The 288358-nt window shown below is 38.9% G+C and overlaps 4 protein-coding genes across 8 annotated transcripts in view; 2 read left to right on the top strand and 2 right to left on the bottom strand.

Annotated features, from left to right (window-relative positions):
• Nucleotides 1-878, top strand: part of NREP (neuronal regeneration related protein) — a 23023-nt gene extending 22145 nt beyond the window's left edge. For all 3 annotated transcript variants that reach the window (XM_068666389.1, XM_068666388.1, XM_068666390.1), the window contains one exon: nt 1-878. This exon is cut by the window's left edge and continues 804 nt beyond it. The gene's annotated coding sequence lies outside the window, so the exon portion shown is untranslated.
• A 50974-nt stretch (nt 879-51852) lies between these two features.
• On the top strand, nt 51853-61820 carry STARD4 (StAR related lipid transfer domain containing 4). Of its 2 annotated transcripts, XM_068666769.1 has the most exons (6): nt 51853-52127; nt 54128-54291; nt 54412-54461; nt 55952-56078; nt 57257-57371; nt 57894-61820. In XM_068666769.1, exons 2-6 carry the CDS (start codon nt 54217-54219, stop codon nt 58118-58120), a joined length of 594 nt encoding a protein of 197 aa, XP_068522870.1. In that variant the 5' UTR covers nt 51853-52127; nt 54128-54216; the 3' UTR covers nt 58121-61820. The 2 variants fall into 2 exon arrangements, with proteins under 2 accessions (XP_068522870.1, XP_068522869.1); XM_068666768.1 differs by lacking the exon at nt 54128-54291 and having other exon boundaries at nt 51854-52127.
• A 2174-nt stretch (nt 61821-63994) lies between these two features.
• On the bottom strand, nt 63995-227891 carry CAMK4 (calcium/calmodulin dependent protein kinase IV). Its single transcript, XM_068666747.1, has 11 exons — nt 227719-227891; nt 158054-158132; nt 142615-142677; nt 141891-141973; nt 125352-125424; nt 87757-87847; nt 86141-86215; nt 82564-82639; nt 77593-77719; nt 76544-76696; nt 63995-73502 (listed from the first exon to the last, which is right to left on the bottom strand). The coding sequence occupies exons 1-11, from the start codon at nt 227889-227891 to the stop codon at nt 73338-73340; spliced, it is 1158 nt and encodes a 385-aa protein (XP_068522848.1). The 3' UTR covers nt 63995-73337.
• A 26669-nt stretch (nt 227892-254560) lies between these two features.
• WDR36 (WD repeat domain 36) lies at nt 254561-286736 on the bottom strand. Of its 2 annotated transcripts, none has more exons than XM_068666732.1 (23): nt 286525-286736; nt 285871-285898; nt 283000-283100; nt 282534-282651; nt 281483-281615; nt 279832-279886; nt 278848-278980; nt 277152-277327; nt 276465-276585; nt 274111-274176; nt 273067-273150; nt 271425-271579; nt 270182-270296; nt 268735-268900; nt 268354-268462; nt 267521-267600; nt 263161-263268; nt 261943-262040; nt 260576-260718; nt 259821-259937; nt 259498-259579; nt 257103-257290; nt 254561-255446 (listed from the first exon to the last, which is right to left on the bottom strand). In XM_068666732.1, exons 1-23 carry the CDS (start codon nt 286690-286692, stop codon nt 255297-255299), a joined length of 2694 nt encoding a protein of 897 aa, XP_068522833.1. In that variant the 5' UTR covers nt 286693-286736; the 3' UTR covers nt 254561-255296. The 2 variants fall into 2 exon arrangements, with proteins under 2 accessions (XP_068522833.1, XP_068522834.1); XM_068666733.1 differs by having other exon boundaries at nt 260576-260713; nt 261944-262040.
• Between the last annotated feature and the right edge of the window lie 1622 nt (nt 286737-288358).

Genomic DNA, 288358 nt, shown 5'->3' with positions numbered 1-288358 from the left:
TGTGTCTTCAGTGTGGCTTTCTTATTCAGTGCCGTAGGTGAGTAACTACTTATAGTGTACAAGTGAGAAACTGATTCCCTATCAGGGTCCACTCACAAACATGCAGTTATAGTGGGAGCAATCACAAAACTGTAATTTACGTAAAATCTCCTTTCTGACTCCAATCCACCTAAATGGGAGAAAAACAAGCAATAATTTTTAACCAACCTCTCGAAATCTTTTGATTTTTGTTATTTTCTAATGCCTTTTTGAAAGAGAGACAAGTTTTAATGTCCTCTTCAAATCGATAATATAGGGGATATTGTAAGAAACATACAGCAAATTCCTGAGAGGTGAAGTCCTAAAGGGGAAAGAGTACATTCCCACAGTACTGTCAACATGTGGATTTTACATTTTTGTTCTTGCTCCCAGAATACTATCAATACAAAACAATACAAAACACAAAACTAAACAGTATCATCTATTCATGGGATGTTGTTGTGTTAGACACAGTCTGAAAGCCCACCTTAATTTTTTATATAATTCTGTCTTTTAGCTCTTCCTTTCACAGGGCAGGCCTTGTTCTGAACTGTTTTAGCTTCTGACTGTTAAATACCAATGCATGCACTGCACTTCCTAGATTTCTTTCCTTTTCCCTCCTTCAGTATCTCTTTTATTGTACATTTTATTTTCAAATAGATTAGATATGTCTACTGTGCTGTATATAGAGCAACAAATAATATTCAGCAGTTGTGGCATTTATGTATAGTTGCAGTTGTGTACTGCTGAAAACGCAGGCTTTTGTAACAATGTGATCTTTAATAATGCACTACCAGTACCCAATGTATTTTAGCTATTTTAGTAGGATTTGTTCAATAAATATGCAAGCTCTAAGGGTAGCCACAATGTCTCTGCTTCTTTATTTTATATATATTTTTTTCTAATGGGAGGGCTCCTTTAATTGTTCGCACCTGTTCTTATGTGACTTCTGAGTGTTTTGTTTTTTTTTTTCAGGAATATGTGCTGATGTAAAAGGTGATTCCTTTTGTTGCCTGCTAAACAATAACCACTGAGATAACTTAACTACCAGATGTGGGGCTGGGAAGTGATAGCTTCTGGGCAATTGCAGTCATGTACTTCTCTTTCCAAGACTGCTGAGTGGCTGGGTCAGATGTGGTACTTTATGCCATTTTTAGTAATCCCAGAAAGAAGCTGTGAGAATATATACATGGCAAATACAGCACATCTCATTTTCCACCTCTGGTAACTCAAATTAAAAGATAATTTTTCAAGTGTGTGCAATTTAATTTAAAATAATGTTGGTATACTCCTCCCTTTTGCAGTAGTATCTCCTTCCTAATGCAGTAATATCTGCATTATTCTAGGTTTAAAATAAGTATTGGTTCTATTTTAACACAGAACACAGAGTAACATTTTTTTAAAAACACAGGCAGTGATCTACCAATTAGTACCAGATGTAGGTCTGCCTCTAAAGTTTTGCGGTCACGAGAGCAAATGAGTGCAATTCCGTATGCCATGGTTGTTTATTCCACAGAGTGAATTTACACAGGCACTGAGTTTGGCTTGATGACATTGGTTGTATCATAAAATCTGACTAGGGTCACATGGCACCACCACTTTCTCACCTAAATGACCACCGTTCTCATTGCTGTGTAGGAAACACAACAGAGAGCAGCTTTATCTTACCCATCTACAGCATATGCATATAGATATAAACATTATATATATATAGATGTATATGCATCGGTAAATGGTGAGAAACAGTTAACAGAATTAAAACAACCCCTAACTGATTTTTTTTTTTTAGCCTGTGGTTCACTGGTTTCAGGAAATAAGTGAACCATTTCTGAAAGAGATATGAAAGGTGATTAAAAAGCCTTAAAAGCCCAATCCTATTGTTAGTAATATATAAATTTGCTTCACAAGAAAAGCTTTTAGATCTGAAATCTCTAAAGGATCGCACACTTATTTACAACTTTCAGTTTCTGGAATAATGATGACCCTTGGCACTGTTTTTTAATCTTCACAGCAGCATGCTACATTTTAATTAAGACAGAAGGATCTCTGGGTTAAGGTCTTTGATCAAACTACAACAGAACTGAACTGCAACTAACAGATCTTTTTGTTAATCATAAACATGGAAGACCCTTAAGGTGTACAGGAACTTTTCTAACGCTGATGTTCTAGAGACAGATTTGCCAAAGATGATATCATATACATTATGATTAAAACAGGCTTCCTAAATAAGCAAAGGTGACCTACATTTCTGCATCAACAAAATGTAGGCTGTAGCATCACCTTCCGAAAGCTTTTTTAAATGAAATGTGTGACTACACAAACAAACAAACAAAAACACAACAGTACAGTCATTTTAAGGAATGCCTCAGGATTTCATATATATCTTTATTGTAATGCTCCATGAATCGTAATTATTAGACACAGCTGTGAAGAAATGATTCAGTTTGACTCTCTGAGACACTAACTACGTGCACCACATTTGCTCCTCTGTTGTATATATGGGACAAAACTGGCACTGGACACAAAATTTTCCTCAAGTCCTAGACAGACTTTTTGTGTTGCGGCTCGTGGCAAAGTCCTGTGCTGTGGAGCTGCTGCTGGCAGCTGTTCATGCACCCTTGCTGCATCCCTCCCTGACCCTGCAGCACTTGGCCTTGACCCTGCTCCTCTCCCAGCATCTCCCCAGTGCTCAGTGGCTTCAGATTTGGAGCTGGGCCTGCAGGTCAGCAGGACTAACACAGACAGCAGAAGGTCTCAGCCTGGGAAGGCCCCTGCATGCAGGGCGAGTGCTGAGGTGGGTCTGGGTACATAAGAGGGGCAGGGATGAGCCATGGGCTTTGTACCCCTATGGTGAGGCTTGGGGTTGGGGAACAGGACAAGGAGGGGGACTGAGGCACCCTCTACCCCAGAACAGGCCCAGTGCTGTGGGTGTCTATCCTGGGCAGTGCTCTGGCACCATGCCTGGGAGAATGGTGATGTCCTGGCAGCCTCTGTAAGTGGAGGCCCCAAGGGGGCGGCCCCCATCACTGACAAAATTCCGGTGGGCTGAGGGCTTAGTGGTTCAGTGGAGTAGGGAGATCTCCACGTGCCTCCCAAACACCTGTTCTGGCCACCTCCTCCTGCCCCGCACCCCAAAATGCCACCAACCTCCCTTTGTCAGTGGGTCACCCAAGCTTTGCTACACCAAGAGTAGGGGCAAAGAGGCTATATTGTTCTTATCCTCGTGGCAGCAACACTTGATTTGTGGCACAAACAGAGCTTGAACTGTGTCTGAGAAGCAGTGTTAAAGCAGGTCCAGAGAGGAGGTGGTAGGGCAAGGGTGGCAAGTGGAAGAGATCAGTGTTCCTGAAGGCTGTCAGGGAGGCTTCCTGGAGCTGAAAAATTGATTAGAACTATTGGAAAGAAAACAGCTGTGAGCGCGTCTCGCAGCTAGTCGATGCAGGACTGTGTGGCAAGCCACCTTTTTGATCCCTTTATTAAATTATCTGTTCAACAGAAAGGCTGGTGAGAGTACTTTTAAAGCATTATGGTCAAGTAGGCTAATTCAGGAAGACTTGGTTCTAAAGCTCAAAAGTAGTAACCACATATAATGGGGGAGCAAAGGCAAATCGATTCTCATCCCTCAGCAAATCAAGCAACAAAACAAAACAAACAACAAAACAAAACCAAAAACAAAACAAAAAAAAACACCAACCAACCAAAAAAAACTACCCAAACATGTCATCTGAAAAATAGGAATGACAAAGGCTACCTGATTTTCACAAAGCATTTTAAACTATGAAGATAAAATCACTAATTAGGAGCCAGCTATTGTTAGCAGCGAGTATCACATTTTAAATGAAAAGTAGGGCAGAACTGCACGTGTTATGAGTTAAATTCCAGTACTAAAAAAATGTGTTTTCAATTACCAAATGAAGAAAATATTAGCCCTTACACCTTGGAGTTTATACCAGCCATGACAACATGAGGAGGTCAGTTAAAAAAAAAAAAACACAACAAAACAAGAGAAAACAAAACACACCCCTGATTTATATATGTAATCTTATTCAGTGGAAGTTAGCTAAGTTCTGTCCACATGGATACAAAATCTGTGCTAAAGAAGAATAACGTATTTAAATCAATATTGCTTTAATGTCAGACTCTGATTAAATAGACGAGTTCGTTCACAAAAACTTCCAATATAAAGCTGTTCCACCATATAACAAAATAGCCAAAAAAAAAAAATCGATATTCCAGATAAGAAGTTCAAATTCAAATGGCAAATGTAAATAGAAAGAAAATGAGCCCAGATCTGTCTCAACTGCATCATGTTACTGAGGAAAGAAAAAAAAAAGCAAACATGGCGGTGGAATAACCTGGAGTATAGCCAGCAAGCCAAGTGAGGTAATAGTTTAGCGCTACTCAGCATTGGCAAGGCTACAGCTGGAGTAAGACATCCTACTTGGGCATCCCAGTTCAGAGATGTGCTCCCAGTGGCAAGAGTCCAGGAGAAAGCAGCACGTGCAATGCAGATGACTGTGGAGAACATGTGTGGTGAGGAGTGACGGGAAGAAACAGGCCCGTTCAGCCCAAAGTGAAGCTAGCATAGTGCTCTTTGTAGGGGTAGAGCAAGGCAGATTAGACTTCAGCATCATAAAAAGGGTGTAGGTGATACCTGGAAATTGGAAAAGCCTTTCCAAGGTGGAATGGTAGGGATGTGCTGGAGGGGGCTGCTCAGGGAGGGGCTGTGGGATGCTCTGAGAACTTGCAGAGCAGGCCAGCAAATATCTCTGATGGTTCCTGCTGCCAGTTACTCCGCGCCAGATGACCCTATTGTGAAGGAATGAGACACTAGAATCAGGAATTTCTGCCTTTTTATGGCTTCCTAAAAACTTTCCTGGCTAACACAGCTTGACCTTGTACACATCCGAGACCATCCACGCTAGACTTGCATTCCCTGTGCACCTTTCACTCTTGCTGTAGACTGAGCCCAAGGGGGCTGTGAGAGCCAGGTGCTCAAGCACCAGAGCCCTCCTTGCAGTCCCACATGTCCCTCTTTTCTGAGACTTATTTGTGGTGAAATACAAGGAAGACTTGGCTGTGACAGCCATGACAGTGTATGTAACTTACACTCGGGCTGAGAGAAGGGAAAGGCCGGGAGGAAATGAGAAATGCAGACAGGGTGTAGTAAATGGTTAAGGGGAGAGAGGAAATTCAGAATTTGTGGCTGTCTGAGGAGCTCAGGAGACACAAGGTGAGCAGAGATAAACCATGACAGTGTTTTATCTCCAAAACTCCAATGTGCAATAGGTATTTTCTTTTCCGGACACAGAAAGGCCACCAGCAGTCAGAGCCTGTGCCTTTCATCCCCAGCTAAGGCAGGGGGCGAGGTGAAACAGCAGAGGCATGCTGTGGGTTGCACCCTGATGAAGAAAGAGTCCAACAGCTGGATACCCAAATACTGCCTACCCATGCTGTAGAACAAATAAGACAATGCATCCTGCATTTATAGTTTGTCTGCGATGTAAACATAACCTAAAATCCTCAGGTGACCTACTAGCACACTGACAATCCCTGCTGCCTACACAGATGCATCTGAACACTTTTTGCTGGAGTGTCGAGCGCTTCGAGCGACCATCTGCCTGTCAGGGGATGACCACAGCTTGAAGCACTGTGTAGGCTGGTGTGAAGTGTCTCAGGATGCAGTGTAAGTGCAAAATCAAGGCTGCTTAACAAAACCAGAAGGACGTTCATGCTCCTCACACATTCATTTCTACCTTGCTCTTTCTGATGATGCCTGAGCATGCTAGTTACACCAACTTGAACCCATTTGTCAGCTTGTAATATAAGTTACTTTTCAGAGCAGTCTAACTCTATTCCTGCTCTGAAGGCTCCTATCTGGTGTTTTAACTTGTGGGTTTAAAGTCTTCACCCTCTATGTCATTTGGTGCGTGATGCATTTCAAAGCTCACAACTCCTTGTGACTCATCTAATATTTTCCAGCTGCTGATTCCAGAGGAAGAGATGTGACCCAACAGCTGATGTTTTATACAAAGAAACAGTATCCTGTTTGCACAGCACTGTTTCAGATTCGTATTGCACGTGTCCAAAGTTAAACCCATAAATCGGTCCAGACTTGCTAATTGTATTGTTGGGCAAGTTGCTTTATGTAATTTAGAACAGATCCTGTAAGCCTGAAAAAGTCACAGCAGTAGGGACTGCTTTCAAGACACATCCTCAGGCTGAAAGTACTGACCAGGGTTCTCACGCATTTTGTCATGTATTTTCATGTGTTTTTTAAGCAGTTTTGAGTCTTCCTTCAGCTCGACAGATTTCTGTTAACAAATATGTGAACCTAGAAAGCTCTCTGTGCCATTTTTCCTTTCAACACCTCATCATCCCAAAATTTGCATTTCTTATCTGGAAATATCAGGGTGTTTTAAATTCCTATGAAAATTTTCTGTATCCAGTCACTTAAGACTTACCACTGACCACCTAGTTTCTACAGTGAGACTACAGGACAGCAAGCTACAGAGGCTGCTAGGTTTAGGGCTACACAGGTTTACTGCTATATCTCGATTTACTTTCCCACTGCTTATGCAATCAGCCTCATCAGTGACTGTACTGACAGCTGCACAGTTGTTGCTCGAGTTAAGCATGTTAGCAGGCTGCCAAGGCAGCCTCGTCTCTGGAGGTTTCGTTTCCCTGTGAGTCGTTGTGGCTTGGTCACTTTTTCCTCACTACCGTTTGCTCAGAGGTAGCTTTCTGCCCATTAGTTACTAGCTCGATTGTAGAGCCCTGTCTGGTGATGTCCCCAGGGAGGCTCTGGACCCGTAATGTTTCCGGCACAGACTTCAGTGGGCCATTCAAAACCACCTGTAGCCTCTCAGAAATTCACAGCCCATTTGCTTTCTTTTCAAGTCCAACAAATTCTCAATGTTTCCTTGGTAGCCCATGCAAGCTGGCAGGGCTGCTCACAGGAAGGTTGTGTGAGGACAGGGCTGTGTGGGGCAAAAACAGCCTCAGAAAAAAAAAAAAAAAAAAAAAAAAAAAAGGGAGGGGGGGAAGGGGATGAAGAGGATGCCTGAACATTGCATTTGTAAATAAACAGCAGTAAGTTATCAGTAAGTTAACTGTAGCAGCAGGAAATGTCTCTGTCAGATGCTGGAAAGCTAACCGTGGCAGGAAACAGTTATGTAAAGCGCAGAATTGCTTCTATTTAAAAGTGTACTTTGATCAACAAAGTGAGAAGAGGTGCATTTTGTGCTTTTTGCTGTGAAATGCAGCAGTTTGGTAAAGTTCTTTCCAGCTGGGACCCCCGAGTTGGCAGACCTGCAATTTGCTACAGCTGGAGAAGCTCGCGGCATTGCCAACTCTCACACGCGCGCGGGGGCAGAACCAAAGCACTTTCCGCAGGTCCTATTTGCTGCTCCTCCATTTGCTAAATGCCCTGCACGTGCTGGGCCAGGAGCAGGAGGGTAAAGCTGTGCACAGACAGGGGATTGCATGGCTACGTCTTGCCAAAGCCCAACGCTACTTCTCTGCACTTCTCCAGTTCCCTCTGCACAGAGGGTCACAGGCAAGCATGTCCTAGCAACGGTATCCCATGTCTAGCAGCTGTGTAAGCCAAATATCTGATAAAAATACATATTACACCCACTTCCAGGTGTGGTTGTTCCTAGGAAAATACAGCATGCAGTGTCCTGGGGCTGGGGAGGATCTTTCTAAAGGGGAATGAAAGGAATGGGTTCTCCCCAGTCCCTGAAAACAAGAGGGGTTCAGGTCTGGAGAGAGAGGAATGGCTCCCTGTGGTAGAGAAGAGGGACCTTAATGAAATCCTTTACATGGATAATGTTATCTATTCTAACTTCCAAGAAATTAGGTGGGAAGGGAATCCAAGAACACTGTGTGCCTAAATTACATGCCAAAACACCAGGGATGTTGAGTGAGCCATCAGTTTGATCTCACACAACTGTAAATCCCGAGCTATTCAGCTGGAGTTACTGGGCTGAATAAACAAGATCAAAACTAGGCTCACAGGGCTGATCCAAGGCTTTTGGTGTACTTGCAACGCAGACAGGTCAGCTGGGTAATTGAAACTGTGTAGTTTAGCTTTCACAGCCTGGATGTTGTCACTGAATGTGTTTCACAGAAGTGCAGGCTCTAAGCTGAGAGGCACGATGAAGGTCAGTGTGTGTGAGCTGCCTCAGGTGGGCTCTGCCTGCTCACATGCCCTTGCCTCTCTGCCTTTCTTTGGTAGCTGAAAGGCAAACCTGAGGTTTTCTCTCCTGTCCGGGGCACTTGGTTGCCTCTGGCTAGGTGCTCAAGCTCTTCCTGCCTTTTATGCTCTAATCCTTAATGGGTTTTTGTGGTGGTTGTGCTCTGGTGACCCCTCACCAGACACTGCCCAGCTCTGTGTGCAGGAGAAGACACAAGTCACAGCCCAATTTGTGTTCAATCAGCCTGGGTCCTGCTCCTACTTATCCCCTAGGAAACCAAGTCAAAACCACAATCAGCTCCCAGGTAATTTTCGGACAGGAAATAATTTTGAACTGGCTTAAGGATTAAGGCCCAAGGAAAGGAGTTATAACACAAATTCTCTGAAAACTCATTTTCCCCTAGCTGCTTTAATAGGCTTCACACTGCTCTAATTTGCTTGAGAGATGAAGATAACCTGAGACTGGGGCCAAGAACAGGTCTTGTTCTGCTGGGCCACCACAGAGGCACAAGAAGGACACAACTCTCTGCTTTTGCAGTAATTCCTGCCTGTGCCCTGCTGCAAGGACAATAGCCTTTTATTTTATTTTTATTTTACACTCCTGCTCATTGTGTCTGTAAATGTTAATATCACATATGTGAACACTAGTTCACATATGTTACTCACCATGTTGAAAACAGGCAGCATCTTTTTCTGTGGATAGGGCAAAAACATTTTCTCCAGTGGTGGAACAAGTTTGTTTCTACTTCTGGAAACCATGCAGTTTTTTTTTTGTTGTTGTTGTTGTTGTTTTTTTTTTTTTTTTTTTTTTTTCTTGCACATTGGTGTATGTCAACCCATTTCAGAAAGCCTGGGCTTCCTTATATCTTTCTGAATTATGCATGAAGCACTGAGCCTGCTCCCACGCACCCCAGACAAACACAAACACTCTCTCTGGATGATATAACAGAGTTAAATAACTGGATATTCAATGACTGGTAGAATATCACTTTTTACTGGTGTACTTCTTTTCCTTTGGAGAGTAATGTTTGCTGGTGGGCCTTCGAGCCTTAACACCAGAAAACACTAATAAATGCAGCAGATAAGAAATGTGCATAACCAAGGAAACATTTGCCCAGAGACCTACAGGGATGACAAACTCTACAAGTAGAGATGTTAATTTTGGATCATGCTATCTCCATATTGCAAATTAACTCATAGGATAACAACATCCAACCATTTATGACACCACAGTGAACACAACTAGGTGTATTCGAAGTGGAGGCTACATCTGAGGCAAAATACCCCTTTAAAGTTGGTCATGTCACAGGATTTCACGCGGATGATCTTTAGCAGTAATGGAAATGGGATGGTGCCCTGCACCTTGGGAAACCCCCTCTGGGGCAGCGCAGACAGCAAGCCAGCGTTTGGCTGGATTATAAATAACTAGATTTGGCCTGGCTGCTCTGTGGATTATGCAAGTTCAGTGTAGACGAGGAAAAGCGGATTAAGGGCCTCATGTTGCCTCTTTGCGAGCCAGCAGCTTGCTCTTACAACACCGACACCGGGCCAAGGAGCGGGGTGGAGTGACGGCGGCTTCTCTGTCGGTGGGCAAGGTGATTCTGGGGCAGGAGGGTGAGGGACCCTGGGTGAGCAGTTCTTGGTGTGCTGGTATGTCAGAGCAACTCACCACAGTGAGTGACTGTTATCTGTGCTCGAGGGAGGGGTGACTTCTGAAAAGTGATTTATGACAGTGTTTCAGAGGCATGAAAATGTGGATAAGTGGGACTGCACTATTCACCTGTGATCTGGCAGATCTCAGCTGGTACACCACCTTTCAAGTACTCCCAAAGAATTACCATTTCCACACCAGGCCTGGGCCACAGATGGCTTTCCTGATTTCATTCATGTTTCCTGAATGATGGGGAAACTGCTAAAAAGACAGAGAAAAAAAAAAAAAAAAGGAAGTAGTTGGGTCAGAGAAACTACTTTAGCCAATGCACTCAAAACTCCTTTATCTTCTACTGTTTGCTAAAAATACTTTTTTTTTTTTTTTTTCCTCTATGAAGCAAAACTTTGCATGACAGCATCTTGGATCATGGCACTCACCAATCTGAACAGTCTCATACGTCCACTGTCATGCTGTTTTCTTGATTTATTGCTGCATTCCCTAGCCCGCTGAAGAACCAGTAGAAGGAAAACACCATAGTGAGTGAGCTGCATGTCCTGGCTTAATACACTACGCACACAGTGCTCCCTGAACATTCGCAACTACATTGTCTCTAATAAAACCCAGGGGTTGTAAAACCAGAGATGATGATGGCCACCACAGCGGAGCCTCTCCCCCAGCACCAGCATGCCTGAGCTGGTTGCTGCAGGACAGCCCAGAGGATGTGCCACAAGTGCATCCCCACATGCCCTGCTACACAGCCACGGGCACAGAGGGAAAGTCCACAAGAAACGCAGGGTGATGCATGGTGCCTTAGTGTGGGAACCCCGACACCAGTGCTGCAGCTGAAGGACATTTATTTGTAGAGTTTGTTCATTTGTGTTCCCCCTCAGTGATGCAAATGGGGGACCGTGCTGCTTTCACTTCCTTTCTGATCGAGATAATTTCAAATCTGGTAACCACAAAAGGTGTTGTAAGAGGCAGGTAGTTTAAAGGCTTCCAAGGCTGTAGGTCTAGCAGAAAAAGTTGTTTTTGAAAACCTAGCTTTAACTTTTCGGCCAACATTTTTCCAGAAGTAGAAGTAATAATAACAATTACTGGGTTTTGTGGTATGAAAGGTTGCAGAGTTCTCTGAGGACAAATTAAAAGTGTGCATTAAAAACAGCCCAAAGGCTGGAGCATGATTCTATAAACTGTGGGAGACTGGTGGAGTCCACTGATTTCTTGTACAAACTAAGATTAGTGACTGTGTCAGATCTAAAAGAAAAATGAAAAAAAAAAAAAAGTACAAAAAAGTAATTAGCTACAGGTTCTGTGCTGGAACCTACTTGCAGGTACTACAGATATGTAGTCCTTACCTCTCTCTGCCTCCCTTGGCTTCATGGTCCCTTTATTTTGGCTATAACTCCTCTGTAAAACACCTCCTTCATCCATGGCAGTACTACAGGGACAGGTTAGTACTAAACTGTGAAACACGGTCAGAAACATGGTGGTGTGATTCACACACGTATGAAAGAATCACACAGCAGTTGTCATTATTCTTTTCTACACACTACTACTGCAGTGATTCATAAGACTGATTACTGGTACTTTTGCTCTGTGCAATTATGAAATATCTACTATAGCTATCACTACTTGCCTCAGCCCACAGGTTTTGCCTGAATTACATTCATTTATCCAAGTGGTAACATTTTGGGATCATCAGTGGTTCTTCCTCCTCCCTGTACGTTCATCTCTGACTAACTTAACAGAAACAACTACACGTTTGTTTCATTTGCGTTACTATTTGTTGCTCTTTGGCTCTAATCTGTGTGAAAACTCTTCCTTGACCACCTAAGGAGTATAAGTTACTCATGGCTTCCCAAGACATCTTTGCCAAAATCCTGGCATACCTTTTAATATCAATAGTCACTGTTGGTAGTCAAAACTCAGAGTAATTACACTGACTAATAAATCCATGCCTTTCTGTGCCATTGCTGTTCACTTAGGGAGAGTTGCCTGCTAACAGCATAAGAGCCGTTGTTATTGCTGGCCCTGAGGTGTGGGATTTAGCATTTAATTTTATTTTATTTCTATTGATCTTGCCCTCAAGATCATTTGGATAATTTGGTCTGTGTGCTCAGCAGCATCTTGCAACACAACTTTCCAAGTCCTGCTCTGTGCTGAAGGGTGCTGCAATGCAGTGGTCTGTATATTAAACTCTGTGAGGTAAGAGAAATTTGCCTTGTCCAATTAAAGAAACCAATTGGCAGAATTTTTAAGAAAAGAAACTGAAAGTTTGTACCTTTAGTCCAAACAAAAGGATCCACTGATACAAAAGCAAACAAATTTTTAACAGTCAGCAAAGATTCATCAGGAACAAAATCACGTCCAACCAATCTCGTTTCCTTCACAATAAGGTAAAAGGCCTGTGAATAAACAATGGAAGCCATAAATCTTGCCTTTCTTTATGCTTTTGACATTGGCTGATGTGATCTTTTTATAAGCAAACCAGGCAAGCCATGTCAGGATGAAATACTCTTGGGTGGAGACAAAACTGGATACCCATACCAGAAAAGTGCTCAGCTGCTTGATATAAAGAACACAGTGGTGGGCTAAGTCCTGCCATAGGTTTTCTGCAAATCAACATTTTCAGAACAAGGGTACTGGGCTAGGAAGCAAACATATTACATTGTAGGCAGTGAGATAGTGATGCTGGTGAACTCTATTAGCACTTAGTGTTACCTTGACAAACTGGAGAAATGCTTTTCCAAGCAGATGCCATCAAAAAGAAGATACTACGTGCAGGCATTACGCAGTGACTAGACAGATAGCCATTTTTCTGAGTATTCTGCAGAAAGGGATCTGAGGGTCGCAGTGGATCTGAAGCCAGCAGGAGTTAATCTGCTGCTGTTGCTAGAAAAGCAAACACTGCACTGGAGTATATAAACAGAGGCACAACCTACGGGGCTTGTACAGTACTCGTTCCACTCCAGTCAGCATTTGTAAAACCTCAGCCGAACCGCGGCATCCAGTTTTGGGCAAGGCACTTCCTGCAAGGTGGGGAGCTGCTGGAGGGAGTCCAAGGGAGAGCGGTGAGAATAGCCAGAGGTCTGCAACATGTGCCTGGCCAGGAGACACTGGGAGGAGTAAGACTGTTTAGTTTAAAGCAAGGGGAACATGACCCAACGCCTGAAGGCAGCTGCAAAGGGGCAGGAGAAAATCTTGTTTCCTGGCCCATGAGAGTCATGGCAGGAAACAAAAGGCCTAAACCTCAGCGTGGGGCCTTAGGTTAAAAGTTGGGTGGTGTCTTCTGACAGCTAGGGCAGGCTATGGGATGCCCTGGAAATTCCCAGGTGGACACTCAGGAAAAGTTGCACAAAGTTCTCTCAGAGCTATACAGGTAGTTTGTCCTGCTGCGTGCAGCTGAGCCTCCTGGAGACCTGTCCAGTCTAGCACCTACCAACAACTATATTCATTTAATGTGTAGCAAAGCAAAGAAAAAGGAACAACAGGTGAAAGATAGGTGCAATCCTTGTAGATAAATTAGGGGTAGTGGAGGTTTCTCAGGCCTCTGTTCCATTTTTGCAGTAATTCAAGAAATACTTAAGTGTGAGACATGGAGTGGCTGAAGACTCAATGAAGCTTATGATTTTGATATATCCTGGTTGCAGCTGCACTGTGTCCTGGGATCTTCAGGTTAGCCCCAACACTGTACCTAACTGGCTTCAGCAGCCACAGGATGGGGAACTCCATCATCTCGGGCAAGTTCAGGACACCATGCAGAAAGGGGGAAGGTGGGCTGCCTGCCTGCCTTTCTTTCATGTGTGTTTTCTCATCTTTTGCTTGAGCAGCCTGGTCCTGATGAGGTCAGGCTATTAGGAGCCAACTAACCCTGGTCAGCAAGCCCTATCTTCCATCCTTGCGTTGGGCAGAAGGAAAAATCAAACCTGACGTGAGCTGGCAAAAGCCTGATTGAGGCACTTGGTGGGGAGAACATGGGTGTGGCCAAGTGGAAGTCCTCAGGGCTGCTCTGGAGGTGGTGGTGGTGCTCACCCGGACCACTGATGGCAGCATCCTGTTCCCGAGGGGTGACAGGTCCCTGGAGTGGCCAGCAAGGTACCCTGCTCTTGTTTTGTCAGCTAAAGACGGGAAAGAAAAAGTTTTGGTGTTTTTTCTCTTCTCTCTACCTAGGCAGAAAAGAAATGGGAATGCCATACCATGTCAATGAACCAAAGGCTTCAGTGCTCTATTTTTAACCTCTCCCTTCTCTTTCTGCAACCTACTTAAAACATTTCATGTATTTTCCAGTGCTCAGTTTTCCATGGGTACGAGCAGACGAGCATGTAATACTTTGAACCGTGGCTGTTTGCCTGTCACACTGCGGTAGGGCTGCATTACAGCTGGCGGTCTCGTAGCTGCACGGAGCCTACCAAATTCACAGGAGCAGCATTGGGAGCAGCCCCTGGCAGGCTGGCCCAGCAGCTTAGCTGCAGGTGAGGCATTGGGAGCAGCCCCTGGCAGGCTGACCCAGCAGCTTAGCTGCAGGTGAGGCGCATCCATGGGGACAGGCTGAGCACCAGCCACCCTGCTCCCAGGGCTTGCAGGCGTGCCTAGCAAAAGCCACATTTTTCATGTTCTTTTCCCATTACATTAGCCACATGAGACTATGCAATAGCTCAAAAATAAATTTTGCTTTCCCATTAGCATCCAGATCACTCCTCAGAACATCTACCTACAACTGGCACCTCGGGTACTTAATATCACTGTCAGGATAATTATATTAATTCATGTGCACTTGGAAGAACATAATTTATTATGCCACTGAGTATGGAGGTGTAAATCTGTTTCTGGGCATCGTTCTTGCTTAATCCTGAAGGCTGGTCTCCTGGTATTGTTCAAGGGGTCAGTGCTAAATGATGAATAGATCTGAAATCAGACATTCATTCCTGAAAAGAACTTAAAAATGTTCTTTATTCTGGTAAGGTGAAAGAAAACATTCATTTTTACAGACTTTCCACAAGGAAAAATTAATGGGAATAATTATTTAGATTTCCTGTATCATATGAAAGCAGTGTTTTGTCAACTACTTAGCTTTCCTTGTTTTGTGAGTATTAAAAAGCCTGGAGCACTTTGTGTGGTTTTCATCTTTTAAGAGCCAATGCAACAATTACTAAATTTAATTTTAAAAAGTTTTGTAAGCATTCTTCTTCAGAGGTGAAGCCAAGAATTTAGGAACGTTTACAGAACTGGCTTTCATGTAGATAGGAGGACCACCATCAAACAGCAAGTCTTTAGATTTTAACTTAGCTTTATGATTTGCTACTTTTGCTATAGGAGATAAAAGGGAAGACCTAATGTAGCAGAAATATTTTCCTCCTACCATCCTACTTTTTGCATAGCTATCAAATGCATCTGAATCTAGTCACCCTAAGAGACAGTATACCCAACTAATCAGGCCGCTGACCTGACTTAGTAAGGCAATCCCCATGTATTGACATTGGACTGAACTTACTGGCTTCTACTACAATGTGAGTGAATCTGTAAAAGGCAGCTCGTAATTGTGAAGGGAATTCTCCAGGTTCTCATACAGTTCACCTCTAGGAATGTTCCTGTGGTTTTAAGGTATTCCATCCAAGCAGCTGGGATAAAACTTTCCATCTAGTATCACCTTTGAAATATCTAGTGGTCACTGTACTGTTTTCAGTGCTGTTCTCTGAGTTAAATCCAAACTGACCAGACGTGAATGAACACCTGACTACTTTCCTTCACATATGATGATGTGATGACAAACATTGCAGGGTGCTTAGAATCCCTGAACTCCACTTTTTTTTTCCAGCAACTATCCATAAGTTATAGGAAGGGACAAAACAAGTTGCATTTCCATTTCTACAGTCAATAAAATATGTGCCTTCTCTTTACACAATGCCAGTGGTGGAACAGAGAACAGCATAAGGATTAAGAGAGTCTGCAACACAGAGATTTAAGGGAGAAAATGTACAAAGTATGGATGAAGCAGACCTGTCCTGAATTTCTAGCAGATTTTTCATTAACTTTTGCATACTGCTCTTTATAGGAATATAATGAGCCCAGTGTTTCTAGGTATTTCAGATAAAATATGCAATTGTGCTGCTACATGTGAAAGGCACAGTAAAATAATAACGAGTCTTGCTGTCTGCAGGTTGACACCTGCTCCTGAGTTACATTTGTGGGAGCATAATAAGTCTTTTTTTTTTTTTCTTTTTCCCCCTCTGGAAATCCTATATGAAACCCTATTAATTTGGGGGCTACATCTGTGACAGCTGATGTGTGAAAAGAAGAGATGAAAGAAGCAATTTTTGCTCAAGCATTTTTCTTTAAGTGTATTGTTCATATGGATCACCTATACTGCTAAAACTAATGAATATGAGTATCACTGAGTCAGCACTGTGAAAGCAGGGACTAAGCACAGCTTTTGACAGGGGTAATACTGCTGATCTAGCTTCATGGGAGCACTGCTGTGTTTTGTGTTTTCCTCATGCAAAGAAAATCCAGGATGCTGAAGGTCATCCTTACGCAGAGACCACCAGGAGCCCCTCAGGTTTTGGCACAGCGTCTTTTCAGCGTTGGTCTGCTGTAAAGATGCTGAGAGCAAAACTGGGACATTCTGAGTGAAGTGAAAATCTAAAAGGTGGTGACCAGCTCACTTCAGAAGCATTTTTTCTTTTTAGAGTTCAGGCAGAAAATCATTCGTGTCTCACTCAAAGAGTGTCCTCTCTCTATTTTTAGCCACTTGGCACTTCTCTGTTAACATTTGTGAATCTGTAAGCAAATACATAATTTCTAACTAAAATGCCAATACAGTTTAAAAACACGGAATGAAAATTCTCTTGAAGAAGACATGAAAACTGAGAAGCATATAAAGGAAGAGTCCCAGCATTTACATTTTGCAGCAATGGTGTGGGGTTTTCTGGTCTCCTACATTTGTGTCTTTGTTCATTTGTTTTAATCTAAAGCCACTACTAAATTTGACCCTCTTTTCGTTTGGAGTCTGCTGAGGGCTGGGGAGCAATAGGAAAGAGGGAAGCTTGTCCAGTCCTGCAATGATCTGTGTCTCAAACCCTGCCACTGGGAGCTGCTGAACAAGGGTCATTACTTACAACGCTTGTGACAGCTTATCAGATTTTGTCATTTGCAGGGCCTGGCCTGTATGCTTCACAAAACAGTCATTTTCCCAGAATCTGGTCTGCCTCAAAAGTCATTTTCTTGTTTTTAACTCGGTGTCTGTGCTGCATATTGCCTGCATATTCGTGCTCATTCACATCTCCTCTGCATCAGCGTTAGCAAACCCTGTTGTAGGGGGAGAAGGAAGATCGCCTCCAGGTAAGTGGCATATACACAGTGAAACTTTCCTGATAGGTTTGGGAGGCACAGATTTATACTCTGCTAATGAGATCATTTGGAGTTAATGCAGCAACTTGGGCTTTTGTCCATGAAATTTAGGCAGTTTATTGTCTGCCAATCCAGACAGAGCTCAGTGAAAGGTAAAGGATACTTTGGACATCTGTGGTGAGTAAATGTCATGTGAAATGACTGGGACAACCCCAGAAGTGATGTGCCATAGCACTGTTGCACTGTTATGATGTAGGAAAGCAATGAGCGTCTGAGAACAGAGTACCTCTTAAAAGCAGTAAACAAATAACATCAAAAAGTTTTTTGTTTTTTTTTTTTTCCCTCAGCATACTCAAAAGTACAAGTCGATTCTTTTACAATTATTATCCTTCAGTATTTAATCCAAGTCACAACATTTCTTTAGGAAAAAAAAATCAATTAGTTTTGAGACGTTTTGCCAAAGACCAAGAACACCAAAGTATCCACGCATGATTGTATAGGCTGTTTCTCCTCCACACACAATTTTTCTAATTCTATGTCAAACAAAAACAGAGCGTTAGGCAAACCATAACCTTAAAAGAGAAAACAAAACGGAAATACCACACACACCCTAGTACTTCTCTCCCTTGCATTAACTGTTTCTTTTTCTCTGCAGCAGGCCTATTACTCTCTGAATCAAATCCTTCTTTTGCCATTCAGTTAATTGTAATTTACTGGGCTGGAACACCACTCTTCTGTGCAATGTGCAAATACGTGCGTCAGGCAGCAACAAGCATGCAACAAATCCAAAGCACACAAGTCAGAAAAGGCAAGAAGAACAGTGCAAAGAGAGAGAGACGTGCTGGTGAGGAAATAAGCAGCACTCTGTTCCCTTAACTTTGCTGGGATTGTTTGTGTGCATAAATGCATACGTGTATTTATGTTTTGATGGGCTGAGATGTAAGAGTAGACCAAAGAAACTGGGGGAGGGAGTGGAGAGGAGGCTTGAAATTCTCGTATTCATTCAAGGAGCTGTTACACCCAAGTTTATTCTGAGTCAGTGCTGTGGTATCAATCACTGCATTGCGTGGGCAGGTCAGAGCAGAAAATGCAGACACACACACACACACTCACCCGTGCACATGCACACACCGACACACACAATCCTAGTGCCCTGGAGAGTCCAAATTTGCTTAGCCCTGTGATGTACTATAGATACTTCACACACAGAAAAAAGTGCTGAGCAGTAAGCAAAAAAGCAGTGCTGTTTACCTGCCAGAGCTGAAGGTGACCTGCTGTGGCTGCCTAGCGGTGGTGTCCTGAGCTGAGGAAGACAATACTGGAACAATTCCTCTCTTTCCGTTTTTTCTTTTTATCCCATTCTTCTAGGGGTTGTGACCATCTTGACCATCTTTCACAGCTCCCCGTTACCACCTGCTTTTTTTAAATTTATTTATTTATTTATTTTTTTTACCATACATGGGTTTTATAGATGTAGGGTACACATTTCTTGTTCTCCTTGTTATGCCCTACATCCAGTCTCACCAGCTCTAGAGGCAGCACTCCTTTCGTGACCACTGGATGGCCATTTGTGGTTTGTGCTTCCCTTTGCCTCCTGTTTCCACCTGTGCCTGTATTCTCATAACCCCTACTACCATCTTCAAACATTTTTTGCTGCTTTCTTCTGCCATCTTTTGGCTGTACTCTTGAGGACCAAGAGCAGGATGACCTCAAAGCCATGTTACCAGAAACACTAAAAGCCCTATTATAAAGCCCTTGTGAAAATCAAAATAGCTGCAATTTGAATATATTTGAGAGATTTTAAAGACCATTCTAGAGTCCATATTTTCCAAATATGAATATGGATGTGTAACATGTGCAAGAACCTGTACATAGTACTGCCTCTCACCATCTCCAGCAGGGTTTCTTTTGTGTTAGGAAGCACGCGTCCTTCACATCAGTAGTTTTCAGCCAGACCTCAGTGAGAAGTAGGACACAACCTTCTTATGCAATAATAAATACTGTAAAACACAGAACAAACTCTGCCTGACCTTCAACCACTTTCCAAGAAATAGTTTAAGTATTTTCCAAAAAGGCAACAGTTATGTAGGAAGTTGTCCAGCTTGGCAAGTGTGTGAGAAAGAGATGCCAAAAGTCCAATCTCACTCACCAGCCTCAGGAGTATAATATTTACCTGCAAGTTTCCATTCGGTAAATTAGAGATAAGCATTGGTCACTTTTCTTACATCATGAGAACAATGCATCTGCATAAATACACAACAGTCTTTCTAGTTCACCATATTTATTTTGAATGCTATGCTAAACCATACAAACATCTTGGGCACAGTTGTTTTGGTCTGACTTTCAAGTCTATTTCAAACAGTCAAAATTCTTCTACCCGCACTCATTAACGTAAGCTGAAGTAAAAACTAAACAAAATACATATTGAATAAAGGTGCTGGAGGGATTGCTTCAGCTTTTGTCACACATCTAACAAGTTTACTCAGACACAGTGAGGAAGAGAAAGACTTTGCCCTACATTTCTCTTTCAAACCTCCTTTATTTATGATGAGAAAAGGAGAGTAGATGTTTTCAAAACTACGTGTTTTGAGGGATATCAAACTCACTTGCTCTCTTGATTCTCCAGAACAAGTATGCATGACTAATTCCAAGTTTATTGGTTTTCAGGTCTTCTTACCTTGAGTGTCATGCAATCTGATTTAAGGGAGACTGCATTCCAAGCACTCTGCAAGCAGAGAGCCCCAGTGCTTCAGGGTTTCCTGGTTGATAATATTTTTCCAATGCCAAAATACCATAGACAGTTATGTAATCATATATACTTTGCCTAAAAATAGGACAGTGAGTCTTGCTGTTAGGAAGGAGATTCTTCACCTCTGAAACTAAACTGATCGCAGTATGTCATAGGATGACTGAATGTGATCTGAATGCACATGAAATGTATTTGTTCAAAATGGTCATATGAAACTTAGGCCAGTTTCCTTGAGCAGCTCTTAATCAGCCCTTGACAAACTTTCTTGAATATTCCAGGCAGTTACTGGTTACTTCTTATAGAGTAATTCAATAGTATTAACTTGATGCCCACTGACATTCTTTGAATTTGAAAAATATCAAAGCAAAGAGAGGAAGGGCTGAGTTCTGAAATGCTCCACACTTCCTGGCTGCAGTCCAGCAAAGCACTTACTCACATTCTCCATTTGAAATAACCAATTCCATTGCAGGCTGTTCACATGCAGAATAACACAGACGTGCTGCGTTTGCAGGAGAAAGCTCCTATATACGGAAAAAAAGTTGCTTGAGGTAGTTTTTCCTGTAAACAGACCATAAGACAAAGAGAAAATACTTCAAAAATAAGAGAAGAAATGCTGATATTTGAAGTTTTGCTACCCACCTAAGTAACTAGTAAACAGAAAAGTGCATTTAGGTACCCCACAATTTTAACTTATTTACATGTATGCTTCTTCTTCTTTGGAAATTATGCCTAGAAGCAATAGTGGATTTTGACTGTCTGGCTGGGAGATCAGACAGTCTGGGTGGAGCATAAGCTGCAGATGCCCAGAAAACTTGGACAAATACCTTGCATACACAAAAAGATCAAAACAGCACATCAGAAACTACTGCACATGTACCGAGTGGACACTGCCCAATGTGCCCTTCGAACAAACTATGTCACAGCAAACCTGCCACATTTGGACATGCTGAGTTTCTGAAAAACAAACACAAGCAGACTTCTGCTGGGAAATAAGGCAGCTAAAGCAGACATGAAAGTGTAGATGGAATATGCTGCTGGCTGGCTTTTAATTATGTCATTTCTATTCACAGATGCAGAGCTGAGTATTATATAGCTGCTAGCACGCAAGCTGTAATGATAAAGTAGCAAATGAGGAAAAGACACTGAAGCTACAAAGTAACCATAGAAAAACAATTTTAAAGAAAAAGTGATTTTCTGAAAAATGCTTATTGCTGTAACTTGTTTTATCTGCTTCTGCTCCAACAGGACAACATTAACAACAACAACAACAAAAAAGGGATAAACCAGCAGTTAAGTAAACAAGCATCAAACCCACCATCATTAGAAGCAGTCACTGTGTTTAACAAGTACACCAGAGAGAATATAGCAAGTAACACTTCACTCTGCCATCCAGCCCACAATCATGCTTCAGCAGGAAAAGCAGACTCTAAAGTTAATGTACAATGAATCTTTCAGTCACTGTGAGCAGCCTGGTAAACAAGCCACAAAATAAGAACATACTTGAGTGTCCCCCATCCTGCTGACTCCACTTCACTGGGTCAAAGGGCTGCTACATAAACTTTTCATACTGTCCTGCATGTTCTGGTGTAAGCCAGACAAAAATCAGAGATGTTAAGCTAGAGCAATTGCAACATTCACTGTATTGGGTTAGTCAGTTATTCTGTTTGTTGGCTTGCTTTTTTTGTTTTGTTTTGCTTTTTAATATTTCTTTTAAAAGATGGTGTATGTTGGCATTGTAACAATTGTATGCAATTCATAAAGGCAAGCAAGCAATATTATCATGGAAAGAAACCGTTGCAATTTGACAATTTTAAATAAATATCAGGTTGAGTTCATAGCTGAGGACTATGTCTTTACATGTGATATAAACTGTGAAGGAAGCTGAGGGAACCACCCTCAGCATGAGAACATGGCTTCTAAGAGAGATTATTCAAAAGTCTCAAAATCTGCCCCAGGACCTTTTTAGGATAGATACTAATCTACTAAAACAAACAAACAAACAAATTAATAAATAAATCGACTAAAATAAACAAATAAAATGTTTTGGTGTCAGTCCTTTATGACGACAAAGAATGACATGCTGAAAAGATATGCTGAAAATGAATTAATTGTCATTATTCTTAGGTTATTGGACAAAGCCGAATGCATCACCATGTTGTAGCTATGCTAAACAAAACAAAACAAAGCAAAATAAACAAACAAAAACCAACAACCCCCAACGTCTGTTTTACATGTCAATATAGTATTGCAAAATAATAAATATTATCTGAGTAATATCTGGCTTAAAATGCACTAGAGGGTGACGAGAATGTTTCTGTTTACTAATAAGGTAATGTTTGAATTGATTATCCAGTAACTACTGCTAATAAGCCTGGGTCAAATGTAGGCTGATTTATTTCTTATCTGCTACTAACACTAATATTCCTGATCTTAACCATGTGGTATTCTATAAGTCTAAGCAAAATAATTTCAATCTTATTGTGTCTTCTATAATTTATTTATTTATTTATTTAATATTTTTTTATGTACTACTTTATGTGTGAACGGGGCCTCTAAGTACTCATAAACATTTCTTCATCAGAGTTTTGACAGGCACCTGCAATACCAGCATTGTAAAGCTTTGCCCAAAGAGGATGATTCAAGGCACTTGGCCATGCTCCATTCCCATCCATGGCTGGATCATGAAGGGAAATTCAGAATGCTAATGTTTCTGTCAGGGACAAGAACTGCTTAGCCAGAAACACTCAAGTTTAAACTGCTGCTGGAGGGACACAAACTTCAGACACCTGCTGTCAGTCCTGAAAATCGACTTGCTTGAATTGCCTTGACTGCCTAAACTCATTGCACCTTGTTTTTGCACCCTTTAATGAGCAGATAAACAAAGAAAGGACGTCCCAGTTCCTAGAGAAGAGCCCTCAAACACAAGAAGCCTGAGACACACTGGGCAGGACTATTCCCCATTATCTTGTTCCTCCATTATCCAGGCTGAACAACCCCAACTCCCCCAGCCTGTTTTCATAGAGGAGATGTGCTTCAGCCTTTTGATCATCTCTGTGGCCCTGCTCTGGACTCGTTCTAATAAGCCCACGTCCTTCATGTGCTGGGGGCTCCAGAGCTGAAGGCAGTGCTCCAGGTGGGGTCACGAGAGCAGAGCAGAGGGGGACAGTCACCTCCCTCACCCTGCTGGCCATGCTGCTTTTGATGCAGCGCAGGATACAGTTGGCTTTCTGGGCTGCAAGTGCATGTTGCCGGCTCATGTTGAGCTTCTCTTCAACCAACATTTTCAGGTCCTTCTCCTCAGGGCTGCTCTCAATCCATTCTCTGTCCAGCCTGTGTTTGTGCTTGGGATTGCCCAGGCAGGACCTTGCACTTGGCAGGACCTTGTACGAGGTGCAGAACCTTGTATTTGGCCTTGTTGAACTTCATGAGGTTCTCACAGGCCCATCTCTCAGCCTGTCCAGGTCCCTCTGGATGACATCCCTTCCCTCCAGCCTGACGACTGCACCACTCGGCTTGGTGTCATCAGCAAACTTGCTGAGGGTGCACTCAATTCCACTATCCATGTCACCAAAAAAAAGATAAACAGTGCCAGTCCCAGTGCTGGCACCTGAGGAACACCTCCATTCCTGATCTCTACTTGGACATTGAGATGTTGGCTGCAGCTCTTTGAGTGCAACCATCCAGCCAATACCTTACTCACTGAGTGGTCCATCCCTCAGATCCACATCTCTCCAATTTAGAGACAAGGATATCAAAGATATCATATCTTTATTGAACTTGAGAGCTATACTCCCTCCTCGTCTTCTCTGCCTGTCCTTCCTACAGAGCCTGTATCCTTCCATGCCAATGTTCCAGTCAGGGGAGCCATCCCACCACATCTCCCTAATGTCAATTAGGCATAGCCCTGCAGGCATGTGTACATCTCTAACTACTCTTGTTCCCCATGCTACCTGTGTTAGCACAGAGACTTTTCAGTCAGCCCCTGACTGACTGTCTGGAGTGGCTGGAATTCCTTTGTGCTGCTCTTCAGGTGCTCTCCTGCTGACCTGTGAACCTTCTCCAGGCTTTGGGCATCTATCACTGATGCTGGCATCAAATGGGGAGGAGTGGGATGGAGTGAGGTTCCCCTCCCCCGGTAACTCTAATTTAAAGCTTGGCAAGCCTATGGCTGAAGATGATCCTCCCCTTCTCTGAGAGGTGGACCTCATCAGCCCCCAGCAGGGCAGGATTCTCAAAGTGAGTCCTGTCGCAGATGGACTATGACAGTAGCTGAACCCCTGTTTGAGGCACCAGCCTTGTAACCATCTGTTGATTTGCCAGATTTGACTTGTCCTTTCCATCCTCTTCCCTTTGGCCAGCAGGACTGATGGAAAAACTTTCTGTACTCCTGAGTCCTTTACTGCTGCTCCAGGGCTCTGTGAAACCTCTTGATGCTCCTCAGACAGCTCCTGGCAGCATCGCTGGTGCCCATGTGAAACAACAGCAGTGGAGAATAGTCACTAGACTGTATGAGGTTTGGCAGTCTGTTGATGACATCCCTGATACAAACAGCTGGTAAGCAGCATACTACTCTCAAGAGCAGATCAGGTTGGCAAATGGGTGCCTCTGTACCTCTCAGAAGGGAGTCTCCTGCTACTATCACCAATCACCTTCTCTGGAGAATCCAGATCCTGGATTCTCCCAGCACTATTTACACATGCTGCATTTAACAGAAATGGAGAAAAGCAGCCTGAAGAGCAGCAAGACCACAGCCTAACATGACAAAGTGAGCTGGCTCTGAGTGCAGCAAGGTCTGTGCAGCACAGTCACAGCTGTTACACTGCATGTGTTCAATGTAGCATGTTTTTCAGCATAGCATCAAACTATCACAGTCAAACACTTGCTTCTTGGCAACCTAAGCAAGTGTCTGTGGCTCCTATTGCATAGCAGCACAGTGGATGAGAGAGGACAGGAAGGGAGCAAGGCTGAACACCTTCTCATTTCACTTTCTCATCACCAAAATGAAAGCTTTGCAATAGGGAGTTCAGAATAACAAGCTCACGACAGCTGTACTGAATAATACCTCTCACCTCACCACCCCAGAGACTCCATACCCATCTTGATGATGCCCATCCCCTCTTATTTTGTGAGGCTCACAAGATACTATGCACACTTTCCTCAGCCTCCTTCTCCATGAAGGCTCACTTCTAAAGGCTCCCTGATGGAGTCAGTAAAGTCAGGAGCAGTGCAGGTGCTAAGAGAGCCTGCAGGGATGGCTATGAGGCCTGAGGACACTCCTTGTGTGTAGCATGGATAGCGCTGGTCCTACCTGGATGGCAGTTTTGGGGCCTGTAGTGTGCATTTGAATGGGGTGTCCTCCCAGGATTGATGCTCAGGAACAGACAGCTGCATACCTGTCATCTTCTGAGCAGAGCAAAAATATTAGTTATGATGAACACCAAACAAAAGAGACCAACAGACGTCAGCAGCAAGGACTCAGAAGTGGAATTGCAAAGAATAGTTTTTGAATTACTTCTGTATGTGAAAGAGTATTATTCTTCATTGTATGCTGGTTAAGGCGCTTTAATGGCAAAGCTCAGAAGTTGCTACATCCATATAGGACACCCCTGAATTGCCAATAAAATACAAGGTTGCATTTGTGAGCATATGTCAATATGCTGCCATGCTTAATCTCACTGTCCTTCTGAGCAGGCCTCCTCAGCTTGGGATCAGGGCTGTGTTCTTTCTGGGGCGGAATTACTTGGCAGCAGCTAAGGGCTCTTTGCAGTGCTCTTTGCTCTGGCCACTGGACACATCCGAGCTCAGCAGTGACAGAGCAGATAGAAACATCCCTGTAACAATCAGTGTCAGGAGGTCAGCCAAGTGTCAGCCGCCAGACTTTCACAAGACAAGGAACAAAGGAGCTTTCACCGAAGATACAGAAATTATCAACCTAAAATCAGAAGAAGGAATTACATTTTGAACTAAATCAAAAGCAGTCTGAGTACCTTACACTCCACACTAATAGATAAAGTTCAGTCAGATAAAAATTAATTTAAAAAATCTAAGACTTTTTTTTCATAAATGAGCTGTTATTTGCCATTACCCTAACCAGAATTAGAACTAATATGGAATGGATTCGCGGCTCATGTCATGATTAATGACTGTGAGGCTTATGCTGGGAACAAACTCTTCCTATTGGCATGTTAAACAGTATAATTGGATTTGTGAAGGTCCTACATGTGTTCATGAAGATCCTAATCTGATCGAAGTCAAAGCCATCATCACTTGGCATTACAGGGCTTGTGCTTCTTCATGCCTACCCAAGTTTTCTGCTAATTAGAGAGATCATTAAAGTTGAGGGTAGAGACAGGGGAAAAATGCTACAGAGCTTCACAAATCACTATTTAATTTCTGTCTTCATGACAAAAAAAGAAGAATACACCACATGCTACATTACTATGAAGGAAGGGCAGACTATTTGAATAAATACAAGAAAATCACTTATTCACCTTATGTGAGTGATCACACACTAGAACAGGTTCTTAGAGGATCTTTGTTCTACTTGAACTGTTTCTATGATTCAGAAATTATCACTGGATAATTTTTCTCCATAGTGAGAAGGTTAGAAAGAATACTGACATGTCCATTATCTTTATGTTCGAGGCTTATAACCTGGTGACATTTTGTCTAACATTTGGATTGTTATAACACATCGCCTTCTTTTTTAGCACCTTGATTTTCGTACTAAAGAGATTTTGATTTAGAACTGCCTTCAGGCTTTGGCAAGTCAAAGTTCCACTCAAAGGAAAAATGAAAGCTAAGATCTGTCGCTAGGAGGTGGCTTCTACAGCTGTTAAAATTTGTAAAACCATTTAAACACATTGTCATTACACCAATTACACCACCTGCAGACATAGAGGAGCAGTAAAGATGGCTATGGTATCCTTATGGTGATGGTATGACTTTTGACCTCGATTTTTGTGGTGTACTTCAGTTCTTCCTAGGACTGGCAGAAGTGCTGGCAAAACTATTCCACTACCCCTACTAGGAGAAATAAAGAACAGTATCTAATACAGGAAGAAACGAAGACAAGTTACAGTGAGCTGGAACAAAGTGTTGTTCATATTCAATGGTGGAAGAGAAAATGTGCAGTTGGTAGTGAGGTTTTTGTCCGCTTCATTGCCATTTCTGGATGTGATTCCTGCGGGTAAGATGTATGAACCTCTATTGATGCTAGGTAGCTTAACGTCTGCATTTTGTTGTGACTCAAATTCCTGCTACTTATCTTTCTACTTATCCTGCTGCTTATCTTACTGCATTAAAAACAAGACCTCAGGAAAAACTAGGCTGAACATGAGTCAGAAGTGTGCTCTTGCTGCAAAAAAGGTTAATGGAAACCTGGGCTGCATTAGGCAAAGCATTGCCAGCAGGTTGAGAATCTTGATCCTTCCCCTCTGCTCAGCACTGGTGAGGACACACCTGGGGTACTGAGTCCAGTTCTGGGATCCTCAGTGCAAGAGAGACCTGGACATATTGGACAGAGTCTAATGGAGGGCCACAAAAATGATGAAGGGCCCGAAGCACCTCTTCCACGAGGAAAGGCTAAGAGATCCAGGACCATTCAGCCTGCAGAAGAGGAGGTCCAGGGTAGATCTCATCAATGTATAAAAATGTGACCTGTCTACAGGTCACTCTCTAAAGAAGACTGATGAATGATTGTCTCAGTTACTGCATAGCGTGCTCTAACCAAGAAGCTTTGCTGTTTTCTTTTTGAGTGCATTCTCCAGCCCTCCTTGCCTGCTACAGGTAGAACTGTACCAGACTCAGCTTTGTGCAAAGTGAGCATGGCCTCCTGTTGCCTAGCACAAGAAAGTGGTCTTTGGAGCATAGAAAAAAAAATGAGACTTGCTCCCTTCCGTCTCCACTGCCAATGAAACATCCCAACCTGAAAGACATCAAACTTTCTTGTAGTCTTTTCTTTGATGTTGTTGCTTTTCCCCTAGGTTCTGCATTTTTGGCTTCAGAGAATCTGAATTTGAACAGCAGAAAATGCTCTCACCAAAGATATGCATGGTCTGGAAGTTTAGTCAGTCTTCTGGTGACAGTGTTAATCACAGTCACGCAGAATAGAAGCCAAAAGGAGGCACTGCCATCACCACCCAAGTTGGCTTGGATCCTGAGCAGATGGAGGCACTTCCTTCTGGCTTTCCATACCCTCAGTGGAGAAGACACAATGAAGTGGTGGCATAACTTTGTGTTAGAGTCCTAGTTCTCTGAAAATATTAATAATAATAAATAATAAACAAAAACATTGCATAAGGAAGGTCCGACATTAGATGGATTAGATACTTATTGTCACTGTCTGTAGTGCAGGGCTCCAGTCTGCCTGGTGTTGCTTGTTCCCATGTTGCCCAGAGAACAATTTCCTTGGAGCTTGGTACTCCAGTAGAAGAAACCTTGCTGTCTGCACACCTGTCTTCCTCCCCCAGGGCTTTACTCCTGTTGCTGCTTTTGCAACAGTGACCTCATTTTATTCTTAATGGGAATTTTAAACCCTATCTCCTTTACCCCAGACTAGTCCTTGGCTTTCTTACTGCAGCACATATAGCTGCAGCTGCTGGCATTTCATAGGACTTTTCTGTAACCCATGATTGCTTTCAGCCTTCCGATGTCCCCTTTATCCATTGGTCCAACCCCAAACATTCTCTTTACTTTCAGTATCCCCCCCTCGCACCAGTTAATAAGTAAGTGATTTAATGATCCTTTTAAAATTTCAGAGATCTACCTGGCAACCTCTACAGCTTGCATAATTATCTGCAAGAAATTCTGGAAGTAGTAAGAACAGATGAGTAAACATCTAAAGACACAGCACAAAAGAGCAGGAATCAAAATGCTCAGAAATCCAGCCAGCATTTTTGATTCTGTCATTATCACAACATTACCAACATTAGCTCTGAAAGCCAATCAGCCAGTGGAGCTCTTGGAAGTTACCCCCGGGGCCATGCATATATTTGCACAAACAAAGTCTAGCTTCAATCTACCTGAAGCTGGTAGCAGCAGGAGCATCAGAACCAAGCATGGGCTAGCTGCCTGTGTTTTATGCAAACCCCATGCATGTAAACCTATGATTGCCAATTCTTCTCTCTTATTGGTATCAACAGACCTAGATTTCTGCCACCTTGGGTACAGCTACAAATGCTACAGTCACACCTGACTGCCCTGCAGACTTGCTGTAGGCATAAAAGCCTTTGAATGTTAGGTTTGCATACAGTTGCCACATCACATTAGCTCCATCTGTTGCTTTCCAGTAACTTGCTATATCCTCCTGCTGATGACCAATCTTTCCATTATGGTGAAAGAGCATAGCCCAGCACAACTAAATTAGAAAAACAACTAGGCAAAACGTTGTAATAATAACAGTATTTGAAAGCAGAAGGTAATTCATCTGTTGAAGAATAAGACTTCAAAGAGTACAGAAGTGACCCATTGACTTCTTTCTCCCTAATCTTCCGTGCAGATCTTTCCATCGACAATGAAAATTACACAGCAACTAGTGATTAGCATACTGGTTTTTATTTTTACTTTTTTTTTTTTCCTTTTCTTTTTCTATTTTTTTTCTTTTCTTTTCTTTTATTTATTTCTTTTATTTATTTATTTATTTTCAGACAAGGATAATTTTGTGGTATCGGATATTCTACTTTGGAGCAGATAAGGAAACCTAAGGAAGTTCAGAGATCTTTACTAAGGCGTACACAACCATCTGTCGCAGAGTTTAAGCCTTCATATATGCAGATCAAATTACTCTATAGAGAAAGATAAACAAATAAAAAATTTATTTGCTCTACCTTTAAACATGAAGATGGGAGTAAAACTTAAACATCTGGAAAAAGGGAACCAGACCTGAAGTGTCTGAAAGAGACAAAAATAACATACCCTTCTGAATATATGAAGCCACACACATGCACACAAACACACAAAGATCCCTGACAAAATACCGAAGCATGCTGTCCTTTCTACAAAGGAAGGATAAAAAAATGCCTCTAGTTGCTATGCCTAAAAATGGGAACTAGATTGTAACTCTGCCCTTGTACAAGACTGTTTTAATGGTGCATTTAGAACTCATTCAATTCAATAGATCAGCCTTCACCGATAGTATCTCATGTGGGGAAACCTAAGCAGTCACGTGTTGTTTCCAGCTCAACCAGTTCTGCAAACTCAGTATATAAATGGACTCAGATCATCAATGCTATAAACTGAAGAGATGACAAAGGCACCCAATGATTTAAGTGCTTTTGAAATCCATTAGGCAGCACTGGGATGAACTAAGTGCTTTCTAGACCTACAGTGAGGGCCTCTTCACATTCAAGGAGTTCAATTTATGAAACAGCAAATGCTTAGGTTAGGGAGAAACATTATTAAGTATATCGCAACTTAACAACTAATGCTCTTTGTCATACAATAAAATGGAAAAAAGCATTCAAAATGATTTAAACACAAATAAATTCAATGTAGAAATATAACAGTAAGATTTCTAATGGCCCTTAACACATTTTGCAGAAAGCAGATTACATAAAAGATTTCCCGTTCTTAGCATGCAAAGCAAATGATAACGGCATAGACAAGTAAATTGCTTATTATCTGGAAAATATTGTGGCCAAAAAATAGGGGGAGTGGGGAGAAGAAGAGAGAGAGAGGAAGAAAACTGTCTGAAGAGCAAATGTTTACCATCTCTGAATAGATCGGAATACGCATCTCCCAAACCATCTGTTTAATTTGCGACCCACTCTATTAAAGCTGTTGCAGTAAATCAGACTCTGAGGCACACCCCAGCATTTCTGTAGATGTGGAGCTGGTGTACTAGATGTTTACGGACATGCATACTGATACAAAGAGATTAATTTCTTCCCAAAAGAATTCACATTTGAAGACAAGAGACAGTTCAAAGGCTGAGAATGTGGAGTACGAATGCTATAACTAACTTTTCTGGAATATTCCAAAGTTGTCTAACATCTCTCACAGCACCTCCTAGACCAGAGAATTTCTGAAAACTAATGTGATGTGAAATATTTCTAATGAAATGAAAGCAACTAAAGAGCAAGGGGAAGTTCAGGATTCTAAAAGCACTGAACTACTGACCTGTTTTTTTATGAAAACACGTTTAACAAGAGGTAATGGGTGCACTGGAATAACACTACCTTTTAATAATGTCAGTAGATTACAGTAATACGTAAAGTACTTATTTTACCTCCTCCTTCTTTTGTACTGCATATTGTAATTATATTTTCGAAACACTAGACATTTAGAGTTAATCTTTGACAGAAGAAATACCACCATTTCTTCCTTGTAGTTCCCAGGCGGTGGCCTGGGAGAATTCATTCACTACAATTGGAAGAAACTGCAGAAAAGTTCTGTACATGAGCTCAGTAGTTTTTAACAACTCTGAGGCAGTGGCCACTTAATTACATCCAGGCAGAAGCAAAGATGGTGCATGCTGACTCTGAACACATTTGACTGTATCATAGGCACTGGTGATGCTTTTACAATCTCCATTCACTAAACACCGGTCTGTAACAGACCGACCTGCGAACTAATTCCGGGAACTTTCTGCTGCCATCTACAGGCTGGTGTTGCAGCAGCTTGAAGCAAGGGCACTTCTCAACGAGTGAACCTTCAGGTCGTATCAAAGACTGAAGACATTAATGTCATGGGTAAATTGATGGTCTTATGCTTCGTGATCACACCAAAATTGCATCCATGGCAGTAAAAAGCAGTTCTTTATCATATTTAAAGTTTATCCATGTGTACTCTGCATATATAGGCACTGTGATTTGTGCAGGTGCAACAACATTATTTTTAAACCCCAGCGCTAGCAGGAACTAACCCATTTATCTGTCTGTCCTCCCCTTGAGGTGAAGAGTGGTACGTCAAAGCGCTTAAATATTTGACAAAAGTGTAAATTTTTTATTGTTTGTTAAAAAATTGAAAGTCTTCTAGAATTAACTTGGAGGACAAAATAAAATTTAAAAAGCAAATCAGAAAGAATTATCAAAAAGAATTGCTTCAAAACACCACCTATGAATTAGAGACAAACCATATATGAAGTGATAACTACAGGCTCAGGAATAGACTACACAGGTTCAGTCGTGACTGATCAGAGGAGAATGAGTTTTTAAAGTGATCAATAAATAAAACTTAAAAGGTCAGTAATGCTGTGCCAGTGTTAAAACAAAAATGCCTTATGAGAACATAGTAGTGTATTGGAAACTAAGAATGAAATAAATACTCTACACCAAGTAAAGTGAATTAAAATTCAAGGACTACATACACAAACAGAAGTTTCATTCCTGAATAAATCACCCTCCTCTTAAAAATCTCAAGTCTTTTTACTCTCCAGCTTTCAGCCTCCCACAAGTTTTCTGTTACCTTGTTTCATCATTTCTAGATAGAGAATCCCAACCACAAATCAGTTCCCCTGCATCCTTCTCTTTACAGTGCTCATCTCCTGTTCCATCAGCAGCGGTTCTACTTCCTCTTCCACAGAGACACTGGGATGTACTTTTGTGTGAATGTCCAAGATACCTGGGAGATCCAGCATTAGCTGCTGCAGTTCCTTCATCTCTAAGCTAGGGCTGACAAAATGAAGGATCACGAGGTACTTCACAGCAAATCTGCCTTTCAATCTTTTGCTCTCTCAGGTGTAAAAGTTTCAAGCTGTAATGCCACCAGAAGCCCTTGGAACATACAAGCAGGCATGTCAAAAAAAATTAGAGTCACAAATATTTTCAGTGAAGAAGGCCTAGTCTAGAGCAATTAAGGACGGACTAGTTTCTTCTAGCTTAGGCTAGTGTGAACATTGATGATGGATTAGACAACCCTTAATGATCACAGCAACAGCTTCTGTCTCAACAGAATTATTTCACCTTCAGAGTAAGACCTGTTCAAATAGTCAGAGTTAAAACAAGCAAGTCTGACATTTGAGGTTGAGCATGTTGCTACTGTGTATCTCATCTTCAGTGGTGAGGTGATATCTCATCTTGAGTGGTGGTGGTGGTGGTGGGAGTTGGGGGTGCACTAAACCAAAAATCCCCCAGGAATTTACTGAGATGGCTGCAGTATGACTGAGCAAGTAGATTTTAATGAAGCAGTGAAACTAACCAAGGGTCTTTTTCTCTCTGTTCTTATTCAAAACTACATAGAATCATTGAGAAGTAATGAAATACCATTTACTCTATGCCAGCACAAACAACTCCTCCACGTTAGGCAAAGAAAACACCATCTGTCGTCTTTTCTCTTCAAGTTATAGATTAGAGAACTGAATAAAACATTTTTGGGCATATTTCTAGAGGAGCTCTACCATTGCCTATGAGTAACTATGTTGCTAGAGACATCTGAGAGGGAAAAAACAACAACAACAACCAAACAAAAAACAACTACAACAACAACAACAAAATCTTAAAGAATCATAGAGAATAATCTAAGGAACAAAGCCCCTCAATCAACCAGTGCTACAGAGCAAACATATCTGTACCTGGAGAGGGTCTCATGGGAGCTCCTAAGTGAATAGAATTGGTCAACAAACAAATCCTAACCTCTATAAATTGGCCATTGAAGATCTACCAGGCTCTAACTATTTCAAATTAATGTTCACATTGGCCAGGTTTCACCAAAGGTACAAATGTTAAGATGCTTGAAACGGGTGATAAGCAATGCGAGGCATTTATCTAGCAGATGTTATCTTTAAATAATCCCTGGATACCTTTTTCAAAACAGGTAAACTTTAGTCCATGCAGAAGTACTGGCTTATTTTAAGTAGGTCAGACTGAAAGGACAGAAGAGAACTGCAAAAAATTAAGGGAAAAGCAAGATACATGGTCAAAAATTGTCGAAATAGTTCTGCATAAGAAATAATTAAGTGAAGACTTTTCAGTGAAGATTTCTAAGTGAGGACACTTCATGCTGGAAAAATAAACAACTAAGTGAGGTATATGACAGAGGTCAATAAAATCTCACAGCATGTAGACAGTGAATGGGAATTGACAGTTCACTCTGTGTTCCAGTGCAAGAGCTAGGAAGGGCACCAAAGGAAACTAACAGAAGGCAGATGCAAAACAAACACAAGGAGGGAGTTTCCACACAGCATATGGTGAAGTTTTGGATAGTAATATTTTACATGGCTTTGAAAAGCAACTACGCAAAATCATAGAATAAAAATACATCACTTATTATTATTGTTATTGTTATTATTATTAATAATAATAATAATAATAATAATAATAATAATAATAATAATAATAATAATAATAATAATAATAATAACATTTTATTAACATTTTAACATATTAACATTTTATTATTAATAATAATAATAATAATAATAATAATAATAATAACAACAACAATAATAATAATCAAAGCCATATCTGTCTTCAACTGGTCAAAGGGTGGGGGATTACATGTAAGAAAACTCATACATGGTTATCTTATTGTTATATGTTTCTAAAAGCAACTGCTTTTGGCCACTGCAAGGCACAGTCTTATATTCTTTACAGTGAAATTCTGAAAGTTATTTTGAATGCTTTTAATATTATAAATGTTTTATAAGAGCATGTTGTTTCAGTGATTTAAGGTACACTGACTGTAAATGGCATATTTTCACTGAGGTATGAATTATCTATTTATTTTTTTCTCTTTCCTAAACAGAGCAGGAATCTGAGCAGGAGATGAGATAACATTCTACATTTGATGTCTCTTCCTCTCATCTCTTAGGTCATGTGAAAAAATGATACAAATATTGTTCATAAGCTAATGTTGCTATGCTTGTGACTAGCTTCAAGTAAAAGTTATACAGATACACAGCTCAACTATGTTGAACTTAGCATGTCAAATATTCTGGATCCTGTCCCTCAATAACTCCTACGAGCAGAAAATTGGAAGTAGTATATGAGATCTGTCACTTAGTAACATAAACTCTTTTTCATCAGGAAGCAGCACCCCACCACCACCCAAAAAAACACAAGGGGGGGTGGGGTGGGGGGGAACAACATGAAACAGAGCGCAGAAACAAAACAAGGATGAAAGAAATAACTGAAGAAATGGGTAATGGCAGTAAAGAAAAAAAGAAAAAAGAGAAAGAAAAAGAGGAAAAAAAAGAGGGATTAAAAATCCACTTACCATATAGACTCATATTTTCCCGTAATATGGATAGTATGGATGGATAACACCTCATCTACCAGTCTCTATAAAATGGGACTTTCAATACTAACCAGTTAGGTAGTGTGGGATAATGGAACCTGGTTATCTGGGTGGCTCCACATTCTAAACCCCCTTACATTTCTCTCAAAGTAACTCTCACAGCCCATGGTGCCAGACAATGTCTGCTGGAATCAAGTGTTTCAGATTTTCCCTACTTGGAGATTAGTTGAGTTGTCTTTATGAGGTACAAAATTCCCAAACTGATTAAAAACACAACAGCTAAAACTCAAAGGAATATACCACAGGTCACAAGACCTCCTGCGATTACAGGAGTTAATAAATCTATGAGCCTCCATTACATATCTTAGAAAATCATTTGAGAGATGCAGATGTGATTTCTGGTCTGCTTTCCATCATCTCTAGAGGTCATGGCCACCTGGAGAGATCCCAGATAACTGGAGACTGGCTAATGTGACACCCATCTATAAGAAAGGTTGTAAGGAGGACCTGGGGAACTACAGGGCTGTCAGCCTGACCTTGGTGACAGAAAGGTGACGGAACAGCTCATCTTGAATGCAATCACACAATGTATGTGGGACAACCAGGAGATCAGGCCCAGTCAGCATGGGTTCATGAAAGGCATGTCCTGCCTGACCAGCCTCTTCTCCTTCTATGAGCGGTTGACCCACCTGGTGGATGAGGGAAAGCCTGTTGATGTAGTCTGCCTTCAGCAAGGCCTTTGACACAGCCTCCCACACGATTCTCCTGGAGCAGCTGGCAGCCCATGGCTTGGACAGGTACACTCTGGGCTGGGTTAAAAACTGGCTGGATGGCTGGGCCCAGAGAGTGGTGGTGAATGGAGTGAAATCCAGCTGGCAACTGGTCACCAGTGGTGTTCCCCAGGGATCGGTGTTGTAGCCCATCCTCTTAAATATTTTTATTGATGATTTGATATTGATGAAGAAATTGAGTACACCTGCAGTACGTATGTAGATGACACCAAGTTGAGGGAAAGTGTTGATCTGTCACAAGGCAGGAACGCCCTGGACAGGTTGGATCAATGGGCAGAGGCCAACGGGATGAGGTTCAACATGGCTGAGTGCCGGGTCCTGCACTTTGGCCACAACAACCCCATGCAATGCTACAGGCTTGGGGGAGAGTGGCTGGAAATCTGTGCTGAGGAAAAGGATCTGAGGTGTTGGTCAATGCTTGCCTGAACATGAGCCAGCAGTGTGCCCAGGTGGTCAAGAAGGCCAACGGCATCCTGGCTTGTATCAGCAATAGTGCAGCAGGAGCAGGGAGGTGATTGTCTGCCTGAACTCTGCTCTGGTAAGGCTGCACCTTGAGTGCTGTGTTCAGCTTTGGGCCCCTCACTACAAGAAGGAGATGGAGGCCCTGGAGCATGCCCAGAGAAGGGCTACGAAGCTGGTGAGGGGTCTGGAGCACAAGTCTTGTGAGGAGCGGCTGAGGGCACTGAGGGTGTTTAGTCTGGAGAAGAGGAGGCTCGGGGGAGACCTCATTGCTCTCTACAACTGCCTGAAAGGAAGCTGTGGGGAGCCGAGGGTCAGCCTCTTCTCACAGATAACTAGTGATAGACTAGAGGGAATGGCCTCAAGTTGTGCCAGGGGAGGTTCAGGTTGGTAATAAGGAGACATTTCTTCTCAGAAAGAGCAGTCAGGCACTGGGACAGGTTGCCGAGGGAGGAGGTGGCGTCACCGTCCCTGGGGGTGTTTTAGGAGAGGTTGGGCGTGGTGCTTAGGGAGATGGTGTAGTGGGTGACTTTGGCAGTAGGGCAATGGTTGGACCAGATGATTTTGGAGGTCTTTTCGAACCTTAATGGTTCTATGATTCTATGAACCTTAGCCTGTATATGCAATTGCACTACAGCAGAGTAATAATGCCTCCTTATCAAGAATGGAGGAGAGTTTGTAGGATAGAGATGTCTATAGTGGAAGTATTTATAAATGCACCTCACTTATACTATACAGAGGCTAGCTATGTCCCACGATGAAAACATTTCCATTGTATGAACACAGTGACTGTGTGCATCAGACTGTGAAATTCATCAGTTACACAATATGAGCAGGTTATTTTTCAGCAGGACAATGTACACATTGCTATGGCCAGAATAAATTAGACTGATATACTTAAATTACTACTTTGTGATGAACATGCAGATTCAGAACAATAAATCATGTCAGTATTTCATGTCTTTTATCAATTAGGTATTAACGAAGATTGCACTGATTAGAATCTGTTCTTCTATACAGGGCTATAAAAACACGGTGAAAGATTAAACTGTAGTCAGAGACTGAAACCATGCTATCAGGACTTCTCACTGTTCAGAAAACCACTTTCATAGAAATGGATGTTAGGACTCTAGAAAATGGACAGGAAAATCCTTTGAGAACATACTTTTATTTCAGAGAGTAATGGAAATGTCATAGAGCTTCTAGGTTTCTTCCATGTAGTTGAGGAACACTGTTATAAAAGTAATGTATCATGTAGCTCTGTTCAAGTCCAAACAGATTAATGTTTACATGTCATACAGTTTACTCCATCTACCTCTATCTCCCATGAGACTAGTGCAGATGGTTTCTTTCAAGTCATTAGCTTTGAAATTATTTGGTCAGTAGTTATGTTAAGTATTCCATCCTCAAATTAAAAACAAACAGACAAAAACAAACAAAAAAGCACATAGTTTACCTGCATTTTTATGAGGGGGAATGGGCTTACGTTGCACCAGGGGAGTTTTAGGTTGGATCTTAGGAAGAACTTCTTTACTGAAAGGGTTGTTAGGCACTGGAACAGGCTGCCCAGGGAAGTGGTGGAGTCACCATCCCTGGAGGTCTTTAAAAGATGTTTAGATGTAGAGCTTAGGAATATGGTTTAGTGGGGACTGTTAGCGTTAGGTCAGAGGTTGGACTCGATGATCTTGAGGTCTCTCCCAACCTAGAAATTCTGTGATTCTGTGATACCTACAAAAATATAACTTTGGTTGGAACTGATCTTCCAGTGATGCATTTAATATTTAGTTTCATGTTGCACTTTGCAAGTGGTTTCTGTTTGACTGCTTGATGTCAGCAGTGGCTATACCACTTTGAGCCTACTTGATAGACCTATGTGCCTGAGTTATAAGCAAATCTTTTAATTAAATGGGATTTGGAAGTTTGATCACTTTTGGGGGGAGCTACTAGATGTGGTTACCCATAAACACAGGAGACCAGAAATAAATGGTATTTTTGGCTACTCCTCTGAGGCTGAATTCTTTGACTGCTGACAGTGTTAAGCAGCTATTCTACCCTGGGGAGACTGAATGGATTTCTTGGAGGCTGTCTGAGAGCTTCTTGGCAATGTATTTCCAGAACCACTTCAGGGTGAAGGGGCCCTGTGCACTAACAGATCCTGCTTCTCTGTTTCATGTCACACCCACTGGGATTTTACCCCTCTTCGAGAGAGTATGGTGTACATTAGTGCACTGCACTGAAGCCTCTTATGTGCTAGCCAAGGCAATTAACAATGTACACCAGACTTTACCAGAAGACCACACCATAGCTCACCAGCCCAGGAGAGGTGAGGCTGCCATGGCTCCATCTCACCAGCTGAGCATGTACTGCCAGCAGGCACACAATTACACCGCATGTGCACGTGTAGCAGCCAGCATAAGACACAAGGTGCTCATGTAAAGCGCATACAGTGGCACACCACCCATCTTTCCCCTGTGTCACAGCTGGACCACGGGGCTGAAGCTTTCCTGGGACAGCCCTGGGAGTGCCCAGATGAGGTTCCCTGTCCTCAGAGTCCTCAGTCTGATTTTCTGCCTGTCTTTAGGCCCCTGTGCTTCACAGAGCGTGTGGAGATGGGCTTTGTATAGGCTGGTGGCTCCTCTTTTGGGCCTGGGAGGAGCTATGGCAGGGTGTTAGTGGGCTCTTCCATCACCGCTGCCTCTCTGTGCCCCTTTGTGGGTGTGAGCAAAGGAGAGTTTATCACAAAGCCTAACAGGCATAGCCAGTGACCCAGGGGTCCCTTTGAATTATCTAGCTTCCAGAATATGAGCTGAGGTAATGCAACTGGTAATGCTGTCCTGTATATCTGGAAGTGCTGGCAGTGTGAATTCTTGTCAGAGCTACCATGAGAGCTACCTGCCCTGTTCCCCTCCCTGGCGTGCCAGATGCTAAACAATTTGGCAGGAACAAAAAAAGATCAGGCCTGTGGCCAAATGTGGGGGAGAAGGGAAGAGAAGAAAGGGAGAGTGAAGGAACAGGAAGCTGTCTGAATCTAGGAGCTGCAGAGTGAAGATGAGTGAAAGCTGAGACAGGAGAGAGTATAAAGTTATGGGTATCATACTTTGATAAAATAAACAGAAAGAATGTAAAGTCAGACAAGAGTGCATTAGTAGGACTTTCCAGAATTCAAAATCATATCTCTAGAAAACAGAACAAGAATTCAGTCACACTTCAGCAGAGGCTTTTGGCATGCTGTTGATTAATTTTAACTTACTTGTTTACAAAAGTTAAAATTGCCTAGGTACAGATAACATATACTTTCTTTGTAATGGCTTTCTAAGACTTGTGACAAGTTACACACTTTAACAAGAAATATTTTTGCTGTTGGTTCCTGGGAAAGATGTTTTGATTGTCTGCCTATTTAGAACCCTGAACTGTGCTATTGTTCACATGAGCTAAAAACACAAGCGTTATGACTATCCTGTCTACTTAGCAATCACTTCACAGCTATAACTACAGACAATTTAAAACACAGCTATTATTTCAAACTATTTAGCACCACCCAAAAGCTGTGCCAAGTGGTAGTAAGCACATAAAATTACTGTTCCAAAGTATCCCAGTACTACTCCAAATATAGAAGATGGAATATTCAAGGAGAGAAAACGTACAAGAGTATGAAACACTTAAACACTTAAAATGTGCATGTACAGAAATTTGTGTAGACAAGTTTTAAAATTCTGTGATGTATAAAGATGAAACTACTAAGGTATATGTTGCTTGACCACTGGGCCAATGGCAAGATTTACTCCATATTGTATATGTATCCACATGTCATATGTATAGTATACTACAAGTCAATGGATCCACCTACATCTTCTTGCTACAAGAAGAATTAAACTGAGAAGCAAACTAATGCAAAATGCTTCTCTCTGGACTATCTGTCCAACATTTTTCTGTCACAGAAACAGAGCAGAGAGATTAACTATAGAAAATTCCCATTAACACACAATTAATTTTCCAGACCTCTTAGAGAAAGAAGAGACCACTTTGGCCTTCCAGCGTATCTTGCGTTTTAATGTACTGTTCCTTTGAAGAATGTTGCTCTCTTGATAGAGTTTGAGCCTCTTACTTCTAGAGAAGTGCATGAAAGCATGTGTCATAACATCCTTCAAATATATTAAAACTCCTTAAACTCTGAGTAGAGCCTTATTCAATCTCTACCTTGCTGTACACACAGAAAATCGATGTGACTGAACCCACTTGAGGTTTTATGATTTCTGGGCTGTACACAGACTCTCCCTGACCTCTATCACACTGCCTTTGTTACTGAAGAATTGGAACCTTTTAATTGTCTGAACGATACTACACAAATCATTGAATTACCTTCTACTTCTTGTTGCTTACACACACACTTTCCTTGAGCAATAACCTTGCTTTTTGCCTCGATGGAAACCTGGTAATTTGCACAGATTTTCCTCATACTTTCTTGCCTATATCTTAGCAGAGTGCTCTAGCCACTTGCTAAGTTTTAGTCTGTGTCCTGTCCCTTCCGTTCCCTGCCCCCAAAGTGATCTTTCAGGATCCCATCTGAGAAAAGAAGTGCTTTTCCTTCTGGAAATGAATCATTTCCTAAAAATGTTCTGCTAGACATTTTTATCTCATCTGAGGCTGCCTCAAGGACTCTCCCCATATATATATATATATTAAAAAAAAAAAAAAAGAGAGAGAGAGAGAGAGAGACCAAAAAAAAAATAAATAAACAACAATGTAGTTGTCTCCAGTAAGTTTCAGAATATGTTCTGAATTTCTTTCCACATGCTGTTATTCTCATGTCATATCGAACCCTGAGTTATATTTTAATAACAATCATCTGAAAAGACAAGCCTGACACCCTGATACAGAGAAAGAACTATTTATTTGGACTATGCCACAGGGTTGCACCAAATCTCAGAAAACAAGTTATAGAACTGAAGGATGTTTTTAAAATAATCAGGTTTACTCTCCTGCCATAATCTTATCTGAAAAAATGGTTTACATTTCTTGTATCCACCTGTAAATCTGAAGCAGCACTACGTTGCTCTATTAGTTTACTTACTTAATACTTCCCATATTACATATGTAAAATATAACCAGGATGAAGATAAAATCCATGATGTCAAGTGTGTTTTGGACAGACTGAGAAAACTGAGGCATTTATTAAGTCCATATCATTAGCTGATTAAGACAGAATGTGTGTTAAAACAATTACATCATGTTCATTAGTCAAAAAGGTTTGCTTATTTTCAACTGCTAATGACATTTTCACAAAGGAAATTACTCAGACATCCTAGATAAATGTATCCTACTTAACTGAAAAGATACCATACATGCTTTAAAATCTTAGAGCTGTAAGTTCTTAGCCTGCATGTACTGTAAGTAGTTTACATTTTATAAAGATAAGGTGGCTATATTTGTAAGAAAAAATAAGACGTAGGGAGTGTTCTTGCTTAAAGGAGAAAAACGACAGAATGAAAGCTACAGACACTCTGACAAATGACGACTAAAAACTCTAGGGAAAAAAAAATAATCCATTTATACATATAGTAATACATAATAGTAATCCATTTGTGGAAATTTAAGAGAATTAAAATTTTCAGAACATATACTATACAGAAAGAAATTGCTGAAAACAAGCATTTCAGTCTAGCCTGGAAATCCTAGGAGTCACAAGAACTCATGTTTTGTCTTGACAATAACCATATAAAACATATGTTCATATAATCTTTATGACGATATTAGTCCTGCACACAAACAAAGTTAAAATCATAAAAGCATCTGCAAAAACAGCATATTCAAACTTCCTTGCAAAAGAATACACCCATCGTAGAAGCAAGTGTAGCGGGAACAGGGCTTCCAGTTCTGCTGTTGTCAGCCATTTCTGTTTCTCTTTATTGCCTGACCCATGATTTCCTTAAACCTACCGCAGCTCAAACTGTAGGCAGCACAAATGGGCAGACAGTGAGTGTGGCTGCCGGTATGAGACCACTACAAGTAAATGCATATTGGACTCTGGGACTGCACTGCTGCAAAAACTGGCTCCTTTAAACCTGTTCCCTTTCTTGGGGTGGTGGGAGAAAAAAAGGAAATGTGGCAGAGACTAAGATTTTAACAACATAATTGCAAAAATCATAACAAAATGGGTTCCCAAAATAACACTACAGTTGGAAATTGATGGATAGTTCCAAGAAGCTTTCAGTGTAACAAATTTCTAGGAAAGGTATATTATGAAAACTTTCAGCTTAACACATTTCTAGAAGAAAGCATTAGCCTTACAAACAAGGAAGGTTAGTTGTTGCTGTGAGTTCTCCTAGACAAGTTCTATCAACAAAGCATCTTAATATTTTAGTGCAGAATCCCATCTTCGGTTCAACATCTGCCCTTTGAAGAAACATAACCTCAGCTTTCTATTTTTGTTTTCGTATTGGTCTGATAAAAAATTTACTTTTCTAAATCTGAATTGTACTTCCTGAGTGGGACCTGACTAATATGTCTTTCTTCTCAAGGAACACTTGCTTCAGTCCTGGTGGATTTTGAGATTAACATAAAGAAGTCACTTCTGCTCTTCGTTATTAAACTTCTATCTACACCAAATCAGGAATTCATCAACAGGACAGAGATAATGAGTGAGAACAGGCACATGTCCAGAAGTTACTCCTTGCTGATATTACTCACACACATCACTATAATCATTGGCAATTCGTAGAAAATACAACGAAGTGACTGCTTTCAATTACGACTACTTTAGAATATCAGCCTGAGACTGGAAGGTAACAAAACAGCTTTAAGTGGAGTTCCAAATTGGTATATTCTTTCTATTATATTATTTATGTAACAAGAAAATGTGGGACCATGTTCTTACAAATAAGTGTCTTACATTCCAAAATTTGTGTTAATGGTAATAGTGAAGATTTTTATTTATTTATTTATTTTTTCAGGTTATGCTTTTATCCTTTTATTACCAGGGCAACTAAGTAAGCACAGACTGACCGTAATTACATAATTAGGCTGTGAACCCACAAAACACTACTCATTTCCTGTGTGTGATAAATTTCTTCAGCACATTATCTGTGCTTTTGTTCCATGGCAAAGACACAGCCATTGCACCTGCAGAATGGTGCACTTCTTGACAGGCTCAGTCAAGAACTCTCGTTGCCATTGGCATATTACCAAGGCCGTCTGTCCTAGATACAAAAGGTGTTCCTGTTGGAAGGCGAAGAGCTGGGAAGGCAGCAAGAAAGAGCAGATTAAAGACACAAAGGTAAAGAAGAGACAAAGCTAAAGATAATCCTTGAATATGTAATTGAAGCCTATCCGAAATATGTTCAAAACATTTTGGAGATAAGAAACACTATTTACTCAGACTTTATAAGTGAGGGGCTTCCTGGTTCACTAAGATTACATGATTGGGTTTTCTCTTGAGGGAAAAAAATATTTTTATCAAATTCAGAAAGCTATTTGGCATTTCAGAACAGGCTTGGAGGATCCCTAATACAGTAAATCATGGAGTGGCCACTGTATCAAGAGATAAGGCAAGAAAGATTAAAACCATGTGTGTAATTGGATTTGGATCTTTTACTCAGTTTGCTGCATTTGGGCGAAATCTCAAGAACCCCTGAACATCAGTAACTGCTGTGCCAGACTGTCTTCTCTGGGTTGTAGACAACGCTATGTAGGATTTTGAAGGACTTGTGGGCCAGGACTATTCAAACAATTGATGACTGATTGTAAGACTTCACCTATACACATGCTACATACCTGAACGTGAACCAGCCGTGTGCCCAGATGGCCAAGAAAGCTAATGGCATCAGAAATAGCGTGGCCAGCAGGACTAGGGAAGTGATTGTCCATCTGTACCTGGCACTGGTGAGACTGCAGCTCGAGTACTGTAATTAGCTTTGTGCCCCTCACTACAAGAAGGACATCGAGGTGCTCGAGTGTGTGCAGAGAAAACCAACAAAGCAGATGAAGGGACTAGAGAACAAGACTTACCAGGAGTGGCTGAGGGAACTGGGGTTGCTTCTTATGGAGGAGGCCTCATTGCTCTCTACGGCTACCTGAGGTGGCAACAAGGATAGTGTCGGTCTCTTTTCTGAGGTGACAAGTGATAGGACGTGAGGCCTCAAGTTGCTCCAGGAGAGGTTTAGATTGGATATTAGGAAGAATTCCTTCACGGAGAGGCTGGTCAAGCCTTCAAACGGGCTGCCCAGGGAAGTAGTGAAGCCCCTGTCCCTGAAGGTATTCAAGAGGTGTGTGGAGGTGGCACTAAGGGGCATGTAACTTGGTAGGTTAGGTTAGTGGTTGGACTTTACAAACCTGAAGACCTTTTCCAGCCTCATGATTCCAGATTCTCTATCACTATTACTGATGCTATTGCTACACACTGTAAGCGTGTACAGAACACTACTGCCACTTACACCACTCTAATGATGAAGTGTGACCATTGTTTTTGAAAGTGGAGATGGGATAAAGACCAACCTGTTCAGATTGCACTGAAAGGGCTAGGCATGAGAGCAACAGAATTCATTCATTGGAATTCTTGTAGAAAGGATTACATTAGTTTCTTAATATCAGATGATGAAAAAAAAAAAAAAGACGATTGCATGATACTTTCACCTTTTATTCTTCAGCTCAGGATACCTTCTGAATGGAGTCAGCATTTAAATCTCCTAACTGGTTTTACTGTCAACTTTGAGAATAATGTGAATGTTGATTTTTTTTTTTTTTTCCAAGGGCAGAGGTGGAGTGTATACTAATAAAGTATAGAAACCAAATCATTCAGGAAAATCATGGTTCTTCTTCCAGATATAAAGACACATTATTCTGCAGTTCATTTTCATACATGCCATATTCCAGTGGGATCCAAAAAGGAAATATTTATGTCTAGCTTGTTTACTTGCTGTGTCTAGCAAAATAATAGGCAGTATTTGTCCTGACCCACTAACGGCAAGTAAGAAAAAGTCACTATACTACAGTATAGCACAAGTCACAGTTAGATGAATTAAAGGAATATCTAACAGATTCCAAAATTTTATAAGGCTCTATCTACAATTTAATAAGGGAAATTAGCCCTTTTCTCTACCGTACTTGTTTTCAGACAGTTCTTTCAAGTGCAGCTGCCTCAGCAACAAAATATTTATTTTGCTTTCCTGCCATCTTGTGGCTTAACCACAAAACACATTTCTTTAAAAAAGTTACAATTGATGCTTTGTGAAGAGAGAGCTTTTTTTTTTTTTTTTTTTTTTTTAATATTATTTGGTCTAAGCTGTGCTCCACCACCACTACCCCACCCTGCACCACCTTACAGCATTACGACTTGCAGCTGCATGGACCATAAATTCAATGGATTTCTCAGACAATTTGATCCAACAGAAAGACATTTTGTGTAATAGCCCAGATAGCCCGTGGAGTTAGATGATGGGCCATTCTGTCATCCAGAGACTTGCCTTTGACTCAGGTCTGGCTAAGTCAATGACTGTTTTAATGGATTCATATTTCTTATTTAACTATGCACACTTTAAACTGATAATGTGAGAAGTGAGACAAGTTCCAGTCTGGCTTACTATACAGCAGAGACAAATGCTATCTGTTCTATACCAATGAAACAAGGAAGACTTCTAGCTAGGCTTCTGCCCACCTGGGGTGTTGCATTTGTGAATACACAAGTGCTAAAAACTCTGTTAGCCTTTTGGGTTTTGCATTTACAAAGAATGGTCAAGACAGCTAACTCAACACAACTGATTTAATACAGCTGATATTAGGGACAAAAACAAAACAAAACAAAACAAAACAAAAAAAAAAACATGAAATTCCACTTCTACAGGTAAATGTGGTCCAGCACAAAATATACAAATTCTTGCTTTCCTTCACTCTGATGGAAAAGCAGCACATAGTGCACTTACCTGAATCCAGATAAAGAAGAATTAAAATAACTGTTTGAAGGTCCTATGTGAAGAATACCAGAGGTTTTCTATAGAGGTCTTTTGTTGAGGCTTATTTTTTAATAATATTGCAGGAATCATTATCTGGCAAGCCATTCAGAACAGCTCTGAACAGACTGAAGTGCCTAATAGCACAAAACAAGTTCTTTGTTTTCTTCATACTTTCAAATGTTTCTATGGAAAACAAACAAACAAACAAACAAAAAAAAAAAAAAAACTTTTCTCCATCCTGGATTAGAGAGAGCCTCCTAACATGGACCTCTGGTCAGTTGCATTTAGTGGCTTGTGTGACATTTAGTGCTTGGATAACATTTGTGTATGTTTTTAACATAAACTCTTAGGAGTCAATATTTCTCTGGCTGATGTTCCAAATGAGTTGGACATCAGTGTTCCTGCGGGATGAAATACTATGCTAGCCTGACTAGAAACATCAGCAGAGGCTTAGGGCAACACCATTCTTCCTGTCTGTTATTTAGAGAGAAACTTTTGGGTTTCCAAAAGTTTCCAAACATTTTGGATTAGTTGTTTGTTTCAAGAAAAACAAAATGTGTTGTAGTTAGATGTAGACACAAACTATTCCCCCTAAGCATTGGGAAGTAATTATTTGTTGTGCTGGTGATGGAGCACTGACACAGGTTGCCGGAGAAGTTGTGGCGTCTCGCTCCTAGGATGTATTCCAAAGCCATCTGGACATGGTCCTGCACTGCTCTGTGTCTCTGCTTGGGCAGGGCCTTGGACCAGATGGCCTCTGCAGGTCCACGTCAACCTCAGCCCTTCTGCCATGATTCTGCCTGATACACAGGTATCTGTAGTTTTGAAGGGCTACAGAACCTATGTGTGTTGTGCATGGCTGAAGGTCGGGGTCTAAAAAGGTTTAAGTCTTACCATGAAAGCTGGTGGCTGTGCAAAAGCCCCAGAAATGCAGAACTTTGACAGGTGTGGAATGTTTTCTGCTTTTCACACTTAAGAGCAGAATGTCAGAAAAAATCAACAAGGTTCTGAATCATGCTTGCAGTTTTAAATACCTTCCATTGCCTGAAATTAATGAGATCACTTTGCACTAATAAGTATTTGTAAATTCACGTCTAATGCTCTAGTAACACTGAGCACAATATCCAGCCCAGGGAAACTGAGCAGCCAGATGAGAATAATGGAAAACATGATGTTCATGAGCAAACTGAGCACTTGTCTAGGAACACATGAATTGATCAACATAATATTCTTTAATACCCTACAGAAGTATCTGAACACAAAACAAAACAAAACAAAATCAGTGATGTCTCAGATAAAATTGTACAAAAAAAAATATGTATTGCCATGGGCATTGCAGTTACTTCTCATGACTGCATAACCATTAAAAAATACTTGGGCTCAGAGTGAATATATTAAACTACTTTGGTGGTAGTCACTGGGAGAACCTTTGGTACCCTGCACTGATATATTGTAGTCTATTCACCAGAAAATAAGGAGTTTAGTAGTTTGGTAAGGAAGTACTGCTTCCCTCTCTCCCCTCTTCCTTCCCCATCCCCCTCCACACCCACCCTGAAAGTGTTAAGCAATATTACTATTTAGTTACATTTTCCTCCTCAGAATTTTGTATAACTGCTTTTGCCCACTCACCAGTCAAAGGGAATGCAGGTGCCCAGCGGAAGACAGTGTTGCAGACCCTATTATCTCCAGACTCCTGTACGTCAATTCTGTATGCGAATTACATCTTTAAGTGTGCAAGTCTTAGTCGATGCTTGCCCTTGGCAGAAAGATCCTAATTAAGCAGAAAATTACAGAAAAAAAAAAATCTACTTTTTCAAATCTGTTAGTAAGGGCAGCCCATTAGCTTTCTTCTGAAAAGGGCACTAGTCTGCTAGTCTGTCTGGAGACATTTACATTTAAGAAAAATACATTGGTTAACTTTAATGAGGCAGCCATGTGCCTACTGCTCTTTGTCCACCAGCAGCTGACATTCAGGCTTGATCCGGTAAACTACTTCAGCCCTGGTTTGGTTTGGAAGCAGCCCACTGAGTGTCAGATAGGAGTAAGCACATTAAATATTAGTGGCTCTATCCTCTTTGCTACAAAAGCAGAATTTGGTCCATAATCTTTGGCAAACTTCATCTATTTTTTGACCTTCCCTGCACCTCCAAGATGTGAAGGTTAGATGTGTGCATTTTCTTTTATTTGAAAACAACCCACAAATATTCTTACCATGAGTTATGTGCATTTCACAAAGGAACACCTTCAGCAGTCAAGCCCATTGCTAGGCACAGTTCAACTGAAATTAAGTAGCAGTAGTTAGTCTCATACTACTCCATAAAGCACTATTTCCAGGATGAACTATCAGCTATCCTAGGACAACTGATTGGCTTCATGGGGCTGTGAATTTTTCAGGAGAAATTTGATTTTTCAGGCATTTTCATGTCCTCCAAGCTCAAGATTGGTGCACCCCTATGAGAAAGAAGTCAAGCAAGGTGGGCAGGAGACCTGCATGGATGGCATGTTAGGAATAAAAACTGTTAGGTTGCCCAATGTGAAACAGGAACACATGAATTGTGTTGCCTTGTTGTAAGAGCAGCAAGGCGGAACTCTGGCCTTGCAATGATACATATTGCTTGTTCAGCAATGTGGCACCAGGCCACAAGTCATCTGGTATGAGACAATGCTGCCATCTGCACAGGACACACTGGCCACACAGCTGTACACGATCACAGAAGCCTATAAAGGACTGCCCAGTGCTCCCCTGAGGCTGGGGCTGCCACTTGTGTGCTGCCCTATGCTTGGGAGCATGCAGGGGCAAAACCTATAAACAGAGTAAGTTGCTCTGTGTCAGTGAGGCAGGAACATCAACTGAGGTCAACATTGCCTCCACAGGGATGGCTGCAAGACTTTGATACCTACTGCACCAACAGGATGCACACCATGACCTGGCTAAGTACCTACGACATCAATGACTGGGAAAAACATCACGCTCTTTGGTACCCTGGGGTTGGTATGTTAACAAGCTAACTCAGTGACAAATTCTTTGTCTTTCTATCGCTGCTTAAGTGTGAGTGTGTGTGTGAGTGAATCTGACATCCCCAAATAGCTCATTTGCTTTAGATATATATAGTTCTTGTCTGATCCTTGCTGGGCTGAACCAATCGGCTTCAACCCCCAGAATCTAACTAGAACAGATGGGTAAAAAGAAGCTCTTGGGAAAACGTAAACAGAAAAAAAAAAAAAAAAAAAAAAAAAAGCATAGATAATGTGCAAGAAGGGGCAGACCACTTAGGTGGAATATAGGGACATTGTCAGAGAATGCAAGGATGCATGAAGGAAGGCCAAGGCCCTGTAGAATTAAATTTAGCAAGAGACATCAAGGCTAACATGAAGGGCTTCTTCAAATACATCATCAGCATAAGGAAGTCTAAGGAAAATGTGGGTGTGCTGCTAAATGAGGTGGGTGCCTTAGTGATGACAGATACAGTGAAGGCAAAGTTACTGAATGCCTTCTTTGCTTCAGTCTTCACTGCTAAGACTAGTCCCCAAGCACTACCAAGCTTGGAAACAAGAGAGAAAACCTGGAGAGAGGAAGACTTTCCCCTGGTTGAAGAGGATAGAGGTTATTTAGGCAACCTGAGGGTACTGAAGGAGTTGGCAGATGTGATTGCCTATCTGCTTTCCATCATCTATCATTGGTCTTTGTCATCTGGAGAGACCCCAGATAACTGCAGACTGGCTAATGTGACGCCCATCTATAAGAAGGGTTGTAAGGAGGACCCGGGGAACTACAGGGCTGTCAGCCTGACCTTGGTGTCAGGGAATGTGATGGAACAGCTCATCTTGAATGCAATCACACAATGTATGTGGGACAACCAGGAGATCAGGCCCAGCCAGCATGGGTTCATGAAAGGCATGTCCTGCCTGAGCAGCCTCTTCTCCTTCTATGAGCGGGTGACCCGCCTGGTGGATGAGGGAAAGCCTGTTGGTGTAGTCTGCCTTCAGCAAGGCCTTTGACACAGCCTCCCACACGATTCTCCTGGAGCAGCTGGCAGCCCATGGCTTGGACAGCTGCACTCTGGGCTGGGTTAAAAACTGGCTGGATGGCTGGGCCCAGAGAGTGGTGGTGAATGGAGTGAAATCCAGCTGGCGACTGGTCACCAGTGGTGTTCCCCAGGGATCGGTGTTGGGGCCAGCAGGATTCGGTGCAGCCAGCAGGAGCATGGAGGTGATCGTCTGTACTGGGTCTGGCTGGGATGTTAACTTTCCCGGCAGCAGCCCATACAGTGCTGTGCTCTGCACTTGTAGCTGGAACAGCAGCGTTATCACACCAGTGTTGTGTCTGCTGCTGAGCAGCAGTGGCACAGCATCGGGCCTCTCTCTAACCCTCCTAGGGGGTGGGCAAAAAGTGAGAAGAGAAACATCACTAGGGCAGATGGCCTAAACCAACCAAAGGGATATTCCATACCATGTGGTGTCACACCCAGCAATAAAAGGTGGAAAAAGGAAGAAGAGGGGAGGGGTGGGCTCTCGTTGGGAAAACATCGGTCCTTCTCCTGAACACCAGCTATGTGCGTTGAGGCCCTGCTGCAAGGACGTGGTCAATCATCACTCATGTGTGGGAAGCAGAGAGTAATTTCTTTCCTCTGCACTTCCACATGGCCTTTACTTGTTTGTTTTTTTTTTTTTTTTTTTGTTGTTTCTTTTTTTTTTTTTTTTTTTTTTTTTGTTCCCTTTCCCCTTGCTTGTCTGTCCCCTTTCCAGTTTTTTTCCCTTTAGTTAAATTCTTTAATTAATAATAATCCTTCCTTAATAGTTATTTTTCCCTGTAGTGATAGGACCGGAGGGAATGGCCTCAGGTTGTGCCAGGGGAGGTTCAGGTTGGCAGTGAGGAGACATTTCTGTCAGAAGGAGCAGCCAGGCGCTGGGACAGGTTGCTGAGGGAGGAGGTGGCGGAGTCACCGTCCCTGGGGGTGTTTGGGGAGAGGCTGGACGTGGTGCTTGGGGACACGGCGTAGGGGGTGACACTGGTGGCAGGGGGTGGCTGGACCGGATGACCTCGGAGGGCTTTTCCAACATTAATGGTTCTGTGACTCTATAAATCTAGTTTTAACCAAAAATCGTCATTTTCGAAGAAAAAGGCGTCATTTCCCCCCGGGCGCAGCCTGACGCTACAGAACCCGGCCCCGCCCCTGAGGCGCGCCGGGCGGGCAGTGAGCAGGCCCCGCCCCCGGGCGCGCTGACGGGCAGGAGCCTGACGGAAAACCCTGCTCCCCTCGGCCAATCAGAGCGCCCGCCCTCCCCGCGGCAGCCAACGGGCAGGCGCCCTGCGGCCGCCAGCTCGTGACGTCACGCCGCCGGCGCCTCGCGCCATGCCGGGCGGCCGCGAGCTTGGGCGGGGACCGCTCCGGCCCCGCCCCGCCCCGCCCCTCCCCACAGCCCGCCCGCCGCGCGCGCTCTCCCGAGGGCGGGCAGCTTCGCCATTGGCTGCGGCGCCGAGCCGGCCGCGCTCCCATTGGCTGCCGCCGTCGGCCGTTGGGCGGCCGTTGCTCGGCGGTTGGGCGGCCGTTGGGCGGGCGGAGCGCGGCGGCCGGCGGTGAGCGGGGGGCTCCGGGACCCGGCATCGGCCTCCGTGACCGGGGAGCGGCTCCGGGCCCCGCTGGCGACCGTGTGAGTGTGTGTGTGTGTGTGCGGTACGCGGGGGAGCGAGATGGAGCCGCTGCCCAGAGCGGCGCCCCTGGCCACGAAGCTGCGGAACACCCTGGTGCAGTACCACGGCATCGCGGACAGCGAGTGGCGGGTCGCCAAGAAAACGGTGAGTGGGCGGCTGCAGGTCACCCCCTGGGAGCAACAACAGAGAGAGAGGGGTGTGACGGGGTGTGACGGGGTGTGAGGCATCTGGCTGTTATCGCAGGGCGTTCTGAGAGGCCCTCTGAAGTGAACCTGCATGGACAGGGCAGCTTGGGATGGCAGGAGGGGTTTTCCCGGACATAGTGTGTCATGGCTTGTTGATGTGGAAGGCCCGCACAATCCTAGCTGTGTGGGGCTGGGGCTTGAAGCAAAAGGGAGGTGTGGGGAGCTGGGGGTCGGCCTCTTCTCACAGGTAACTAGTGATAGGACCAGAGGGAATGGCCTCAAGTTGCACCAGGGGAGGTTCAGGTTGGAAATGAGGAGACATTTCTGCTCAGGAAGAGCAGTCAGGCTTTGGAATGGGATGCCCAGGGAGGTGGTGGAGTCACCATCCATGGGGGTGTTCAAGGACAGGCTGGACCTGGTGCATAGGGACATGGTTTAGTGGGTGACATTGATGATAGGGGGGTGGTTGGACCAGGTGATCTTGAAGGTCTTTTCCAACCTGAATGATTCTGTGAAAATTTGAAATACTGCTAGAGCTAGCAGTGCTGTGATATGCTCACTTGTACTTTCTAATTAACCAGCCACAGCCTTGTAGTTAGGATTTGCTGGCTTTTGGTATCTCTTTTTGTCAATAATCGTAGAATCAATTATGTTTGAAAAAAGTCTTCAAGAACACATGCTTCAGCTTCCAAATGTCTTCCTCATAAAATGTGAGATCACTGTCTGTTCCTTCCCTCATGTTGCTTCATATGTTTTCATTGCCTTCAAGCTGTGACTGTTTATCAGAGCCTCCATGGTATGAGAAGTTCCCCCCCCCTCCCCCCCTTGAAGAGAATGAATGCTTCTCTGGGCAACCTGTTCTCAGCACTCTCAGAATGAAGAATTTATTCCATATATCTAATATAAATCTTTTAGTTTAAAGCCATTACCTACTGCTACATACCCAGTAAGGTACTGAAAGGCCACTAAGTTCTCTCCAGAGCCTTCTCCAGGCTGAACAATTCAAACTTTTTCAACTTCTCTTCATAGGACTCTGATTATCCTCATGGCCCTCCTCTGGAATTGTTCTAATACATCCATGTCCTTCTTGTGCTGGGTGCGCCAGAGCTGAACGCAGTGGTCCAGTGGGGTCTCATGAGAACAGAGCAGAGGGGGACAATCACCTCCATCACCAAGCTCACCACACTACTTTGGGTGCAGCCTTGGACACAGTTGGCTTTCTGGGCTGCAGGCACACATTGCTGGCTTGTGTTGAGCTTCTCATCAACCCGCACCCCCATGTCCTTCTCTTCAGGGCTGCTCTCAATCTCTGTCCAGCCTGTGTTTGTGCTTGGGATTGCCCTGACCCAGTTGCAGGGCCTCGTATGTGGCCTTGTTGAATTTCATGAGGTTCTCACAGGCCCACCTCTCAGCATGTCCAGGTCCCTCCAGATGACATCACTTCCTTTCCTCCCGCGTGTTGACTGCACCACTCAGCTTGGTGTCATCAGCAAACGTGCTGAGGGTGGACTCGATCCCACTGTTGTGTACTTGTGGATGCAGTACTTACGCTACTGTTGTTTAGGACGTTTAGGCCTTAGAGCTTATGTAGTCATGATCCCAAGCAAAAAGTAGGTAGTATTCTCTTTAATGATGAATTTCAGAGATTCTGTACATAGGTTCCATTTTATAGTTAGATAATAATCAGAGGTTACCATTTTCCTTATTTTATCTGGCATACTCTAAAACAAATAGACCACTTTGCAAGACATTTCCAGTCAGGCATGTGGGAGGGAAGGGTAATTTAAGCTTGCTTGTGTGCTACTGTCAGTACTTCCTGTACACATCTGCTTGGTCATGTGTTACAGGAGTGCAGGCACAGACTGTATGGTCTTCCTGTCTGGATAATGGCTTTCCAGTTGCCTTTAATTGAAAAGCTGTATCTAATATGTCTTTCTGTTACTCTGTATGTATTCCTAGTAAATTGGCTTGGCCTGCAAAGCTGTTTATCTTCTCAGACTTCTCGTACTTGATATAGAGAAAGGCAATTGACTGATTTTTTTGAAAGAATGGAGGATTACCAGCAAAGACGTCTGAAAGACGTCTGCTTTTCTACAGGCAAATATACAAGAGAGCACTTTGGGGTGAGCCACAGTTAATGATAGCGTAATTTTGCTTTTCATTAGAAAAACTGAGGCATTTTCTCGACATCTTAGAATGGTATGTAAGTGACAAGTAACGTCATATCTTCCATTTTATTTCAGAAAGATGCAACGGTGTGGCGTAAACCATCAGAGGAATTCAGTGGATACCTGTAAGTTTGCCTGCAGACTAGATCAATTTTTAAGGTTTCACAGATGTGCTTTATAGAGTTCAGAAATTAAGGTTCTGATTCTTCACAGGAGAAGCTAAGTGGGTCATCTGGTATGCCTTGTTGTCATGTAAAGGCCTGTACCATTTATTTTGGGTGTTATGCTTTAATGATTTGTGCTTGCTTGGTGTCCAGACACCACAAAACTCCCACTGGCTGATGTGGGCAACAACATAAGTCCAAACTTCTTAGAAATATACATCACATACAGGTTCAGTAGGTCTGCAGCATTACTGCGTGACAAGCCAGTCAGTGTTTGCACACTGTTAGTGACTATGCAACTGGTAGAATAAAGCATCAAGCATGTAGCTGTGGCAAAGATGTGTGACATAAACACCATTCCCATGTGAGTTTCTGTCATTGGGTTCTGTAGTTAGTGGTAGGTTTAAGTGGAGAAATAGTTATTAGAAAGTAGCAGTTTGAAGAAAGGAAGAGTGCTGTGTAAAGGTAGTGTTTGAAAGTACCTGAAGGACTGATACGCTCGGGGTACTGCAAGTCCTGGTGAATCTGCTAGAGCTGATGACCCCAGGTACCACAAGTCTCCTGACTGTGTACTGGGCCACCAGCACACTAGCATGAACACCAAGTTGTGTGAGTTAAACCACTGCCAAAAAAGTCAGCTGCTATATGCAGCTGACTCCAGGATTGTGAACACACCCAATTTAAAAAAGGACACTGAAATTTCCAAACACCCACCAGGCACTGGCATTCTTGGTGTACACTGAGGTTGGCCACAGTCAGCTAACTATGAGTGAAAAGGGGTGCAACGTGCAAGAGAAAAAATGAATGGGTTGTGTGACTGGCTGCCTACTATTAATAAGAAGAGCTTAATGAATAAGAAGTGTTTTGAAAATAGTGGTTATTAACAATTTTTCCCCCTCAGGAGAATGAGACCTAGTAATTCAAGTAATCAAAATTTCTGTATCTACTTAACATAATGAATGTTCTGTAAAGTCTTACACCAAATTATTTGGTACTCTAATAGGCCACCAAGGCATAATGTAGTTTCTTGTTAGCTTGGTTCTACTACTGTTACCTCTACTTTATGAGGACTGTGACTGTTTTCCTCATTGTATACCTGCTCTCTTTTCTGTTTGCTTTTAGTTTTACTTGTCCCTGGTGACCTCCTTTGCTCCCCTTGCAAGAGCAGCAAAATAACAAGTTGTTAGAGAAATAAACATGCTGATTTTTATTTGAGGAAAGAGGTTGCAATTTAAGAAATACAGATTGCAGCATAAGGACAAAGCTTCCTAGAATTATGCCTATTGCAGAAAAGGATACACACAGGGATCTTCTTCTGTACTGTCTTTCTGATACAATTATCCACTGACTATAATTCCAGATACCAAGGCATTATAGTCAGTGTATTGTTGCAAACTAAAGGAATACTGAATGAGAATTTCTGACTTAAATGTAAACTTACGTTTCTCTAGCTACAAAGCTCAAGGAGTGGTGGAAGATGTTACTAACAGAATTGTGGATCATATTCGCCCTGGACCTTATAGGCTGCACTGGGACAGCTTAATGACTACAATGGACATCATGGAAACGTTTGAAGAGGTGAAGACTTGCATACAGATTTTTAAAGGAAATGTGTGTAGGCATGTATGTGAATCTAACATCACAGAAAAGCAGTAGTTCCAATAAGTACTGATATTTTTACTTGTGTTTTCTTCAGTGCATGTTTATTTGCATGGACAGTATGAATACATGCTGTGGGTAACTTCAGAAGATGTTTTCTGGCTGTACAGCCCTCTTCTGCAGCTTGACATTCAGCTTTCCATGAATGAAAAAAAGTAAAGGAATAAAACCTAAAAGGTTGCAGCTGAGATGTGGGAGCTGTAGTACAATTCACATGTAGAAGAGTTATAGTGTAATATTCTACACATCAGAGGCTTTACATTCTCCTCACTTTCATCTATTCCACAGTAAATAAGGTTGTTGGTATTAATAATCCACTCGTGCTTCTACAGAAACTACAACCTGTTCCTAGAAGGTTTTCTTAGCTGTGTGGCAGGGCTTTGTGCTGAGCGCAAAAATAATTTGTACTGGAGGGCAAGACTTGATAAAGAGGGATACTTTTGAAATTGGTTATGTAGAAGTTGTTAACCTTGTTTTGGTTACTGGGGACATCCACTATGACTTTAAAACCATGTAGGCATCTGGCTTAAACACAGATGCATTGTTTTGTGCTCTGGCTTTTCAGGAGGATTTATATGATAATGTGTTTTTGCTAATTGCTCCTTAGTATTTACACAAACTTAAGTGTCTCATAAGAACGGCTTTTTGGAAGACTTGTTTGCATTCTGTTTTGTTCACTTGGTGGATTAAAAGCCCTTGACAGAGGATCTTAGTACTGAGTGCAGCTTCTTGCAGTTTATTCATGATCTTTTCAGACTTGCTAGGTAGTGGGAAGGGAATGTAAAAGCCACATGGTTTTCAGTTCCCAGACATAACTTAAAATTCTATCGTTTTAATCAGGATGGTTTAAAGGAGCCAGATACCCTCAGCCTCTGCAGTGCTCAGTTGCAGACTACAAGTTCTTAAGAACTTCCAGCCTTTAGACCAAAAATGACACTTCTGTTAAGACCTCACTGAAGTTCTCTGGACAGCATGTAGCTGAAAGATTGCACCACCTTTTTGGAAAAGGCTAGCTGCCTACCAGCTTAAATATCCCTGTATTCATTATAATAAGATATTTTTGTTTTGTTACTCTCCTCATTCTGTCACTCAACAAGAACTGCTGTGTGATGCGTTACACCACTGCTGGCCAGCTCTGGAATATCATAGCACCAAGGGAGTTTGTTGATTTCTCTTACACCACAAACTACGAAGATGGTCTTCTAACGTGTGGTAAGGCACCACTTACCTTTGCTCAATTCTTATTTTGCAGCACCTGTCTGCCTTAAGATTTGGTTCAAATTAAGTATAGTTCTGTAGTAAACATTCAAAAATGATATAAAATGGTCTCCAATTAGTATTTCAGAGGTATTTTAGAGATTTTACAGATTTAAAGAAGTATACAAGTTATTGCTTTGCCCATTAGCCATTCATGTGTGACAGGACCCATTTATGCCAACTGTAGGACAGGAGTGGTAGAGACAAATTGTGTGGTTTGTCTCAGCTTATACAGCAAACTGAGCGAAGTAAAAAGCTTCCTAGTAAGTGGGAGGAATGTCTTTACTGTCCATTTCTGCTTGTTAAGCTCAGCTTGTTTGTGAAGGAGTGTGGATGACAAGCAGGCACCTTTCAGGTTTGCAAGTATCCAAAAGCTTAAAGTGTTCCTGTCATTACTACTAAATTCCCCAGGTAGAAACTTTTATTTTTTCTCTCTCTGAAATTCATTTTCCTTTTCTTTTTTGTTTTCCTTGACAGGTATTAGCCTTGACTATGGAGAGGTGAGACCTGATTTTGTCCGTGGATTCAATCACCCTTGCGGTTGGTTCTGCGTCCCTCTTAAAGACTATCCTAACCACAGTCTTTTGACGGGTTACATTCAGACAGAACTGCGAGGGATGCTGCCACAATCTGCAGTAGACACTGCCATGGCTAGTACTCTGGCCAATTTCTACTCTGACCTCAAAAAGGCACTGAAAACATAGGCAAAAAGTGACTCAGAAGCCCATGCGTTTCTTGCAATCAAATTACATTGTTTAGTTTAGCATAGGTTAGCTACTGAGTTCAGAGGTAACATTGTTCCTGAATGGTTCCTGAACCTTTATGTAGAAGGATCCAAACAACTTTGATGTGGTAACTTAGCATACATTCCTAATTCACAGCACAAGATTTTGTTTCTTGCTCAGCACACTGCAACTGTGTGAGGAGTAGTCTGAATCTAAACACAAGATGAGTGTGGGCATGAAAAATGCATACAAACTCGGCTCTCACCAACACTATTGAGAGTAGAGTACTCAGGATTTTGTGGGTGCAGGTTGCTGTACAGGCAGCATCTCACTGGAGATGTAATTTTGTAATATATATATATATTTTTATATTTAAGTTTTTGGTTTATGTAGTTTGTAAAGGTGCATCTTTAATTTCTGTTTTAGAAATTTGCTTTGATTTACTATTGAGATGGTCCATAGCTAAATTTTTAAACAGTACTGTTCATAAGAAAGTTATTTGCTCATGTTAGCAAAATAAGTATTCATTACTGGCATTTCTTTGATATTGTAACTGTAGCTTGATAACTGTTGTAAGTAACAGTCTCAGTGCATAGATAAAGAAATGTCTTTACAGCTGATCCAAAGCTCATTTAAGTCATCAGGTGTCTTTTCATAGTATAGTGGGCTTTTAGTCATGCAAATAATTGTCAAAAGAGCAAACATCCAGTGGATCCTCTGTAATACTCTGCACTCCTAAATGATTTTTTCTTGAATTTGCATGTAATTGTGTTCTCTCGCTTAATTTTTGTCTTCCTAAACTGAAAAACATAGAGTTACTAGAAGTACAGACAGTACCACTAACTTGCTTCAGACATAGTCATTGGTTTAAAAACAAGAGTACAGACTGTACTGCACTAGGGCTTTCTGTTGATTTTTGCAATAAATGAAATGAACGTCTTAAAACACAAGGAACTGAAGGTCAAAGCACAAGCTGTAGAGTTGCTCAGAGCCACTGGATAGTGGAAGATCAAATTTTTAAGGATATTCAGTCTCACAGTGATGCTGGTGGCTATACAGGAGGGGCTTTCAAAAGCCTACTCTCTGTGCTGCTAGGAACCCGAATTCTCTTTAAAATGTTACGTTGAGAATTTAATGTTGGTATGCATCATTTGCTCAGGTGAGATTGTAATTATCTCTGTGCTTTACTAGTGCACGTGCAGCTGCACAGTAGTTTGGGAAAGTACCCTAGAACCATAATATTGTGGGACCATTGTATACATACAATCCAGGGACACAAAACAGTGGCCTCAAGTTGTGCCAGGGGAGTTTTGGATTGGACATTAAGAAGAACAACTTCATGGAAAAGGTGGTTAGGGATTGGAACAGGCTGCCCAGGAGGGAAGTGGTGGAGTCACCCTTCCTGGACGTATTTAGGAAATTTGTGGACCTGGCACTTAAGGACATAGTTTAGCAGTTGCCTTGATGTTAGGTGGATGGTTGGGCTTAATAATCTTAAGGGTAGTCTCCAATTTAAATGATCCTATGATAACAGAGGAAGCCATGCATAGACTTCATGTATAGTCACTAATCTGTGCATATTGATGTCTCCTTTTTTTAAAGCTTCTGGGCTGATTGAGGGGTTTTGATACAGATGTATAAAGAGCAAAATACTCCAACGCTCCATAAAGAGCACAGATTAAACCTTCACAGAGCCACATCAGTGTTACAGAAGCAGGTTGAAGGGAGCTCAAGACTCTTACGAGAGAATGTTTGCAGAGCACTAGATACTGCAGAAAAGTTCACAAGGTCCTTGTAGTAAATACCCATTATAAGGGCTCTAACATCTCCAGAATATCAAGCCTTATTTGTGTTAAGTGAAATGACTTTTTATACTTTCAAAGATAGGCTGATGAAGCACAGAGCAGCCAAAGAAAGAAAGCTTGCGTTTAAACGGAAGAAAATCACTGGCATTTTAAGTATGAAGGTAGTTTTTATATACATTTTCTCCATGAAGGTTTCCTTTTTATTTTCCTTTTTATTTATTTTATTTCCTTTTTAGTTTTCAGTAACAGTCCTAGGGGTGGAAAGATCTTGTGATGAAGGGCAAATATCTGAAAGCAAAGCAGGCCTTCTATTTTGCATTGTGGTACATTATAATTTGTTCCTTTAGCACTGATTCAGCTGGCTTCATACATTTTAACACCAGTAGTCTATTGCTTCTGCCAATGAGTCTGAACACTAAAATTAATAACAGAATAGAGATTACAGAGGCAGAGACAGGAGCTAGATGTTTTTATGTCAGCATAATACAATTCTTCTGTTTTCATATAAGGAGAAATCATGGAAGGTGCTAGCAAACCTTAAGGATTTATTTTTTTGGGGATTCTCATTTCTGTAAAAAAATTTCACATTCTTGTAAAAAAATTTCTAGTTTAGGAGCACAACAATTGACAAGGTATGCTGATTACACTGCTGAAGCAATGCATAGTTGGTAGCCCTACACTGATTATTCTTAAACAGTTCATCTGTGGAGTAATACTGAACTGTAAGAAAGGTGTCCAGTTTCATATGGTATTGTATTTGTTTAAAATCAAAACTTTCTTTCTTTTTATATAGCTAGGGATTGAGAGGAGTGTTAGATCATGTGGCAGAGCTGTTCTTTAACCAGAGTACATTCAGAACGAAGAAAGCCATGAAATCAAGTACTGATCAGATCAGAACTTCTTTCCACATCACTGCATTGCTTTCCTCCTAAGGTAATGGACAGCCTAGATGGAACAAGGTGGTACAAATAGGAAGAGAACTGAAGGGACAGAAGTGCAGGAACATGTTACTTGGCTTGTTAGGAGGTAGTTTGAGACAAAGTAAATTATTTTGTGTAGATTGCTGTCATCATCACAACAGCAGAATTTGTGCACATTTGTGAGGTTAGCCAATGTTTTTGTTGGGAAGGGTCACAGGCTACATTCGTTACTTCAATTTAGTGTTTCAGCTAAACTAGAACAGGACAGTGTCATCTGAAAGTAGCTTCTGAATGAGGCACCCAAGATAGCAGTTTTTGCTGGAGAAATAGCATGTACATATATATAAATGCATCAGAATTATTTTTATATGACTAGTAACTGGGGGGAAAAATAAATACTCTTTTCAGGGGCTTAGGCAATATACCAGTTTATTTAAAGTTTGGCACTTTAACTAGTTCCTGTGTGTGTGGATGGGAAGGATGGCTAATGATAAGATGATTTGCATGTTTAGCTTTTGTTTGTCATTGAAAACCTTCATCATTGAATCTTGTGCGTAATTGTGTTGCTTGTTTTGTACTCTACCACAGCCTGCTAGGAGGTGGAACAGTACCACAGACAGATACTCTGGGAACAGCACAAGCGTTGATCTCACATTTGATTAATTTATAATGCTTTTAATAGACCAAAATGTGATGACAGTGTGTAATTCCTTTAGAATCATAAATAACGAGAACTATTTGACTGTGTGAACTGGTGATTAATAAACCTATAAGGTTCATTGCTGGAAAAAGAGCCATGGTTCTATTGAAACCAGTCAAGTTGTACCTATGTTCAGAAAGTAAAAATCAATCTGTCTTAACAGTGGTTTTAACTGACTGTGTTCAGTGCTTAAGAGATTTGTGTTTTATATTTTGAATGCAATTCCAGAATAAATTAAAACATGAACTCCAACAGACTCATGATGCATCTTTTTCAATACTTGTGCAGTTGGATGTAGTATTTGGCTCGTTTGGGGGGAGTTGTGTCTGATTAACTAGCATCTTCAACTGCATGGTGATGTAATACTGTCAGTCTCCATATACTTAAAAACAAACCCCAGTATCTTTATTTAAAATCATGATTCAGCCTAGGAAGATTTTAACTTCCCAGAACAACTCAGACTCAGATTTCTGCTAACTTAAAATATCTTGAAAAAGATACAGGTAGGATTTTCTCATAACTTTTATATACATATTTTTAATGACCCCATGATTGCTGTGGAAGAACTTAGTTTTCTCTTAATATTACTTGTCTTTTAACATGTTCAAGAAATGGTTTCTTAACCATCATAATTAAGTGCATCCTAAACACATGGGCACATAGCATCTTGCAAAAAATGTGTATTAGGGTTACATTCCAGAACATTTATTTTGACATGTATTTAATAAACAAGCAAAGGAAGAAAATACCCGTACCATATGCAGAATCTTTGCTTTTGTCTTTTTTTAAGCCAATAGGAAGGCAGGAGAGCTCTGTAGCATTTTACTTCAGAGCAGAGTTGCAGCCATCTTATCTTGCTTAGGAAAGGAACTGTGCCTCTGAGATACAGCACACTCTTGTAGGGAACGTAACATCTCACCATATTACAAAGTGGGGTAGAGATAGGTACAGAAGCTACTTCAGATCATTGGAAAATGATTAAGTATGCTAGTTAGAATTATTAAGAAAAACTGTGATGTTTAATCCTAATCTAAACCCATTTTATGATGGAAGACAGGAAGATGGAAGCAATTAATAAAATACATGCTAAAGATGAAATGTTCTGTAGGGACATCTGAAGTCCTAGACTAGAAGCTAAGCTTTATGATACATTCTGCCTTTTCCAGTCCTCACTGGGGTGTGCTGGTGACTCAGAATACAGGTATGGACTGATAAATGTGGAGTCCATCTTCCCAGGAACTGTGCCTCTAGCAGGGGGAAAACAGACGCAAATGATATCAGAACATGACAGGAGATGCTTGCACATGTTTCACAGTTGATCCCCACAGGAAGAGGTGTCAAGATACCCTTGCTTAGGCATCTGGCTTAAAGTGCCCCCAAATCAGCACATTATCCAGAAACGTCTTTTCTAAAGTGAATTTCTCTTTCAGTGAGTCAAGCCAATATGAATACATAAGGATCCTTGAAAAGCGTGTTTTTTTTTTTTTTTTTTTGTTTTTTTTTTTGATACAGGTGATGTCTGTGAAGCTATTAGATCAACAACTTAATTATTAGATCAACAACTTAAGAAACAACTTGCTCAGGCTGGCCAAGGGGGCTAATTTGGCTGTGCTCTCATGCCTCATAGAAAGCATTTCCTGAGCTCTCTGCCTGGGTCTGCTCACCTGCTTTGCAACACAGATCCAGCTCCTAGGCATGTTATGAGCTCAGAGTACAGGACAACAAAATACCATCCTGAGTAAGATTCCCTGACTTGCTCATGATTACTACCCGAGCACTGCCTTTAATTTGGTTTTCAGTTGCACAGCATTAAGGCTAGCACGTTGATGTTATTAATTCAGGCCTTCAAGCTCACTGGACAGTGCTCTAAGGGAGTGCATCTGAGCAGTTGCAAGCATGAGTCCTTTGTTATTTGGATACAATCCAAAATTTTAGTAGCCTTTGGATTCATAATAAATGTTTGCAGAAAACAGATCTCCATGATAGACAAGCTGCTAACTGCAACACAATGACTCAGAACTTTATAGAACACTTTCTGGTCACAAGAATAGCAAAACAGGGAGATTGCTCAAGGAGTTTGCAGTGCTTCATTGCTGAAGGTCTTTAAGAACAAATAAAATGTCTATCTACCTCACAGAACCCTCCATGGAGCACAGCGATAGACCTTGAAGTAGTCCTTCCAGTCCTCTTGTTCTGTGTTCCACTACTTGTAACAGATTTATCAGATTTATTTTATTTTTTATTTTTTTAAAATCCAACTGCTAAGCTTTTAAGGGAAGAGAAGTTGAAATGTTATGCCAAGTTGGAAGTAATTCACAACTGTGCTAGGAACTGATGAGACACATAATTTCGTCTCGCTATAATGATGACTACCATCCCTTATTCCACACTGAACATTAGCTGTCAGCAAATAACAGATGTAAGCATGTCTAGATTAACTATTTTATTTAGCATCAGATCAGTCATGCAAGCCACTTATTAAAAACAGACTTTCCACCATAAAATCGTATTCTCACAGCTTATCAGCTTTTCTATACAAGCACACAAGCAGGTACATTGGTCCCCAATAAAACACTGAAACAACAAAGCTGACTCTTTCTGGTTCCAGTTTCTCTCCGGTTCATTTATACAGAGTATCAGAAAAGTTACTACACAAACGGGTTTAGTCTGAAGTAAATGTGTACAATTAAACAAGCAGTCCATGAATTTCTACTTAGTCACATCTTTGCTAGTACAAGCAGTGTTGACAGTACAAGTTTTCTTACACGTATCTTCATTATTGTTAGGAGTCCAACCACCATTGCTCTGAGATGATGAGCTTCTGTAACAGGCTTATAACTAACATATTTCGTGTTACAAGTCCATAGCACCATTTGTCTGTTTGCCTTAGCAGCATCAGCACATACCCTACCTGTGCAGTTTATGCTCATCTTTAATCAAGGCAAGCACAAAGCTTCCTTCTTTTGTCTTGGTCCTCATCCAGCCTCAAAGCCAAGAGCCACCAGGAGCCTCCAAACCAAGGCCAAGCCCTTCATTAGCCCTTCACATACTGTACCACCCCAGGTGAAAAACAGCTCAGGCAGAGGAATAATGTGACTCTGAGCTCCTTAGCAAGGGGCTGGAGCAGCCAACCAGGCTGCTCGGTGCCTCCCAGGCTTGCAAGAAGACATCATAGTACTGCATCTTCAAACTAACAAATTGCTTCCCCCAGGTGAGAAAGACATGCTGACCCTTCCCCTCTTCTTCTAGTCCCTACTCATCCCGCTGGATCAGCCGACCTTTCTGTTCTTCATTTTCCCACAAGCAAAGGTCTCTTAACACTGGTTCTTCTAAAAAAAAAAAAAAAAAAAGTCCCCTCTGAAACATTAAATGAAATTTCTGGTGTTTAATCAGGAGCACTAGGATGGCTTCTCGTGAGCATGTAGTGTGAATAAGGAAGCGGTTCCTGTTGTGCGTAGTAGCACCAAGCCACAGCTGGGATTTGCTCACAGTAGCTAGCTCTTGTTTGCCATTAATCTTAGTAAAAGCTCTCATAGTGTTTAGTTACTGTGTCCCTGCAGCCAAGAAAGTAAAGATTTGGGCACAGCAAACAAGGCACCCACTACTACAGTGAGGGCAGTAGGTTGGTGACAGCAACTGCTTGGGACTCCACGGGTCCAATGGGCTTTATGGGTCCCCATTGCTCCCCAGGTTGGTGTTACCTAGAGAGGACACCGCTGCTGCAGGGTTTAGGAAATCCTCCAGAGATTTTTTTTTTTTTTTTTCTAAATATGCACACTGTCCATTTTGCTTAGTTTCATGAATGTTTCTCAGTGATGTTGCTCACCAGCAAAGACTACTCCAGGCCTATGGAGTAACAACATGCTGCTGAGAAAGACATGCTCCATAGCAAACCAAGGACAAGACTGGGAGCTGGAGTAATAGCATAAGCAAAACAGCTTTGATTTCTTAGTAATGAAAAGAAGTGGGGCCAGGGGTGGGAATTTTCCACCTAGAAGATTTATTTGCTCTCCTTTTGTATGCATGGCTGATTGTGAGGTCTGAAAAATAGAAAAGGACTTACAGATACATTTCCCCTTTTTCCTTGTTCAGACAACACTAAGGAGGAACTCTCTTTGGTGCACTTGGTAGCAAAATTCTCCAGTACTTCTGTTGTGGGAAATCATTGTTCAGTGGTACTTAGGGATCTGTGGGGGTGGTTGTGCTTGTTTATGGAGAGTTAGCATTTTTAAGTGACAAAATTATGCCTTGGTTTTCTTTTCTTCTTTCTTTTTCCCTCGGGTTTCTGTAGGTATGGTGCTTTCTTTTCTCACAGCTTCTTGGGACTAGTATTTGGAGGGTTTAGTGGTTTATGTCTGTAAACATTATGCATTAATCTGTAAAGATATTATCATGTGTGCCTTTATTGCTGTGACTAGGCCAATTGTCATTTTGGTTAACATCAAGTAGATGTGTCAGATGGACCTTCACAGCAATGTTTCAGATAAGTGTCTCTTCAACAACCATGGATTTTTGCACTTTGCTCTTCATACACCCTGTTTGTTTAGTCAGGTATGGCTTAAACTGGTAATTTGCTCACTGGACATTTGCAAAGCCTACGGCTCCTCTAGCTTGTCTGGTGTGCAGAGAGAGAGCCTTGGGCAGGATTAAAACAACATCGCCTCAACGCAGCCCAAGACTATTGCTTTGCAAGGGGTCAGAAAACAGGCTCTCATGGGGCAGCAGCATCAAGGCAACTTGGACTAACTACTGTTGACTTAGTGCTGTTTTAAATTTCTTAAATGAGAAACAAAAAAAGGTTGTGTATTTTATTTTATTTTATGTATTATTTTTTTCCTTTCCTGAAAGTGGTAGCTCTTAAAGATGTGGCAGATAATACCAAGGGCTGAGATGATAAAGCAGAGCTCTGTGTATGGTTCCATGGATGAATAAAAATGAGTCAGTGGCTACTGGAGTATATTATCTCTGGAAGAGATCACAGGCCATTTACAGCTATAAACCATACCCAAGGGCTTGCCTCACCTTTTGAGCTACCAGAATAACTGCCTGAAGTCTAAGACACACTAATTTCACTTAGGAGAGCCATCTCAGGTCCGCCCAAAATAGGGATAAGAATTGCATTTTTGTCTCTCTGTTTGATTGACTTTTCCCATGTGTACTGATGTAGGTGAACGATTGATTCTAAAGTGTATTATTTATAGACAACAATGAGGACCAAGTGTTATGAATTGACTTTGCTGTTTCTTCTGCCAGCACTCTTAAGTGGCAATGATGCATAAAGTAGGATGCCATTACATGTACATCAACTGATATTAATTACATGATATTAAGAAGAACGTTGCTCATAGCACAAGTGAAATTTTTTGGGAGTTCCTGAGTATGTGTTTCTTCGGAATGGCTGAAGCCACATCTTCTCCATGGAAGGAGGAAAATGCAGTTGATGAAACAGGCTCCTGGTGCTCAGGAGCAGCACGTGGCCTTCTGCTGTTCTCGTGTCACTGTGCTCTGAGCCCCTCGCTCCCTCAGTGTTACCAGCTGGCAGCCCCAAAGCATCTGAGGCAAACCAGGTGCCTTTGTCTTCTGTTTAGAAAATAACACAAGTTGCTGAACTCTTTGCGGGCTCTGGCATTTGTTGCATAGCTTTGTGCTATTTCTGTCAGCCAGGTATATGCTTCTGAGAAAGGAAACAGAAGGCGCCAGAAGGCAGTGTGACTCTAGGAAATGGGGAGGAAGAGGAGACACCACCTGGGAACTGACTGGCAACGACTGATCACACCAAGGACGGCTCATATGGGAATACGTTCATACTTCAGCAGTGCACCCAGACTTTTTGGAGTACAATCTATTCAAAGAAGAAGGGTGAAACCATCTGACAGACCCAAGGGCCATGGCAGGTTTGTCAGGACAGCATATCCAAAACTTGCCAAGTGTCAGAGGCTCCTTGCCCGCTGGCTGGCAGCTGGTGGCACTTCCCGGGTGCCCCGTGGGGTCTGTGGCCAGGAAAGAGGATGGAGCTTAGAGGGGAAGAAAAACAACAGGCTGTCTGGCCCTGACTGCATGTCACCAGTTCTCGAAACCAGTGTTTCTACTGGAAATACACAAAAGAGCCTTTTCTTTTAAGCTTTGCTCTCTACGTATCGGCATATAACAGTCTCCAGTGCTGCATCTCAGGCAGGCAGAAGAAAGCAGTGGATGCTCTTCATTACAGGAGGATCTCTCTGCTATTTTATAGGAGCAAACACATGGCGTTTAACGCCCTTTGGACAATAATTGTCTTCCCGGTGTACAAGTTAGGGGTTAGATTCTCAGTTCCTGCTCAGACGTGCTGTGGATGGAGCACAGCTGGGCAGGGGCTTCTGGTGCTGTTCAGGGCAGCTCTCACTCACCACAAAATGCTGTACTGGTGTTGTCACCCCACTTGGCCCCGTGTCCTTGGCTTGCAAAGAGATGAGGACACTGAAGCACTCTTTTCCCAGCTGTGTCTTGGTAGAAAGGGGCCTGAGATGGGGAAAACTCTGTTCCTCTGTGTTTATTAATCTTTCATGTGCTGATGTCCATTACACTGAATGTCATCTGGACATGATCCATGTATGTAGGAATGTGAAACACTATGGTTTCAGTTCCAGCTGAGCAATGCTGGCAAATGGCAGAGGATGACTTAGAAAGTTACTGTAGCTGCTAATGCAGACAGGGGTCTCAAAGACTCTGGCAGTCTCTGCTTCTTTCAATAACTTTACACAGTTGTTTGAGCATATGTATATATTTATATATATATAAAGCTTTAAATTTAATTTTATTGATAAATTCAGAATTGGGCCACTGTGACTATTTTGTTCTGCTCCTGCTTATGTGCCATGCCTATCCCAACAAGATCTGAAGGCCTTCCCACAATGACTGTGTTTTTGTTCTCCGTTCCACTCTGGAGGGGATGAAGATCATGCAAAGCAGGTTTTCATTGTTGTTGTTTTGCAGGATTTTTAATCGTATACATGTACGTTGTTACATCCTTACGTTAGAGGATTCACGTTGCAAAGGTTACACTCTGTGTTTGTAATGACCCTCCATTGATCTTCACTTAATTACTCTGGCCAGAAGTTTGAACTCCCAGGCATAAAGCAAAATTTTGCTTATGTGGAGAATGTACAGTCTTGTAAGTAGAAATGTATACATGTTCTGGAACCAATATCCTTACATTCCAGAGATAACTAGACCAGGTGTTTATTTTATTCCTATTTTTCTCATCTTAGATTCTTATCATACTTCTTATTTTCCAACACGGCTACTGACTTTTGTTCAATACAATGCAGTATTGTGTAGGGGTTTAGCTGGGAAACAAATATTCTTTATACAACAGCAGAATTATCTTTCATCACTGTGGTTGTATGATCTAACCAGAATGATTCTAAAGGGGAAGAGAGGACATTCTTTAAGCTACTACTGTTCTGTAAGGTAGCTTTAAGGATGTTCTGTGCTGTCTGTTGGTTACCTTTGGTATCTTCAGGACTTTCTTGTATCACTGCCACTGTGCTCTAGGTACAGCTGTGCATCCTGCTTGGTCAGCAGCATTTCTGCTTTGCTCCCTTATACAAAGGTATGTTTATTACTGAATGCCATACCTACATAGGCTGCACTCCAGTAACCTGAGCAGCAACAAGTGGAGTCAGCCCCACAAAACTGAATTATTTGCCAAGAAATATACAAAATGTTTGCACAAGCCAGGAGACAGGGCACTGTGCCGAGACTTGTGAGCGTCCATCCCTCTGGAAGCAGACAATACACAGGGCACTGTGCAAGGATCTGCTGTGAGTCCTCCACCCATATTTCCATGTGATTCTCTTGAAAGAACAGAGGGCTGCATGGCAGGACTCTGCCAACAGCATGCCCCAGGACATGTGCAGGAGCTGAGGAGCAGTTGCCACTTGTTTGGAAATGTGTGTATTTTCTAGAGTCCTCCTGTACTTGCTGTTTAGCAAATACTGCTATCCATCCACTAATTTGGACTCTTACAGCTCTTAACACCTTCTTCTCTCTCCTTGCTGGAGAAATGTCTTTACTGAAAGTTGTGCAGCATTGGAACAGGCTGCCCAGGGAACATCCCTGGAGGTCTTCAAGAAACATGTAGATGTAGGAATTTAGAAACTTGGTTTAGTGGCAGACTTGTCAGTGCTAGGTTGGACTAGGTGACCTTAGAGGTCTTTTCCAACCTGGAAATGGTTCTGTGATTCTGTGATAACTGTGGAGGTGTCCTCACTTCCCTGTGACTTCCAGATGCATCCATGCCTCACTGGCAGCAGGAGTGGCAGGAGACAGATCCTTACTCAACAAATGCTGAGCCGCAGCCCCCAACAGCCTGTGACTGCCTGCTCCTGCTAGCCTAAGACCCTTCCCAAGACTTTTTGGTTGCCATATTCATCCCACTCTAGCACCATGTAGCTTTTCACAGCACTTTGCTTTATTCACCAAGGCATGGGTCCTCGCAAAGGGGATGCTCAGTCACTCACCTTCACATGCCTGACAGCCAGCTCTCCTGCAGGGACTAAGCTGTTACTGCCCATCTTCTGAAGGGCATGTTGGATCAAAATCCTGCTCTTATGGTCTTTTGCATTCAGAAGTTTGATTATGGTGTGCCTGCATCTTTACTTGCACGATGCCAAATTACAATTTGATAGAATTGAAAAATACAATCTTCAGCTAACAAGACATCAGTGGGTGGATGCAGTGCAATTTACTGTGTCATAAGCAAAACCACAAGGTATTCAGAAGGATAGGAAATCTGTTACTGTTTCAGAGTGAATCTTTCTGAACTTGTAAAAAACCCTCTTCTTGTGCAAAGGCATGAAATCACTGTCAGTTTAACAGCTGCCAGCTCCGCAGTATAACTCCCAAATTTTAGCTTTTAATTGCCTAATACTACAATTTCCATATAAAGGAAAAGTTCAGATATTTCAGGAAGATGGCAAGGTTTTCCCTTTTGTACCTGAGGAACTCTGCTGATACATTGAACACTTTAAAAATTTAAAGTTTAGGGTTTCAACAGTAAAGGACATTATTAATTTTTTACCTAGTTTATAACTGCAGATGTGGAACTGGCCTGCCTCCAATAGCTTTAGGGTGTGTTTGTATTTTTTATCCACAATATTACACAGCACTGGCATTGCACTCCCAGGTCTGAATTATGGGGTGTGATTTTCCAGACAAAACCAATGCACATAACATTCCCTTCTTCAGTTAAGTGCATACACCCTGGTGCTGCTGTTCCTTCTGCACAGTATTGTCATACCAACCATGCTATTTTCCTGAGTCACATATTGGTAATTCCTTCAGCACAGACGTCCTGATTGTTTCAAAGTGAACATAATGAAAGAAAACTAAGCAAAACCATTTTAAGCCCCAGAGCCTTCATGCGCAAGCCTGAGCTGCTGCCAAGATCATGCTTTCACAGAGCAGTCTCTGGTTGCATGGAGCTGGTTCATAGTTATGATACACCACGGTGTAATTTAGCAGCATATACATTTAAGACTCAACTAGAACTATATTACTTTTCATCTCAGACACACCATGTTTCAGATGAAGATATTTCTGCTCAAGCACTGATAGGTGTGCAATGACTTTTGTAGGTCAGAGGCAACTGTCCCCACTGAAGGATGAAACATTACAAAATCTAACCCCCCTCACTGACCCAACTTCGATGCCTCCAAGGCTGTGAGGGAGGAGACCTGTGGCTGAGAAATGCATTAGTCCTGCAGTCCCTTCATAGGAGACAAGAAAGACAGCAAAAAATGAGGCAGATGGATGAACCCATCACCTTCTCCAAAGTGGTTATTCCTACAGGATTTTTTTTCCAAGGGAAAATCTGCAAACGTGTCTTGTTGCCCTGCTCACAGTGAGAATGATAAGATCAGGCAGAGACCTCAGCATGACTCTACAGCTGCCTGGCCCTTGCCAGCCTCTCCAGCTGACGGCCCTGTACTGCCTCAAAGTGTGCCACCACCTAGGGAAAAGCTGGATGCATGTACTTTATATTTCAACCTCACTCAATTAGCAAATCTTTTTGTACAAGTTCAAAGAGTTTTAAGAAATGGAAATGGGAAAAAAAATCAAGTACAGTACATTCATTAGCATGCATCCATAACTTGTAAAGACAGTATCTTATCTCTTCTTTCTTGTGTTAAGCTAAATTACATTTTATTTAGAAAACCTACCATGTGAGTGACATCCTTGAACCTTTTATTTTAATTTCATCAGGAAATGTAGCTACTGAATATTTGAATATTTTATCAGTGACTATTTTTGGAAGCCAATATATTTTTGAAAGCAAGTTGTGCAAGGCCTAACTTAAAATAAAAACAAAGCAAATGAGGAATGTTGAGCGTGTAAGGGTTTTAGGTAACTATCATCATTAAAAAGTTTAACAAACACAAATGACATTGTTGTACATCAGATTCTTTTTGCAATTTCTGTAATACATCAATAACATTATGAAATCCCCATGCTATCAAAGTGATAACAAAGAAGTGTAAACGGCCATACATACTGATTCTTGATAGTTTCTCAGTTCCTATCGATCACATTCAAAAAAAAAAAGGACTAAGACAGCTGAAGAGCCTGATCCTAATTTCACAAGCTGATCCATGCACATGGCTTGTAACTTCAGACACAGGAGCTCTAAGTGGATGCAAGATCTGTGCTGGTGGATCATTTTGCGGGAGGGGCCCTTTGTTGGGAAAATCTGAACTAACTGCACTGACGAGTGAGATGGGTTACTCGTGAGGTTAAACTATCTAGGAAGCAGCCAGATTACACTACTGTCTCCCAGACCTTGTATAAGAGTGTTTCCCCAGAGCAAAATCATTATGTTGTGGAATAGCTTCCTTCAAGCATTTAAAACTTTTGTAATTGCAGATTATTCCCTTAGGCCCTATAAAAACGTTTTCTAGCTGCACAGTTTAGAAATACATGAGTAAATACAACGGCATTCAAAAAATTTGCATTTACTCTAATCCCCTATTCTTCTGTCATTTCGTTTGGCTAACAGTTTACTAGAGAATGAGATAGCAGAAGTCTGAGTAATTTTGGTTGTCATTAAAATGCTGTATATAAACAGGAAAAGTCAGAGTAAGGCATTCTCAAAACAAGCTTGAGGAATGTACATTTTCATGCCCAGTCAAACTAACATTTCAATTTCTTCCCAGAAGTAGTGGAATGTTTCTTGCATATAAATCCCCAAACACTTTCTTTTTTTCTTTTTTCTTTTTTCTTTTTTTTTTTTTTCTTTTTTCATTATTTTTTAACTTTACAGGTAAAAAGCATTATTTCATACATTATTTTTAAAAGCTATTTGTTTGGTATTTCCTTCCATTTTGTCTACTGCAGGACTATGAATCTGAAAGGAAGCAGTTCAAAGAAAGTCATGACATACAGAAGACACCTACTTCCGTAAAACTGAATTAAATAGTATTTGTTTCAAACGCCATCTAGAAACACTGTATAGATGTATATGGAGTATACGCATTATGGTAGGTAGTTATTCATTCCCATGTTTTCACCTGCCAGTATTACTGCAAAGAACACTGTTTCCATGACATGCCTTATGGAACAGTTTACTATTTTCATAAGCAGTCACATGCATTGAAGGTAGAATCACCAGCCAGTGCGTTTGGCACCCCAAAGCAGAACCAGAGAGGTCAAGCTTACGAATCTCTCTTGCTGAATGACAAGTTAGCTGGTGTATGAAATGACAGATTTCAGCTGAAACAAGGAAGCACATTGACCTAAGACATTTCTTCTGGAGCTGCTTCTGCTTCCTGAGTGGGTTTCTCTTCAGGTTTGCCGTCGTGGACGGGAGATGGGTTACGGCTGGGCTTGTTGCTGTCATGAGTGCTGTGACTGCTGGCGCTGCCAAGGCGAGTCGATGCCACAACAGCTTTCACTGCAGCCTGAGAAAGAGAGGATCAAACAATCACTCCTTAAAGGACACAGCCTGCCAGCATTACAGCCTTAGCATCACACTGTGCTGGGAAACATTATGGTGCTTGCTGTTCATGGTAATGTCATCCAGATACCTGCATGAGCTCAGTCAGATTTAGAAGGGCATCTGAAATACTGGACTGAGGTTTAAAAGAGCTGCTTTCATAAGGTTACAAAGTTCACCAACGTGAACAGGAATTTTATTTCATCTGCACATGTGGTGTTATTTTTAAAAACTACTTCAAACCTCCTGCTCTGAAGTTAGATGGCAAAAACAGAGTTCTTTTCCATTTTACCAATAAATTTATTACCATTGATTACTCAAGGGAAACAATATTTATCACTACTGCATATGCCAAGCACACCAGTGGATGGCATATGGGCAGCTGCCCATAAGGTTGCATTTACACATATGCACATATATATGTATAAACACATATATATATTTACAGACACATATACAAAGAAGTAAATTTTTGGGACAGGCTCTCATAGCGTATAAAATGTCAAAAACATCAAAAAGGGAGGACACACATAAAGGCAGTTTTCTTAGCCCTTGCCTTTATTGCCAGAAAACCAAAACCAAAACCAAACCAAAACAAAACAAAAACAGAAAGAAGAAACACTGTCTTTGTGTACGACAACTCTAGGTCTTGTTGACCTAGGTGGCTGTTTGCATAAGCATCACGGACGTGGGTCTGCAGGAAGGGATGAGAAGGTTTATATGTATTTGTGGATAGTTTTGTAGAGGTGACCATGTGAAAAAAAAATAAAGAACAAACAAACAAACAAAACAACAACAACAACAAAACAACCATGCAAACAGACAAAAAAAGATACTAATGAAAAAACAGGTTATATAAAAGTTGGCATCAGTGAAGAATCATCATCAGAATATGAAGTCAAAATGACAGAATAAAAGTGGGAATTTTGAAGGTGGGAGTCTAGACCTCTTAAAGGAAAATCACAGGTATCTATATTAAATGGCGAGAGCATTTCAGAAAACAGGTTACAAACAGAACAAGCCACTTGATATTTGAATGTATAAAGATACTTTTAATGTCATTTACTCTCACTAGGCATGTAAATATTTATGAAAAAAATCAACAAATCTATAAAAAATATATAATAACTGAGAGCTTTAGAATTATTCTGTAACATATTCCTTTATTTAAAGAAAAGTCTGTAACTGGTCTCGTATGCTGGGACAGAAAGTGTAATTTTATATTATTCTTATAATATTAACAAAATAAATAGTTTTTATTCACTGCCTGTTTTTCTTCTTCGTTCTTGTTTTCATGAACAAGAATTAATTATCTATAAATTTACAGTTTGTTTTATATGCATGTAGGTATAAAACTAAAACTGTACAATAACTGCAAACTTTAATAAATTATTTTTAATTAATAATTACAGAATTGGTCATTTAGCCTTTGACGGAAAAGCAATGAAGAAATAAATTCATAAAAAGCAACAGCTTTTAAACACAGAGGTACAAGTTTGTTGACTAAATTGGTCTAAATAAACTGAACTTCAAAAAATCAAGCTAGTTGTCAAAGTTGTAAGACTATAGAGAATCAAGACCAAAACATGCAAAAAGGGCACATGGTTCTTTGTGACCTCCTGGGCAGGGAATGTAACAGTTCATTCAGAAATAATGAATTTTATGACTTTGTTCAGTGCTCTTAAATCATTTTGATGTAACAACGTTATACAGCTTCTTCAATGAATGCACAGCAATCCTGCTGTAAGGTTACAGAAATCTTTTGGAAGGGAGCAATGTTAATAGACACGCTTAGCCAGCTCTGCAGGGGCAAAGCATCACTGAATTATATCTACCGCATCCAAGAACTTAATAAATGACAAAACTTTTTTCTTCGCTCTGTAGTGATTCTCTGTCACAGTTCCCTAATAACACTGAAAAAAATAATCAAAAACAAAATTAAGGGTAATTTCTTCATGAATTTCATTTTGCATGATATTGTAAAGTTCACAGTCAAGATGCTTTTAACTCTTGTTCCCCAGGGCTACAAAGGCAGTTTCCCAAGTAGCTCTTGGGAATGATTTCCATGCTGAAGTAGCCCTGGAAGTTTCTTCTAAGCAGACACAAATCTTGAACAACTGAAGAAGGGACTAGGGAAAAAAGAATTTTCCTGACATTATACCAGTTAGATGCCCAGTCACCTGCAATTTGCATCTTATTTTTTTTTCCCTGCTTCCTACCAAGGCAGATAAATAGATTAGATTGTAAAAGAGCAATGTGGTGACACAAAATCTAATGGAATTCTCACTGCAGGTCCTGCCTGCAGTCTTGCCTTACAACACTTAATTTCCAGATAAGTAATTCCACATTTGTTCTCAGAGGTACTTGCAAACACATATTTTGGGCCTATTAATCACAGCCCAAGATGTCGAAAATGCTAGCTCTAGATCATACAGCAGGATGGCTTATGTTCCTGTTTCATATTGATAAGTATTTCTATATTATCTCTCTATATTTGTATTTCTATATTATATATATATATATATATGTTTCTACTGTAGGTAGCTTACATATCAAAAGCTTCTGCAGTAGGCTAAATATTTTCCAGATTTATGGATGTATATCTTCTTAAGAAAGTACTTGGAATTTTGTTCTTTCTGGTCAGCACTCCAAGGGTGCAGCAAACAGCACTAAGCAGGATGTATATACATGCATGCATGTATGTATGCATGCATGCATGTACGTAGGAAGGAAGGAAGGAAGGAAGGGAGAGATTTTGGGAAATCTGTGTACATTCTCAGCAGTTCTGTCTGTGCAGAGTTTTCAGTCAACCTCATATTTTTTTTGTCTCTTTGCAGACACTGGTGAAATCATTTTCAAGTTTTCCACCTACATCAGTTATCTTAAATAAAGAGTTTCCATACCACCACATGGACATTGTTCTGGAAAGTCTGCAATGCCCCTGTAAGCTATGGATTTTACTGCACACTTTCACAGCCAAAACAGAAACTATGTCCAGAGACTTGCCTTAAGTTTACGCCGGGCATTGAATTCTTGAAGTTTCTTTTGTGCATTGTCCATATGTGCAAAATTTGCTGCCTTTCCTGTCACCCATGGGTGCTGCAAAGCCTGTAGAGTTGTGAGGCGTTTCTTGGGGTCTAAAACAATTAACTTTTTAACCTGCATCACAAAGATAAAATGCACAAGACTGTTAACCTTATTCCATGTGCAGAATTGGACCATGCAGTCATATCAAAAATCAAGTGTTTCATTCAGTCACTGCATATCCTTGTGTAAATGTGAAGTGGAGAGTACCGTGTAAGCATTTCTCTCTTAGTCCACTCTGAAACTAATGCTACCTATGCCACTGTTTTTGCTGTTGTGATAAGGAGAATTGCACCTCTCCAAACACAAGAGTGGGAAATTTTGGAAACATAGCACTGCAGACATACCCCTGGATCAAATTTACTTTATCCAGTATTTTATTGGATAAACAAATACAGCACAAATAGGCCTTACATTTATATACCTACTGAGAAAGTGTGAGAAAGTGTTTAAATAGACAGAAAAAAAGCTGTCGGCAAAATGAGGGGGGGGGGGGGGAAGGGATGACACATCACTTTTTATCATCTTTTTGTATTCGTCTTCTGAAGTTCTGACAGTTCTGACTTGAGAACTGCACAGGACATAGGGTCTGTTTCTACATTCCCTGAAGGTGGATGCCCTGGAAAACCAGAACAATGAAACATCTCAAGAGCGAGAGAGAAAGCCAGGCATAGATGAATGCAGTTTTGATCACCAACAATCTGTGGCTTTGTTCACAGATGGACCTCAATATCCATGGTTTTGAGTGCTTAGTAACTTGTAAAATTACAGCAGTGGGCTACCAGGGGATATTTTACAGCACCATAATTAAACAGTGATAAGAAGAAAAGCAAGGAGCCACATAAGCAATTAATTAACCACTTGTTCTTCCCCTCACCCCACCCTAAAATGCACTCTATTTTCCAGTGTAAGTGAAAGTAATAAAATATACATTAGCAAAGGTATTGCACTCTTGTTTTTGTTTTACTTACTAAATCCTTGGCATTCAGAGACACATCATCCCACCAGGGGGACACAAAGTCATATTCACAGTTCAGGATTCTCTTAAACATGTACTGATCTCCCCTTTCGTCATAAAATGGTTCAAAGCCACAGAGTCTGCAAGGATAAAAGAAAGAGAAGTTCATCAAGCATTACTTGGCCTCAGTTCCTGGTACTTCATGGTCTGTATGCTGCTTTGGAAAACAGACCTGGATGTGCACATGAACTTTGCACACAACTTCTATGACAGAGCAAACCAAAGTGTGGTTGTAATAGCTCACGAATACTGGTAATGGCTGGTCAAAGTGATTATTTTCCATTGTCACATACCTGTGATTGGAACTATTAATACAGGAGCGTAATGCAACGGCAGCCATAAAATGTCAGACCATTCATTAAGTATTCCAGCCTCTGACTAGCTAAAATCAGACATCTAGGGAGGAGCAGAAAAACTGTGATTCATGGCTCTCAGACTTCTTTAGCTGAAATTGATGTGTTTGTACCAAATACACTTCCTTGGATCTTTCATCTGATCTTTTCCCGTCACTTTCTGAACTGCTGTAAAATTGCTGCACCCACATCTTGCGGACGGGTGCACCAGGGCCAGCTGCACACCCTGGTGGGAGTCTACTTCTGGAGCTTTCATTCAGCGAGCCCTGTGATTGTTCTGGAGGAAAACTGCAAACAGCTGATCATGACAATTAGTCATTGCTCAGCCTGAAGCCTTTGCTCTTTCCTGCCCTCTTCTGTAGATATTCTCCAGCTCTGAGTCTTTTTGAAGTGGGTGCGAATGCTAGTCAGCATGGGCACACTGTGGCCTTGCCTATTAAAAAACTTTTGAATGCTTTTGATTTTAATCTCCGTTACTTTCCTAGCAACTCCTGACCTTAGACCCACTTGTTTGGAATGTTTACAAGCAGAGAGTTAACACGTTCAGAGAGCAATTATCAGAATCCCTCTATGTGCTCCCTGAGAAAACAGAATTAGCCTTCATTTTGCCTGTGAAGATAGAAGCTTTTCTATGTCAAGTCAGCACTGTTTTTTGATTATGTTCATCGCTGTACGTTCTTTCATCCTATCACCTAGGCACTCAGTAACACAAAATCCTTTAGCAGCTTTTCATCAGCAGCTTTCATCTTTACCTGGGTAACCTAAGTATTATCAGGAAGTTTGGTAACCTCACTAATGAATGTATTTATGAATATATAGAATAATACAGATCCCGACAGATCCACATTGCTGACCCTGGGGAAGGCAAACTAATAGAAGTGGTTCTACTTATATAATGTCATTTTTGCACTTCACTGCACTTTAATCATGTTTGCACACATAATCTGATGTTTTAAAGTGCATTTCTTAATCAACCAGTAAGTGTTTTCTGAGCTACAAAAAAGCTATATCTTCTACTAGCCTATCTTCTACTCTGTCTCCAGAAAACGCAACAAGCAACATGAGGATGATAGCAAACTGAAAAGAACAAGATGACAACAAATCTAGTAAACGTAACCTTGCATGTTAACTTCTTCTTATATTTTAAAGTCAGTCAGTGTGCTTACATTCCTGAAAAAGGAGACAGCTGTTCAAGCAACAAATGTTTTTTAGAGAGTGGTGTGCAGCCAGAACAGCTGCATCACTGGACTGCTGCAGAGGAAAAATCCTGCCCTGTGAGCACATTCCAGGTGCACTATTTATCTCCAAGTCTGGCAGAGATGGATTATAATATGAGGATCCAGCCTACAAATACTGCACTTTGGTAGGTAAGAGCCAGTCATGGTTACCCTGCCCCTTTCCCCCCCTTTGACTCCCAGCACCATTTGTGAGCTTGTTCCAGGTCAGCTCCTTTCCCCAGGGAGCACCTCTGATGAGCCGAGTCCTTGGGCCACAACTGTTTCAGCCAAAATTAGCCTCTGGTTACCAGGTAACTGATTACATGCAGTGAGACCATGCTCAAGGCTTGCTCTCACTGTGCTGGATGCCTTCTAAGTGATTCTCTATTTACACTTAAAAATATTTTCATCATTACTCACTACTATTAGCTACTGTTGTCTTACTAACAATCACTATAGATACACTTTTACCCTCCAAAAACTTCCATTTCAGCAGACAGACTTTTCACTACATGTCCTGTTAGACCAGTAAAACTATAGGTGCAATTTCAAATTAGATAAATTAAACTATGTTAAAACCCAGCATGGCTGCTCTTGATTTCATTTAAAATAGCATTATGTTGATTCATTTTAAATCATTTACTAAATAAATAAAAAAATTTCAATGTAATCAGGTTAAAAATTAGTTACACACTACCAGACAGTGCTTTTTGCACTTTTAAATCCATTGTTAAAAAATACTTTTAATTAAATCCATGCAATTTTGACTACAGGTGAAACCTACATATTTGTTGACTGCTATCTGCTTCTTGAATGAGCAGTAGTATTTCTAACCTGTTGCAAGAATACAAAAGGACTGCTCCTCTACGCTATTAAAAGTGTGGCTTCCCTGGAGTTATGACAGTTAACATCAGGAATTATTTTTTCTGTCAATTAACATCAGGAATTATTTTTTCTGTCAAGTATGTGTCAAAGTTTTTTAGTCACCTGGTAAGTCAGCTTTGTATTAGTGAGAAGACAAAGTTTTATATGCACGTCTTCTGTAGCATGGTAGTTAACTCTTACATATGTTCTGTTGGGAGGGGAGGCATATTCAACAAGACATTTTTGGATTGAACATATCTGCATCCCATCTGCTGGAATATGAGGATGCAACATTGCAACATGCAACACTGTGCTTTAGGCTGCAGGATTAATGAATTAGTTGCTGTTCAGGTGCCTGCCTGTCTGGTCTCAGCTTCTAACCTATTAGAAAAGTTGACCTGCAAAGCTTTGCATTCACTGGCTAAATGGAAGAGACAGTCAGATGCAACAGACTGGTACCCTTTTTTTGTCTGGCTTGTTCCTGTAGGTCAAATGGGGTTTCAATGGTTCAGGATGAGAAGAAGACCAGGAAGAGGAAGCACAGCAGGAGCTCACATGCTTGTTTACACCAGTGCAGAGATTTAATGGCTTGGGAGCATGTCCTGAACAACTGGAAGATTTAGAAAGGCTGCACATAGCAAATACCACTTCATATATTAAAATAGGAATTTGCTATATGTTCTCAGTTGGTGCTTGACTACACTTGAAAGCAAGTTCTGCTTAAAGAAAGCTCTCAACTTCAAGCAGAAAAGCTATTCATCAATTGCTCAATAGGTAGGCAAGCCTATGCCTTAATTCATGCATCCTTGTAAAGGGACAACAAAAGGCACCTCTCCTTATCTCAGTGACAGCCCTGTGGCAAACCTCAACTCTCTCCATCTCTCTCGTGTGGGAATTAGAGCTGATGAGAAATGATTGCCTGCACAAGTGACCCACCCTCCTACCAAACTCAGCCTTGGAATTGTACACAAATGAACTATATGAGCTGAAATAAAAGTTTAAGTGGGATGGTATCCAAGCTGGCATTATCAGGACACTGGGTGTAAGAGCAGGCAATGTTTGAGACATGATCTACAGACTTGAACCATGCCCTGAGACAAAGATTCACATTTTTAAAGGAACAGTTAAAACAATTGCAACAAAACCGTGAAAAGAATGGAAAGCATGGCCTCCAAAACTCATCATTATTAGAAACATGTATTTTCTGGCATATTGTAGGAATAATGAATCCAATTATTCCTACAGGGACACAAAAGGAGATCAATGAATTATCTGAAGCTGATGTACAGAAGATTTCTGGTATTCCCATCGGAGTGTTTATATACCATTGCAAGTACCTTTACTATAAACCCTAAAAAATGTAATTGTGTCTTTCCAAAATATAGAAACAAAATATTTGTACTATTACGTGCTATACTTGCTGGACAGATAGTGAATTTTAGAAGGAGAAAAAAAATAAGCCTAAATATAGAAAACATTCTGTATTTTTAATGTATATCTGCAAAATTCTGCTTTCTTTCTACTAAAGGCATCCCACAAGTATCATATACAACAAGCCAGTTTAGCATCCATGTTGGCAAGGGAATAAACGAAGTTATTTATTCTCCCATAAAGAGAAGTGTCAGTACAATGGACACGATTTTCCCTTCTCAAAACTCTTTCTTTGAAAAATTCCATTGATGCCATAAAATAATTGCAATGCTTGCCAACTGAATTAGGACTAGCCATATTAAAATGCAGCAGTAAGTGCTTATCTTTAGACACAACTCTTTGAAATGGTCTACAGCTGAAATTTCAGCTCTTTAGATATGGCCTGCATTGCTCACAGCCCTTTACCAGCTGAATCTCTGGATATTTTGTAAGAGGTGGAACACTTTTTTTTCATCATTATCGTTTTACCAATCAGACTGATCTGAAGACAAGGTCCAGGGCTGTCCCCTGCCTCCTGGCTGTGGTGGGGCTGAGCCTGAGACTGCAGAACTAAGTCTGCAGCCAAAAGCTGCTGCAGCATACGTGGCTGACACAGAGGAACATGTTTTCGGCAATATTCAGAGGCACTGCAAAACTATTGCATGCACCTTAGCTTCTCTTTGCCCAGTCTGAAATTGAGGTGTTACTTAGAATAATGGTACATTTTGTAGTTTCTGTGAAAGAGGAAAGAATGTACAACACTTACTGACTTCTTTTTTTTTTTCTTTGCTTTCGTCATCTTCACTGCAGTTCATTCACATTAACAGCATGGTTCTGTGCAGACCTTGCTGATATTCATGATGAAGTGTTACATTCATCAAATACATCACCTGTGTATTTTGCCACGCTCCTTTAGCTTTTGACTTCCTTAAACAACATTAGGAACATCACAACTCAAGTTCAGCATCTTTTTGTTTTCCAATAGCATATTCCATACATAATGCCATAAAAAATGCAGTTGCTGTATTTTAAACCAAAGGAACCAGCTACATACCACCCCACGGCACTGCCTGCACTTACAGGATGTAGGTGATAATCCCCAGAGACCACATGTCCACCTCAGGGCCATAGGCACATCCTCGTAGTATCTCTGGTGCTGCAGACGATAAAAGTGTTGTCAACAAGATGAAACTTGAATGCAGAAATAACAGTTAAAAAAGTCGACATAAACTATGTGCATGCTTACAGGAATCTTTGAAAGAGATCGTCCTTATGATTATGATTAACATGATAATTTTTAGGGCCTGCTCCTTAAAGCCCTTAATTAGACAAGTGATTCCTTCCACTGAGTATAAAGCAACAGAAGTGATGTCCAAGCACGGGAAGAATAAAGTGCAAAGTGACACAGTGAGGTAAACTTTGGTGTCAGATGGCTTTTTAGGTTAGATTTGCACAAGTAAAAGGGATAGCCACATCAGCACTGGAGATACAGTGTGGCAAAGGAGGTGGCATTCTAACTTTGGTATTTGGTTTACTTTGTAGTTTATTGGGGCTTTATTTTTGGTATTTTAATTGTATGAATATATCTAATGCTGATGTGTAACACGGTAGGCATATTTTATTCCAACCCACTGTTCTGACTACATCTGGATTTTCCTTTTTTTTTTTTTTTTTTCTTAACTGTAGTCCTATGCTTTAGTTTGGTTTGTAAACTCCACTGCATTACAAGGAAATTGAGGACTGCATCCCTCCGTCTGCAGCTGAGGAACTGCAGGTCCTACTGCCTCAGAAATGGGTCTTTTCTTAGCTCCCAGCTCCTCAGCTACCCGAGGAAAGACAAGACCAGTTTAGGCAATTGCTGCTTCTGCAGGGCAGAGAAGGTGGAAAGAAATGGTGCTCTTGGGGGACTCTAGCTCTAAAATGGTAGAGTCAACCTTTGTCTGAGTAGCTTGACAATCAGACCTTGAGGAAAGCTGAGCAGCCTGGCTCACCCTGCAGGCAGTAGCTGCTGCTGCCATGTGTGACCAAAAATGTGCACTTCTGCACACTGAAACTGTGATGTGCCCACCCCGAGCACCTCATGTCCCCAGGCTCTCAGCTCCAAGCAAGTTTTGCCATATAGTACTTTCACACCTGGGAAACTTTCCCTGCCTCTTCATTCTTCTGTCAGGTCAGTTGGTGAGCAGGTGAGTTTTTGAGGAGGGATACCAGGTCCCAATGGGTTTGAACTCAGATCAACCTGTAACTAACAGAACAGCCTAGAGGCAAGGCAACCAATGACCTTAGAGAAAGACATGCAGATTGTCCAAGAAAAGAGGTGTCACTCAGTGTTCCCTCTGTCATTTTTGCTAATGCCAGATGGCGTGCTATGAACTAGACAGGATGTTTTTTCTTTTTGATGGCTGATACGTTTTTTCTAAAGCAAACAACATTTTTGGGGATGACTTGCTTCAGATAAGAGCAGAAGAAGCTGTTAGCCCTTTTTTTCCACTTTCCTCCTCTTTCCACCGTAAAATGGCCACAAAGACACCAACACCCTCACCCCATCCATCCATCCATCCATCCATCCATCCATCCATCCATCCGTCCGTCCGTCCATCCATCCATCCATCCATCCATCCGGGTCTGCCCTGATGTCTAGACTGTGATTACACAGTTGTATGCTTGTTTGTGTACTTTCAAAAGTTTGCTTTTGGCAAATGAATTGCACTGAGGTGTTGTTAATTTAGATGTTGGCTGTAACAGACTGATCATGAATCACTGCACTGCATTGCCTTGTTTTCCTGTGCTACTGTAAGCAACCACCTATGCCTCTCTTGTTAAGTTCATTCAAAGGACAATGTCTCAACAGGCTAAGTTCCTTGTTACCATCTTTCTTTCAGTCTTCTGCATCCCTTTGCTTGTTGCAGGGACTATGGACTGCTAAGTCTTGATGCCAAAGTATCCTCACTCCAACTGTGTATTTTCCTTGCTGTGTCCTTCCTGGAGAAGTTGCTGATAGTAGGGTGGGCAGGATGTGGGAGTTGGCAGCCTGTGGCTATCAATTATTCATAGTTTAATTTGGCGTTTCAACAGTATCACACCTGGGTTTCCTCCATTTGTGGAAAGTAATGCTTTATTACTACCTTCCAAGCACCAGGAATTCTGCAGGGTTGGTTAACTCAGGTCATGAAGCAGTGATTGCAGGTCTGTGTCTGCAGGCACAAAGCTCCTTTCACCACTCCTCAACACAGCCATTCAGCCTCAACCCTCACACCAAACCATCACTACTCTGAGGGCTCTTATGTGTGAAAAAGCCTTATCATAATATTTTAATAGTATATAAAAATAGGCATAATAAGGGCTAAATGTTATCTATAATTTTATGGCATTTGTAACATAACAGCCATGAGAGAAGACAAGACCATTAATAGTCAATATTCAAAGTACAGTCTGATGAAGCTAAGCGGATAGGAACCCAGCGCTACTCCAAATCATTCTTGGCCACTGTGTGTGCTAGACAGAGAAAGATACAACAAGCTAATGGGCATGTCACCTGAACTGCACTATCAGCTGGGCTACAAGCTCAATAATCTTATCGTCTTCTCCCATGTTCTCTTTCCTTTGCTTCTACAGTTAAAAAGGCAAATGTCAGATTTCTAGTTTCCATATGGCTTGGCTCAGCTCTGTCCAACACTACCTGAGAGGCTTACAGCCCAGCACACTGCTAGGAAGTTGCAACCTCTCGTATGAGCCCTTTCAGGGCTGGAAGTACATGAAGGACACCAGAAATACATTTCTCCACAGGATTACAGTGGCTGCTGGGGGTGAGCATCCACCATGCCAAGCCTAGGAAGCTTGCCTCGGGGTAAACAAGATCACCAACTTCCTTGGCCACCAGCTTCTTTCCTCACGCAGAAGTGCCTTGCAGTGAAGGGTGAGCAGACTGCAGAGGCAGCTGCAATCCTCTTTTACATAGGGTCTCCTTCTTTTTCATGTTCTGGCAGTGCAGGATCCAGTTCTGCTGCATTTGGTGGCCCCAAGAGTCCAGGCAAGCTTCTCCTCTCTTCTCCACCAGAAGTGCAGCTGTGCATAAAGATGCTGAACTGGGGGCCCAGCAGGGTGCACAGGATGCACTGCCGAAAGCTGCTGGACAGTCTGCAAGGCTCCTTTCAGCACTGATACTACACCCATAGTCCTCTGTTATATGGGTCCCAATCCAGCATGGACCAGAATATTCCAAGTAAAGCGTGCATTTAAAACCATGTGTTTACTTAAATGCTTTGGATTTAGGGAGTTAAATTATGAGCATGCTATAAAGAATACTTTGATTTCCTCTGTGTTAAGAAAGTATTATTTTAAGATAAATTCACTAAAGTTAATATTCAAATATTTGTAATTTCTATACATTTTTAAAGTTTTCCATTAAGCCTTCCATACCCCAAATTTCTGCTGATGCCTCTCCAGTATTATTTTTGTAATTTCAGTATTTTTATGATGTTTGGACTTATTGCCAGGCAAATAATGGACTTGCACCAAAACATATGTTTTGATTAAGCTTAGTAGATTTGATTAAGGTGGACAATATGAATACCTCTCCTTTGAAGGCAGGCTGGAAAGAAAAAATGTAACATCCTCACATTAAATCCATCATTATGTAAATAACAAAGCAACATACCACAGTACCCTGGAGTTCCGCAAACTGTCTTCATGGTCACCTGATCTTCCACAATTTTGGAAAGTCCAAAATCAGCTGTTAAGATTTTTTATAAATGTTAGCATTTTCATTTCCTTGTAAAATCACTTTTCTCACATTTTATATGTAGTTAAATGAACAGTACTGTCATTTCCAGAGATGAGGGCCAAATTAAGGAATCTACCCAGACTGCAATCCAGAACTAAAATTTGTCTGTACAAATGGGTTTTCCTGGCTCCTGACTGACCCAAATTTAACTTGTGTATCCTGAAGACTGCATACACCCAATGCAATGAGATGCTTGAGGGCACACAATCAGTGATACAGAAATGCATTTTAAAAAGCTGTACCTTTGTCTCACTTCAATTTTATCTAATTTGCCACTCACTGGTATGGTAGCAATGCTGGGCACAGTTTGGCCTCTGGGGAAGAAGAAGGAAGGTGAGCTGAGAATGGAGGTGAGGGCATCCCTAGTAGTGCTCCTCTTTGGGTGAATGCTATAGAAGCCCTTACACCACTCTGGCCATCACACCAAGGCTGCATTAAACTATTACATCATCAGAGCCTTTCCAGGAAAGATAAGAACGAGGACAGAATGTAAATCAGGATACTACGATCCGGAGATGCAAGACTTTCCTAGAAATGTGTATGAAAGTGCTTGCAAATAGTTCTTGGAAATCTGGATGCTTGAAACCCGTGATGAACATGGCAACACTTTCACTCCTTGCTTCCTTCACTTCCTCACTTCACGTGCTCCCTGTCAAGGCAGCATGAGGCGGTATTTCTAAACTGATTGCAGTTCAGGAGCACAGCGCACGTGGAGTATCACCTGCTGGGTGCATGGCAGAGCTCTGTTTCTTTAAGAAGAAGAGAGCAGAAGGCTCAGGGTTTTTGTTGTTTTTCTTTTAGTATGTACAAATCAGTCCTTTTCCTGCTTAACACATCTGAACTGCCACAGCCCACTTTCCACCAGGGGGTAATTCACTGCTCTGTATGACCTTGCCCAGCAGCTGCCCATGGCTGAACACAGCAGAGCACAACAGAACACAACACAACACAAAACAGTACAGCACAGCATAGTACAACACAACACCACATCACACTACACCAGCAGGCTTCTTCAGAGTTCCTCTTCGCTCCAACAAGAGCTGGGCATACCTAGCTTTGAAGGTCAGGCTCTAGGCAAGTGGCTGCTGCTCACGAGGGCATTGGCTTAACACACCCCCAGCTCAGGAGAGCCTGACATCACCTCCATCTCCTCACCCCTCAATGAATCTTTTCCTTTAAAATACTAGTTTAACAGAACAGAGACAGAGAAGTACGTCTGTACGCTAATCTCATGATCCATCTTGTTCCTCCCACACTCTTTACCATCTGCCACTTTCTGTACGGTTTTAGCTGTAAATTTCCCAGGACAAGAGGCTAGCTTTGTGTTTGTTTTTAAAATACCATGCACAACCATGCTGCTGAAGAAGAAATATGCCATGCATCTGAGTATTAGCGTTAGATTGGAATAAAGTAACAGTGAGAAGTATATATAGTTAACACATACTACTGGTACAAAGGAATTAGGGAAGCAACTATTTGATGGTGCTTACCTATTTTCAGTGGTGCATCTGGTGCTGGTGTTGCATAGAGTAGATTTTCTGGCTTCAAGTCACGGTGCACAATCCCATTTGCATGCAGGTACTATAAAGAGAGAATGTCAAAACATTTACCACAGTGTAAGATTACAGTCAAGAACAAGTTAACAACTTCCTAATAATCGATAGCAGCAGTTCATTGACTGCTACCTATGTGACACAAAGTCAGCTAACTAACTTTCATCAGCTTTTTTATGCAAACTTGCTCAGCACGGAACCCTTAGATACACATCGAGATCTGGATAGGAAAATGAAAATTGGGAAGGCAAAGATGGCATCATGTCCATTTGAGAAGAAAAGCTTCTCAGAAAATGTTGCTGACTTTTTAATAGTGGTAACTCCTAGAAAGTAATCTAATAGATGCTGAGATACAGAAGTCTGCCTCAGAGAAAGGCAGCTTCTGCATATTACAACATTCTAAGAGATAATCAAAAAATAGTCATATAACTATTAAACTACATGTATTATCCAGCTGTCTTGGTGAAGCTTGTACAGTACGTGTGAACTCACTCTTCACTAAACTCCTGTATAGATGTTGTCCTTGCCTTGCCATAACAGAAGGAAGCACTTCTGGCATATACATGGGAACTTTTTACATTGCTAGGGATGAACAATGAAAAAAGGCATAAAAATGATAAACTAGTGAAACAAATTCTGTATTTCTTGATTTTCTTTCTTTTCTTAGTTTCTGTCTCCAGCTGAAGTCTCTAAAACCTTGGAAATACGATGCTTAAGGGAAAAATCAGAGTATCTATCTTATTTGAAAACTTCCTGGTCTACAATTTAGTAGAACCTCTCAGATATGTTTTGACTACTGAAACAAAAACAAAAACAAAAACAAAAACAAATATAGTGTGTGCACTACTACGCAGCAAATAGCAAATTGTTGAACATTTGTTTGGAAAGTACAGTTACAGTGTTCGCTTGAGTTAGCATCTGAGATGAACTGTGCATCAAAAGTTTGCAAAGTTGCCAGTGATTAAATAACATTGAGTATGAATGTAAAGCTCTTTCCATAAGCATCCTTTTACTGACATTGAATGCTTTGTAGGAGTGTTTCTTACAGTGCAATAAATATATTTTGTTGACTTCCTCTAAAATCATAAAGTATCAATATTTATCATGATGTTGCTAGTGGAGATAGGCCAAATACTATAATCTAATTTATTTCACAGCGAAATCTAAGTGCTTGTCCCACCTGTGTTTTCTACAATGAGATGGCTAATTAGTTATATTGCACTCTGCTACATCGTTTATTGTGGTCATATCTGCATGGATGCACATAATCACATCTAACCTGGATAAAAATACATATTTATCTTCCAGTGAAGACATAACTGCAACTTAAGAGGCTACCACAGTTTATACCACTAATGTGTCTGACATGCAGAGGTAGTAGAAACAGGTAGTGCCCTCCACTGCAGTGGACAGAAAGGTTTCTGAACTGATCTGTATTCACACACTGCAAATCAGTTTAGTTGAAGCTGTAGGAGAGAGAAGGAACAGATATCTTGCAACCACTCAGTGGAAAGCAGACACTTCCAGCTCTTTCACATGGAAAAGTTTAGAACAAATTTGTGCAGAGAAATGATCCAGCCAAGTTTGCAGAACGTTTTTTAGCAGGTCATTTTTTACACATGCCTGTAACTTAAAAACATTTTATGGTTTGAGGCTGAAAATATCAAAATTTTCTTCTCTTCTAAAAAGTCCATTTTTGTGAGAGTGAAATTTGGGAAAAGCAGTGGAAAAGCTGTTCAACTTTTCCTGTGTTAAGTCATAAAGTGAGCCAGGCTCACAGGACTCCTTCTCACATACTTCAAGAACTGTAAACAACTATGCCTGCTAACTGCGTTTGCATTTCATGACTTATTGATTTCTTGACAGATTTGTACTGAATTTGCAGCATGAAATCCTTTTCATTATACATCTGTAAGATCCATAAGGAAAATCACCTCCTCTATCCAGCCCACCATATAAAGAAAACTCACAGGATGCAGGTGGGAGTGCAACAGATGTGTGAATTCCCTCAATGACCTAATCAATGTCTTGCTACATTCATTGCCCTCTCTATCCCCTCCACCACACCTCACCTTATCTCCCAACATCTCCTACACCCCTCCCCACCCCACCCCCACTAATACCCTCACCTCCTCTGCCCTCTCCATGTGGAAATGTAGATCCTTTCATGTTTGCTACAATCCCTGATCTCAGTCCCCTCTGTTTTGTCCTCTCTCTTCCGTGGTTTCTTTTGCTTGACTGGGCACAGGATGAGGTGCTCAGACTAGCCAAGACCCACAGGTATGCTGGCTCACCAGCCTGCCGCTGTCTCTCAGTTACTGGCAGAAGTACTGCATACAGCTGGGGCTCCCTCAAACTGCCAAGTCGTATGTTTAACAGACATCTTGTTGGCATCTTTTGTCTTTCAGACCTTGCCTTCTGTCAAATTTTATTGACATGAGCCTATAGAGTCAACAGTTACATTGTAAACCTATGGAAAAAGGGACAAATGGACAGCAATAACAACAAAAACAACAACACAGTATTTTCACTGATGAAGAAAGCCCATTCTTCAACAACACAAAAGTATCAGCTGTCCTTATGGAGGTGAGCAGTTTCTCACTGGAGTTCTTTAAAATGTGCCTGTCTCCCAACAGCCTTGTTACTGGAGGTTTCCAGACCAGGCAGTGGCCTTACTTTTCCCCTTTCTGTTTGTGTGCAAAGAACAAAAAAGATGATGAGGAAATGAGAAGACAAGATTTATGAGGAGAAGTTGAGGGAACTGAGGTAGTTTAGACTGGAGAAAAGGAGGTTAAGGAGAAATCTCATCCCTCCCTATAACCACCTGAAAGAAGGCTGAAGCAAGGAGGATGTCTGTCTTTTTTCTTCTTTGACAACTGATAAAAGGGGAGGAAATGGTCTCAAATTGTTTCAGGAGGGGTTTAAATTGGATGTTAGGAAGAATTTCTTCACAGAGAGGGTGGTCAGGCTCCTCAGGGAGGTGGTACATTCCCTATCCATTTAGGTATTGAAGAGATGCATCCAATCATCAACCTGACCTTTACCAAACCTAATCAACCCTGGGCTTTGTTTGCTAGTTTTCACCAGTCCCAATAGGCAAAGTGAAGAGAGCATAGCCACCAACTCTGCAGCATCACATAACACAGTGGCTCCTGGTATTGATGACTTGGTAATTACATTGCCTTTGATGAAAGCGAACAGTATTCTGAGCTTTATTGTTAGAAATTTTTACTGATTTTTTTTTTTTAATTGTCTAATTAGAAATTGATTTAGTTAAATTCGCATAATTTTCATTGTATAGCACCTCTTTCAATTTATATATGCTTTATTTTGGTTTCTCTTCACTTTACTTCTTACATATTGTTTTTAATGAATAGAAGTTTCCTTCAGTGCCTCTGCAGCATAAGTTCAAAGACAATTGTTTCTGTCTCCCACTTCAGAGTACAGCTTTGGGCATGACATACTCTCATACTAGAAGAATAGTTAACCCATGCTCTACTGCTTAAATGTTATGCCTCTCAATGGCTAAATAACTTGATTAAAAGTGAAGACCATGGCCTAAGTATCTAGTCAGAAGAGGTGATACTGACTCTCTTTATGATCTAAGCTTTGCTGAGTTACATAATTTTCCCTACCTGTAAAATGCAGATGAAACGTGAAAAACATTTGCATTCTATGGATAGATGAAGAGTTTTTAGCTGCAGAGCGCTGTACAACAATTTAGCATAGCATGCATGTAAAATGTGATTATAACATGAAGAGAGATTCCTTCAGTAGCTAAAAAAGTCCTGTATTCACTTTCTTCTGATTTTCAGTAGGTAATACACTAGAAGAAAATATGGGCATAGCAGTTGTCTGATTGCAGCTTTGCTTATTTGTGTTAGTGAAATAAGGTGGATACAGAAAATTTATTTTTACATCATAGTGTCATATTTCCATGGCAACATTACATGGGTACATTTAAATGTAAATCTGGTTATGTCCTGTAACATCTATGTATCAAATGTTATATTCACTGATAGAATAACAGCCTTTGGTCTGGCCTGATGAGATGTAGATGGAAGAGAGGCCACCACAGAATATCAGAGCAAGACCTGTGGAAGAAGCCTTGTGGAAGGAGTCTTCTCCATGTACGGTGATTTCATCAGACCAGCTGAGTTGGCCAGTGGCACAGGGAAGATTACTTATGCCTTCTCATGTACCTGTACCTGTTTCTCTCTCTTTCTTTTTTTTTATTTTTTTATTTTTTAACAGCAAAGACACTTGCAAGGCAGTACTGATTTTAAGGAACGTTCCTTATAAGGAATGGCTGTTCCACTTAGTGAAAGAAAATGAACAAGAAAAAAATAAAATGGAAACTAGAAACAACAGAGACCTGGAATGGTGTGTCAGTATATATTAAATGAGTGAATGTAAATGCAAATGAAATCAAATAAAGTAAAATACATAGTGACAAAACTATATTTGCTAAACACAGGGTCTTACACATCCTCTGAAGACAAGGAGATGTAAGTTGGCCAGGCAGGTGAACTGTATATGCTTCAGGCACACAGCAGGCTTCTGCTTTATCACTGTATAGCATCTCAGATAATCAGGGACAAATGTGTTCTAGCAAAATTGAGTGTGATAGTCTTACTACTCTTTGAAAAAACTTGAGGACAAACTCAGCAAAACACTAGTTGGGAACAGTACACAGAGACTTTTCTAAAAGAATCACCATTTTAAATAAAGGCAGCCTTCACCTTGGCCTGTATTCCCATGGCATACAACAGCAGCTCTTGACTGAACAATTGTCATGACTGTAATTGTGACTACAGAAGAAAGATTTTTTTTGCCTTTTTTCCTTTTCAGAAGCTTCTTTCTAACTGCTCCATGACAGTTTCCTTTTCTGTTTGTTTAATCCTTTAATAATTAAGATTCCTATCTAACTTTAAAGATTTTATGACAAAAGGATGAATGAAGACTGCTTAAAATTCTGGCCTTCTTTCGTAGTTTTATTTATGGTACCTATTACAGAGAACTGTAGAAAAGTAGGGCTGAAATCAACCTGAATCATCTACTCCTCTCCACGCTCCTAGACAGAATGAATTACATCTGCAACAGTTGTTTGTCCAATTTATACTTAAAGATCTCTGATACCAGTGACTCTGCAACCTCCCCGAGCAATTTATTTCAAGGCTGTGTCTTGACCTGTGACTTATCTGGATTGCAATGGGAGCAGATGAAGCACATTACTTTGCTTCTTACATACCATAAATGAAGAAGGCATATGTCTTCCTCCTCCCCCCCCCCCCAATTTTTTTCCTTTTTCTAAGTACACCTTTGTGTACTTAGCATGCACAAGATCAAGCTTCCCTCATAAGACTAAAAGATTTAGTCTTTTCTTACAGACCACCTTTTCTAGGTTCATGATCCTTCTTGTTGCTCTTCTCCAGGCTGTATTGACTTGCATCAATGTGTTCAAAATGTAAATATGTATTCCATTTGTGGCCTGACAAATTTTACAGGATGTATTCATAACAGTATTTGCCTTTTTCTGCAACATATCTGACTCCTGTTTGCCTTTTGATCCAGTGTAACCTTCTGGTCCTTTCTGTTTTGATCACACTCTTAGGTTTTACTGTTGACTAGTCAAGTTCAGGTACAATTTTGTCATTGGCAGTACAGAAGGGACATTGAATTTTACTAAAGTTTTTTTTTTTTTTTTTTTTTTTTTTTTTTTTTTTTGAATTCTAGTCTCTGACATACTTGCAGCCTTTCCCAATTTTATGTTGTTCAAAATTTTCATCAGTGTACTTTATATTCTGTCATCCAGGGCTGCCAACAAAAGCAGTGAAAGAGGCAAACCCAAGAAGATTTTTTTCTTGCACCTCTGCTCTTGTAACTCTAGATACACTGTTAGCACTCCCTCGGTACATGTAGCTAGTCTAAACTCCATCCAGCTTAAAATCACAGCATTGTAACCACATTTCCCTAATTTAACCTGAGATTGGCAGGTGAAAAAAATACTAAAAGCTCTACTCATGTAGAGTATGCATGATATCCCCTGTTCCTCCCCTATTAATAATGCCTCTTACACAGCTTGAGAAAAAAATTAGACTAATCTGGCATGACTTGATCCCAAGAAAAAATTTGCCTTACTGATGATCTCCATGTTCTGTTATTTCTCAGGTGCCTAATGTTCATTTGTTCATTATTTACCATGGATTATTTTCTGGGAAGTAGAACCAAGCCAGCTGGCCTATAATTCCTCCCTTCCTTCCTCTTGAAATGTGTACTACCTATATATGGTTCTCTGACTCTCCTCTAGGAGAAATAATGGTTAACTGTTTAATTTGTTTCAGACTCAAGAAGCTCATTCTTTAAAGATTGTAGAAAGGAGGTCACCAGGTGCAGCCAATTAAAAAAGGTCTAAATGATTTGAAGGATCTCTAACCTAGTCTTTTCTTATTCTAGGCTTATATTTTATCACTCTGTCACTGGTGTTAATTGTGCTAAGCATCTAGTAAGAGCTGAACTTTTAATGAAAAGAATAAGCATTAAAAAAAAAAAAAAAAAGACACTTCCTTCATCATGTCTCCTTTACTTGAATTTCTTCTTATGAGAATGACTGATTTTGCTACCCTTCTTATCTCCTGCTAGGTGCATCTCATTTTCTGCACTGGCCTTTCTGGCTTTATCCTTCACACTCCTTCTATGCTTCTAATTCCAGCTTAAAAAAACTGACCTATTTTCTGCTTTCTATATACTTCAGGTTATGTTTAACTCCAGGATGTACAGTTCCTGGCTGAGCACCATCCTTCATTTAAATGGAGTGATGAGAAACCAGGTGACCCTTGACTGCATTACTATGCTCCCAGGGTCTTGCACTCTCTCTGAAGGGCACAGGGCTGCTGCTGGCAGCACTGCAAGTTGCCTTCTGTCTGCAAGTAAGGAGAAGGTCCTAAAATACCTTTGCTTCCACTTGTGAGAGTGACTGTGAGCCTCAGAGCCTTTGGGTTTTGTGGTTTCTCTTCATGACCCAGGGGAGTTATCATCAAATGAACTTCTGCCAAGCATGCCTACAGTATGACTGCCACATTCATGAGCACCAGATTCACTGTTTTCAAAGGGAAAATTTCCGCCATTTTTATTAGTACACAGGATCTCTTTAGGACTTGCATGTTGAACTTGTTATGAAATCAAGACTGCAGGGTTCTGAAAGGAACCGTGGGTAGAAGTTCAGTATTGGACACCTTGGCTATAAATACAGTTCCTAAACCTTTAAAAGGCTGAAAACAGTATTTTTTTTCTCCATTTTCAAGACTGTCTAGACTTGTAATTAAGGCCTTTCTGCAGCCCTTACAGTAGTGTGTCATTTTGTAATGAAATCTACTGCTCAGTAATTTAGTTTGATTTATCACTATATATCATTTGATAGGGATGTAGTTAATTGATAAAGTTTCAGAAGCAGTTAAGAGAAAGTTTAAATAACCTTTTAATGATCTAACAGGGCAGAGAGGGATTATTCACGAAAGAAGAAAATATACATTCCTGTTTTCTATTCTTAGGAAAGTGAGTGAGCTCTCTATTAATCACTTTGTACATATAGAAAGGCAAAGCCAGTCTCCATGTAATTGGTGTCTGAAATAATCACAGAGCACATATCTTACAGAGTACAGAGAGACAAATACTCAGCATTCAAATGTATACTTACTCACACTCTACATTGGTGTAGACTTTGGAAAATAAGCCACATGCAGCTTGATAACCAGATTTTGGGGGTTCAAGACAAATCTAAAATGTCACAGTTAGCAGGCACCTGTATCCTGTTACAGTCTTCTGCACGTATCCAGTGATTTACAATTCACACATAAATACACACAAATTACAGGCTGGTACAAGGATAAGATATGTGACCTGCTCTGTATCCTACAGCAAAAGCTGCGGTCCCTCTGCACCACAGGTTCCACATCCTTAAAACTGTTGTGACATGCAAGCTGTGTTTTACATGTCTGAGTGACAAGTGCGAAATGGGAATGGGGCTACATCGCAGTCATCATTGAAACTGTTCTATCCTGACTGAAGTCCCTGTAAAACTCCACTGCCTCAACTGATTCAGGCTGTATTTGAAAACAGTAGTACAAACACTGAGTGGCCTGTTTCTATGCTTCCACTTATCTCTCAGGCAGCAAATAAGTTAGAATGCAGAACTGGACCCAAATCCTGTATGTTTGGACTATGGAAGTTGGGTCATGTGATTTATGCTGATTATGAAAGAGTACATTTATTTGATTTGGTATTTGACATGTATAAACAAATTATTTAGGACTACATGTATAAATGTATAATCACCTTTTTTTTTTTTTTTTTTTTTCCTTCCCCAGAATGGAAAACAATCATTGAAATATTTTCAAAATGTAGAGGTTGTTTTCATAAGTGATGCAGAGCCTGAGAATTCTTGCTTAAAGGGATTGTAAACAGCAATGCTGTCAGAACCTAGATCCAAAGAATCAATGAGGCTGCTGTATTAAAACCATGAAATAAAGTTATGTACACAGCATAGTTTTCCCTCTTCCATTATCCCCTTACTAGTTGCATTAACTCTGAAACAAAATGAACAGAAGACAATTTTATCTTTGCAGAAGAAAAAAAAAAAGACTTATTTTCCGGATATCTGTCAGAAAGTCTGAGATTTCCTTTCTGGATAACAATAAAATGGAGTCTTTTGATAAATGATAAAAGGGATCGAATTCTAAAAGCTTCCCCAAATGTCTTGGAGGAAGATTATTCTTTGCGTCTGTCTTCCTTTTACAGGTTGTTCTGGGAAATTGGAAGACAGCATTATGTCTGCTACTTGATACACTGACTTCCAAACATTTTCATAAAACTCACTAAACATAGTTTAGTGAAACTCATTTAACAGAATATTATTTAAGTAGAACAAAGCATATTTGCCTTCGTACTTTATACAAATATGCATTAATACAACTAATTTGACTTATTAATTCAGTTTATAAATCTGTGTATTACTATGAAGTATGTAGACATGCATTAGTATAGATGCATAAATCCAAATCATTTTATTTTCTTTGCTAGTCTACTAAATCCAAAGGTATGAAATAACTCAGATGGATTTTTTTTAATTCAGCAATTAGATTATATTAAATTTTAACTGCAAGCTCCACAACTACTTTCTTTTACATTTGGAAACAGTTTTGTTTTTTAATGTTCCTGATTTTAGAAGAGTGAGGCACCCTTGAGGATGACAACATTATACCAGGTGTGATTGCAGCAAATCACATACAGCCATTTCTGCACAGTCTAACATATGTAGGAGAGGATAAAGCACACACCTTCCCACACAAATCCCAAACAAATGAGCTCTGTGCAGGGAGCTAACTGTTTGCAGTGGCATAAAGTTCTCCTCTTAAACTGTAAGTAGGCCACAGCAACAGAGTAGGTAGAACAGATTTGCTGCAGCGGCTTCATTTCAGATCCATGCAGAGAAGCCACCCACTTGCAGACTATCTGAATTCAGTGAAGAATTAACATATATTAACACTGTTCCTCACACAGCCCCTCTGCTCAAACTTCCTTTTTTTCTGCTTGCCTGGCGTGCAGATGACAAGGATGCCATTTCTCTTCCTGCAGCAAAAGCCTCTGCTCGGATGAGCTTTCCCACTGCAGTCTCCTCACCTACTGGGCACCCACCGTGTGCCTGCCCTCTGTCAGGTGCCTTACTAAAAAGGTGAAGGATTTATGTACTTCTGGGAAAACTCAGTCATCTATGATGAAATTCAAAAGGACTATGTATCAGATGAAGTGCAGTATCACAAAATGTTAGTGGGCTAATTGAATTGTGTAACTTTACACATCAAAGCTGCCAAGGTGCAGTACATTTTGTTCCTGCACAAGCAGGAGTTGCAACTTCCCCCCTTCCCCCCCTCAAATAATAATAATAATAAATATATATATATATATATCAATGACAACAACTAAAACCAGAGGAAAACTAAAAACTAAAAATAAAAATCATCAACTCCCTCCCCTAAATACATGTCAAAAAATAGCAGTCCTGCTCCTCATGCCAGCTCCCATTCCTTCTACAGCTCTGCACAACTCACAGAGCCTCTCTGCTTGACCAGCTTCATTTACAGCACCATGTACAACCCACCAAAGCATGATGAACTTTTATTGTTTGTACAGTGCTCTGGAGACAAAGAACATTTCTATCACTTTCTTCTTTTCATTCTGTCTTCAACATTTTTTACTTGAGTTAACTACGATTATACTCTAAACAAGAAGAAGAATCCATAATAAGCAGGAAATTCAATTAATTTCAAAATATGAATAATATTTGAAAGGTACTAGAGATGTAATTATTTAAGACTAAGCTGAAAGAAAATTCAAAAGCTTCATGAATTGACTATAAGTGAGAGTTTTTTTTTCATAAAATAATGTAACAAAGGGGTAGGTTAGATTCTTTACCACTTGATACTGAAGAATAAGGTGTTTTTTTTTTCCTGCCTATGTAGTACAATCACACTAAGTTAAGCTGTGCCAAGTAATGCTCCTGGGTGCAAAAACTCATTTGTCTACACCATTAAACTTTCAGAACAGTCCTGGGTAGATGAGCACTGACAGAAACAATTCCTTGACACAGTTAGCCACTCCAAGGGTTAGTCCCAACAGGCGACATGAATCTGGCCACTTTGGAAAGCTGCAATGATCTGATGCCATGGATATAGGCTGCTGCAAGCTGTATGGCCTTACTGAGGGACAGTGTCCCCAGCTGATTGCCTAGAACCCACAGGGATCTCAAAACAGTGGGGTGCTGGCAGGACCAGACTGCTGAGCTTTACACGACGGGTGCACTGACCTCAGCAGTGCACAGCACCTCTCATATGTGTGTTTTGGCAAGTAAATCAAAAGATTTACAATGTGTTTTGAAGGTAACACTTCAAGGTAGTAAATCTATTTCTCTTGCCTATCTGTGAAACATTCTTCCTGAACTATGTGTACAAAAAGTCTAACCGTTTTACCACATAACTGTAGCTAATGAAGACATATTTACATACATAAATTTCCATTTTTACACACACATTAAACTTGTTAATTGTATTGCATTCCTTGAATGGTGAAGTTTGGCCTACATGTGGTAGCATCACTTCCGAAGCCTAATATTGATCTTACACATAAGAAAGGAATGCCTAGGCTTTACTCATAAAACCAAGATTTTCATTATTATTATTATTATTATTATTATTATTATTATTATTATTATTATTATTATTATTTACTTTTACAAAACACAGACTTTTTACAAAATACAGTTCTCAACACACATCTCTCAAGGGCCACATGCACAGCAGTTTTTGGATTTATTCATCCACTCAAGGTGAGGGCTGGCCTTGGGCAATGTAAAGTCCCACCTCAGTCTCGCCGGCACTATGATGTTACCCTGAAGATACAGTGCAGAAGGCTCAGACCGATCCCAGCCCCACAGGACAGGGACACTGGCACACTTCTATGCTGACACAAGGAAGGAAATCAATATGTGGTTTCTGGCAGCTCCCCCATACCTCAGGAACTTCCTCTCTTGAGGTACACCTTAGAGACCAGATCTGCCAATTATCTCACCTGTTCGTGCTTTTGCAAAACAAAATGTACACTTAAAGATGGAAAAGAAGTCCACTATAGCCCTAGCATGGTCACTCAGCACCCTGTCCATATAAAAAAACAGTCTTAGTGGGCAGTTATTTAGGATCTCCAAAGCAGCTGGAATTCATAACACTTGTTTCCATTCTAGGTTTTCAAGCCTGAATTTGTCTCCAGGTGATGACATTAACAACAAACATTTTTGCCATATATGACAAAGTACCGCAGTGTTTGTGAAGAAATCATATATCTTAAAAAACTGAAGCCTTAAAAATGACCTAAGCCTGCAAAAAGCATAACTACAAGGAGCTAAGAAATTCTCATCTGCTAAAAAGAGGAGGCGGTCAGGATGATTAGGCTGTGGATATCTCTATTATGTAGGTGACTGGCTCCTTTGGAAAGCTCTCTCAGATTGCATATGAATATAATTATGTGTTTTCTGGAAATAAATATTACATGATTTGAGCAGGCTCCTGAATGCAAAAGAACAATTCAGATTCTGCTTGGAAATGTGACAGCCTTATTAAGTCATTTGGCGTTTGTTTTTCCCTGAATGCCTAATGCTGTTCAACTGGAATTCTGAAATATCACATGCCACCTGGAGAAACACCGAACTGTAAATGTGAATTTGCCATCAGCCCATCCATCTTCAGAAAGATTAGAAACAGATCAATGTGGGATGTTTTATTTCCGTGTAATGAAGAAAACTTGCCATATTATTGATGTCTCAAGTACAAAAGGCTACAAATACTCTTCTTCATGAGATCCACTGGTAGTGGAAAACATAATTATAGTATTTATCTAGATCTCTTTTTTTCCTCAGGAAAAAAAAAAAATCAGTTGTGGTTCCATCCCTATTTTCCTGAGTGTCTACATGTTTCTCTCTTTATATCTGTCTTCATTAAATCCCAAATTCTGCTGCTATAGTGGAGATATCCAAAAAGAGCCTACAAAAGTTAAGTTTCTGTTCCTCAGCTACTGTGCCATATTCTTCTCAGGGTTCAGTAAAATCTGGTAAAGATACTTGAATGGAAGAAAAATATGGTGACAGGTTCTTCCAGTGTATGAACACATTCTTCCAGTGTTCACAGCTATGGAATTTGATAATTTCACTTTAATTCATGGACAGATGGTATTCCTAATGCAATAAAAGGCAACCTTTTCCCCTTTCCCTGTTGCCTTAAGGCAAATTTTTCTGCCCCCAGGCAAACCCCGGGTATATTTTTGTAGGAAAATGACAATAATTCTTAATAAACTCCTAAAATTGAGTGCTTTCTGCAGTAAGCAGAGAAAAAAAATCTGTGTATGAACATGCTGGAGCCTCTGAGCCTACCTCAGATTCTCTAGTCAGAAAAGCTGTTCATGGCAGAATGAACATGTTCATGGGATGCAAAGCTTGCTCACATATATGTATCATGGGCTACTGGGAAATATTAGTCTTCAGTTAGGACTTACAACTAGAAAAAACATCAGCCACACATGACAAAATGCAATGATTCCACTGAAATCAGTGGAAATATTTCTGTTACCTTCAATGAAAGCAAAGTACCTGTGCTAGTTTTGGTCTTTATAACACACTACCATCATAATTCGAGTATCTTTCTAGCCTTGATCAGCCTACAGCCAACAACATAACTGTCAAAGAGAGCTGAGGCCTTCTCATATAAAACTCCAAAAATTAAATGCAATGACCATCACTCAGTCAGGTGTTATTGCTGTTCTTGCTCTGAGGAATGAAACATTATACAAGGTGAAAAACAAATTAAGGTGGATATATATATATTTGTATTTTAATTTAGGATTTGGCTTTTTTATAGAGTGTACAAGAGGCTTAAAGATTAGGGACAGGATTTAATTTATTCTTATGCTAAAGACTACCTGCAGAATAATTAGCATTTGGTCTGATCCACAGTCTGATCTTTGGTGATTTAGTCTGACAATTGTTATGAGATATAAAGTGTATTTACTGTTACAGAGTAAATGTTGAATTGGGGGAATTTCAACTTCAGGTCATTCCTCTTGTTTTGCTTGTTGTTTGGGAGAAGAGACCGAGCCCAAAACCACTACAACCTCCTTTCAGGTAGCTTTGGAGAACAGTAAGGTTTCCCCTGAGCCTCCTCTTCTCCAGCTCCCCCAGCCACTCCTCACAGGACTTGTGTTCTAGGCCCTTCACCAGCTTTGTAGCCCTTCTCTGGACATGCTGTAGGGCCTTGATGTCCTTTTTGTAGTGAGGGGCCCAAAACTGAACACAGCACTCAAGGTGCAGCCTCCTCAGAGAAGAGTACAGTGGAACGATCACCTCCCTGGTCCTGCTGGCCACACTATTCCTGATACAAGCCAGGATGCTGTTGGCCTTCTTGGCCTTCCAAGAACACTGTTGGCTCAGTCGAAGAAATGCAAAGAGGATGGGACAGCAGCTCACTTGAAGAGGACAGTGGTGAAAATAGAAAAATGAGGCTGAGGAATGCTGAAGGAATTATTTTTCTCTAGCAACTCCACTTGTTTGGTATTTCCTAAATTTCAAAAAATTTAGAGCACCCTTGTTTTGTTGGACAGGAGCACATTATCAGTACCCAGGAGAGTATCACTTAAGAAAAAAAAAAAAAAAGATATAGCTCTGAAAAAGCTAAATGCAATCCAAGAGCAAAGCAGGTAAAGTATTTATTTCCAGAAGACAGTGGAAAGGATTTAACTGATGGCAGAAGACTGTGGAGAAACCTCTTCTGGATAACTAGGGATCAACAGGAAGGCTGCTGTGTGATGAGATGATGCCAAACTTTCCTTGTTCAGCAAAGCAAAATGAAGGCTTGAAGGAGGATTTGACCACTGTCTGTAACTTGAACACACGGCAGGGTGGAAGGAAGTGATTTAAGTAAAGGATACTTGGCACAAAATAAAAAATAATAATAAAAAAAAAAAAAATCCAGAGAATAGCTATGAATATTTTTAGGCTAGAAGTAAGAAAAAGGCTCTGACTGTGAAAGTTTCAAGTATTCAGGGCAACCTTCCAAGAAGCATGTAGAGGTCAAAATATGAACTGCTGCTGGGGTAATGCTCAGCACACTTAAAAGGCTACACGTTACAGCTCCTGTATGGACAGGGACTGCAACTGAGAGGTAGGGAGATATGTGCCATAAGGGTTCAGGGCCCTGCGAAGAGAAACTCCTCCATCTTGCTTCAAAGGGGTTTGTGACAGTTACCAAACCCAGCTAGATCACCTCTCTCATAGTGGGCACCAAAGAAAATCGCCTGGCTTTCCCATGACCCACTTGAGCCCAGCTGCCAATCTTTTCCTCCGTCTCCTGTTCCTTCCCATGCTGCCTCTGCTCCTCAACCCACTACAGCACATACAGTGTGTTATTTTTTTCTTTTTTCTCTCCCTCTCCCCCATTTTATTTTTATTTTTTTTTTAATTTTCTAGCTATTTGAATGGCTTTTGGTTGCAACTTCTAGTGTCTTCAGTGGGTTGTGCTGCTTAGCTGACAATTTTGGGGATTCTCCTACCATGCTTTACATACTATTGCTCACGTAAGAGCAGGCTTCTAGCACTAGTGCAGTGGGACTGGAGGAATAAACGGGGTTTGGAAGCAGGAAGGCCAAAAGGAAAACAGTGAGCTGGGAGGACTTTGTTCCATCAATGACCTGGAAACAACAGCTATGTCCTCATTTAAATACTGATCTCAATTCAGTGTCTGTCAGGGTGAACATCCCACTAAGGGACTGTCTCTGCTCAGCTGAGGCAGCAGTATACAAAATATCGTAAGCAAGGAAGGGGAAATGGCTTTCCCATCTGCTCAGAGCTGCACTGGAAGAATTTCAGATGAGGAATGTCTTTTGTCAGGCAAGAACAGCCCAGGCTCAGAGCTGTTAGCAACATGTCAAAGGGGAATGATTTAAGGGGCTGCTAGCTTCCTTTCAAGGGTGAATGTGGAGCAGAGAGATCTCAGAGCTCTGAGGAAGTGATTAAAGGGAAAGTTACTGCTGAAAATTACTTCTTTCAGTCTGTGAGGCTTGGAGAAAACTGGCACGTGTTTTTCTCAGACTTCTGTCAAACACCAAAGATAGCACTGCAAGAATATGAGGCTAAGCTTCTGTGCTGTCTCACTTATGACAAGGTCTCTGGTTTATATGCATTCTTTTGCTTACATTTTTTATTTAGGGAAATTAACATTCTTCTACTTGTCCCTCATAAATCTGCTAATAGATTGTCTATAATCCATCTTTGCTTCTATTACTGCATGTTAAAAGCAGTTTCCAGATACCTTTTTTTTTTTTTTTTTCTTTCTTTTAATTTATTTTTCTTTTCTTGTTTTTCATCCCACAGGGCTAAATAGACAAGTCACTTATATTTTCTCAGTCCTTTGGGGGCCTACCGCTCCTCTCTACTATCAAACTGACAGTTTTAGCCCGAACATGTCTACCTGATCAGGTCTTTTACACCTCCTTTCACTGCTCCTATATGCCATCACCAAGATCTGCAACATGCACCAGCTCACATTCTCCTCTGTGCATCCTCCAGCATCCTGACAGCACATCCTCTAATACATAAAGCTCTGCTATTTTCCTTGCACGGCACAGAGAAATGGCTTCACATGACTGCTAGAGATGAACAGCATTCAGTATTGGCAGGTCTACTGTGATCTGTAAAATATCAACTCCTCTCATGGGTGATAATCATTTCTGTTACTGGACGTCTGTGAAATGTTGGAAAGCACACAGATGTGGAGTCATCAGCTGGAAACAGCAGAGGAGAAGGACTTAGGTTCATTTGTATACCACTAGACAGTTATGAATTCCTAGTGTGAACTTTTTTTTTTTTTTTTTTTTTTTTTTTCATCAGACAAATGCATCCCTTGGATGTAGCCATGGAGGTATTCCTACAGAGAGAGTGCTGCAAAAGGCAGCTCTTGTTAGGCCTGATGCCAAGACAGGCTGACAGCTGTGCTACCCTACACTGAAACACCAAATTCTATAATGAAACTTCTCCAAGCTTAAAAACATGCAAGTGCTTTGGAGAACATGAAAATTCTCATTTTGTCAAGGAAAAGATTTATCTGGGATATGATGTTTTGAATGTATCATGGGATGTGTGCAGAGTTAAGGTCTGGCTGGATGGTCAGGAGCATTTGTTTCATTTTCAATTATTTTTCCTTAAACATGTACACCTGCAATGGTATCTTTCAACAGAAGTCTGTCAGAATAGTTAAAAGCTCAGGCCAGTCACGAATACATTAGTTCTGGAGACTGGGTCCTTATCAGCAGAGATTAAATATAGCCTTACTTAGGTCTAGCAAAAATTGGAGGCTGTGTGGGGAAGCAACTGCTCTTTCTCAAGACATCAGATAAACACCTGGAATGCCGCAGATGAAAGAAGGAATGAAAAGTCACAGCTGTTCCCTAACCCTGGAGACATAAACAGCTTTCCAACAGGAATTTGGGAGCAAAAAAGCTGACTGGTCTTACAATTCAGGCTCATTGCATTGTGAGTGCAATGACGGTGGCAAATCCCAGAGCACCCTGCATTTCCATCCAACCTGTAAAGGAAGCACAACACTGCAAAATATAACTGTCTAAACTAGAGCCATGGAGAAGGTGAAAACAAAAGGCTGAACTTCACATTCAACCATCCTCCACAGGCTCCAAAAGGGAGCAGCCCTGTGAAGTCGGGATGCTTCATTTCCAACCAGTGGAGTCAGTGAGGCTAAACTTTCAACTGCTGTGTTTGCTCCACAGACTTCAGTGGTTCATTTAGGACCCACATGGACAGGGGATCTAATCATGGTAAAATCAGTTCTTTTATGCAATGTATACCTATGTTTCAGTGCAGGCATGTATTTTTTTTTTCCTGCTAAATCAGTGAACACAAAGTCTGGGGCTTCTGCTGATAGTTATGAGCAGTCAGCATTCAGCATCTGTGAGCTTGCAGAGATGAGAGTAACTGTGTTTAGGCACATATGACTAAACAAAGAGAGAGGAGTTTCAGATAAACCAATGCTGTTTCCAAACAAGGAAATAGACACTATCAGGCAACACTGTCAAAGACAGGATTTAGCAGAAATAGATGAGAAATATAACACTGATGAAAATGCCAACGTTTTCAACCATTAAAATGACATTTACTGGTGTTATTTCTTAGGGGAACTTAATTATCTTAAATGCCACTGTGTTTAAGCTATCTCATCCCAGGCTTTGGAAGCTTTTCTCACCGAACTGTAACAACATGCATATAAACTGTGTGCAAAAGCTGATTTCTACACACACACAAAAATACTACTGTGCCTACCAAGCAGCCAATGTTAGTTTACAAACCATGAAATTACATGTACGACTGCATGCGTATAAATACATACCAGCACACCATACACAAACAAAATTAAAACAGACGTACTTTCCCTAGATGAAGGCAAACAGACATTTAACTAGGTAAACATCAGTGCAAAACTGAGAGCTGTGAAGCACACTGGCATTGCTCCCAGGTGCACTCATACCTGGTGCTGCCCGTGGTTAGCCCCTGCTACTGCTGAGGGACTTTATGTCTGCATATGTCTGTTGTCTACAGGCATTTTGAGACCTCTGCTCGACAAGCTATGGACTCTGAAGAATGGGATACCAGCTTGCTGACAGTCACACAGCTGGTCCGTGTAGTGAAAAAAGCAAAGAAGGGTCACACAATAACAGCTGTTGGGCCCACCAGGAACGTACCAAGCAGTGGCTCTAGCTGCATTCTGCTGGCCCACTTTCTTTTAAAAATGTCTGAAAAAGGTGTGCAAAGATTTCAGCAGGGGCTTTATTTTCTTTTGCTGGTTGATCAGAGGGAATATAGGTTTGTATTTCCTTACTCTGATCATAATATTTTCCATTGCTTTATATAACCCTTCGAGAAATCAAAACAGAGATTGATTCTGGGGGTATGATTATCTGCCATGAACTAAATATGCCAAAATGAGTTAAACCAATCCCTAGGAAAAAGTGCAGTTTTAGGAAAATACTTGCCAAAACCAAAAATTTTGAAAATCAGTACAGGACCTAAAAACAGTAGTCTAAAGAGCTTCTGTTTTTTTGAGACTGTGTGAGTAGCTTCAGCTTATCATTATGTGACACCTGAGGCTGTATGTACCGCATCTTAAAGACTGAATGTACTTCTCTGTGGACTGCACATTAGAATATGTGACTATGCTGAGCCTCAGTCCTTTCCTGAAGATAAACTGCTTCTTTTCAGGCAAAATGCCAGAAGCAAAGTACTGAAAAACAACAACAAAAAAAAACAACCACCAACCAACCAAATACTAAAAGGATTTAATTTTAGAAGCCAAGCTTTGCTGTTGTTGTTGTTACTGTTGTTGCTTTTTTTTTTTTTTTTTTTTTTTTCTCTGTAAATGGCTGCAGGCCATTTTTTTGTTTGTTTGTTTTTGGGTTAGGAACACCATCTTCTCAAGGTAAATCCAGTATAAAAATATTTCCATTGCAGTGGGAGTTTCAGGCAGAAATCCATAAGAACAGTTCACACTAAAACTCACTCTCAGTGTGCTGCCATCTACTGTAAATCCTTTTAAAACATTCCTTCTTCTGACCTTCACTACATGAGAAGAGACAAAAGCTCACACAGCCTGTGGTTGACAAATGCTGTTAATTCTACCAGTCAAGGCAAAAACATGAGTTGTATCCACTAACAATAGAGAGGGCACTATCAATTTTCTAGACTTTTTTTCCTCTTTATTTTAAATCTAGGAAGATGAAAGTTTGATGATTTCTTTTCTTCTTTTCCATCAACCAGCATGGCACAACAGGGGCTCCAAGGGACCACTACTGCCCCAAGCAAGGCAGAGAGCAGGGTCGCTGCTTCTAGCACTTGGACCCTCTTTCTGGAGGGACCAAATCCAAGGACACAGACCTGGCCACAAGTTCCAGGGCCAGCAGTGGGACACTGCAGAGCAGCCCCTGGGGACAGGCACCTTGATCTTGCGAAAAGGGGCCCAGCATGTACACCCTGCTCATTTAGGGCTAAACTTTCCAGGCTCAGAAAGGGTAACCCAGTGTGGTCTCAATCAGCTTTTTTTTTTTTTTCTTTTTTTTTTTTTTTCTTTCCCAGATTTGATCCTGGGTTTATTCCAGTCTTGTTCAAGTCATATTTCTAAGCAAATCTGTATTCCAACACATTTCTTTCCTCTTTGTATTGAAGCACAGTAAGGAAGCTTACTCAAATGGAACATAAATTATGTTTTAAAGGAATTTATTTCTAATATTGGATTGAAATATGCTGTGTTTAACCTGCAGAATGCTCTAGTATAAGAAGATGACTTATTTGAAATAAAAAAAATGATGTAATTAATAAATATCTTTAAACAATTTTCTAAGATAATTCAAATGTATGTTCTGTATGCTTAAAGTCAGTTTGGTATACTTAAAGTCATTTCTGTATACTTAAAGTGTTTGGTGTCTTAGGAGCAAAACATGCCACTAATGTTATCAATAAAATCTGCATGTAAAGTAATTTTTAACACACTGCTTATTAGAAGGAACACTGGCATATTGTTTGTTAGTAATGCTACCTTGCTTGTAGAGAAGAAAGTTTACACTAATACATAGAAAATACAACAAAAGACCTATGCTAGAACACAAGTTAAGAGTGGCCAAGCCAAGTTCACAGTGTCTTTCCTTACAGTTACAAAACATTCATTCACAAATAGCCTGCAAGTTATCTTCAAATACCATGACAACATTATATGTAAGAAGAACTCTGCCCCTAAAGTGGGCAGAGAACTGCCTGCCCTGTTGAAAGGTCCCATTGACAAATCGTCCTTTCAGGGTGCCCTGCAAATACCTTTACCTTGCTCAGGCCATGGCTGTAAGGCCAAGGACATTCCTATGTAGAAGTTCAGTGGTACAAAGAAACTTCTTGCCTAAATACCATGTCTGCCTTATTTACCACCTTCTTTAAAGCCTCATTATTACCACTTTTTTAAAGCCTCATTATCGCCACTTATTTACCACTTTACTTAAATCCTCATTATTTTAACCAGACACCTAAAAGATCATTGGTAGCAAGGAGCCTTTACCTGAGGCTGAGTAACAGTAAGGGAGAGTTTCAATGCATGCAACACTTGACTTGTTGGAACTTTTTCCCTGTCCACTGTAACATGGATACCAGACCTTGACTCAAATCAAATATTACTAGGGCCAGAAGGCAATGAGAGACTGAACCTCCTGACATCAGATAGAAAATGCAGAAATCAGTAACCAAAGTCTTCCACTTCGATAAAAATTACCTTCCCCACAAGTTGCAAATGTTGTGAGTGGCATTTTCCTGGGACAGATATGAGTAAAAGCTTGGATGATTCCAGAGCTATCTCATCACACATTAATCTCTGGATCCTGTACCTCATTTAGTGAAACCAGACAGTGAAAAGCAGTCATTCATTCCAACTATAAGGTCCCATATGCCTGTGTCATTACAGAAAGAGCAGTCCCTGAATCTAATTATCATTAAGTATAATTGCTGACATTGTCATGCATGACAGAAAGAAAGTAACTTAACAGCTTTTCAGGAATACAAATTTTGCTTGAATATTTCACTCTTGTATACTTTTTTGTTACTCCAAAATAATTTTGACGTGTGCATGTAAAAAAATAAAGAGGAAATAAAAACATCAGCTGAACAGAATGACAAGATGCTACAGTTTATCCTTTTGTTTTATGTAGTTACTTCCAATGCATATCTAAAAAGCTTTATGGGCCTATACCTGCAGTGGAAGGGATGGATAAAAGCCAAAAATGTAGAATCAATTTTGTTTCAGTACAAAAGATAGCATTCAGAGAGGTCTCAGAGCTGGGTTTTTGAACTCCCAACACTTTAGACATATATTTCTTTGCATGTCTCTGCTGGTGTGCTGGATTGTGTGATGAAAGGACCTTTAGACATTTAGGAACTGGAGAGCATTTATGGCCCACCATACTGTATTTGTTTGCATTTGCTAATCACCCGTAAGCATGAATACAGCTGTCCACAGTTTAGGATTACAGGAGAAACCACAGAGAAGGTCCACATGGTATCTAATACCCCCAAAACACCACTAAAGACTGCATCTCATGGAACCTGGCAGATAACCTCCTTCCTTCTCCAAGTGCATTTCAGAGCTCTCAGAACATTCACAAAATGCAATATTTTTCTGTTCTCCCCTGAGTGCTGCAGTGCTAACATAAGAGCAGTAACCAAAAGCAGGAAAACAAGAAATTCAGTCAGGAACACCAGTGGCTGAAATGTCTGCAGTCACTACTGGTATGGGCACATATCTGTGTACGCAGTGCTTCTCACACCGTTTCTCATGAGTAGGCTTTTGTGGGCTCTCTGGGACCCTAGGGACCTTCCATCTGAAGGGCTGCCAGGCTCTTTTCATCACCTCTGTCTGCAGAAGAAACTTTTGAAAGGGACTGTGTCAAGGATGCTTTTGGTTGATTTTTGGGGAAGGGTTATGAAGAAGGCTTTTATTCCTATGATCTCTGGTGGGCAGACCAGCAGGGAAGCTTGAAGAGCTACCTTATGTGGCCTGAGTAGTTTCTTCTCACATTTCCAAAGCTGCGTGGAAGGATTCCAGCCAAAGACCCTTGCCAAGTAAGCAACATATTGGATAGGGCTCTGAAACAAACCCCAACTCTCCAAGGAAGATTATGTTTGAAAACAACAGCCCAGTGAATCACCTCTTGTCTTTTGCTCAGCTGTGCCCTACCACATTTTATTCATTTATTAATTTTAAAAAATATATTTTTCCTTGCCTAAATCAAACACATCAGCTGTAAGATTTTAAATGTATAAATAACACTGAAAAATTTACAGAATGCCAGGAACCAGACCAGCGTTGTTCACTGATTAGGTACATTGGTCCATGTTTCATTCTGAAAAATAATTCTATGAAACAATAAAAAAAGAAGTGGTCACAAGAGAAGAAAAGCACAGGAAGAACAATAATGAAGATGTAAGATAATCAGAGATAAATAGTTTACTTTTAAAAAGCCACATGCTTATTCTGTGTAGCAATTTAACTACATCATATCAAGTATCCCCAGCCTGAGGGGTTGCAGCATTTCATGAATTTTTGCTCTCACCGATCACAGGCTTGCAGGGGAAGACAGCATTAGCTGCATTGCAGAGGCTGCCTACCTAGCTCGAGCTGTCTCTGCCACTTGCTCCATGAGAGAGCTGCCCACAGGCTGGAGCACAGGGGCTGAGCAGCCCAGGGGCACGTCTTGCACGTCTGTGTGGAGGTGGTGACATGGGGAGCAGAGCCCACTGCCACAGCGACGCCTCTGCCTTTCTCCTGCCACCGGCTGTGAGCCACACAGCATGATCAAAAAAGCACCCTATGTGAGGGGAGGCTGCAGACAACACCTAGGTGGTCCTCAAGTTTGACTACCCAGTGTCCCACAACAGATTTTAAAAAGCTACAAAACGGACATACCTTTTGCTAGCTATCTAGTAGCTATTAATCCTAGTAGCTACATATCCTAGTAGCTATTTATCCCAGGAGTTATACGTCCTAGTAGCAAGTGCTCCAGCACCAATATTAACCCAACTATGTAATTCTTATGCTTAACATACCCAATGGTTTGGAAAATATGTTTATAATCTTATTTAAACATTTCTTCATTTTACTAAAACACAATTATAAATATTTTCCATGCGTTCCTGAAACCAGATAAATCATTCAAAAAAAAAGAGATATCTTCCCTTATTTGTTATTTTGTCTAAAACTATGCTGTTCTCTTCTGCAGAGCTGAGCTTACGTTCACTTTTTCCATTAACCAACTGGTATCTGAACATTAGATTCCATACTACATGAAATACATACCACCAAGAATTAAATGCCTGACTTGACACTGAATCATTGCACACCCTTCCAAATGTATTTCAAACAATCTGGAGAAGATGGATCTTTCTTACATTTCTCTCTCAGTTTTTCTCTCAGTTTTGCTACTGAATCTATACATTTAAGCCATGGAACAAGCAATGGAAAATTAGTCCCTCACGACTGATATGTCCTGTCCCAGAGGAGTTACAGGCAGTGTGAGGAGCTACACTGTGAGTTTAGATAAAACTGGAGCCCTTTTTCTTTTTTTTTGTGGGAGTATTGCTGCAGTGGTCTACATGCGCTGCTGGCATATGCACAGCATTCACTACAGACAAACTAAAAGCAGCCCACTGTTTGCTGTGCCACAGTGCTCAAGATGCTTCTTCACCACAGATCATTTTAACTGCTGTAATATGACTCCTTTGAGACCCATCTCTCATCTCTCTCTAGAATGGAGTGAAAAACAAACAAACAAACAAAACAAACAAACAAACAAACAAAAAAAGTCAGAGATCTTTTTAGTCCTGTCACCAAGGGAAAGACTGCAACACAAGACAGACAATCAATATATATTTGAATGCTCATGTGTTGCTCAAATTACAAGCACTTCAAAGAAGCATGCTTGCAGGAAAAATGCATTCTTATTTTGGAGAGATGTGGAGCTGTTAGGCTGATAGTTTGTGAGTTTATTCAATTATTCTTCCTCATGAGCTATTCTTATCACATGAGCTGTTATTCTAAGGTATTGTATCTGTGCAGAAAACTACGTTGCCTTTTTTGTTAGCAACAGTCTTCCACAATATATCTTACCACATCATAACAGAGTTTTAGATTAATTTTTGATTTTTAAAGGAAAGACATAATTTTAAGGCTCTAAAACTGAGACTTTTTTTCCTTTTTTTCTTTCTTTTTTTTTTTTTTATTGCATGCCCTTCAAGTTTCTTTATAGCATTATGAAAACACACACATTAATAGGTCACATCGAAAAGTACAAGAACATCAGTGAAGTATGCACAGTTAGGTGTAAGAAAAAGGATGTACTTACAGCCATAATATTTTATGGTACCTAGCTCTACAGTTACTGAAATTTGCACATGAAAATAAAATCCAGTATTACCAAATTTTATTACCATAAAGTATGACCATAAAGTATGGTAATCCTTCATATGTGAGAGACCACAATAGGACAACAATGTAATTTTAAAATCCAAGCAAAAAAAGATCTGTATGTTTACTTGATAACCAAAAACATTCCGATTTGCTGCTATTGCTACTTATTACTTGGACTGAGATGAATGCAGCAGTTGGAAAAACCCATTCCAGTAATGAAATACACTGTTTACTTACACTCCAGCTTCTGCCCATTATTACTAATGCACAACAGCTTGTGTCTGAAAATCACCCCACATCTAACACTGTTCACCACAAAATCAAATTTGTGCTTGGAAACCTAACCATCCCTGGCTTTGCCCTGCATTCATTTACAACAGGATAAATCTGGAAGGCCTGTGTTTCTGAACACCTGTGACCCGAATCAAAGAGTTAGTTCTTATATAACCCTAGTTCTTATATAAATATATTTCCTGAGGTGGCATTGACACCTGAAAACAAGATCCTCATTATTCACCTCTGCTAAACTTTGGATCTTCCAGACCCAGGAGTCTAGGAAAACCTCAACAGAAGATAAGGGGTTTATGTTATTTAAGCCCAAGACACCCCCTACTTTTGCTGATAGCTATTGGGACACATTACAAATGGAGGTACAAAAGTCAAAAAGCAATTTACATGGGTGAGAAAACCAGTATAACATCATATAAAACCAGTCAAACAGAGACATAAAAACAATTATGAAAGAGTAAATAAAGAAAATGAGAGAAACAAACTCATTATAGTTTCAAAAATATCCACAGTTTCTCACATTTCAGGAGATAAGTTAGGAAATTCAAATGCACTGTTTTGTTTGTTTGTTTGTTTGTTTGTTGTTTTGTGTTTTTTTTTTTTTTTTGTTTTTGTTTTTGTTTTGTTTTTTTTTTTTCATGGTGTCAATGCCACGGAAATGAAAATGGTTATCTGAAACAAGAACTGATAAATTATTATAGAGAGTCTGTTTAGGAGTGATCACAGTCAGTCTCAGCCCATGCCATTCCCTGGCACTTCATAAGCTTCCCCTGAAGACTACAGGTATTTTCTTAGCTTTTCTTCAAACCACAAGCACAGAGGTTTCTTTTACCTAATGAAAAATGTAATTTTGTAAATAGCCACTTGGCTGAGAGCCTGCTATCCGGTCAGTTTGGTACTATGAAACTAGCAACAAGAGTGCACAAGACTGTAATAGGACTGTTGAGCAATTGCTTTGCAAATGCCTCTCATTAAATAGGTTCACTTGCATTTTACTTCTGAACAATCAGTGTATTTTCCTCCTTACTGTGATTACTGAGGCAAGAACAAGAAGACATGGATAGACAAGCCTGTCCCCATGTACATCTGCAGGCACGACAGGCATGCGAATGGTGACAGCTGAAGAAAGGGGCCTCCTTAGGCTTGAGCAAATCTTTCTGGAGTCAAAGCAGTGACTTCTGCAAATGTACTTCTGTGCACCAGTTCACCAAGGTTGCATGGTCTGCATGAAGAGCAGCAATTGCTGCTGACAATCCTGCAGTGCCAGCTAGCATTTCTCCACTACCTATTGATGCCTAGCTGAGTGGTTTTCTAGTTGCTATTTCCCCTCCGGCAACTTCTGAGGCAGGATGTCCTTAGTCTGCAGTGCAATCTGCCAAGAGCCCTTTTTGCCGCTTTCTGTATCATCAGATCACTAGTGGCTGAGTTTATTGTGAAATGTATATTGTAGATATGAAAAGTACACTGTTTATGTCTCACAGGGACAGGTATTCAGACCTCATGTCCCTGAATGACAGTTTGCATACTACGTGTAATTAAAAACAAAAGAATTCTGGCAGGTAAAAGTGTTTTGTGTCAGGTAACAGGGCATATTTGCTGTGTCAGGCAGTCTCCTCCTGGGAGGAGATGAGCAGATGGGAATCCCTCGGTTCCAGATAAAACTCACAAAAGGGGCCAGCGGGGCCATCAGGGTAGCTCATCGGGTAGATATACCCGGGGCTTTGGGCTGGTCAGCACCTTGCACACAGCACAGTCAACAGCCTATCTTATAAATGAAGGTACAGGCAAATCTCCCCCCATCTGTCTGAGATGAACAGGAATGTGCCAAATCCTCAAGTCCTTAATCAGTTTTTGGACAGCGACTTCCCCATAAATGGCACTTTCCTTGAATAAGAATCAGTTTTAGGCACAGGCTCAGGAAAAACAGAATTTGGCACTTTGCTTGTGGTGTGTTTTGAATTAAAGCAAGAGCTAACTAATCACTTTCATAGCTATTCTAAAATATTTTTCAGAAATAATATTTTAGCCACTTGCTTTCAAAATGAGAAAAGGACACCTTATTTAGATGAAAGCATAATTTAAGATGCTAATAACCTAGCAAATATGACCCTGACTTTTTGATGCACTGGACATTAACTGTAATACAGTAGATCTGCAGCATGATCATTAGTGCTTGTTCCATTTCCTCTATTAGAGATAATCGCAAATACAATACCCTCATTTCCTTATTGCTGATGGCAGCAGCACTGCCAGACTCTTTTGACTGCAAATCTTCTTTTCCCTGTGTGCTGCAAAACGAGCTTTGTAGACAGCTCAAAGCAGGTGTCCAAAAACATTTTTGACAAAATAATTCTTAGTCAAGGTACTGATAAAGTAGGCTGGTGTGATAGAAAAGCCTGCTCTATTCCCTTTCATGTGAATATTTAAATATATTATTGACAAGAAAAAATAGTTGTAAATCTGTTTACAACAAGCAAGTGAAACAAATGAATGTAATCCAGCAAAATGTATCCACTCATTCAAAATGCCCATGCTCCCTAAACAGATTAGCCTGTGCATGAAGCCATTTGTTATTTAACCGTGCTTCAGAGGGAGAGTATTTAGGACATAAATGCCTTCCTCTCCCAGGCAGTGGCAGTGCTTCAGTAGATTTCTTACAAAACTTAACAGTTCAACTACCTGCTTTTTTTGTTCTTGACAGTAACATGCTAGAAAGGTCTTCACAGGATGCTCATGAAGCCTTGTTAAGATGTTGTCACCAAATGGGATCAAAGGCTGAGATTATCTCCTGGCCTCTATGGAGCCCTGTCTGTATATGATGTGTTAAACCACCATTCTCTGGGAGGAGGCACCCTCAAACCTCACAAGAGACTTTAAATCAAGGGGAGAATGCCTATATTTTTCCCAAAAAACAGTATGATATAAATCCAACCATTGGTTCTACCTGCTTTCACTAACTGCAATTATAAGAGCAAACAAATGTCTCTCCCCTCGTTTCATTCCTTCTCTCTGTCTGACATCCTGCCTTGATACATAGGGTCTATTATGTGTCAGAGACAGGATCTTTTACATAAGTCCTTTTTAAACCATTGTTAGAACCTCTTTATTCTGCAGTCTGATACAATGACCATTATGTTTATGATATTTCAAGAGGCTACAAACAAGATCATAGCACACAGGTGATAATAGGTTTCTCACTATGAGCAGATTTATCTATCTTTCTTGTGCTGTGATTTCACTACAACATTGTAAATAGAAAAATTATAATTATACAAGCTCTCTCCCCTCACTCACTGTGACATCCCATGCACTGTAGAACCATTTGTAGTGAGCTATCGATACATTAGGATGCCATTTAGTTATTGTCTTGTACTTTACTTCAGGACACACTTCACACAGAATTTAGAATACCTGATGATAATCCCAATTTTGTTAAATGAGGTAGTACAATGAGTATATCTCTGCATGAATTTTCATAACAAAGAAATGTCACATTGAAACTTTTTAAGAGTTGTAACTCTGATATATCCGTCTTCAGGTCAGGCATTTCTTTGTAACCCACAATTTAAAATTGTTGGAAACACTGTTTGCAGTCATTACATCTACTTTAACTTTAAGGTTATATCTATGTATACATACATGTATAATTTTGTCACATCCACAAAATTAACTTAATAGAAGTAGATAAAACTGTCACTGTGGAGGCTTACACTCCAGAATATATTCCACAGGAAATCTTTTTGGTCTACAGTCGGTCACACAAGTTACAGGTGAGTTGTGTGCTAGATACACTGTTCTGAACCTAAACAAGATACAACACAAAAGAAAACAGTTTTTTGTTGTTGTTGTTGTTTGTTTTTTGTTTTGTTTTGTTTTGTTTTTTTAACCGAGGGAGAGAGTTGACACAAGTGAGGTCACTTCTCATAAGTTGATATGTGTGGATGCAGGAGAAAGGGGACAATTTGGCATGTTGCACGAGACAGAACAAGGCAGGCAACCCTGTGAAGAAACCACTTTTAGGAAGCCACTCTGCTTACCATTTCATGGGAAGCAGAGACAGATATGTGGGCTGCATCACTGGCTGGCAGGACTGATGTTGAACTTGACCGCTCTCTTTTCCCTATTATTACAACAGGATTTAGAAATAATTATGACCACACAAAATAATGTATTACTTGCATTTTCACATATTTTACCTATTGAATACAGCTATGAAACTATGCAGTTATGGCTCTGAATGTAGAGAAATCAGTTGGATTAAGTGAAGATAATTGGTGTTTTCTGAGAGAAATACTAATTCAGGAGATGGGCAAAGTTTTGAACTCTATATTACTTTTTATTTTCAGAAAACAACATATCTTTCAATTAAGAAAAAAAGTCAGAGAATAGTAATAATTTCAATGTTTTAATAGATTACAGAACCCAGTTTGCAATTAGAGCTTTAGAGCTATTTTAGTAAATTCATTTGAATAAAAAGCAGATGTTGTCAGTATAGTTTTCAAATTCCTCTTAGATTTATGTATGGTATGCTTGTGCATCATGTGCATGTGCAAATCTCTTATCCACTTAGACATAATTCTGGTTAGGCACTTAACTAGAAATGGCTAAAAGTACATATCTGTTTTCTCCACAATTCTAAAGAGTTTCATATATACAGTTTGTGCAAAGTCTGCGACGGCAAGCCATGCAGATGTTCTTAATATGTTTTTTTTTTTTTTTTAAATTATTAGTTGGTAAACAAAAACAACATTTTAAAAAAATGTTTCTTTAAGTACACTGCAGATCATAACTAATCACAACTGAAGCGATTTGCCACAGGAAGTAAAGAAATATATGAATATGGCTGCCTTTAATGTGCAGGTGGTAGCTCTTCAGGTATTCAGCTAAATTGCTGTAAAATATTTAGCACTTAACCTACTTCCCACAATTAAAAATTCAATATTCTCCTGTGTTTCAGCATCAATGAGTAATTATTAAGAATGGTATTTTTTTTTTTTTCTCTTTAAATAAAGTGCAAATTACCAGTAAAAAAGGTCAACGAAAGGAGGGGACTTAGAATATATTGGGTGCCCTGTAACCAAATGTGATAACTTGGTGCCATATTTGTTAAATTAACAGATTTTTTAACTAATGGGAGAAATCATGATGGATCCACTATTTCCAATTGCTATTGGCCTGTTGAGTGGCATGGGATTACTCAAGAATTTGTTTTCGTAATTCTTCAGTCAGTGTCACTTTCACAGTTGAGTAAAATGAATTACATCTAGCCAACAGCAACAAACTTTGTACATGTCCTGTCAAGTCAGTAGCTTACCGTTCATTAAGATTTTCTAAAAACAGAGATTTCTTAATGGTAACAAAAAAGTTACATTTAAAAAAATGCATTTTATCTTTTTTTTTTTTTTTTTTTTTTTTTTTGAGAAATACTTCCAGGCTTAAATATACAATATTTGAATTTTCTATGTCAGTTTGCTAAAGTTATGTTTAATAAACTCATTTGACCATAAAACATCTGAAATAGAACTGCCAAAAGACTGCCTATACTGTGTAGGAATTTTTAAATTTAGTGCTCCATTAAATACACCGGATCCTATGTAGTTGCATTAGCATTATAGTAAACTCACAAAGAGGATCAAATACTACTAATAATACAGAAAGTTATATAGAAAGCTCCTCACATATTCCCATGCAGATTCCCATACAAATCAGTAAAATGCTAATGGATTTCTCCTCGGAAGACATTTTGGAAAAAGTATGACAAGACCTATGCTGGATCCATCTGCTCCTCTTTTTTCACAACTTATATCCTTCCCAAAATATGGAAAACAGCTCAAATCTGAACGCACAGGCATGTTTACACTAGCCCTGGTGAGTTCCCAGGACTTAAGGCCACTATGTTCTGCACTGCATCACTGCTGAACACAGTAAAGCAAGCATAAGTCCTAAACTTCAAATGTTATTTCAGAAAACCTTTTTCTCTAGTGTTGATCTTGAATAGACCAGGTAAGGAGCCAGCAGTATGATGGAATCACTGTTGCTTTTTGGAGAAAGAGCATGTTGCAGAGTCCTCACTACAAGCCATCCTTACATACCAGGCTGAGTACTTAGTTGGTCTTCCAGAGTACGTCTTACTCTTCACCTTCCTCAACAAGCCAAGAGAAGATACCACTTGCAAAGGGCAGCAAGGGTGTTTTGCCTTACTCTTCACAGTGGCAGGACACCAAAGGAGGATGGTTCCACCAGGAAGAGGCTCTTCTCTCTTTCATGTGGTCCAAGGAAGTTCACCCAAAGATTTTCATCTCAGAGTTTTTTTTCCCAAGAAAGGGAGGATTATGCAAAATACCTGTAGTTAATACTAACAGCTGCAATGAAGAAACCCAAGGATCTGTACAGTTCTGCACATATTCTACTCCTCTTTCTTCAAGGGCCAAAGTTTTAGGAGATCAAAGAAGCTAGTCTAGAGAGCTAGGAAGTACTCTGAACAAGATTTGGTGACTGGATATTGGGGAGCAAAGACTCCTGCTGGGTAAAAGTACATTTGTATGAATTTTCCAGTCACAGTTGCTGAATCTGAAGCACAGTAGCTGGTAAAGATGAAGATGATATTACAAACAAGTGGGTGTTGTGTTTACAACAGGGTGCATATTACAGCTCTAAGCAGACCTCATCTGACAATAAAACACTCCATAATAACATCCTGTGTATCCACCACTTGCAGCTCATTTGACACACAACACGTTACATGACAGAATGTAAAACAAAACCCAGCAACAGATACATAGCAATAAACCTTGCATGCAAAGTATTATATTCATATAGTCATTTTTCCAGGATATTACATCTAATATTCCTGTAAGAAAAAAAAAATATATACTTAGGACTTTGAGACTGTGTTTCATCCCTTAAAAAGGGGCAACATGCACTCTAAGCTGTGCTTTGCTACAGGAATCAGAGTGAGAAGGACAGCTCTTGAACACTGCCACCAGCCACTGGCACCAACTGCTCTGAACTACTTATGGCTCAGAGACATGGGTGTGAACACCACATCTTGATGAAGGTTCAGCAAGCAAGCTATACCTCCTAGGCAGGCTTGAGGATGAACATAACTCACACCACCTCTGTGACATGAGATGGGTGAAGAATTTGGACAAAAAATAAAAGAGACTGATAGTCTAGACTTTCTAGCTTGTATTTTGCCCTTTGTTGGTTACCATAAAAGTGATATATAAATTTTCTTTTGTGTGTTGAATACCTTTTTCTTTCTAAAAAAGAGCACAAATGCAAGTGTTTTTAATTATATATTTTCCCAAATAGACAACAGCTAGTGTCTCTCATCTGAATTCAGTGTTCACCTCCTTGTTCTTCCAAAATGTTGCCAATCAAACTTCCCAAACTGAAGAATGCCAGAGTGCAAGTGTTAAATCTGAAAACCAACAATTTCTGTGCTTTTCTTCTAGATCCTGTTGGTGGATTAGATGGAGAATGGCAAAAGTGGATAGTGCCATTAGGGAACATGATACAACATCATAATCCTTAACACAGAACTGCTGCCAGAAAAAAACAAATTTCTTTTGTCTTACAGTATCAAGATTTGGGCCGTTTAATCACAGCGGCACACTCAAAGAGCATGCTGGATCTAGACTAAAATTTCAAGTTACAGAAATATCACTTTTGAATAAACATGATGAAAATTTTAAAAATGTTATATTTCCCCTTTGTGGACATGACTAAGAATTCTTTCTTCCTCAGCAAAAAAGCCTGAATGAGATCAGAACCACTGCTGTTTGCCAACCATAACTCAAATAACACATATGCCACGACCAGATTCAGAAAATCATTCCCTAATACCAGTGAGGTATTAGGTTCATCAGGGAATGGGAAGATATTTGCAAGTATAAATGTCTCTTCTATTATAAAGGAAATCTTTTGCAAAATCATCTAAAGAGGTAGAAAATAGATATGATAGAAGATATATATGTATTATTAGAAGATAGATATATATAGTATATATATATTATTATATACAGAGAGAACATAGATATTCTTCAATATCTACAAGCATACATAAGATTCCTCCTCATATACACAGAATTCACAAATTTTGTTACTATTCTACACAGGTCTTTATCCTGTGATGCACTATATAGCCATTCCTGACATTGTCTTTGGTGGAATTTAACTTGATGAGATTTTGCTTTCTACAAAATTGAGTCCCAGGTTTCTTCCCTACTTGTCTCAATAAACTTACTACCTATGTGTGTATTGACAATATGACATAATATCCTTGTTCAAAATTTCAAATTTTGTGACATTTATACCTTGGTTAAGTTTCCTTTGTAGCTGGTGGCTCAAACCAAAATCCATCAGTCACCTGCATCTCAAATTTGGACTAACTCAATGATTGCACAAAAAATATGAAACCTTTCCTTCCTCATTCTTCTAACGTTCACTTGCAAAAACATTACTTAAAAGTTCACTTGATGCTAAAACCCCGAGATATTTTAATCAAGTCTCCTGGGTTTTAACACTCTTTAAAGATCTCATTTCCTAGTTTGCTCTAAGATCTAGTTGTGAGACACACCAGTTAGTTACTCAGCATTAGTAAAATGAAATTGCAAGCTGCATGTTCATTTTTGATTCTTTACTATCATACAGGATAGGACAGGTTAAAGTTCATTGAAATAAATAGTAACCTTTGATCTAGATTTTTCCCCTCAAAGCTGCAAATGTGTGAGTGCCCTCAGCTGCTGCAGTCATAGATGAGAATTCAGCACACGCCCTGTGAATTTACCTGACGAGGAATGGAATAGAACTGTAGGCATACAACAAGCTTGAAGAGGCAGAAAACTGAAATAAAAAATAGAAACATACAGGGGGTACCAAAGATAGCTTGAGGAAAATGTTCCTATCTAGACAAGATAATGGCCAGTCAGAAGAAAACAACCTATTATAAAATGTGATGGGAAATTAACTTAGATACTGCTGGATGAGTTCAAAATTACATATAAAAGGTATGCTTGTAACTACCCTAATTACAAAAAGAACATTGTTAAAAATTATTTCAAATTCAAAAATAATGAAAGAAGTAATTTAACCCTCAAGCAGAAACCTATCACTTTGACACTAATAAAAAGTAGGCAAGAAGGAATATGGTTTATTTTTAGTGACAAATATAGAGTACTGAAAGTACACATTCAAAAAAAAAAAAAGTGTAATCTTGTTAAGTTTCATCAGCTAAGAAGTACAATATATTTTACAATGAAAATGCTTAAATGTCTTCTTCTGACTTATATTTCAAAGATACTCTGAATTCCCTAACATCAGTAGCTCATTCTGCAAGTCAGGTAGTTGAAGACCTGGCCTCAGGACATCTGTGTGCAGAAATTCACTTATGACACAAAACAGAAAAGGTGCCACCAGAATAAGCATGCAGGAAAACCATTCTGTATTCAGCTCATCCTCTGAGAAGGAGAGGAAGGACAATGGTGTGCAAAGAGAAAGAAAGTCCCCATATGCATCTTCTCTCAGGAATGTGATTCACACTGTTCTGAAATGTTGGATAGCAGCAACACCTCCCCAAACAGTACAGCAAAAGAGTTAAGGGGATGAACACTGGCTTGCCCTAGTTTCATAAAGGTCTTTTATCTTATGAAAGAGGCTGTATTCTGGCTTGAAGAACAATGGAAGTATAACTGAAAAGGTGAAGGTGTGGCAGAGAGGAAAAAAATTCTTCCCACCAATACAGTCATGGGCCTTGAAAATTGGATCAGATATGTAATCACCAGCATACAGAGAAACTGTGGAAAAGGCAAAATGAACACTTTAGTATTTGGGCAAAATTGACAATATTGTTTTTGTTGCTTCCTCTGTTCTTGGGAAAACAGATAACTGATACCTTTATGCTGGTCTGTGACCTGGAAGATTAAGATTCATTTTCTGTGTGCTGGTCTGACTGCCTGCGTAATTCTTGGTATGCCAGTTAGAGACAGGCTTTCAGGTATTCAGGTATTGCAAGAAGGAAATAAGCTTAGAAGCTTTGGGGTTTAATTTAATTTAATTTAATTTAATTTATTATTATTTTTTTTAACAGTATAACTCTAGTGGGTTTAATAATTTCAAAAGGAACTAAATAAAAATGTTTAAGTGCTTTTAAAATCCCACTACCCTTGATTATGTACTTTCAAAGTGTCTCTGAAAGACCTTTGTTAAATGAAGAGATAATACCTCCTTGTGTCAATGATACACTGTGAGGACAGATCTATTACTACAGTGTTACAGTAGCCCTTAACTCGGGATGTATAAAACAAGCAGACTACTTTAAGACAGTTTAGCAAAGTGATGTCTAAATGCTTCTCTTGCTAGAAGCAATTTCTTTAAATTGCAGAGGCCAAAATGCTTAACTGGTGTCAGCACGACATTACTTGACATGGTCTGTTGAGAAGACTGTGTAATTATCTGTTTTGGAGAATGACCCACTGATATATACTCCTTTATTTGGGAAAGATTACTCTTCTGCAGCAGTATTTTCCAGACAAATCCTAATGGTAACTCCAGTTCTGCTCACAAACACCATTCTGCCATGTTTTCAGTCCTGTCTAGCACAGTATCTCAGTTGGGCTGCAAAGATCCCCGTTTGGGAACAGCCACTTCCACATCTTTCATAGCTTTGGCATGGATATTGAGTGTCAGGTGTAAAAGCAAAAATCAATACAACCCTTCTAACCAGGGATCTGGTACCACAATCTAAACTTGAGCTAGTGCATGCTCATGTAAAGTCCAGCTTTTTGGCTTTTGTACATCTCTGTTCCATTAATTTCAACCAAGCTAATACAGTTCATACAAGCTGGAGATCTTCATCTTCTTCCTGCCTTTTAAAATAAAGAGCTGAAATGTCTTCTGAACCGTCTTTCAGAAAAACATAACCATATTTTTGCAGAAAAAGATGATTAATGGAGAACCAACCTAACTGGGGCACTCCCACTGAAAGAAAAAGTCAGCAAAAAAATAATAATCTGACCTAATTTTAAGAACACAAATGGATTATGTTGTGCACTAAACTTAAATATATAATTTAGACTACACATTAACTTCTCCTCACTACTAGGTACCTTCCACAGATGTCAGCCATCACCCCAGTCCTATCCTGGGGAGCACCTGGCACCTCTGAGACACTGCATCTCCTCCAACAATCTGTACAATTCCTGCCTCTACACTGTCATCCACCTCTCTCTTGCATGTTTCTTTTCAGTTGTTTTTTGTTTGTTTGTTTGTTTGTTTGTTTGAAGAGTCCCACACTCTAGGAATACAGACAAAGTCAGTCACATCCCATCTGCATTATTAGCACACTGCTGAGTGCTTATGTCTGCTTCAAGATCTTTGCAGTCTTTCTGCTACCTGACTGTTTCACCCCAAGCATCTGCTACAGGCAACCACAAAATGCCACAACCCAAAATACCTGCAGCTGACCCTGAATTTGGACTGTCAGGCACATCCTTACTAACATCTTATTATCACAAGTTAAAATAGCCTCCATATTTCTATTTATCTGAAATCCTCTGAATATCCCAACTGGACTGTTTCTTCTTGTCCAGCACGGTCCCTCTCATCTGCCCTGGAAGCCATCAGTGCTAGTATATAGACTAGAAAGTCAAGAAATTAATTTCTTAGTTATTTCCCAGCATCTGATTGCTGGTTTGATGAACATACAGTGTGGAATCATATGGGAGAGTTACAAGTGACAAAGAAAAAGAGATAGTGTGCAGAAATACTGTATGCAGCCATTAGAAGCCATCATCTTCTCTGCTCAAAAATCTTACTACCTTCCTCTAGGTGGCAGAATATGAAATAGTTGTGCAAAAATTCAAATTCTTGAAAACCATACAAAATGCAGAGGTAAAAGCTATATCACAAACTAGACAATCTACTAGGCCCATGCTTTATTCTGCTCTCTCTCAGTACTACTGTCATTATGTGTATGTGCAATCTGAAGAACAGTGAGAATTAATTTTTGGTTGGCCATGTTTTAAACTATGCTGTCTACCTTCCTTATAGTCCACACTTTCTTGTGATGAGTCTTGTTTATCACTTCTGCATAACATCAGAAACTGTGATGGGTCACCTTCAGGCAACAACTGGAAATGAAGCATAGCTATTTTCATGACAATCTTCTGCAGGAATCTCTCATTCAAATTCCTATAACTTTTTACACCATCTAAAATGATTAGTCAATCTATTATCCTTTTAACTTGAGGGAAAAGTAATGCACTCTCTTTAAGGTTCCAAGCAAATTATTGTGAATTACTCTGAAAAAAAAAAAAAAAAAAAAAAAAAAAGGGAAGCTACACGAGTGCCAGTGATTACAAATTACTTTTAGGGCTAAAATGATCAGGTTTTGAGACTGGACAGAGTATTTACTTCACTAGAATAGATGACAGAGTATTAAACGTATTGCTGATTGCCATTCTATGCCACTTTTTACCCTTTAAAGTGCCACAACCATAAAAAAAAAGATCAATACAAAAATAATTACAGGAAGGAAGTTGTGTGCGTTACCTCCGGTGAACTTTTCTGTTTCTTTCATACCTAAGTATTTATTGAGCCATTACAGGTGAAAAATTAGATGTTAAGCATATAAGGCTAGATAATACTCACAGCAACTGCCTCCAGGATTTGTTTAACAGCATCAGCAGCATCTCGTTCACTGTAATAACCCTTTTCCACAATCCTACAGAAAAAGCAATGAAAGAAATTGCATTCAGGATTATGCATCAAGGTAAATAAACTATGCAGTCAAAAGCTTCTTTTGAAAAATGAGCTAGACAACAATCAAATTTAAATACTCCTGGGAGTCTGGAGTGCCCTCTAAAGCATAGAAAACAGCCCTTTTGCAATTCAGGTTACTTTGATTCCAGCTAAATGAGAAGCTGAAGTTGAGATATCAACTCAGCAAGAAGAAATAATACATACATATAGAGCTGAAAGGGTTTGGAATTCTCTAAAACTCATGGAATCTGAATTGCTCTCATATAAAACTAGGCATCCTTCAAGAACTGCTTCTTCAGATTTACATTTCTCTCTGTACCTCCTTTGTTTATTTATTTAAAAAAAAGCATCATACCCTGTCAACACAGATCTGAACTGTATAGAAGAAAGGATTGGTGTCAAAATCTACCAAATTTAAATTATCCACTCAGTATCACAGCCTGAACAATTGTCTTTCGTACCTAATCTGCAGAAAATCAGGACACTGTTGTGGAAAAAAAAAAGCAGTTTCATTAAAACTTAAACTTTTTTTTTTTTCTTAATGTAAACTGCCAGTATACTATATTAATTTTGTACAAATTACATGCAATACTGTGTTTGTAAACATGCTGACCACATGTAGCTTTTGATGAGTTCAACTACTATGTGTTCTGAACATCCTGAAAAATCTCCTCTGCCCCCTGCCTTTGCTTTTGCATCAAGTCACTTACAGAAAAACAAACAAAACCCCAACTTTCTTCTTTAATAATATTATCTCCCTGCAGTGTGGGTTAATGCCATTTTCTGGGCTGCCCTGTTAAAGCCCTGCTGCGTTACTGCATGCTTCACTTTTGGAAGAACATGGGCCTGAGTGCTGACTCAGGATTTTCATCACATGTTCTGCAATAATAGAAACTGACATTACGGAATAAAGCACAACATGAATGCACAGTTCATTTCAACAGCAGGAGAACCAGATTTGCACAGGGACATGTAAGAGATTAATGAAAGAAGAACATACCACTAACACTTATTAACGGTCCATAATAATGGTTTGGCAAGAAACCCAACAGTCTTTTTACCTTCATATTTAACTACACACATTATTTGTGAACCAGAATAATTCTCCCTCAAAGAATTTGACCTAAAAGATGAAATCTTTGACCTGAAGTTTTGATTTTTCACCATATTCAGTTTTTGAAGCCCAAGAAAACACAGATAATGTCTAGAAATTGAACCTGTGCTGCCTAGTCATGTATTTCATCGAGTGATCTGCAAGCATACAAACTAACATTAGAATACAATGCTCAAAGAACCTCAAGACTCTGGAGAGGAACAAGCCTAAAATGTCTGAAGTCAAGAGTTATTGGAAAGACCTCCTGCCTCAGGGTCCAGAACTGGATTCTGCTTATACCAAGAACAGTATCCTCCTTTCTCCCTACTCATCCCACCCTTTTCTCTTAGACAAGTTTTAAAGTATGCAATCAAATGCCACATTACACTTGAAAGCACAATTCTTCCTTGCTACCTCAGGCGCTCTGGATTATCCCTGTCTGGTAGGTTACACTGAGAGAACCGAGCCCAGTGACCCTTTTGCCTAGGTCTTTGTTACCCTGTAGTGTCTTGGCTTCCTCCTTCTTTTGAATTTAGTATTTATTAATCTATATGAAAAGTATTTAGGTTTAGCCAGCAATTTCCTGTCTTCAGCATTTGTAAGCACTTCTGAGAACACTGACTTCACTCCCATCCCACCATCCCTCTTCCCTGCTAGTGTTTTGGGTGCTAACCTGCTCCTCCCACCATCCCACAACAAGCATGTTAAAAACACTGCCCTTGTCCTTCAGGATTTAATGTATTAAAGACTTTCACAGCATAATAATTTTATTAAGCTTACAATCTTTAGTAAAGCATGGCAGACAGCAACAACAACTCAGGATATTCTATGATTCTATGAACATTTCAAAGTTGTTAATGAGGTAATGAAACCAGAAAGCCTGTGCTTCCCTGCTGCACTTAGGATCACATTGCTTCTGCTAATGACCAGGTTCTTGAGGCTTGGCAGTGGGAGTGTCCCACTACTGGTAGGTCCTTGCAGCTACAGCAGAGGGGCTGTGCTAGTTTGACCCCCTGCTTCCAAATTGCCATAGCTTTTAGAATATATTCCACAAAGCGCTGTAGGGGAAAACAAACAAAAAACAAAACAAAACAAAACAAAACAACAAACAAACAAACAAACAAACAAAAAACAAGCAAACAAAAAGCACGGGGCCTGTGGATGTGTTGTACACCAGCCAAGCTGCTGGAAGCTCTCAGGGTTTAGTTGCAGTTCTGGTCATGCATGCATCCCCTGGGAATAGCTGGAGTCAACACAATCCAATAGCTGCAAGACCACCTTGTGTATCTCAGCTTGGACATGGTCGAGGCAGAGGCAGATAGTTTTAAGGTTGCACCAGGATTTTAAATACTCAGATTTTCCAACATAGGCGTTTACAATCAGAGAAATATATGACAATTCAGTTACAGTTCAATATACCTTTCTCCATCTAACAAATGCCTGATTTTCTGATTTTATGGTCTATAGTCCAGTATTTGCTCTATTCTTTCTTTTCCAAACAGATAAAGATAAGAATTAAAAAAAAAAAAAAGTTAAATGCAGCCACGCAACCTTTTTTTTTTTTTTTTTTTTTTTTTTTCCCTCCAATCATCACAATCACAGAAGTATTAAAGCTCCTGTCTTCCTGTCAATTCCCAGCAAATGCTGAAAATGTAGCTACCAATTGCCTGTCTCCTGGAAACATGGGAGATCAAAGAGATGCTCAGGACGGGCACCTTGACCAGCGCATGTAGGTCAGAACTCCTTGCCTCACACAACTATGTATCAGTATTGATAGGATATTGTTTCCATTATTTACATTTAAACACTCAATGGAAGAAGCACACAGATGCTGAAGATGAAGACACTGTGAATTTACAATTTACAGTAAATGGATGTAATGAAGCATGGGCCCATATTTCAGGGGAGCAATTCAAGACAACTGTAAAATTATTGTGCAATGCGCATGGCTCACCAGCTGAAGTTACATGTAAGTAACATGCACTGGCAAGCCAATTACACCTCATGTCACATGCAGTTATCTTACTCATTTTTCAGAAGTCTAGAGCCCAGAGAGATTGAGAATACAAACCTTACTCTTAATTAATGATAATCCTGCAAGTAGATAGCCTAGTCTTCTGTAACAGCAGTAAATGAAATAAGACATACTTATTCATACTACAGATGAAAATTTATTTTTAAGGGTATTCTGCTTTAAAACTGAAACCATCTCTTAGGCAGTAAGGAATAGTACTGAAAGAAGACTCCTGTAGTTTAGGTCTGTTAATAAAGCTGGGGTATCATCTGCATATCTATTTTTTGCATCCTCCTTGTGATAAGTTTACATAAGACAAAGGGTAGGTGTGCCAGTTTGCTACCTGAGACTAGTGAAGCTTCTTTACAAGGATTTTTCAGTTTCAGCTGGCAGCTTAACACTGACTCATTGCCCTTTTTTCTGTAAAGGGAAGGAAACCTGCAGGAATGACTTATTTTTTTATTATGGAAATTAAACAATTATTTATACCTAGCTTACAGAATGATCTTTCAGAAATGCCTACATGAAAAAAAAAATAAAAAAAAAACAAGCCTTCACTGAGAGGACAGAAAAACAAGAATGGTAATGGTAAGGAACTAATTAAATCCTGTCTTTGATATGCAAATGAAAGAGCCTGGTAGGCCAGAAGAGTGTTTGAGAGAAAAACTGGGAGGAAGGCAGAAGGGAATGGCAAAGAATGGATACAGAAATCCCATTTTAAGAGTCAAAGAAAAATTGGGTTGGAAGAACACTAAATTTGCTGGCACAAACATTCAGCAAATTCAAGACAGAACTTCACATCAATAATGACTTTCTAGAGCAAGCAAAAATATCATATTAATGCTATAGACAATTTATATTCCCATACCTACCTGTGTAGAACCACATCCATGCCTGTACATACAGATTTAATGAAATATGCCAATTCAGTTGTTTACACTTGTACTTGGCCAGACACATCTAACAGAGTATATACTGATGGACATCAAGCTGCAAGTCTCCTAAAATGCCACCTGGTTTAACCTTACCTTTCCCAGCACGAATGAATGAATTTGAAACAAAACCTACTCCTGCTATAAGGAGAAGCATTTCCCAAATGTATCTCCCCTGCTCTCCTGTATGGTAGCTAGGGGTGCCAGTGCTCAGATAAAGAACAAAACCATCCATCGTGGCATACTGCCCCACAAACCAAAAGGTAGCCCGGGGAAAGGCTGCAACTTTTCTCCTGTGACTAGCACTCTTGTCTATGCAGCAGGCAGATGAAATCTGGCAGCTTCCACATGGTCATTAAGAATGCATACTGAAATGTTTAATAACTTGCAGTAGCACTTGCCAGATCCCACCTGGCCTTGGTAACGTTTCTGTTCATTCTGAGTACTGTGAGGCTTCTGACAATATCCTTTAGTTTTCCAGGCAGCTTGCAGTGTAGACACTGGACATCTATACTGTTGCTCTACTATGGAAGTGTGAAGCATCCTTTGCTTCTTACAATGTTTTCATTATGTACATCTTCATCAGAGTCTATATCAGCATTGGCATAAAGTCCTACAGATGTTCACCACACAACTGCAGCCTGCAGTATATTTTGGAAGGACCATACACTGCATTTTACTCTTGTTGGGACCTTCTCCTTATGACTTGCTACTCAACATTCATATGAAGCCACTGAAATCAATAGGGTATCACTGCAAAAGAATGTGGCCACACTTGCTCTGCAGAAACTGTATTACTCATGTGGAAAACAATAAAAGCAGGAATGCAGTCCTGTTAAACTAAACACATTTGATCTAAAAATCAATGAGGAAAGAGATGGGGAATCCCAACATGTCATTTCAGAATCCATTTTCAGAGATGTATTAAAATTATATTGACATACAATTGTGCAGTTGACACATGTACACGTGTCTGGTAGATGTATCTGGGGATTGATGACAAGCATTTTAGGCAACAAGTGGGAAAAACCAATCCCCTACTAAAGCAAGCAAGTCAACATTTTATCACAGAAGGACCAAGTCGCCTGCTGCCCCTCCATCGAGGTCCTGGCCAGGCATGAGGAGGGGCTGGGTGTCCATCCCTGTCCATCCAGTGCAGTCCTGGCATCACTCCAAGCCCTGCACAGCAGCAGGTGCTATAACTTGTGCCAGGATGTGGAAAAAGCAATACAGTAGAGGAAACAAATTACACTAGAAAAGGTTACTGCACCAGCTCCCTCACCCAAAGACTAAAAATCTATTGGGAAAGTTTTGCTTTTCTCGGGAAGGGCAATCCCGTGCAAAGAGCATCTCTGCATTTTTAAACAAAAACTGTTCCTGTGATTCCTTGTGACCAAGTAAATCTTACCCACTTTAACAAACCGACCTGTTCCTCCTCCACTCTCTACATTGACTCGTTTTCCTATTCTTAGGTTTAATTCCCTCCTTCCTACCTACACAACCCACCCTACACATCCTCTAGTGTAGCCTGAAAGCTGAGCATGGAAAGTCTGTTTCTTGCTTCCCTTACCTCAGATTGATAAATTAAGTTAATTATTATGCAAATCAATCTAAACAGTTACTCAAAAATTTTCAATTTCTAGCCATCATTTAATATTGTTGCTATAAATAATATTTCTCCACACAGTGGAATTGGATATATTTCAGTATTAAATAGATCGAGAAACATACAATTCAGCTTGCAAAAGGCCTCCTGAATATATTTAGTTGTTCAAAAGAGTAAAATCTCATGTCTACTTTATACTACCTTACCAGCTTCCAATATAATTTCTCTTTATTTCTTCATGCTAAGTTCATATTTGATATTTATATTTTTTTGATCATTTTTTATAAATACCACAATGTCAGAAAAATAAACACTATTCTCAGGATCACTTTCATTCTGTCTCTGGCTGAGTTTTATCTTAAACTTTCACAACACATTACGAGTGGTCTTCATCCCATTACATCACGTACAGTATAAATGAGACACTAGCCTATAAAAATACAAGATCTGTTTCAAGGGCAGTATGTTCTAACCCATTTTAAAATATTTGCTTTTATATAATCAATGTTCATTTATCTAAAATACTTTAGTTGCCATGGAGCTTTTCTCTGTATATATTCACTTAATTCTTATGCAAAGGTAATTCTAAAATGAAATTGGAATTCTACGAAATAAAATAAGACTGAAAATTAGTCAGAAACGGGAAAAAAATGACATCGCTTTATTCAAAAGCAAAAAAAAAAAAGGTTTCCATGAAGATCACCTTCTCAATGAGTGACTCATAGATATATTGGCTTGTACATGTACCTAGGTGGTTTCAATTCCTTGTTGCTTTAATGTATTTGTTTAGTTAAAATGTAAGCCTTTCTTTGACTATTTATGTATTTTCCTTAATGCAGCACTGAAAAGTAATAAATATAAACACCACAGCTCTGATTATGTTATCTGATTCTCCATTTTTTTATGAGCATTCTCATAATTCCTTACAGAATAGCTGTACATCACTAATGACTCAAACTGTCTGCCCTTAATCTGAAAAAAGATAATGGGATATAAAGAATTAGCTTTGGATCTGTCTACAGGTCAATCAAAGAAGACATTTTTTGTTCAATAGCTTGTTTAGAAATGAAATGTAGCACTACAATCATTTAGAAAATCTATTTTTCCTCCATCATTGTAATAATAAGTGGTAGTTTCTGAAAAGCATAGCATGCAGGAGAATTTAAGGAAAGATTCCATATTTCTTATAATTTGTACTGATGCTTGTTTTCCCCACTTTTACTTCTTTCTACTTCCTACTCAGCATTTCTACAGAACCCACAGAACCAAAAAAAAAAAAAAAAAAAAAAAAAAAGCCCAAAAAACACCCTCTTAGCTAAAACAGGATTTAACCGTTAAAAGCCTGGATAATATAAAAGTATAGCCACATCTTCAGAAGGAGCCATTGTTCAGCCATCTTCACTGAAATTAGTAAGAACAGTTCAGTCCATCATTTTTAAAAACATAGGTTCATCTTTCAGAGTTTAATTTCAGTTTAATCATCTTTTCGATGGTTCAAGACATTTTTAATAGTTTTTAATGGCTGAAAGATACTGCCCAAGCTCAGCTAAATAACCTCATTTCAGCCCTCCATGTTAAAAAAGCACCGCTGTAACTGTCCTGTCCACACTGCACTACCGCTCCCTCTGGCATACTGTTACCTTCCCCAAAAGACTGAAGCACATGGCCATTAAATTCTGAAGATGAATATGGCATACATAACATAAAATGTACATATATCCCTTTATGTCACGATGATAAGAACATTTGTATAATCAGTTCAGGACTATTTAAGGTTCACCTTCTTCAGTCCATCAGTGGTTTTGGCACCTCTTAAGAGTGCATGGATGTTGTAATACGTTCCTTACTCCAGCAGTTAAGCTTCAACATTGAACTGAGAAGTACATTAGCTGAAAAGGATTTACTTTTCAGGTTTTCATCGTATGATCAACTTGTCATTTAGGACAAGAATTTTGGTGCCCTGAACATTTAGGATAACTGTACTTCTTCCTGAAATATGGCTTCCCTTTGTACTCTTGTCATAAAATAATTAGAAAAATCAATGAGAAATAAAATGGACGAAACAGTCATATCCTAACTGTTTTTATAGTTTAAGGAAAGATCTTTAATCAAGGCACAGGAGAAACAATGTTAGCTCTTGGGTCTGTCAGACACTTCCTGTAAACATTATAGTCTACATCTATAGAGTCTGTAGGTATATAGTTAACCTTGTCACCTATACAGATCTGTTAAGAACTCTGCATTTCAAACAAATTTGAAAGCTAATTTTGTAGATAATTGAGGAAATCAGCAAGGACTTGATCCTGTTTCTTTTTAAATTAACAGAGGCATATCTCTATCTTCCCTAGCATTCAGGCCATGTCTACATAATATGTCTACTTTTTCTTTTTTTTTTCTTTTTTTCCTCAGTCTTCACCAGCAAGAGTTTCAGCCACATAGCCCAGGCCCCCAGAAGGCAAGGGCAGAGACTGGAAGAATGAAGAAGCACCCACAGTAGGAGAAGAACAAGTTTGAGACCAGCTAAGGAACCTGAAGGTGCATGGGACCTTATGAGATACACCTCATGGGTCCTGAGGAAACTGGTGGATTAAGTTGCTAAACCACTGTCCACCATATTTTAGAAGTGATGGATGTCTGGTGAAGTTCCCACTGACTGTAAGAGGGGAAACATAAAACCCTAATTTTTAAAAAGGGAAAAAATGAAGGCCCACGGAACTACATGTCAGTCAGTCTCACCTCTGTGCCCAGCAAGACTGTGAGACAGATCCTCCTTGAAACTATACAAAGGCACGTGGAAAATAAGGAAGAGATTAGTGACAGCCAACATGGCTTCACTAAGGACAGATCATGCCTGTCAAATCTGGTGGCTTTCCACAATAGGTTATAGCATTGGTGAATAGGGGAAGAGCAATTGACATCTTCTACCTGGACTTGTGCAAAGCATCTGACACTCCCCCATGATATCCTTGTATCTAGATTAGAGAGACATGGATTTGATGGATGTACCACTTGGTGGGTAAGGAATTGACTGAATGGTTGCACTCAAAAGAGTTGTGGTCAATGGCTCAATGTCCAGCTGGAGATCAGTGATGAGTAGTGTTCCTGAGGGGTAAGTATTGGGCTGTCACTGTTTAGCGTCTTTGTCAGTAACATGGACAATGAAACTCTGTGCACCCTCAGCACACCAAGCTTTGTAGTGCAGTCAACACACTAGAGGGAAGGGATGCCATCCAGACGGATGTGGACAGGCTGAGAGGTGCGCCTGTGAAAAAATACTGAAGTTCAACATGGCCAAGTACAAGGTCCTGCACCTTTATCAGGGCAATCCTAGGCAAAAATACAGGCTGGGCAGAGAACAGATTGTGAGCAGATCTGAGAAGCAGTGGGTTGTTGGTTGATGAGAAGCTCAACATGAAACAGCAATGTGCACATGCAGCCCAGAAAGCCAACTGTATCCTGGTCTGCATCAAAAGACGTGTGGCCAGCAGGTGGAGGGAGGTGATTCTCCTCCTCTAATCTGTTCTTGAGAGACCCCACCTGGAGCTCTGAGTTCTGTTCTGGGGCCCTCAGAACAAGAAGGACATGAACATCTTGGAGAAAGTCCAGAGGAGGACCATGATGGTCCAGGTCAGAGGACTGGAGCACCTTCCCTATGAAGACAGAGAGAACTGAGTTTATTTATCCTAGAAAACAGAAACCTCTGGATAGACCTTATAGAAAACTTTGCATACTTAAAAGGGGCTTTTATAAAAGCTGGGGAGGAATGCTTCATCAGGAAGTGCATTGAGACAAGGGGTAATGAGTTTAAACTAAAAGGTTTCAATTATATGTAAGTAAGAAGTTCTCTACTCTGAGGGTGGTGAGGCAGTGGCACAGGTTGCCCAGAACAGCTGTGGATGCCCCATCCCTGGAAGTGTTCAACGCGAGGCTGGATGGGGCTTTGAACAACCTGGTCTGGTGGGAGGTGTCCCTGCCCATGGCAGGGGGTTTAAATCTGGGTGGTCTTGAAGGTCCCTTCCAACCCAAATCATTCTATGATTCCATTACAGAGATGAGGTCATAGCAGAAAAAGTTTGCTAGTGGTGGTGGAATTGCAAAGAGTCTCAGTATTGATGGTATTTAAGGAACTTAGAGCTTCACAGGCACTGTTTTACTTAGGAAGAATTTCTTTACTGAAAGGGCTGTTAGGCATTGGAACAGGCTGCTCAGGGAGGTGGTGGAGTCACCATCCCTGGAAGTCTTCAAAAGACGTTTAGATGGAGAGCTTAGGGATATGGTTTAGTGGGGACTGTTAGTGTTAGGTCAGAGGTTGGACTCGATGATCTTGAGGTCTCTTCCAACCTAGAAATTCTGTGATTCTGTGATTCTGTGATTCTGTTTTTTTCTCCCTTAAAAACGCTTGCCCCCTTTTCTGAATGGGTTAATGGCATACAGCTTGATCCAAACTAGGACAAACCCATGGCAATAATCCCTGCAAAGCTATTCCTGTTGTTTCTTGAGCAATAACAACAAAAGGCAAGAGGAGAATTTAAATGAAAATGTTTTAAATGAAAAGGCTTCCATGGTGGAGTTAAGAACCAGGCAAGCTTTAATGTTACATCAGTTCACAATTAGAGAGTGGCAGGAAGCCAGCCAGTATTATAATTGCACCATCATCATTGTTTGAGTCATTTATCCATATATATAGAACTGTAATTATGTGTCCTCTGGTGCCTGGTATTTCATCTAAGTGCAAGCACTGACCACACCATAAGTCGTATCTTATATACAACCATTTCAAAAATGATTTGTATTTCTTGTCTTGAAGAGAATATTGTTGTCAAATAGACACTGGCTGACTTAGAGCAATTCTGGCTAGTGATGGAGAATAAGGTGCTGACTGTAAACAAATCTAAAGGCATTATTACAATTCTGTACAGGAAAGAAATATCAAATTACATTAGAAAGCCTACAAATGAGCCATAACACACACCTCTTTATTCTGTAAATTACTGTTTTTTATCATTACTACAGCTGAAATCAAGAGACACTAAATGAGCTATTATGACATCAATAAGCACTTTTACTAGAGCCAATTTGTGTGTTGCCTTCTGTTTTTCATAGAATAGGGCACATTTGGTGAATACAGTCAGACTTTTTTTTTTTTTTCTTTTTTTCACAGTCCTGCAAAAGTGAGGGGGCTCTATCTTCCTTATGTAAAATAGAATCCAAAGGACTGCTGTGACTCATGCTCAGAAGACAAATTGCCACCACTTAATGGGACCAGGCAGCAGAAACAAATAAAAGATACTACTCTGCCACTGATTTATAAAACACCCATACTTTTGGGACCAGTAAATTCTCTTATTCTTTTACATGTACCTTAGCAATTCTAATTTCCAGATGCAGAAACAAGAAGGCTTCAGGAAATTTTGTTCACAAGAGGCAATCATTTCAGTATCTCTTAAAAAGGCAAGTTCTTTAGAAAAAGTAATTCCTATGTATGCTACCATAAAAGAAGGCACTATCAGTTTAAATCTATGTTTCAGAGGAAATTATAAGAAATCTGAAATGAAAAGTGAACCAAGAGGTAGTCAGCCATAGGCAGTACTTTTAGACAATGGTTGGTGTACTTAATAATGAAACAAAGAAAGAAACAAAAGAGCCTGTGGTCAAGATGACAAAGTACAGACAAAGAAAACATATGGATTATCATAATCATTTCAAACACAAAAAAGAAATAGGCTAACAAAAACTATTCTTATCAATCTGCACATATTTTGAGCAAAATTACGTTAAAGTAAAGCTATTCTTTTCTTTTAATTTAAAGTAGAGCCTTTTGCTGAAATTAATATTTGTAAATGTGATGTATCAGTGATTCATCTGAAAGGCAATACATATCAATAAAATCTGAATGGAAAAGACCAACTTCAAGAAAATGTAGCTTATAAAAAACATATACCAGTCTTCATTGAACTTCAAGACCTATTACTGCCTGTCACAATAAAGAGGCTAATTGGTAGAAGGAAAACCAGATCAACAAAGGGACGAAGAATCTGATGAAACACACCCAATAGAAAAGAAAGTCAAAGTTAAAAGTATCCAGCAATTACATTTAAGTAGAGAGTGATGAAGGGATGGAGGGTAAAAGGAAGAGATGAGAGAAAAATATAACTGAACCAAGCTTAGGTCATTATTTTAAAAGGAAAGAACTATAAAGAAAAGTGATGAAAGTAATCAAAGGTTTTAACAGAATATAATGAGAGGATTGAGTACATATGTAAACAAACCTTGCAACAGTCTAAAGCTTACTGATTATTAATCAGTATGTTAAAAAAAATAGCTTGGTGAACAATTTGGTTCTATCAAACAGTCAAATCTAATATCTTTTCTAGGAAAAAGACATCAGTTTTTATGGTGTCAAGTCATTCTACATTCCCTGATCAATGCTGAATTTAACTTTTTTTTTTTTTCTTTTTTTTTTTTTTTTCCCCATGGACATCTTAAATTTATATTAAAATGTTTAAGTTAATTTATTTGAGCTTGAATTCAGTTCTATCTGTCTGAGAGTATTTAGAGGCTTAATTCCATCAATTCTGCCATTATCTTTGTCCTTTGAAATGGAGAAGAGGTGAAATGGAGAAAAGCTTTTTGATTACAAATCTGCCTTTTAAAGTATCCACACAGGGTTTATCATTTATTCTGTATGCACGATATAATGTCATACAAAAAAATAATAAAACTCAATTTAATTATTTCTTTCCATCACTCAAACTTCTCCTATAAACAATGTGTCTATGGTCTGAACTCAGTGACACACTTCATAAGAAGCATAAGAAGATGTGGGGAGAAGGGTGATATGATAGAGGGATGAAAACTGATCTTTTCCCTCCACTTTCTCCTCACCGTGCAATTTCCTACCCACAAATGTAGTAGAAAAAAGGTCCTTTAAAGACTGGTCTTGCAGACAGAGAAAGCAAGGACAAATGTTAGTGCAATCAGTGTACCATGCATTTGAATAGCTGGGTTACATCTGGGTTTCTGTTTTTCGCAGTGAGATCATGCCCCAGCACCAGTGAAGACTGGCATCAGTATTGCAGCAGTGCAAGAAACGTAGCCATGTGCTGTTAGACATAACAGGGCCGGGATGCTCAGAAGCATCAGAGTTGTCCTTCAGGACTCTGTTACAATGCCATAGTTTAAAAAGTTCTTCAAAAATCCATGGCTGTTTCAAACACCCAGGAAAGAAAGAGGAAGGCCAAACAATTTTAAAGGCATGTCTGCCAGAACTGGGCTGGAGACACAGCTTTAGGAATGAACTAGAATCTCACTGAATTTACACCTATTAGACCTACTGGTGTTCTCTCTGTTTTGGTCATTGGTTTGTTTTACTTCACAACTGTTGTTACTGCTCACTTACTGGGGTGATGAAAGTCATCATGCGAACTAGCAATAAGTATTGTTATTTAAACTTTTCCAATTTGGTGTGCAGTTGTATTTATTGTGTATGACATGTCAGAATATGGCCTACAATGTGACTTATGAAGTCTGATAAACAGCCTTTTAAATATACAAGCAAAACCAACTTGATCCAATTATACTAGCTAGGTGTGTAACAGACATTTTTGTTTGAATTTATTGCCTTTGGGGTAACATAATTGACCATCATATGACAGGTTATTTAAGCAGTAACATGGATTATATGATAGAAAATACTAAATATGGTGAAGGAAGTTTGTGTTAGAGTGGCATGAAACCTGCAGCACATCAAGAAAAGTAATACAATTCCAGAGAGTGAATCTGACTTGGGTATTTTCAAAATCGCCTTCATGATAAGGGGAAAGAGTGTATGAACAAATTTGCTCACCTGTAGCTCAAAAACTGTGTAAAAGAAGAATGGACAAATGGGATGGCAGAAAGCAGTAAAACAGTTAATAAAAAAAGTATCTTCATGTTATCAGAATGAGCAGTACCTGTAACACCAATGAATGTGTTCATAGTAAGGAGAGCAGATACAGCAGTGTAATTGATCCAGTTCTATCATCCGCTAGCAGATAATTTGGAAGAGGCCAAACGACAGCTCCTTCAGAGTTCAAAAGTCACTTTGCTGTCTGTGTATAGCAGGTGGTTTACAAAGTCATATAGCTGTCCACCAAGCATGTAAGGTCTTGCAAAACCATGGGGTGGTCCCTGCCCACATCACAGTCCTGCTTGCCCACATGCTCTCTGTACAGTGTCTTGTCTCAAAAACAAGGGAGATTCTTCAGACTTAGTGAAGTCTGCCATCCGTATCTGACACAATCTCACTGTCCAGCAGGAGATTTCCCAGAGCTGTTTGGCTTTAGACTGAGACAGGAGTCATGCAATCACAGTGGAGGGAGTGCACTGAGCTTCTTGCTATGTCAGAATATTCAGGATGTTATCCTTCATACTTGATATAAAGATATACAGATTGAAAAGGTAAAGCATGAAAGGGGAATTCTGCCCTAGGGCAGAAAGCTAAGTTTATTTTCAGTGAAGCTCAAAAGACAGCCACTGTATCTCATAATACAAGAGTTAGCCCTTCAGCCCTGCTGAAAAAGAAGAAAGGGACAGCTAACATTTAATTCATGTTATTAGAGTAGAACATCGTGGCTGCATATTTCTGTTAGAGGTGTTTTTTTGGACTAAGCTTGAAGAGCAAAGTAATACTTCAATTGCTTTTTTAATAGCTAAAAATAATTTATTATTTTTTTTTTTCCAGATCTCACACCAGATAAGACTGCATTGCCAAAGTTTCCAGTTTTGTTATATATGGAGAAACGGAGGGGGCTTAACTCAGAAGAGCTCCATAGTATTAGTTCTCATTTGTAGCATCACAAGGGGGCACCGCAATTCTAGTAAGCATCTCTCTTCAGTCAATGCCAGGCAGCTTTTTGTAAGCAAACTGTAAAACCAAACCAAACTTGTAAACTTGTAACCCAGCTTGTAAACCAAGCCACTAAGCATATGATTTTGGTGAAAGATCAACCTGAGTACTCAAATGCCATAATCATATCCTGAGTACAGATGACAGAATGTTGAAAATGTCCTAATATTGAATTCTAGTTCTGTCATGTAACACAGTGCCACATCCCAGATCACATGTGGTCTTTTCAGTTCTCCCCCTCTACTCTGCTCATGTGAGGCCCACCTGGAGTAGATGGTTCAGCTCTGGGGTGCCCAGCACAAGAAGGGCATGGGTCTGTTAGAGGAAGTCCAGAGGAGGGCCATGAGGATGATCAGAGGGCTGGAGCACCTCTCCTATGAAGACAGGCTGAGAGAGCCGGGGTTATTTAGCCTAGAGGGTGGTGAGGCACTAGGACAGGTTGCCCAGAGAAGTTGTGGGTGTCCCATCCCTAGAAGTGTATAAGGCTGGGCAGTATGGGGCTTTGAGCAACCAAGTTTTGTGGAAGATGACCCTGCCCATGGCAGAGGATTTAGAACTGGATGGTCTAGAAGGTCCCTTCCAACCCCAACTATTCCATGACTCTATGATTCTTCTATCACACACATAGTTGATGCTCAGAAAGTAAATATTTTACTGGCCTAGTTGTGTTCTTCCCTTTGCAAACTTTCATTAAACACTCCTGTATAGTATCCCAACCTTCTGAAAAAATGCCTAATCTGAAGCCATGTAGACATACAAAAGGATATGTGAAAGGTAAGGCATCTTGCACAGGGTCTTGTATAGCTTGGTGCTTATTGGTTGTTTAACTTGTAGCACATCTGTCCTGATTGCTTCGACTAACTATTGAGAGACCACGCACCTTTCTTCTGTTGAACCACAGACATTACAAGAGGAGTTGTTTTTTGTTATTATATTTCAGAAGTAGTTCATCTCAAGGCTGTAGCTATGAACACAGTATACAAAAGCGTATGCTTTTGTTTTCTCAGTCAAAGAACCCTTCAGACTGTGTCTTCAATGCATGCTTTATATAAGAGTCCTCTAAAATATTAAACTTTAATAACAAAGAAGGAAGATTAAACTGCCTGTCCTTGCATGAGTTTGAAGGCACAGTACCTTCCTGTACTTTCTGTAATCTAACTTCAGTGAACTAACTGATTTACTCAAACCAGTATAAAGTGCTTTTCATATTTTCTCTTGCTCTAAAACAAACAAACAAACAACAACAACAACAAAACAAACAACAACAAACATCAAATCTACAACAGCAGAGTATTGTCACAACACTATCATAGAATTTTTTTAACATTAAGTATGTGCGTATACTCCACAAGGATGTACAGCACCATGAACAAATTACTTTCAGACTCAATAGCTGTCTTGCAGAACCATTTTAACAAAAGGAGAGGTTTTATAAATAGAATGACTCTCAAGTAATATTTCTTTTTTGCTATTCTGCTTATCAACTTTTTATCTGACATAACACGATCCTCCTGGCTGGCTGATTGCCACCTACCACATTTTATGATGACCTGTCAATGTGATTTTACCAGTTTTCCCTGCCTTTTGTCTGTTTCAGCATGTTTTAATACTAAACACCTGCTGAACACCTTTCTTGCACTTCATATGCTCTTCAGAACTTACTGACAGTTTCTTCCATTCTCTAGGCATGTAACATTTCCAAAATAAAATCCTGATAATCACATTTCCAAATATGTTTTTGCAACTAGTTCTTGCAAATATTTACTCATGTGAATAAATCATATGTTGATTAAATAATTCCAGTAATTACCGACACATGGACTATGTGCAGAGCAAAAACCTGGACTATAACTTCCCAGAGGGAGGTACAGAGTGAGGTTTGTACAGACAACTTACCTGTCAAATAGTTCTCCACCTGTGACCAATTCCAGAACAAGACTGATTTCGGTGGGGGTCTCAAATATCTCCTTCAGTTTTATCTGGTAAAAAAACAAAAAACAAAAAAACAAAAAAAAAACACAAAGGATTCATTTTTGTATTTGTCTTCTTGTTTGGCATATCATGGGGCCAACAGAAAGACACAGACTCTAGACAATAAGCAGAGGATGATACCAGCTGAAGTTGGTGTCTCATTTACTTTGCAGTTCAGCACATTATTATACACATACTCTCATACTTTTTATTTATTTATTTATGGCTTTATTCCCTTTACATTCCCCTTTTTGTTGCTCGTTGCTATAAATCTTTCTGCAACCTCTATGTAATACAAGAATTTTAGAATCTACTTTCTTCAGTGCTCGTCAATAACTCTCTGTAAATCTTTCAGAGTAAGCTGAAGTCTCCCCAAAGACCGAAAATGCCAAATTTCTCCTATCCTTTACAGAGCTCTTTTTGCACAGTTTCTGACTGAACTCTGTAAGAACATCAATAATTTACTTTAAAGTATAATTCAACAGTCTTGCATAATGAATTGCTAATGAGCACATGAGAAGAAACCAAAGCTTTAATCTAAGACTCGCAAATCTATATAGGTGAACCACAGTAGTCCATGTGGAGCTCTTGGGAATACAGGCATTTTTATTTTTTAAAAAGGAATGGATTGGAACATAGCTGAACTTACAATGTTGGGATGTGAAAGGCGAAGAAGCACTCCAATTTCTGTGCGGACAATTTTCTTGTCTACCTGGTTAAAAGCAGGGAGGAAAAAGGTGAATAGTTGATTTCTCTGTTCACCATAGAAACTTCTAGTTGTATCACAGAAAAAGATGTATGAACAGCCATTCTAAATCTCTTGGGAGAAAACAATGATGCAAGGTATGCAAATCAAGTATACTGTAAAGAACAGTCTTCCATCATCACAAGACAGATACTATAACAGAAAAACATATCTGTCTAGCAAAATGATCACAAATGTACATATAAGTCATGCACGAAGTAGACTATAGAGAAGGTATCAGAGAAAGCTGCATGAATTCCTATTTTTATTCAAGCTCTGCCCTTGTGTACTGCTACACTCTAGTTTTTGCCAGAATAGCTTCCTTTCAACACACTCTGATCACCAGCTGCACTTACATAGTTTTCTGCAGGTAGGATGAGCACATCAAAGCAGTGTAACATGCTGCTTAGGACAAAAAAGCAATGCAAAGGTCAAACACCCCCCAGACGGAAGCAAGGTATAAGGCTTAACTTCAACTTGCTTCAGACATATCTGACAGAAAGGTCTACTTACGTGAAGACTATCCCTTTGATTAAACTCTGAGAGGATTAGCTTTACCCTTTCTTTCCCTTCTCAAATTGCTGGCTTTTATGATCCAGGCACAACCAATCTATGCCCTCTTGGGGGAAACTGGTCATTTCTCACAAGAAATGCAGACATGGGCAGTATTTCAGTCAGGAGAGATAACTGCTGATCGCCCTGAACTTGAATGCTTAAGCAAGCAAGAAAAATGCTCATAAGCAAATTAAGCATGCTTTTTATATTACTAGGGTAATCAATACATTTATGTGGGAGGGGGGTGGGGGGAAGAAAACTCTCTTGGTTGCAAATATTTTCTCAAAATCAAGAGAAATTCTACAACGATGAAAATTACAAACATTTTTCTTCTACATCACTCTTCATCTCAGGGGTAATGAGCTTTTTCCAAATTGATGACACAAATGAAGTCAACCAGATTTTTTTGTTTGTTTGTTTTTAGCAGAGGCTTTTCATCAAACATTTATTTTTGTTTTTGTTGTTCATTTGTTTTACACAGTTGTTCATAGATGAATGGTTATACTATATAAATCTTTAGAAGGGACATATCTTCAAATTCTTAATGAAGAAGACTTGCTTGAAAAAATGATCCCTTCTTTACAACCTGAAAGACAAGAAGCTCTTCTCTGTATCTAATTTTTCTCAGCAATGACAAAATACAAGTATCAGTCACACTCAGAACTACAGAACAGGCAGAATTTGATTCTCCCTGTGTGAGTGTAAGTCAGGAACAATTCCAGGACAGCAGTGCTGCAGTGGTTTGTCAGTGGTGTAAAGCAGTAGAGATATAGAGCCCTTAGGGACTTCTTGAAAATCCTTGACATTTACCTGCTTTTAGTAGCTCTGACAGGAAGCAAAAACCAATTTTAAACAGGTTTGGTGCTTCAGAGAACAAGCAGCAGAAAACAAAAATTAAAGAGGAATAAAACACTCCTTTCCCTGAATACCTAATGGGAGATAAAGGGCAGGGTCAATAATTAAACCTTCTTGCGATAAGATGAACATGCATCAGCATGTTCCTTTGCCTCTCTGTCACTGGTGCAGTTGCATAGCCGGGACTCGGAGGCTGTAGTGATCCTGGGAGTAATAATACATGCCTGGGATCTTTTTATAGGCTTGGCACCTCAGACTGGATCAGAAAAATTAATGTGCTGTATCGCAGGGACAGCTGCTGCTTAGACTGAGCAACTCACCCCCTTCAAAGGCTCCCGTACAAACTGAACAATCTGCAGTTTGTTTTCTCCAGTTCTGAAAATGTTCACCCATCATGTATGCCTGTCAATGAGCATGTAAGAGTCTGCCCAAATCCAAAATATATTTCTTTTAGTACTACGTAGATACTACTGACAAATGACAAAGGCCTCCTCTCAACTCACTGGTGGCAACAAATTAAGTGAAAAAGTAACTTGAGGCTCAGTTTCAGATAGGCAGGTCCCTCTGTGATACAGCTCCTGACCTGGCACGCATACTGTTTTTCTAATGCTTCTTCAGGTGATAGAATGAGAAAAAGGTACCTAAAAAATCAAGATGCTGGGTTGCAATGGCAAATAAAGTCACATACACATGCTTAGGAGTATTAAATATTTAAAAGCACCCAAGAAAATGTCTATTGGGGTATTTTTTACATGAGAAGTGTGCATATGTAAGTGATATAAATAGTTTTAGAGTAAAAGCAGCAGCATATTTAGCCACAACATTCTACTATAGGGAACCTCCTGTTTTTTAACTTGTTGCGTTCTCACATCCTCCTAAGTATAGAAAGTACAGAGTTATATCAAAACCCATCTTGTTGCAGCTCATTCCAAGAAAATGTATGTACCTAAATCAGTGTCAGAGTTGGCCTATTTGCAGTTTCGACAGGAATATCAACAATTCGGCTACAAATATTCTTGACAGAAGTGATCTGACAGGGTAACAGTCAGGCAGTTCACTGCATAGCATATTTTGCTAGAGCAACAAATTTTTAAAATTTGGATAGTTTAGCCAGAATACTCTTTTACCACAAATGTTTGTGCAGATCTTCAGATGTAATACCTTAGAAAAATGAGGTTGTGAAACCATTTATTTTTGCCTCTTCCTTTCTGGACGTAATTTAGGAATCTAGTACAATATCTAACAACTAATTGTTAGATAGCTTTCCTTAAATAAAAGTTACTCACAGGATTGTCAGTGAGACCTATACAATTATATCACAGTCAAGAATAATAAAGTCAGCGGAAGTCATCTATTTGTTAAGAGAAAAAACAATCACATGCTACCTTTCAGATGGGTCCCAGTTTATTGATTACTCTTCTACAAACTTTCTTTATTCTTTGTTTTTAATTTATGTCAAATGGACTAGAGTGTGCTTCTAGTCAAATATTTCATTAGTATTTTAGTCTTAGTATTAATAATTTCATTTTATTACTTAATTTCTGTTTGCATGCTTGTTTTTCATTTGCTTGAAAAAGTTATCTTAATTCTGTACCTGGTTGTGTGTCTGCCTGGTTGTGTAATTTTAACAGTGGAGTGATTTTATGGAGCTATATACATCAGTTTGAGAAGGTCTTCTCCAGGCAATCTTGAAACACTTATTTATCTATTCTCCACTGCTGACCATAAGAACTGAGTTTCCACTGCCCATGGACAAGAAAATCAAAACAAACTGTTAATGACTAAAACTTCCATTTATATGTTTCCACAGCTGTCCTGTGAAGACACTCAAATGAAGTGCTAACATGCAGCAAACCAGCAAGAACTACTTGCAGGTGTAACAGAGCACTGCCTTGTTCTGTGGCTTGCAGTGGTTCCCCAGTACACCTCTGTCAGTAAAGTGCATCAGGAGCCATGACTGCAGCACAGGTAAGTGTCTGCACACTGGCTTTCATATAACTAGCTAAAGTACCTACAGCAGCAAAGATCCAAAAATTGAATTTGGGAGCAGGAGGCATCCAAGAATCCAGTGCATTTAACAGAAATGGCTCTCCGCACTGCAGCCACTGCAGGTTGTGGCTTTGCTGTGCTTTTGGATGTGGCCCCTAGATGAATGGCAGCATGCTGCGTGCACTCAAACCTGAACTCCCATGTCCTGATTACAGACAGACACAGGGTTAACAGAATTAGTAGGTTATTTCCTTCAACAAAGACAGAGTCAGGACAGCATTTGTCAGCGTAGATCAGTGAAATTATCCACCCACTTTATATTAAAACATTTACTTAAGGATGTAATTATTCCTGAATGTGTTAGTATTTTGTCTATCCAATTGCTTCACTTTTCTAGATCTAGGCATTCGTCTGTCTTACAGATGTATGTCTAAAAGCACTGCATCTTCAAAAGATGATCCTGGTCACTCAATGGAGTTTGATTTACAATCAGTCTATTTCTGGTTTATAAATTTCAGGCTATTTTGGCAAGGGAAAGGGCTGTAAAAATTCTTAATGAAAGCTGACATTCTTCCGTGTTTCCACGTCCTGAGATGGTGAGGCCGAGTGATGCTACAAACCCCTGAGATGTGAACGTGTTGGTTCTATCTGAATTAAATCAAACACAAAATAAAACAAACTGTTACTGTGAAGAGGTTAGTCTAGCTGCTTCCTTGCAGTAAGGTACATACATCATCCTGAAAACACAAGTGGCCAACAGAGGTAAAGGCCCCTCAAACTTAGTAGGTAGCAAGAAGCAGAGTGAATTCCTCATCCTACAAGCTTGTACTTTGCTGTCCTCCTTTCTCAGGGCCCTACAGACACGGAGGGACACATCTGGCCAGGTGTGGCCACCAGGCACATCAGGTGAGAATGCTGTGCCCTGGCAAGTGGCACAAAGCAGCTTTTGAGGAGCTTCACAGCACAGCCCATCTCACTGAGGCTGTTCAGCACAGCTCTGCACAGCTCCTTATTAAATATCCCAGCTAGTTATTGACTCACATGAACACCTCTAATTGGAGCAAATGAATACTTTATTGAACCAATGGTTCAGGCTCTGAGCACGTACTTCCTTGTATTTACAGAGAGCATGCTGCAAATCATTATTGGCTTACCACCACTCTCTGCCAAAAAGTGCTTCTAAGAAACAATTTTTATTTTCATCTCAGTTAGAGGAACTCCTCTGCAGCCTAGACCTTTCTGTACTTCATGGTGTCAATCGCTAACTACTCTTTTTAATTTTGCCATTATTTTATTTACTTGTTAAAAAGTATGACCACATAGACTACCTGCAAGCAGAGATGCTGGATCTTTGGTAGTCTACAGCTCTGTTCCCAACTGTCATGAGTATGCAAAGGGCCACTGGGTTACCCAGCTTCTCTTGAAAAGTTTTAAGAAAAAGTGAAATGAGTTTCTGAGCATGAAATTAAATAAATATTCACAAGAAGATTCAAACTATATATTATCTATTTAGTTTTAGGCTTTGTTTTTTAATTTCAGAATGTCCAGAAATTATAGTTTCTGCCCAGCTCATACACAGAATGTCTTCTCAGTAAGCCTTTCAGTCACAACAAAGATTAAAACACTCTAAAGATGACTTTTGAGTCTGCCTTTTCATCTGTGCAAAGCTGGTTAGTGCCATGTAAAACATCCATCTGAGCTGGCTTACGTATCAATTCAAGATAAAGATGTCATCCTTCACCATAAGTAATAAAAAGTCTCGGGGAACACAAGAAGTGTCATGGCTGCAAAATCCTATAGCAGATGAAAATAGGTGCTTTATATGTGATCCCATCTATTTCTCTAGGTTATTCTGGTGTTACTTTGTACCAGTATAGCAGTGGAGTGCGTGTAAAAGTGGAGCTAAAAAAAGCTGAACCTTGTGAACAAAAAGATACTTCTTTGTTTGAATTAGGGAATTTATTTAACACCTATTTCAGGTGATTTGATTCTTTGTGTGTCCTTTTTCAGAGGAAAACATGAGTTTTTGCAATAAAGAATTCCTCCCATGTTTTAGAGGTTGTTCTGAGTGGGGCATTGCTTGACCTTCCCAGCAATGTCAGCAGCTCTCTTTTCATTAGGTAGCAACCTTTGTACTCATAATGCACTAATATATTTAAATAATAAAAAAAAGTTCAAAGGGGTTTGTTTGTTTGTTTGTTTTGTGTGTGTGTGTTTTAAGCTTAGCAGACTTTTCCAGCTCTATCTCTATTCAAGCTGAACATGAGGTCCCTGAAGAACACATCAAACAATACAATAAAGCACAGCAGTAATTGCACAGCCCTGCAGTATCTTCTATAAACTCAGCAGGGAGTTTTCATTTTGTAGGTTGCTGACAAATTTTTTTAAGCCTCCATAAATCAACTAGTATTATTAGTGTAAAGAAAACAGACCACTCCTTATTAAAGCAAATATTTTCTGTATTTAGGCACGGGGCCACACTTCTAATTTGCATCTACAAATGGATACATACACTTCAGATTGTACATGCTTGCATGGAACTGCAAGTTACATTAATATGCCTGCACTAGTCCTGTGAAGTGCCTAAAAGTCTGCTTGCACATGCAAACTGGCTGGCTGCAAATATAGATCAGATGGGCTTGTACAAGCATATGCTTTTTAAAAAATGAAGGAGAAATGTAGTATCTGTATATGATAATACTGTTAAACTGTTACATATAAATTTTTCCACCAAGGGAGCAACACTTGCATTTGTCAAAAAGCACACGAAATTTTGCTCGCAAACCATCAGATGGATAAAGATGATTTGTGGAATTGTATATATTTAAGCACAATAAAGCAAATGCTGATTTACCTGATTAATAGCCCCTGCACTTTGTAATATAAGATTTTAATGGTAAAGCTGGCCTGATGCAGGTCATATTGCCATATTTTCCAAAAACATACAGACTTTTGTGAAGGGTGTCCTACTGCTCATCCACATTAACTTAATGGCATCACAAAAGGGTGAATCACAAGGTTCCTGTGGCTTGAACAGAGGTGATTTGCAATAACACATTATCTGTACACGTTCAATACAAGTTACATGTTCATTAGAACAGGCCTTATTGAATGTTGTATTCTAACTATCTGACTAATTTGGTTGTTATTTCTGCTCTTGACTCATTTTTTACACAGATTTCCTCAAATATGTTTGATAAATGTTGAACCATTTATGCAAACAAATTTCAAGCTATTAGGTATTCATGAGCTGCTCATTTCAACTATTCACTGTTTATAGTGTGTCACTGCTATTGCTAAAGTTCCCAAAGCTGGGTCAGGGAAGACATTTAAAACAGAAGAACAATGTGTAAATCAAAGGTAATTACATTTTTTTTTCCAGTTTAAAATAGTCACATTTATGGGATTATGTAGCAAATTGTACTTGCCATTTCCTTGCCCATTCTTTTCATTTCATTTATACAGCTACAAACCCCCAAATTACCTCTCTTCCCAGTTAAAATTTATTAATTTAACTTTTAGTTTAAGTAATGTTACCAATTTTAGACATCTGGCATTCTGTAAAAGGCTTCACATTCACACCATGACTCCAAATAAATAAACTGTATTGCCACATAATAGAAGTCCCCTAGAAACTGAGAGCTATTAGAAACAGAATATTGTATCTTATATGAGATAGAACATTTCCTATCATCTTCCTCTCATCAAGTATATTTTATCTTAAAGCTATTCTAATTTCTTAGGAGTCCTCAAATGCATGAGAAAGATCTGGAATATATTATGCTTACTTACATTATTAGCCAAGTGTGATGCCTACTGCAATTTAAGAAATTGCACAGAAATATTAAGCTAATGTACACACTGTTCTCTGCATTAACTCACAGTCACAGATGGATGTGAAACTTCAGTTCAGTCCAGTGAAGCTCTGATGCATAAAGACTACCATTAGTATTGTAATCTCCATCACAGATACCAAATTATTCTGTGTAATCAAATACACGCTCTAACACTTCATTTTGTAAGGCCTGGTTGTGAGTCTGCTGATCAAATGGGAATATTTTGTTCAACATACATCAGGGAAGAAGAAATCTTGACAACTTCAGGTAAAGATAAAGTCTTGTGTGTAATCCCTGATAAAATGCCCTGAACCTCTGGACCTGCTGCTTAAATGGCACCTGAATTAGCAGATTTGCAGTCTCCTCATGCTAGACAAGCCTTCTGGCAGATCAGCCCCAAACACCAATGATGGGTCCTGAAGTCACGAAGTCACTTCAGTATTGTTTGACCATAGATAGAACCAAATAAATGACTCCATGTGCCCAGAACTGCCTATAATTTACAGATTATACATTTTATAATCTGAATAGCACATAAAACTGGTATATCTTCAAAGGGGGAAAAATCCCTTGTGGAAGCTTTTAGGGATTGAGAATGAAAAATGTTTGATACAATTGGAAGGGGAACCAGAGAAGCATGTAGAGATGGTGAAATAATTAAGACAAATAGATAGACATCTGAAAGCATGACCATACAACTAACTTAAAGAGCCCAGTTCATAGATTAGAAACTGTAAACTGAGTTTCTTCTTAGTGCTATGTCAACAAATGTCATCAGAACTTACAGGACTGTTTCTGCCTCTACATTTCTTCAGTCCTTATAGAGGATATCTCAATTACATTAACGACAGGCACACTAGTTTGCCTCCTCTGCCAGGATGTACAAGCCATGCTGAAAAAAAAGGAGAAGCAACTGAGCTGGCTGAGAGCAGCAGGAATGTACAGTGACCTTCCTCTCCAGCAGATCAGACAGAAGATCAGCTTAGACTAAATCCCAACATGTGAATTCTGCACAAAGTGCTGCAGGGTGCCTTCCATATTTAATCTAGAGTCCCTGATTCTTTATTCATTTTAGGAGTCAATGAGGGAGATGCTGAGGAGGAGGCTGATATAAACTTTGTGAGCTTGAACTAGACCAGATGGATATTTGAATTTCAGTAGACTCACCTCTCTTTCTCTCCCCTTACTGCCATCAAATTCACATGCAGATTTGGCAAATCACATAGAGTCAGAGCTACAAGATATCTCTGATTCATAAAGTGCTATTATTTGGGGATCAATTTTGGTACCTACATAGAATAACAAATCCCGAGGACCTCTTATATTCTTCTGTTACTGCAGGTAAAATCTGTGGCTCAATCAGCTTTTGGCGAGGTCCAGCTACTCTAGGCTGAGAAACTAAACGGGACCTACAAACAAATTTTTTGAAGTCTCCATTATAACTGCAATACTCTGACCATTCTCTCATAAACATAGGAAGGGCAGGTTCTGCGTGATGCTCAGCAGTAGCTGTCTCTCTTTGAACAAATTTCACACATCCATGACACAGGAGAAAGAAAATCTGGCTTGTAACACACAAGTTACATGGCAGACATGGCATCCACAAACACTATGGACATTTCCTCATTGAATACATTACCAACAACAAATAAAATGAAGAGTTCGAAAGAACAAGAAACTTTTATGAAACACTTGCAGAGTTGCGGATTCTTTCATTTCTGCCTCCCAGCATTGTTTTAACATGAAAGATGGAACATAGGAAAGCTTACAGCTGGTAATGGCATTCTTCTGATATGGGTTACACCTCTAATGTGGTGAAGGATGCTAAAGAGTTCCCCAGACCTGCACAAGTGTTTCATTATGGAGCTGCAATACAGAAGAGCACTGGCACCACCATCACCTTAAATCCTCATTATACCTTTGAAAAGACTAATGTAGAGATCTGAAAGGCTTTGAACTATGAACCCCAATTTCTACAGAGTGCTCCTTTCACCAGAGTTTGAGAAAAGCTGAGATCTAATACTCCACTCCTTTCTCTCTTCAGCCCTTTGTGCTGGCACTCTTCATTCTAAAAGCTAATGTAAAACAACAACATAAGGAAAAAGAAGCCTTAACCAAAGCTTTGCACATGCCTGCCTTATCTCCATGGATTTTGTCTGTGAAGAAAAGCATGCAGGATGTAGTTATTGCTGCTTTATGCACTATCTTACTAATTGCCTGGATACAAATCTGTTACAGATCCAGTTCCTAGTCTCAGCACCTCAAGTATCTGCCATCCATAAAATATGAAAAAAATACCAAGTTCACTGTGGTGCTGCAGCTAGAACACAGCAATGGCCCCCAAATAATAGCTGAAATAGGCTATAATGGTGACATGAATAGTTTTCCTAGAGTTCTGATAAACAGATTTTTGTCTTCTCATTTGTAGGAAACAGGACTCTCCTTTGCAGACATTAAGACCTTTCTCACAAATTCTTGAAAGCCATGACACAGAGTTCTTCTGACTCAGTATTTTCTCATACATTTACATTCAAATTCTGATCCTACTGTATTTGCCACTCAGTTCAGAAATCTACAATTATTTATCATGCTATCTCTTCTGTAGCACTATTGTTTTACTAGGGTGCAAACAGCTAAAAGCACTATGATTGTTATGTATTCTTGAAGACACTATCTAAATTTCTGCAGGTTGATATTCCTGATAATACTGCTTAGAGATTCACAGGAGTTGGATCTTTGCAATACTAAATACACTTCAAGTAATAATTTTCTCAAAAAGACTGTAAATCAAAATGACTTGAATACCTCAATACTGATATATATATATATTATATGTATATGCATAAATCTAAAATTGAGTTTTGTTTTAAATGATTTTATTAATGGAAAATATCAGCTCTGAGAGGAAAATTTTAGATTTTAAATATGCATATGTATGTAAATACTTATCGTAAAGATTTCCAACCTGGACAAATAAAATAAAATAAAATAAAATAAAATAAAATAAAATAAAATAAAATAGTGCCATAGCACTTCAGACAAATTAGAATATTATGTCAGTCTCTCACTTTTTCTGTGGACCGGTTTTCTCAGCTAAATTTCTGTTCCTCTCAGATGCCCATACAGAAAGGCTGCTGATTATTACTGCCTCACCGGACCAATATATACAGGTTTCATCAATATGTACAGTCTATAGCAATGGAGAAACATGGTGGCAGGGAAATACGGAGGCTTCTGTAAGGTCACATGGCAGCAGATAGATATTTTCATTTTATAGACACAGACATAGGAGCTTTTTCTACAAAAGCCTTATTTACTAACTCTGGCAATCTGCACAAGTGACACACAGTCCCTAAACCCATTTTTCAGAGTAAACACCTGTGGCGCTTGCCATCTCAGTCAATTGAAAAGGTTCAACCAAAAGCAGCACTCTTCCAGGAAAACAAATGTGACATTTGCACAAGCCTCTTGAGTATGACTTAATACCACCAATTCACTGCAACTCAGAATAAAAAGCCCAGCCCACAATAATGTCTGTACAGCTGGGAATAAATAAGTTTATAACATGTATATGTATATTATGTATACATATTTAACCCTTGAAAACCAACCCCACTTATGCAGGAGGGAAGCTTGTTACCTTTACATTTGTTGACAAACCTTTCTGCTCCACAGACATAAAGTATTTATCATTCTCAAATTGTCTGATTAGTATAATTAGACTAATTCCAGCATAGCCATTGCCAATGTGTATCTTACAAACTTGCTGTGTTTCTGATCTGAGAACTTTATGTGCCTGAACAACATCAACCAGTCTTCAAGAGAATGTTGCTTCATTAAAAAAAAACAAAAACAAACAAACAAACAAACAAAAAAACATATTTTAAGTAAATGCCTGGGAAACAGTAGCTAAGTATCACAAACCCTGTGAAGGAGGATGCCAACATATGAAAAAAAAAAAAAAGAAATTAAAATTAAAGTTCTCCAAAATAGTCTCACTTATTCGGTTGCCTCATTGGCTGAGACACAGAACACCTAAAATTTCATAATACTTAACCAATTTTATGGGGCAGTATATATCAGTTAAAACCTACAAATAATATCCAGCCTATCTTGCAAAACACTACTATTAAACAAATCAAATAAATATTATCTCCATGTTATGAATGACAAAGCTGAAACAAAAGCAGTAAATAACTTGGTCCACAGAGCAGGCTGAGCTTGGAGTACAGAAGGACCCAAGCTCCAGGCAACCTGACTCAGAATCCCTTTCCTGAGTGTGTTGCTTTACTGCAGTGACAGCTCCCAAATTACTTCTGTTACAGTTGTTAACACATCTAAAAAGATGTACATCTAAAAAGAGGTACATCTAAAAAGATGGCAGGCCCTCCATGTTTCGATTTGCAAAATGACAGAGCAGAGGCCATCTGTTTTCTTCATGGTGACACTCACTAATATTTTTTAAGCAACTCATCCGGACCACAGCAGGAAATTTAAAGGCAGAGGTGGACCTAATTTCTTGGAAGGCATTTATTTACCTGCTCAAATAACAAGATGATCTCCAGGCAGGACCTTGGTTCAAATGTTGCCTAGCTTCCTCAGAACACACCAGAAGGAGGGAAAGGTCTGCAGAGCAGAGGTTTTACTCTATAAATAGCACATTTTACTCCCTTCAAGAATCCAGTATTCTTCCAGTATGATCTGTATGATATATACTGTATACAACAACTGTTCCAGAATGATTGATTACAAATCTCATGTAATTCTTAGTCCCTGTATAGAGTAGTAATAATCATGTTTGTAAAATGTATCCTAAAGATACTTAATTTTTCTTAAGTAAATACTGAGTCACCTTTGCAGAAGTACATAGTGAAAAGCAAACTGACCTCATATTTGCAACTGAAAGTTTGGAAGTTCATGAAGTTCATCTCTGTACTTCTGTACTTACCTCATTTGATGATTATATTTTTTTTCTGAAGCACTATACGAATCTGCTTGCTTTTTTTTTTTTTTTTTTTCCCTGCGTGAAATGGATTTTCTTATGAAGGTATTCAATTAATATGATTCAATTATTTACATCTACAACCTTTACAAAAAGTAAGAAATCTGCTAAACACAGGAGACTGAAAAATGAGTAGATAATACAACCTTAAGTTTCAGTTAAGCTCAGAAGACTAACAGCATAAAGTTTGAATAAGGCATATAAGCAAATCAAAGACAACAGTTTAGCACATTAATTCACTGCCCATAGATGTAGGCTTTTAAGATTATTTCTTTTTATATCTCTTATGAACAATTCTACATTTAATTTTGAATACATTATATCAGAGTTTTTTTGTTTTGTTTTGTTTTGTTTTCCCTGCTAATAGATGTATCAACTTTTCTTTTGGCTTTTTTACCTCTTCTAACAGTTGCATTTTAGCTACTTTGGAAGTATGGTACTAATTCATTTCCTAACTTTGGCAGTCAGAAATTTCAAGAGTAAGAACTATAAAGGTTCCTTGAATTAAGTTTTGTTCACCTAGATGATGAACTAATATTAATTACAGAAGCTTCTAAAAACTCATGTCTTTCCACAAGTATGTATACTCATAATTGACTGGTACATCTTGCCAAAACCTTTATTTGCTTTTAAACAGGACTGCATTAGGTGAAATGAAAAATTAATCTTATTACTTAAATAAAAAGAACATTGATAAGCATTTTATGTTTCTTACAGTCTATTCCCAGTGTGCTACTTCAGTCCAAAAGGATCATTTGTTTCTTGTCGGAGCTGTTCTCTTGAGACAAAAGTAACGATTTCAGAAACTTTGCTTTAAAGGACAGTACAGTAATGATCAGCGCTCACAGTCTGGAGCTGCCAGACTTCTAACCACACACCACTTGCTGCCATTTCCAGAACATGCTGGACCACTCGCTCCCTGACCCCACCGTTTTCATGGACACTCTTCCTTACTGAGTTAGTCTTGCTCTGTGCAGTGTTTAAAGTTAGGCAGTTTGAATGGAAAAATTAGAGTATTTGATCTTTTATCATCTTTGTCTTCTAATTTCCTGTGCTCTTTGAAACTCCTTTGAGTGCACATAAGAAAGGGAATTGAAGAATGGGTCTGTGTATCAAAAGCTACCATTCACAGGCTCTTCCTCTTTCTCTCCCTTCATCTCCTCCACTATTGAACTGCCATTTATTTTTATTTTTTTAGTAATATTTAATAATTGTTTTAAAAAGTCAACAGGAATCTTAAGCTGATCAACATATCACTGTTTGACTTGGCCCTCACTTGCTTATTTTTACTGGGAAAGGATCTGAGCAAAGATCAGGCCTCCTACTGTGGGAGCAGTGTAACACACAGTTAGTTCTGTCTCTGTGATAATAATTATGTCTCCAATTTGGAAGACAGCTACAGTAGCTCGTCGTACACAGACACAAGCTGCAGCATATCGTTACAGTATCTGTAATCAGTATCATGTTCTTAATTATACAAATAAGCCCAGTTATACAGTAATACGCTTATTCTCATAACACAACAAAATGTGTATCATTACCCTGGGAAGAGCTCATTTACACAAGTTGTTTAATCATACTGCCGATACAATCAAGGTTGCATTAAGCTAAGCTACTGATGTTCTGCAAATAACTTACATAACCATTTTCTTATGTCCTTCTTGCTTGCCATTTTTCTAGTATTGCTATCATTATAAAAAGAAATCTGTGTTAAAATAAGTCTGCTAAAAATCTGAAGTGAATAGTTCCCAGACACATATGGATGGATCTAGTATTAATGTGGCCATGGTGAACATGAATTAATCTCCACAAAGGCTGAAAACAGGGCAAAGAAATGGTTTTAAGTAATATCTTTCTTCCAAGTGCACTGCACAATGAGAATCATGAAAAAAAAAGAAAGTCCTTTGCATTTCCATAGGAGAGTGTAGGCTGCAGCAATGCAAACTGTGCTTCCTCCAATGCACCAGATGCAAATTCAAAAGCAGCAAACAGGACTGAATTTCTATGCCAGTTTAAACTTTGGCTTACTTTCAGAGATGACAAATTAATGCCAACATTTTACTCATGTGGAACCCACTTATTATGTCTTGCACAGAGACCACCAGTTAATTCAGCATTTAGACATGTTTACGCCTACCCACCCGTCATTATGTTGCTACATGTGAACATTCCTGAACTTTATGGAATAATGGATGATTTAACACTAGAATAAACTGAATCAAAACCACTCATGAATAAAAATCATACCCATGCTTCACAGCTTGCTTGCTTCCTCTCAGATTTATCTTTGTTAAAAACATGAACTACTCTTCCCTATCCCCCACTATTCTCTTGCTGCTTGAAGTTTCTCAGACCATTACTAGCCTTTCCTCTTTAGTCTTTCTTCATGCTTTCCACCATCTATTTCATGACACACACAAAAATAGCTGTGGTGTAAGTATTATATATATGGAGCTCTAAAAATAAACGTCACAACTGTTTCTTTTGTAATTTTGTAGGGAGAAAAAAAAGAAAAAAAAAAAACAACTATAAAATATTTAATTTTACTTGAGTTTGGGTTGATGTTTTAATCCATTTATGAAAAAGCTAAATCATATAATGATATTTTTGGAGCAAATCAATGTACTAAAACAATATGAAATCACAGAGTACATAAATAAAACCTGTTTCTTTTTCACAGTGAAAGAAATTTTCATCTAAAATTTTTTGCCCGAATCTAGATCCATAATGACAATACCAGATGAAGATACAAATGAGATTTGTGAAGATAAGGGGTTTGCAACAGAGTAGTATTACATCTAAAAGCTGTTTTAACTATAAGGAGCTGAAGAAGTCCCCCTACAGAAAATACAAAGCTTAGTGGGGTCCTAAATCTAGTCCATTTCCCCCATGAAGAAACTGCACCCACAGGGAAACAAACAAAACAAAACAAACAAAACAAAACAAACATACAAACAAACAAACAAAAAAAAAAAACAAACAGAAAGTCAGAAACAGATCCCAAAGCAAAAACAAAAACAAAATAAACAAACAAACAAAAACAGGAAAACAAACAAAAAAGCCATAAACCAAAACCAAAACCAAACCAAAACCAAAAAACACTTACTGTCTTCTTCAACATTTTGACGGCGTAAGGTTTCTGGGTCCCTTTCTGCCTGCATCTGTAGACAATGGATGTAGCCCCACTAAATTAAAAAAAAAAAAAAGGGAAGAATAGTTGTACATATGCCTCTTTGAATATGTCAATAAACAGAGTTGCCTAGCTGAAACTATGTTTTCTACTTCTTCCAGCTTGGGCAAAAATACCTTATTTTTCCCCACAGATGCAACCAAAAATATGGTCTAAAAACTGTTCTCTGTCAAACCAGTGAACTTCAGTGACTGATTATTCAGCCAACAGAACTGTAAGATCTCAAGGTGCCTCTTCATCATGCCTTCTATGCCTGACGTATCCTGACATCCTGGATGACTCTTTAGGGCAGCAAGAAACATAACCTGGTCCAAAATATGTGGCAACCTATCACGTCTTTTTTAAGGCAATGCATTTGCAACAATCATTAGAGGTGTTTTCTTTTTTCTTGTTGTTGTTGTTTGCCAACCATTGATGGCAGTAACGGTAACAGAGACACAAAAGAGGAAGAGAGATAAGTATTGTGCTACTTCCTTCCTGGTTGCCCAAACAGACACATAGAGCACCAGATGGACCAAGCAGCACTTCTGTTTAAGTAGGAACTGAAGGGAAAAATCAAACAAATTACAAATTACACCTTCAGGTCACCTTCAAGACTTACTTGCTTGAGGGTGTTAAATGTGTGCACTCAAAGTTATGGCATTACTGGTTGGAAGACACTTTTCTGAGTGGGAGGTTGAGACCTCTCCAGAGGTCTAGGTCAGGGCAGTCTCAGCAGCTTTACTTGTTACCTTCAAGGAAGGGACCTGTACTCTATGAATTTGGTAGAGGGGAAAAAAACTCTGGCTAAACCATAACAGTTACAAAGGATTCAGATAACTTTATATTCTACCACATTTATGCTTAGATGCCTCTAAGCAACCCAGTGCCAGCCAGCAGTAAAATGGAGGCACTAAAATACTACATCTCAGCACTGGCTTTAAGGCATTTTTGGAGCCATCAGCAGCACGGAGCACATGTACCAGAGCAAGGAAGCCTGTCCTCAGGAGATGTGCTACCCTCTGTAAGACTCACAATTCCCATTAGGTGCAGACTTTCAAGTGCTGTGGTTTAACCCCCAACAGACAGCTAAGTGCCACACAGCCACTTGATCAAACTCCCCACGTGTGATGGGGGAGAGAATCAGAAAGGAAACAGTGCAAGAACTCAAGGGTTGAGATAAAGGCAGTTCAATAGGTAAAGCAAAAGCCACATGCACAAGCAAAGCAAAACAAGGATTCATTCTCTGCTTCCCATTGGCAGGCAGGTAGTCAGCCATTCCCAGGAAAGCAAGGCTCATCAGATGGAATGGTTCCTTGGATAGACAAGCGCCATCACTACAAACATCTCTACTTCCTCCCCATCTTCTTTCCCAGCTTTTATTGCTGACCATCATTCAATAGGGGATGGGACATCCCTTTCTTTGGTCAGTCTGTGTGAGCCGTCCTGGTTGTGTCTCCTCCCAGCTCCTGGTATACCCCCAGACTCCTCACTGGCAGGGCAGCACCAGAAACTGAAAAGTCCTTGGATCTGTGCAAGCACTGCTCTGCAACAGCTAAACACATCAGAGGTTATCACCACTGTTTTCATCAGAAATCCAAAACACATCATCATAGAAATCTCTACAAAGAAATTATCCCAGTCAAAACCATGATATTAAGCTAGAGGGTACTGGCACTATCATACACAGCTTCCTGAAAAACATACACAGCAGAACCTCATGAAATGAAAGGATATCACATAGACCATTCAGCCAACAGCACTGCAGATCTCTTTCAGTCAGAAGAAACCCACACCAGTATAAGAGACGGCCACGAGATGCAGCATGACACAAACAGCTTGCTTTTGAACGGGGTTCAGACATGATGACTGTATGAATTAAGCTGTCCCATGGGGTTTATTATTCCGGATATGTTATTTCTATACAAAAACAGCTTCTATGCTACTGGCATGCATGCTCTGCACTTCCTTCTCCTCCATATGGGCACAGGTGCTGGGTAATGCTCTACACAGGCATGTCCAAGTGAGCACGGGAGTTGGTACCTGGCTGAGAAGATTTATTTCAGGGAAAACCTCTTCATCAGGAAAGGTCACCTGCTGTAAGGTTTATGCAGCTCAGTCATCTGAGGGCTTGTGTACATCAAACACACATAACGTAATCTTCACTTCAACTCAAATGCTAAAATGATTATCTCATAACGGTGTATTGATAAATGTGTGGGAGTACTGCAAGCCTCAGTGACTCCCAGAATCATCACATGAATTTAATTAGATCCCTCCTTGGCCAACTCTCACAAGACTTTATTTAGCAAAAAAGAAAAGAAATTAAAAATTAATGCCACATTAAAATAAAAATAAAAATAAAAATAAAAATCATGTCTTAAGGACAACCAAAAATGTTGAAAGATAAAATTCTAAGGACCTGTTACGATAAAGTTTGTAACTCTAATATTTTACTCCAGCACTGTAATGGGGAATTCACTACGTAAACTGCTAATCACTCCTATATGCTACTTCATATATTCAGAGTACAATATAAATATTAAACTAATTGATCTACATATGCTCTTGTTAAGTAGGCAACAAACCTTCTAAAACTGACTTGATCAGGTTGAAGGCACAGATAGGTAAGCTTTGCAGCTGATGATCCCAACAGATAGATCATCATTTCTGCGCCCATCTCCAGGCATTCACTGCGGCTGCTGTGACGGAGGGCAATCACTGCCACTCAGTAATGCTGTTGTCAGTGTTTAATTTACTTTTTTGTAATTTGGCTCTGCAAAGTCTTCCACAAGAATAAAACTCTGGCCACTAGTACACCCCTGATGATTTTACAGAACAGGATTCATGATGGAATGGACAGCTAAACCAGAAGTGGTGTATACTGGTGTATTGTAGGCTCAGTTCTGGAAGGATGGCATCCCGTGGGAGGGACCCCACGGGGAGCAGGGGCAGAGAGGGACCCTGAAGAGGCAGTGGAGACGAAGCATCAGCGACTGATCCTTCCCCTGCACTGCTCAAGTGTAGGAGGAAGGAAAAGATGGGTGGAGAGAAGTTTCTTTTTTTTTTTTTTTTTTGTCTTCACTGCTCTAGCCTTTTATTAATTGACAATAAATCACATTAATCTTCCCAAAGCTGACTTTTGCCCATGATGGTAACTGACGAGTAATCTTCTTGGCCCTCTCTCAGCCCAAGAGGTGTTGTTTTGTTTGTTTGTTTGTTTGTTTTTCTCATCATATTTTCTCCCCTTTTTCTGTTGAGGAGGGGAAGTGAGAAAGCTGCATGGTGGTGCTGAGCTATCTACCAGTGTGAAACCACCGTAGGGTGGCTCAGCACTGCCTTTAACAGTTCATTCAAATGTACCCAAAGCCAGGGGAGTGTCGGCATAATCTTTGAGAGGCAAATAACAGCACTAAGAAACAGATACTTAAGAAGGCATGTCCAGGTAAGCAGCTTGCCTTCAGTCTTTTTAGTCACTTTTAATAACACACAGAAGGGAAGAGTTTAGAAATTATGCCCTGTTGTAAAGATTTCTGACAGCACGTCTCTGGAGTTCTAATCTGGGGAAAAAATGGTAAGATACCACAAGACTTGGGAATGGTTTTAGAGAGATCTCCTCTGGTTTATGTGCCTATGCTGTTCCAAGGAAGAGGTCACTGAGCTAATGGCTGACACCACCTTCCTCCTCCATGCCAGAAACCAGCACCAACAGTCAGGAACAGGATTTCACCACACCTGGTGCAAACCTTAGCAGACAACTGTTACTACTACAGACCTTACTCCTTGTCTCATTGGTGATAAATTGCCCTCCTTGCTTTTTCCCATTAAAACAAAACAAAACAAAACAAACAAAAAAAAAGGTATGGGGAAGGGGAGAAAGCAGCCGGCAAAACTTAATAGAAATGTGCAAACAGAACTGTCTTGTGTAGAGTAGCGCATTTTACTTTGCTTGTTTTGGCTTCCTACACAGTGAGCCTTTTGCTGAATCAGCACATGTAGTTTTCCAGAGACTGTATGATTTAGGAGGTCACCACTGGGAGGTCACCAGTATAATCAGAGTGATTCAAGGCTCCATTACCTGGAGGAATGGGGAGCTTCAGTGGCAAAAACCTCATGTGCATCTGAAGAGCTGAGAGCTGGTAACAGGAGAAGTCTCTTGCTCTCATCTTGAGCTCTTCAGCATCAAACCGTGACTGCAAATAATAACACCCTCAGAAGCCGGTCTGGAATTCATATCAACTAAACATTTTGTTGATGTTTTTCGTCAGGAAGCAGAAATATGTAGAAAACAAAAATTATTGTGGCAACATACATGCCACTTTCTGCAAGTATGTTCCACTATATCGGAATGATAAATGTTAATAGTGATACCATAACTATCATGCCAGCAGATACCAAAACTACAGAGTATTTAATCCAACAGCATGAGCAGTTTCAACAGAAGAAACTGAGAGGGCCCTAAACCCAAGCAGCTAATAACCATTTGCAGACGTATATTGCAGTGTGTGATTGACAATGAATCCATTTCCAATTCAGCCTAGAGACCAGAAATTAAGCACCCCATACACCAGATGAATCCAACCACAAAAGTACTCACTATATAGCTTCACATATTCCTAACAACCCTTCCCTCTTCGTAGCTTGCAAATACGTACATACATATCTTTATGTATACAAGGTATATATACACTTACAGTTATATGAAGTATATTTCTGTGGTTGAACGTGTATTTGTTTACTTTTATAGAAAATTATGTTTAGAGGAATACCTGGTTACTACCTTTTTCCTTGTAACTCTCTTCTCTGTGCCTATCAGGCTGCCTGAATTCAGAGCATAAGTTATTTGAAGTTGGCTGGAACAATAAGAAAAAAGGCATACTCTTGGAATATTTAGCTCACCAAATTAGAGAACAGTAAAAGTTAGAATTCCTACATTGTTGAAAACATCAGCATTCTCTTTTACTGACATACGTGTTTCTGTCTGGAAAGTTGTTTAATGATTCTGTAAAATATTTACTTTTAAAAGCCCACATATAATTGTGAACATTCACAAGATGAAAAAAAAATGGAGAAAAAAAAAGGAAAAAACACTGTAATATATGCTATGCTAAACAACTGGGTTTCTGTGTCTTAACTACTTGGTCATAATCAACAATAAAAACATTTGTTTCCATGTCATACCACCTACACCAAGACTAGTGACAACTCATTAAAAACTTCATGATGTGCCTTACATGAAACGAACCACAGCTGCTACACAACCCATTTATATTACCACAGAATTAGTTTTCCTGCAGTACAAATTCTTCAGTGACATGATAAACTCACTCAGCCATTAGTCCAAATGATCACTTAAAAGTGTTAAAAAAACCACTTAATATATGAAATCAGAATAAAACTTGTTGTCTGACATCTCCATGTGTGTTGTTTTCCACCTATGTTTGAAAAACATTTTAAAATACTAAAAATCCATGTGTGCAACTTTTTGTATCCCCTCCCCTCTCAATTCAAAATGAGTATTTTGAATTTTTTTTCTGCATATTTACCTTGGGTTTCATTGAATTCACAATTATTTTAGAAGGACACTATTTTAGAGATTGAAGTATGTTAAACGTTTAAAATAAGTAGAACAGCAGAGATGGCTATATGTATGCTACATTTGGTTGGCAGATACCAAATATCAAGTGGATAGCAGAGAATGTGTTCATCAGTGCACACAAAAGATCTGGGCTATGGTAAAAGAACTAAAGAGGTGCTTGTCCTCGTATGAAGGGCAGGACTCAGCAACCTCCAAAGAAAAGGATGGACTTGCTAAGCTGGTGAGTTTGTCATGATGAGATTAGCACCTTTCACTATAGAAGAGGGTAGTAAAAAGTGGAAAAAACACTTACACAGGTCATTAGAAAATAAAAAGAATTAATAGGAATAGATCCAAAAATTAACAAAGAGTTTGAAAAAAACTGGGACTTAAAAAGTCTAAAGGGAACTTAAAGGAAACTTGCATTTTGATGTCCTCAGACACTGCAGTTAATCAGCACAGGGTAGCTATTTAATCTGCATATCAGAGGTAAACCATGATTGACCCATGCGGACGACTGTTGGATGGCAGGGTCTAGTTTCCCTGCACACACAGGCAGCAGGGCGGTGGAGCTCTGCCTGTGCTAAGGAGATCAGACTGCAAAGCCAAGAGAAAAGGAACAGTCACACTTGAAGTACACGAAGTCAGAAATAGCAGTGTTAGCACAGATGGAAGACCCATGGAGGACGTTATGGAGGTGGAAGAGATGAGAATTTTCAAGTAAAGACAATAAAGGATAACATGGATTTTGAAGAACCAGGCATGGACTGATGGGGGAGACTGGCACAGAGAAAAACAAGGCAAGAAAACATGCAGAATTTGAGTTGGTTTGGTAAAAGCTTGTTACCTCCACCCTAAACCACCAGGACCATAAGTCCTTCTACCTCAGAAACAGGAGAAGTAAAATGAAACAGTCACACATTTATTTGGTCACAGGTAGGAAGGAAGGGTGAATTCCTAGAGCTGCAGGTTTTCTAACAAATCAAACAACACTGTCAGTATTTCCATTAGAAATAGAAAAATTGGTCCTTTTAAAAATAATTCAGCATCTTCATATCACGCTATCATCCTTGGCTTTATACTGCATTTTGAATCAACTCAGTACAAATACACTCCCCAATGTAATCTCCTCTAAATTTCATTTGGATTAAATTCCTTAAGTTCTGAATTGATTTTTTAAAAATACATTAGTTTGTGCTTCATGCAGTCAAAGAATGATTACACAATCTGATTTGCCCAATGAAATTAGATGAAAGAATGAACAGTCCCAGGAAAACCATGCCTAATACAGAGCCAGAGAAATCTGTGCTGCCAGAACTGAAGTAACATTAAAATTCAGTATCAGTTCCCATAAAGAATACTATATTTTTATACAGCTTACAGAATTTTGTCACCAGGATCGTGGTCAGTAACTGAAATAGGCTTCCTAGAGAAATGGTTGATGCCCCATACCTGTCAGTGTTCAGGAGGCATTTGGGCAATGCCCTCAATAATATGTTTTAAGTTTTGGTTAGCCCTGAAGTGGTGATGCAGTTGGACTTGATCTTTATAAGTCCCTTGCAACTGAACAACTATGCTCTTTCTTTTCTAAACATATTTTCAAATGAATATTACATTAAATATATATATATATATATATTTGACGGTATTACTATTTTCTGCATTTTAAAAATCCCATACATGTAAATTCAGAAAATATCTCAACTCACATTTCATGTGAATGTGTATCAAAACAATCTTCTGAGCAATTATTAAAGCACTATTCAAATCTGATCTAAAATCTTCTTATATACTTCACTCTCTATATGTGTAGGACTTGCACACAATTCTGTGCAGCTGCAGCCCTACCTTTCCCCTCATTATTTGACAACTTGTAATGAAAATAGGAAACTTCAAAAAGTGAACATAATGTGGGGGAAAAATAGTTTGAGCTCCCATCTTCTATAGGGAGTAAAACTAATTGTTGAAGAAAGCAGGGCCGGTAGAAAAAAAATAGTAATTCATACTTCAGGAAAGAAAATTTAATTCCACTTAATTTTCAGAGCTCTGTCTGGTTTGATTTTTACAAGAAAGGAAATCTACACCCTTTCAGATTTTGATACAATGAATTTTAGCTGTGGTGCTGACTTTCTAATATCTAGAGTTTTATCAATCAATTCCTGTTAAAGCTGACCCTCAAAGGCAATGCAATGTACCCAGATGGTATATTCTATATTCAGACTTCACTACATTGTATAGACAAACAAAAATTGCTTTATATAAGCACATTCCCAATAAAAAACACATGCAGTTCTTAAGTGAAAAGTAAGCATACTAATTTTCTTGAACCCATACAATCCACAGGTAACAATATGTATAGCTGTAGTCCCTTGGATGTGGGTTAGTTTGGCTGGTGAATTAATTAAAATGCAGCAAACCAAGCCACCCCTGCTGAATTGGCTGGACTAGTAGATGATAATTTCTGCTGGGGCTGGGGCAGTTTATTTTTCACTAGTTGGGCTATTGTATGAAATTTATAGAAAGAGACCCCTATCCCTCAGGGAGTCTAAACACTTCACTACATCTGGCATTATTACCTGTTAAAACAAACGATATCCAGCTAGGGGTTAAATTAGCTGCATTCTATAGTATTCACATTAACATTAAACTCTTTCCCTCACCTCAAATACTATTTCTTGTGTCTCTGTCTACCTGCTGGGCAAATGTTGAGGAGTAGAAACAGACCACCAAAATAGCATATTTTAAAGTGTCTTGTGAAATCTGCTTTTCAATTAATGGAAAAATATAACTGACCCAGGCTTACTAAAAAACAAGTTTGAAAATCTGGAAAAAAATGTCAAATACAGTGAATTTCAGAGGTTCACTACACATACATCCTGAATAATGCTTCAGGATTTCTGAAATGCAGATACAAGGTGATGATCAGAGCACTTAATACTGCATTATGGAAGACAAAGGTATAAAAAATACTGAAGGGATTCATTCTTTTTCCTTTAGCCCCTTTAAAAAAATGGGTTAGGCTGCACATAATAATTATTAACTGTGTTTCTAAAACAGCAGGGGTCTTCTCAATAGCAAAAATAATTTCATTCAAAACTGAAAAAATCTTGCAGCTGGAAGTTGGCTGAAAACCAGCTTGTAACAGCATCAGGATTATTTTTCAACATGTAACTCCTGCCGTGCCATAGATCCAGGAGATTATTGTGAATATTTTATTTAGAACAGAGTTTTCCATTGAGGCTGCTCTTCTCTTCTTAGGGACAAAAGAGTAGTTATCTACTCGTGTTCAGGCCGTTCAATGAAATACAGAGAAAAGGAAGTAGAAGAGAGGACCCAGTAAACTCCTGCTGCTCCAACAGATTCTCATCCTTGGTCCTAAACTTTGGAAACACATGAGCAAATACTCAGAACCAGTTGCTACTACCTGTGCAAGATGCAGAACCAAAGCCTTGGGCTGGCAGTCACTATGCATACTCTCACAGCTACAGATTCTGTGCACATGCCTTCCATCTACACAACATGCCAAACAGCTACTGACCCTCCGTACGTGACACACAAAGCTTGATAACTGACAGAGCTCCTGTAGAAGTATGTATGACTTATTTTAAGCACCTTTTACACCATTGGCTCACAAGCAGTGAACACTTTTTTTTTTCTTCTGAGAGACACAATAATGATGAATACACATTCTATTGTCATTGTTTATTTATTCTTAAGTAGGGTATGCATCAAGGAGCAAAAATTTGTATTTAAAACAAACAAAAAAAAAAACAAACATACAAAAACAAACAAACAAAAAAAAAAAAACAGAACCAACCAAACAAAAAAGCTTTGAAAGTGAGCTCTTTCCTTCTAAGCCACTGCAGAAAAAAATGCCCATTTTCCTCCTGTGACACATTCCTTCATCAGGCTATATGCCACTGGAGGAAGTGTTTTAAGCAGCCTGTACTTTGACTATGTGTCAACATCATTGATTACTGCTCTTCCTCATGATTTCCAGGGGCAGAAGGCAAACAGACATTTGCACTAAACAACAACAAGTGGCAGCGCAGCTTCAGACACCCTGTAGTGATTCTTGGAGAACAGCACATTTTCCTGGTCAATGGAATGGAAGGAGAAGGAAGGCTATGGAAGTTGACTATGAGCAGATTGCTCTGTATAGAAAAGAAGTCACCTTTCTAAAATCAGATGGGAAAAAAACTATTTATATCTACATATCAAAACTAAGCTTTGATCAGAATTTTCTACCAACTAATCTAGGCCAAATCATTTCCAGGATTCTGCGAGCTCTTGTGCTCATTTTGGTAAGCTACACAGCTTTCTATGTGGAGGCTCATGTTGTGCTGAATCATCAACTCCTATGCAACAGCTTCTCAGCAGTAAGCTGCTTTTGCCAGAAAGTTTATATTCAGTGCCAACACAGGACCTCATACCAGAAGACAAAGTTTAAATACACAACAGATTTAAAAGTTCATTGGCTTTTTTCTAGCTACTTCGAGTATTTTCTTCTTTAAACTGGGTGGGACAGCCATTTCTAATCACAAGAGTGAAAGCCAGGCAATGCAAAACAGTTAAGATTGTTATATTTTGCTAGTGCTCCCTAAATGAATATGTTTTACAATATTTTGCAATTTCTGATCACACGTATGTATATTCTCTGTTAAAGATACAGTATTTTGAAGTAAATTTGGGGGGTACTGGGTAATAACTGGCTGCATACAAGCCAGCAGTGTTCTCTATTCCCAATAAAAAACTACAGTAGAAAGAGGAAGGTGCAGTAGTGAGCACAGTGATATTAAACAGAAAAACATTAAAAACAAAACAAATAACCTAAAAAAAAAAAAAAAAAAAAAAAAAAAAACAGAAAACAGAAAACCAAATTTCCTGGGAATATGAAGATATCAGTAAGGCAACACACTCTGCTACCGCTTGTGTCAATGGGGGGCTTAATTCCATCAAAACAACAAGATTTGCTGTTCTTGTTAGTCTGGTGTGTGAAGGGCAGCTTACTTCCAGTGCAGGGGAGGCATCCAGTCAGGCGTGACCTCCCAGCCCTATAATGCCCTCTGTTTTTAGCTGGGCAGACTTCACTGCTTGTGGCCAGAAAAGACCAGAGCAGGCCTATCCCTTCCCTAAGTACTGGGCCTCTGATGGATGTGCAGGGAAGGGCGTGGGGTCAGTCCTGAGCCATCCCCACCCAAGTGGCAAAGTAGGTGGGAGGCTGGGGCCATCTCATCTCCCTCCCCATTTACAGGAATGCCATGCATAACCCTGTGCAAGCTCATCAGAGGTTGAGGCCCACTGCATGCACTGTGCCCGCCTTACCCCTCAGACATGGGCCCTCTGCAAGACAAAGCAAACAAAAAGCACCAAGTTACCGCTCTTGCGAATTCATCATTTAGCAACTTGCTTTAATGTTTCTCCAGGGACTGATGTAAGCCATACAGAACTACAGTCTACGTGCTTAATTGCCCTGCCCTCCACCCCTTCTTCACTCCCATGTATTTTGCTTTTATTTCTAGCCTTTTCAGACCTCTTCTCTGTGTTGTCAGTTCTCAGGAACAAAAGCTAATGGCTCACGTTTTGCTTCAGAGAGTTTTTTTCTTCAGCATTTTGGGGTGAACTTCACCAATTTACCACCAACATCAGTTCTTCTGATATACCTAAATACCCTCACATCTGTTTTGTTTGGGCATTCAGTATTCTTTTAATTTTTCATGAAGACCTCAGCTTTCTCTTCACAATGTTTTATTTCCTTGTCCCACCTATTAGGTAAGAGCTGTTGTTGTTGCTCTTTTGTTATTGTTTTTTGTTTGTTTGCTCATTGTTTTTTTGTTTGTTTGCTCATTGTTTTTTGTTTGTTTCCTTTTTCTGTTTCCTCACCCTCCTAGCTCATTTCTCAAATCTCTTCCCTGGCAAATGTCCAAATGTCATCAACATTGAGCTTTCATCTTTCCTCAGTCCTAGAGCTAGTGCGGTGTCCTCTGCTTTATATATATATATTTTTTTTCTTTTTCTGACTTTTTGGTGAAATTCTGCTTTTTATCTCCCCATTATTTGACAGCTCCCAATACAGATATTTATACCTACAGGAACTTGAAAAGGATTCACAGCATGACACAGAAATCATTCCTAGTGGTGGTGATCACAGACCTTCCTCATAACTAATGATGAACACATTCAAGCAAGTGTATGTATGAGTGACATATTCAAGAATATGTCGCTGCGATCTGACTTGAGATAAGGAAACCCCTTTCTGTAACTACAAGTGAAATTTCTGTTTTCCAGGAGAAAAATCCAGACTTTCTAGTCCATCAGCATCTTTATATTATTTTTGCTTGAGGCTCCCTATAGCAGCCACTGAAAAAGCCACTGTTTAACCAGCTATACTAGAGAGAGACCACAGTTTCCAATGGCTGCAGTTTCCTTTTTTAAAGAGTGGGGACTTTTTAGCTGTCAGACCTGGTCTGTAATTCAAGATAATGATTCTAATCCAATCTATGTCAGTCTGAACTCACATACATGAAGAACTCGGCACAATGATGTATTACAAATTTAAAACTAAATTAATTCTTTCATGTTCTCCACATAGTACTGAAACTTCAAGCGTAACATACTCTAATGACACTCTTGAAGACTGGCATTTTCAACCTGAATTAAGAATGTAAAACAGAATCACATTTAAGCTGTATATGGAACATACTCTCTATAGGATTTACAGATTCCATTTATTTATTTTATTTATTTATTTAAAAAAAAAAAAAAAAACATATTCATGAAAGTTCCCCAAGTACTTTAGGTTTGGAATAAACAGTGCTGTCAGTTATGCCCATGCATAACTTCACGCACTTACATGCACCAAGTTATGGCCACGCAATTGACTGTTGATGTACACATGCTGCCCATGCCTACCCTACAGCAAATGCCCTCTGAAGCCCATGTCAGCCACAGCTTGACACTGCACTGCTATGAGATCTCTGAAGAGACCTGTGTTGAACAAGCATAGGCAAAGTATTTGACACAGACCTTCATGAGGTTGATCACAGATAAGCAGGCATTTCAAGAGTGCTGTCCAGGAACACTGCACAACACTCTGTATCCCCAAAAGAGGTAATCAAACACTGCATTCATATGCACTTATTTTACAGTGGCAAGATAAGGCTACTACTGTTATATCCTCAAAGCAGAATCATTGTTCAGTGTTGGAACTCACAGCAAAGCCCATTGAAACAATCAGAAGCACATTTACCCTGTCAGGGGTCAAATTTGTGTTAATATATTGTGACATACTATCCTATCCTATCTCAGAAATTAGGGTCTCCCTAATTTCTAAGGAAAAAGCAGGAGCTACTTTTAGCACTATTAATCCTACCCTGGATTCACAGGGCAGCTGCAGACCTAAGAATAGACAGAACCTGTGTGTGCATGAGCTAGTCTTGCTTCCACATGGGGAAGTCCTTCAACATGCCAAGCAACCCTCAACAAAAGCACTGCTCTACTGACAGTATATAGTGCTGGGCACTTATCAGAGGCTTTTCCTTACAGCAAGTGACAGTTAGGCATGCTAGCCAAATGAAACCAAAGAACAGTGAGGGATTTTTCTTGGTCTCATATTATATATAAATGTTAACAGAATGATCCCAGAATTAAGCTCAGGAATAAGAACCAAGCTGCCAAAAGGCATCACATACTCCTTCCCCAAATTGGTTTTATTGATTCTTGGAAAGAAAGTACCCTTAATGAGATCTTCTGCACTGCCAGCTACTGAAATCATCTACCCAGGAAATAGTGAGGTTCATGTGTCCCTAACTGCTGCTTCAGAGTGGAGACTTGTGTACCCAATTTTCCAAAACTAGCCCAAAATTATAATGATTCTTTTTTGAAGATTTAACAATTTTTAGTATTCATTCTGATCAGTCGTCCGTCCATCCAGATTGATTAATAATGAATTTGTAGTGTTTTTGCATGCAGTGCAAGTGTCTAATTAATAATGCCTTGCAGAAGATACATCTTTAAGTTTTAGCATATGTCCAATATATAAAGAATTTTGGCAATGTTAGATTTCCTAAAGCTTTAACTTCAAAGTATACTGTAAATTTATATTACTTCTTTGATCCTGGGGAAAAAAGAACACATACTTTTTGAGGTTCACTATAATGCTGACTGAGAAGTTAATCCAATTTTACATATGGAGTTCCTTTCATTCTTTCCTTTTGCCTCTGTCTGTAGTCTTTGAAAATACAATCCAGCCCTCACCCTCTGATTTCATAGTAAACCTGTTAGAAGTGAAAAATTTGGATATTTGGTCATTAAAATCTAGTGGTTTTATTCACTAATAGAAAGAATAGAATAGTTAGTTGGAAGGGATCTACAAAGATCATTGAGTCCAACTACCTCACCACTACAGGCCTAACCAAAAGTTAAAGCATATTAATGAGAACATTGTCCTAATGCCTCTTGAACTCTGACAAGCACCAGGCATCAACCACCTATATAGAAAGCCTAATGTTTAACAACCCTCGCGGTAAAGACATTTTACCTAATGCCCAGTCTGAACCTCCCCAGGCACAGCGGTGTGCTGTTCTCATGTGTCCTGCATCGGTTACTGGGGAGCAGAGACCAGCACCTCCCTCTCCCCTTCTCTTCCTCTGGAAGCTGTAAAGAGCAACAGTCTCCTTTGAGCCTTCTTTTCTCCAGACCAGACAACCCAGGTGTCCTCAGCCTCTCCTCAGAGGTCATACCTTCCAGCCCTTTTACCATCTTTGTTGTCCTCCTCTGGATGCATTCAACCATCTTAAAATCCTTTCTATACTGTGGAGCCCAGAGCTGCACACAATATCCAAGGCGAGGCCACACCAAAGCTAAATGTAGTAGGAGCATCACCACTTCTGACTGTCTGGTTGGTGATGCTGTGTTTAATGCACCCTTTTAATGTGGCTCACCCCCTTGGCTCCCAGGGCATGCTGCTGGCCATGCTGAGCCTGCGGTCACCAGCACCCCCAGGCTCCTTTCTGCTGAGCTTCTCTCCAGGCACTCATCTCCCAGCCTGTGCCTGTGTCTGGCATTTCTCTGCCCCAGGTGCAGCACCTGGCATTTCCCTTTGTTGAACTTCATGTCAGTGTTGATGGCCCAGTGCTCTGATCTATCCAGATCCCTCCGCAAGGCTTCTCATCCCTGCAGAGAGCCAACAGCACCTCCCAGTTAAAATCATCAGCAAACTTGCTGAGAATGCATTTCACTCCTGCAACCAGACCATTGATAAAAATGTTGAGCAGGACCAGACCTAGAATTGAGCCCTAGGGAACCCTGCTCCTGACTGGCCACCAGCCAGATGCAGCCCCATTCACACAACCCTTTGAGCTCGGCCATTCAGCCAGCCCAACACCCAGAATAACATGTACCTGCTCATCTCACAGGTGGACAATTTGTCCAGAAGGCTGCTGTGAGGGACACTATTCAAAGGCCTTGCTAAAATGCAAAATGCCTTCTCCGTGTTTTCAGAGGTATGCTAAGCAACACCATATCACACTACAACCAAAAACACTGGCAAGAAAAACTAGATTTGTCTGTTTTCCCGGGGAAAAAAAATATTATACAAAATAAAGCCATAAACACAGAGCCATCAGAAAAACATTGCTAAGATGTTTTTTTCTAGTATTTACAGGAAAATAGAAGTTTTTAATACAAGCAATTCTCTCAGACAATTCTCCCAGTAGAAAAGAAGTTTGATACTCTTTAGAGTTGACAGAGAACCTCAAACACATTCTGCTGCTGCTCTGAGAGGTTAGAAAGACTGTCTCTCCATTCAGAGACAGTAGGAATTTGAGGTAGGACATAATGGGTGAAAAGAAAGACTATTGTGTAACTCAGCCACAACTGTGGACATCTGGTACAGGCCTGAAAAACGGTTTAGGTCAAAAGTGGGACATGCTGATGTCACGCCGTTGTGCATGTAGACAATGGCTCCACAATTTGGAATTATATGCCAGTTAAAAAAAAAAAAAAAAAAAAAAAAAAAAGGACAAAACGTGCTCAAAGGAGCCTAACATTAAAGAATCAGACCTGGCATGACAGCATAGAAGAATGGTGTCACACCTGTCTAGCTCTATCTGTTAATCTTTCAGATATGTAAGTAATTAATTCACTCCAAAACAAATTTCATTAACAAATGTTTCTATCTGTTATATATTCTTGTTTTTACATAAAGGTAGTGACATGATATTGCTAGCCAATTTGGAGTTTTATGTCAAGTGTTTCAAATTAATTGCTTCATTTCTCTGTATTTCTGTCTCTGAATAGGAACCTTCAAAGCCATTGTGTCAATTCCCTTGGGAAAAAAACCTGGTGCCTGAAAAACACTACTATCCAACATTTCCTCTGTCTCTGGATTTCACCGTGTAGCTGCATTTAGCCAGCTAAAATACTTTTGAAGACCTCTTTTTTTTTTATTTTATTTTTTTTTTTTTGTAGCTACATAAATGTAAAATTTATCTACAAGGCAAATTTGACATCAGCAACACAGTAGGATTAGGACTTAATTCTGTAGTGTTGTAGCATCAAATCTGTTAGGATTGGTAATCACATCATTAAGTGTACATCATCATTGCGCCAAAATTATTTAAAAAAGGCTGTCTTTCTATAGCAGTATCATTCTTCTGACATAGGACTACTAATGCACTAAAGCAAAACAAAACAAACAACAACAACAGCATCAAAAAACAGAAGAGGGAAATGGAAAAGAAACAAGATACATCTATGACAAAAAAATTCTTCTCATCAGAGACATCACAAATAGCTCCAGAAAGACCTGGACTTGCTGTGGGGGCTGTTTTGTAGTGTTGAACGACATTCACAGAAGACAAGTTATTATAATTAAGTAAATTTCCTGCAAAAATGCCCAGAGACAGAAACTATCTTTGTTAAAACACATTTATTTGTACCAGTAACAGCTAGTCTGTATCAGGGACATGATTATCTGAGAAAATCACTTCCCCATGCTACATTATTCTGGCATTTGTGTCCTTTGGGGAAGTCAAGTTAGAATGACTTTTTAAGAAGTGACAGTCAGCCTTTCTGAAAGGTAAAAACCAAGGTATTTAAATACACATGCATTGCACCTCCAGTGAAAATCACTAGTCTCTGACACAGCCCATCTGCTAATCTTTCAGCGGAGTGGGCCTGGCTACAGGCGGAGAAATCAGTGCTGCTACTGCAGAGATACTCAGATAGCCTGGCCATATGGTGAAGCTCTGCAGAGAGAAAGAGGGAAACAAACTCAAAAAAGGTCACCCTGACTCAGAAGACCCACATTTCTCTGGCTGATTCATTTGGGTCATGAAACAGCTCTTGGTTTTGGTCACTGGATCACTCTCAAGGGCTAAGCACACAGGGCAAATATTGAGTTACGCTCAGCAAATACTTCAGCATATAGAAAATCTAAACATTTTTGTTGTTAGTTGCATATCCTCCCTCTCCTCTCAATAGAAATGAAAGAAATGGGACAGATGGGATCAGACATTTCCAGTGCATTTATTAGCACATCATGTATCACTAAGAAATTTGAGGTACATTTTCAATTATCTCTTTTTTTCTAGCCACATAAGAGATTAACAGTATTATTTCTATGGAGTCAGACATTTCTCCCTTATTGAACTCATTGGAGACTGTATTTCCCCTGCTTGGGGATCTAATATTAATTCACTAAGTTTCATGAGGCTCCATTACCTTGTTCACTGTCCATGAGTTCAAATGAATCGTCTTCACTTCATGGATGTATAGTCAAGAGCAGAAAACACAATAGTTAATTCTTAACACTGCAAGAAGCTGAATCATTTCTTCACTGTAGCATATAAACTAAAACTTCTCACCAGTGCACAAGAACTGGAGGAAGAGTGCTTTATATGCATGATTTTTAGCCAGAAATTATTTCATCCTGCATTTAGGAAAGAGCAATAAATATTACAAAAATGCTCACATGAGCCACAAGAGAGAGAGAGACTAGGGCAGTGCTTTTTATGAAAATAGAAGAAAGTGCAGCATACTCAGGCAATATACATTTTTTGTGTTTTTTCCATTTACATTTTCAAATACTGCATTATTTCCCCCCCAACTCTCCCCCTCCAAAAAAAGAAACAAACAAACAAAAAAAGGGTAATCTAAAGAAACTTTCCATCATCTTGTTTTGTGATTTCCTGGAGATTGGTCTTACCACAGCATACTGCGTCCTAGTAAATGTACATGGACTTACGACAAAGAACGTCCCCTTTCACATCAAAGAACATCTCTCATGGTCTTGTAAGGGCTCATGGATAATTCCTCAACTTCTGGTAATTTCTGTATGTTACACTATGAAAGTACTGTAAAAGAGCAAGTGCTCTGCATAAAAAATACACTGGAATACACTGCCAGATCCAGGCTACCCACAAAACCAGACAGAGGGCACAGCACAGCCATGCTGATGCATCCTCTGATGAACACAGGACCTCTGAGGCTTCAGCATGCCACCCACACTTGGACACGACACCGTTCTGCAGGAAAAGTACACCATACCCACACTGGCTCCTGAGATGAGTTGTTCAGTGTTGAATCAACCTAGCCAGTAAGTTTTTCCCTGTTAAGAAAACTGGGCAAAGAGGAAGTCATCTTTAAGGAAAACTCAATAGGCGTTCAGACAGTACTCAGGCAGTATCTAGCTATCAAATGTTTTAATAAACCATGGTTGGAAGGAGAAAAAAAATGCACAGCATGCTGATTTCCATTTGCAAGGAAAGAGAGAAAGGTAATGTGCCTAGCTTTAGTGAAAATGAAAACCTAAGCTGAGAAAGTCTCAACCATTTAAATATGAAAAAAGATATATCTGCTGCTTGTTCAGACACACCACTGTGAAGATAAATGAACAGGGCACTCAACTGTGATAATATTGTTAGCACTATTCAGGATCTCAGTGAGTTCCACTCTGTATTTCAGACAATGATTTTGCCACACATGTGACATTTTTTATACATTTGTGGGTAACAACAGTTACGGAATTTGTCCTAGATAAGTAAACTATGGTATAATATAAGCATTACTTGAATATATACATCACTGCAGTAATGCTACAGTAACACAGACAGAAAAAGTAATTACCAGTTAAGAGCCATTTCTAGACTTACTGGTTGATTGCTGGGAAATAGCACAGATTCTGTGAGATGTCAGAGATGACTTCATTAACTTTTTATTACTATTATTATTTATTTATTTATAATTAAACTATGGTTGGAAAAGACTTTAACAGCCTCTGATTTGAATGTCTCAACAAACATCCTGAGTTTCCTGCTAACAACTGATCACTTACTCAACACAGGTTTTTAAATATTAAAAAGTAATAATCGGCACACTTCATATTTAGTGTTTCATACAACTAACCATCTCAGTTCTATCTTCACTACCACATTGTGCTCCTAAAGGAGAAACACAGCATTCTTCACATTTTCTACTGTAATCAGAAAGTACTAGTGCCAATACCATTAACAAAATCAATAGTTAACTTCTGTTTTCTCCCAATTTGCTTTATTAACTTCCCTGACTAGAGTTTAAAGATGTAAAATTATTCCCCTAGGTTTCAAGTCTACTCCCATCAGCTCTAATGATTGTAAGAGCTTCATAGTTTTTTCCATAAGAGTGAATCTAATTTGCAAAGAGTTAACAGTAGGTACCCATAAACAAAGATTTATGGGTAATTAGTCTGGATGCTTAGTGTATGGCAATGTAGTTTGCCAAATAATGAACAACACCGCTGTAATTAATGAAAGCCCTTTGCCTCTACTAGAGTAAAAGAAAAGAGGAGATCATTAATAAGAGAAGTCTGGCTTTGTGTTTTTGTTACTCCTTGGTCAGCAAGATGCATCCATCAGTCTGCATCCCCGAGACATACATTTGAACAGGGGACAGCCTCATTCGAGAAGCAAGCCCTGCCAGTGCCCAGTGTGGAGAAGAGGAGCAGGGTCACACAGTATACCAGTCATGAGCCCTAAGGTGTGGGAACACACAGGGCTGTGACAGGGGGACAGGAGCTCCAGGGCTCCATGGGGAGGAGCTGCAGCTGCCCCCAGTGACAGGAGGCAGCCCTCTAGTAGAAGAGCCCAGGAGAGCATCCTCCTGCTACCAATACTTCACCACCCCATGGACTGCTTCAGATGCACAATTGTTCCATGTACAGCAAACCAGGAAATGCAGTTACTTACAGCATGGCTGCCCATATAGGCTTACAGTATTTCGGTTGGAGCCACATTCTTTTGGTTTGTTTTGAGTTGCTTTTAAGAACTTGTGAAGTGCTGTGGGTTTTTTGTTGTTTGCTATGTTTTTGGTTTATCCTCAAAATCTATATTTCCTGGACTAATAATTATAAACACACAAAGTTACTTTTATTTTTTTTATTTTTTTATTTTTTATTTTTAAACTCAGCAGTACTAGAAGTGGACAGTATATAATTTGAAATTATTTCCATTTAATCAGATACTCCCACAGTGCCCCACAGCATCATAAACCAAATTGGCTCTCTGGTTCCATTTCAGAAATGTATGCATGAGTCAAAAAAAAAAAAAAAAAAAAAAAGACTCCATAGCTATTTTAAGTATTCATATGATTAAGTGAACATCATATTCTCACAGCAATTTTAAGAGTAATAATGTTATTTTAGCCATGAGAGTCTAAGATGGCAAGCTTTGCATGAAAAGAAAGCATCCTAATAGGCATACTGACATTGGTGGAAAAACTGTTTTTAGTAAACATGATGAAAATACTTAGGGTTTCCTTGTAAGGACTGAAATGCTGTTTCACAGAGCATTGAAAAGAGTTTAGTGTATGACAACACTCAAAATTTGTTCTCCTACTGATTTCTTAAAGCTTTCACTGTCTAGCATACCTTATTCATAGATTGAACTGATTCTTTACCTTTGTGTTTTATACAATCAAGAAGAATTTGTCCAGAGTACCTAAGATGACACCTATCAGCACAATGTATTCTGGCAGACCAGTTAAAACCTTTGTGAGCATCAGTGAAATAGCCTCAAAGTTAGCTGGGCTCTTTTGAAACAAATATTCTTCCCAGTCTAATTCTAAAGTGCACCTAGGGAATTGTTTCTCTTCAGAGAGGAAAAAAAGAATGGAAAGCAAACAATGCCAGTTCAAGGTAATTTAAAAAGATGTGCTTCTGCAAAGTAAGACTGAGACATAATGTATTTAACTCCTGTGGCTGTTTTTCCCTCCCCACAATATTGACATCAGCTCTTGTTAAAACACAGGACTCTGAGTAATTTTTCCTTATTATCAGACTCATCGGATGTCTCATGAGCACAAACAGCCTTGCTTTACCCTGGCCTTATCTCCCCATTTGTATAACAGTCTGTGATGTTAACGCAAGTGTTGAATACCTATCCTCAGCCATCAAACTACTTTTCTGACTCAATACAATCTGATTCTTTCCAATTGAGTCGGTACAAAAACTGAGCAAAACTCATCTGATCAAGTGTTGTCATTTACTTCAGCTAAATTCCTTCACCTAAATTCCTTCTGTAGTTAAGAGAGAAATGGGCGATTCTGGAGTGTGATTCACCTCATTCTAAGGACATTTGGAACCGGTCAGGTGGAACATGCCCTGAAAGTGTTTCTTTTTTCTTCCTCTGATCATGAAGGAAGCTTTATATAGGCAACCATAATAGTAACTCTCTGTGGTTAGGAGAAATTACTCCCACTCTTTCTAAGTACTGCATCCGATATAGCATGGCCTTGATGAAAGAAACAACTCTCCGTAGCAGACTCTCCATAGCAGCAGGAAACTCACCATGATTCCCTTTCCTCGTGAACCCAGGGCACTGACTTCTCATCTCTGAAAAGGAACTCTCTTAATATAGCTAATACTGAAAAAATCATACACCTCTCTATCTTCTGCCTCCTCCATGACCCCTCCTGACCAGTGTGGACTGTCAGGAGTGATGAAACCACAGTGAGAAAACAGCTACCTTGTATGGTGTGGTGTGCACCAAGGATGTGCCTTATAGTAAACCTGCATTGAAAGCAGCAGGAGAAAGACCACTGGGAAACCATCCCAGGTGAGGAAACATAGGAAGACACATATACATATACCTGTATATCTGGAGGTAAGATGGACAGAGACAGCAAGACACTAAGGAAGTCCGAGGAGGAAAGCGTGGTGAAGTAAGAAGACAAGGTGGCGAGAGGAGAGGTTGGAGGGAGAGCACAGAGTAGGACAGGAGATTTTACAAGTCAAGAGATAGGTGGTAAGAAAGTAAGCAAGACAAGGACATCAGGACAGTGAGAAAAAGAGCCAGAGAGAAGAGTGCAAAGTGTGAGTGCAATAACTGCATTGCTTTATAATTTCTGAAGAGGAATAGGAACAAATGAAAGAATAAAATGACTTTTCTTTTTTTCTCCAGCTTTGCTCCTTCTCCTCTCCTAAAGGATATGCAAAACCTGCAAAATGAGTTAGTTGTTTTACCAATGTTTTAAGCTCAATGTAGCATCAAAAAAAAAAAAAAAAAAAAAAAAGTGCTACAGACTTATTACACTTAATGTTGTTTCAAACTTTCCGCAATCAGAAATTGGAAAAAGAATTTTCACACAAAATATATCCACAGTGGCACCTGCATCAAGCTCAAGCATCAAACCCCAGTCCTGTACATAAACATAACTTGACACCTTCAACAGAATGTGATTCAACAAGACTGACAATTTTACACAGCTCTGCTGTGCAACCTGTCAGTCTGAGATTGACACAGGCTATTGTGACCAACACTACTTAAACCAGATATTCCTCAACCAACCTGAAAATCTGATCTTTGTATAAAAGTAAACACACTCTGTAGACTGAAAAACAAACAAACAAAAACAAACAACAAAAAACACACACACAAAAGCAAACCCTCAAATTCTAAAGAGGAATGCAAAAAATAACAGTATCAATCTACCTTTGACAGTTTGCCAATACTTTTCCCTTCAAGCCCCTCTTCTCTTGTACATTTATAGAAATTCCATTGTGCTCCTAAATGTACATTAAAAATAAACCACCTTAACTTGATCTTCTACTATTAACAATAGACTCTGTAAGCAAACCCTGCCCTCTTGCATTGTCTTTACCCACCTACTGGCATTCTGTAAATGTCAGGTTTTTAATGCCAACTGTACCATTTAGTTTCAAGCACACTTGCAGCATATCACTTAACATTTAAATAAAAAAGGGGCTGCTTTTCCTATTGCTGTTGTAATTATTGATCATCTACAGCATTCCTGCTATGGTAACAAAAGAATAAATCTTGGTTTGACTGGAAGAGAGGAGAATATAATGGTTCTGGACAAATCCTGGCTGCCATGACAGGGTCTCTACAGGCAACAGCTGGAGTAAAGCTGAGTACACTTCAAATCTTGTTACTCTGAATAAAATAAACAAGACCTGCATTCATTTTTATAGTAAAGACTAAAGGATAAAGTGTCATGAATTGTGAAAAATGGCACTGGCATAACGTAATCAGATAAGCTGTAGAGCTCTTGTTTTTCAATAAATATACAAGGTACTGGGTGGTTTTACTCTAACTACAATCCACTGGCTTATTAAAAAGCTGTCCAGTCATCACTGAGACAATAAATTGGGCAGGTACTTTTGGAAGCACTTTCATGCTTCTCTAGCGGGCCAGCTGTAGATATCATGGCTGACACACAGTGAGCAGGAAGTCTAGTAAGAATTCCGCCATTTGCTGCAGTAAAATGTACATAGCACACAAGATTTATTTAACGGTGCTAACAACAGCTTATCCAGAACTCAGATAAAGGACACTATACATTTTTCTATGGCTGGATTTGAACGAGGTGTCTGTATCAACCTACTTACTTCTTATATCCTGTGGGGCATAAAGTTTTTTTTTTTTTACCATGCTAAGGAATATACTTATTTCTTTTAAGGCTCTTGGTTCCAGAAGCTCATTACAGAGGGGAACAAATGGTACAGCAAAGGCATTGTCACTGGGTTCTAAATAACCAACACCTGCAACAAGTGGTCAGGATGCCCTAGTACCGATGTGCAACAAATGTATTTTTCAAAAGAAAAAGAAAAGGTAAAAAAAGGAAAAAATACAGAAAAGCAATGTGACAAATACTTAAAAAACAATCAATCAAGCAAAAAACTAAATAGATGTGATTTTGAAATAACTGGATTGAAAAACCTGTACGGTCAGATGTCATATCACCACTACTAGCTAAGTGCATAACTACAAAATGACAACATACTTCTGTTTTCTTTATACATGTAGTTTCTTTCTAGTTGTTTTATTCATGCAGCATGATGACATATACAATGTTTATAGTGGATCTATGTCTATTTGTATTGTTTTCCCCTACTCTTATATTTTCAAAAATAAGATATAATAACCTTGCTTAAAAGCATCTGACATCACTAGTTATTTCATTAACAGATGACCTCAGGGGAATATATGGAGTATTATACAGTACTAATGCTTTAAAAAAAATAAGAGATCACAAATCCATAAGCAAGGGTTTACCTTTCAGCACAAAATTGCAACACCACTCTGGTTGTCCATACCTGCTTGCATTAACTGCTTACTGCTGGTGTATCTTCTAAGATACCCATGATTACAGTGAATTGGGAACATTGTATGCTGCTGCTTAAATACACTATTTAAATCAAGTCTGCTCGGCAAGACATTTGAAGAGATTCCTGAAAATATTTGGTCATTGTAGGTTAACCCAGCATACTAACAGGCTGATAAAAAGTATAAATCTAACTTCAAAAGCTGGAGAAAAAAAATGTTGCTTGTTAAGCATCATGTATGAGACTGAGGTAAACTTAATTTGGTTTAAGAAGAGTAGATCTACATGCATAAATTTAGCCTGCTAAAATACTAACAGAGGCTGCAACCTGTTGCACTGAAACCTTAAAAACCACCCCAGGTGGTTGAGGAACCATGTGTTATAATTCACAATATATTAAACAGAAGAATTCAAAATGGTTTGCAATATAAATCACAGTGCATTTACTTTTTATATCACCTAAATTATGTTATCACTTCCTGGAAAAAAAGCAGAAATCCTGATTTTTCCTGACAAACCATATATTTTACTTTCTTAATTCTAGCTATTCCTTAAGTGCTGGAAGACAAAGTTTGCTACTTGAGCAACACACCATTCTCCCCAGGCTAGGCAAGCAGAAAAATAACCAGAATTCTTTAAACTATTCTCTGTACAAACATCATTTCAATACTTAAGCAAATAAATCAGCTAATAAATACTACTGCTGGTATTTGTTTTCCACACTTTCCCAGCAAGTAGGTCTTTGTTAATGGGATAGACACAGGATTATTTTTGCCAGCTATTCAATTTTTTTTTTTCTGTCACTGAATTCATAGACTTGAGTTAGCTTCTATTTTCTTTACAAATACCACTTGAATGGAAAAATCATTTTATTTTTTTATCAACCTTCTCCTTTTCAAAGGATATTCTTTCTCATTTTGTTATAGAAAATATAGTCTTTTAACGACTTCTCATTATTAAACTGATGTGTGAAAAAGGCTACAGAAAAGATTTTGGTAGAGTACCTGCTTTTGCTGCTCAATGAATTCCTCATGATAACTATGGCAGAGAAAAAAAGGATGGCATGATGCCAGCCTTTCAAGTGATTAATGGGCTAGGGAAATTTTTATATTAAGATATGTTTTCTTTCCATACAGAAAGACAGCCTTTTTATATTTCTCTCTTACAGCCATAATAGGTATCGTCCAAAAATTTCCTGTCTTTTTCAAATTTGACACCTGGTGATTTAAATACTTGTGTCTGTCTTCAGCAAATCACCAGGACTGAAGAGGTTAGCTGCTAAGACTGTTTTCCCTGTAATTTCTGGGTCCATTTTAAAAACAAAATATTGTTCTATATAGTAATCAATTGTAGTTGTTTATATTATTCTTGTATTTCTCACTACAACAACAAAATATATTTAACTTGAATTACAGTAGGCACAGTTTCAAAGGATTTCTCCTGTAACCCTGCTCTTATGTTTGAGAGCAGAAGTAAACCAGGTAATCAAAAAAAAACAAAAAACAAAAAACAAAAACCTTTTTTAAAAAAATAATTCTCCACAGCACTAATTAGGTGACTGATTAGATACTGCAACTCTTTATCTACCAGGTTCTAAATTCTATGCATGTCTCAAGCAGATGGGCAGGGCTTTTTTTGTGAAAATTCCTGCAGGGACGTAGACTTATGTGAGTTGGCAGAACATTATGAATATTTGAGTGGATGAACTCCCCAACCTCACACCAAGTCTCTGCTTCAGACAAGAATCTGCAAAACAATTGGAAAATTTGTCTGAAATGGTGAGCAACAAGTTCATGAATTTAGGAACTGTGGTGCACATTTTCCATTTTTCTCTGCACTGGGTATATTGAAAGAAGAGAAAACTAACAATTCAAAACTTGGCTCTGCATTTCTAAATTAAATCCAAGCATGTGTTTTTGATCATTCTTCAGTCACAGGGATCCTAAGATTCCAAGAAAAATATGTACTAATCTTTTTTGGGGGGTAACAATAATGACCAACCTTCCTATATGCACTGTTTTCATTCTGCTACAACGCAACTTTTTTTTTTTTTTTTTTTTTCTCCAAAAACATCTGAATTCCCTCATCCTTTCCTGAACTGTATTTAGCTTACTACAGTTTCTTGTTGTTGCCATCAGGCAGCCAAGAAATAAAACAGTTAATCTTCTAATTTAATGACAGGTATTAATCATTAACTCTGTTTGAAACATAATGAATTCATAAAAAAAAAAGAAAAAGAAAAAAAAGAATAAATTAAAAAAAATCTTAGATTCCTTGTACTTCTTATGAATGAGAAACGGTTTTAACTGAGAAACAACTCATTAGACGAAGCCTGAGGTCTACTGTGTTTTTAGCCAAAGGTCAAATGCTTCTTCTGTTTCTGTAAATGCTGCAGTTCTGGAAGGTTGTTGCAGATCAATAGTAAAGAAAATGAAATTTCTTGGCATTGCTAGAAAAAAAGACATTTCTTTTTCTCTAAACAATGTTACATAGCAAAGAATAAACAGACTTGTGTTATTAACTAAGGTCCATGCCTTACAATAACCGTATTTCACTAGCATATTACTAGCATATCTTTAATTATAATAGGCACATTTATTCCAGTAACATTTCTTTTGCACTAATTTTTGTGAGATTTCCACAGGTACTATTATAAGAATGTAAAAGTTTCACTCAATTTAAATACAAATTGCATGTTAATTGCATGTATATCATTCAAAATGATTTTATCATCTATCTTTTTTAAGATTATGTTTCAAGATACCTTGTTCATTGGCTTAACACATCACACATTTTTTTTTAAACATACATATTCTTGAAGTTCTAAGCATTTCTGTACGCACCTTGTACTTTTCCAGTAACCAGTCAGAAGTGACTGAGATATGATCAAGCTTATATTTTTTGTTTCATTTGTTTTTGGTAAAGACTAATAACAACAAAAAGAAACAAACAAACAAACAAAAATCATCTCATAGGAATGAACATCTGCCTAGAGACTATTTTGATCAGATAGATTGGTTCTTCAAAAGTAGAAGAAATCAAAGCTCTCAAATTGCTGAAAGCAACCGTGAAAATATAATGGATTCTGTATTTCTAAACATAATGGCTAATTGGCTAGGGTATTACTACTACAAATGGACTACCAAGGCACTTCAGATCTATTTTTTTATACCAAGCTGAACAAAAGACTGTACATAGGACTGACAGGAGCCAGTAAGAAGAAATAAGCTTTACTCAGAGATCATGTAGAAAGAAAACAGCAACATGAGAAAAAACATTGCACAAACCCAGCAGTACCAAAGGCTTTAGCATAAGCCTTGCAGTTTTCTGAACAGAAGAATAATTATGGATATAGTGAAAAGCGGAGAATGGGATAAAATGCAATTTGAATTTATTAAGGCTTTGCTATTTTAAGATGCATCATTTTACATATGTAAGAAATACAGCAGATCTTATCTCTGTGGACTTCAATGAAGCATTAGAATTCCAGAGAATTTATTAGTTCACTGTGAGAGGATAAGGACTAGAAGAGGAATTACAAGGTCAGTCTCATAAGCCAAAGGAGACCAAGAAATAGAGAGCATTGAGAAGTACTAAGCCACCGGAAAAGTCATGGATTCAGTTCTTCAAAAAGACTACTTTTGAGTTTCTTCACCATGGAGGGGAAAGAACCATCTGACATAAAGAATAGGGTCTGTTTCAAAACACAAGGGGTGTAAAGTGACTATAGCTGCCTTTAGCTCAGAAATTAAGCACATTTAACCCCCAGACAAATCAGGTTTCGATGAAGCTGATTTGTTCTGATAGGAACAAATGGAACAAACAGTTGAACCCTGGAGCAGGAGCATGACTGACATATGAAAAGGGTTATAAAATAAGACTTGAAGAAATGGTAGTGTATTGGACTGAGACACAAACTAAAGAAAATAAATGTATGGTTTCTGGTTTTAATACACTCTACTAACTTACCAGCTCAAAATTAAACCTGTACAGGGATTTTTAAATCACTGAATTATATTTGGCCGATATTGATTGCAGTCTAGGTTTACTTGGTGAAGGCATCCATAAATTGAAGAGAGGACTATTAACTAGAAAATAAACTTTAGATGGGATCTGGGGAAATTCAGGGATATTCCATGCAACACAACATAGAGATGTATGAGCAAAATTATTGCTGACCAGCAGAAATGCAGAACTTCTGGAATTGATTACACAAGCCACAACTGTATTTTTTTTCTCCCTGAAATGCATTAGGGATATTCCAGCTGCTTTGTTTTATTCAGAGCTGGTGGCCTCAAACGTCCAACACTGCTTGATGTATATGCCTGTGGGTTTTGCCTTTCCAGTAGATGGGGAGTTTCTCTGGAGCAAAGACTTCCTTCCTTGCCACGTGTTGCTTTACACACACTTTGTAACAACATTAGCGTTCTTGGTTTTGTGGTATACATAACAATATAAAGTAAAAGCCATGCTAAATGGCATTGCCAAAAGCCAAATAATTACACCCTTGAAAAATACCATAACAAATTCCACTCCAAGCATCAAGCCAGTTTGTTGAAAAACTTACATTCATACAAGATTTTTACTTCTAGTTCAAAGAATCAGCTCTTGGTTCTGTCTTTCCTCTGTTCCATCCCATTTCCATTGCAGAATATTTTAAGTCCACCTTTCTAGTAGACAGTCTTAGTTCCATCACATTATTACATTAAACAAAAGAAAGCCTTGGTGAAACTCCATGAACTATCCTACATAGGAATTTATATTCAAATAGTGTGTTGGTCCTTTCTGAACCTAAAAGCACAGTGAATCTCTCTCATCACTGAGAGAAATCATAGCACATATTTCCACATGTAGCTAAGCTCTATGCAATCATCTTGGATGCTAACAGAGCTTGCAAACAAGATACAATACAGGCATGCTGAGATTTAAAGTCTGATTTCATGTTTATGTAAAATAGAAATCTGTTCAGATACACTGATCCCACAGGAACATATTATCTAAAGTCTCCAGCTACAGTTCATATGAAGTACTACAACTGAAAACCATCAACAACCCTTCAGAAGTCTGTTGAGTTCCTCCAGCTCATGTAACTGAGATAAAATTTTGGATTTTTGGAAAAGAAGCTGAAAATGTCTGAGCACAGCATTGAATTCACTGTTTAGCTGAATTATGAAATGTCTGCAGCATGTGACATCCCTTTCTCAGCCCTGTTAAATCATACCTATTTACAAAGTAAGAAACATCCATGACTAGATTAAAGAGACTGAAATGACACTTAAGAAGCAATGTTCCTATATTCTCTTTGACAGCATTAAGTGCTGAATGACATAACCAACTTTAATACCTACTTGTTACTGTTTTCCTGCTAGGTTGAGTAGTTTCTCTGTTCCTCAATGTGTTCACTCACTGTAGTTATAATTCATTTGCAGTATTCCTAGTTTATTTCAGATTAGTTTTCCAGTCTACAACACATTATTTTTACCACCAGGTAAATGCTCTGGCTACACAAGACAACTTTTGATTGGGAAAAACATCTCCTGGAATTTACATATATTTTCCATGGCACATCACACTGAAACAAACCAAACAGTAATGATCATATGCTTTTGCCATAATGCATTCCTACAGTGACATACAACTTACTCCCTGAATCGGCAATGACTAACACTTATGTTTCCTTGACTTCACTCTTCCATAATGGCTCTTTACTGCATCGTATTTTTTTATTTTATTTTTTTTTACTTTTTCCCAACTTACAAGCTAAACTGCCAGAATTTTAAAATTGTCTTTAAAAATATTTTTCTCTAAACTTGAATCACTCAGATCTGTCAATCTTTCATTCTTGCACAACATATCTTGCCCAGGAAAATTCTAAACTATAACGCATAACTAGGTAAAGGTTTTGGATTCAGTAGGTGCTCACTAAATAAGTTTAACCTTGGGGAAACTGAACCACAGAGTCATAGAACAGCCCAGGATGGAAGGGATATCACATTTTGTGGAAAAGGCAGCCTAGATGAGATTATCTAGCAACCTGACCAGCTGCATCTTGAAAACTACAGTGATGGTAACTCCACCATATCCCTGGGGAGGTCATTCCCATGACTGATTGTTCTCACTGTTAAAAAATTCTCTCACATCAACATAAAACCTCTCCCAGTGCCACTTGTACCTATTGCCCCTTGTTTCTCCATGTGGCTCCGTACAATGGAAGAACCTGCATTTCTCTCTATAGGCACCCTTTAAGTAGTGGAAAACTGTGGTGACGACCCCCTGAACCTTCTCTTGTCCAGGGAGAAAAGACTTAACTACTTCAGTCTTTCCTCAAAGAGTAAGTTCTCCAGCTCTTTGATCATCTTCATAGTCCTCCTCTGGACTCTTTCCAGTCTGCCTGTGGTTTTTGTTTCTTTTTTGAATGGTGGGGACACAGTACTTATGCAGCCTGACAAACACTGAGTGGGGTGAGATGATCATATCTACTGTCTCTGATAGTAGCGCCCCGACAGATGCAGCCTAGGATCTCATTTGCCTTTGATGTTGCAGCAGCACTGTGTGCTCAGTTTGTTGTCCTTCAGCACTGACAAGTCCCTTTCAAAAAGGCTGCTCCCTAGTCACACAGATAATTTTCAAATAGGAACAAGAAATAAATTAAATTTAAAAATTAAACAAAATGATACTGCGAAAGGAGACCCAAAGCCTATGAAGGCATATAGACCTGGGCATCCTGGGCTGCGTTATGAAAAGCATTGCCCACAGGTCAAGAGAGAAGATCCCTCCCATCTGAGACTCATTTGAAGTGCTTGGTCCAATTCTGGGCTCCCCCTACAAGAAAGGCAAGGACATACTGTCATGAGTCCAGCAAAGGACCATGAATATGATTAAGAGGCTAGAGCATCTGGTGTACAAAAAGGCTGAGAGCTGGACTGCTCAGTCTGAACAAGAGTCAGGGAAGATCTCCTTCCTCACTGTATGTAAATACCTGCTTGGGGTGCAGCTGAAGTACTAAAACTGACAGATCCAGACCCTTGTCAGTGATACGCAGTGATGGGAGAAAAGGCAATGGACAAAACATAAAATACAGGAAATATCATTTAAGCATAAGAAAAAGTATTTTACTAGGAAGTTGGTTGTACACTAGGTGAGGCTACCCAGAGATGCTGTGGAGTTTCCATCCTTGAAGATGCTCAAAACTCAACTGGAGCAGTCCTAAGCAAGCTGCTGTAGCTGCATCTGGTTTGAGTGGGTGGTGGGACTAGATAATCTCCAGAGGTCCCTGCCAGTTTCAGCCACTCTAAAACTGCGTGATCCAGTTGTTAGCACATTCTTAACCTCCTTTACATAATATCATTTGTTCAATTTTGTTCAAATTTGTTCAAATTTGTTCAATTACAAATATTATTTGTAAAAAAATCATTTTTATCGTTCATCTCAGGAGAACCACTAAACTCTAGCCCAAAGGATGTAAGTAACTATATGTTATAAGATCTTCCATCCAGTTCCTCAATATTTTCTTAATATTTTCTATCTAGGAGACCTATTAAGAAAGAATCTATGTTGGTAATTACTTTTAAAGAGAACCTCCTTAGCTTCTGTAAGATATTACCACATATTCTAATTGGGAGGGAGCAACTTTTATGAGACTTTTTGAATGGACAAAACTATTTTAAAATGGAATTTCTTTCAAATTCATAGCTTCTCCCCTAATTACACTTAGGTTCTAGTAAAGTCAAGTCCATCTCACTTTCATTATTGGAAACAATTTTTCTAGTCAAAGCTCCCTAAGAGATTTAACAAGGAGCAAATCAGGCAGCATCTCAGACTGAGACAATGCATCTTTCTCTAATTCATTTCCTAAAATTCAAGGATTTAGGCAATAACTGTTGTTTTGTAAATTTTTTCTTTTACGTGAGTAGGCATAAGAAACACAAATTTGAAAAAAAAAATGTTAGATGGTATAAGCCCCTGAGATTCCTTTGTTTATTTGCTTGTTTTTTAAAAGAGTTAATTTTTAATAGGGATCCACAAGTAAGAATACATCATTACAACGCCAGAGGCTCAGCTATTATTTCATTGAAGTCCATGAAGTTAAGTAACTTCACCTAAGTTGAATTTTTGATTCATCAAACCACATTTTTAAGATCTTTAATGTTTTCCATGCATGTTTAGCTCTCAGACAAGACAGCAGACTGAAACAGTAGAACCAAAACCACAAAACCACGAGATGATTAGCACTTTCAAACACGCTCAGCGCTCAGCAGGATTTAATTAAGAAGTCAAAGGTAACAGGACTGATACCACATTGCCAGCTACTCTGAGCCAACTAATTTCCCAGCCATCTTGCAAAGCTTTAAAGTGCTTTTAAAATTTGTTTTACAATGCAGATGGACAATACGTGATTTTACATTACCAGTGACTAATGATAATATACAGAAAAGGTATTATTAATAACTGTGTGGTTTGGGGTTTTGTTTTTGACATGCTAAATGCTTTTGTGTCCTTCACACATCATTATTACGCAAATTCGCTTCACCTGCGTGCTTTTAAAAGTTCATAATATCTCTCTATTTTAATTTCCTGAAAATCTTTTTATATGTCTTAATCATATCTGATTAAGATATGATTATCAAGATCTGGTGATTGATTTTCTGCCAACATCCTCTAACATGATGACATGAAACAAATGTATAATGCAAAGCTAATACATATTTTGGCAACCAGGCTGATTGTGCTTAATGATCACATAAGACAAAGAAATTTGATCCTGACCAGAATTAAGATCAAAAGACCTAGTTGCACATTTAAGTCTACCAAGTGACATCCTATACTGCATCAAATCACACAACTGCAATGCAGTATTAAAAAAAAAAAAAGCCATTGGAAAAATGTGATATATTTTTGCAGCAGAAAAACAGAAAATATAAGCAGTTTATGGGTTAGTTATTGTGTCCTGTAGTTCCAAAAGCTATTGACAGGGATATTTTTGCAAGGATCTAAACTGCCATTGCAGCCAATGTGGAAAAATAAATAAATAAATATATTTAAAAAAAAACCACAATCAACAAAAGCCAACAGTGTGCTAAATCATCATAGCAAAATAAATAAATAAATAAATAAATAAATAAATAAATAAATCTCAAAAAATTAACCTGATTTTCCTAAAATGTAAGTTTTATGGAGATTAAGTTATCAGCTAGTCACAAAACTGAGAACAGAAGGGTATGGTACTTGACACCAACAGGATGTGGTTTAGCTTAACTTTCCTTCAAGACTTTTTATTCCGTGAGGTTGTCTGAGAAGGAATTTCTGATTCATCTATTATAGATATGCACACATAGAGATAGTAATAAACAGAGACAACTAAAAACCACTGAGGAAATAAATAAATCAGATATACTTTGGGTTACAAGACAAATCAATAACATTCCTTAGATTTTCTTTCAGGGTGTGCAATAACAATGTTCTGGCATTGGAAATAGTCATGTCAACTTTGCAGTTGATAAGTCTTAGAAGAGAGATTAAAAGAAACAATATGCATCCCAAAACAGAAAAAGTGAAAATGATTTGAATACACAGATAGGTGCTAATAATCAAAGAGTATAGCAACTGATGCAACAAGTCGTTAATATGCAAGAATTAAAAGAACATTCACAGAAGAAGGAATGTAAGGTCTCCCAGGTGCAAAATATACTCTAAAAAGAACAGAGATCTGAATTTCAGGGTTGCACATTGATTCCCATTGGGCCATAGAAATATTTTCCCCCAAGTTTTAATAGAATAAACTCAAAGAATGTTGGTAGCAACCAAACGCATTTCCTTTCTTGACAGCCACATTAGCTTACCTACATAAGTTTCTGCTTAGATCCCAATCCACAGATATTCACATCACAAAGAGTTTATCACATTAAGTGCTGTAAATAACTGTTTTTAGAATGTCACAAACAACTTTGAAGACTGCATTTCTCTGTCAACACTTTGAGATTTCTTTTTTACATCATCTGCATATACATCTGCATATGAAAAAGCAAGAATCATAAGGATTTAGTGTTTATGCTGTGGGTATATGAAGGACTTCACATCTCTAGGATGATTTTCCCATTTTTACTGCTGTGAAAAAGCAAATTGGAAAATGCTTAGACCAATATGTGAAACACATTTTTGAAGGCAAGGTGTTTTTAATCTTTCAGTGCCCAGTATATTGGATCTGAAAACAGTAATTGACTTTTACACTGCCAGACTAAACTGCACATTTGGACATTAGCAGTGTTTACAGTCAGATAAGCATTAGAGAAAGGATGCAGATGTTATTCCACCAAGTGCTCTGAAAATGTTAGCTCTGAGTTAAAACAGTAAGTTGTAAGGAACCCCAGTAGACCCCAGTAGACTCATGTATAATAAAGACCAAAGCTTCAATGTTCTGCCATCAAAATTAAATGTCACCTATAAAGGTTGGAGACTCAAAGAGTAACAAGCCTGATCTTTGATTTGTCAACGCAGTAATGACGACTGAATTTGTCTGTAGATCATGTTATTCAAAATAAAACAAAAACAAAACCTCCAGAGAAAGGTAAAATGTAAAAGACAGTTTTTATGGTACCCTTATAGAAAAAATGGAGAGTGGACTTAGAGGATCCTGTGGTGGACAGAGTGTGATTAGGAAGCACTACCTATTTTATTCCTCTTCGTAAAACAATGGATTTCTTTCATCATCTTGTGCTTGCATTTTGGGGTGAAATATGACCCCAGTTAACCTAATGGACTAGCATATATCTATAGAATAGGGTGCAGCTGATTTCCCAAAAAGAAGGTATTTTTACCTTTGCTCCATAACATAATTTAAGAAAACAGTAGCCCTAAATAAAAAACTAGCAATTCCATATAACACCTATTCCAAACAAGATTATTATTTTGCTTTCCTGCTAATAAAAAAAGATGTTGGAGACATGGATCTGGTACTCCAGAGGTCACCTTTTGTCAACTTTGTCAACTCCCACCAGCCACCTAAACAGTGGGATCTATAAACATTCATCTGTTCTGTTCTTCTATAGCATATTTCTGTGCAGCAGAATGTGTTGTTACAGATCAAAATGTGTTGTTACAGATCAAAACTAATTAATTACTAGGACACATCATCTCTCAATGTTCTTATATGTTCTCACTTTCCAATAACTTTATCTTTGTTTCACAGAAGTTCCTTATATGGCATTTTCCTTCCTGTATTTCCAAATGCTTTTCTATGTACATGCTGACTTCATCTTTCCACCCTTATCACAACAGTCCTGCGGCTCCTGCAGAATCTAGGTGTTTCACAGGTAGCTTTTCTCTCCAAGCTTATGTCTGCTATAAGCTGAGAAAACAACACAGAAAATCTTCTTTGGACAATCTGTTTCTATTTTCAAAAGGCAAAAAGCGAGTAAACATTTTCTGGCTCAGTTACCCACCTTTCTTCCTCCAAGAGAAACTCACAGCATTGCTTCTTCTCTGAAAGCTCATCCAAACTTCTTTGACTCATCACATCAAAACAAAGCCCCAGCCTCTGAGCCATTAGCCTGACTTGCTTTTCCAAGTTCAGAGTGAAACTTCAGATTAAATGCAGCATCAGATTTGGAACTTTATTTCAAGGTGTCAAAGACAGAGGATATTGTAAGGCTATTTTCTTCTACATTCAATGAACAAATGACTTTAGTCATCCTATTCAGTTACAGTCCACCTGATTGTACATACAACCCTGACTATTTTATCTGCAGGCTGATCATCTTTCTTTCTTTTTTCTTTTTTTTTTTTTTTTTTTTTTTTTTTTTTTTACTTGCACATGGAACACAAAAAAAAATGGCAGGAATTATATCACAAGCATATTTTCCAGCTAGTTACAAATTCTTTTCATTTATTTCCATGAAAAACAAAGCTACTCAATTTGTACCTTTGCATAATATATTGCAAATACAAAACTATTTTTGTGAAAAGTATATAAGATTTTGCAAGTCTTTGTAATAAAATATTGCATTGAGTTTTCATGAAAGTAGTATATTGAAATAATATCTAAAAGAGTAATATAGCTTTTCATAAAATAATAATTATTGTTTTAGACTTGTGCTGTTTTTGCTTGTATTCTGTAGTGGCCTGGTTTTCATTTATTTAATCCCAACAAGGACTCAGCAACATCACTTAGTGAAAGTTAGGATGACAGAATTGATTTTATTAGCTGTGATTTCCCCATTTTGGACACTGGTGAAACTGGTGAAATAGCGATGACTGATGAAATGGTGATGAACTGGTGAATTAGTGATGACTAGAACTCTGAAAGGTTTGCATCCTATACTTTCTTGACTGGGTTTTGCTAGTCTATTTAAGGGTACATAGAGAACACCATTGCCAAAAAAGTCTGCCTTCATCAAAGGACTCAAAATCTGCATACTTCCATAATATTTAATCATCTAGATTACGTAGAAAGTAACATTAGATGATCTAAGAATGCTTTCTATTTTCAGACTGTATTAAATCTATTAATAAAATTAAAGCTGGTTACTGTAGAAGGGTTAACAAAACAACAGGCTTGTTGTATCTGATTTTTCTTGTGGCAACATCATGATTTTTTTTCTGCTTCTCAACACTTTAACCAAAGAAAATGAGTAATTCATTGTGCCTTATTGAAATCAATTGTTGTCTAATTTCACAAGGGAGAGATTTGTTAATAGCTACATTACCAACAGTAAAACAAAACAAGCAGGATGCCTTGTTCATCCACATCTTCTAGTATAAATAAAAAAGTGACTTGCAGCAGATTCATAGGGGGAGGATTTCAACCACAGATGGCTGGCTGCAAAGACGGATATCAAAAAATAATGTTGACTACTAATTCACTCATGAGGGAGAAATTAAGCGCAGGCTTGGCAAGTGCAGATGCACAGCAAAAGGAGGTTCTTCCAAAATGTTCAAACCTGTCTTTTCCATCTAGCGTGTTCACATGCAATGAGACTTCAAAAAATGCAGCACGGCATATAGAATCTTAACTTTTAAAATTGTTTTTGCCAGGCTGGACAGAGAAAGACACTGGCAGAAAGGGTTTCTGCTGCTGAGGGGAAAACAGGATTACTCATTATTGACATATTTGCCACTTACCAGTACCTCAAAGAGATAAAGAAAACTGTTTCGGACTTACAAACAGAATAAATAGGTCAATGTATAACATTTCAATGTTTCTACAGTGACAAGGAAGAAAAGCTCTCAGGTGTGTCATTTTACTATGTAACTTGAGCCAGCCATAGAAAAAATTGTTCTCTCACTTATGAGGAAGTGCAAGAGTAGAAGAGTTTCAGAGGTGACTAGCTGTAATTCCTTGCTGTTTGTTCTCTCTCTCCTTTTCTCATAGTACTTCTAACTCCCACCAGCTTGTTCTGCCACACAGAAGAAGCGATGCAGCTCATTGTTGAAATTATTATACCAGCAATTCTGTAATAAGCCTGATGAAAAGAGGCTTTAAATTCAACTTAGGTAATTTACCCAAGAAGTTTAACAACATTTTCAAATTCTGAGTTCTGCATTGTGCTAGCACCCTTGCTCGCAGTAACAAGGAAAAAGAAGTAATTGTCTTTATTCTTTGTTCATTTCTCTGCCGGAATCACCTGCCCCTTCCCTCTTTTTTTCTGTGAGCAGCAACTGCTGTGGGACAGGGCCCAGCACCCTGGTCAGCGCCGCCTGGCCACACCACACTGGAGAGATGCCCTCCAGGGCATTGCTAACCAGCCATGCAGTGGCACAATACAATGAGTATACATACATACATACTCTCCCTCTTAGTACATGGCTGAGTTTGAGACCTATTGGCACACTGGCTGCCCACAGGCCAGGCCAGCATTCCACTTGTTGTTTGTCACAAGGAGAAGAATGAGGCCTAGCATGGACTACCACTTCCCTCCACCCTCATCAGCCTCCAACAGTGATCGCCCTTCTCCTCCCTCTGGCAGTGTCACATCTGTGGCAGCTCAGCCAGCAGGTACTTTACAGATGGTGTCAATATGAGGTCTTCCCTAGTGAAACTGTGATATCAAAGGAAATCATTAATCTTTGTCCTCCTTTTTCTTTGTGAGTAGAATACAAATGTTACTACCAAGACATGGGTGCCCTGATGCTGCATTGTTTTAAGGCAGATGTTGCTCCTGAATGACACTGCAGCACACAGCATGAAAATAAAATCCAGGCAAAATACTGTTTGTAAGCAGAAACTGCCTAACATAATGATGCTGCAGACAGGCAACTACTGACCTGGGTTTTGCAGAGCTCATTCACAATCTCTGTTTATATGAGTGCTGCTCAAATTTCATTATGCTTAAAACAATCCCCTTGGGAAAAGCATCTGGAAGGTCCAGAACACATCTATTCCAGATCTGCTACATAAATATAAATGCACAGTTACATAAATGCACAATGCTTTATAAATATCTAATGCTAATCTCATTCTCTGGTTCAAATACAATTTGCTGACATTGCTTTTTATGGAAGGCGCATTATTGCTAAAAATGCTAAAAGTGATCTTGCATAACTCTAGTTAAAAGACTAACACATCTTACTCACACTCCTTTTATTAAAAGAAAAACACAGGCAATGTTACCAATTGGCTTTGGTCCCATATCCAAATTTGGTAGGCTTATAAAGTTTCTGAGTGACAGGTATATAAATTTATATAAATGCTGATGTGTTTCAGATCACACATTTTCTGGACCTCAACTTCTATTCAGCCTCCACCCCTCCTCCATACGGCTTTCTAAAATAACTGCTGTTCTGTCACTTGCTGACAGAACACACATCTGCAGTTACTCTGACTTTTTAATTTTCTTGCCTATTTAAAGATCTTAGATTTGAGTTCATAAATCATGAAATTAGCTTTTTTTCTTACCAAAAAAAATATGCATAGAAGCAAATAGTTAAATATCAAGTCAGCAAAATCAGAAGTTGTGGTGAAAAGCTTCAGATGACATGTATTTAAACGATACCCATGCAAAGCAGCTTAGAAATTAAAAATAACTCACAATTAAAATAAAGGATGCTTTTGTTTACATAAAAGTAATTTTTCCTTTAGCAGAGGCCTGGAAGCAACTTTAGTTTCTGATCAGGTGAATATACTATCATCTGCTTGCATGGCACCATACTCTGTACATGAATCACATCTATCCTCAGTAAAATGCAAGTACCTATGCTGTATTGTTATGTTATGAAAGACACATAATCCACTACATTTTACTAATCATTGTAACACCTTATAGATTTAAATGAAATTATAGCATATACCTGTCAAAACTTATCTTGCAGACAATCATTTTACTCCACGTGCCAAGGTGCTAACATTGGAAATTGTGCTTGTTTTATGGACTCAGAGAAAGCATCACACATTTTTACATATTGTCTCTGCAATGCAAGAGAGAACAGAACAGTGAGCTCATATTACTTTATCTCAACGTCAACAGTTGAACTGTGGTAAGTGGCCCTGACCTATTATGGCTTTTAAGCCTAGTCTTAGTATTAAGCATAAAAGTAATACTACTGACTTCAGTTCTGAAGTGCTTTCACAAGTTGAGGCTTAAGTTCAGACTGAAAATTTTTATTATTGGTCAAGCACAATGACAAGGAGCAGGAAAAATCCCATTTATAAAAAAAATAATAAAATAAAAATCAGGAGATTTAATCTTGGAGTCAACAACATTTTTATAAAAAATAAATAGATCTGTAAAAACTCTGAATGCTATTCACAGTGTTACTTTCCAGAATAGAAATGTTTTTGTCTTCTCTCTCTTTTCTTGCAGGTTTCTATTTTTATACTACCCTTCTAACTGCAAAGCCTTTCACTCTTAAAAAAAAGAAAGCTTATTTTGTCATTTAAATCTCTGAAAATCTCCATAATTTCCTCAAGTAAATAGTATTGGTTCACAGCAAACCAGTAATTTTCACAACTATGATCAACTTGAAAGCTTTTCCTTTTGTTGTAAATTTAGAGCAGATAAGTATGCTTACATAAACTTCTAATAAATGAAATGGGATTTAAAGGGTGAAAAAAGAACAATTTTGAAGAAACATATTTTTGAGTCTGCTCCAAAGCTTAATTTAGGAAAAATTCCCTGCTAACCATACAACCAACCAGAAAAGGAAGAGGAACATTTTCTGTGATGCTCCTAGGCATCACTGGAACATTTAGAATCTCTGAAAGATCTTTATCTTTTCTATCATACATCCCTTTTCAGGTTAAGTTCAAAATCTGTTTGAAACTAAATTCAGACAACTTTGACAGTATGAACATGAACAGGTTCTAAGCATACTTGTAATTAATCCCTTGCCATCTGTGTGTTACTTAGCTCCATGCATTTTTACGACCTCATTCAGCATTTCAAGACATTATGAGGAGAGTTCAAGCTGAGGACACTGATGATCTTATCAAAACTATGTTCACTGTAACAGGACAAAGAAATAAATTTATTTTGATAGTACCCATTTGACATTTACTAACTCATTTACCTGTGTGCTGTTTGTACTTTTCTGAACTGTCTGTATTTGCCTTTTTCTGTGTTTTGGTATTAAAGGCCTATATATCTCCTTCACACAGTTAAAATGAGACCCTTATCAAGTAGACTGTTTAAATTTGAGAGAATATTGTTGCTTTGATTGACAGATTTATTTAAAACACCAGTCAGTAGAAGTATTTTATATGTAATTAAGGTATTTTTATATGTATTTAAGAATATGTGTTCCTGATAACTCTCCTAAGGCAATTTTGATTGTGCAACTGTTTGCTTTTCATGTCAACAACAAAACAGAACAGCTATCCAGTGAGTACACTCAAGTATAATTTCATTGATATATTTCATTTATAATTTGAATGAACGACCTCTTTCATTTCGTTATGGTTTACTGAAATGTTTAAAATGCATCTCATCTTCTTGATGCTATACATTTTATAAAACCATAGGAAAAACCTAACTTAGGGTTATCAAAATTCCTAAGTGTTTTTCATTGCATATCATACTTTTTCTGCTATCTCAAGTGACTCTGCTGTTGGACTAAGAGGTTCTACTTTGCATATAGGCCAACAGTAGACTCCATAACAGATGCTAGCTTTACATTCAATTTAAAACATGTATGCCTGATTTCATAGCAAGAGTCATTAACTGACAACATACCAGGGAATGTGGAATATTAGAAAGAAAATTTTAAGTTTGTCATAGCTGCTATGGTTTAGTAACATGCATCTTTAACTAAAGAAATGAATTCCTTGAGTAAAAAGCTGGCTTTGCAAAAAAAATAAAAATATTTTTTTATTATAATAATTGGATGAAGTTACCTTGGAATGCACTAGCTTATTAATTTACAACTGAAACTAAACAGTAAGGTTACTCTGTATGAGCTAAAACATGAAAGCAGAAGGTCATTGTTTGAAAACATAATTAGACAGACAGTCTAAGGTCTCAACAATAAAACTAAAAATTAACTCTGCTATTATAAACCACTTATTTTTATATCACCCACTGCCAGATATTCCTGAAGGTAAATGATGACATAATTAAAGGTTCAATGGTGCCACACAGAAAGAAAGGTATATTAAGATATACGTCAATATTGCAGTCACATCCACAGGCCAGACAATTGAATCTTAAAAGTGAGTACAAACAAAAGCCATTTCACTATTTTGAATTCAGTTTTGGCAGAATCTGGAAGTCTGAAACATGCCAGCCAACAAATCTACATTGAACTAGTCAGTCTGCTATCTGTATTTCCCTTGTGTAGCATGTTCTGAGAAAACAAAAAAATAGCACAGGTGATATAAATTGTAAAAACTTGTCCTTAATGTTCAGATGCTAATAAAACAAAGGTGTTTTAGTTTCAGCAAGCACTGCATTAGTAACATCAGAATGCAGTTGTGAACTTTGTAGATACCATAGTACCTCCACTCCTGTGGCATTATCATAGCATGTATTGTATTTGTTCACATATTTTCCACTGTGCTTCCAGAAGTGTCTTTGCTTTTAAAAATTGAAGGTGGTACATCTCTAACAACAACAAAAAGATAAATTTTTTTCCTCTTATTTAGGTTCTTACAAAGACACTTTTTTTTTTTTTTCCCCCTATTATTTAGAGAGTAGGTAAAATAATAATAATAATAATAATAATAATAATAATAATAATAATAATAATAATAATAATAATAATAATAATAATAATAATAATAATATATAATTATTATTATTATTATTATTATTATTATTATTATTATTATTATTATTATTATTATTATTATTATTATTATTATTATTATTATTATTTTCTCTGAATTACAGATAGTAAAAATTGTTTCTATAATCAGGAAAGCAGGAAAGCAGAATGACTCAAGAAATATTGCACTGAAAGTTTAAGAAACTGAAATCTCATATTCACAGTGTTGAGCAGAAACACCACCTTAAATGAAACTCAAAGCTTCCGTTATGACTCTGTCAAAGGCATTATATCATATTTTGGAGGATACAACTTTTTAGGAGAGCAAGCCTTTTCAGTATCCAGGATTTTTCCCACCCCTAGAAATGCAAATAGTGTATGAAAATTATTGCCAAGCAGAATAGTATTTTTGTCAACTTCTGAATATATCTGAGAATATATGACTCTATCTGGAAATTTTGTATGAACAAGTGTAGGTATATATAACACACAATTTCTAACAGACTGCTCAGGAATGGAAAGAAATCCCTACATTTATGAACAGTATATTCTGCCATTGTTGAAATAAGTATGCCCACAAGGTTTTGTTTAGTTTTGTTTTTCAGTCTGAAAACAGTTTTAATAACTCTACACTTCAGTTCATGTCAGTATTACAATCAAAAGTATTCCCACGGATTAAATTAATCCATATAGCTAACATTTATTCTGTTTGCTGTTGACAGGTCCACTATACGAAGGAGCAGATTTATAAAGCAACCAGTGTCTTTTTGGCTTCAAAGAGAGGGTAGTGATTGGTACACATCACTATGTAAAAGCCTTTTCAACTTCCAACAACAGACAGATTTGCAATATACCGCAGCTATGCAGTTTTCTAGCTTATTCTTGGATAACCGTTTTATGAGTAAACTCCAACAACTAATATTTTTTACTGAAGTAATTTTACCTAAATGAATTGTCATAAGAGAAATCAACCCCCCATAGCCTACTTAACAATTTTAATAGTTCTGACTGTATAAAGAAGTAGTAGGATCACATTAGGTATAAACATCAAAACAAGAAGTCATGAAACACAAAAGCTATTCACACCTGTACTAAACTGTTCATAACTGTTTTACTTGTTTCCCATTGTCCCTTGCTGAGAAATTTCAATGTCTCATATTACTCACTATAAAGACTTTGAATGTTTATGTATACATGCAATGTGACTCAAATACTACCAGAATGTTTCAGAGATGTAGTTAAATTAGACTCTTCATTGACTGCTGTGATTAAAAAAAAAAAAAAGTGAGAGTGAGATACACGAAGATGAAGATCTGACTTGGCCTCCTACTCAGTACAGAGAGAAAGCAATTGTCATAAACTTGTGTTTTGTGTGTGTTTGTGGAGGTTTTAATGCCTTTCTACCACTAACAGGTCAGCTGTGTCCAGATGAACAGAATTAGTATTTTAACAGCTGAAGACCGTCCAGAGAATATACCAAAGAGTACCTGGATAAATTATATGTTACCAAATTAGTTAGTCTTCATGAATTTTACTTTAGCATATTAGAAGAATGATCCGAAGAAATTTCATAGCCATGACTGTCAATATTTGATAACTCAGGGGAAATAAGCGAGGGAGAAAAAGACTGGATGAAAGGCTGTTAGTGTGTCTAAAAGAAAAAGAAAAAAAAAAAGAAACATGAAACCAGGATCCAGACAGCTTTACACCCTGGAGAAACTGTAGAACAAAAAAATTAGGCAAACTATTTGTCAGCACCAGAGAACGAGGAGGAGATGACTGGCAACCAATATATTTTTCAAGAACACACCATTATCAAACTGAAAACTTTCTTCTACATTGTAATAAGTCTAATTGGTGGAGGCAGCTGATGACAGCACACTGTTACATCCACAAAGCTTATGACCTTCTCAGAAATAATACAGTGAGACAGTCTAGGAGACTAATTACCTAAATGAAAAAAAAAAGGTTATTAATGGATAGGTCATTAGTTGATTAGAAGGATAAAAATATGGTGGTCTCTTGTTTGTTTGTTTTAAACATGGATGCTATAAAGCTGGGAACATACACTGGAAAGCATACAAGAATTATCTCAGCAGACAAGACAAACTGTTCAGGAAGACACCTTTTCCTCAAATAACTAACACTAAAAAGTGCAAATGCCTTCTTCAGACAATGTTCATCATTAATTGTGTGAGGTAGCTCCACCTGGAGATCAATCTTGCTACACATACATACCCTTTTCAACACAGAGGCAAATCTGGAGACAGCTAAACACATTTCATATTCAGTTATTTCACAATTAGGGGGAAAAAATGGTCCCAAAATGACTACATTTCTTTTTGTCCCAAAAGTTTCCTGCAAGCTACTTGATAGTACAAGGAGAAACTAGCCACATTTCCAAGTTTCAGTTATGTTTCAAGGTGATGTTTGGATGTAGATCTGTTACAACAAAATAGTGGCTGTGAACTCTCTCTCTTGTAAAATCAGCCTAGCTAATGCATCAGTATTGTTACATTTCCTAATCTGGGCTTCAGAAGCTGCTCCTAAGAAATTCTGTCAGAAGAATCAACCGGAATTCAGCCTCAAGCCTACACTGGAGTGCTTTATTGGAGCAGCTCTCCCACTCCTTCCCTTACTGAGACTTTTTTTCTTTTGATTTAGTTAAAAAAATTAAATTGTATTTAATTAAAAATAGAGAACAAAAAAAAATTCATTGAAACAAATCCAGTAGAACACTCTTCTAGTACAATTGATATTAACACCATTCTATAAACAGAATTCCATCTGTTTGTTGGCAAGATAGTCCACACAGTCTTCATCCAGAAGATTACGAATGCTCTGTTATTCCATAATTTGATGCTAATGCTTCGTTTTCAACTCTAATGGCTTATTTAGGTCTCTTATCCTATTAGGTATAATCTAGGGCATTACTCAAGCTGCAGAGATAAGACAGGTGAGTCGGCCTGATTTGCTTTATTGATATTCTTGGAAATGGACACATAAAACTGCATTTGTATATTCACTCTATTCAGGCAGGCAGAACTCATCCAACAAAAACCAAGTTCACAGCACAGCTCTTGAAAAGGTGCTGCATGGTTTCTTTAAACATACTGTGGTTCAATTCACATCTTAATGTGAGTTATGCAAATACATTTGGTTTAATCCTACTTGCAGGGCATCCTCTACAGTTAATGGAGGCCCCTTCAGAAGGTGATCCATGGATTTGTAAGACAGGTATTGAACACGGGTACAATGAATTATTTGCTTCTCTCTCTAGTGACCACAGCAGGGGTCTACTTAGGCACTACTTTCTCTAGGCACTATATAATTAGCTAGATAAAGTTAAGATATCCTAACTTTTATCCTCCTGTTAGTGCTCAAAGCCAGATTGGCATATACTTTAAAAGAAATAAATAATAAATAATACGCTTTCAGAATCTTCACGAAACATATTTTCCTCTGACTTATTTTAAATTCAGAAGCTTCCATGATGGGCCACTATTGAAGACCTGACATCACTCAGTTGCACATAAATGACATTACATAGTTACTTCAAGACCACCACTGTTACCATAAAAAAGGAAAAAAAAAAAAAAAAAAAAAGAAAATAATATTTCATACTACTAAATAAATAAATAAATAAATTTATTAATCTGTTTCTCCTACATGTATCTGAGATATAATTGTGGCACATAGGCACATCTATGACACCTTAAGTCAGGTTGAGAATGTAGCTATTGCGGTAGCAAATTAACAGGATGCAAAGGTGATTATCAGCTGTTCGAAGCTCTATAATAATGGTAACAATGTCCCTTTGAAAAAAGCAAAATAATGGGAGATTCACTGTTGTTTATATGCATTTTTTCTTCCCTAAAATAATCACTGGCAGCCTTGTTGTGTTACACATACACCTTCACTTGTATTGCAACTATTGCTCTTCTAAACACCATAGTGCGTGTTCCAAGTCTCCAATTAGTTTTCAGAATCCTGTGTTTGGGCTTCCCAAATAACTTATGCATCACTGTGTAGCAAAAACAACCATCATTCCTACAGGAAATTTGTTCAGTAGGAGGAATAGAATAGCAGGACTAATGCACAGAAGGAATAGATTTATAAATTTAATATGTAGAGGGTGGAAAAAAAGTCTTTACTTGCTGAAGTGGTGACCAATGAATGTCCTGTAAAGTAAAAGCCACATGAAAAAGTCTGTTTTCTAAGTACCCAGGTTCCATTTAACTATTTGACTTTAGCTAGAACAACTGTGCCTACTCAAACTGAGTATACATCCGAATGAGTTCAAGGTAACTTTCATGCTAACATTTTACTTCACTGACTGATGGTGATACGGGAGAAGAACAGGTTGAACCCAGTTTTTAAAGCTGAATTTACCACATTTAGGAAAGTTTAAGTTACCTGAAAGTGAGTTTTATTTCTGCTGTGGATGACACTTTGCATTTGCTATTATGGATAATATTTCTTAAAAATTAACAAAAAACGTTTTACTATAAAAAGTTCCATTTTGTCATTTAAAATAAAGTTATTTTCTTATGCTAAATGTATTTTAAATGTAAAAATAAATCAGCATTTTTTCATCATGATTGCAATTGTCTGAGGAGTACTGTCTGCGTATTAAACAGTACTCTTCTATCAACAGTTTTTCAGACTTAAACTTCAGAAAATAGTTATGGTTTCAGTGGTAGATTAGTCTCATATTTGGTGTAGAAAAGATCAATGAAAAGCAATAAAATGAGTCATCCCAATCCTGTCAGAGTTCAGTCTTATGAATCCCAGATGCAAAAGTTTGCATTGTCAATTAGTAATTTTTGTATTTCACATTTGTATTTCAATGTAAGTTTAATCAGCTTCAGAAGCCAGTCCAGTACATGAGAATGATTTTTACAAAAATTATACATTTAAAAAATGTATTTTGCTTTGAAGTTTGAATTTAAATCACTGCCATAACAGCATACCACTGACTCGCTTTAATTGCATTGCGGGGCAAATCTGGTAATGAGCACCAATTCTAGGTAGAGCCCATCATGAAGTTCAGCACTGCACAACAAACAAACAGCTTATGAATTATGTAACACTTCTTTTGTTTACCAGTCTCCTATTCAGAATTTTGAGAACAGTTGACTTTACATGAGTAACTTTCCTTTTGGACTGAATGAAAATATTCACTTCTGAATGACCAAGGGACATGATTAAAATGTATTGCATCCCAGTAGCAGAAAGTTCTAACAAAATTCAAGGTTGCAGAAAAGGCAAAATCAGAGATGATGGACTTCTGATAGTTCTTTGAAAAAGTTAAAAGTGAAGAAGAATATAGCCACACTAGCTTTTCTCCACACTGCTCAAGGAATTGTAATGGGACAGCTGGAGTGCAATGAACATACAGTAAAATTATTTGTATGGAATACCTCTTTGGAGGTGAGGGATAGGGTATAAATAGTTCTTGCATCTACACATATATAATTATAACTGTTTGTATATACATCCTTAAACACTGAAGATCAGAGGATGATATTGCCTGTGGCTAGCAGTCATGCCTACATCTTTGAAGTCTATAAAACTCCCAGAGGCCCACCCAGCATCATTCCCTGGCTCAGCTCTGGCCAGCAGCAGGTCCCTTTTGGAGCAGCTGGAGCTGGCTCTGATCTGATATGTTTCAGCTGCTGGGCTCTGCACACAGAGGCCACCCCTGCAGCCCCCCTGCTACCAAAACCTTTCCATGTAAACCCAAATACACTTCTAAATCATATTAGAAAGGTGACCCTAAGAAGACACACAAAATGAGTGTTTTGCTGGAGAAAGACAAATTTCCAAGCAGCCTGTAGCTACCACTAGATATTTACAAGCAGTTATCAACCTCAGCTATTAACAGAAATTTGACAATTTGAAAAAGAAATGTAGAGTCAACAAAATGCAGAAATTAAAGAATTTACCTAGATCCCAAGTATCTCTTCTGAGCACCTCTGTACTAGGTGGAAAGGAAGTACTGAGGGCAGCATCAGCAGGGATGCTGACAGTGCCTCAGAAATTTCCCATACTTGGAGTATCTCTGTTAAGGATAAGCACGGACAGTCTTTGAGAGGCTGCTGTGCATACCCCACAAAGATCAACATGCCTTCAGAAAGTTGTGCATCCTCTGGTTCAGGGCCAAGAGGGTTTGCAGCAGATGAGTCTTCTAACCAAAATTTAAAATGCTACATCTTCTATCACTAACAATTCTCAAGAGCAGCTTTGACTGAGAGCCTCTAACAGTCTTCAAAAAGAGTTTTTACCTAAATTCAGAATGCTCCATTGTCAATCACTGATAAAAGCTAGGACCAGCATTTCCAAAGAAAAATAAGTCTTACATCAGGCTTCTAAATGTGTGTCATCAATTTCATTTTCAGCACTACAGACTCTCTGGCAGTTCCAATTCATCTGCCAGCACAAGGAACAATAAGCATCATTACACTTGAAAAATTTTTAAGTTACTTTCTCATCCATCTGAGGGATGCCTCCATGTGTATGTGTGTATACATGAACATGCTTTTGAAGAATCTACGTGAATTGCAGTGAGTTCAAAACAGTAACTCTTAAGTTATTATGGACAATGCTAAGCAGTTTTGCACCATTACTTTCAGTCAATATCATCACTTATCTGTTTTGCTTCCAGGTAGTTAAACAACATTGAGATTTTTTTCTACAGCATAACAGATACTGTAATGTAAGGCTACAGATGAATGCTGACATGAGGAAGGAGAGGAATAATAAGCCAAAGACCTAGCAGTCAAATTACTGATTACTAAATACTGGAACTCTCTTCGCATAGCTGAGCCAGGATAAACAGAGGTAGTTTAGGGAGGGATTTCACTGGCTAATGCTGACAATATTTTTCCAGGGATTCTGTCACACACATTACCCTTATAACCTACAGAAACAAGTTAGTACCTGAATCATTCCCTGTACCACCAGAAAATGTCTTGCATTGATACATGACTGCTAATTTTCATTCATTATTTCAATACCAAAACCTGCATATAACAGCAAGTAAATTTTACTCAATCTGCCTATTAGCTAAGAAACTTGTAACCCTTGGCTTATAACTTAGCTTAATAAAATAAAATAAAATAAAATAAAATAAAATAAAATAAAATAAAATAAAATAAAATAAAATAAAATAAAATAAAATAAAATAAAATAAAATAAAATAAAATAAAATGAAATAAAAAATAAATTTAAACTTGTAACACTTAGCTTGTAACCCTTGGCTTCCCCAAATGTTCTTTCCCTTGAATAGTTCACCAAAAAGAAAAATGATCTGATAAGTCATAGCATAGAGACGTAGAATAATTTCACAAAATTTTTGCTTATCTTTAGTCATATAGACTTCTCCTTGGCAGAACTTAGTCACTAACATACATAAATATAGTAAAACATACTTAAAAGCCAGTAAAATATAGTATAACATACATGAAAGCTAGTAAAAATAAGCAAAGACCTTTGCCTTGCCAAAACCATGCCAAAACACATGAAAAGGAAGATGTAGGAAGAAATCTAACAAAGACAAATGGTAGTTGTCTGCTTCTGCCTCATTCTTCCTTCAGACCTTCTACTGACAGGCACTTGCCACAAGAGACAGAAGAGCAACCTCTTGCCTGTTCTTCACTGAATGAAAAATAATCTGCTTTGAAGGCAACCTTTACAGGAGTTTGCAGCATGGTATGGCACAGTGAAGAGCAGCTGCACTGTGATAACAAAATCTTAATTCTGTAAAAAGAGAACTGTGAAAGAGCTGATGTTAAAGAACGTGAAGTTTTATGAACACTGGAACCTTTCCTTAGGGTACTCTGTAGATAAATGGTAAAGAGTCTTCAAACATCTCAAACTGAAGACAGAGTGAAGAAGTAGAAGAGCTTATGGAACCAACAGATAAAATGAACAATAGTACATCATTGGCAGCAGCTAGGACTCAGTTGTTTAACTGGAACTCATAGAGGGAATAGCTCAAATTAAAGTGTTGTATAACCTCTTATACAACTCTTACTTAGCCTTTCTAGACCTGGAAAGAAACAAATATAACAATGAATTTTAAAAAGGTTTCTGAAGGACATATGGAGAACTGGGGGACCATACACTTGCTCTATATTGGCCAGGTCGTTTAAAGCTCTAGGAACAGGATCAGTGGACATACAGGTACACACGATAGCCTGGGGAAGAATCAATGTGGTGTCTATAAAATTAGGTCATGTCTCAAAACCACAGAACTTCTTTGAAAGCTTTGTCAAATATATGAATAAATTAAATGTAGTTGATTAGTCTAATTGGATTTCCAAAACTTAATTGATAGGGCCCCTCATCAAAGGTTCTCAAGGAAGTCACAGAAAGAGAAAATAAATTAATGGTTGGTTACAAGCTGCAAAACAGGTAAAGAATAAGTGCTCGGTTCTCAGTGCACAGAGGTCATCTGTGAAGTCTGATGGCCCAGAGCTAACATGTCTGCCACTCAGTGAGCCAGTACAGGAGTTTAGAGGAGAAACAAGGTGACGGAAGACGGCATTTTCAATCCACCCCCCTACACATCCCTCTCCCCTCCTTTTTTCTTTAATCAAAGTTCTCCATAATACTAAGTTTCTGCCTTGTTCAAGAGCTGCAATGGGACTCTACTGAGTCCTCTTCATTCATGTCGTATTCATTGATGGGGTATTGAATGGCATATGAAATTCCATGTAAATAAATATAAAACACTGAATACCAAACGCCATCCTAATTTAATATATTAAACAGACTAAGTGTCCAGTTATTACAAGCAAAGACAACTTGAAAATTAAGTAAGAGTTCCATAAATTATCAACTCAATGTTCAACTATAGTCAAAACAAACACACAACCAAAACCCCACCAAAACAGCTGTTAGAAAGTATGAAGTATTGTCTCCTATATAAACTCCTTGTCTGAATATCTCCATTTGTGGAAATATTTGAAACCCAAGTGGACATGAACTTGGGAAACTTGCTGTAGTTGACCCGGGTTAATTACACTGGACTAGATGATGTTTAAAAATGTCTCTCTTTATTCTGTGATTGGGTTTTACATATTGTCCTGGTTTCTGCTGGGACAGAGTTAATGTTCTTCCTAGTAGCTGCTATGGTGTTGTGTTTTGGATTTAGGATGAGAATAATGCTAATAACACAGCAATGTTTCAGTTTTTGCAGAGCAGTGCTTGCATAGAGCCCAGGACTTTTCAGCTCCTGGTGCTGCCCCACCAGCGAGGAGGCTGGGTGTGCACCAGGAGTTGGGAGGGGACGCAGCCAGGACAGCTGGCCCAGACTGGCCAAAGGGTTGTCCCCTACCATGTAGAACCATGCTGAACAATAAAACTGGGGGGATTTGGGTGAGGGGGAAAGGAAGGTGGCCATGGCTTGGGGATGGGGTAGGCATTGGCCAGAGGGTGGTGAGCAATTCCATTGTTTATCACTTGTTTTGTGTATTCTTTTGACACTGTTACTATTATTTCTCTTCTTTTTTCTGTCCTATCAAACTGTCTTTATCTCAACCTACTAGTTTTACCTTGTTTCTGACTCCACTTGGGAGGAGTGAGTGAATGGCTGTGGGGTGTTGTGCTTAGCTGCCTGCAGAGTTAAACCACAAAACATATTGAGCACTTCATGCAAATCTACATTACTATTCAGATATGAGGAATGGAGCTGAAACTTCAGGTTAGTCTTTGGAGTTTTGAAGGCTGAGGTACTGCTCTGGACAAGTAACTTTACACACTGGCCCTGTACTTACACTCCTATATAGGTATTAGCTTCTTGCTACAGCTGCAGACAGCGTATTAACCTAGAAAGACCTCTGGTCTGACCCTGCACTGTTGTTCTTACATTATGAAGGCTAAAGTAGTCTAGGATTACCACTTCATTTTAGATTTATACTGCAAACATATATGCACATACTACTCAATATGTAGAAGACAGGATTTTTAGATATGACTTTATCTGAGATTTTGAAATGGCTAAAAGCTCTGAAAACAAATGATTAGTGTTTCTGGATAAGATGCTTCTAGAAATAGCAGCACTAGGCAGAGTAGAAAATGTATCCATCCTATAGTTCGAGTTACTTATAAATTTAACCTTCAAACAACACAAAACATATAGCCAGTGTGCTACATACTCATTTCTGACAACAATAGCCTCACTTTGGATAGATTTTCCACTAGTCAGGTATTTACAATGTAAAAGAACACTATATGAGCTTCTGAAGAGATTTTCATTTCAATTTGAGGTAGGAATGTGACCAGAAGTTGGCTGGTACCTCAGTGATGTCAAAAGATCAATATCGAACTTGCTATCAACAAGATGATGACATTGAAAAATCAATGCAATTATTCTGAAGATAGGCTGGAAGAACTCTCCCGAATCATCAAAACAGCTGTGGGTACCATGGACAACCATGTCACACAGCCTCTTTCACAAAATGACCATATTCAGATTTTAAGCACATTTCTTGTCTCTCCTGTTTGTATTGAAAAGGCTGCTACCAAACTGCAGATGGCTGGACACTTTCTCCTGAATTACATTTGGTATTGTAATCACAGTCAAGTTATTTCCCTCCTCCGTTCCATGGAGGAACAGTCCTTAAGTTTAAGTGAAATATTCTACTTCACAGGTGTGATTCTCTGCTGGGGAGCTATCATCACCTTTCCCCAACACCATCTGTTGGACTAAATAAATCCAATTCCTCCACAGTATATTTTCAAATTATAAAACTTACAGATAAGTTTAAACCAGATTTTTCATAGTATATATGTAGGTTAGTGTTTTATACCACCATTCCACCGTTGCAGTCAGTTTTCATGGCTACAATTATTATGCTGGATGAAAACCAAGGACAAATTGGGATCTATATTTCACATACTTGCATAATTTTCAAGTGCCACTTAAAAACATACTTTTTTTTTTTTTTTTTTTTTTTTTACAGAATTATTGGAGCTGAGTCCTTCTACATTCAGAAGTCATGAAGTTCATTTGTAATAAATCCACATTCCTAAAATGGGAGGAAGAAGATGGTATGTAGTTCAGAAACGTATCTGAATAATGAAGTCCAATCCCTCACATCCCCTGAAACATCAAGATTTAACATCTTTCTGACTAGAATACCAATTATATCTTTGTTTGGCACTTATTGCAGGAAGATAGCTGCAGAATGGCCAACATTTCAGCTTCTGACATTGCACCCTTTAAATATATTGGATGATATTTCTTCCTCTTTGCATAAAGTCAGTTGAGATTGCTTTCTAATGAAAGTACTAGGTGCTTAAAGGAAGGAAACTGAGAATAGCCCTAGGCATCCTTAGCTAAAAAATGCAAGGAGACATCAAAAGAAGAAAAAAAGAACAAATTCATCCTTGGTATGGCCAATGTTGTAAGAATTTTGATTATTACAAGTTTAAGTGAAATAATAGGGAAAAAAAATTATAAGCCTTTTGTTTGGGATTTTTCTCCTTGACTATGAAATTTGCCTGTGCAATCTAACCCTCATAAAAAACTTGCCAGAAACACACTGCTCATCGTTACTTCAGTGTCTCTATTTTGTTCCAACACACATATTTAAACAACATTCTTTTGGTTGGTTAGACATCCTTTTTAGTATTTTCATAAATGACTTCGGCACAAACTTACAACTATGACATTTAAGCCTGATGATGACAAAGGTAGGAGGCATTGACAATGCAGGAGAGGGCTGTAATATCAGAAGGGAAGAAATGTGCTACTCGGGGAGCAGGAACACAAAGAATGGGGAAAAAATTAACTGTATTAAATGTAAGGGCATGCATTTCAGACAAATAACAGGAGCTTTGATATAAAACAGAATTTTTGTCAGTTACAAGCCAAAGGAAAATGGAACACACAGTCTGGGCAACAAGCAACTAGATAGCTATAAGCTACCAAGACAAAAACAGTTGCTAGAAAAGCAAAAATTGATCCTGTCCCATTCAGTAATGTGTATTGTTCTTATTAGAAAAGTCTGTGAGTTTTATAACTGGATTCAGTAGAAAAATGCTATTTCTGCAAACTCCCTCTATAACTGTAGGAGAATATATCAAATGAAAGATGATCCACTTTTGGAGTAACATGTAAAAGACAGTTCAAACAGGAACCGAGGACAAGGTAAAAACAGGAAAAAGAGGCACTTCCATAAAAATTCTCATAAGGCACCCTGGTACAATAGATAAATGTAATTTGATCTTAAATCTGGTTAGTTTGATTGACAAATATCTTTAATTTTCATAAAATGTAAAATGGGAAAGTGTCCGTAAACTTAATGCAAAATTGTTGAAAAATTCCATGCTCTGAAATGGTCCATTATCCATATCATGTAAACATTTCAGTTACTTACCCTAAATCAAAAAAAAAAAAAAAAAAAAAAAAAAAAAAAAAACAAGGACCAATATACTTAAATTAATCATGGGATGGAAATTGTGGAGTTTCTCATCTCTGGCTATTCACTATTGTAAGAATGTGAATATTTAACATTTGAACTTGATCACCTTTGAGGTCCTTTTCAATCCAAGTGATTCTATGATTTATATAAAACAAGCTTTAATAAACATGACTTTACAGCACGAAATGCGGTATTCCAATGGCTACATGCCATCATGGATGAATAACACCTCTTCTACACATCATTATTTTGTTTAGTATGTTCATGTGGGCTGTGGGAAAAACACAATTAAATGATCTTATTAGGTATTCAGTAGAGCTAAAACATGTGATTTATGTGAAGCACTATGTCAAACTATTTTAACAGGTTATCTGGTAAATATTTATTGTATTCATTCAGAATTAACAAACATAACCAGTTCACAAAATATGGACTGACAGGAGAAAAACTAGCAGTAGGTTGGACAATCTATTTAAAGAATAAATATCACCAGCTTTAATTTAGATGGTTATCTGCAAGAGAAATTCTAATCAGATTACTTCCATCACAAAAGATGTTTCATCTTATCTAAAGTCATGTAGAAAAAAGAATGTGAGAAGGTTACAAAAATTTTAGTTCCTTTCCTTTTTAATTATTACTGTTGCAAGAACAATAAACAAGTATAGATCAAGCCAGCTGAAATGACCTTACAGTAACTCGGGCTACTGTCTTTTAACTAAACAAGCCAAATCTTTACATACTCAAAAAGGTATTGTGCTGCTTAAAAGGTGAAGGCAGGGAAGGAGGTGACCTGGATTGTTTTCTCATTTTAAATGAATGATTCTCTGGAAACAGACGAGTCTTCTCTCTATGCTACTGCCAATCAAATAAACTCTTTGAGCAAGGTCTTATAGTAATAATCAAATGCTTTTTCACTCAGTTTTAATTCTGTTCCACCTTCTTTTGAACACCTAGTATATGAATTATGCATAGAGATGCGATTTGAATTTAAATTAAAAAAAATAATTAACTTGCATGTTTTCTGATACCCATTGACATAATTTGGCAATCGATTAATGATTTTACTCAGACACAGATTAACTACCAGTCCAAATTCTGTTCTTGTTTGTAGTTAAGATATTCTTGAATTAAATTGCTGTGAAGGGAGAATCAGACTCCACTTTTCTGCCTCCTGCAGCAAACAAAATTAATGTAGTATTGCCTTTTTAGTGTCAAAAGTACTGCTCCAGTACAAGCAGTTACTTGGTGTTACAAGAATGCTTTATTCAGACTAGCCTTGGCTTCATCTTTCAACTTAAATTAATCCCCTGCCAGTATAACAGACAACCATACAGTGAATGGTGCACTCTATAAACACTTGCAGTTTACATCTGGCTGCAAAGCCTGAAAGAAAAGAAAAAAATAAAAAAATAAAAAATTGTCATACTTCATCTTCCTTTCTTCAAAAAACAAAACAAACAAACAAAACAACAACAACAACTAGTCATATTCTAAATGGTAATCACTATCTACACCATGTAAGTGTTTTGCCTCGTGTACAGGTTTGGGTACTGTAATGTAAGGACATAATACTGTTAGAGTGTCCAAAGGAGGGTTACAAAGATTGTGAGGGTCTGGAGGGCAGCACGTATGAGGAGCAGCTGAGGTGCCTTAGTTTGCTCAGCCCAGAGTAGAACAGGCTGAGGAGAGGCTTCCTGGTGGCCTGCAGCTTCCTCATGAGGGAAGTGGAGGGGCAGGTGCTGAGCTCTGCTCTCTGGGGACAGCGACAGGACCCGAGGGAATGGCATGGAGCTGGGACAGAAGAGGGTCGGGCTGGGGGTTAGGGAAAGGTTCTGCACCCAGAGGTGGTCGGGCACTGGGACAGGCTCTCCAGGGCAGTGGTCACAGCACTGAGCCTGCTGGAGTTCAAGAAGTGTTTGGACAAAGCTCTCAGACACAAGGTCTGGTTTTTGGGTGCTCCTGTGTGGAGCCAGGAGTTCAACTTGATGATCCTTGTGGGTCCCTTCCAATTTAGGATGTTCTGTGATTCAATGAAGTGCTATTTTGCATTATAAAATTAACTTTTCAGCCCTTCTCTTTTTCATTTTACTAAATTAATAAGCCAGAAAATGATGAGGGCTTGAAGCGAATTTAGTGAGGTAGGTTGCTTGCTGCGCTTACAGCAAAAAAGAACTGGCGTGGGAGGCATCCAATGAAGCCAGAAGATAAAAACATCCATGCAGACGTATCTTGCAGGTCCTTATGCTTTGATTTTGTTTATAACACCATGGAAAGCTAGTAAGCAAACACTCCCCACCAGGAAAGTAAAAAACTGTAAGGCACTGTGTTCATATACCAGAACAGAATAGTAATTTGTTAATCCAGAAATGTAGATTAAGAAAAAATCTGTAATCATCCATGACACACTTGTCCAAAAAAAAGCATGTTCTTCAAATACTCTCGTTGGTCCAGAATGTTGGACTGGTGCAGGACAGCTAATAAATCAAACAGCAAACATCTTGTATATTTAACAAGTCTGAAAGACATACTTTCTCTAGTTTAAATAAAATACAAACTTAGTCTCCAAAGAGCATTAGCAGCTAGGAGGTCTCATTATCATCTGAAAGTTGTACAAATTATGATCAGCCTTCTACAGAAAGGGTATGTAAATCCACTCTTTTTAGCACAGTATTATTTTTTAACACTAAGAACCAAATAAAATCATGTACCACAACAGTCTTTGGTACAGGCAGTGTGCCTCTGTTAACAGGATTATTTAAATAAAAATCAATAAGAATATTAATATAAAAGTACTTTAATATAATACTAGACCTATATTCCATGGATAGTCATTAAGATCTCACATGCTTCTTTATTTCATTCATTCACAACAGCAAAATTGCTCACTGAACATAGTTTATTAAGATTAAAATGGAAACCCTGGATTTAATTTCTGAGCTAATCTCAACTTCTTTATATGAATTTGTTATCTGCCAGTGTCAGTGATTTTTTATTTATTTTTTTATATATGAAAAAATGCCTACAAGCTATACACAATTTGTCATGACTGATCTGATTGACAAACTCCCTCTGTCACAGAATGCTCTGCTACCGCATTAGAAAACAAATTCAAACCAAACATAGAACCTTTTTTGTTTATGCAATATTCAGTTCTCCAAAAGTTTGTGGAACAATCAGGGTCATCCTCATAATCAAAAACACACACACACACAAAAATAATATTTTAAGATGTAGTGTGATTTCATAAAGGCAATGAACCTGGTAGATATGTTGGATATGGATACGTTTTAAAGATTAAAGATAGAATATAAGTAATGGTATTGATATGTTTATGATATCCTCAGCTCAGAAGAAACTATGAATACTTTCAAGAAGGAAAAAATATTCAGAGGAAAAGAAAATTGTTCTAGAATTCTGTTCTTCCTTAAACCTGAGCAACTGCTTTTTCCAAGAAGCCTGGAGAAAAGCCAGAGGAGAGATGCATCACTTGCTTCTAGTGGGGCGAATTTGGAGAAAAGGACTGAGGAGATGACATCAGCTCTGAGGTAAAGTTGCAATTCTGGCACCTTATTCACGACATATGGATGCTCACAGTGAGCTATGCGTCTGAGCAGAGACTATACATTTGTTCAAGGGTTTAAATTTTTATGTTGCTATTTTTGAGGCTATGCATTTGGAATGTCGGGCTTGTTTTGCCAGTGCTTTATCCCCAGAAAAGCCATGATAAATAGATAGTAAACTGTCAAAGAGCAACACATTTTATAAATACATACTTTTTTTTTTTTTTTTTTTTTTTTTTTCCCCTCAGATGGGTTGTTATTTTCTTTATCTTTTGATTTACATGTTATGGTTCTTGAATTCTAGCAGGGATAACTGTATATGTGAAAAGAGGAGAACTTAAGCTGCAGCACTAAGTTGTTCAGACAATTACTTCACTTCAGTTAGAATTAACATTCAATTCTAACCATGTAATTTGGTGGTTCATGTCAAATAATTACTCTCCTGTTACTCCCTGTGGATGAAATTCAAAGAGAATGTTAAGTTTTGCTTGTTACAGAATGAATGGTCTCTTCCAAGGGTCACCTATCTTTAGAATTATTTTACAAGGAAAGCAATTGTTATAAATGAGGACTGAATTCAATCTGAATTTTGTAATATTTATAAAACAAATATTTCTAAAAGGTATAAAAGGCAAGTAAACAGCGCTGGGTGTGCGGGGAGTCTACACTCCACCAACACGCACACACAAACATCAAACGTTCTAAATACAGGTATACAGAACATTGTTTTACACAATAACCCGAGTATGCCTATACATACATACAATCAGGATAGGTAACAAACAATCCTTAAGTTCCATAACTTAACAGCCTCCGTTTTGAATTCCTTTTGTTGATTACAAACAAGTCTCCATTTTCCATTGCTTTTGAACAATCAACTTGGTTTTCAGGCCTTATGTATCCCATTCTTCCCACATGGAAGAAAAGCACATCCATCTCCTTTTCAAGGCCAATAGGCCTGGGTCAAAAGGCACGTTCAGTTCACCAGGGGGTATAACAGCAAAAGCCTTCGATGGCTGTAGCAGCAGAGAGGCCCATGGCGATGGTGTAGCAGTTGGATCAGTAAAGGAGCCCGCAGCTCCCTCACTGTCTGGCAAGCCACACGTTTGTGATTGTGGCTCCACATGGCTCTTTAAGACCTCAGCAGTTGCTCGCCAGGTGCCGAGCAATCCCACTGCAACCTTGTCGTTTTTAGTTGCAGAGTCCCACACCTTGACCTCAGTTTGGTCCCATATTTCAGGCTCATAAACTGTCCAATTGTTAATAAGGAGAATAAGCTGTAAGGTTACCAGGACAGTCTTCTCTCAGCTTCTCTCAGCTCGAGCTTCTCTCCAGCTCCAGTGCTCCCATTTCCAGCGACTTTCTGTACGAGCTCCTCTGAGCAGTTTGCTGAGTTTGGCCGAACCTGTCTTTGTGAGGTAATCAATGTGCCTGCTCCCATCCTGGTCTCCATTCTGCCAGCCTGTTCCTCTTCACTTCTTTTTCCTGATTCTTTATTGATGACGTAACTTCATGGTGCTGCCTTTTTAATCTTGAGGGCAGGCTCCCCCTCTTATACCCTTCTCTCCAAGTTCTTTTCCAAACTTTTCACTGGTCAGACAACTTTGAATGTAACAGCAACAGCAAACACCCAGAAACATCCATGCCTTAATGGCTGGAGAACAAGAGAACCAGCTGGAGAACAAGAAATCCGAGACTGCATGGAGTCTCCTGAATCACCCTTTGTTCCCTCTAAACTCTTTTATATTCCTGTTGGCCTGGTCGATAAGAGTCTAATGTTATCTCAACCATGGGGCTTTCCAACCCCCATGGCCACATTCCCAAATCTCCCCCTTCTTTATTAATATCAACCATTTTCTCAACACGAATTACCACTCCATATATAACACAATGCTGCCTTGGAAATCCGTTCTCAGAACAACGGATGCAAATATTGATGGTTCTTGATGCTCGGTGTGTTTTAACCTACGGCAGCAACTATATCATTTTTGTTTACATTCTATAACAAAAACATACATTAGCAATGGGTATTGTTATAGTGTTGTATCACCACTACTCTATCTTTCTGTTTTAAACACTATGTAGTCTAAGAAATTGAGGACACACAATGCATATGCTTATCAAACATCCCACATTGGAAAATGTTCTAGAAAATCTCATCCTCAATGATCTTTCCTATTGCACCATGCTAATAGATCTTAAAAAACAGAGCTAACCCAGGAGATACACAGGCTTCCATGTACCCAGCCACAACCCTCCCTTGCCGCCCAGTAGCCTCAGGGGAAATGTCATTCTGCCCTAAAGACACATAATCCTCAGCAGATCCAGTACATCTGGTCTGTTGCAAAGCATACAGCCAGCCAGGAGATCACTCTGACCTGCACCTTCCCTACTAACCCTGGTCACAGCAAAAAATAAAGCTAGCTCTCAGAACAGGTCTTATTTCCCAGGTTAGAAAGAGCTGGGAAAGTGTCACAGGCTACAATCACAGGCCTTGGAGAGGAGAAAGAAAGAAGTACATTTCTCTTGACTTGTTCAGAAGTTTCCAGATGTTTAAAAACTAACATGGGTAAACTGGAAAAATGCATCCTGTGCGCTTCTGCCTCTGAAAAGACCTTTTGCAACACTGAGATAGAAAAGTAAGGCAAAGGCAAAAACAACAACAAGAAAATGTGCTTCCACAATACAAACAATCCTACCTGATATGCCATTTTACATATCACAAAGCTGCTCTCTCGGATTCCAAAAACCAACACAGCAAAGTAACTTAGAAGATAATTTTAGTTTTTAAGAACAGGAACAAGTAAGTTAAAATGCATTTTCTGGTGATTACTGATTCACTGAAGACACTGGCAATGCAAAGCCAAATGAAGGATCACTAACATGTGGAAGAGTATTTCCAAGGTACCAATGAGTGTTTGTAAAAGCTGTCATTCTTATACATTATTTAAAATGAGGGAGACAGAAAAGCTGTAAACACTAAAAAAGATATTAGACAAACCAAGAACTAAAAGCAACATCATTATTAAAACCCATGGCATGTTTACCTACTGTTTCTCAAATAAGTATCACTACACTGTAAAAAGATTATCCTTTGTGAAATTAATGACTCTGTTCAAATAATAAAGGTTTGCTTATTGTAAAGAGAGAAAGCAGAACTGGTAAGAACTCCTAAATGGAGAAATCAATAGTAAATATGTAAGTGTATAGGCCTAAATTCTGTTTCACTGTGAAAGTGCAATGGATTACTTTTTTTTCTTTTTTTTTTTTTCTTTTTATGCAATAGTAACTCCTAAGATTCATGATTGTTGAACCTACATAGATGAAAGAAATATCCCAATCTTTGCACTTTTTTTTAACAGAACATTTCTTATTAGAAGGTTGCTTTCCCAAAGTCATGCCAGTTTTCTGGGTAGAATACCACACAAAATACATTTGTCTTTATTGTGAAAAGACAGCTCAACTACTTGTACTATACACACGACAAGTGCTGGGGATGACCACTTCTTTAGTTCCCAATTGACCTTTTCAGATAATATTCAGTGAGTTAAAATTTCTTCAATCTGAGTGTCTTACAGTCTCCGGAGTGGATAGCTAGCCCCTCCTAGCAAGCATTTGGATGAATGTGTAACAGCAAAGAGCGAGTATTCTTCCGCAGACTACCACACATAATTGAAAACAAGGGTTTTGAAATGTGGCTATTTGCAGTGTAAGCAAGCATTTAAACATCTGTTACCCATAGAATTCTGTTTTGTTTTTGTTTTTGTTTTTTTTTTTTACTTTACAATCATTACAATTCCTTGCACAATACCATGTATACTCAGACACACACCTAAAAATGGACAGTGGAATTAGAAGATAGTTATTTAACTCTTCTATGACAGGACTTCAGTAAGTTTACCTGTCTTCCATCTAGAATCATTTAAGCATTTCATACAGTCGCACTTAGAAAAATGTTTTCAACTGAACTTGCAAATACTTATTCAATTTCACATATACTGTTTCTGTACCAAGCTAAAAGAACAACTTTGTTATATCTGGCCCCTTGCAGCCTACTGTAATGTTTTTCAAATATGACATATTCTTGTATTAACACAAATGATGTCATTACTTTCAACTCCTAAAAGCTGTATCCGCAAAAAATTTCTACAGTATTCTTGAGAGTACTTACTTCAAGAGCTATTCATTTTCTTCATTAGAAATACATTTTTTAATTAAAAAGAAGAGAAGTAAAACCAATGACAAAAATGCATAGGGGCTGAAGGAATAAGTAAGCTGAAAATGAAGAAAAAATAGTTCAAAAAGTGTTATCATAGAACTGTTAAGAGCTTTTTGTTAAGTTCAAGAAAGCTGTGAAAATTACACAGAATGATCATCTACTCATTTCAGCTATTCAAAGCTCCAGCCCTCATTTTATAGCAAAAATGTTAATGGCTCAATTTATTGGCAGAACAATGCACTCAGTACACAGACTAATTAATAAGAGTACAAAGGTAATGCAATACTCTGCAAGGTCTAACTATTCTTTCACTGCCCACTCTATGCACTAAATTTTCATTAACATAATATATGTTCCCTGTAGCTAATAAGTTAATTAAAAATTGAGTAGACGGACACTGACCTGAGCATTATGTTGAGTGTGTGATACTATAAGCATTCTATCCTCATCTTGCAGATTAACTATTTAGGTTCAAATACAGTATCACTAGGGCATATAATCTAGATATGCACTAGTTCATAGTATGGTGCAGCAGGAGAGCAACAGATCTTGTCAACATGCTAATACCAACATACCAACTTCCTGCAGTTTTTACTTCAGACTAGCTATAACCTGGTCCTGTGAACTGAGTGTTCACAAGAGGTTAGAGTGGATTAAGTACGCCTGAACTGTGTCTTCTCTTCAGTCTGTTCTGTGCACACCAAGAATTCCCCGTGATGATGAGCAACGCATGGTGTGAAGGGATAACTGAGACTTTTGTTTCAAAAACTTCACTCATGATCCAAATTAAAACTTCAGTATAGATGGATCCACAAATTACCCTTTAAAAAATGGTGCAATATAACATTAAAAATAAAATTGCAATGCTTCTGTAAATGAAAGCATGAAATACATGCTCTCAGTAGTCTATTTTGGTTCATATTTAGAAGAAGAAAAGCTTATTTAAAATATACTATTTTTGAAATAATGCAGATAGGACTTAGACAAAATATTACTGCTTGTACTAAAAAAAAAAAGAAAAAAAAGTTATCTAAGTTATCTGAGTATCTGTTTATTTTCAGAGGTAACAGGGCAGTTCCTTGCACACAACCAATTAACCATTAACCTGTTCCTAGAAGGCATTAGGCTATGGCAGATTTAGCTTCTCTGATGTGACTAGCCACAAGCATTGACATAAACGTTTTATCCACAGTAGCAAACCTATTTTCTGTCATTCCAAGATGGAAGTAATGCAGTAATGCCTCAATCAAAGTATCAAAAGGAATCAGATATACACATAATCCATTGTAAAATGTGTATTTTATAACCTATTTTCTAAGCCCCAGTGAAGCAAGTGCTGAGTTAGCAGTTCAAATAAATTCTCCTAGATGCAGGAGAATAAGAGTTTTGTCACAAATCCCAACTGTAAAGGAATTTAAACAACAGTCTGATGTTTTGACAGAGTTATTTTTTAGACAAGTATCTAAGCATCTAAGACAGGTGTTTGGACAGCAAGAGTTAAAAACAATCTTCCATGGCAAGGTTCACATGCCTACCTTTTTTTTTTTTTTCTCCAAAATACCTGCCCATTTTTCTCCATTATTAGAGACCATTAGGTGAAATGGTATGTCTATTTCTCAATTTGTTTTTAATTAAAGAATCATAGAGGAAATTTTCTTTAGTTATTTCTTCAACACCTATTTTTTTAGTTCTGAATCAAACTACTGAATTGAACAAGATGCAAAGAAGAAAATATTCTCCCTTCACCGAATAAAGTGATTTAGTTGTCAAAATGTGTGTTATTACCATGACAAGTTCTGGTACCAACTCCATGCATTTCACCCAGAACACTGGGCTGAGAAGCTATAGAGCTTCCATAGAAAGAATTCACTGTTGGATATAATTTTTTGTTTATGACTCTCTGTAGGTCAACATACATTTTAATAATGACTGACAACACCTCCCCCCCCCAACCTACCCCTTGCTCTCTTCCCTTAGAGCATCATTTCACTTCACAAAAATTTCTGATATCCTCTTTTTGGCCAGATTAAAGTTGGACTGTCTTCTCCCTAAGAGCATAGCTTTAATAGAAGAGGCAAAGCCCATGTTCACCATGGAAGAGCCTGTTGTCACATGTTTAAGATATTTTTCAAGGACAAAGATGGGACATATCCCTTCAAGTGGAAAGGATGTGCAAATCTTCAGCTAGACCTGGTGCAATGCATGAAGACAATTCGCCATGTCTGCCTATTTCCATATGCCTTTGCCAGCACCCACAAGGACCCCATGTCCTGTCTTACTCCTATCTTCTTACCTCAGACAAGGTCCCGATACACCACAACAATGCTAAGCAAGACCTCAGACCCTCATCTTCAACAGCCTTCCCTACTAGCTGATCAGCAGGAATTGCTTGCATGAAAACACCTATTGCTAATCCGCAAATGTGAGCTGTTAGGGTAAAAAGCAAGTTGCAATTAGTGGCACTACATGACCTGGGCAGAGGCAAGTCTACCCATGCAGTTCCTGCTCAAAGATGATTCTCCATGTGGAATTCTCAATTTGGTTTATCAAAGCAGCCCACCTCCTCCTCCTTCCCTCCCCCCCCAAAATTTTTAGACAGCTAGCACCGGGTACTATCAGCAGCACACGTGTCTCCCTACAAAATCCTCAAGCCCAGTACTGAAAGTCACAAACAAGTAAGAAGTGCAGCTGAAGAAGGGAGTGACCTACTTTAAATGCATCCCAATGAAAAATGAGCAAGTGTTTTTCAAAGTGAACATGGCAAACAGTCTGTATAACAAACGACTGTTGAGACAGAAAATAAGTCCCACTTTCTATATTTTTTTTAAAATGGATGAATGGAAGAGAAACTAACTGGAACACTTTCAAAGCAAAATCTGTTTGAACTTCAAAGCATTAAGTGCAAAAGCAACCCATTTCTATAAAATGAAGCTTATACAAAGGAGTTGCCTGATTTCATCTACTGCTGCCATTGCAAAAGTAAATGCTACTATATCAGCATTCATAAACAGGATTGACAGACTAAGAAATGTCATCCTGCACACTGAAATCTTGAGTGTAAACCACTCTTTGGATTTAAACTCTCTGTGCTCAGAATTCCTCAAGGACATTCAGCTCACACTGTCAATTCAAAGTTGCAAGTACCAAGCATCTTTCAGTTTCAGGTCCTCAGCAAGGATCACACAACTAAGTAAAATGTAACCTTGGAAGATCCTGACTCCTTCTTACACACACTCACACACTCACACACACTCACACACACACACACACAAAGTGACTTTTGAGTTTTGATCTTATTTAAGAAACTAAAAGAAAGTCCCAAATATTTTGGTAGTAGATACTTCCAACTGCTCTTGATCATTTAATAGATCTGCAGTATGCCTACAATAACAGCATTAGTTTCAACTCAAATGCTTGTGAAGTTTGGCACAGTAAGGCAAAAGAGAGGGCATAATAAGTAGAACATTTACTAAAATTCCAACAAAGCAAAATTTTTGTAATATGGGTGAGTATCAAAATATTTCTTACTGAATATCCTCTTCCTTCATATAATACTGTTATGCTAATCCTGATTTTGGAAACACTTTACCAAATGATATAGCTTGGGCTATACAAGACTAACAAAAGATTTTAGTCTTTAAAGAATGTACAGGCTTAGAACCTAAAATTATTAAAATCTTTTTCCAAGAGAGTGTAGAAAATAAGCTTTTAGCTGAAATAGACTCTGAACAAAACTCAAAAATCCACAACTCATCAATGTTGTTACTTTCAGGGAAGTAACAAATAATCTTCCTAAAGCAAAGACAAAAATATCATTTTTACAGCATTTTGGAAATGTACTAAAGGGAAGATGAACAGGCAAACATTGAGTAAGCCATCCTGGGTCAAAGTAAAATTCTGTCTCAGCCAGAATACTGTCTCTAACAGGGGCCAAACACAGAAGAATATGAATAGAGCAAACTTATATCAATACTGTCAAAGGATATTGCCACAACACTGAACAGCGTACAGTTCAATAATCAGTATATTTTTTTATTGGCAGTGAAAGGATTTCCCTAGTGTAAACTTGCCTGGCTGCTTATTGAACCAAGGTAAGTTTTCAGCATCCACAGTATCCAGTGGCCATGAGATCCACCACTTAAATACGCCCTGTACTGAAATGGTCTTAACTCCTGTTGTTCATCTTTGACCTGCTGGCTTTGCTTGATGCACCAAAGAAAACCTCCAACCAGGTGTTCCATGGCATATACATCCCCTGCATCTGTCTTAGCCTCACTATAGGGTTTACAAGGAAAAGAAAATAGACACCAACATTTTATCTGGAGGATTTTTAATCACTAGGGTGCACAGAGCCAGTACTTTCATAAAGCTGTAAACTGCAACTGTAACAATTCAATCAGATTTCATCTTTCTATGTGCAGCTTAATGTTTTCTCCCCTAGCCCTATGTGCATTTATTCATCTAAACTGAATTTCATCTGCCATTTAAATGTCCTATCAGTCCACTAATGTCTTTCTCCAATAACTCATATTGCCTTTAAAAACCCTCTATAAGCAAATATCACTCTCCAGCCCCTTATGTATGAGTATTCTGAGCAGCATGGCCCACTGAACTGATCCCTGTGGAATCCCACTGTTGAAAGCTGACTGTTTACTCCTAGCCAAGTTTTTAGCCTTTTTCCTGCTAGCAGGAGCTTCCTCCTCTTCTCTCCTTTTCTCCCATGACTCCTTAGTTGGCAACACAAAAAAAGAACTACTAGCTGCCATGGCTTAGGGATTTGCCAGGCACACTCTGTGGAAAAGGCACTCCCATACTGGGCAACCACTGTCCAAATACATGTCATTGCAGTCTAACAAAAGACATCTTCCAGTCCCTGTGCTTGTTAAAGACATTTCATGATAGTACCACCTGTTACTTAGTTTATTATTTCAACTTACTGCATCTAACAGGATGATATGCCCACATTTTTCAGCCTGATCCAGATATGTTTTCACCATCACTAACCTAAGCACTGTGTATTCTTTGTAGATGTACTCAAAATCACCTCCAACATTAAAAGGTTGAAGACAAGATTACCAAGAGGTTTTCAACACAATTTTATATTACACTTAGAAGCCAAGAGAAATTGTTGGATTTCTTTTGGATTTGCTAAGACACACCTGAGCTGCTAGAGGGGTCTGAGATATGCAGCATCACTCTGGATGGTAGCACATAATGCATGGATCTCCAGGATAGCCTTGGGACCTGCAGACTAAGATGTAGCTGCCAAATCCTTGAGTGCAGTTCCCCCTCAGAGTGTGCACCACTCTGCGTTCTTCTTGCTCCCATACCTACCCCATGGTATTTGTTTAAGATGGTTCTTATCTCCTATTTTCTTCCTACTTTTATTTGAAATCTTATTTCCTGATTCCATCCAATAGCACAGTAGGTTTAGTGGCTTACTTCTCTGCACTGGTAGGGTGTGGTCATTTCTTATCCAAACCCTCTATTGGGGTTTCAGCATCTACTGTCTCACCGTGCAAGGTAGAAAAACCCCACTGTACTGCAGCTTTTGTTGATTCTGCCTTCCTCAGACAGGAAAGTTCACATTTTTTACCCCTTCTCCCAAGCTATAGAATAAATACATGATGCATCAGCAACACAAACTCTTCAAAAATTAAGCCCACAGTCTCTGGCAGGCATGCTAAAAGGACTCTTGATAGACCACTGATAGCAGTATCAATACAGGTGGCAGAGTTGCTACCTACTGCTGTTGCTCAGCAGCACACACTTCTGTGTTAAGCCTGAAAACAAAACCAACATGACTATTTCCTCCTTTACGTTTTTATGTTCCTGCATAGGTGTGTAGTGAAGCACAAGATGGAAAAAGGTACACAATCCCATGCCTATTTAAATGTGGCTAGCATGAGTAGCAATAGTGGCAAAAAGGCAGCAGCAAATACTTGAGACCCAGCCAGCAAGTGAAGAATAATGCTATATTGTGTTGCTACAGCCTTTCCTACCACTGCTAGTTACAGTATGCCAATCACAGGTGTTCTTTGTAGGAGTACCTTTCATTGCAGGTCCTTCCTGCGAAAATACTGTACCAAGGCAACCATGTTATTACCTGCAGATTTCCTATTGTCATCCAGGATTTTAATAGTTGATTGTTGTCAAAATTAACAATTACTGTTATCTACTGGTTTACTAACTAAAATGGTCTAGTGTGAGACCCTTAATGAAACTTTCAGTTTCCTCTTTTTTTTCTTTTTGAATGTTATTTTCTACCCACAAATGCAGCATAAACCAACAACTGCATTTAGAAAGGGAAAACTGAACGTTAGATATTGGCAACAGCATCTTACGCAGGGGTTCAGTTTGGAAAAAAAAAAAAAAAAAGATAAAGAAAGAAAAAGAAGAAGAAGGACAGGAGCAGCTGAACACTTGGGACCTTTAACTTGCCATGCAGAAGCATCAGGGCAGTAGAGCAGAATTCATGAATGAACGTGTACCAGCTCATTCGCCTGCGCCGCGCTCCAATGGAGTGGCTCTGCTTGCAGAGGCCTAATCACGGCTCCTGTCTTGGGTGGGAGTTTTGTCAGCCCGAGGTCTGAGGGTGCTGGCACGGCGGCAGGGACAACAGCTCTCGCATGAAGCGAGGCTGCGAACAGGCAGGCATTTTAGGGCTCTCACAGCGATGCCGACCACCCCCCACCCCCTTCCCGATGCAGAGCTGCGTCTGGGCTCTTCGCGTGGACCCGCGCTTACCGAAAGGGTCTGACGCCTTCCCCTGGGAACCACCGGTTTATTTGGGGGGGTTGGGGAGGGAGTCTGCAGATCGCGGTCCCTAGGAGGCATCGCGTCCCTCCCGCATGCCGCCAGACCCAGCGCGCCCCCCCGGTGCCGCTCACGCCCGCCGAAGTTTGGCAGCTCCCGAGGTGGCAGCGCCGCGGTGCCGGCCCGGAGGGGACCCCGACACCCCTGTCCCCATCCCCGTCCCCTTCCCCGTCCCCGTCCCCATCCCCAACCCGCCTCCTCACCGTCCCAGCTCGGACTCCAGCTCGAAGTAGTGGGCCAGGGTGTCCTTGTTGGAGCCGTCGATCCAGTAGTCGGGCGCGGCGCCCCCGGGGCGGCCGGCGGCCGCGGAGCCCGAGGAGGAGGAGGAGGAGGACGACGAGGAGGAGGAGGAGGAGGGCATGGTGACTTTCAGCATGCCGGGACGCCAGGCGGGGGCTGCCCCCTCCTCCGCACCGGCTGCAGAAAGCAAGAGCGACAAGGCTGCTGGCGGCGGCACCTCGCCTCCCTCCCTCTCCGCTTCCCTCCCTCCCTCCCTTTCCCTTCTTCCTCCTCCTCTTCCTCCTCCTCCTCCCTCCCCGCCGGGCCGGGCCGGGCTGGAAGCAGAGGCGGCGGCAGCGGCTCCCCCCAGCCCTGGGGGGGGGGGCGGCAGGGGGCGGCCGCACGGAGCCGCCCCGGGGCGGGGGTCGCGGAGCACGGAGCCGCCCACGGGCGCCCCCCGGCCCGGCCCAATTTGGGGAGAACTTGAGGAAGGGAGAGGCACCGCCACGGGGTCGGGGAACTGCCGGGGATGGGGGGGGCAGACCGGGAAGGATGCGCAGCCCGTGAGGCACCGGGGGTGCTGCTCCGTTTTCCCGGTTCCAGGTGTGGGATCGGTGGTCGTGGGGCGATAAGGGAGCTGGGGGGTGCCCTGACTGCATCTGCTCTGGTTTGGGGGAGGTGGGTGTGGAGGAAGACCCTGGGCAAGACGAATATCAGTGGGAAAGAGCTCAAACGCGGTGTCCAAGCCGGTAGAAGGCAAAAAATAGGGCTTCACTTCCCACCGCTGAACTACAAGAAGCCATAAAGAAATAAAATTGCTGTGCTGCAATGGCATTCTTAACAGGTTTGGGAATCTGCAGCTTACGAGATGCATGCAAATATATTGTATTCCTGCCTGCAAAAACCTTAGCCAGAAGTGCCTATATACGGGCAGTCGCTATCGGTGTCGTGGTGGCATAAAGCAGCAGCAGTTGTGTGTGCCTCGCATGCATAGTATGCCAGATCAGTCCTACTCACATCCTCTCCATGCTATTACACCCACTCTTACTGTCATGCAAGCACAGGCAGGAGGTAAAATGGACCATATGCAAGCCTGTGCAGCAGAAGTGACAGAAGTATTGTCCTCTAATTTTCAACCACAATCCGCTAGCCTGTTTTTAAACACTGTATCCTTGCTCAGACAAACCACCGTATCCTGTTCAGTGTTGTGTTGACTCAAGTATGTTAATGTTTCCCAGCCTGTTTTGTTTTGTTTTCCCCCTATAAGCAAGTCTGTCTCTTATTGTCCCCTAGCTTTCTTCCAGAACTGGGGAACAAGCAATCTTAATTTTGAATCTCTTAATTCCTCAAAGACCTAATAAAAATAAATTTATATAAATAATAACAATAAAGAAGCTCTTATTGATAATCTCTCTACTATCTCAACAAGATAATAAATAAATAAATCTGCTAATCTAGTCTTTGGTACTGGTAGGAAAGGATAAAAGAGATAAATGAGATAGACAAAAGAGAGATAATGCCCTTTCCTCTCAAGTTTACTTTCTGCTGTTTTCAAATTACAGTGGAGATCCCCATCACAATTTGAGATTTTATCATTTTCAAATTAAGATTGGGAAGGCAGCAAAAAAGTAACTCGAAGTCCTGTTTTGCAAACCAAGTTTTTTGCAACCCAGTTTAATAGGAACTCCAAGCCTCCCTTTAGATTGAGCGTGGGCCCTGAGTACTTACCACAGCCGGGCTGCGATCAGCCCCAGAGCAGCAAAGAGGCAACCTTCCCACTGCTCTTCATGCCTCCTCCCAGCTTCCCACCTCACTCCATCTCTTCTGGTCAGCACGGAACTTTTCTTCATAAAGCCTCAGTTGCTAGGTGACATTTCCTCCTCTTTTCTTATGGCATTTTCTGACACATCTCCTGGGAGCAGAAATAGTCGCTGATCATGAGAATCACACACAGACACAAAATAGCCAATTGGCACAATAGAAAGCAGCCATATGAAATATCGTTTTTTTGTTTAGTCAAGTATCTAACATGTTCTGTAATAAAAAGGTACACATATTTCTAATATTCCTGTTTGTGTTTTTGTTTTGTGTTGTTTGTTTTGTTTTGCTTGTCAGTTTCATGGTTTATCCAGGTATCTGCACTAAGATTTGAATCCCGGATGTTCTAGATATACTTTACCTTGGGCCTTTATGTGTTAATGGCATAACACAATGGATTTTTTTACTTATTTTTGTGCTGGACCAGCTATGTGGTACTGGATGATCTTCAGAGGCCCCTTCCAATGCAAACCATTCTCTATGGGAGGCATTTGACTTTCCTTAAAATAATTCCTCAACGTGATTTGGATCATACCATACTGACAAGCTAGTCCTTTAAAACTGACTAGACCTTATTCTCTGGGAGCTCCACTTTCTTAAACAAAAATAAAATAACAGTATATAAATATGCAATTAAAAAAAAGTATTCAGGTTGAACATTGCACATGACCAGCATATGAATGCCTTCCTCAGTCTTCAGAGAGCCAGTGGCACCATTTCAGATGTGCAGTGCTCCACTCATCTCTGAGCTATGTTGACAATCTGAAGATTTGCTCTGTCATTACCTGACTTGAGACTAAACAATGGAGAAAACCTCATTTATGTATTTGTGTGTGAAATTTTATTGTGGAGCCACAAATACCATAATTTTCCTGCCAGCAAACTGAGGTTATGAACTCAGAGGAAAAAAGCAGGTCAAGGAGGCATGCAACTTTTGCAGAGGAAGCAGTTTTTATGAACACAAAAACATGTACAAGAGATGTACAAATTCCCGTCCCTGTCCTACCACCCACAAATTAAACCCAAAAGAAGGAAGTTAATTTAGTGTGCCGGTGGAGATGGGGTCAGTAATCTTTCTGCCCTTCCAGTGTCTGTGTTTCTGTTTTGTGAATACTCATGTTCTTTTATACAGACATAACTGCGTCAGATGCAAGCAATACACACTTTACAGCATTTCCTTCAAAAATAAATACAGGACAAGAACCTTTTAAACTTGGCTTCTGACATTTTTGTACAATTCAAGTAGCTAGACCTTTGGTAGAAACACAAAAAGAAAATTCCTCACAGAGTTTTGAATAGGTTGTTCACAGTTTATGGGCACCATTTCAAAGAGTAGTATGTTAGCCTTGCCAGCTTAGGTTAGCATTTTTTCCTGAACAAACTGTCTTGAACCAGCATATATCTCCAAGTTACTTAAAAAATATTTGTTTGTCCATTGTATGCTTTTTAAAATGTATTGTGGTTGCTTATTGAAGGTATGTGCTGTCCACATCTGTTTTAGGTACATAGACATACAAAATAACAAAACTCTCAGACTGTGTCATCATTAAGGAAAATTCCTCTTAAAGCAGTTTGAATATAGTGGAGCTTCCTCCTTTGCATAGATAATCCAGTACAGAACCCATGTTTGCACACATGCTAGATCTGATCTTTATCTGCTACTCATGTAAATCAAATTGGGTCTTCTGAAAGAGAACTTACTCAAACTGTGCACATATAAGCCAAAAAGGTCAGATTGTGGCAAATCCCCCAATTCTCTTCTTCTTCCTTTCATGGATTTTCTGTGCTGAACACCAAGCCTCACATTACGTTTTAGTTTCTGTAATATCTTCCATCTTGTACTGAACTTCCTGTACCTCTGGATGACTGTGCCAGCCTTCATAGTATGCCCATCAGTTAGGAATGACAAAACCTTCAGTCATTGTCTCTATTTATGTAGAAGAAGCCTTGTGACTTATATGGAACAAGTTCATCATAATTTCTTATCATCTTTCATGCTGTTTTATATGTAAATGTGAGACTACTTAATGATTAATAGAGCTGCTGGATAAAGACAGCATCTTTTGTCAGCTGTTTATGTGAGTAGATCAAATCAGGTAAGAATGAGCACAGGGTGCAAGGAGAGGCCAGAAGAGAAGTGATGGCAGGGAGATTTTTATTTTTTTTTATGCCAAAGAAAAAGAGGAGGAACAGACTGTCATGAGCTGCTTCATAGAGTGGCAATAGGGGAGAAGGAGGACAGCAGCCACATGCCCTTTTCTATCAATCTCTCCTCATGTTTTTATTATTATTATTGTTACTAACGTCTGGGGAAAGAAAATATGTAAATGGGGATAAAAAAAGTAACTCCCTGAGGAAGTACAATTAGAAAACAATGTGATTCAACCATCTCTGAACCACGTTCTTTGTGCCCCACGTATCAACAGGATCATTTTATAGTCACTGTTAGAGGATAGACAGAACAGTTATCTTTGCAACATAGTCACAGCACCTATCTTTCATGTTCCTCTTTAAATGATTTAATCGATCTTTTGATTTCAAGAGTGTAGAGGGATTCTTGAAGCATTCTCTTTCATTTTCAGGATCAAAGAGTATCCTTTGGTTCACTAAAGAAAACAAAGCAGATCCACAAGCCTTCACGAGTCATTAAATCCAAATAAAACAATCCGTTGAGGGCAGGCTTCACAAACCACAAGCCAGCCAGCAGGACCCACAGAAGATACACACTGCCCTTCCTGAATGAAACCCACTGAACTGCTTCTGCCTCCCTACTCCCTGCTCAAATGAGCTCCAGCTGGATATTCCCTGCCATCATTAGCAGTTCAAGAAATTCCTCTAGGACAAAATGGATGCTTGCTTTTTTATGTGCAGATGTTTTTGGTTTGGTTGTGTGGATTTGTTTGTTTGTTTCCCAGAATGCAATTATGCAGTTTAAACAACACTCCAGCCCAGGGTACAGAAATCAAACAAACAACAACAAAAACACTATGTAGTGAGCTCTAAAATGTGTGTAAGAATACAAACTCTCTCAGGGCTCAATATGATTCCAGTAATACAGAATGTTGAAAAGACGGGAAATGTTACTAAAGCAGACACAAAGAGACACTTTTAATAATATTTGAAAATTTGGCAATGTTTAATATTCTTCCTTTCCCTTCATAGAAGAAGAAGACAATTTCACCTTTATTTTGGTATTTGGAAAAAGACATCTAGATACAGAAAATTATATAAAAACTGCAAGAAAAGGCAAAGTTAGCAGTTTCTGAGAAACAGTCATTCATATGAGGTAAACTCACTTTCAGATGGTAGGCTAGGTTCCAACCTCAATTCTGTAGTATAGTAGATACTTTGGAGGAAGGTTAAATACATGTGTACACACAAGAGCATTATTACCTTGGGTGGATATACAGAGAACTGAAGAACTAAGATACCACAGTTTAAAAACTTACTTTTCTTTTTTTTTTTTTCTTTTCTTTTCTTTTCCTAATGTCTACAACTTATATTTTGGCCACACTCAAAGCAAATAGTAAGGATTCATATGAAGAGAAACAGCTGCTACTCTCCCGATTTTAAAAGCTACTCAAAGGTTGTGCAAGTCCCTTTGCTGACTTGTGAATAAGTTGGCTAAAATTCAGCAGATCCCTCCATGTTACATTGCCAACCAAGGAGAATGACTCTAGAAGCTATTTGCTCAGTTCTCCTGTTTAATTTTCTCCAGATTCAGCAGCGCAAGATTTTTTACTACAGATGTAAAGGGAACTGAGGACTCTTCAGTTCCAGAATCTCAGCATCTAATCCAGCAGCAAAGTGTGTTCGGTAGCTGTTCCACTAGCAGAGATGTTAATAGCCATGGCTGTAGTCATGGGGCTAGAAATCAAGGCTCATTCCTACTGACTTTCCATATAGCTGTCCAAATTGTTCTAGCTAGTAACTTGATTTTCTAGCTGTATTAGTTTACAACACACGTCCAAAAGAAAACAAATAAAACCCCACTGTGTTGTGAAATATAAAAAATAAAATAAAATAAAATAAAATAAAATAAAATAAAATAAAATAAAATAAAATAAAATAAAATAAAATAAAATAAAATAAAATAAAATAAAATAAAATAAAAGCTATTATGACCATTGGTTCTGATTGTTGCTGTCCAGTATAGAACTGATCTTCTTTGTTTCACTCATTTGCCTCATATTTGAGTAGCTGCAAGTTGAGAGTGCTCTGTTTACCATGTCCCTGTGTCTCTTGTCACATCAGTGCCAGTGAAAACTGGGGCTAAGTATCAGGACACCGTACTTAGGAAGAAAAGTAGCTATTGTCATTCACTCCAGTGATTTCTGATTGTATCAATGCAGTTCTGTAAATTCTGGAAAACTGCAGCTTTTATAAGCAAGGAAATGGTTGTGGTTTGTTGTTGTTCTGTACTTTCTGATTAAACATCCAGATATGGCCTTGCTTAATTGCAGTCTAATTTCTTTGAGTGCCCTGCCAGATATTGATGGTAATAGACCTGTTATGTGTTAGCAAAAAGGTTGCAAGAAAAGATCAAACCCCAGGGAAAACAACAACAACAACAACAAAACAGATATTACAACATCATCCAATTTAAAAATAAAAACTAACTAATTATCTATGTGTTATGGTCAGGGATTAAACTGTACATTGGATCTTCATGGGGACAATTATTTCAAGTGGCATCAGACACCTGATGTTTTTATTCATGGCTTGTACAAAGATGAATGAGATGGCAGTCATGGAAAAGAGCTTTTGCATAAAATCTGAAGGAGTCAAAATACTTGCACTTCCATATTTCTGCCTATACAGTCCAGAGAAGGGTAGACTTACCTTAGACTCACCTTAGACTGACCTATGGACTTATGTCCTTTTCTTTTTTGTAAGTCACCTGACTCCTTGAATTCATCTCATCCTAGTCACAAAATGAAGGAATCACAGAATGATTTGGATTGAATGGGACCTTCAAGACCATCTAATTCCAACCTCTCTGCCATGGACAGGGACACCACCCACTAGATCAAGTTGCCCAAAGTCCTATCCAGCCTGGCCTTGGACACTTCCAGAAATGGGACATCCACAGCTTCTCTGGGCAACCTAAGCCAGTGCCTCACCACCTTCTGAATGAAGAAAGTTTTCCTTGTAGCTAATCTAAACCTCCCCTCTTTCAATCTAAAACCATTGTCTCTTGTCCTATCACCACACCCCCTGACAAAGAGTTCCTCTCCATCTTTCCTGTAGATCTCCTTTAGGTACTGGAAGGCCACTATAAAGTTTTCCTGGAGCCTTCTCTACTCCAGGCTGAGCAACTCCAACTCTCTCAGCCTATATTCATCGGAGAGAGTGCTCCAGCCCTCTGATCATCCTCATGGCCCTCCCCTGGACTTGCTCCAACAAGTCGATGCCTTTTTTTAAGATGAGGGCCCCACAGCTAAACACAGTACTACTACAAGTACTCCAGGTAGACATTGCTATTGATTTCTGTCTGACACAGTTTGACCAGAGATACACAGCAAATGAGCATCCTTGTTCCAGGAAGTACTATTTATAAGCTTATCTGCAGACGAGTGACAAGGAAGGGATTAGGAAAATACGGTCTTGAGCTTCTATTGTCTCTCCTAGGCATGATGCTAGTTTCAGGCCAGTAGGAAGGCCTGCTTGAGATTACCTCCACTTTGTCCCCTCAGACACCTTTTACTTAAAGGTTTAGCTCTTAACAGTTCTCATACAAAAGCTCTGAGGCTTCAAATCAAAACTTTCCTCTTTATGATCACCCTTCTATATATTATTCCTGGATTTGCCTATAACCGTTCACTTTTGATTCCTGAAAATTTGCTGTGACTAATTTAACTCTTAGGGACAAGAAGAAGTTACTGTTAGGCAAAAGGAATTACAGGACATCATTTGCTGATAAGCATCATGTGAGAGCTTTTAGCCTGTATTTATTACATTTCAAAAGTAATTATTGTAATTCAAGCAGGTACATAAGGATAGCTTGCATTAAGTTGCTGATGAACTGCAAGGTCTTGGTATTTTTCAGCGTCTCAGCATTATTCAACACACTAATAGAAATGCACCTATAGCACAGATAAATCATTTAAAACAAAACAAAACAAAACCCAAGAGACTCTACTGGAATTAACAAAAAAATTTAGTTATGACATAAAATCATGTGAGATCATACTCTCAAAGAAGACATTACATCTTGTAAAATAAAAAATCTGAATCCCTCCAAGGCAAAAGAGAGCTTAATATGACCAAGTTACAGCAGTGTAATTTCTTTAGAAAATTATATACATGTTCTAACAAGTTGCACCAAATTGTGCTTTTCAGAGTAAAAGTGATGTTTTGTTTGTGCTTTTTTGAAAAGCAGCTACTGTTTATTTCATATACCTTCCTGTGTAGCTTAATTTTTTAAATGTGACCCCCTCATCTAATTACAGCATTGGGAACTAACAATGACAACCACATTGCCAGTCTGAACAAATGATGTATGATATTATTATTGTATTTGTCCCTCCAACTATTACTTTTTCTAACAAAGTTGAGCAGGGATTAAATGAGGAATTATGAAGATATCTGGTAGAATTTCTACTTGAGCTCAGTGGATATTGTGTATAAACACTGTATTTCAGAATCTGCACCTTCATGTCCCAGTATAACCACCAAAAGTCAAAAGCAAAAAGCAGAACAGTTTCATTGCTTATGTAAACAGTTTTTTCTTGTTTATTTCTTACTCAGTAGATTTGCTACTATATATACCTTTATCATTGCTTAGGTCCTTGATTTACGTAATGTTTCTAAGAGCCTTGGTAACATCAGATATGGACAAATCACTTTATAAGGAACCATAAATTCTTTTTGCTGCCATTAAAAGTGTTAGGAACAAAATTAGAGACATTGTTTTCCTCCAAGTAGCATTTCTCACTTTTATTCCTTTCTTTCTTTCTAAACTCAAACACAATCAGTAAAATATTGAATATGGAATTCAGTGAAGAAGAACTTTCCACTAAATCAAAATGTTATGATTACAAATGAGTATTTTATTCAGATGAATCTACTTTTTTGCTTAGATTCAGTGCTCAAAATTAAACATAAATACTTAAACTGTGCTGGCCTCTACAGTAAGGCTGAACTCATCCACAGACTAGAAACGATTCTTCAGCATTTATAAGAGTAAACAAAAAGATGTGTATGTTAAAAATCATACATAATTCGAGTGCTGATCTGCACATGATTACAGTTTCTGTATATAAAGCTTATCTACTTAATAAATAAATAAATAAATCCTCCTGCTTCCACAGAGTTGCTTTGCAGGAAGGTATTATTAAAATTTTTGACTAGTATTTAGAAACGAAGGTACCAAAGTATCAGGAGCACACTTGCTAGTCTTGTGGTATGTTTTTCAGTGTTTCTTGCCTTCTGTCTGATAGACAGTGGCTCTCAATAATAGATTTTTATTGTCTGATTAAAGATTAAACAATTATTTATATGATTTAGTAATAGGTCAGACACTAATGTGGTTTGTTTGGTTTGGTTTGGTTTTTCACTTGCTCAATGCCAATGAACTCTACACATTATGAGCACATTATCAACAGTTTTATTCCAGTGTCAGAAGCTGTAAAACTGACTTGGAAAATAATATTTTTTGTTGTTGTTTGTTTGTTTGTTTTGTTTTAATACCAGTTGAGAACTGACCTGGATAATGCTCTATTGACCAGATAATAATGCCTTTTCCTACTTGAAATTTCCAGAAAATGAGTACTCCAACAATGTAAGACTGCTTCTATTTTACCTGCAACTTTCACACTTCTGTAGGAGCTGCAGAACTGTTATGAAATGTCAACAGTTATGTAGATAAGCATCTTCACTCATAGAAGAAAGGAAATGTGAGTTATCTGAAGTGAACTGAAGAATCGTAGAGCTCATTATGTTTTGCTGACTTTATTTGGAAGGACGTACTTTCAGTATGAAATGAGAGGAAACAACAGAAAGAGTCTCTTTACCCTTGACTAGAGTGAAGACAGCGTTGTGTGTTTTCTCTTTCTCTGAGACTAGCTCTGAAAAAGACTTCCTGGTTGGTCATCTGAATCCCACATAGACTTACTCAAGGCAACCTAAAATCACTATTTTGGGATTTTGCACTAAAATGCAAATTGCTTATTTCAAGCCATCAAATAAACACTTCATTTGACTCCGTTCTGGTTATCTTTCTCAACAGATTTTTTATAATAACAAAATTATTTTAGAAGCAAAATATTTATTTTAAAAAGTATCTACACAAAACACTTGATTATTTCCAGCATTTTTCTCATCCAGAATTATTGATTGAGTTTAGCTCAAAGAGTACATTTAGTTTCTACCAAAGTTGTTTTTCTGTTAAGAAGCTGTTAGTTAAAAAATTCTGCAGTTCAATGAGAGAGAAACAGCAACACAGAAAACATAAAGAAACTTTGTTCTCAGCAATGTAGAGCTTAAAAGACAGGAAAAGTGAAGAAGAACCATCTGTTTGGTACATTTATCTTGGCTTTGGCTTTTTACTTCTATCAGAGTAAAGCAGCTTACCATGGCAAAACACAAAATGCTTTTGGTTAGCACTTGCAGCCATTTTCTTGGGTAATTCTTCTCTGTTGGGATGTCAGTAGGAAAACTGTCCAGCAGAAAAGAGACTAAGAAAGCTCGAATTTGCCGCTGTGACCTTCAAACAAATGGAAATAATGCTATATATGTATAGTATATACAAGTGTTGTCATGTGAAGATTTTCCTTTAGACTTTAAGGACAACACAGCTAGGTTAACACCTTGCAATGAGAAAGATGCAAGAAGATTCTTTCTCCTTACAAAGTAGAAAAAGCATTGCCCTTTATTTCGTTATTTATTTATTTACTTTTCAAAAGAGCTACAATTATACAGTAGAAGACTGACTTAATAGCAAGACTGACTTAATATCATCTACATCAAGGTCTATATTTTGGTCTATTATTTAGTAAACACCTGTCCCTAAAAGGAGGAATAACATACTTTTTTTTTTTTTTTTAGCTGAATCTTGAAGTCTTTACTGGCAGATCCAAAATCTGTTAACATAAATGAGATTCTTTGCTGTTAAAAGTCAACATTTAAATCATATCTTTTTTCTCCTTGTACCACTCTTCAATAGCCGCACCTGGGACTTGATGATCCATCAGTGGGAAAACTGTTTCCTGTATAAAAAATTGCATGAGAGAAACACTGTGGGGCAAATATCCCTGATGTATCTGCACAGAAATTGTGTCTGCCGGAACAGACCCATCTCCACTTCCTTCAATCTCACTTTGGCGGGGGTATAAAGGCACTTAACTGCTTATTGTACCACATTTATTATTTTCACAGTTGCAGAAAAGATAGAGGTATTAATGGCAATTAAAAGGAGAGTAAGATTTGTCCAAGCCTTTCTCACTATGTTCAGGTACAATAATGAAGAGAGTATAATTGCAGGTATGACTATGCATAACGTCTTCTTCCTCTATCCTTAATGTATTCTGTTTGCAATTCTTTCATTGAAAATGATTTCTTCTTTACCTGCCCTGAATTTTGACAGCATGTAAATGATGGGAATGAGGATTCTAGAAAACTAAAATTAAGTTTACTTGGAAGCTACATAAAACACCCTGTCATTAGAGAAGAGAAATCTAGTCAAATAAAAAATTGAAAATTAGTATATTCTTGGCTTTACACTGATTTGCACAATTCTATATGGGACAATTTCCTAAACTCTCCAGCCTTAAGTCTGAGCTCCTTCTATCTACCTTTCTAAAACAGAAATTTCTTATGGAAGTCACTGTGTGTGTGTGTGTGTGTGTGTAAAATGTTTAGAACTAAGCAGTAAAGTGAGGACTAAAGAATAACAGATTACTAAGATACATAAAAATGTCTATTCTAAATGTATCAATTCTCATAAGCAAGTTTAGGACACAGTTTTAAAAGTGCACATTGTGTTTACATATATATATATATATATTTTTATTAAAGAATCTAATTTCTCCTTGTACAGGTAGATTGGTAAATACTCAGCAATCCAGTCAATAAACATAGTATGTTTACAGAGCAATTTGACAGTTTATATACCCAAAATGGCACTTTTCTGTAGAATTCTAGAATTGTTATTGGACTGACAATTTCAATCCAAACTTTGTTCTCAGTTTAGAGGGAAGGGAAGGGAAGGGAAGGGAAGGGAAGGGAAGGGAAGGGAAGGGAAGGGAAGGGAAGGGAAGGGAAGGGAAGGGAAGGGAAGGGAAGGGAAGGGAAGGGAAGGGAAGGGAAGGGAAGGGAAGGGAAGGGAAGGGAAGGGAAGGGAAGGGAAGGGAAGGGAAGGGAAGGGAAGGGAAGGGAAGGGAAGGGAAGGGAAGGGAAGGGAAGGGAAGGGAAGGGAAGGGAAGGGAAGGGAAGGGAAGGGAAGGGAAGGGAAGGGAAGGGAAGGGAAGGGAAGGGAAGGGAAGGGAAGGGAAGGGAAGGGAAGGTATTGTCTTCTTTTAAAACATATTAAACATATTTTTCCTCTAGAATTCTAGTCTGCAATACATAAATATTTTTAAATATAAAAGTTGTACCACTGACACTAGACTATTAATAGATTTTCAGAGTGAAGAGAATGAAGACCTTTTTTTTTTTTTCCTAACAGAATCTAAGAATCACTCCCTCAGCAAAAACTATTTTTTCTACTTTGCTGAATCCAGAAAGAAATAGTATAACATCAGAAAGCAAAAAGAGAGAGGCAGAACCAAGTTTTGATAGAGAGACTAACAATACAAAACAGACCTGAAATAAAGAATGCTTCATAGACACCCTGTTTGATGTGTGCCTGTGACAAATTACAGAGGCAGACACACAGATAAGAGGTTGAATGTTTGGTCCCACTCACGTCAGTGGAATTTTTGTTACAATAGACTCATGGTAGAATTGCACATATAGATGGTATCCACACAAACCATGCATTGTTTCATAAATACAGGTAACACAAGCAGCTCTTGCCACCAAGCCTACCTGCTCTCAGTTTGGTCAGGCAGCACAGAATACTGTACTGATCTGCTGAAATGACATTTTGGATGAGTTTGGATCATGACCCATCATATGGTACTCTGAGTGTGCCCCTGCACTACTGTCACATCCCCTCCCCTCTGGTCACTGGTGACCGTGACATGATCCATTCTTTTCAGAAATGCTTCTTTGAAGTTCCTAATGGAGGAACAGGAAGTCAGTTGCTTCTGATTGATTATAGGTGCGTAATTAGCACGTACCACACCGAAAATAAGGCAGGTTCCCTTTTAAAGTTCCAGTCCACTACATACTAATCCTAGAAAACAGGCTCTCTTTCTAAGATTTAAACAATTTTATTTTACAAGACATAAATAATGGACTTCAACTCATATAATTGATTTCGATGAAACAAAATCAGAGACTCATTGGTGAATCACTGGATAGGTGAATAAACTTAAGTCCTGGCACTCAATACAACCAATAGCAAAATTTGGGTTTTAGAAGAACAGATTTAGCTCCATGCCACTGGATTATATAGCCTCCCTTGTTAACTTCCTAAAAATGAAGGTTCTTTATAACAGAAGCTACATAAATGGCAAACTTTTGTAGCAGACTACAGGAAATGTTACTCATAAGTAATGTCTGTCAAATTTTCTTAGGTAAAAAGGTGGACAAAAGATCAAATATGCATATGTTTAAAACAAACAACTAGACACCAAGAAAACAAAAAGACCCTCTGCGTAAGGCACCTATACGTATTACAGTGTCCTGCCACAATCATGTATATATACTTAATTCTTAAAATATTGATTTTAAATGGAAGCAATGCAGCCCCTAAAGAGAACAGCGGCAGAAGGAGCTCGTATAAATTTCAGCAAAGACTCCAGGGGCTGGCTCTTCAACTTATTAGACTCTTGCTAGATAGGTATTCTCCACGGCAAGATTTAATTACTTTGCAGTAGTCTAGTAAATAGAAATACATCTGTGAGCAATCATGCATAGTTCACATACCTCAAGTACAGGCAGGTTCAATTTCTCCATGAAAAGAATTACCCACTGACAAACAGAAAACTGCCTGTGAAGCTGGGTTGTTTATGTTTATTATTGAAAAAGAGGAGTCCTGGGCAATGGTGCCAAATGTAGTGCAATGCCTTTAGCACATCGATAGAAAGCAATTATTTTCCTTTGCAGGCAGATGTAGCAGTGATGTGGCATACTGTGTGGGCCACTCCAGCTGCATTTTAATTTAGAAGGCAATGGACTAAGTGGTTAAAAGATGAAAATTGGTTGAAGAGGAAGGAGTTACAGATCATTGCACTTGAAGGAAAACCAGTTCTAGGTGCTGCCCTTGCTCCTTCTGCATCAGGAGGAGGAAATGAAGCTCAGAAAGACAAGCACAGGGTGACAAGACCTGCACACCATCCCACTGGAGGGGCTGACCACCGTGCCTGCCTCAGCACAGGAATGAAAAGTGGCCAAATGCCAGCTGGGAAGGAAGGGCAGCCAAGTGGCAGGAAGATCAGATGATGGGAAGGAGGACTTCTTCCATGGGAAGCACAGAGGCTGGAGCTGGGCACTAGTCCTAGGGTTGCTGCCAAGATCTTTAGGGCAGAGATATGGAGGTCAGCTCATTAGGGACCTCCCTTTGGGGAAAAAAAAAAAAGGCAACTACCACAGACCAAATCCACACCCCTGCTGCTCTCTTCCTGGGCCTCTCTGACTTTGGGCAATTTCCAGAAGTTGGACCCACGTCCTCTACCTCCCTTGCCCCCATTTTCTCTTTCTTAAAGTGCCTGTAAAATTCTGTCCAAGACCTTTACAATCTGAATGTAAGCTTGTACATGAAAGCAGAAGGATACTAAAGAATGTGTGTGAGTTACAAAATTGTCTTCAAGTGTTATCTCATTTTCTCATTAAATGTTAGGTCAAAAATAGCTGTTGCGTGCTGGCAATATAACGAGGGGACCACCAGTTAGATCCTATCAACATGTTCCTTTTTTTTTTTTTTTTTCTTTTCTCCCCTTTCTGGAACTTCCTGTTCAATTTATCCCACAAGGTTTATTATTAAAATCTTGCAATCTATAAAGTATTTGGATTTTTGTATCTCAAACCTGCTTAACTCCCGGAAAACTTCAACACTTGCATTTAGCGCATTCATCATTGCTAACATAGATAGAACAGATACACCTTTTGTAACAGTGTTAGCTGGCAGGGAGTTTTGTTCCCAACAGGGGTCAAATAGCTGACCATGTGAAATACACAAATGATATTTAAGAGCTTGAGGTATGCTGAAAATATTTTCTGGCTTAAAAAAAGGAAAACACATAAACCAGAATAAGTTAACATGTTTGTAAATCTTTTTAGCTGGTTAGGTTCCTTTTGTTCAGGCTGCGAAGATTTTAAATGTGTGCAGCTCTCCTCCAGTTAAGGAACAAATCCTAGACAAATTTTATCTATGAATATATAACAAGAATCAGCTAGCACATTATGGACAGCACACAAAGCATTATTAAAAAATCCATACCATCACTGACTACGTACACATGTCAATATCAGCATGACTGGGTCTTGTACTATTTTGTCTTTTCCTTACATATCCAGAAGCTTCCACTACTCTGAATCAGAATTCAATTAACTTACAAAAGTAAATAAAAAATATCTTTGTGGTTGCAAATGATATTTAGGGAAATAAAAGATGAAAAAGTGTTATTTTGAAAGTAATAATGGGGGAAAAAAGAAAGAAGAAATTAAATATTTGTTTTTATAGATCTTAAGTGCTTTATAAATCACAAGAGCCTTCACTTGGGAGATGCATCCGAGTCACCTGTGGTAATGAACAACATTCCTCCTATTGACTTGGTTTAGGTATCCACAGAAGAAGTGAGCTGTTAAGACCACGTTTTCTTGTTCAAGAGCTATAGACTTCCTTCCTTCCTATTGCTGTCAATAGGAAGGCAGCTTAAACCCCACCACCCTCATGAGTGAGTAGTTTTTGTGCATTCAGTATCACACATGGTGCCTGACTTCCCATTCCACTATAGGCTACTTCAGACTTTCCTTTTCTGATGCAACCAGTAGCTCAGCAACAGTGAAGTCATTAGCTTTTGTAAGGTAATCCAATCCTTTTACATAGCTAGAAAAGGCCACAAAAATAATCACTCAAAGAATAATGATGCTTACAACAGTGGAAGAATGTCTGGACTTTTTTTAAGCCTAAGAAGTTGGTCCTGAACAGACTGGCCACACCTCCACAAAGTGAGTCACTTCGGCCCCTGAGGCTGTCCTGGACTGGATGAACCAAAGGTGGGAAAGCTGCGCAATGATTCAGTGCTGTGGCAAACATGCATCAAGAACTTGTCTGAATCATCAGAAATTCCAGGTGTGAAGGGGAAATGGGTACGGTGATAACAAGCTATTATTGGAGGGCCAAGGAACTTCAAGGTAGATAGTAGCTGGAGAGCTACCCGCCACCTCGTGCGTCAAGAGGAAGGAATGGAGCTTATAGCAGTCCTTTTGGCAGCTGACTTAGGTACTGGGTGCAACTTTTAATGTCTGATTTCTACTGACCAAAGCACTTTCAGTCCAGCCTTAATTGCAGATACTTTCTTTCAACATTGCCAACACATCTGCCTGCCATCTGGATTACATGTGTGACCCCGATATCCCTGGCCACAAAGCAGGCTGTGTCTAAGTCTTGCAGATTCCTCTCAGATAGTAATTCTGAATACATTTTTTCCTACCTATCCATGTAACTAAAACTATCCACATCTCAATGACTTCAAGTTCTGATCCTGGACTTCAACATATGCGATTTAGCCTTACACGATATGGTGCTGATAAAATAATTTGCCTCCCAAACTGTTGTTTTGTTTGTGTGACTCCTCTAGTTCAAGTCATCAAACAAAAAATGACTTGTTTGTGCCTCTGAGTCCCTTCACAACCCATGCTCACAACCCTCACACTCTCACCATTAGCATGACAACTCCCCCATTCAGTAGACCGTCATTCCCTTGTTACATCTGTGCAGAATTTCAATATTCTTTCATGTTCTGCCCACATGCTTGGGATGGCCGCCTTGCAGCCACCTGCTATCACATGTCTTTAGTTTACCTTACCAAGAGATAATTTCACTGTCCATAATGCAAAGGGTTGAACATAAAATTATTCAAGAATCTTAATACACCAAAATTTGACATTTACAATCAAAAGCCGCCAATGTAAATTTATAGCAAACCATATGTTTCTCTGGTTTGAGTCAGGTCCAGTGATGTTTCTACCAGTTCCTGTAACAGAAATTCCTGGCAAATGTTTTTCTCCACAACACACTCAATCTGAAACGATCTAGGTTATTGGGAAAGAGCCTTGGAAAGCATCCAAATTACTTAATCATTCTGACTATTATGAGACGCCAACTACTGGAAAGATTTTGTGAAAGCTAAATGCAACTGCTCTAAGAAAACATGTAGAAGCACAATGTGATACCCTGGCACAGAACAGACCACAGCCTTTAGGTGCCAGAGTATTACTTGCATATTGAGCATAATGTTCCCTTCTAGAGTGTCACTTTGTTTTGCTTATTTCTTTAAAATTTCCCTTGAATTCCTGGTAACAGTAACACACTGAGCATTGCTTCACTGATGAAAGAACTAAAGAATACATTACTGATTTATTTATAGTCACTGAGAGATGGTGACAGATCTGAGTACAGAGCTTACAATTTTCTGTTCTAGTTTTGCATGCAACACAAGAAAATGCTGCTTTTCCACAATCTCAGTCTTAACTGCAAGTATTTACTTTCTTGCAACGTTGCTCCTTATTGTGATCCCTGCTTAGTATATTTGTCTTTACTAAAGTGGAACTCATCATGGCAATTAGAAAGACTTTAGGCAGCTTAAACCCCTAAACAAACAAAAAGATCAGACGAGCAGTCTGAAGTCCTACTCAGAACAAGCACCCTTAATGGGAACAAATACATGACATACTCCATAATTTCCATTAGCTCTGGATCAGCACAGAAACTAGCATAATAAATGTCATATTTAATTTATCAATTAGCAGCATTTACTTCACAGAACCTGAACATTAACAATCAATATGTTTTTTATAATTTTTACAGAGTCCCAGAGAAGTTACTGTGTTCTCAGATACTGTGAGTGATGTCATTAAAATAAGAAAAACATTTAACTATATATGTAGAAGAGAGAACACAATAAACCACTCATATTCTCAGTGATATTTCCACCTGTTTAAGTGTTACACACCAGGTCACACATGCATTCTGACATAACAGTCCATGCATGCAGCTAAGCATGCTTCACCATCTGCCAGCTAACTCTTCAACGTGAAAGAGAGCAAAAAGTACTTGGATTATCACAACCCCTACCCAATATCTGCTTTGGTCAGATTCATCATAGCCATAACTTGTACTGTTACATATAAATTTCACGTTTCTTAGATCAGCTTAAGGAAAAATTTATACAGTAAGTTAGATAAAAATATGATCTTAATGACTTGAATTTTCCTGTAAGTTATTTTCATAAATAATCTTTTTGTTCATCATAGCACAGAAGAACTTTCACCAAGAAAACCTCCTACCATGTGTGCATTCCTGAGGCACTTGTACAACTAATTAGTTACTGATTGTTTTTATATCTATCTTGGATCCCACCAAGTTTGGAGCTCTATGCGGTGCCTCTTTAATAAGGTATTGCACTGGTATTACAACAGCAGCTCCACAGATAACGAAAAGCCTGAAAACCCAAGTCAGACGTATGACAAAAACCTGTTATCTAGTCTTTCTGTTGCGCCTCTGTGTATATTTATGATCCTTCATTGTATAAACATCAGGGATAGGACTTGTGTACTCTGAAGCGAATATCAGAGCAATTTAAAGTTTTACTACCATGTAGCTGTATACGCATATACCGTATTTCTGCCCTATAGAACAGGAAGAGAAGTAAATGCAAAGCTTGTGCTTCATCATTAGTTCTTTGACCTCCTTGTTTTATTGCTTTGACTAAATCAAAAATGAGTGAAATGGTTGAGGGATAAAGACATATTCTTTACTATCACTTTGGCTATCCAGATAGTCTTCACAGAGGAAATGTAAAAAGAGAGGGGACAGCATTTAAAAACATGAGACTAGTTTTGTCAGAATTCACATGACTACATGATGGCTCAAATGACCAAAGTGATCTAAATTCACAGAACAATTCCTCAACCATTTCATTTCTGGGTAGAATCAAACCCAGAAGTTATTATCTACTCACCTATGAATATGAACTCTGTTACACCAACTGATCTTACTAGAAGCCAGATTTAATCATTTAATATTTGTTTACTCTTGCTAGAAACAAATTGGCTCAAATTAAAGTACAATGAAGCTGTAAGCATTTGACTGTGCGGGTAACTTACTTTGCATAATGATGATATATTACTTTATTTTCCTTATAAACCTAGAAGTGCTATTTGGAGCTAATACAGGTGTGCACAGAAGGCTTCTGCCAGAGATTGAGACGATAGGCTAAATTACTAGAACTCCTAGGTAATGCTTGAGCAGTGATCGCCGCAAAACACAATTGCTCAGATCTCAAAACAGAAGACTGCAACATGGAAACTTAAAGCTGGCGTTTGCTCATATCCAGCTTATCATCCGTACATAAAGCTTGATCAACATTGCACCTTCTATCTTAAAAAGATTGGGCACAGAGGAAAAGTGAACTGAGTGACAGGGCAAAAGGCCAAGAGCTGGAATTCTTCTGTATTATTTCCAGTCACTGCTGACTTATTAGCGGGCATTCAGCAAGGAACAATGGATTCATCAAGATTACATGATGAAGAAAGTTAGAGAACAAGCTAGCACTGAACTACTCATGCCTGGAAGCCATAAGCATCAACCCAACTTAATTGTACAACTCCCTGATCTCTAGGCAGCACTCTCACAAGATGGTTACTTCTACATGGTACCATATTATACTGCTCATTTTCCTACATGTAACTCAGTTCTGATAAAACTTACCTACATTTGTGGGTCGCTGTCAAGCTAAACATATCCAAGTAAAGTAAATTGTAGGACGAAAGGACCTCCCATTCAGCAAGTGGAAATTATTACCAACATTAAGAAATGAGTGGGTGCTGCCTAGACTGAGAATTAGCTCTTCATAAGGTGGTTGCTAACGAAGCAACAATGGAAAAGAAGCAAATGCCTTTCAAGTTAGTCTCTAACACGAATAGAAGCAGACTGTGACAAAAGATAATTGTTACAATTTGAATGCTGGAGTGAGAATTAAAGAGATTAATGGAACAAATATGATTTTTCCTTTATTTTAGTACAATCTGAGGAACAACCCCATCATTTTAGAAAGACACCATCCCTTTCAGTCAAAAGAGCAAAACATAACTAGCAATCTAAAGAGGGAATCTTGTTTAGGAATAAGGAAAGCAGATTAAAAAAGGTTGAACTGACCAGATGTGCCTACAATGTTACATTCTGGCATTAAAAAATCTATAGATGAAAACAGTAGTGTAAATACTGTGAGAACAACTTCACCAAAACTGAGACAGGATTGGAAGAAATAATTTGAAATTTCATCCGTCAATGCTAGGAAACATTTGTTTTTCTGATTTGGGGAGCATCACAGTATGGCTAAGAAAGAAGATGATTTTGACAGTGTCTTTTGGGGAAAAAAAAAAAAGAAAAAAAAGAAAAAAAAAGCTGATTGGAAGAGAAATGAAGGAAAATTATGCAATTCTCCAATTCTCTTAGGCACAAAATGTTATAGTTTATTAGATTTTAAATCTGTTTTCATTTATCTTTTGCTACTTGTACTTATTTCTAATACCTAGTTAGTTTCATACTTATGAAAGACAAAAAGCTTATTATGAAAAAGTAATTTTCCTTCCTGTTTTTTTTTTTTTACAGAAGGCTGTATTGTAGCATAGAAGCCTTTCTCTTGTCAGTGGTTACAGATTCGCTGTATTCATCTCTGATGAACAGGAATCTGTTATCTTAATTGACAGTTCACTTAGGGCTGTCAGTTATTAAAAGCATAGGGCTAACACTGCTTAATATTTACCTAGATCACAGCAATTCTTTTAGGTCTGTAACAGGTATTTCAAACAGTAATTAAATCAGGAAAACAGTAAATCTGGAGTAACAAATAAAGCTGTACTACAGATGGGCTGGTGTGAACACTTCCTTGTTGGTTGAACCCAGAATACTCTACCAGCAAGGTTTGGGTTTGTTTCCTTCTCTACTGCCAGTGCTCAGATGAACATAGACACTCCAATTCCAAAATAGCAGCCCACAGCTCTCACTAATTATTTCAAATGAAGTTAGATTCATCTTCTCTGAATCATTTTCATCTGATGGCCAAAGTCATTGCAACATGTGAAATCAGATAATTTTCCAAATCCTTTGTTTCACATAAGGCTGTCCAGGCTAACCTAGGAGCTTACCCATGGTTAAGTTGTATATCAACAAACAAGGCCATCAAGTCAATACATAAGCTGAGAAAATGTGTGTTAGAGCTGTGCTATGGTTCTGTTTGAAAACTCCTTTAAATATGAAAGCAAAGGGCATGTGACAGAACAGCACCTCCACAGTCTCATTGAAGTAGTCTTATACATGTATGATGTAACCAAGATTTATTCTCAAGCTATCAGGCACTGTGTTCAGTTAAGAAATACTCTCATATGCCTAAACCAAACAACAGAGAATCTAACATGGTTAAGTTTTCATTGGCATGCAATATTTTCAGTATCTTCATTCCTTAGAGTCAAAAGTTACTTCATTGTTTTATTTTTAACATTTCATTCATTTTTTTTTTCATATCAACTATTCAATATTGTCTTTCTTTATAAGGTAGATTAGCATAAATCAAATATTTATAAAGTAGGTTAACAAATTTTCCAGTCTCATAAAGATGGATATTCTATTGAAAAAAATGAAACTGACATCTTACATTACACTTCTGTTTTGTAGAGACAATCTGTTCAGGTCTTGACAACCCTTGGAAACATTTAGTGTATCTCACCAATAGGTTTCTGTTGGCAAAAAAAACAGTACATTTTCAAAATTTTCCACATAATTTTTATGAAGTAAATGCTTCAAAAATATCTTTATAATTGCCCACTACATCATTTTTTTCATGTCACCTTTTAAGATCTTGACATTGGCAACCACAGTACACAGGCACAAATCCCAATTTGTATAAAAACAGCTACAGTTCTGTGAGAGACTGAATTCCAGCTTTGGCTCTCCTCTTTACCAGAAAATCATTCCTGCCTGGTCCACTAAGGACAGCCACGAGGCATCTTGCAACATGCGTGTAACAAAGAAGTATTGTCACGCAGGCGATATCCCCAGTGTTTAACATTAGCCACCTGGAGCCACTTCTGGGTTTTGGGGCCCTGTCCTAGCAGACTTGCCCATGCAAGCTATGCAAGGCCTCAAGACAAAATCTGGCAGCCACCTGGCAGTGAGGAAAGGAGGGCTCCTACAGCTTGACCACAATACTCCCACTATTAGCCAAAGAAGGAAAATACGGATGCCCATCTCTACCCACCACGTGCTTTCAACAAACAGATCCTTGCTTCCCTGCAGGATTTACCATTTCCTTCACTCTCTCCTGTTTCTTCAGTGTAAAAAGAACAGCCTCTGTGTTCCTCTCTTCCAAGCAGTTTTTTTGTCATAACTCCTTCTGGAATGGTATTTAGGTTATCTGCTCTGCTGCTGTCAGATGACTGGGAGATGCTGCAAAGGGAATCACTGGAAAGGACAGCCTCTCCTGGACCAAGTACCACTGTACCAGGGGTCCATCCCCCCTCCTGAGCGCTGATGATGGTTCTCACTTCTGACTACTCAGGTTCTTTACAGTGCCTTGGGCTTTTTCCTTGCTAAGGAGTGAGATTTAATTGCAGTAAGCCCCCAGTTCCTGAAAAGAGATCTCAGTCTGTTCCTTTTACTAATTTGAGATTCCTGCTGTCTCCAAGCCTAAGCGGTAGAGTCTTGCTCTGGAAATACATTCCCACACACGACTTTTTTCCCTAAGACGGCAGCACTTTGCCCCTTTCTCAGCTGGCTACACGCTTTTACAGCCCCTTGTAATAGGGTTGCTGGATCTCTCAAGGTATGTCGTTCCCAGACCTCGTACACTGGGAAACAGGTCTTTGCCCAAGCAGAAGCTGTGGTACCAAATGGCCATAAAACACTCAGGCTGTAGAGGCTATTACAAAACAAAGAAAGGTCTGCAGTTACAGCAGGGGGTATAATCTGGTGATAATTCATGAGAATGAAACCTCCAGGGATAAAAGGCAAGGGCCCGTAAAACTGTCAAATGTATTGTGGCACCCACGAATTTTAGAAGCATTTTTCTTATCAGACGTTCACTTGAAATACTTTCAACTCGTTTGGTAGTCAAATTCTTCTATGCCTCATTGCAGATCTCACAAGTGCCAGTGGCATTATCCACCATTGCTGCATCTTAATTTATTGAGCTTCTTTGCTATGGGATATTTAACAAAATAATGCTTGAGGCATAATTAGAACATGGCTAAATTAATTTCTTTAATGCTGATTATACTGAGTTACTGCACAAGCAATTCAACTCTGCTGCAGAACCTCTATCACCCATAAGCCAGCTAACAGTATAAAAGGTACATGGCACAGAATGCAATGAGCAAGTACCAAAATTTGCAAAACCTGCAGTGACAGCATGCCTATTGACTAGAATGCTACCATTTTGCAATATTTAATAATAGAATACTAAGCAATTAAATGCTGTTCTACCTGCATTGAATTTTATTAAATTCACAGCTCTTCCTTTGTACATCTAACCAGCCATCTGATACTAGAAAGCAAGCAGCTTGGTCAGGCACGATTCTACCCTGTGAATCTCCTCTGTCTGTTCTTCATCATCTTGTCCTCGGTGTATCTGGACTCCAAAAACACACTCGGCACTTGCTTCATGATTATTTTGGAGAGTAAGGTAAGTTTGTTCAACCTATAGTTCCCCAGATCCTCCACGTTTCTTAACACTAGCATCCTATATGTCTTACGGAGTCAGCTCATCAGCCCTCTAACTCACTGGATAGTAAGAGCAATAGTATGCACCTCCACTTAGCCAAACTTCTGTGAACTAACAGTGCACACATCAGTGGGGAGAAATCTTCCAGTGACTGGCACTAACAAGCAAAGCTGCATGATGCACACCACAGCATCAGAGAGCTCACTCAACCTCCTGGGAAGCACGTAAAACCCCAGTAAAAAGGACCTTAGCATTCTGACCTTAATTTCTTTTTCCATAATTTATCACTGCTTCACAAACAGAAAAGCACAGATAGTAAGGACACATAAAGATTGCATTTTATTCTCCTCTAACACACACTGCAAATCCATTAAAAAAGTCAAGCAGACTCCTTGTACTGACATAAGGTAAGGCTCTGATTGGATTCCTCATCTCTAAAAAGGGAAATGAATTTTAAAAACAATCATATTTCATCAGATAATTCTTAACAAGCACTATTTTTACAAGAGGCATTGTGCTTAAAAGGCTGATGGGCTAACACATGGTGATCAGAAAACATCTGCTGATGTCAATGTTCAGAAGAAAAAGCTACTTACATTCTGATGATCTTTAATCAGTGCTAAACTCTTTCAGCACTGCTCACCACCAGATTTCAAGATGCCAACAAACTTGGGCTTTTCTCCTTCACAGAAAGCAAGTTAGCATTTTCCACACTTTGGGACACCACCACTTGTGTTACAATAATCTGCAGACTTGTGGCCTTTCCTAATATTTCTTTTGAAGAAGGAAGAGTTAATAAATTTGAAATACACTGTGCTCAAATGCTTCAAGTCAGTGTCTGTGCTGGTCACAGAACGTGTTAACATATACATCAATTAATTTTCACATTTCCACATTTTTCCTCATAATACCTCTACTTTTACTTGAAAGAAAAAAGTAAGTAGAGATTTTGAAAAAAGAAAAGTGAAGATTATGACTCAGAGAAAAGTAATCTTCACTGTTTGGAGTTCGAGTCCAGCAACAAGTTCAGGGAACAAGGTCTAACTAACTGATGTCTGGCGTCAACACATCCACGAGTACTAAAGAGTCTTTAAATCACAATTGGAGTAACTTCTGAGATCTACCTTGACAAGGTTGCTGCACGCAGGAGTTGCTGGGTGGAACAGCCATCATAAGAAACTTAAAAAGCAAACCATGGTGAAATCGGACACTAGAATCAGCTTATACAAGAATAGTCAAACACTGCTGAAATAGTAGTGATGAGCAGGAATGTTGAAAAAAAGGAAAAATGAAAAAAGTGTGTGGGGTATCACAAACAGCAAGAGTATTTTCTGTAAGAAATGTCTGAAGTGTTTAAGGTAGACTTAAAACTCATCTGTGTATGACATAAATATGAACACATCTGATGAGATCATCCACACTGCAAATGTTATGTCAACAGTGCTTAGTTTGTTGGTTCTGCTTTCAGAAGAATGGCCTGTTTAGCAAAAAAAAAAAAAAAAAAAAAAAAGATGTGTTTTCCTGACTCCTTCAGGTAGTCCAACGAAAACAAAACAAACCAACCCACACATTACCTCTCCCTATAAATCTTAAAAGTTTTGAAGACAGATCTCGTACATACAGTTTTAAACATGTGCTGAAACAAATGTATGTCAGTGAAAAAGAACATGTGCAGACGAAGTAAAATGAAATATAATTTCACAACTGCTTTATGGCTGAAGGACAGTGAAGGACTGGAGCACCATTAGTATTTCTCACATTAGTTCTGCCAAGAACAAGGATGAACACACATTAGAAGGTAGCAGGTCAGGAGTATTCAAACAGAACTTAGTTATTTTCCTATAGCATCTAATTAAACTGTAGGTCCCATTACAACAGGATATTGTGTAGTATAACTAGGTTCTAAAAGAGATTAGATGAACTCGCAGAGAACAAACAGGTCTGTCACAGACGATTAAACACAATTGTTAAAATACAGCTGGGTCAGGAAGTATCCAAACAGCTGACCGCTGAAAGCCAGTGTAATGTGCTTGAAAAGCGACCACTTTTATACAGGACCTGCTTGCATCTATTCCTTGTTCCAGCTGGAGACTTGACACTTGACAGAGCTTTGCTCTTATACAGGAGGAAAATTCTTTTTCCACTGTTCCTTCAGCCACTGAGGAAGTTATTTAACTACTGCACATCCTGCCTCCTTTGTATATTCTAATACCTTGGTTCACATCAGTAACTTCAAAAAAATATTCTTTAATATCTCCTAAATCAAATAGTTACAGTGGCACACCTATAAGTTCACAGATTATCATTATTTACTACCTTGAAATTAGAGGGATTTGGGTATGCCTCAGATCCATTCAAGTAAATTGGGAGTAACAGGTTCTTGAGAAGTGCACCATCAGAAACTAATCATTCTATATTTTAAAGAAAGATTTGAAATTTTAGCAGCGTGCTTCATAAAAAACCTCAGGTGTCCATCACTCCCACTGACTCTGTATTTTCAATCCTAACTGGCTAAAACGCCCGTCTATAAAATTCCATATTAAATGTTGAAAAGAGAAATTTGTGGTAACCGTAGTTAAGGAAGTGTCAGAACAATGCAGAACAACTCCACACTACATTTACATGTTTGCAGATAATTTGTTCCAAGATGCATAACTAAAGACCCAAAATGAGATGGCATAAAAAAAAAATCACATACACAGAAGAACAAAACTACATGATCATTTCAGTCAGATGGGTTCATGCCAAATGCAATGAGCCCACCTTTCAAGTACTCATAAAAATTGCATGTTATACTATGCCTTTAAGGTGAAGCATGTGAAATAACAGCAAGGGTCTTTATCAGTAGACAGTATTCTTGAACAGCAAAGTTCAAGATATCTCTCATAAGTTCCCAAACTCTTCCCAAATGCTATCATTTCAAACCTAAACACCAATTCATAAAATTTGACTCAAAATATTTCTCAAAAGTCTAAGCTTTTATTTCTGTAATTTTCAATCCTCTTAATAAAATACTCCTAATTTCATCAGAAATTGAGCATACAACATTATACTAAGAAACTTGTTATAAAAAACAGTTTATTTATTTTTTTTTGAACTTCCATTATTTGCTGTGCAGCTAGAAATCCCTGGTGTCAGAAATAAGTGTCTGAAGCAAAATAGTGAACATATAGTTTGCCAACATCAGAACTTTTACAAACTTTATACAAAAAGCACTCTGATTTTAGAGGGATACAATTTTTTATATTCCTTTGCAAATTTAAACCAACGTTAAGAATTTGTTAGCAATTCAGTTGCTTTTTATTTTTGCATCGACAATATGGATTTATTAAGCACAACAGAAGTTTTGGTCTCCTGTACAGAAAATACACTCCCACTTTTGTTTGTATTTCTTCTTTCTCATTTACATTTTTGGTCATGAAAACGTAACTAGTTACCTTCCATTATCTACGGTCTTCCAACTGTTTGTTCATTGATAACAGAAACTAATGCAACACGTACATTTAAGCTGCACATACTACATTTTTCCTGAACAAAATATTCAGTTATGCACGTTCTAAAATACTTTGCCATAAACAGATGAATAAAATACAGCATTGAAATTCCCAGTATAATTATTGTAATCCAGTATTTTTGGCAACAAGTTGTACTATTTTTCTGAGGGGATTTTTATGTTGTCAAAACTCTTAAATAATTTACAGTAAAGCACTTTTCATGTATGTTAAGACACACAAACTCTGATTGAACAGAGTTCGCAAATGAATCCAGGTTTCCTCAAGTTGAGTTGACAATCTGGATACTTCTTCCAGTAGGCTTGGCTCTGATGAGACAATCTTAAGATGTAACTGAAAAGAATAATAATAAAAAAAAGCAGTTAGTGAAACATATACAGACTATCCACACATTCAGAGTATCAGCTTCTTCATTCAACTCCAATACTGTGCTTTCAGGAAAGTCCTGAGTAAATGAAGGATACTTCTCCTTTTAATTCCCTCCATTTAATCCTGACTCTATTTTGCTAGTCTTTCAGAAGCTATTTTCCACCCATATATGTATTAGGTGGCTAAGGCAGCAAAATATCTTAAATATTTTACTGCTTTGCTAGTTGCACTGCCGCTGCTGAATCTATCTTAATCATACACTTCCATAGAGAGTAACTTTCTACTCTTTCCAAAACCTGCATCACAAATTAATTTTCAGGCTAGAAAGATGAAACAGATGCCCATGAGATCAACCAGAATTACTATTTTAATTAGCGGTGGTGCATAATTCAAGAAGAATGCTGTTGGAATATTCTACTGATAGGGGGAAACAGTAGCTTTCTTCATACAATAAATAACAATCTTGGTAAAGCAAAAAGAGAAGCAGTATTTCAATCCTGCAGAAAGCCAGTATATTTTATGTATATATTAATGGATGGAATAGTTATTTTCCCAACTGCAGCATAAATCTAGAAGTCTCACTAAGCTCAGAGCTGTTTTCTGTCCAATCCACAGCAAAAGATATTGGTGTGCACAAATCTCAGGGTGAATTTATAGTATTCTGCTATAGTTCACATTGGGAGTACATTTGTAAGGCCCACAGCTGTCCCTAATACATTAACTGAATTTCTTTAATACAAAACTGAACAGAAAGTTGAATTCTACCACGTATTCGACTGTTAATTATATCCTGTCCATGGAACAAGACTAATAGTAAACAGATTAGTAACAAATAGGCAAAAAATTCATTATTACCTCATCCTGAAGTGTTTTACTCTACAGACCTATTGATATGCACTACTCATTCTTGTGGAGAAAGCCCCATGCATTCCATTTAAACCCAAGGGAAAAAAAAAGGCCAAGAATAAACTCCTATTTGTCTGGCATAAAATCAATCCCTGCACTAATTCTGCTGAGATATTCTCAGTTCAATAACACATATGTCTGAACATTCATAACAACTCTCCTACTAAACTGAGAGTAATTGCTTCCCCACAATTCCATAGAGCAGAGTATCACAAAGGTTTAGATCTTCTACAGAACAACTTTATGAGTAACTGCTGTTGCATTTATCACAATAACTTTCTGATTTCCACACATCTACAATTAATTTTATTAGTTCTATGGAGCTTAACAGTTAACAGAAGAAAGGCAGCCCACTGATATGCAAAGCCATCGTGCATCGAATTATTTAAAATATAAACAAATCTTAACTTACCAGTAAACAACCATTAACAAGTTAGCTATGTTACAAATAATAAAACAATCCTAAGTAGCAAATACTAGAATAAAACCTGTCTGGCACAGTCCTCTTCATTATACCTGTTTACTTGACTGTGACCTGATGAACTGTCAAATTATCCAATGCAGTCTCCAGGTCGTTTGTAAACCATCCCAAACAGAAACCATTTAAGGTAATTCTTTCAAGCAGACATTTTGCACAGCTTTTTCGTTGTTTTAAAGGACAGTGACCACTTTATACAGGACTAAAATCAAATTTAAAAAAAAAAACATATTTACCTTTAAATATAGTGCAAGGTATGCTTGAGCAAGTTCGAAGTTGTACTTCTTGTTCAGCATCATCCCAATCATTCTCAAAAAGCTTAGCATCACCTCCACAGAGCCACCACCTTCAGGGGCCAAACTCCTTAGTTCTATCTCAATATTAGATGGTCCCAAGTCTTTCAGCACATTAAGTGGAACTGCATCTGTGTTAAAGCATCGAGCAATACATTATCAGTAATATGTGTATAAAAGAATCTTAAAAATCTGTCAGGAGCACTTCAAAATTCTTGAAATATATATAAGTAACAGCTCAAATTTCTACTGTTTCCTTACTTTTTGGTTTCCACAAAACGCCACCCTGTGTTTAACTTTCTTTCATCACAGGCCTTAGAGAAATACATCTCTAATGAGGAAAATGCTTTTTTTTTTTTTGTAAATCACCTTGAGAAATACAAGTATCACCTTTGCATTCTTATCACTTTTCTTTCATTTTTGTGTCTTACGATGAACACAGTATCTGATAACAGTCATTTTGTATTTTTCTTTGTCCAAAAGAAAGTATAAACTTGCATTTTAAGCTGTTACTAAAAACATACCTAGAAGAGACAAACCAAATACAAAGTTTACTAGGGATCTTTAGTGTTTACTGGTACTGACATAAAGAGAGGTCAAACAATCTGGTGCATCAAAGGGAATTATTGCTCATCAAGTAAGTTCCTCCTGTTGTTCTAGAAAAGAGGGGGAAATTCCTGGTGGAAATGCATGAAATTTACAAATATGTCTTTCCTCCTCTTCATAAATGCTTTTCCTCATGATTTTACAATACTGCTGGATCTTTGAGAATTGACTGTTTTAGAAATGCAGCAAGAAAAATACACATTTGCAAACATAACTGCTGGTAAGAAAATTTTAAATATTGTCTTATCATTAATATTTCAGCTTCTGAAGTTGCTAAGAAGCAGCTTCTTATACTCCCATATCATTGTAACTAATGGTATCAGGCATTGGCTAGTATCTCTTTGGTGGTTTAAATTTGATTCCACTCATGAATATTTGATTTCTCTGAAAATCATTCACTAAAGTGCAGTTGTGACATTAACAGTACTAAAAAGATGCATTAACTAATTTTTGTGCTGTGACAGATTAAAAAAAAACAAGCAAGGATCACGGTATGAAATTGGTACACATTCGACATGGAAAAGGTGCCCATCTTAATTTATGTTTTACAGCCTTGCTCTGAGGTGCAAATCCCTGTCTCCATCCCAGTGGTAGGCTAGGATGGCTTCTAGTACACTACTACGTACTTGCATGGCCTACTTGCCTTTGGAAGAGGCACCTGTAAACTAGCAAATACAGAGCCATGCTACACATCAGCACAGACATTGCAGTGCACAAACCTTACAGCAGACCTATTGCCTGAGGGCAGCCGAGGGGACCACTATGTGCTTGCTACCTGTTGCAGCCAGCTAGCAGGGGCTTGATTAGATTTTTGTATTTTCACCTTGTGTTTCACTCTTTCCTGGGCAGCTCTGAAACAGCTTAATAGAACACTGTTAATTGACATACTAAAAACACAGAATAAAAAACACACCTTGCTTGTGACAGATGGCCATAATAAAGTATGCACACAACACATTTCAAGTGCATCTGAGTAAGCTGTTCATCTCAAAAGAGTTTAAGAAGGGGTAGGAAAAATTCCCAGCAGAACTGCTTCATAAAAAAGCTTTCAGTAGCTGTCCCTTTAAGTTTCCAGGTCAGCTATATTGCCAACTGTTTCCAAAAATCCATATTCCAATAATTTTGTAGCAGCACAGTTTAAGAGAAAAACATAGCAGGTACAGTCAACCCCACCGGCACCTTAAGTGACTGAATTTCAAGAAGAAGAAGTGAATGTCAAAAAAACCAACAGATTATTTAAGTTAGCTACTTCTTCCTAGGCTTTTAATTATAAAGCAACTACTATTACTAAAAGTAAGTTTGGTGAATGTCTGGTGAAGTAGCCTTTGAAAATACAACTCATTAGGCAAATGATATTTTTCATGTTTCAGTGAACCACCAGATTATTACTTATCACATCATTCCCTTCCTTTCTTACATTACAAGCAATATAGAGCATATTTTTTTCTGCATGAGAGCATTACAATCTGCTGAAATACCTTAATAACCTTATCTGCTTTCTATATACAGCTTTTAGCCAGAACTTGGATCCATGCTGCAAGCAAGCTAGAGTAACAATGTTTCTCTGATAAAGATCACCTATTTATGTACTACCCAGCTTCCTACATAGCAGACCTTTTTGCCTTTGCTACTGTATTATGTGTATCTTACGCCCCACATTAGAAATCAAACTTTTCAAAATATTACTAGCTTCTAGTAATAATGGAATTTTCATTGAAATTTCTCAACTTACATTTGTTAGTGCTCAGAGCTTCTTCAAGATGTATGTAGAAATCAGATTTCTGTGCCAGCACTCCAATGTTTACCACCTTTGACTAGACCATGAAAAAGTATGTGAGCATACTTGAATATGCAAACATATTTTTACATCTTAATCAGATTATTTTCTTGACAGGATGAAAGGCTCCAAAAAAGAAAGCAGTAAGTAGACAGTAGATGCATTAAAAACTGTACTGTTAATCCTTTAGCAAGATTTATTAGGACAAAAAATCTTATTTAAGAGTTTGTTGCAAAAATATACTAGATAAACACTATTATATTGAGTCTTGTTTTTACCTGTGCATCATTTTCTTGCTCTGGAGCAGCATATCGGGGTATAAGACCAGGAACTGTTGGGATGAAGAAAGGGGCTGATGTGGGAACTTTCGGTGGCTCTCTTGGTTTGTTTTTTTTCTGTTAATTAGATATTTGAATAAAGTCACGATCACAACAAGAACAAGTGAGAATTTTCTTTTAAAGAGATGAATTTTTAGAATTTCACAAATACTACTAGGATTAACTGAAAAGTAAACATACAGAAAAACATGTTTTGCTACTGAATACGAAGCTATTATTTAGGACATCAAATCCCAGAAATTGTGAAAAGTAGTCTTTTGCAGTCTTCTACATCAAAATCCTGAACAGTATCAGAAAAGCAGGATCAAGTGTCGTGAATAGATAAATGCAGCTTATAGGTCAAAGTCAGGTAGCAGGCATCTGCCTGTATGCTAGTATTTTTTGCAAATTCTCTCTTTTTTTTTTGCTTAATAGCAATGGCTTTCTGTTGTTTGAAGACAAAATTTAGATTTAGGAGCATTCATAAACTGCATTGACATATCTGGTACAGACAGCTATTTTGCATATTGTGAAAAAAATAATGGCAAGAGTTAATAAACAGTTCTTCCTTCTTAGGAATTTCTTGAATACCCAAGAGAATAGTTAGGACAACTGTTTTGCACTACAGAAGAAACATTTTTTTTTTTTTTAAACCTGCTTCTTAAGTAACACCATCTAAATACTACAATAAACAATGGTGTGCCTATTATTATTACCTTGATAATATCAAGATTGAGGAGGTTTTTCCACCTTGATTCAGGTAATGAGGAAAGGGTCACCAGCTGTTCTCCCAATTGCTCAGGTGAGTCATATTCTATCATTTCATCACATGTTTCTTCACCTTCTGCCACATCCACATCTTTCAAAAACAGATATCTTTTATGAACATGCATACTTAACTTAAAAAAAATGAAAATAAAACCACAATTGTTTCTTTTACTTTTTGTTTTAAACATGCATCAGGAGCTAGATACATGGGTGCTAGTGTAACAAATACCTGACAAACCACAGAAACAAAACTTTGTCAACACTGTGAAATACTAAATTGAGAACAATTACGGCTAAAATGTAGAACTCGAAATACAAAATTTTAAAGACTGACAAGAAAACACCTTCACTTTCTGCTTTCTTTTTGCACAGTACTACTTGGCTGAAAACATCAATGTGATAGAAAAGCCTGAAGGCATAAAGAAAAATGAAACATTAAAAGCTCCGAGCATCCAGACAAAAACCTTACACTGGCTGAAGACAGACAATGAATTCAGGCATTCAGCCAGAATCAGTTTACAAATTAAAACATTAGAAATTTTGGGGCAAAATCCCATTTTTCTAATTCAAGCATCTGAAATAAGCATGTGCTTAATGAAGCATTTTACACAGAGTGGGGTTCCTTGCTCTTTTGTGCAGTCAACAGCTAAGTGTGTCTCTCCTCCTGATGGAGGTCTCCTGTTAGAGATCGAAATGTATTCAACCTCAGGAGAACTGCAAAATTTAACAGACAAGATCTCCATCTAGAGGCCTTCAAAAACACAACTATTTCTACTAAATATGTCAAAAGTCCAGTTTAAGCCTTTTTTTTACACTAGAAAACTAACACAGACACGTGGCATGTGAGCTGAACCCAGTCCTGTTGCCAACATGATAACATACAGAATTAAGTACCATGGCATAAATGCAGACAAAAACATTGGAGGAAATGAGAACAAACAACAGCCTCCTTCCTGCTGCCAAGTAGTAGTATTTATTTCAAAACACTCTCACAGATGCCACAACTGAAGGTACTTAACAGCAGTCTGGGCTTAAAGAAAGCAAGCAAATAGCACAAGCTTTCTTATTACCCACAAAATCTACTCAATTAAGTGGAGATAATCACAATGTAATTATGTATGTCTGAACGTAGAAACATCAATAGATTGTTATTAAGTAGTATTAACACAAAAAGAGGATGCCAAAGAATGCAAAAAAATGATAGAAACAATAGAAAAAGTTCAGAAATAGAATGTTAAGACACACTAAGTTTTCACTGAGGAAACACAAGTGTCTTCTATTTGAAATTCATCAAACCGAATATATTCAAGATTACCTTCCAGAGGGCAAGTGCCAGGGAGTATTACCATAGAAGGTTCATAGTCTGCTGGAAGGGGCCGTAAAGAAACAAGTGAATACAGAGAACGGTTTGACCTGGAAAATAAGACAGCCACTTTTAAAGCAAGTTTCATGTGAATGGGAACAAACATTTTAGACAGAATTCTACCGCAGTCTAATACTACTGCACTTTGACTATTCACTAGATTCTATTCAAGATGAGGAAAACTTTTTTATTAGATAAACACAGAATGATATATGATGATACACATCATCAAAATGTCTGAAATTATGGCAATATGAAATGAAATTACTTCAGTCACTGACAATTTCTGTATTATTTGCAATGGCAAAATTACCTAAAAAACTTGCTTGTAATTAGTATGTGCAATGTATTATGCAAATATAAACAAACATCCTGCTTTCACATAATTTCAGAGTAGTACATTTAGCAAATGTTTTTGGAATTTGGAACCTGCACACAAGCAATGCTGGCAATGACTTTCTATCAATACAAACTAGGAGTAAACAAGAATACATTTGCCATTATTCACAATAAAGCACTTTTACTTAAACAAAGAAAGGTCTAACAAGTGAATACCTATCAGGTAAAACTACAGCCAAAGAAGAAAAACCCTGCCAAATCTGCCAAAGAAAGACAAAGGAAAAAAAAAACCAACCACAACAAATATATTAAACAGACTGTTACATTAGTCCTAGATCTAACCAACAATTTGCTTTAAATCTCTATAAAATTGAACAAAAATGCATTTTTACACCTGTGCTGATCTATCAATAATAAAAAAAATAGTCATAATTTTCAAATTCTACCAAGAAGTCTCAGACAATGTTGTATACTAGGAGAAGAAAACTAGTCCTTCAGATGGTGACATGGTATGACACTGACATTTAAAAAGGACAGAAAAAAAAAAAGAAGAACGAAGGAGAAACTTTAGAAATGGCATACCAGGAATTCTTTAGAGTAAGAAACAGAAAAAAGCACACAAAGACTACTTAATTATCAGCGTATCTTAACAATGAGAAATTTAAAGATCTACAGATTACAACAGTGTAGAATACCTCACTCTTTTAGAAACAAATATGATGAAACTCTTGAGATGATACTTTGTGGAACATTCATGTATTTGCCATGAAGATGATTATAAGTCCTCCCCACTCAAAGTTCTATGCAGAAATAGTTACGTTACATACTCACCACAAATAAATTCCAAGATCATCCACATGTGCTGTAGCTAGAAAATCTCCTGTTGGAGACATAGTCAGGCTCACTGCTGCGGAGTCCAGCAGAAAGCAATCTATGAGGCTAAAGGGAAAAGATAAAGAAAAACATGAACAAACTAAACTTTTTTTTTTAATACATATCTGAATTATAGCACAAACAGGATTGAATGGAAGCAGGACACTGGAAACACGAGCCAGCATATTAGAGCACTGAAATACAACATATATAAACTTAGCAAATGAATGGCACTGGGCAACAAACCACGGTACCTCTATAAAATTTTCTGACACCAGCTACAGCTAGAATATTTATTCTACCTCCTTAGGCACCCATATTTTGTGGATAATATGCTGAACCATCTGTACACATTCAATTCCTTAGGTCTAATGCTAGCGTTTTCAGCAGCAATAAGTCTCATACTTCCAGTCAGCCCCATGCTGGTCTGAACTCATCTTTTAGTTCTCTGCCATTAGTTGTCAATTCTCTCTCTTCAGAACTTCATAAGAATACCTGGTTAAAACTAGGGTCTAATGTCCCTAAAGTAAAGAATGAACCTGCAAAATTTGTAGATCTTTAAATTTCTCCCTGCAAAATTTGATCATTTCCAATATTTTCTCTTGACACTATAAGAACTTTAACAAGATATATTTATTGTTCCTTGATCATTCCTTTTACTAATACAGAAAACTTAAAAAAGACGACAAAAAGAAAGTTACAATATTAAAGGATGTGTGACAGTTTTAACAAGCCACTTTTAAGTGGCTGATGATGCATACCCTAGTAGACTTCCTTTTAAGCTCGCTTTCGTAGCATGGCCTGTCACTTTGAGGTACAAATTTCAGTTACTTGAAATTGTAAGTAACTGAATGTGACAAGTAGCTCATTGACAGAAACAATAAAAACTGAATGGAAAGCATGAATAAAGGGATTGCTCTTTACAGACATTAAGCAAAAGTAAAGCAAGAAGCAATGACCGCAGCTAGTTCCACAAATCTGTTCAGTTCACAGAAATATATTAATGTAACAGAGGGGTTTAAAATGTAAAATCTTGCGAGCATGTATTTTCTTAGGTACTCATCACTTTTACAAAGGTTTGATAAATCAAGTTTAGAAATCCACTTTTGTACTTTCAATGGAACTTTTAATTTCATTTACATGCTGGTAGACAAACATTACAAGTTAAAAGTTAATCAGGCAGGAGCCACATCATTCACTACTTACAACAAAATATACAAACATTGAACCAGTAAGTGCTAGAACGTGTATCAGTGAGCGTACAGTGGCTGGAAGATTTACCGTAAATGCTGCTTTTAGTTGTAAATCCATACTTTTACCACTATCTGTATCAGTATCTGAAAATTATTGTTCAATAAAGTAGCCATAATGAAAAACAGAAGTAACAATAAATTTAATCAAGTCTTCCCTACGTATGAAATTTAAGCCATGATTAAAATTACAGAGTTCAGAAAAAAAAATCTGTCCATCTTGGAAGGGCAATGTGAGACATGCCCATGATTTTCACAGAAAATATGTCTATGCAAGGTGTACTGCAGGAAAAAAACTTTGAGTAACACCAAGGTTCCTGCTTGTAAGAACCTCTACATAAATTGGTAATTTCTCCCCAATTCTTATAAAGCCCTACATAAGCAAGCACAAACAGTTAAGCTGCATTCCCAAGTAAAAACAGATGCTCAATAAGTAAATGGTATGACATATATTAAAGTCAGTAGGTATTTTTGTAACTTAAGACTCAGTCATGTTAATCATGTTTCTGTATTAGTCATGTTAATTATTTTCCATCTTTTCAATATCAAAGCTCAGTCTTTAGAATGCACAGTTTATAATTCCATTCTTCTGCTAAGCAGCAAACGTGCTATAGTAGAAGTAAATCAAGCACCTGACTTTCTATGAAGAGCTGTTCCTTTCCAATATATTCCTCAGCCTGCAGTTATAGGAAAACCTTTTCTTAAAATAAAAAATTAAGAAAATTTACAAATTTTCTCAAATAAAAAACTAGTCTAATCATTTTCAAAGACAGTGCGTGTCATGTATTTCATGTATGTCTGGATTTCAGCTTGATCAGAACTTCTTGCAGTTCTGAAGCAAAGCTTATCATATGTTAAAGTGAATGTGAGTGAGAATGGGCTCTATTCAGAAAACAAAATGGATTAATCCTTCAGCATATCAGAAAGCATTCACTTTAGGCAAACTCTTTCCATTTACATTAAGGAGCTACTTCCAGAAAAATTCACACTTATTCATACTTATATGAAAACTCCACATTTCATCATATCTTCAAGACACTGCTAATGTGTATTCCCAAAAAAAGGGCACAACACCCAGTCCAGTTGGGTGACTTCCATTACTTGGACATTCGTTTGGAAAATAACATAGCGGTGAACAAGTTGTCTGGTTCCTGGAATGTCCTGAGGACTACTTCCTGCCACTAATGCTGGACGTGACTAGGAACAGTACACCACTCTATTTACTGCTCACAAACCAAGATGACTTGTCATTCAAGAACAGCATCCTGGAGGCAGAAGAACCATCCATCCCTGGCAATGGGATAAGAAGAAGGCAGAACAAGAGACTGTCCTGGTTTAATGACCAGCTTTTGGGTATGCTTAAAAGGGAAGAAAAGAAGCATACCAGCTATGGAAAGACAGCCAAATACTCATCGAGGACAAGAGCCTTGCTAGGATATGCAGAGATGCAGTCAGAAAGGTTAAGGTTCCACAAGAAATGAAACTGGCAGGGTTTTAAGAAAAGTGCCTGACATAGTTGCAACACCCATCCATGATCTTTGAAAAGTGGAAATCAGAGGATGTTCTTGATGATTGGAAGAAGGCAAATGCCACACATCCACATGAAGGTCCTGAAAGAGGACCCAGGAAAGTATGGGCCCTCTTACCTGTCTTACTGCAGCCCCTGGGAAAGTAAAGGAACAAGTCCTCCTAGGAACTGTTGCAAGCCAATTGAAGCAGATGACTGGGAATAGACAACACAGATCTAGATTTACCAAAGGCAAATCATGACTAACCTGGCCACTTTCTACAACAAGAGCAGTGGATATTAATTACCTGGACTCCAACAAAGCACTCCACAATGTTTACGACAGCCTTCTAGCCAAAAAGGGAAGATACAGACTAGCTGGGTGGTCTGTGAGACAGGTAGGAAATTGGCCAACAAGCTACAATCACAATGTGGTGATCAATTGTTGTAGCCTGGGCAGGCAGCCTGTCACGAGCCAGGTCCCCTGGTGATTGATTCTAGCCTCTGTGCTGTTTAGAAGATAAATGATCTGGACAACAGGATTTAAAGTACCTCCACCAACCATGCTAATGATAGTAAACCAGGTGGGTGAGGTGGACCTCTCAAAATGAAGAGCCACCTTACAAAGGGACCTGGACAGACTGCCACAGTAGTCAAGCAAGAACTGTCTGAGGTTTAATGAATAGAAGTGCAAGGTCTTGCATGTGGAATGACATAACCAAAGAACCCGAAACAGGTTAGGATCTATGTGGCTGAAGAGCAGGATTGCTTAAAGGGACCTGGGAGTCCTGGCAGACATCAAGCTGAGCACGAGTCAGCAGTGTGCTGCTACAGCAACAAAGGCCAATTGGATCAGATCAGGCTGCATCTGCAGTGGCATCATTAGTAGAGATAGAGAGGGGATCATACTCTACTCAGTCCTTCTTAGGCCGCCCCTGGCGTACTGTGCCAAGTTTTGATTCCAACAGTTCAAAAAAGACACGGACAGATGCAGAAGGTCCAAAGGAGGGCTATGGAGATGACCAAAGGACTGGAGCACTTGACCTTTGAGTAAAGGGAAAGAACAAGGTCTTTTTACCCTGGAGAAAGGAAGGCTCTCAGGGACCTCACTCCAGTACTTAGAGAGGCTAGGAAGAAGATGAAGTCTCTCCCTTTGTACAAAGCCAAATGAAGAAGACCGGGGCAAAAGGTACAAGTAGCACCGGGAGATGTTTTATCTTGATAGATGACATTTTTAACAGTTACTGTAATGACCGCCCCAGGAGGTCATTGTTGTAGATTTTCAAGATGAAACCGGTCAGGGTGCTAAATTATCCCGTCTAGGCTACCTTTTCCATGAAAGGTAGGATCTTAAAAGGCCATTTCCAAGCTGAGCTGTTCTACAATTCTATGACTGCTAGCATCGCACACAATTAATATACTGGATACTGTGCTCTTTCCCCATGTATAACTTTGAGTATCATATAGTACAGTTCGGTGACATAATCAAGCAAGAATGACTTTTTACCATTTAAGAGACAGACTATAAGAAGTTTTGCTATAGCTTTTTCAATTGACTCACCATCCAGATGGAAGGTCCCAAGTCTTAATGGTACAGTCCATTGATGAAGTTATTAGCCAGCGACCATCAGGACTGAAAGTCTAAAATAAAATACTAAGTTTAAGTATGACAACTGACAAGTCAGGAAGTTCTCTTTTACACAGTTGAAAATTAGATTGCTCCCTAAGATCATGATGAAATAGCCTGGCCATAGTAACAAAACTGACAACACCTTATTAAAGAGGGAAAAGGAGAAAAACAGAAACTATTTCAGAACAAGTCTAAATATACTGACAGAGGTTACATATGACTTCAAGTGAAAGCATTCTGGTCCTCATTTTTACATTAACAGCAGAAAACACTTAACATAAAACTGAAGAAATCAAATACTTCCTAGCACTAAAAACTAAATCAGAAGCTAAAAATGAATTATTTTCATGAACAATGCAAAGCACAATTACACAAGATGTAAATAAGTAAATATCAGTGTGTGGTATAATCTCAGATCTGTTCATGCTATGTATTTACCTGGTGTATTTTTTGTACATGTGCAGTTTAGGACTGTAGCACAATGTTATGCTCAACTTGACTTCCATTATTTCTAATGCTTTATTTTGTTAAACTCAAAAGTAGCTTCTTGGATGACTATAGTAAAACCCCAAACTACATTAAAAATATACTGCTGTTTGAACATGATATATATTAAATTGAAAACGAATGTGGTCAAGCTATTTCATTGTTCATCACTGAATAAAATAATCAGTGACTGCATATATGTAGAGAATTCCATCCTCTTTAAAATTAATTTAGCACATGCATACATCACCTATTACAGTGAGTGAGTTAACAATTACCATGTCATTAATCCGTCCATGGTGTCCTGAGAACTTCCTGACAATCTTCCTGGTTTCTATATCGAAAACACTAATACTGAAGTCATCAAAGGCAATTCCCAGAATACCACTGCCAAAAATAAATAGCATATATGACCATGAATACTCAGAGATTAAAAAAAGGAAAACATCAATAACCTTGCTCCAAAAATATCATTACCCTAAAATAATCTCAGGGAAATCAGTTTACACACTCCTTCAGACTAGCACTACATCTCGTACAACTAGCAGTCTGTTGCACTTCAAGCATCAAAAACTTAAATTTCATTACAAAATTTGTGATCCTACACTTTTATATGCGCAGCAAAACAATATGCGTATGAAATACCTTTAGTTTCTTACCTGTCTCTGTGAAGCAGAATTCCACTTGGAGAAGATGAAAGATCAGTGGAGTGAACTAGATCTTTAGTTTTGAACTTCCAAAATTTAATTAACCCTTCACTACCAGCTGTGATTGTCAGCTGGTTTAATCCATCCACTGCTAACCCCCTTATGGAACCCTCATGTGCTGCAAATCAAAGGGAAAAAGAAAGTTTTATTTCAGACTTGAAACACAGTTTAGAAATCAGCATACTGCTTAGTACTGTTCTGTTTGTCTCTGCTTAACTACATAAAATAAGCCATAAGCATGCGACAAACAATTCCAAAGTGACCTGACAAGACCAGTTGAATTGTAAAGTCTTTGTTTATTTTATCAGTACAGAAACCAAACACACAAAACTAACTTGTATTCAAGTAAGCATCTAGGAATACATAACAAATTCAAATAACACAAAAGTTGTGCATAGTTGAAGCTGAAGATTAGGTTTTCAGTTTGGGAGACTTTTTTGAACATTAAACTTAACGGACTTTTTTTTTTGTATCATTTAAGGATTTGTATCATTGAAGGATTTTTTCCAAGGAACTTGACCACTTCACACAGAATTTACAGCTTCAGATCTGGCCAAAAGTCTGTTCCACCACGCCCCCCAGACAACTTTACACTGAATTATAAAGAGGAGCTTATCTGTTTTTGGATAAATTTCATTTCTTATTCTATGCCTCTGGTTACTGGCCAGTAACCAAGCTTATAGAACTGATCTCACTACCAAGGAATAATGATATTGTAAGAAACTGCTTCAGATTTCCCAAGTTAGATGGCTTTTAGCATCCTGTCAAGGTTTGAAAATTCATCAGGACTCTTTATTTCTACAACTAAAACCATCAGACTATAAGGGCCCTACTATAAATTGCGGATTTACAAAGCAGCAGCAAATACACATGACATGCAATATATATGTGCACAACCACTGGAAGGAGATGAACACCATTATTCACATAAAGTCTGAAGTTTGCAGCTGGGTAATTAGATAAAAGTATTTGCAAAGATCTGGAATTTCTTACAAATTTCCATTTCCTGTGTATACAAAGTATTCTTTCATTTTTAAGCAGGGCACACGAAACATGTGAAACTACCTCTGAGGAAGAACAGTATAACAAGAAGTCAAGTACCAAATGAGACCTGAGGGTCTCATTTTAGTGCTAAACATATTGGTAACTGCCAAAGTTCTGCTGATTAAAATGAAACAGATGCTAATGTCACAGCTATTAAAAGTAGGTGGGATGTCCTTCAGAGTAGGTCTCAAATTACTGCTGATAACAGTACAAGCTAGGACAGTACACAGTAGTTACGGAAATGGAAAGGACTCATTCCCAAATTCAAATTGGAAAGTATGTTAGATTCCTCAGATGACAGAATACTAAATTGTTGCTGTTCTGCTGTTCAAATCAATACTTTAGAAATTCCTACCTCTTTCTTTGCCATAGCACCCTCTGTGAAGACCGGATTGCATGTTATATACATCTACCCGTCCTGTTGACATCCCAATTACAGCGAAGTTCCCACAGCTGGTAATGTCAACAGCCTTTGAGGGGAAAAAAAACAATTATGAAAACAATTCTTAAAATGTATCTCTCATTAGAAAAATTGTTAGAAGATAAATAATGTATAATAAGAATGCAAAATACTGTCTGTTTTTATTAAACTTCAACGAGAGCTCCATGGAATGAACCTCTAAAAAAGATTACACCTCTAAAAAGTATAGAAGAAATATTAAAATAAGCACATCTGCAAGTAAATAAGACAGTGGATGCTTATTAAGGATAATGAAATACTGCCTTGGTGACATTTTCATTTAGAAATATACCTAGCAACATCAAAGTCGTAATCTAAACGAGTAATTTAAATAATCAAGGCATCCATGATTTCAGTACCTAACATATGGACCAAGCATACCTACTGCCACTCTGCTTGAATACCAGTACTGCTGATGGCACCCCAGAACGGGCTAAATTCACACAGAGCTTAAGTAGTGAGAGAAAATGGTCTAACATCTTTAGAAAGACAAAGAATCCGTTAGGAGAAAGCAGGTATTTACAGCTGAACTCATCTACCACTTAACTGCTAAGCATAATGTTATAAATACAAAATTTACCCTGAGATAAATTAGTACTATGAACACATAGCACATGAGCTACACGTGCCACAGAAACTACTTGTACTGAAAACTGGTAAACCCTCAGTAAACATTTATTTCTTTTATTGACTGCTTGGCTCTCATGGTGGCCAGCTCAAGTTGCAAAGCATTTTGAAGAGACTATCCTGTCTGCAATTTGAAAATACATTTTTCTATATTGTCAGGAAAAAAAAAAGCGTCTTCAGCAATTTGTATTCACAGCACAAGTATATAAAAAGGCATACAGTCAAATTTAAGTCATTATGAGAAAACCTTGGTAAATGTAAACCATTTAACCATCTGAGTTTGAAAAATTGAATCTTCAGCTAAATGGTAGGCTTAAAGAAAAAAATACATACACAGCATTTCTCTTAATAACATTACTAAACAGTTAGCAGGACACACTAAGCGATCGGAAAGAACTCTGCAAAGCAACTAAAACACCGCTAGATAATGTTTTTTCATTATAAATATTGCTTCTGTACAAAATCAAGACAGCATATACCATAATCATGATATTATTATAAATAAACTTACTGTTGCATATATATCAACAGGCTTGTTTTTGCTAAATTCTTCTGGCCTCAGTTTATGAATTCCCATAGAAGTTTTCTGATAGTTCCAGGTTGTACAGGTTATATACCCTTGATGACAGGCAACAATACCATCCCAGTCACTTTGATGTGCCACTTCTGCAATGCAACACACACGTTCGTTTCAGAAAAAAAGCATTCAATCAAATAAGCTTTTTCTGATATAGTAAGAAATAGTATTTTAAAATACCTTTAGGCAAAATGGTTTACATTTAGTATTCTTACTGGACAGATAAAGGGCTATCATTTAGGAAAAAAATGCCTGGCAAACTGTTGTGCATGTGCTATTAAAACTAAAATGCTAACAAAACCACACACATTTTTCTGGTTTGTCACATTTCACAGCTTTAAATATTTGAGCCTATGTGGTTTGAAAAGCATATTTAAACATAAATGGTTTGGTTAAATTGTTCAAGCTGTACCTATTTCCAGATGAGTATCCTAATCTTTTCTTAATCTGCTGAAGCAGTTAAAAGCCACTTGTTTATCCACTTAGAGCAGGGTTTAAAAGCTACATCTGCATCACATAGTGAAAGTTTTTTCTATGTTTGTGGAAAAACCTTTCTTCAAAAACTTACTTGTTATGGTAACAAAGTTCTGATAATATGATCAATCATATGGACTTCTAAATAACAAGTAAATTTGCATTTTTTTCTGGAGTTAATATGTGAAAAAAAAACTTTTTAGATCTTGCAATTGAGTAATTCTATAACTTTAAAGAATAAAGTAACCAGGAATAAGCCAATTCACCCTAGCTATGGAAGACAATATAGCAACAAAGAAGCAATACTAAGCAAAATGTACTTTAATCAATGTTTTCTTGTACCCCCAAACATACCTAAGGTACTCTAATATCTTAAATTTTTCAAGCAGAACATCTAACATACATTAAAAAAATGCACACACACATATACATCCTTCTGCAACAAGTACGTACGATTGAATTGTGCAAAATATAACAACTATATTTAGTAAGAGGGCTACACAAAATTGTAAATTCAAACCACTCAAAACACAAAACACTGAACCATGGTTGAAACACAAAAGAATAGCTGCATTTACGATAAAAACCTGAAATCTAAAGAGGAGGAGCTTCATTTGAAGAAGTCAATTTTGATAAAGCAAAGATAACTGCAATTCTGCTTCAAAAAGTTAGGTTCACTGAATCACAAATGAACTAAATAACTGAAATTTTACTTTGAAAACTAACAGAGAAACTGGCAGACCAAAAAATCAGCTGCTACAACTGAGCATTCCTTAGCTGACAGAGATCTTCCTGCTGGTTCTCCAGCCTCAAGTACCACAAATGCCAGAAGATACTAGCTCCCCTATTGGAGATTTTCAAGCCAACAGCTGTTTGAACCTGAAGATGTTTGAAATGAAATGCTCTTTTTTGAATTAAGAATGGAATTGAGCAGGTAAAATGTCATTTTAAACTGTTATTCTATTGCTCATGAAGGGCCATAATCTCAGCAATTTCTTCTCAAAACAGCACCATCTTTCAATACACTTGTGTCTTTAAAAGGGTTAAAAGGTATGATGAAGATGTGACAAGTTCTATCACATATCACACAAGTACTACTTACCTGAAGCAAAGGCTGTAATCGGTGGAAGTGCCATTGTATCATGCTGAAGACCCTTCTTTTTTGATTTCTTTTTGTTAATTGAACCTTAAAATAAAAAAGCAAGTAAGTGTCTCAACCTCATGATCTGATCTTATTGGTTTAAAATAGATTATTTACTACATGTAAAGTTCCTATAAAACTTTGAAAATTTTGACTTATATTTATATAGCAGTAGAGTCTGAAAAGCTAAGAAGATTAGCAGAGTTCCTGTCAAAATCCATGTGATGCTGAGCTAATTGTTACCCTAATATATTCACAGATATACTACTCAACTCATTTGTTCCGGGATATTGTGTTGACTTCCTCAGGCAGAGATCCATCATCACAAAAAAAGGTGTGGTCATACAGACATGACTATATAAAGCAATATACAACACTCAGCAATTTCAATATCCAAAGACTCAGGAATTTTAAATTTATGCCCGAAGGACATAACCATCCAATTAATCTATGTCTGTCTATTTAAATATGTATACAACTATATACAGAAATTTAAAAATAAGAATTGTCTCAGTCTCTCTGAGCCTCACTCTACAGGAACAATGAAAATATCCCTTAAGCATGGCAGTGTGTAGATTTTTTTTTAAATGACACTTTACAATATATCAGAGAAACTGAAGCCAAGAAATCTGAAAGAACTGTATTAATTTAGCGTATTAAACAGAAAAAGAAAATGAATGCGGGGAAAAGGAGTTAAAATGACACACGATAAATGTCACTTAAGTTATATATTTTTAATACAAAAATCATGCCCAATGTTTCCCACAGTGAAATAATACTCCTTGTAGGCCACATAAATTAGTCTTCCAAGTATTCAACCAGCCAAACACTTCTGAGAGTTTAATTTATACATCAGGAGGACTGAGTTTGAAGAGCAGATGTGGTGAATAATTTTTATATAACAGTTAAAGTGGAAACAAGACCTACCTAATGCTGTCACATGTGTTTACATAAATACATTTGCAGTTTTTTCATCAATATTGGTACTTTCACTGAAATACTTACCACGTCCTAAACTTTTATTGAATCTTTCGTGCACTGTTGAAAAAGACTGCAACGTTCCATCTTGACCTGACAAAACATTAGCAGAAATCACTCAAGGGTGAAAACGAACCAACTTTCTATTTACTCATAAGCTATCTGAACAAGAAAAGCAGAAGATAAACTCTCAGAAATCTCAGAACACCATAATAATTTAATAAAAATTCTGATCTAAGAAAAAATACAGGTAAATTATAACTACTGAACTAATGGAACACAGTTTTTCTATGGCCTATATTCCAATTCCTACTACTATATATGCACAGAAAATGACAGTTTTTTTTTTTTAAATTATCTTCTCCACGTTCAATTACCGTGTCCCCTACTTTCTCCACCACAGTATCTAGCTGTTTCCAGCTTTCTGTCATTACTACCATATATACACTATGTTCTTCAAGTAACTTCACAGTACCTCCTTAACTTTCCCATAACTACACACTACTCTCACCAATTACAATATTATTTTCTTATTCTCTCTCTACCCAACACATGCCATGGCTGGCTAAAAACTACACCTAAGTTAACCAAACTCAAATGGTACAGGCTGAGTTCTCCATCCCTCCTGCAGACCAGGACACTAATGGGGCTTTCCTACTCCATCTAGTATCCATTGTTCACAGTGTTTAGAGGGATTTAATTTAGAAGAGGGACAGAAGACTCAATTTTGAAACATTCAGATCCAAAAACTTTGTGGGGATGACACGGACAAGGCAGAATTAAGAATTTACAGAAAACATAACTGTACAACACACATAAAATCAAAGGCACTGTATTTAAAGGTCAGAGGAATCACAGAACATGGTTATTAGGAAAACAAGTATGGAAACAGAAAATTATTCAAAGTGAACTTAAACAATCTGAAAGACACTGAACACAAGCACCTTGACTTGTGTATTGTAGAAGGAGTAACAGAAAGCCTCTACAAGGCAGACAAATTCAGAAGCAATACACTGCAAAGAAAAAAGATTCTTTTGCATGGGAGCCAGGACAAATGTACTGTGAACTGGGAACAACATCAAGCAGGATGAAGCCATGGACGTTAGTGAATTTTTATTGTGTATTTGTAGGGAAGCCTGTCTAGAGAAAACAGTAGCACTTGAAAGGCACTGCAATCTCATTTTTGTTGCATGAAGTTTTATCACTGTTTCAGAAAGGAATGAAGAGAGTCAATCCCTTTACACTGCAGAAAAATCAGATCTCAAAGCTTGAGACCTCAGACCTTGCCTCTGTGTTCATTCCATATTTTTCAGTACAGTTAACAAAACTGAAATGAAATAACAAACATGAGGATTTGTTAAGCAATGCAATTGTTACAGTGGCTAATCCGGACTGAGCTGAGCTACAGTCAGGTAACTAGCTACTCAAGTCCAAGTTACGTAGTTGGACAACCAGCAAGAAATTTTAGCACAGAATGGTTGAGGTTGGAAGGAACCTCCAGAAGCCACCTTCTCCACCCACCCTGCTCAAGCAGGGACACCTAGATCAGGCTGCCTAAGACCACATACAGATGTCTTTTAAAGATCTCCAAGGGAGACCCCACAGCATTTCTGGGCAACCTGCTCCAGTGCTCGGTCACCCACACAGTAAAGAAGTGCTTCCTCATGTTCGGATGGAAGCTCCTTTGCGCCGATTTGCGTCCCCTTCTCCTTTCTTGGCTAAACAGTTCCAGTTGTGCCAGCCTGTCCTCACAGAAGAGGTGCTCCTGTCCCTGAATCATCTTGTTGGACTTTTCCAGGATGTTAATGTCATGTATACAGCGGGGGCCAAAGCTGGTATACCAGTGTATTGCTGGGCCATATTAACGCAACATTCATCAAAATGTAATGTTTTCAAGTGTTGATCATATAGACAATTAAATTATTTCAGAGTGATTGAAGATTAACTGAAGTGTCTCTTATTCCATTTTTCAAGTGCTCTGGGCCACAAAACATTCTGAACTAGGCCATTAAGGAAATTAAGGACTATTAATTGATTCTAAATATGTTAGTTTCTAAGGAAGGGTAGTCACGAACTTTTTACATTAACATCTTGGTACCGAGTGACCTTGGGAAGATATAATCTAGATACAACTAAACTGTAACAAATTACAAAGAAGTCATGATCCACAGTGCTTGCTCAAACTTGGGAAAAGTGGATTGGCTCCTGTAAATTATAAAATGCATTGTTTCCTATTTTTGTTCTCTGTTAAGAGTTTCATGTTTCGTAACTATGTTTTATCCATAGTATCTGTTAGTTTTTTATTTTACTGATGTAAGCTTGGGATGTTTTCCTTATAACAACAGGAAGTCATACTGAAGAATAAGAATGAGAATTCATACCTGCACTGAGAATTTGCTCTCCATTTTGTCCATGGTATCTGATTTTTGTTGGTGGTGCACTGTGTCCCATTCGACTTCTCAACACACGACCTGTGCCACCAGGTCCATCAAAAATCCATACCTGCCTCCCCAAGAAAAGCAGAAAAATGAAGGTGTTGAACATTGCTGTGCCAACAACTAAAATTCTTGGCAGGGGAACAGGGTAAAGTGGAAGCTGGTAGAGCAAACTTCACATACTGGCTTTCACATTCGACACTAAAACTCCGGAGGTTTACAACGCAGCAGCAAATTGCTCTCCACTGTTCATTATGCCCCTCCACCAGATCAAAGAATGCAAAACACCAGGGACATTTATCAACTGCAACAGTTCACAACACAGAATATTACACAAAAACTGAAATAGATCATGACTTAAGTTAGTAACTGGTTTGGGATGCATGGATCCAAAGCTTTACTCCTCAAGGTTACCATGAAGCAATAATGGAAGCTACATCATGGCAGCAAAACCGTAAGTTGCTCCACTAACAAACTGGCTGAGAGCCAGCAATTTCAGTAATTTTAGTTTCATTGTATTTGTTTCATTTGTAAACTGCTACTTTAAACTAGAGTACACATTTACACTTCAAAGAATTGTAGGAGAAAAAAACAAAAACACTACAGCAAAGAGCAGCAGCTATTATAACTTACCCTTATAGCATTATCAGCACCATTAGTAATAAGAAGTGGCTCTCCAGGGACAAACGACATACCAGCTATTGCTGTGGAATGGGCATTTCGCATTTGACTAATAAGTTTTTTCTCTTCTAAATCCCACAAAGCAATGTGTCCAACAGGGCTACCAGCTGCCATTACTGGGTGTCCATCTGCTCAAACAAAATTTAAGAGATTTGCTTCTTGACTTTCAGTTCATCAGTTCCTTACAAACTTTGTACATCTTAAAACTGATGCCAAAAAAAAAAAAAGATCAAAACCAAAGGACAAAAAATCATTATCAAGATATGGTGTTCTATCTGAAATATCCTAATATTTCAAACTTGAAACTACACAAAGGTGACTTATAATTTGATGATTATACGACCAAATATATCTAAGTTCAGCAACCAAGGCTGGAAAGCCCACAAGACCTTGCCCTGAAACATTTTTTAAGACATTACTTTCTATCTCAGGTTCTTCCCCGAACTTGCAAGCCTTCACACTTCAGGATGTGAAAGCCACTCTATTATTACTCTAGAAGTTGACAGTGTGTGCATATTTTATATTTATAAATCCTGTTTTTTTTTTGCTCAACAACTTGCAAAAATAAATTCTGTAAATTTATGACATCTTTATTTAATCCCTCTAAGTAATAATTAAAATTCCTATTTCAAGGAATTTCTAATTTTTGTTCTACTTCATGTGTCCTGTCTATTATTAAAGAAACAAACACATCACACTAACTTCTAAAAACATATGGCAAATACTCTAGTAAGTATGTTTAACCCTCACCGTGTCAAGATTAAAATCTGCTGTATCCTGCATAACTGGAAACTAATCTTTCAGGTCTAATAAAATAATAAAATAAAATTTAAATGAAGAACATTTCATTTAAATGAAGAACACAAAGACTGCAATAAGTATATGAATTCAAAAGAACCAGGTTATATTTACATTACATTTCCTAACCATAAAGACAGGAAGAGAGACAGATTAGAGAGAGACTGGAGAGAGTGTGAAGCTGCATGTTCAAGCAGGCAAGTTAAATTATTCAACTCTACTAACTATTAAGGTTTGCATGTTTCTCTATTCATATGACAGACTAGATTCAGTATTACAGCCCTGTAAGCAAGATCAGTGCTACAGTAACTAGCTTGAATATTTAGTATGTGTTCACCGGACACACACACAAAAAAGTTAACATAGTTTTCCCCTGAAACAGCCCTTCCGTTGTTGCCCAAGTGTTAACATTCTAACTTGTCTTCCTCAGGAGGACACTAGACAATACATTTGACAATAAATTTGGATACGAACTTAGGGTACTGATTACTCTGCAGTAACTCCGATAATTATGCAAATAATTAATAATAATTAAAATAATTAAAAATAATAATAATGAGAGGCATTAGCTCTTGGCACATAAATAACAGGTTTATTTTTCTTTAAAGAAAAGTATTGTATGCCTGTGCATACCTCCTGTGCACACCTCCTGTGCACTGAGTTAGTACATGGGAAAGTGCTATGAAATAAGCCTAATCTCCCTTACTCTTTGATAGCTTTTCTAGATTACCCACAGCCTTTGCAAACTGAAACTCTCATCCCAAATTTCAGTTCACAAATGCTTTTTTAAAACATTTTCCCAACTGCCATTTAGTTTTAGTTATTTTATATGTATTTTCAAAAGACATACCTGTACGAAAAGATATTGCTGTGATGGGGCCCCAGTCTTGTTGAAATTTCATAAGAGTTTCATCAAACTTAATATTATGTACAATGATATGACCAGATACAAGACCAACTGCAACGACATCCACAGCTGGGGCCTGTAGGAAATATTGAAAGACAACTGGAAGTGAAAAAAGCTGGCCGCTACCTTATTAATACCAGTACATACAAAACACTGCATCTAAGAACAAACAGTGCAGAAACAAAGGCATTTCATGATATCCTCTATCTACACTTCCATAACTGAAATTGAGCATATGGTAAATCTAAAACTAAAAAGAGCTGCAAGATTTTGCACCACCTCTTCACAGGATAGAACAATTCAATTTCCATAAGTTAGAACTCCTTGGAAAAACACTAAGTTTTCTGTATTTCTGGTAGACCATTATGCACCCTGTCACATGCATGTATTTAAAAGTTTCACTCAGATGACGAAAGATCATTTTCAAAGCTGTTACTTTATGTGGTTTACTTTAACCACTACCACTAAGTTTTAATTATTTTTTATATCTAGAAAACAAACAAACAAACAAACAAACTACAAAATCTTCTATTGACTCAGCAAAACCCACATTTTATTAACCTCTGAGGTAAAAAAAATAAAAATTAAACAGCAAGAAACTGCCAGCGTCACAAAAGTCACACAATACACCTACAATTTGCAAACAATTACTTTCTATTAATTAGTTATGTAATTAATTGAATAAAGACTACAGAATAATGAGCACAAAATGGCTAAGATGTTAAACACGGAGGAACTGGGACTAGAGGAAGGCTATGTAATTAGCCTTCAAGTCTACCTCTCTTCATCTAGTATGTTCAAGAGGATTTTTAGTTTGACTTGAGTGGATACAAGTCATTTTTATTTCTGCAATTTTAAACGACAGTGTTTTGTTTGCTATACTTCACCAGTTGTATAAGAAAATAAGATTAAAAAAAACATACTAACTTGTGCAAGAGTTGTGACCCCTAAGCCCCATCCTGGAAATGAATACAAGAGTTTGCTGGAAAACAAAAGATAAATCAATTATAACTTTTCAGGATTTTCCACATCAAAATGGGTGTTTTACATGCATTTACACAAAAAAAAAAAAAAGACATGTCCTTACACACCTTTTAAGAGAAAAAAATACTGATAAATAAGGTTCAGAATAAAACTTACAGTACATTTTTATTTGAAAATAGCGTCACGCCTTAATACTTCAAAGGTGACACAATCACATAATGCAATAAAGAAGACAAACTATTCCACGTCTGTGCTCCCTATGTGTTTCTGCTTTAAATACGCCTCTTCAGAATTCCTAACATCAACATAGGAAGCCAGTCTTCATCCAGAGTAACTCCCTTACACGAAGACACTTCCTCGTACTACAAGTACATCCTTCTTGTTTCTTTCAAGAACATAGATGGCCAAAACATCAAGCCAGATTAGTCACGCAGTACTTTTTGAGGGTGAAATTATAAACACATAATTGAAAAATTATTGTATCACCAGAGATATTGGTTATCATTCTTAAAAGATGGCTAGCAGCCTTCTACTTCCATCCCTAACTTTCTTCTCTTGACAGAGATTATCAGTTTTTCTCCTCGGTTCAACAATTTAGTTTTTATCTAATTGTGCCAACGCCTATCCACAAAATATTTTTTTGTTTTAGGGAACAAACAACAGAAAATAGAAATTACTTAACTTAGCCATGTTGTCAAAAGAGCAGTAACACGTCTATAAATTCTCATACAGTTAAGGAAGAAATTAAGAGATCTAAAAAAGAGGTTTAACATCTAGGATATATTGCATCCTAGATGCTGTGATGTGCATTACAGATACAAAAGTAGTACGAGTGCAGACATTTGCTTTTCTGTATTTTTTAGGTTATTTCTACTTCCTGATTTATATAGCATATACTGCGTTTCCAAAACATTTGAACGTGAAGCAAAAAGTTAGCTGTACTTTCACTGTAAGTATATGGTACTTACGAGAATAAAACACTGAACTATGCAATCTAACACTTACTTGCAGTATGTACATTAATACATGGCAACAGTGAACCTCCCTCTAATTTTAATGGGTTAGAAAGCAGTTTATCATGGTAAGCATGAAATACTGTCATTATGGACAGTGCTCTACTGGGATATACTCAGAGACAACTACATGCCTACACACCTCTTTCTTAAGTCTAAGTATCAAACACTAATTACCTCTACACCACCTGCCAGCAGTTCCTTGGACCAGCACCAACCAGAAAAATTACACTTGGAAGAGTTGATGCAGGAGGCCTGAACATGCTTTTACTTTGATTTTAATTATTTTCATGGGAAAGCTATGTGATTCCAAGAAACTAAAAAAAAAGTAACTTGGTAAAAAGAATTCTCGAACAATCCCTGACATTCTGCAGAGACAGTAAACAACATGTAATTTGAACAACATCAGCATGCAGGGAACAGCAACATTCTTTATTGCTGGAGGCAGACCAAGCAATAACTTATGCCAAAGTACTCAGTAAAATATTCCATGTTCAAATGCTGCCATAGTTAAAAATATTAGTTGACGTATACGAAACTACTTAGAGCATGAAGTATACCTAAGATAATAAGAATCTTACTTGGATCTTATATTCCACAGCTGCAAGCCCCCTTGCTCACTCCCAAGGAGAATTTTATTCAAATAGGTGCTTGGATGCAAAATTGCAGAAACTGCAAAAGTAGCTTTATCAAAAACCACTTGAAGATACTCCTCTGCAGAAAAAAGAAAAAAAAAAAAAAAGGCAAGAAACAATGTTAGCATGGCTACCCCTGAAAATCGGCAGGCTTGCTATCCCTTGGCAAATGTAAAAGGCACAAGAACATTTATTCTGCACTAATCCTACAATTGGTGTTTCTTCCATTAAAGGATTAGCTAATCTGTAACAGGACAGGCTAACCTTATTTACTTTATAACATCTGTCTGCTTGAAGGTATGTTTTTTCTCCCCTATGAACCTACCTAGCACAACAATGCTGGCAGAGCTGTAGCGATTTGTATCTTTCTGAAGGATTCAGGCTCCTGCCTGAGCAAAACACCTCATTTGATTAGCATACCTTTAGTTTGTTATAGCAACTTCAAATCACTAAAGACTGTCTACAGACACTTGGAGAGCTAGTAAGCAGGGAATGACATTGGCCAACATCAGTCTGAGAATACTTTCTAAAGAAAAAAAAACACTCAAGGCCACTGAAACAGGATTCCATAAGGCACTGTTCACTGGCACAAGATGCTGCTGACACAATCACAAGATTATTAATTAAAACTTACTCTTACACAGACTGATAAATATCAAGGAATTACAGGATTTAGGAGATGCTGACAGAGTTGCTGTATCACAGTCTTTACCCCAAAGAATGGAACATTAATATGTGATTTATCTGCAAGATTTCTTTACACCTACACAAAACATTACAGAGTATCTGCACGTGGTGCAGAATCAGTTCATGACAAATTATTGCTGAATGATGACCTCAAGTTACTGTTTCGGTAAAACCATTATATAAGGATTTTTTTTTTTTCAAAGAATAAAAAACTTCCTAACATGTGTGCTTAAAATACTTCTTACAAATGACTGAGTGTTTAACAGTGTTATTCCACAGAACAGTAGCAATAACAAAAAGTGTCTCTCACCTTCTGACTGTATGTCCCAAACAATAAGAACATTAGCAACATCCACAGAGATGACATGATCACCAAAAGGCTGCAGAAGGTGTATTCTTGCCTTGTGACCTTTATAGGTATGAACTACCTGTAATTTCAAAGTAGAAACGTTTTCAATACAAACCGTTTGGGTAGCATAGCACGTTAACGTAATACTTTATTTAGTTTAATCATCTATACACGAATTAACAACAAATTGATTTTTAAGTACTTATTTAACTATTACAATTAACGCATAAAAAATGGGTCAGACATCACCAAAGCTGTTCTTATACCCTCCTGTTTTATGCTGTCCCTTCTATAGTAAAACAGCTTTTCTAGAATTGAAGGTAATTAACAGCCACGGAAGTACAAGCCTGTAGAGAACCAACTATCTGGAAGACAAACACTACACAACTGTTTTGTAGTACTAATTAATAAGTAAACTGATAAAAACCTCTTTGTTCCTGGCAACAGCATGGAAAACATCACCGTATGAAGCAAATATCAACATTCGGTCCGCTGCCAAACAAGTGATGTCTTGAAGCAAAGCATTGCCTGTTAATCAAACAGAAAAGTTAAACAGATTTCATATCCATAACAAAAGATAAAGTCTGACAACGTGTCTGTTTAGCATGGTGACATACCAATAAAACCATTCTCTTGTATGCATTTCTGTAAGAACACATTAATTTCAGATGAATGCAAGTACCACGGTGCATATCACGGTTGGTAACAAGATAAGTGCTACACTGATAAATCACAATGTGGTTCTTTGAAAAGACAGCAATTCATTAATTACTGCATTATCACTGCAAGTAAAGGCACATGTTAGCTTCTTCAAAGTTTACAAAATAACACTTCTACAGATTGTCAGAGCCCACAGCCTACTGGACTGTAAACAGATAATAAACCAAAAGCTCAGAGATAGCAATGCCTATTAGTTTAAGTCTTCTGCAAACTTGCTGGTTTATTGAAGCCAGTGACCCACTCCTGAATCTGGTTATTCTAATCACAGCTGAAGAGACAGACAATTTACTGCTTTAAGAATGCATCTCGCTTCCCACCTACTGACTGGTTCTGAAAGAGTATCGAGGATTGTGATCAACTACTTTACAAGCTCAAAGAAAAAAAAAAAAAAAAGCTTAAGCTCCAAACACCACTGAGAGGAAGCTGTTGTGGTTCTACTTGCTAGAAGCCTGAAAAAAATATTCTACAGAAAAATATTCTCGTCTGTTGAAACAGAGAAACATGGATCACAAATTGCAGCACTTCCCAAATATAAAGAGAAACTCCAGATTAAAAATCAGTCACCAGAGTTTGCCTATGATGCAGGCGTATTATGTGATCATGTAGCATCCCTTCTGCCAATGTTGCTTTGTACTATAAATTATTATCACACACAAGGAATCTTGAACTTAGCTGTACTGCTACAAAACTAACAGGAAGTATTAAGAAAAGAAACAAGGTTGGTTGCATTCTATAAGAGGTTTCATTTGTTTGAACAACACTAGACAACTTCCCACAATACCTGTGAAGTGACTTAGGAATGTCATCAGGTTACAGAAATCTGGTACTCCACGTAGGCTGTGAGCCAGGCTGCTTAGACCAAGACTGTTTTAGACAAACCCTCTTGAAAAAGTTCAGAGCACCAACCACAAAACGTCAATAAACCAACACCAGCACACAGAGATGCACATCATTTATTTTCTCAATCACAATTCTGTATTTTAATATACCTGGATTTGTATTTTAATATCACAGTCTCAGAAAAAGCTTAAATGACTATGTCTATTAGAAGGCACAGCCCACTGAAAAAGATTTCACAGGCTATGCAAAAAAAACAGAAGTTACACTTATTTGCTTATAGCTGCAAGTGTTCACTGCTTCTAAATCTAGTCGCAGCTTTGTGACGGGCAGTTCTCCAAATTATGGGGTCAACTATTACTGAACAATATTTGGCTTTATGAAATCTGTGTGAGAACTTTGTGGTCTACAGCATTTGTGTCACTGAATCATCTAACTGTTGGCTGGATGGGATCTTTGGAAGTCATCTAGTTCACCCTCCTGCTCAGCTCTTCCCAACGCTAGACTATCACCACTCAGGTTAACTGCAACTACGACCAGTTGAGGGTTGAAAACTTCTGTGGAAGGGAATCTCTCGATATTGATGCTGTACTACAGTTTTCTTTTAGTCAGAGACATTTTTCCTAACCTCCAGTCTGACCTTTTGAAGCAATCCGTGCCTATTGCCCCTTGTTACGCTGTCTAATACTACCCACCACAAATCCAACTGATGTCTTTGTAACTGCCTTTCAGGTAATAGGGTAGTTCTTGGTCTCCTTGCATTTTATCCCTCACCAGACATAGCAGATTTATTTACTTCAATGCCCCTTCTTGGGTCATGTTCCTCAGCATCCCTCCTGAAGGAAAAGGGAGAGCTGTAGGACGAAAACACATGAGCTGGGTGTTGCAGTCCAGGTGTGGTCTCACCAGAGCTAAGCACAGGGCAAGAGCAGCCTTCCCTGTGCTGCTGGCTGCCTTCCTAGCATAGCTCAGAACAGGGGTTGTTTTTACTGATGGTGACTCCATCGCTGGCCCACGTTCAGCCTGGCAGCAGCACCACCTGAGCTACTTTCCAGCAGGGTGCCATGCAGGCAGTCAGTTCCCGGCTTGTTGTGCTGTCCCAGGTGCAGAATCCTCTGCTTGCCCTTCACAAACACTGCAGGGTTTCTGTGGGCCCAGCCCAGGTATTTTGCAACACCTCCATGGACTGAACCTCAGGATGCTGATGAGGGCACTGAACAACACGGGGACATGCCACTGACAAAAAGGGTGCTTTGTCACATTACTGGCACCAAACTGGATGTCAAGCCATTGATTCACACCCTTTGTCCCCAGCAGTCCAGACAATCTTTTAATGCCATGGGGACTTTTAGCACCATCTACAGCAGCTCTGGTCCTGCAATTATACATCTACCTTCTGTAAGGAAGGACTTGGCTACCTCCTTTATGGTGGCCAAGGCCTACAGTGGTAGCCTTATGGCTACCTTCTAGTAGTCATAAAGACAACAAAAAGTGATCAAAAAGTGAACTTTGACCCCTGCTCGTTCCTTTAATGCCTATGGCTGCTTCTGGATGAACACGGTGACAAAAACAGGAGGCTCACCAGGTTGGAGAATTCAATCGCAGTCATAACAGTGCCCTGTTTCTAAATTGAGATCCACTCTTCCAGGGACACCTTCAGCACCCATCTTCCCCTTTTGATCTGAGACCCGGGCGCAGCTATAGTTCAGGAAAGAAGAATGAACGATCTGTGCATACTTACTGACAGCAACGATCCCGAGCTTCTTCACCTGCAAAAAAGACATTAAAATGGCATTTTTAGCAATGTCAAACTGAATCTGCAGTAAACAGAAATTCAACAGCCGAGGAGCCAGCCCAGCTGCAACTAGGAATTGGCATGCCTCGCGTGAAAGAAAACCATATTTACTTTATCTTAAAGCAGCACCTACACGGGGACCCGCAGACAGCAGATCAGAAGGGAGGCGACAATGTGTGCTGAGAGACACCACTCTGGGAAGCTTTTACCTTAATGCACGTGAAGCTAAGCACATGTTTAGATAACCTGCAAGGCCTGGGGAGGCTGGTGCTCACCTCACCTCTGGTTTTACATCATTTCCACCACAACCACCTGGCGTTATTAATTTGCCTCAGCTCATGACGGACAGAAGCTACCACTGGGAAGCTGCCATAAAGCCTGATTTACCGAAAATGCTTTAAAAGTGGCAAGAAAAGGCTTTATAGCGACACAAAAAGAGGTTTTACAGTGACAAAAAGCAGAGAGGGGGCCCGCAGAGCCACGGGCAGGCCCCTGCAGGTGCGGAGCCCGGCGGGGCGACGCCTCAGCGGGCGGCCCGGCCCGGCCCGGCCCGGCCTCCCCCCCCCGATCCCGCCGCCGCCCCCCCGGCGCCGCACTCACGTTGTAGGTGTGCACGCTGCGCCCCACGGCCGTGGCCACGTAGAACTCGCGGTGCCGGCCGTGGTAGCGCAGGACGTGCGGGACGTGTCCCGAGTAGCGGCCGAGGGCGCGGAAGCCGGCGAAGAGCCCCCCGCCGCCGCCCCCGCCGCCCCCGCCGCCCGCCGCCATCTGCCGCACGCGCCCGCCGCTGGCCGCCAGGAAGCGTCCCCAAGCTTCCGGCCGGGCACGCGGGGCGCCGGGCCGTGCCACGCGCAAAGCGCTCCCCGGCGCGCCGCGGCTGCGGGAGATGAGTTCCGCCCCTAAACCCACCCCCCCCCCTCGACTCAGAGACACACACCGGGGCCGCGGGGCGGGTGGTGGGAAAAAAGGCGTTTAATTCTGATAAAAAAAAAAAAAAAAAAAAAGGCGTGGTGAGGAGGGTGGGGCGGTGTGCGCCTGTGTGTGTGTGCGTGTGTCTCTCGTTAATAAATTAAAAAAGATGAAAGAGGGGAAGGGAGGGGAAGGGAGGGGAAGGGAGGGGAAGGGAGGGTCGGTGCGGGGGGTGCATAGCAATAAATAGTAGGTCGGGAGGGAGAGGAAAACGAAAAAATAAAAATAAGAAAACGTAAAAAAGGACACACGTACATTAAAATAAAAAATAAAAATACACATACTTTGAGAAAAAAAAAAAAGTTAAAAAAAATTAAACTTTTTTTTTTTTTTTTTTTTTTTTTTTTTTTTAAGTGGCGCTGCCTACGCCAGGTTCATGTAGCTCCTCCACACGGCCAGCAGCTCCCGCACCTTGCCCTCGTCGCACAGCCCTCCTCCGGCCACGGCTTCCCGGGGCGCCGCCGCTCCTCGCCGCCACCTCTGCAGCACAGCACAGCACAGCACAGCACAGCCCGGCTCAGCACAGCCCGGCTCGGCTCAGCCCGGCTCGGTTCAGCCCATCCCGGGCCCCCGGCACCCACCTGAGGCGGGCGGTACCCGCGGCAGTTGCGCTGCACCACCCGCAGCGTGCTGGGCCACAGCCCCCGGCCGCCGCAGCCCCGCGCCCCGTCGAGGACGCACTGCAGCAGGCGGCCCTCCCGCTGCGCCCGCAGCCGCTCCTGCGGGCACACGGCGCTCAGCGGCCGCTCCGGGCACCGGGCAGCGGGCACCGGGCAGCGGGCACCGAGCCCCGGCGGGGCGGCAGCGAGCAGCCGTCGAGCCGTCGAGCCGCCCGCCCTGCCCCGCCGGCGCCTCCCCGCGCAGCGCCCTCGTGTCCCCCCCCTGCTCCCCGTCCCCGCCCTCTCCTCCCTCTTTCGGCCCCCCGTTCTCCCCTTCTCCACTCTTTCTTCTTTCCCTTTTCTCGCCCTCTTATTCTCCCCTGTTCCTTCTCCCCCATTCCTTCTGCCCCCTTCCTGCCCCCCTTACTCTCCCCTCTTTCTTCCCCTCACTTTCTTCCCCCCCATTTTCTCCCTCCCCTTTCCTTCCTCCTCTTTCCCCCCCACCCTTTTTCTTCCCCCCTTCATTCTCCCTCCTTTCTTCTCCCCCCTTCCTTCTTCCTTTTTCCTCCCCCTCTTTCCCCTTCCCCATTTTCCCATTCCTTTCATCCCTTCCCATTCTTCCCTTCCAATTCTTCCCCTCCCTTTCTTCCCCTCCCTTTTTCCCCCCCTTTCTCCCCCCCCCCTTGATGCCCTTTCCCCCATCCTCTCTCTCCCCCATTCCCTCTCCCCCCCTCCCTCCCCCCATCATTTTTTTTTTCTGGTGTGCTTTCGCCTTTTTTTTTTTTTTTTCACGGAAAGGGAATGCCACCTAGCCGTCGGGGGGGCTGCGTTCACCCTGGCGAACCTCGGACTGCTCCGGCCTCTCG

Source organism: Anas acuta, chromosome Z (assembly GCF_963932015.1).
Source record: "Anas acuta chromosome Z, bAnaAcu1.1, whole genome shotgun sequence".
In the NCBI taxonomy this organism is placed as follows: domain Eukaryota; kingdom Metazoa; phylum Chordata; class Aves; order Anseriformes; family Anatidae; genus Anas; species Anas acuta.
Note: the sequence above shows the minus strand (reverse complement) of the source record. Positions and strands in the feature narration are given on the sequence as shown.

What these genes read in the sequence shown, in the direction of transcription:
- STARD4 (XM_068666768.1), top strand. Translation starts at nt 52,023, where the DNA reads ATGGAGCCGCTGCCCAGAGCGGCGCCCCTGGCCACGAAGCTGCGGAAC. An exon ending in GAGGAATTCAGTGGATACCT is followed by an intron (nt 54,462 to 55,951) that starts GTAAGTTTGCCT and finishes ACGTTTCTCTAG; the next exon opens with CTACAAAGCTCAAGGAGTGG. An exon ending in AGATGGTCTTCTAACGTGTG is followed by an intron (nt 57,372 to 57,893) that starts GTAAGGCACCAC and finishes TTTCCTTGACAG; the next exon opens with GTATTAGCCTTGACTATGGA.
- CAMK4 (XM_068666747.1), bottom strand. Translation starts at nt 227,891, where the DNA reads ATGCTGAAAGTCACCATGCCCTCCTCCTCCTCCTCCTCGTCGTCCTCC. An exon ending in AGATGCACCACTGAAAATAG is followed by an intron (nt 86,216 to 87,756) that starts GTAAGCACCATC and finishes AAATCTTAACAG; the next exon opens with CTGATTTTGGACTTTCCAAA. An exon ending in CTCTGAATGCCAAGGATTTA is followed by an intron (nt 76,697 to 77,592) that starts GTAAGTAAAACA and finishes TTTGTGATGCAG; the next exon opens with GTTAAAAAGTTAATTGTTTT.
- WDR36 (XM_068666732.1), bottom strand. Translation starts at nt 286,692, where the DNA reads ATGGCGGCGGGCGGCGGGGGCGGCGGGGGCGGCGGCGGGGGGCTCTTC. An exon ending in CTGTTGCCAGGAACAAAGAG is followed by an intron (nt 282,652 to 282,999) that starts GTTTTTATCAGT and finishes TTGAAATTACAG; the next exon opens with GTAGTTCATACCTATAAAGG. An exon ending in CAATAAAAGTTTAGGACGTG is followed by an intron (nt 273,151 to 274,110) that starts GTAAGTATTTCA and finishes TTTTATTTTAAG; the next exon opens with GTTCAATTAACAAAAAGAAA.